The sequence below is a fragment of the Leucoraja erinacea genome, chromosome 30 (genome assembly GCF_028641065.1).
Source record: "Leucoraja erinacea ecotype New England chromosome 30, Leri_hhj_1, whole genome shotgun sequence".
Classification (NCBI taxonomy): Eukaryota; Metazoa; Chordata; class Chondrichthyes; order Rajiformes; family Rajidae; genus Leucoraja; species Leucoraja erinaceus.
Genome location: NC_073406.1, coordinates 24,803,422 through 25,028,544, shown reverse-complemented (window position 1 = coordinate 25,028,544; position 225,123 = coordinate 24,803,422). Strand labels below are relative to the sequence as shown.

General features: G+C 44.9%; 2 protein-coding genes across 2 annotated transcripts; one reads left to right on the top strand and one right to left on the bottom strand.

Annotated features, from left to right (window-relative positions):
* Nucleotides 1–37,101: 37,101 nt before the first annotated feature.
* On the top strand, nt 37,102–158,148 carry mmel1 (membrane metallo-endopeptidase-like 1). The gene is made up of 23 exons (XM_055659689.1): nt 37,102–38,603; nt 38,698–38,861; nt 70,374–70,433; nt 72,225–72,386; nt 74,502–74,582; nt 81,346–81,441; nt 86,950–87,068; nt 91,377–91,442; nt 95,161–95,295; nt 98,546–98,629; nt 100,021–100,157; nt 102,355–102,448; nt 121,757–121,885; nt 125,302–125,400; nt 128,342–128,425; nt 131,126–131,229; nt 134,260–134,318; nt 138,835–138,954; nt 139,320–139,453; nt 142,922–142,987; nt 145,894–145,989; nt 148,128–148,204; nt 156,288–158,148. Exons 1-23 carry the CDS (start codon nt 38,578–38,580, stop codon nt 156,385–156,387), a joined length of 2,292 nt encoding a protein of 763 aa, XP_055515664.1. The 5' UTR covers nt 37,102–38,577; the 3' UTR covers nt 156,388–158,148.
* Nucleotides 158,149–187,777: 29,629 nt separating this feature from the next.
* On the bottom strand, nt 187,778–207,763 carry prxl2b (peroxiredoxin like 2B). Its single transcript, XM_055659688.1, has 7 exons — nt 207,234–207,763; nt 203,984–204,188; nt 198,311–198,362; nt 196,558–196,621; nt 194,488–194,563; nt 190,503–190,627; nt 187,778–188,708 (listed from the first exon to the last, which is right to left on the bottom strand). Exons 1-7 carry the CDS (start codon nt 207,285–207,287, stop codon nt 188,685–188,687), a joined length of 600 nt encoding a protein of 199 aa, XP_055515663.1. The 5' UTR covers nt 207,288–207,763; the 3' UTR covers nt 187,778–188,684.
* Between the last annotated feature and the right edge of the window lie 17,360 nt (nt 207,764–225,123).

The following is a 225,123-nucleotide window of genomic DNA, read 5'->3' as shown; positions in this document are numbered from 1 at the left end:
ATGTGCAAAAAGATAGATCAGTCAGTAACGATGATCAATGAAAGGTGGAGCCCACAATGATCCATTGTTGGCTGTGGGGGAAAGAGATAACAAGCGATGGAAACAGTTAAACTCAGCAGGATGAAACTAGTACGATGATCAGTGTGAAGGAGAGAGAGAGAGAGAACTCCCTTCAAGGGTTACTTGAAGGGAGATAAATGAATATTCATTCTACTGGGATGTCAGCTGCCCAAGTGAAATATGAGGTGCTGTTCCTCCAGTTTGTGTTTGGCCTCATTTTGACAGTGGAGGTGGCCCAGGACAGAAAGGTCAGTGTGCGAAAGGGAAGAAGAGTTTTTAGCAACCGGGAGATCGTGTAGGCCAAGACCAGTCAGGGCCAGCCTGCATCACGCAACTTCAAGGTCAGCGGAGGAGTGGCAGTTGATGGAGCGAGTGTGGGGATTGGCTGCAGAATTTAAATTAGTTAATTGGTTGTTAATTGCTTAGCAAATAAAAGTAGGGCTTGGTCTAGGGGAGCGGCCTTGTTGATGCGAAGTGCCTTGGAGAGGTAAAGTGTAAGTCTTTGGCGAGGAGGCTGAGGCGAGGAGGTCAGTGAGAAGCAGCGAGAGCGAGTATGGCTGGAAGTAGGTGAGTGAGAGGGAAAGAAGATTTAAAAAGAGCGCCAAAGGCCCGGTTCAAGTGTTTACCATGAAGATCGGAGAGAAGAAGCAGCGACAGCGAGTATTGGCTGGAAGTACGTGAGTCCGAGAGAAAGAAGATTTAAAAGGAGCGCCAAAGGCCCAGGTTCGAGTAATTTACAAATTAGCCCTAAAGTAGTTGATTAGGTAACAGATAAAGAATTGCAGATGTAGCGGAGCGGCCTTGTTGAGGTGAAGTGCTTTGGTGAGTAAAGTGTGAGTCTTTGCCTCAAAGGTCTTCTGCGAGGAGGCTGAAGAAAGGAAGCTGCACATGATCCGAAATTTGTGATTTTTTTTGTCCACTGAAGAAATGGCAGGCAAGCTGGTACAGCGTGTTCCTGCAGGATGTGGGAAGTCAGGGACACCACTGGTGTTTCTGGAAACTACACCTGCGGAAATTGTGTCCAGGTGCAGTTCCTGAATGAACATGTTGGGAAACTGGAGCAGCAGTTGGATGACCTCAGGGCCATCTGGAAAAACAAGAGTCTTCATGACAGGATCAACAGTGAGATTCTCACACCAGCTTACAGGAAGAGCAAAGGTGGGTGACTGAGAAAGTGGACTAAATGTGGAGTGTAGGAGACTCCGGAGGCTGAACCTACTGAAAACATGTACACCCTCTTGGGAGCGGAAGACACAACAAGATTGAGTGGTAGCCAGGGCTGTGATTATAACCCTTGTGTTGAGCCTCAACGGGGAAGAGTGACGTCAGGCAGAGCCATAGTGGTGGGAGACTCCATCGTCAGAGGTGCGGCACGAGGTTCTGTGGCAGCAGGCGAGACTCCAGGATGGTGCATTGTCTCCCTGGTGCCAGGGTCCAGGAAGTCTCGGTGCAGCTGCACAGCATCCTCAAGAGTGAGGGCAAGCAGCTGGACGTCGTTGTGCATGTTGGCACAAATGATATCGGTCGAAAGAGGAAGGAAGTTCTACAACACTTTGGTTCTGTCTTCACTAAGAAAGACATAAATAATCTGCCGGAAATAGCAGAGGACTGGGGGTCAAATGAGATGGAGGAACTGAGTGAAATCCAGGTTAGCCGGGAAGTGGTGTTAGGTATATTGAATGGATTAAAGGCCGATAAATCCCCAGGGCCAGATAGGCTGCATCCCAGAGTACTTAAGGAAGTAGCCCCAGAAATAGTGGATGGATTAGTGATAATTTTTCAAAACTCTTTAGATTCTGGAGTAGTTCCAGAGGATTGGTGGGTAGCAAACGTAACCCCACTTTTTAAGAAGGGAGGGAGAGAGAAAACGGGGAATTACAGACCAGTTAGTCTAACATTGGTAGTGGGGTAACTGCTAGAGTCAGTTATTAAAGATGGGATAGCAGCACATTTGGAAAGTGGTGAAATCATTGCACAAAGTCAGCATTGATTTATGAAAGGTAAATCATGTCTGACGAATCTTATAGAATTTTTCGAGGATGTAACGAGTAGAGTGGATAAGGGAGAACCAGTGGATGTGTTATATCTGGACTTTCTGAAGGCTTTCGACAAGGTCCCACATAAGAGATTAGTATACAAACTTAAAGCACACGGTATTGGGGGTTCAGTATTGATATGGATAAAGAACTGGCTGGCAGACAGGAAACAAAGAGTAGGAGTAAACGGGTCCTTTTCACAATGGCAGGCAGTGACTAGTGGGGTACCGCAAGGCTCAGTGCTGGGACCCCAGCTATTTACTATATATATTAATGATTTGGACGAGGGAATTGAATGCAACATCTACAAGTTTGCAGATGACACAAAGCTGGGGGGAAGTGTTGGCTGTGAGGAGGATGCTAGGAGGCTGCAAGGTGACTTGGATAGGCTGGGTGAGTGGGCAAATGCATGGCAGATGCAGTATAATGTGGATAAATGTGAGGTTATCTACTTTGGTGGCAAAAACAGGAAAGTAGACTATTATCTGAATGATGGCCGATTAGGAAAAGGGGAGATGCAATGGGACCTGGGTGTCATGGTACACCAGTCATTGAAAGTAGGCATGCAGGTGCAGCAGGCAGTGAATAAAGCAAATGGTATGTTAGCATTCATAGCAAAAGGATTTGAGTATAGGAGCAGGGAGGTTCTACTGCAGTTGTACAGGGTCTTGGTGAGACCACACCTGGAGTATTGTGTACAGTTTGGTCTCCAAATCTGAGGAAATACATTCTTGCCATAGAGGGAGTACAGAGACGGTTCACCAGACTGATTCATGGGATGGCAGGACTTTCATATGAAGAAAGACTAGATAGACTCGGCATGTACTCGCTAGAATTTAGAAGATTGAGGGGGGATCTTATAGAAACTTGCAAAATTCTTAAGCGGTTGGACAGGCTCGATTCAGGAAGATTGTTCCCGATGTTGGGGAAGTCCAGGGCAAGGGGTCACAGTTTAAGGATAAAGTGGAAATCCTTTAGGACCGAGATGAGAAAAGCATTTTTCCCACAGAGAGTGGTGAATCTCTGGAACTCTCTGCCACAGAAGGTAGTTGAGGCCAGTTAATTGGCTATATTTAAGAGGGAGTTAGATGTGGCCCTTGTGGCTAAAGGGATCAGGGGGTATGGAGAGAAGGCAGGTACAGGATACTGAGTTGGGTGATCAGCCATGATCATATTGAATGGCGGTGCAGGTTCGAAGGGCCGAAAGGCCTACTCCACCTATTTTCTATGTTTATGGAATTGGATAGAAGACTGAAAAGCAGGACCTGCAGGGTAGTGATCTCAGGATCGCTTCCAGTACCTCGTGGTAGTGAAGGTAAGAATTGGGAGATAGGGAAAATGAATGTGTGGTTGAGGAGTTGGTGCAGGGGGCAGGGATTTAGATTTCTGGATAATTGAGATCTCTTCTGGGGCAGGGGTGACCTGCATAAAACAGACGGGTTGCACCTTAACTGGAGGGGGACCAAAGTCCTAGCGGGCAGGTTTGCTAATGCTACATGGGAGGGTTTAAACTAGATTGGCAGGGGGTGTGATCTTGTGCAGGACAGAGGCACGTGAGAGGCTAGAAGTTGGTATGGAGGGTGGTGTGAGAAAAATTAGTGGACAGAATAGGCAGGTGAAAGGCAGAGAGCGAGGAAGGAGGGTTGGTTTAAACTGCAAGTATTTTAATGCAAGGGGCCTGACGGATAAACATAGAAACATAGAAATTAGGTGCAGGAGTAGGCCATTCGGCCCTTCGAGCCTGCACCGCCATTCAATATGATCATGGCTGATCATCCAACTCAGTATCCCGTACCTGCCTTCTCTCCATACCCTCTGATCCCCTTAGCCACAAGGGCCACATCTAACTCCCTCTTAAATATAGCCAATGAACTGGCCTCAACTACCTTCTGTGTTCCAGAGATTCACCACTCTCTGTGTGAAAACAGTTCTTCTCCTGCCTGGTCCTCTAAGGCAGATGAGCTGAGGGCATGAATAGGTACGAGCGACTGGGACATTGTAGCCATGACTGAAACCTGGTTAAGGCAGGGGCAGGACTGGCAGTTCAATGTTTTGGGATACAGGAGCGTCAGGGGAGACAGGGGTGAGGGAAAAAATAGAGGGGGGCTTGCATTGTTGGTTAAGGTGGATGTCACGGGTGTGATCAGTGGTGACATTACGGACGGTTCATCTAGCAAGGCTATGTGGGTGGAGCTGAGGAACAAGAAAGGGATGATCACCTTGTTGGGGGTGCACTACAGACTCCCGAATAGTCAACGGAAATTAGAAGAACAAATGTGCTGGGAGATTGCAGACAGCTGCAGGTCAAATAAGGTTGTTGTAGCAGGGGATTTTAACTTTCCCAATCTCGACTGGGAAAATCATGGCATGAAGGATTTAAATGGGGTTCAATTCCTCAAAAGTATTCAGGAGAGTGTTCTTAAGCAGTATGTGGAGGCCCCCACACATGAGAGGGCAACACTGGATCTAGTATTGTGAAGGGCAAGTTAATGAAGTATGTGTGGAGGAGCCTTTTGGGAGCAGTGACCACAGCTGGATTAGGTTTAAGATAGTTATGGATTGGGACGAAGAGGATCCACGTGTTAAAATGCTCAACTGGGATAAGGCCAACTTTGAGGGTATGAGAGAAGCTCTCGCTCAAGTTGACTGGAGCAGGTTATTAGATGGGAAAGGAACATCGGCCAAGTGGGATGTTTTTAAAAGTGTACTGAAGAAAGCTCAGGATGTGTACGAACCCGTTAGAGTGAAGGGCAAAGCAGGCAAACGTAAGGAAGCTTGGCTGATGAGGGAAATTGAGACATTGGTCAAAAACAAGAAGGATGCATGGGACAGTTATAGGCAGCTGGAATCAAGTGCATCCCTGGAGAAGTTTCGGAACCTAAGGAGTAAACTAAAAAAGTAAATCAGAAGGGCAAAAAGCCAGGAGATAGCTCTGGCGGGTAGCAGTAAGGACAATCCCGAAAGATTTTATGAATACACTAGACCAACTGGAAACTGTTGGGTCCCAGTCATACAGGAGGTGGCCTGGTCCTCTAATGCAACCCATTCCCCAACGTAATATTGCACCACTAACCCATATCCCCCATGGGAGGCGTGGTCCCCCAACTCAACCCGTTGCCGAATGTAAGATTCCAGCACTCACCCAACACTTCCCCAATTGCAATACCAATTCACCCTACCCCTCCTGTCCTGCCAGGAGCTGGACCAAGTGTTGTACGATGGCAGCATTGTTGCAAATGTCAGGGGGAGGACTGATATCTCATTCATGCGAAAAGTTGGTGGAAGCTTAGTGTTCCTGGATTGCAACCTTGTATCGAAGTTTGTTGGAATCTGGCAGGAAGGATTTTAACAGTAAAAATCTTGTTAAAGTTGGCTTTTTGAAAACTTGAAATATCAATAACTTATGAAATATAACATCAAATGTGAAGAAACTTGATACGAATGACCACGGGAAAAGGTGAGTAAGATTCTTCATAAATTTCCACGCTACCGTGTACCTTTTTGGCGTAGCTCCTGAGATCACAGACAAACAAACAAGTCAAGACTTTTAATAGTATATAGATAGATAAGGGGGGAAAAGGGTAACTGAGGAATCAAAGTGGTCACCTCTGTGTGGCGCCACAGAAGATGGGTAAGGTCCCAAATGAGTATTTCTCCCCTATAGTTACCGAGGAGAACGACAGTAGGACGGAGGAAATTGGAGCAGTGACTTGAGAGCAGTCAAGGTTACTGTCGAAGAAGTACTGAAGGTACTGTCGTGTTTGAAGGTAGACAAATCTCCGGGTCCTGATCTGATAATGTATATCCGAGGACATTGTGGGAAGCTACAGAGGAAATTTCGAGAGCCTTGTTTGAAATTTATGAGTTACAGGAGAGGGGCCAGAAGACTAGAGTTGGCAAATGTACCTCTTTTCAAGAAGGACTGCAGGAAAAATGCTGGGAACTACAGGCCGGTGTGCTTAACATCTGTAGTTGGTAAGTTACTGGAGAGTATTCTGAGAGATAGGATATACAGGCATTTGGATGGGCAAGGGCCGATTAGGGATAGTCAGCATGGTTTGTACATGGGAGGTCGTACGTGGGAGCCCCAAAACACACAAGAACTTTTAAAACAGATTTCTGCAGCGCCGCAGGGGTACACAGAGATGCTTTATGTACTTCTGTACCTCCTCCAAATTACAAAAAGATGATTAAACTCACTGGTTTTTGTGTTTGGACGGGAGCTCCGCAAAATCACACCTCCTCGTGTAACCAGCTTTTTATTTTATTTTTAATCAAAACATTCAATTATTTAAAATAATATTTACAATAAAACAAAACAGAACCCACCACCATAACACAAGACAAAGAACTATACTAAATAAACCACTATACAACTATGTTGCAATCCTATTCAAGGATGCATTCAACCCCCCGCGGTGCCCAGCGGTCCTGGAAATCCCCCAAGGTGCCCGTGCACAGCCCGTACCCTCTCTAGTATGACCCGGGCACGGACGTAACCCCGGAAAAGAGGCAGGCAGCCGGCTCGGGCAGAGCTCTTCTGCCTGGCGCCATGACAAGCAGGACATCTTCGGCCCTACCCTCTCCCCTACGCACAGGATGTGATGGTGGCCAGAAGGCAAGGAACAGCCCCTTTAGATAATGGAACAGTGGCTGCAGCCTCACACACTCCATATACACGTGGTACACAGACTCTTCCAGCCTGCAACAGTGGCAGGCGGCTGGCGAGTCTGTGAACTGGGAGAGAACCAGGTTGCAGGGAACTCCTCGGTGCAGTACTCTCCATCCCAGGTCCCCGATGTAGAGGGGGAGAATCCCTGCATAGCGGGACCCCCACTGGTGGTAACCAGCATTTTTTAATTGAAAATAATTTATCTAATTCCTATCACGATACGAAACAAAACCGTGGTGCCACTTCCTCCACCATATAACAAAATCACCAAATTGTTCAGACACTAAATTTCCAAACAACTATGTTACAAATATACAAAATAACTACTGTACAACGATGTCCCTCTCTAACACCACCCGGGAACGGACATAGCCCGGTAAAGGGGCAAGCATATGGCTCGGGTAAAGCCCTCTTCCGCCTGGTGCTGTGACACATGGATGGCCAGCTTGGCCAGGCCTCAGAGCAACCCAACCAGGACTAAACTGAACTGAAGAACAAGGAGCATCATGAAGAAGGGTCCTGACCCAAATCATCACCTGTCCATATTCTCTAGAGTTGCTGCGTGACCCGCTGAGGTGTCACTAATAAAATTATTTCAAACAGTTGCAAGGCACCACAATTGCACAAATGTGAACTTTCTCAGACAAGGGTCATTCTGGAGGAGCGTATAGACACAGAGAGGGGTGAGCTGTGGAGGGTGTTGGAATCTAAAGGTTTTAAAATTGGGGCTTTGGTCAGCTTTACCTTGCGATTGTGAACACTGGTGAGGAACAAACATAACTGGAATTCTCTGCCACAGAAGGTAGTTGAGGCCAGTTCATTGGCTATATTTAAGAGGGAGTTAGATGTGGCCCTTGTGGCTAAAGGGATCAGGGGGTATGGAGAGAAGGCAGGGATGGGATACTGAGTTGGATGATCAGCCATGATCATATTGAATGGCGGTGCAGGCTCGAAGGGCCGAATGGCCTACTCCTGCACCTATTTTCTATGTTTCTATAACCTGCCGTGCATTGATGTGGAAGCAGGAACTTTGGATGAGCTTAAGATAATGGACATTGAAAGATGGAAGGCTTGCCTGGAATGTATTGGAAAAGCTATCTCTATGTGACAAAGACATGGCTATGGATTTCAACAGCAGCTGAACCATGGAAGGTGCAGAGATGGGAAAAATGGTAGAGATTTCAAATAGGCAATCATGTTAACACGATGGATCTGTGAACCAAAACTTATCCTGGGGTGGTAAGGCCAGTGTGAGTGTGAACACCATGATTCAGCATCCATGGATGAGGTCAAACTCGAGGGAACAGAGTGCATAGTTTATGATGATATGGGCTAAATATAAATGAGATATGCAGAGCAAGTTTTTTTTTACACATAAGAGTATATTAGATGCCTGGGGTGGTGGTTGAGCTGATACAATAGTGACTATTACAATAATCGTCTTTTAGATGGAGGGCTTTGAGGGATATGCGTTACATCCAAGCAGAGGAGATTAGTTAACTTGGCATCATGTTCGGTTTGGACATTGTGGGCCAAAGGCCTTAATGTTGTACTGAACTGTTCTGGGGGGACAGCTTGTGGAGAGAATGAAAGACGTGTTGAACCACGGAGACTGAAGTATGTTTTGCTGAGGAAACGCCCTCTTCATTTTAAAACAGCCAAGTCAGATCTGTGGCAGGATCCAATATTTCATTGTTTTCCATGTGGAGTGTTGGGCAGTAATTTGGAAAGCAAGATAACATTTAAAATATTTTTAATCGTGTACGAATATTTTTGTGCATTTTTAGATAACATTTTGTTATTTTATCTTTTTTTAAATTTACAGCTATGTGATCAAATCCTGCTTAGGCGGCGAGCTTCAGTGATGTTAATAGGCAAGGACTGTGAACAATGTAAAAGAAAATCTACAGTCCCAATATGAACATTATTTTGCCATGAGTGTTCAATTTTCCATCTTTTATTCAGAAACATCGTAGAACACATGCTTGTGACTGACCACCGGCGCATTCTGGTTCATTATCCATTCTCCGAGGTCCATTGGTATTAATTACTTTGTTTCTTTGTTATGATAATATGCATTCATATTGATAGTACGAAGTAGGGCTGAAGAAAGCTTACAACTTCCAAAATGTCAGTTTACTTGGGCAGATAAACTCTGGAACCTGTACAGGTTTTGTTTCCCTGGATAGACACAAGTAACTCAGCGGGCCAGACAGCATCTCTGGAGAGAAGGAATGGGTGACGTTTTGGGTCGAGACCCTTCTTCAGACTGCCCTGGGCAGGTAAATGAGCAAGAAATTAGCCAGTATTCCTGCTGATCTCTTTACAGCAAGAATAAATATATACTAATTTTGGGTAGGAACAGAATTGGGCTTGACCATGGTCAAGCACCGTCTGATTACGCCTCTGAAGAATGGCCATGTTGGCAAGGATTACTTGCACTCGTGAAATAAAATCACGGTCTGATTTGACACTTTAGGAGTTAAAATCGAGCTAACAATTAAATTACATTAAAAACTCTATAAAATACCCAACAGAGAGTTTTCGTTTTTGTTTATAAATGCATTTGGCACTTTAATAATAAGGTACTAAGTGTGTGCAGGCAAGTGTGACAGACACAAAGCCTTTGGAGTTCATTACCATATGTGTATATCATTTCAACCCATCAGCTGGAGCCCTCAGTCATTACACCCAGAGTTTACTTGGCATTCTGAGCCACCTGAACTGAGTAGCATCCGCTCTCCCCTCACAACAATAACTTGCTGAGGCAAGGTTGTTAGGGGATTTACATTTCAAGACTTGTGCCTAATTCATCACCATTACTGATCAACATCAAAGGGAACTGGACTGATGAATTGAATGCTCGGAGAGCATTGCACCAGAACACATCTCCTTCTCCATTTGCAGATTATTTCTACAGGCAACACAACGGCAGCCCATGTGAGTACAGAGAACAAAATGTGTTTTTTTTCTATTGTAGTTTCTTGTTTTTCCTTCCTCCCCATCCCATTTCTCTTTTTCCCAATCCGCTGCTGCAGAACTGTAGAACTATGTGCCCTGTTTTGCAGATTGCATTAAACAATGTGCAGGTTAGTTTTAATGTTATATATCAGAGGAAAATGTATAAAATAATCCTCCACATGAAGTTGAAAAATAATTTGGTGCAAACTGTGCAAAAAATTGCTATCATATTAGTGACTCCAGAGATATTTAATCTTAGAAAATTTAATCCATTAAAAAAATAGCACATTAGTTGGGTTCAACAGTGGAAGTACAGCATTTGATGGCTCTGACCATTGTACAGTACAGTTTTCCTGACAGATGCACTAATAAACTCATAGTATTTTATAGGAAGCTGAACTATATTTAGCATGAATGATGGTCCATTAAATTGTAACATTCCTATGTCTCACTGTTCTGTTAGTTCTCAGCGATATTAGAGGCTTTAAAATTAACTCTGAGCAGCAGATAAAAATGTTCCATCGATGCAGGGTCCAAACAACAACATAGACGGGACATTTCCTGAGGCAATGAATCATTTTTGGTGTTCTGCACTTAATCCACACGGCTGCAGTTACTGCAAGAACACTGATACCAAGATGAAAGTGTTTAATAAAAGAACACAGAAGGAGGTGATTCGGCCCATTAGGTCCATACTAACTCCCGGAGGAACAATCCCATTGTCCAGTTATCCCTCACCTTATATCCCAACAATTATTCTCTCTCACACATGCCATTCAACTACCCGTTTAATATTTTCACCATTAACCTACAATAAGAGGCAGTTTACAATAGTCAATTTGCCTGGCAACACACCTTTGGGATGTGGGAAAAGTCCAGAGGTGACGGAAACTTGTATTCTCCAAACCGAAAGCACCTCAGTCAAAATTAAACCAGGGTCCGTGCATCAGCGTCTGCAGCATAGATCTTCAGTGACCCAGAGCTTTGGTGATTGCTCATGCTGATTCCACGATCTTTTCCAGAGTTGTACCACTTTTCCTCTGAATCAAAGAGGTTGTGGTGTCCCATTGAAAGTACAAATTTCAAGCTATACTGATGCTACTCCATCCAAGGTCTAATCATTCAGGTGAGACGTTAAACTGAAGCACATCAATGCTTATTTCTCAACCAACATCAACATAAACAAGTTATCCGTTAATTATCATGTTGCTTTATTGCTGTTGTGGAATCATGCTGGTTGGTGGACATAACTGTGATTACACTTCAAAAATGTCCAATTAGGCAATGTTATTTTCAGATATCCCATGAAGGGCACTGAATAAATTGAATTATTTCTTTCAGCCATGCTCTTTATATCAAAGCAAAGTAGGTAACATGACATCCAGCCATGAATATCCACAATATATCACTGCCTGTGTGTTCACTCTCATCATGACAAGATTAATTGACTCAATATAATCTCAGTAGCCACACAATTCCATACGGAACAGTAGCGTTGCTCAGTCTTCAGGCAACATATGCCTAGATATTGTGTTAAATGCTTACAGATATATGTTTACTAATTTAAGAAACTCTTCTACCACAATGTTGAAGGTAGCCCAGAATCTTGCTGATATGCTTTATATGACAGTTTCTGCACTAAAAAACATTTTTCTCAACAAACTTTTACCCATTACCTTGGTGGAAAGATGTTTTTGCCAACAGACGAGAAACACATTTATAAAATAGTTAACACTGCAGCAACTCACATGCAGCATAGGCAAGTATCACAATACACTTCACGTGATTGAAATGCTGAGGAAAGGTTTTTGATTATTTACTCTATTTCTCTTTCCATTGTTGCAGCCTGACCTGCTGTTTCCAGCATTATCTGTTTTTTTCTTTAGACTTCACAGGAGTTGTCAGTGAACAAAAGTCTGTACTGACCTTTGTATTGCAACAGTAGAATACGCGGCCACAGAACTGAATTTTTGGAAGCAGTATGAACGGTGAGCATGAGATGGAAAGGTTCAAAGAGAGAGATTGCAGTGCTTCTGTGTTACTGAACAATGAGATTCTAATGAAGAGCTTGTGCACACAAAGAGCTCCAGTTATTCATTTAATGATAGGAAATGGCAAAAGTTCTATGTAGTTGTTGCCATTATATTCATTCTTCTGAATAGCTAGGAATCCTCCTCCTTATGCATTCCCTCTGGAATTGGGGAAGACCTGTTTGCATACTGGTTATGTGGGTTTGGAGATGGCTGATGAAAGTGATGTGGACCATCTGCAGCAGGAGGTGCTAGTTAGACGAAAGTATTTTGGGATGTGGTGCACTCCTTACAAGGAGTGCACCACAGAAAACATGGAGTTGAGTTTTGAATCTCCTTCCAAATTCTCCTCGACTTTGATAAATCATGGACCAGAGGTTCCAGGAGTCGCTGGGGATGTTGCATTTCTTCCAGGAGGCTTTGAGTACCTCTGGATCTTTTCCCCTGTCCATCTGGTAATTTCCCCTGTTCGAAATAGTATTTGATTTGGTGTCCAACATGGGCAATGCCAATTGCGCTGACTGAGAGTAGATGGGATATTGGCCTGGGTGAGTACACTGACCATGGTTTGCTTATCCTTGCAGTCAATATGTAGGAATTTGCAGAGACACGGTTGATGGCATCTCTCCTGTGCTTTGATGTTCCCGCTGTACACAGTCCCAGCATTAGTAGCATATGCAGCAGCACAGGTCACTATAGCCCAGTAAACCATATGTTCAATGATATAACAGTCATAATAACTTAAAATAATTAAATCTTGTGGCAATTTGATGTTCAGCATGGCCATGGTCCAGGTACTTTTGTGTAATGGTTTTCAGCATTGCCTGATGGATGTCTGGAAAATCCATCTTACACATGCCGTCTGAGGTACCACTTTTGGATGAGTTCTTAAACTGAGGTTTTGTCTTCTATTTCAGGTGAATTTTTTTTTTAAAGCCCAAGAGGCTGTTTTGATGATGAGCAGAAGACTTGTTCAACCCAGTTACCTGGTCATCATTATACCGATTTTTTAATATATATGGGATCGTCCTGTGTACAAATTGGGTTTGGATTTATTTTATTCAAATGACTACACTTCACAAGGAACTGCAGTTGCTGGTTTACAAAAAAAGACAAAGTTCTGGAGTAACCAGTTCAGGCAGCATCTCTGAAAAACAGATAGGTGACGTTTTGGGTTGGGACTCTTCTTCAGACTACACTTCATAAACTACCTGATTGATTATGAAGTGTTTTGTGATGTCAATAGACAATAGGTGCAGGAGTAGGCCATTCGGCCTTTCGAGCCAGCATTGCCATTCAATGTGATCATGGCTGATCATCCCCAATCAGTACCCCGTTCCTGCCTTCTCCCCATATCCCCTGACTCCGCTATCTTTAACCTATGTCCAGAGGTTATCAATGGTGTTATAGAAATGCAATTATTTATTTATCTGTTCAATGCCGGGCATTGAAATTGAATTATAGCAGCATTAAAATGCAAGCTGCAAGCTTTCTGGTCATTAATGAACTCATCACAGGAGAGGCTGTGCTCCTAATGATCTTTATTCGTAGCAATGATGGGTTATTAAGCATGAATGTAAGATTAAATTGGGTCTTTCTAAAAAGCAACATTACCACTCGACTCCATTGGAAGGCCCAAGCATAAAAAATCAACATTTTTGCATTTCCAGACCCAGAATGGATTCAGGATAAATGCTGCGACATTGTCTTTATTGAAAAACCAATACTAGCGTGATATTTCCCAGCTTAATTTCTTCTATATATTGTAACAAAACGTCATGTAATATTCTAAAATGATCAGACTTTGTGGATTAATCCATATTGAACAGGCACCAACCCACAGTTACTGAACTGTGAAAAGATTCAACTCCAGGCCAAGCTCAGACATTCATAAAGGAACAAGGACATGCAGATGGTAGTGTACAAAAAAAGACACAAAGTGTAGGATTAACTCGGCTGGTCAGGCAGCATCTCTGGAGAACATGAATAGATGATGTTTCAGATCAGTCTGAAGAAGGCTTCTGATCCAAAACATCACCTATCGTGTGTTACACAGAAAAGCTGGAGAAACTCAGCGGGTGCAGCAGCATCTATGGAGCGAAGGAAATAGGCAACGTTTCGGGCCGAAACCCTTCTTCAGACTGATCGGGGGTGGGGGTGGGTGGGGACAAGAAAGGGAAAAGGAGGAGTAGCCAGAAGGCTGGAGGGTGGGAGGAGACAGCAGGGGAGCTGAGGAAGGGGAGGAGACAGCAAGGACTAACAGAATTGGGAGAATTCGATGTTCATGCCCCGGGGGTGTAGACTCCCCAAACGGAATATGAGGTGCTGTTCCTCCAATTTCCGGTGCTGCTCGCTGTGGCCACCGACCTCCACGCTGATGCTGCCGCCGACCCTCACCTGCCCACCGATAACACCCAGCCTCGCCGCTGCCACAGCGAGCAGCACCGGAAATTGGAGGAACAGCACCTCATATTCCGTTTGGGGAGTCTACACCCCCGGGGCATGAACATCGAATTCTCCCAATTCTTAGACTCCCCAAACGGAATATGAGGTTTCTTGTCCCCACCCACCCCCATTTCCGATCAGTCTGAAGAAGGGTTTCGGCCCGAAACGTTGCCTATTTCCTTCGCTCCATAGATGCTGCTGCACCCGCTGAGTTTCTCCAGCTTTTCTGTGTAACCTTCGATTCTCCAGCATCTGCAGTTCCCTCTTAATCACCTATCGTGTTCTCTCGGGATGCTGTCTGACCCGCTGAATTACTCCAGCACTTTGTGTCCTTTTTTAAACTCCAGGATAAGCCCCAAAAAAGAATGTTCCGTATTTATCAAGCTCTAGGTGCTTCTCTGAATATTGAACAGTATTTTCTAATATTTGTTTGCAAATCTGAAGAAATAAAGGCTAAAGAAAACCTAATGGGCAACCTCCTTTTACAAATCTTCCCTCAGAGTCCAGGTAGGGATCGCACTAACTCCTGTGGTCCTCGACTATCTCTAGCTATTGTATTAGAATGCTTAGACCAGATAGTTGAATTATGTAATCCTAAACAGCTGAAAAATTATTCGGAGCATGTTTAATGAAAGTTCACTATTTCTGTACTTTGGAATTCAAGAATGGAATTATGTGCTTTTGCAGCATTTTGAAAAATGATGGTGCATTATTTACGATGACATAGGTACATAAGTCGGAAGGTAGCCGGTTCAAATCCCGCTTGGAGTGCATACTGTCGTTGTGTCCTTGGGCAAGACACTTCACCCACCTTTGCCTGTAATGGAATGTAATTACGGCGGCAGGCGCGGGCACACCGCGACGCCCTGTGTCTCCCTTTCAAGGGAGATGCTAAAAATGCATTTCGTTGTCTCTGTACTGTACACTGACAATGACAATAAATTGAATCATTTCATCATTTCATAAGTCATGGGAGCTGGATTAGGCCATTCAGCACATCTAATCTACTCTATCATTCAATCATGGCTGATCTATCTTTCCCTCACAAAACCTTTCTCCTGCCCTCTCCCAGTAACCTCCGACACCCTTACTAATCAAGAACATGTCAATCTCCAGTTTAAAAATACCCTAAGACTTGAGCTCCATAATTATCTGTGGCAATGAAAACCACAGATTCGCTGCCCTCTGGCTAAAGAGAGTCCTCTTCATGTCCTTTCTAAAGCTGTGCCCTTTTAGTCTGAGGCTGTGCCCTCTGTACCTAAACTCTCCCAACGGGGTTTGCAGTCTCTCCCTGCGGGGGAATGCGACCTTTTTGTCGTATTCCCCTTCTCTGCCTCCGTCTGCACTGAGGCCTAATGGAGCTGACGACCTCGAGGCTTCGGAGACAGAGCCCGTCAGGACTCGCCCTGAGCTCGCTCCCGTGAGGGTGGTCCGGCTCAGGGCTGGAAGAGGTTGGGACGCTCCCGTGAGGGCGGCCAGCCCGAGGGTGGAACGAGGCTCCCATCGGAGCGGCCGAGCTCAGGGAGGTGCGGCGCTCGCAGCCCGAGGGAGGTTCGGCGCCCATGTCGGGGCAGCCCGGCCCGAGGGAGAAGCGACGCCCAAGTCGGGACAGCCCGGCCAGATGTCGGGGCGGCCCGGCTTGGGAGAAGCGACGCCCATGTCGGGGCGGCCCGGTCCGGGGGAGGTTCGGCGCCCATGTCGAGGCGGCCCAGCCCGAGGCTGAAGACGGTGCGGTACTCACGTGAGGGTGGCTGGGACGGTGTTCTGGCAGTGGTGGCCTGAGTCCGGGGTTCGGCCGCGGGCCAGCGGCTGCGTCTGCAGGACTGGTGGGCGGCAGCTTCAACCACCCCGCGGTAAATCAGTCCCGCGGTGTTTGAGCCGCGGGACTGATTTATAACATCGCTCGGGGGGTATCGCCTTAGCGCAGAGGGAGAAGAGGAGGGAAGAGACTGCAGACCTAAGACTTTTGCCTCCATCACAGTGAAGAGATGCTGGGTGGACTAACTGTGGTGGATGTTAATATGTGTTTATTGGTGTTTTTATTGTATTATATGTATGACTGCTGCAATTTCGTTCAGACTTCGGTCTGAATGACAATAAAGGCTATCTATCTATCTATCTATCTATCTATCTATCTATCTAGTGGAAACATACTCTCCACATCCACTCTATCCAGGCATTTCATTATTCAGTAAAGGGCCTGTCCCACTTTCACGACCTAATTCACAACCTTTTTTATTCGTGGACATTTTTTATCGTGCTAGAAAAAAGCCCCGACCTACTTGATGCCACGAGTACCTACGACTAGCATCACGGCCTGCTACGACTTACCTACAACCTCCTATGACCTCGTGACGACCATGTTGCGAGTATGAGTCAAGGGCAAACGCGGCAGAGGTCATAGGTCTTCTAACCTTCTAAACTCCAGAGCTGTCAAACTAATCATCCCATAAACCTCCTCTGGACGGTCTCTAAAGCCGCACATCCTTTCTCGGATATTGGGACCAAAACTGCCCGCAAAACTTCAAATGCAGTCTGACCAGTGCCTTATACTGCCTCAGCATTACATTGTTCCTTTTATACCCCAGTCCTCTCAGAATGAATGCTAATATTGTATTTTCCATCCTGACTACCGATTCAACCTGCAAATTAACCTTTTGGGTTCATAGAAACATAGAAATTAGGTGCAGGAGTAGGCCATTCGGCCCTTCGAGCCTGCACCGCCATTCAATATGATCATGGCTGATCATCCAACTCAGTATCCCGTACCTGCCTTCTCTCCATACCCTCTGATCCCCTTAGCCACAAGGGCCACATCTAACTCCCTCTTAAATATAGCCAATGGACTGGCCTTGACTACCCTCTGTGGCAGAGAGTTCCAGAGATTCACCACTCTCTGTGTGAAAAAAGTTCTTCTCATCTCGGTTTTAAAGGATTTCCCCCTTATCCTTAAGCTGCGACCCCTTGTCCTGGACTTCCCCAACATCGGGAACAATCTTCCTGCATCTAGCCTGTCCAACCCCTTAAGAATTTTGTAAGTTTCTATAAGATCCCCTCTCAATCTCCCAAATTCTAGAGAGTATAAACCAAGTCTATCCAGTCTTTCGTCATAAGACAGTCCTGACATCCCAGGAATCAGTCTGGTGAACCTTCTCTGCACTCACTCTATGGCAATAATGTCCTTCCTCAGATTTGGAGACCAAAACTGTACGCAATACTCCAGGTCTCACCAAGACCCTGTACAACTGCAGTAAAACCTCCCTGCTCCTATACTCAAATCCTTTTGCTATGAAAGCTAACATACCATTCGCTTTCTTCACTGCCTGCTGCACCTGCATGCCTACTTTCAATGACTGGTGTACCATGACACCCAGGTCTCGCTGCACCTCCCCTTTTCCTAATCGGCCACCATTTAGATAATAGTCTGTTTTCCTGTTTTTGCCACCAAAATGGATAACCTCACATTTATCTACATTATACTGCATCTGCCAAACATTTGCCCACTCACCCAGCCTATCCAAGTCACCCTGCAGTCTCCTAGCATCCTCCTCACAGCTAACACTGCCCCCTAGCTTAGTGTCATCCGCAAACTTGGAGATATTGCCTTCAATTCCCTCATCCAGATCATTAATATATTGTAAATAGCTGGGGTCCCAGCACTGAGCTGGGGTACCCAGCACTGAGCCGTGCGGTTCCTGTTTGCCAGCCACTATCCACATCAATACTGACCCCCCCCAATGCCATGTGCCATTGTGAAATCTCTTAGGACCCCAGATACACCACATCCTCCCCCTACCACGCTACTTTACATCCTCGAAAAATTCTTTCGTCCTGATTTGCCTTTCGCCATTCTTACTCCAATATCACCACTTTCCAAATGTGCATCCCATACTGACTCTAGCCCCCAATGCCGACTAACTGGTCTGTGTCAAGTTTAAGTTTGTATACTAATCTCTTATGTGGGACCTTGTCGAAAGTCCAGATACACCACATCCACTGGTTCTCCCCTATCCACGCTACTAGTTACATCCTCGAAAAATTCTATAAGATTCGTCAGACATGATTTACCTTTCGTAAATCCATTCTTACTTTGTCCAATGATTTCACCACTTTCCAAATGTGCTGCTATCCCATCTTTAATTACTGACTCTAGCAGTTTCCCCACTACTGATGTTAGACTAACTGGTCTGTAATTCCCCGTTTTCTCTCTCCCTCCCTTCTTAAAAAGTGGGGTTACGTTTGCTACCCACCAATCCTCTGGAACTACTCCAGTATCTAAAGAGTTTTGAAAGATTATTACTAATGCATCCACTATTTCTGGAGCTACTTCCTTAAGTACTCTTGGATGCAGCCTATCTGGCCCTGGGGATTTATTGGCCTTTAATCCCCAATCAATTTACCCATGATGTGCCCTCCTAAAGTCCACAGCTCCTTCGTTTCCGACAGCTAACCTGGTGGGGTTACGTTTCACTCAACTTCCAGTATCCTTTTTTGACTTTTGCATGTCCACTTTTCTGGGCTATTCATGTCAGGAATGGGGCCTTTCCAATCAATTTACCCAACACCACTTCCCGACTAACCTGGATTTCACTCAATTTCTCTGCAAGGGGATTGGCGTGCTAGGTTTAACATTACAAAGAAACCAGAGCACAGTCATGAATAGCTGAACTTCATCGATGCATAAATGAAACTGGAGACATTAAACTGACAGTACATCACTTGATATCCACACCCGCATTTAACAGGCTGCAAAGGAGAAATGAAAAGTCAATTCAACTGTTCAAAGAGAGTTGTATTTATATTTTAATAAAATGGACACAAATGATAGAGTAACTCAGCAGGTCAGGCAGCGTCTCTGGAGAACATGGAGAGGTGATATTTCTGGTTGGGTCCCTTCTTCAGTCTATTTATATTGCTCCTATCATTTTAGAACATCATAGCATTTCAGCACTTTTCATATGTATCCACCATTGCAATGCAGCAGCTGTAGCCAATTTGTGAAAGCAAAGTCCCAAAACATGGATAAGTATTAGTGAAGGTAGACAAAAATGCTGGAGAAACTCAGCGGGTGAGGCAGTATCTATGGAGCGAAGGAAATAGGTAACGTTTCGGGTCGAAACCCTAGTGATGTTATTTTCACTTGGAAGATTTTTTGGATTCATGTGGATTTAAGGTGAATTTTTTTTAACCGTATAATTTTAAATTGCATCAACAAACAAGTAGCATTTGTCTAACATGCAAGAGGTTCTTGAGTGCAGTGATTGCAGAGTGGATTAATAAGCCTGCACGCTGTTACAGGAAGGCTTTTAAGTTGGGGAGGCAAACAAGCTGGTTGAATTATTGGTCCAAATAGAACCAAATATGATCATCATTATACAACCAAATCTTTGTAATGGCTAATGTTGGGAATTATATATTCTTCGCTTTGAGAGGAGTTGGGAAAAGGAGGTGGTATAGTCCTAATTTTAAAGAATGGTATGAAGAAGAAACCTTGCTCAGTACTTGTGTAGAATCGGTCTGACGAGCTAAGAAACAACAAAGTGCAGAAAACATCTGTGAGAGTTGTAAAAAATGCTCTCATACATTAACGATAATGCAGGGTATAGTATAAATAAATCATGAAAGCAAGTGTTATAACAATTATATAATAATTATGTGAGTTTTGATCTATGCATAGATTAGGCAAACCCAATTAGTAGTAACAGTGTAGAGGGCGAATTCATGCAGTTTCAATGATGTTTTGAGGTCAGAATGTTGAGAAATTGTGGAAAGAATTTAGATCAAAGGTTAATTGACAATCAGATAGGTTAGCAAACAGTGATCATTAAACGCTAATATTTTATAGAAAGGCTAAAAGTGATTTAGTTCAATCTGAAAATGGGGTCTTACATCTTAATAAAGACAAATGCAAGGCATGATGTGAGAGCTATGGTAGAATAGGAAACCTCATTCAAAGGCAATAACTAATTTTTAATTTACAAGTAATTTAAGGTTAAAACCATAATAGGAAATGATGCTTGGGCATAGCTATCAGAAGAGGTATAAATAGTTTTAGATCAAATGGAAATGTTTGTAACATTGTCAAAGAAAAGTAATAAATCTGGTAATTAGGAAAACATAAATTTAACAAAGGAAAGGGAATATAGTAATAAAGACAAGCTTTACCTTCATTGGTCAGATCATTGAGTTCCAGACTCAGACTTATGCAGATCTATATATTTTTTTTAGATCGCATTTGAAATATCCTGTGCAGTTCCGATCATCCCATTCCAGGTATGATGTGGTGACTGGAGAGGATACAGGAGGTTTACCAGAATGATGCTTGGATTATTCGGTATTAGCTGGAAGGAGAGGTTGGATAGATTGTTTTCTTTGGAGCACAGGCGATTGAGGGTAGACCTGATAGAGGTGTATAAAGTTCGGAGAGGCATAAATAGGGTAGACGGTCAGAAACTTTAATTGTAAGGTTGAAATAAGTCAAACTAATAAGTAAGAACCAGGTGAAGTGATATATTCAGGCTTTTAGAAGGCATTTGATACAGCCATGCAAGATTAATAAACACAATTAGATTCATGATCTAGCTTGGATTAAGCATTACCTGGCAGACAGAAACAGGAAGGATTAAATGGATCATTTTGTATTGGGAGACTTGGCCTTTGAGGTGATGGGATCCCACTCAGTCTAAAGGAATGGTTATGGATGAGGGATTCAAGTCCAGGTTTGCCGATTATACAATGCTTGTGGCAATAGTGGCTGTGGAGTGGATGCAGAGATTTCCTTAGCTCCATAGATACTGCCTCACCCGCTGAGTTTCTCCAGCATTTTTGTCTACCTTCACTGGATGCAGAGATATCGAGGGGCTGAGTGGAAAAATGTAGTAGGCTATCCACCCTGGTAGAAAATAGAAAGGCTAAATATTTCTCAAATGGAAACATAGAAAATAATGCGCATTATGGCTCCTCCTTCCAGTTCAATATGATCATGACTAATACTTCAATCCTCTGTCCCTGCCTTCTGTCTGTATCTCATCACCCCTCTAATGTTTAAGAACTATAATTACCAATTTATTTATATGATTAGTAATTTAATCTTTCTCTGGGAAGTTGATCTTAATCCTAAATTGCATCTTGTGGCTGTGACCCCTGATTCTAGATCCTCTCCCACTGTGTTTCATTTGTTTAGACTTGCTATAATTTTCCAGGTTTCCATCTGGTGAAGGATTGATCATTGTTGGTGTAGTCCAGTGAAAGTTAATATGCGGATTCAGCCAGCAATTAGGAAGGCAAATCGTATATTGACCTTCATTGTAAGACATTTGGGAAAATAATAAAATGTGTTCCTCCAATTATATTGGGCTCTAGGGAGACTGCACTTGGAACATTGTGTACAGTTCTCAGTCCGTTGACTAAGGAAAGATGTGATGTAGGGAGTTAAATGTAGGTTTACCAACCTGATTCTTGAGATGGTGGGTATGTTGCATCAAGAGAAATTAAGCAGACGGAACCTATACTCTCAAAAAATGGCATTTGATTTCATTGAAACTCAAAATTCTCAAGGAGCTCGATAAGTCTTGAAACTGTGTTGGTTGCTCCTTGCAAGCATGCCCATAATATGCCTCAAAGTCTCAGTCTCATAATAAGGGATTGATCAGTCAGAGATGATAAGAAAGTAATGGATCTTTGGGATTCTCTGCACAATGAGCTGCGAAGACTCAATTACTAAGTATATTCAAGACAGAGATCAATAGAATTTTAAAAGCCCTGTCCCACAGTACGAGTTCATTCAAGAGTTCTCCCCGAGTTTGCCCTGATTCTAACTCGGAGATTTGCGGTAATGGCCGCTCATAAGTAGTCGGGGCTCCGTGGACATTTTTCAACTTGTTGAAAAACCTTCACGAGTCTTCCCGATCTTACCTGCCATTAGCGATACTTCCCGAGTACCTGCCGTTAGCGTTACAAGCCGCTAAGAGACGTCCCTGAGCTCCGACGTACCTGCTACGTTCATTCTACGTGCTTACCACGAGTTTGATTTTTTTTTAAACTCGGGAGAGCACTTGAATGAACTCAAACAGTGGGACAGGGCCATAAGTAGTTAGTGGATCAAGGCATATATGCTGACTGTAGGAAAATGGTAAAGTAATATATTATGATTGTTTTGTTGTGAAAGACATGAAGACTGCAGAGCTTGAGACAGTTAATGGAAACGTCTTGAGGACGGTCACTATTATGGCCAAAGGGATGAAACATGTCCTAGGTTGTATGAAGGTGAATAAATCTCCCAGGCCAGATCAGTTATATTCAAGGATACTGTGGGAAGCTGGAGAGGAAAATGCAAGCTCCCTGCCTGAAATATATGAATCGTCATTAGATATTGGAGAGGTGCCGGAAGACTGGAGAATGTCTAATGTAGGGCCTTTACGTAATAAGGGCTGCAAGGAAAAGCCTAGGAATTATAGACCAGTGAGCCTAACGTCTGTGGTAAGCAAGTTACTGGAGAATATTCTGAGATTTTTATGTATTTGGATAAACGGGCTCATTGGGGATAGTCATCATGGTTTAGTATGTTCAAGAAAGAACTGCAGATGCTGGAAGATCGAAGGTAGACAACATTGATGGAGAAACTCAGCAGAGAGCGGCAACATCTATGGAGCGAAGGAAATAGGTAACGTTTCGGGCCGAAACCCTTGGGTTGCCTATTTCCTTCGTTCCATAGATGCTGCCACACCCGCTGAGTTTCTCCAGCAATTTTGTCAACCTATGGCTTACTACGTGGCAGATCGTGTCTCGCGAACCTGGTTGAGATTTTTGAAGAAGTAACCAAAAATGTTGATTAGGGCAAAGCCATGAACTTTGTGTATATGGACCACCTTGGCACTTGATGAGGGTCCACATGGTCGGCTACTCTGGAAGGTTAAATAGTGTGGGATGCAGAAGGAGCTGGCTGAATGGATAGAAAATTGACCATGGTAGGAAATGATGGTGGAAGGTTATTTTTTAGACAGGATGCATGTTACCAGTGGTGTGCCTGAGGCATTTGTTGGGCCCACTGCTTTTGATGTGGTTTATATCAGTGAGAATGTATAAGGCATGATTAGTAAGTTTGCAGTTGACACTAAAATGGGTGGTATCGTAGGTATCAAAATGATTGTCAAAAATGAAAGCTGCACCTATATCGTATGGACAAGCGGGCTGAGGAATAGTTAATGGAGTTTAATGCAGATATGCACAAGTAGACAGACCCAGGAGCACATGTGCATAATTCCTTGAAAGTAGCATCACAGGTAGAGATAGTGGTCAAGAAGGCTTTTAGCACATTGGCCTTCTTCAGTCAGGGCATTGATTGTGGAGGTTGGGATGCTATGTTACAGTCATATAAGACGTAGGCTAGGCCACTTTTGAAGTTTTGTGTTCAGTTATGGTCACCCTGCTATAGGGACATTTTTGTTAAGGGGCTTTCCCACTGCGGCGACCTAATCCGCGAGTTCAGAAGAGTTTGCCCTCGACTCAAACTCGCAGCATGGTCGACACATGGTCCACGGAGGTCCTATGAGGTCACTGGAACTCTCCTTCATACTCGAGGGAAGTTCCCGCATACTCGCGGCCTCAGCTAGGTCGCAGAAATTTTTCCAGTATGTTGAAAATGTTTCAGCGAGTAAAATTTGGTCAGCATGGATCTTTTTAACTCGTAGTGCAGTGGAGTGGGGTCGTTATGTAGTTACAGGCAGTCGAGGGCAGCCATAGACAATCTCCTTCGCTGGCCAGGCATCACATTGGCTGAGTTTTCAGGACCCAGGAAAACCGACCGGTAGGAAATAGGCAACCCAAAGGTTTCGGCCCAAAACGTTGCCTATTTTCTTCGCTCCATAGATGCTGCTGCACCCGCTAAGTTTCTCCAGCATTTATGTGTACCTTTGATTTTCCAGCATCTGCAGTTCCTTCTTAAACAAGCTGCTAAAGGAGGTAGTTGAAGCAGGTACTATACCAACAATTAAAATACATTTGGACAGATACATGATTTATTGATTGGGTACGATCAGCCATGATCACAATGAATGGCGGGTGCTGACTCAAAGGGCCGAATGGCCTTCTCCTGCACCTATTTTTTATGTTTCTATGAATAGAAAAGATTTAGAGGGAGAGGGGCCAAATGCGGGCAAGTGGAACTAGTGTAGATCAGGCATCTTGGTTGGCACGGGCAAGTTGGGCTGAAGGGTCTGTTTCTATGCTGATTGCTGTTTCTGTATGACTCTATGAATGGCAGAGCAAGCAGGAAGGGATGAATTACCTACTGTTTCTATTGCCCATGTTGACAGAATCACCAGCTGCACATTTGGGGTGACTTGTTATTGCATTCCATAGGGTTTTGAACATAGGAATTATTGCACATTACGAATCACCAGATAGATCCAAGACAAATAGCACAAACTCTCAAGGGGATCATTGGGAAATCAAGGCACTAATCCTTTTTTTTTCTGGAATTGCTATTTGTTACCTCTGAAAATATTTTTTCCTCATTTTGACTTCCATTAAACTGTACTAAATAATGACACCTTAGACAATAGTCCCGGATACATGTGCATCAGCATGTTCCTTATTTTATTTGGACTAATTCAGAGATTGGTTTTCAATTAATATGTATTTGTTCTAATCATTTTCAATGTTGTATGGGAGTGTTTCAACTTGTCTCACCACCTTGTTTTACTTATCGATGGTACTAATAACCTTCTACTCCACAAAATAATATTTTTACAAAGTCTCCTAACTGGTTAATATAATTTTCCAGCTTTTGCTTTCAATGCAAATGTAGCTGCAAAAAGCAGTCAATTTCCAGTTCGCCACAGTCAATTTCCATTAATGACTTTTTAAATTACAGCATTAAGTCTTTCATGGAACAAGATCACAATTCCTTGAAAAGCAATTTAGCTTCAGCACATCCTGTATAATGAGCTCGGTGAGCAAACCTTGTAAGAGCTCTGGAGCAGTCTTGTGCATCAGGTGATCCTTTAAATCTCTAAGATAGAGTTTGGTATTGCATTAAAATACCTTTTAACTACAAATATGAACAAAATGTATATTTAAAGCATCTTTTTAGCCATCTTTCACCTTTCTTTTGTTAATGGTGCCATTTTTTCACTACCATTCTGTCAACAGCTGCTGAGAGACCTCTAGTCAGTCTCTATTCGTGTTCTAACATCGTGAGTCAAACAGATATTTAACAGCAAAGGGCATCACGATTGTGCCCAATTTTGATCGCATCTAGACATTTACTGACCTGCATTTTCTGGCACAACTGTACATTCTCTAATTTGTCTTGTAGATAAATTATATAGGTTTGTTAAATTAGGTCCATCCCAAATCAGAACCCCAAGTCTGAGCACCCACACCAGAACACAAATGTGAATTTGTATATAGGTCCAAAAGAACTTAATGGTATAACCATATAACCATATAACAATTACAGCACGGAAACAGGCCATCTCGGCCCTACAAGTCCATGCCGAACAAATTTTTTTTCCCCTTAGTCCCACCTGCCTGCACTCATACCATAACCCTCCATTCCCTTCTCATCCATATGCCTATCCAATTTATTTTTAAATGATACCAATGAACCTGCCTCCACCACTTCCACTGGGAGCTCATTCCACACCGCCACCACTCTCTGCGTAAAGAAGTTCCCCCTCATATTACCCCTAAACTTCTGTCCCTTAATTCTGAAGTCATGTCCTCTTGTTTGAATCTTCCCTATTCTCAAAGGGAAAAGCTTGTCCACATCAACTCTGTCTATCCCTCTCATCATTTTAAAGACCTCTATCAGGTCCCCCCTTAACCTTCTGCGGTCCAGAGAATAAAAACCTAACTTATTCAACCTATCTCTGTAACTTAGTTGTTGAAACCCAGGCAACATTCTAGTAAATCTCCTCTGTACTCTCTCTATTTTGTTGACATCCTTCCTATAATTGGGCGACCAAAATTGTACACCATACTCCAGATTTGGTCTCACTAATGCCTTGTACAATTTTAACATTACATCCCAGCTTCTATACTCAATATGTATACTTCTCTACATATTTCAGGTATGATGAAGACATACGGTTTGAACATCCCCATAATAAAACCAATCTGCATTAATCTTGCCTGCAGACTTAAGATGATCTAAATACAATATTACATTGAAACAATACACTGTCAAAGCTGTTTAAGAAATACCTATGCAGTGACAGACTTCATGACTTGCTCATGCTGGAAATCCAAAGGTACTTTCAACTTATTCAGAAAGCAAGTGAGATAAGGCAATAATTTTTTTAGAAAAGCTTAGGTGAGTTGACAAATGTGATATGTTGTGTTTCAGTTAATTGTTTGCAGTTAGGGAACAATAGGAACACCACAATTGGCCTCAATATGGTGCAGCTGAGTAGTGAGAAATTCAGGCTGAATTTCAAATGAATGAAAGGTACGCAAAAGAAAAATCGGCAAAGGCAGCAACGATGATTAATGAAAGGTGGAGCCCACAATGGTCCATTGTTGGCAGTGGAGAAGGTGATAATGAGTGATACGAGTGAAACTTAGCAGGTCGACAATGAAACTAGTAGAACAACTAGGGCGGGGGCAGGAAGGAGAGAGAGGGGATGCAAGGGTTACTTGAAGTTATCGTTGCTGGCTTTGTTTTTTCTTTTGCACACCTTTCATTCATTTGTTCTTTGTACCTTTTCATATCTCTCATTTCACTCTCCCAACTCTCAGACTGAAGAAACGTCACCTATGCTGCCTGTCCCACTCAGTTACTCCAGCTTTTTGTGTCTATCTTCAGTGTAAACCAGCATCTGCAGTTCCTTCCTACACACTGATTAGCTTGTGTCTTTATGTTGTCCGGTTCTTGAATACACCCATTGATTGCTCATTTGCTGAGGAGTTGTGAACAAAGCTGAACAGTGTATAGTTGTCAAAGAGGATTCCTATTTGTTGTGATGGAGGTAAGATAATTGAGGAAGCAGCTGAACATGGTTGTGAGGGAACGCCTGCAGACATGTCCTGGTGCCCAGATGATTCACCCTTGAGAACCACAACATCTTTCTTATCATTTAGGAAATCAGGAGTCAGAAATGTCCCTTGGCCTTTACGACTTTTCAGCCATTATTTTATAAACTAAAAGATCGTGCTAAATGTCGAATCCAGATGGACATGCAGGCATTTGTAAGATTCCTGAAGTATTCTGGAGCTGACAAGCATCTCGATATTCAACATCTACTTATGCAATTTGCAGCTGAGTATTTGTATCAGGGTTTTACTCAAGCCATTGGTTTTACTCCCAACCATGTGATTTCCAGGGTTAGCCACAAAATGCTGGAGTAAATCAGCGGGACAGGCAGCATCTCTGGAGAGAAGGAATGGGTGACGTTTTGGGTCGAGACCAGATACAGGTCCACTACCGATTTTCCGACATGAATGGTTGAATAAAGACCAATCTTTATCAAATATTTCTACAGTGAAAATAAACAGGTTTACAAAAATAAAGTTGTAAAGGAAGAAATTTGCATAATATGCACACTAGAGTTTTATAAAATAATCAGGATTAGACTGTAATTGGGTTTTATGACAAAAAATTGCTTGAGCATTTGACATATTCATGAGACATTCTCTTCCTGACTATTTAATCTTATGTTTAATCACTATTTTAAAAGTATAAAATTTCTATTAAGTATAGAGATAACCTAAATCTTAATACAAAACTAGGCTCCAAATTGCATAAGTAAATGTAGAATATGGAGATGTTTTTCAGATCCACGATATAATGTTGCCTCTAGAATCCTATAAAGTTAACATATCAACATGGATCAGACATTCATCATGATCCTTTTCTTTCCAATATATAGTCCAAAAAGTAAAACTGCCAAATGACATTTCTGACTCCTGATGTCCAAAATGATGGTCACAATCCAAGTAAAACAATCAAACTATTTTCATTAAACTTCAGGGTTAAGTCATAGTTTCTGGAATGCTCCCACGTGCCTTATTTACTGCTTGTTTACTATATAACTCCAACACAATGACCGAGACAATTTATATACGCTCATTTATTAAGCGCTCATGTCTTGCAAAAGTTCAAAAAAAGATTATAGTCAAATAACATTTCCAGGACTGTCCCAAAGTTGATTGCTGATGGATTGTTTCATTTTTTGAAGATATGTAAATAGGACAGGAAAAAAAGTGGGTGACTCCATGTAATCCAGTCATTCATCTGCCCAATGTATTTGGTCTGATCTCCTCTGGACTGAAGAGTCCAAACATGGATTGGTTGACCGATTTACAGAAAACCTCAGTTCAATGGAGAGGGTGATCCTGAACTTCCAGGTGTCTGCCACATTGATTCATCAATTTATTCCCAGCCTTGCACTTAACTGAACTCAACAGAAACTCAAGGTTGACTCTATCTACACTTCAAGGTGGCTTGGAACAGCAGCCAATATAATCAAAGACTATTCACTTTCCACCCCCCCGCCCCCACCTCTGTCATTCCTTCTTCTCCCTGCTCCCATCCGGCCGAAGGTACAGAAGCTTGAAAGCGCGAACCACCAGACTCAGGAACAGCTCTTTCCCCTCTGTTATCGGGCTTCCGAATTGTCCTTCCATAAACTAGGATACCATTCAATTCACCTCTACCCCATTGTGGACTTTGTCTATGAAACTGATGCACTGCAATTCTGAGAACTATATTCTGCACTCTGTATCTTGACCTTTGCTCTACATTTCGTACTTGAGTTTGATTTGATTGTATGTTTGTGTATGTGTGTGTATATATATATATATATATATATATATATATATGTATGTATGTATATCCGATGTGCTTGGATAATCTACAAACCAAACCTTTTCATTGTACCACGGTACCTGTGACAATAATAAACCTAAACCTAGGAATAAAGATTCATTTTCTGTCTAGGCATGTTACAGAGCAAATATTCAGATAAACAGCCCTTCTAAATTAAAACAGAAATGCAGTCAGACCAAGGGACTTGGGCCTGAAACATTAAGACCTTTTCCTCTTCCTATCAGTGTGGTCTAACCTGCTGAGCATCTTCAGCATTTTCTGTTTTAATTTAGATTTTGAGCATCTGCAGTATTTTGCTTTTCAACTTGCATAGGTTTAGCTCATCTCCATCTAAACCTTTCCCATCCATGTACCTTTGCAAATGTCTTTTAAATGTGGTTACAGTACCTGCTTCAGCTACCTACTCTGGCAGCTCATTACGATATTTCCCTCGAGTTGCTATCTTTCCCCTCTCACCTTAACAAACAGCTTCTGTAGTGATGGAAAATAATGTTGGGCTGAAATCCTGCATATGGGCTGAGAGTGGAGAGGGAACATGGGCAATTTGAAGAGAAGAGGGGAGGTGGGGAACTGACAGACTGAGGGTGTAGGATTACAGGCAGATGATGCCAGGTAGACCATGTGGTGAAGTAGAGTTAGGAGACTGGCAGCTGGATGATGGATGGAGGCAGGCAAAAAGGAAAGCTGGGGCAAGGGGAGGGAGACAGATGCAGTATGAGGATGATGGGCAGGTACTCTAATGGCTACCTGTGCTGGAATCTCAGTAAAAGAGGAGATAATGGGAAGTGTATGGGGGGGGGGGGGGGGGGGGGGGGGGTGTAGGGAAGATGAACCAGGACCAGAGGTGGGGATAAAATGAGGGGGTAATGTGGATGTATATGTGTAATGGGGACCTGGAGGGCGGGGAAGGCTATACTTTAAACGTTGTCCTTTTGAGATTTTAGAGATACAGCGTGGAAACAGGCCCTTTGGCCAACCCAGTCCATTCTGACCAGCGATCGCCCCGTACAGTAACACTATTCGACACACTAGGGACAATTTACAGTTTTTACTGAAGCCAATTAACCTGCAAACCTGTCTGTCTTTGGAATGTGGGAGGAAACTGGCTCACCCAGAGAAAACCCATGTAGTCACATGGACAATGTAAAAAACTCTGTACTGACAGAACCCATAGTTGGGATCGAACCCTGGTCTCTGGCGCTGTAATGCAGCTGCTCTACTGCTGCACCCGTAAATAGTTATAGGAAAAGAGCACCTGTGCTCTCTCTACAGTGGCCAACATGAATTCTTTGTTGCATACCATCTCCATCCTCTTTCCATTCCCACATAGTATTGGACCATCATTGCCTGTGGGAGATTGTGCTTCCTCAGCTGCCGCAGGAAGTACTTCACTGTTGTGCCTTTTTGACTGTGGAGTCGATGGTAGCCCCCCATTTAAGGTCCTTGGAGATGATGGTTCCAAGGAACTTAAAATACTCCACCAATGTGACTGTGGTGTTGTTGATGGTGAGTGGGGTGAGACGAGGGGGAGTACTCTTAAAGTCTACAATGAATTCCACTGTCTTGTAACATCGACAATTCCTTTTCATCTTACAGCAGCTGCTTGATCTGCAATCTCTGCTCTAGCAGATGGTTTGTTACTCTTATTTTCAGATTTACAGCAATGTCTGCTTTTTGCATCAATATTGTGTTTTTCTCTCTCTTTCCTCATCCATCTTCCTCTACTTAGAGCTCCCCAGACAAACCAACCTTCACCATTCTCTATGTGGAAGCAAGGAGCTGCAGATACCGGTTTACAAAAAAGACACAGTGTTGGAGTAACTCAGCGGGTCAAGCAACCTCTCTGGAGAACACGGATAACTGACTTTTCAACTTAGGATCCTTCTTCAGGCTGAAGAAGAGTCCTGACCCGAATGGGACCCTACTCCAGCACTTTGTATGAAGAATGGTCCTGACTCAAAATGTCACTTATCCATGTTCTCCAGGGATGCTACCTGACCCACTGAGCTATTCCAGCACTGTCTTTTTCACCATTCTTTCTCAGACATCATGAACAGTATTTGTGCCATCTGTATTCTGTCAGTCTGCATCCCAACACAGGCATCCCCCCCCTCTCAACTCCTGCCCCTTCTCTGCAACTTAAAACACACTTTTCCCAATTCTAATGAAGGTCCATTGACCTCAAATGTTAATTCCATTTCTCGCTCCACAGATATGCTTGGCCTGCTGGGTGTTCCCAGAGCTTATTGCTTTAAAAGTCAGCAAAGATGTCATTCTACACAAAGCAGTGCAATTCTTGCATCAAATTCATTGGCAGTAATCTTTACACTTAAAGAATGGTTGTGTGTATAACATTCTAAAATGCACGTTGGAACATAGAAGAGAGGGAAAGAATAAAATGGAAATGTATTTGGATAATTGTCAATGGGTTTGATTACTAAATAAAGTCAATAAAATAAGTTTGAGGTGGGATAAAATATTCAGCTTTTTTAAATGTATTCATGGATGTGAATGTCACTGACAATGACAGCATTAATTATCCGTCTGTAAGTTAAGAGAGACTGTTTAATGAGATGACCACATTGGTGGATATTGGTATTAGTTTATTTCTGTTGCATGTACCGAGATGAAAAACGTTGTTTGCATGGTGTTCAGTCATACCATATATCAGTACAATCAAGCCATACAAAAGTTCAACAATAGTGCAAAGTAAAAAATATCAGAGTGCAACATTTGGCATCACAGTTACAGAGACAGTGCTGATTAAAAAAGTGCAAGAGCTGCATCGAGGTAGGTTGAGAGATCAGGAGTGCATCTTTGGGTTATGAGAGGATCATTCAAGAGTCTGATAGCAGTTGAGAAAAAGCTGTTCCTGAATCTGGTGGTGCATGATTTAAAACTTTACCTGAGAGAGGAGTAGAGAGAATGACCAGGATGTGGTGGCTTATTATGTTAGTTTCCTATCTGTGATAGCGTTAAATGTATATGAGGCTTATTTTGAGGTACAGCACAGAGACAGGCCCTTCGGCTGACAAACCCACATTGTCCATCGATCACCCATTCACATTCATTCACTGTTATCCCATTTTCTCATAGGCCAATTAAACTACAAACCCACACGTCTTTAGTATGTGGGAAGGAACTGGAGCACCCAGAGGAAATCCATGTAATCATAGGGAGAATGTGTAAACCATGAAGTCAGGATGGGATCCAGGTTTGGGTGCTGGAGCCAGCGGCTGGACCTGCTGCTCCACTCTGCCAGTTGATTGGGGGGTGGGGGATGTGTGTGTGACTGGTTTATGATATAAATTGGGCTACATCCACAACTCTACAATTTCTTGTGGTCTTGGGCAGAGCTGGTGCCATACAACAGTTGTGATACATCTCGATTCCTTGTCTCCAGAGATGCTGCCATCTCTTGTTGACGTGCCTGAGTTACTCCAGCATTTTGTGTCTATCTTTGATTTAAACCAGCATCTGCAGTTCTTTCCTACACAGATGATATCCTTTCTACAGTGCTGGAAGGTGGTAAGAGTCGTTGGCGACATGCTGCACCTTCTTTGCCCTCTGAGAAAGTAGAGGGATTAGTTAGCTTTCTTGGCCATAGCTTTAATTATGTTGTTTTGAGATCAACGTCTTGGTGATATTTACGACAAGGAACTTGAAGCTCGTGACCATCTCCACTTTGGCACCATTGATGTTGCCTGGAGTATGTAAAACCACCTTGTTTTCTGAGTCACACTCGGTTCAGAACAGGGAGGAATGGCAGATTAGAGGCACAAGAAACAGTAGGAATGTTGAGCAATAAACAAACTAGTGGGGTGCAGGTACACAAAAAAGCTGGAGAAACTCAGCGGGTGCAGCAGCATCTATGGAGCGAAGGAAATGGGCAACATTTCGGGCCGAAACCCTTCTTCAGACTGATGGGGGGTGGGGGGAGGCAGGGAGAAGAAAGGAAAAAGGAGGAGGAGGAGCCCGAGGGCTGAGGGAGAACTAGGAAGGGGAGGAGACAGCAAGAGTTAACAGAATTGTCAGAATTAAATGTTCAGGCCACCAGGATGCAGACTCCCCAAGCGGAATATGAGGTGCTGTTCCTCCAATTTCCGGTGTTGCTCACTCTTGCCTTGGAGGAGACCCAGGACAGAGAGTTCGGATACGGAGTGGGAGGGGGAATTGAAGTGCTGAGCCACTGGGAGGTCAGGTTGGTTAGTGCGGACCGAGCAGAGGTGTTCGGCGAAACGATCACCAAGGCTACGCTTGGTCTCACCGATGTAGATCAGCTGACATCTAGAGCAGCTGATGCAATAGATGAGGTTGGAGGAGATGCAGGTTAATCTCTGTCGCACCTGGAATGACTGCTTGGGTCCTTGAATGCAGTCGAGGGGGGAGGTAAAGCGACACGTGTTACATCTCTTGCGGTTGCAAGGGAAATTGCCCGGGGGTGGGGTGGAGCGGGCGGGAAGGGAAGAATTGACAAGGGAGTTGCGGAGGGAGTGGTCTTTGCAGAGGGCAGACAGGGGGAGATGGGAAGATGTGGCGAGTGGTGGGGTCATGTTGGAGGTGGCAAACTGACGGAGGATTACTTGTTGTACATGCCGGCTGGTGGGGTGAAAGGTGAGGACCAGGGGGACTCTGGCCTTGATGCGAGTGCGGGGATGGGGAGAGAGTGCAGTGTTACGGGATATGGGGGAGACCCTGGTGCGAGCCTCATATATAGTAGGGGAGGGGAACCCACGTTCCCGGAAGAATGAGGACATTTGTGATGCCCTGGTGTGGAACACCTCATCCTGGGAACAGATGCGGCGTAGACGGAGGAATTTGAAGTAGGGGATGGACTCCTTACAGGAAGCAGGGTGGGAGAAAGAGTAGTCAACATAGCCGTGGGAGTCAGTAGGTTTATAGTGGATGTCGGTCAGAAGTCTATCACCTGCGATGGAGATAGTGAGGTCAAGGAATGGTAGGAAAGTGTCAGAAATGGTCCAGGTGTATTTGAGTGCCGGATGGAAGTTAGTGGTGAAGCGGATGAAGTCAGTCAGTTGTGTGTGGGTGCAGGAGGTAGCACCAAAGCAATTGTCGATGTGTGCAAATTCAGAGCTATTAACTGGAGTTGAATTTCTAGGCAATAATATTTGACTGGGATTGGAGGGGTTGCAGGTTTTTGGAGATGCTGTCATTCCAGTGAAATGTTAAATGGAAGATCAGGAAGTTTCTCTATTAAAGATGTCACAGCTTGATTTGAAGAGGAACCAGGAGTTTTCCTGTTAAGTAAACACTTTGTAGTCCATGCCAAGAAAAATATAATTAATTTACTGGTATGAGATCTAATTTTTTCACATATGTCACAAGTGGTTCATTGGTTGTAAAGCATGTTGGGACAACCAAGGACATCATAAAGTCTGGCAGAAGTTTCAATTATTTCCTTCCAACCGCAAATGAATGTGCCAAGAATTACTCATTTCTATATTAGACAGGCTTTGTGTTCAGATATTATAAAGGGCAAGCACAGTTATGGGCGGCACTGTGACGCAGCTGGTAGAACTGCTGCCTCACGAATTTCAGCATCTGAAATTCAAGTTAGATCCTGACTTCAGGTGCTGTCTGTGTGGAGCTGGCATGTTCTTCACGTTGGCGTGGCTTTCCTCCGGCTGCTCCGGTTTCCTCCACGCGGGTTTGCAGGTTAATTGCCCTCTGTAAATTAGCCGCAATGTTGAGAAAGTGAACGAGAAAGTGGGATAACATAGAATTAGGGGGATAAACAATATAGAGCTGCAGATGCTGTTTAATTCCGGACACAAAATGCTGGGGTGACTCAGTAGGTTGGACTGAAGAAGGGTCTTGATCTGTTTAAGAAAAATCGAAGGTAAACTCAAATGCTGGAGAAACTCAGTGGGTGAGGCAGCATCTATGGAGCAAAGGAATAGGTGACGTTTCGGATCGAGACCTTTCTTCTGATGTGGGGGTGGGGGGGGGGGGAGGGGGTGCTGAAGTTGAAGAAAGGAAGAGGCGGAGACAGTGGGCTGTGGGAGAGCTGGGAAGGGGAGGAGAAGGAGGGAGAAAGCAAGGACTACCTGAAATTGGAGAAGTCAATGTTCATACTGCTGGGGTGTAAACTACCCAAGAGAAATATGAGGTGCTGCTCCCATGGAGGAGGCCCAGGACAGAAAGGTTGGATTTGGAATGGGAGGGGGATTTGAAGTGATGAGCCATCGGGAGATCAGGTTGGTTAATGCAAACTGTGCGGAGATGTTGGGTGAAGCGATTGCCAAGCTTACGCTTGGTCTCACTGGTGTGGGCAGTTGACACCTAGAGCAGCGGATGCAATAGATGAGGTTGGAGGAGGTGCAGGTGAACCTCTGCCGCACCTGAAAAGACTGCTTGGGTCCTTGAATGGAGTCAAGGGGGGAGGTAAAGCGACAAGTGTTGCATTGCCTGCAGTTGCAGGGGAAAATACCAGGGGAGGTGGTAGTTTGGGTGGGAAGGGACGAATTGACCAGGGAGTTACGGAGGGAGCGGCCTCTGCGGAAGGCTGAAAGGGGAGGCGATGGGAAGATGTGGCCAGGGGTGGGATCCCGTTGGAGGTGGCGAATATGTTGGAGGATTATCTGTTGAATGTGATGGCTGGTAGGGTGGAACGGCTGGTGAGGACAAGGGGGACTCTGCCCTTGTTACGAGTGGGGGGATGGGTAGTTAGAGTAGAGTTATATGGTATAGAATAGACCCTGGTGAGAGCCTCATCTATAGTAAAAGTGGGGAACCCCCGTTCCCTGAAGAATGAGGACATCTCACCCTGGGTTCAGATGCGGCGTAGACGGAGGAATTGGAAGTAGGGGATAGAGACCTTACAGGAAGCAGGGTGGGAACAAGTGTAGTCCAGATAGCCATGGTAGTCAGTGGGTTCGTAGTAGATGTCGGTCAGTAGTCTATAACCTGCGATGGAGATAATGAGGTCTAGAAACGGTAGGGAGATGTCGGAAATGGTCCTGGTGAATTTGAGTGCTGGATGGAAGTTTGTGGTGAAATGGATGAGTTCTGCATGGGTGCAGGAGGTAGCACCAATGCAGTCATCGATGTAGCAGAGGTAGAGTTCGGGGAGTGACCTCAAACGTCGCCTGTTCCTGATCTCCAGCGATGCTGGCTGGCCTGCTGAGTTTCCCCTGGTCCTTTTATGCCCCTGTCCCACTTAGGAAACCTGAACCGAAACCTCTGGAGACTTTGCGCCCCACCCAAGGTTTCCATGCGGTTCCCGGAGGTTTTTGTCAGTCTCCCTACCTGCTTCCACAACCTGCAACCACCTGCAACCACCTGCAACCTACTGGAACCGCATGGAAACCTTGGGTGGGGCACAAAGTCTCCAGAGGTTTCCGTTCAGGTTTCATGATATATCTCTAAACTAAATTAAACTAAGTCTTCGATTATTTTTGCCTTCTATTTTATATTGAGGGATATCTGTTTTCAAGACTTGGTTCCATTCTCCCCGTTCAATTTGGCAGCGCTCTGCTCCCCTGTCTGCAAGCCTGGATGTTCAAATCTCACTCCAGAGAATCTGGGTCGCAAATGCCAGCGGCGTGAGGAAAGAGCGATGTACGACCCCAACCCGTTCCCCATACCTCTGTTTGCTCTCTCTGCTGGCCACGAAACCGCCCCGTGTAATTCCTCAAGAACAGATTAATTTTCGCTGGAGAAACTCATCGGGTGCGGCAGCATCTATGGAGCGAAGGAAATAGGCAACGTTGGCCATTTCCTTCGCTCCATAGATGCTGCCGCACCCGCTGAGTTTCTCCAGCATTTTTGTCTACCTTCGATTTTCCAGCATCTGCAGTTCCTTCTTAAACATATTCGCCGCAGTTTAGCCAATGGGTTAATCTTCACGCAGTCGATCAACAGTCGAATTATTTGATCATTTTTTAGACCTATTTGTAGAAATTGTCAATAGACACAAAATGCTGGAGTAACTCAGCGGGACAGGCAGCAGCATCTCTGGAAAGAAGGAATGGGTGACGTTTCGGATCGAGACTCTTCTTCAGTCTTTCTTCAGAAATTGGCAGTTGTGTTGTCCATACTCGAAAAAAATGTTCGCAGAATTGGATAATTCACTAATCTATGATGGAGGACGAGACAGCACGGTTTAAGGTCTCGAAATAATGGATCTCTGACGGTGCAACATTCCGTCAGCATTCGCAGACTATCCCCTTAGACTATCTCCACTCTGGGATTTAAGAGACCACACTCCCAAAAGTGAAAATTGACTTATTTTTTCTCTATCTTTACCGAAGTGCTATTGAATCGGACTTTTACCTCGATATTCTTAAATTCATAAATTATCGGAGCAGAATTAGGGCTATTCGGCCCATCAAGTTTACTCCGCCATTCACTCGTGGCTGACCTATCTCTCCCTCTCAACCCCATTCTCCCCGTCACCCCTGACACAATACTAATCAAAAGCTGGATTGGGGAACAACTTAATTCAGAAATCGAGTCTTTAAAGTCTCCTTCAAGCAACAAACAATGTCGCCTGGGACCGAGTGAGATGCGTAAATGATAAATAGTTGCCGGTTCCAAGTAGGTCAAGTGTGCTGTGATATCATGCTGTGATATTCCCGCAGCAACATTTACAACTGTTCCCATAACATCTCAGTGTCGGGTCCAGCTTTAACGGGTTCCAGTGAAATCCCTGTAGCTGCTGTTTAATCTAAAGGGGGGTTTAACCTATTTACTTGTATTCCTTCAGTGACTCGATGCGCGCAAGCTGCCCACTATTAACACAGTGGACACGGGATGGACATCTGACCACCATTCAGCGCTCTACAGTCAATGTTATGTTCCTTTCCTCAAAATGCCGCATTTCGACCGGCTGTCCATTCCTTCCAAATCAAACTTGGTGAAGCTGCATTGCGGGCAGACGGCATCGCCGGAGCGCAGTCAGTCAGTTTGAGGGGAGCAGTGAATGAATGCATGAAGCGCAACTTATAAGCTCCGGGCCCGGGCTGGGATACTGCCAGTTCCCATTCCTTGCCTCGGGGCTGTGCGGAAACTGGTGGCCGGCAGTTGCAACGAGAAGGCGTGAATCCACAAAGGAATGATTGCGTTCCGTGTTCCTGACATCCCGCCTCTCCTTAGTTTCAGGAGCAAAGTCAGGATTGAATGCGGGCAACTTCCCCTCTCTGGGCTGACGGATACTAGCTAGCCGAAGTATTCCTCTAGCCTCTCAGTGTGAAGAAGGGTCTCGACCCGAAACGTCACCCATCCCTCCTCCCCAGAGATGCTGCCTGACCCGCATAGTTACTCCACCACTTTGTGTCTATTCCTCCAGATCGCTGTGCTCTAAGTCGCTCTTGGATTGACACTGCCCTGCAAAGGGTCTTCTCCAAACTTGGGTGGCGCGCCCCATTCATCCTGCTCCCTTGCCCGGCTTCTGCTCCGAGAGAATCTACCATTCAATGGTATCTGCAGTCCTCCTGCACGACCAGGTTCCGTGGATCAATAAGAAAGACTACGTCTCTCGTTAACAAGTTGTGGGGGGTTTTCCATGGGATACCCATAACGATGGAAGATCAGACCAAAGTCCAAATGTAATGTAGACCATGTTTTGTTCGATGCGATTGCAGTCTCCTGTTGCGCTCGATGCTTGCTGTATAACGGTACCCGCTCTCTGTTCCCATCCAGAATCACCATAATGGGCAAGTCGGAAAGCCAGATGGACATCGTGGAGAAATCGACAAAATTGATAAAGAAAAGTTGGAGCTTGGTTGAAATCGCGCTCAGTGTGTTACTCCTCCTCACGACGAGCGCAGTGGTGGCCTTGGTTGTCCTGTATACAACACAACAAGGTAGGGGCACACCTCGTTATAAACTGCCCATCGTACTCTGAAGAAACTGACCTTGCATGCTTCAGGTGACAATGAGGATCTTTAAAGTTACTTCAGAATGTTTCTCATGTTATGGTTAGAAATGGAAAGACTGGCCTTTACTGTGGGGAGATGGTGGGGAGTTGGTGGGGTGTTGTTGGGGAGGGATGGGCAGGAGGTGGCTGAGCTACTGTGATTTTCATCGTGTTGTTTGCTAGTTCAGAAGGTAGTTGAGATTGGAATGTGCTGGCATGTGACAGATTCTTGGTTTCTTTCGTTAATCAGGTTTAATGAACTGGGCCAGGTAATGTTGGGGATACAAACTGCAAATGTTGGAATTTTGAGCAAAATGCAAAGTGCTGGAGTAGGTCAGTAGATCGGGCAGCATCTGTGGAGGGAGTGGGCATATAATGCTTTGAGTCTGAAGAAGGGTCCTGACTCGAAATGTTGTCTGTCCATTCCCTCAGATGCTGCCTGACCCTGTGAGTTTGCCCAGCACTGCTCTGCTCCAGAAGTGGTTGGCACTGGTGTTAGGTTCACCGTCCATTAGTGATCTCTGCTATGAATTGTGCACTGCTATGATTTGCACAGTATGAGTATGAGCTTGGGTGCCCCTTTACAATCTACCCCCTAACTCTGGTTTTAGCAAAAACCTAGTTTGGGGCTGCACTCCAGAGACACAAGTACAAATCCTAGCTGACATCTAGGTCCATTACTGAAGGTTCATTGCACTGAGGAAAGTGTTCATGGAGGATTGAAGATCCACCTGCTCCTTTAGGAAAGTGTAAAAAATCCACAGGCACTTTCCATGAAGAGCTGTAGAAATATCCAGTGTTTAGCTGAATATTTATCCCGCAATTATCATTAATTATTTTTAAAAGAAAAGGATGGTCACTATATTTTATAATTTTGATGGAAAATGTGTGCATAATGTATGGTTTTTCATGAATTGTAGCAGTAACTGTGTCCAGGAGTACCTTATCCATACGTATTAATTTTGAAAAATGAATGAATATGTGCGCAGTTCAGAGGGATATCTGAGGGTTTCGGGCAATTGTGGAACCTTCAGCCCATTTTGAGTCAAGGTGCTTCAAGGGTTGGAAAAGAAAACAAACACTAACACAAGTTTTAACACTTATTCCTAAAGTGATTTTGATGATCAATATGTCTCATTCCAATGTGTCATAGAGTTTAATCTGTTTTTGGGGTAAGGGGGAACTGTACAAAAGGGACGGATTGCATCTTAACAGGTGTGGGACCAGCATTCTGGCAGGCAGGTTTGCCACTGCTACACGGGTGGTTTTAAACTGAATAAGGGGGGTGGGGTGTCGAATGGGATAGTGGAGGATGGAGTTAAAGGGAAAGAGTTTCTTAAATATGTGAGCGTAGAGACAGAGGGGTGTAAAATGAGGGTAGAAGCAATAGGTAGCAAGGTGAAAAGTAAAAGTGGCAGGCCGGCAAATCCAGGGCAAAAATCAAAAAGGGCCACTTTTCAGCATAATAGTATAAGGGGTAAGAGTGTTGTAAAAACAAGCCTGAAGGCTTTGTGTCTCAATGCAAGGAACATTCGTAATAAGGTGGATGAGTTGAATGTGCAGATAGCTATTAATGACTATGATATAGTTGGGATCACGGAGACATGGCTCCAGGGTGACCAAGGCTGGGAGCTGAACATCCAGGGATATTCAATATTCAGGAGGGATAGACAGAAAGGGAAAGGAGGTGGGGTAGCGTTGCTGGTTAGAGAGCAGATTAACGCAATAGAAAGGAAGGACATTAGCTTGGAGGATGTGGAATCGATATGGGTAGAGCTGCGAAACACTAAGGGGCAGAAAACGCTAGTGGGAGTTGTGTACAGGCCACCTAACAGTAGTAGTGGAGTTGGGGATGGCATCAAGCAGGAAATTAGAAATGCGTGCAACAAAGGTAAAACAGTTATAATGGGTGACTTCAATCTACATATAGATTGGGTGAATCAAATTGGCAAGGGTGCTGAGGAAGAGGATTTCTTGGAATGTATGCAGGATAGTTTTCTAAACCAACATGTAGAGGAACCAACGAGAGAGCAGGCTATTCTAGATTGGGTATTGAGTAATGAGGAAGGGTTAGTTAGCAGTCTTGTTGTGCGTGGCCCCTTGGGCAAGAGTGACCATAATATGGTTGAGTTCTTCATTAGGATGGAGAGTGACATCGTTAATTCAGAAACAAGGGTCCTGAACTTAAAGAAAGGTAACTTTGAGGGCATGAGACGTGAATTGGCTAAGATAGACTGGCGATTGATTCTTAATGGGTTGACGGTGGAAATGCAATGGAAGGCATTTAAAGACTGCATGGATGAAGTACAACAATTGTTCATCCCAGTTTGGCAAAAAATTAAATCAGGGAAGGTAGTGCATCCATGGATAACAAGGGAAATCAGGGATAATATCAAAACAAATGATGAAGCGTACAAATTAGCCAGAAAAAGCAGCCTACCAGAGGACTGGGAGAAATTCAGAGACCAGCAGAAGAGGACAAAGGGCTTAATTAGGAAAGGGAAAATAGATTATGAAAGAAAACTGGCAGGGAACATAAAAACTGACTGCAAAAGCTTTTATAGATATGTGAAGAGAAAAAGATTAGTTAAAACAAATGTAGGTCCCTTGCAGTCAGAAACGGGTGAATTGATCATGGGGAACAAGCACATGGCAGACCAATTGAATAACTGCTTTGGTTCTGTCTTCACTAAGGAAGACATAAAAAATCTGCCGGAAATAGCAGGGGACTGGGGGTCAAATGAGATGGAGGAACTGAGTAAAATCCAGGTTAGCCGGGAAATGGTAAATTGGTAAAAGTGTTAGGTAAATTGAATGAATTAAAGGCCGATAAATCACCAGGGCCAGATAGGCTGCATCCCAGAGTACTTAAGGAAGTAGCCCCAGAAATAGTGGATGCATTAGTGATAATTTTTCAAAACTCTTTAGATTCTGGAGTAGTTCCTGAGGATTGGAGGGTAGCTAATGTAACACCACTTTTTAAAAAGGGAGGGAGAGAGAAAACGGGGAATTGCAGACCATTTAGTCTAACGTTGGTAGTGGGGGAACTGCTAGAATCAGTTATTAAAGATGGGATAGCAGCACATTTGGAAAGTGGTGAAATCATTGGACAAAGTCAGCAAGGATTTATGAAGAGTAAATCATGTCTGACAAATCTTATAGAATTTTTCGAGGATGTCACTAGTAGAGTGCATAAGGGAGAACCAGTGGATGTGTTATATCTGGACTTTCAGAAGGCTTTCGACAAGGTCCCACATAAGAGATTAGTATACCAATTTAAAGCACACGGTATTGGGGGTTCAGTATTGATGTGGATAGAGAACTGGTTGGCAGACAGGAAGCAAAGAGTAGGAGTAAACGGGTCCTTTTCACAATGGCAGGCAGTGACTAGTGGGGTACTGCAAGGCTCAGTTCTGGGACCCCAGCTATTTACGATATATATTAATGACTTGGACGAGGGAATTGAATGCAACATCTCCAAGTTTGCGGATGACACAAAGCTGGGGGCGCAGTGTTAGCTGTGAGGAGGATGCTAGGAGGCTGCAAGGTGACTTGGATAGGCTGGGTGAGTGGGCAAATGCATGGCAGATGCAGTATAATGTGGATAAATGTTAGGTTATCCACTTTGGTGGCAAAAACAGGAAAGTAGATTATTATCTGAATGGTGGCCGATTAGGAAAGGGGGAGATGCAACGAGACCTGGGTGTCATGGTACACCAGTCATTAAAAGTAGGCATGCAGGTGCAGCAGGCAGTGAAGAAGGCGAATGGTATGTTAGCATTCATAGCAAAAGGATTTGAGTATAGGAGCAGGGAGGTTCTACTGCAGTTGTACAGGGTTTTGGTGAGACCACACCTGGAGTATCGCGTACAGTTTTGGTCTCCTAATCTGAGGAAAGACATTCTTGCCATAGAGGGAGTACAGAGAAGGTTCACCAGACTGATTCCTTGGATGTCAGGACTTTCATATGAAGAAAGACTGGATAGACTCGGTTTGTACTCGCTAGAATTTAGAAGATTGAGGGGGGATCTTATAGAAACTTACAAAATTCTTAAGGGGTTGGACAGGCTAGATACAGGAAGATTGTTCCCGATGTTGGGGAAGTCCAGAACAAGGGGTCACAGTTTAAGGATAAGGGGGAAATCTTTTAGGACCGAGATGAGGAAAACCTTTTTCACACAGAGAGTGATGAATCTCTGGAATTCTCTGCCGCAGAAGGTAGTTGAGGCCAGTTCATTGGCTATATTTAAGAGGGAGTTAGACGTGGCCCTTGTGGCTAAAGGGATCAGGGGGTATGGAGAGAAGGCAGGTACAGGATACTGAGTTGGATGATCATCCATGATCATATTGAATGGCGGTGCAGGCTCGAAGGGCCGAATGGTCTACTCCTGCACCTATTTTCTATGTTTCTATGTTTCTAAGTTCAAAGTCTCTTCATTAGAACTGGGAAATAAATCAAGTTCAAGCTAAATTGCATTGTAGTTGGGGGTGTAATGGATAGAGAGAAAATAATACTTCTGACAGCTTGAGTCCAGGATTGCCATGGGGATAAGTTGTAGTGAATATTCGGTTGATGGGCTCATGGAGAAAGACATAAATTGACCAAACGTTCTGAAGCAAGAGCATTTCAAGTCTGACCAAACGTTCTGAAGCAAGAGCACAGCTGACCAGACGATGGTCGTGTAGCAAAGAAAACTGGGCCAATATCATGGAAGGTAGACAAAAATGCAGGAGAAACTCAGCGGGCAAGGCAGCATCTATGGAGCGAAGGAATGGGTGATGTTTCGGGTCGAGACCCTTCTTCAGATGGGACAGTTTACAACAGACATGGGCGCTGGTGATACAAACGGAGAAAGCAAGTTACCTGACATTGTATAAGTTGATATTGAGTCCTTCATGGGCCTGTCCCACTTGCCGATTTTTTAGGCTACTGCCGGCGACTGTCATAGTCGTAGCAGGTCGCCGAAAAACCAGCGACAACCTAGGTCATCCTGGCGACAACCTACGACAGCACCTACATCAGGAGAAGTCAAGCTGCGCTCATTGGCGTCAAAGCCACTGTCGACGAAAAATATTCAACATATTGAACATTTAGCGGCGACCGGAAAGACGCTGCGACTTTTTTGCGCGACTGAGTTGACGACTCCCAGCGACAACCGGCGAACATGTGGCGACAAAACTAGTCGCCTGTAGTTGCCAAATAAATCGCCTAAGTGGGACAGGCCCATTAGACTGCACCGTGTCCCGACAAATTGAAGAGCAGTTCCTCAAGTCTCGTTATAACTACATCTCATTTTGTGGACTCAATATCAAATTCGATAGCTTGAGGTAACTAATCTCAGTCTGTATCACAACTAACCAGTTCTTCTGTAAAGTATCCATTTAAAAAATTGGCTCTGCATATTGTTATTAGCACAGCACGACACACTGGGCATTTCACAACTTTCATTTATATTTGCATTTTTACTTTCTAATGTTTGTTCACATTCTTTTCACTGAATGCAATAACCCATCAACTGGACGACCTGTGCAATTTCACAGTGATTGCGAATCAGAAATATCCCCTTTATTCTCTCTCTCCCTTCCTTCCTTCCTCACCTTCTAACTTGAACTGAATTGATTTTCTCTTGTTCCCAATTCTGATGAAGTTTCCTCAACTCCCAACATTAAGTTTTCCTTCAATCACACGATGCTGTTATGCTGAGTGTTCCAGTATTTTCTGTTTTGTTTCAGATTTTCAGCATCTGTAGATTTTGAATATTTCTTGGTTATCAAAAAAAAAAGAACTCTAGTCAGTTGTGTGCCAGGTGTAAATGATAGAGATGTGACCTGCGCTTCAGTATATTTGTGGCCTGGTACAAAGGTGCCCTCTTTGTAATCTAACTGGTATATTGAAACCTTCCATTGTCATTGAATGAGATCCATCAGGTGCTCGAGTTTCCTCCCACATCCCAAAGACTTGCGGGTTTGGCGGTGAATTTTGTAAAGTTTGCCCCTGGTGTGCATGGTAAATGGGATAACTTAGAACCAGTGTGAATGGGCGATCGATGGTCAGCATCGACTTGGTGGCCAATGCTGTATCTCTAACCTAAGACTGCCAGCTCCCCCACACTACAGCCTGTAATATAACAAGGAGACTATTTTTTGCCGTGTGACTGGTCTTCTATTTACAGACGATGATTTCTCAGTGACCTGCAAAATATCCTATTTACGTCTTTTCACCCCGGCTTTGTTGCATTTATTTTTACATTGAGTGAGTATATATAATATTGCCACACTTGACAATTGATATTCACCGGAGTGTGAATGAATTGTATGTGTTAGTTGTACTGTTGTTCTGTTGATGCAGTGTCGGGCCAAACTGTCAGTGTCAGGAAGGCAGGAGCGCACGTGCAAGTTGTCATTGGTGGGTTGACGGTGGAAAGAGTTAACCCCTTCAAGTTTCTGGGCATAAACAACTCTGACAGCCCATCCTGGGCCCGACACATAGATGTAATCATGACAAAGGCAAGCTAGCGCATTAATGTCCTTCCAAATGTAAAGAAATTCAGCATGTCACTCAATACTCTAATAAACTTCTAAGAATCTTGACTGGTTGCATCGAGGCCTGGAATGCCAATTCAAATACACAGGTAGGCAAAAGGATGCAGAGAGCGTTGGACTGGCCTGTCACAGGCACTGCCCTCCCCACCAGCATGGACATGAGGCAGCATCTGTCATCAAGGATTCTCACCACATTGCTCTCTTCTCACTGGTACTATCAGCTGGTGGAACAGAAACCTGAGATCCAACAGGATCAGGTTTGGGGACAGTTACTTTCCTCCATACATCATGCTCTTGAACCAACCTATAGAACCCAATTCTAGCTCAGCCACAGAACACTATAGACCATCTCTCCCACTACCGTCAACTTGTTTTTGCGCTGGACTGATCTTCATTGTACCTGTGCACTTAGTTGACAATTTAACTCTTGATATTGAAGGTGTCAGTGCAATTAGGGTTCGCAATCGCAATAACCATATAACCATATAACAATTACAGCACGGAAACAGGCCAACTCGGCCCTTCTAGTCCGTGCCGAACACTTACTCTCACCTAGGCCCATCTACCTGCACTCAGACCACAACCTTCCAATGCTAACTATGTTTATTTTGCTTAAAAAGTTCAATATTGTGCCAGTGGTGGTCTTTGAAAACTAAAAGAACATCCCTCGCTAGAAACAGGAGTGCCGACTCACGCACCTCCCTTAACCGTCTGCCCAAAGTGGTAGTGGACATCTCTGTGTTAAATCACATGCCTATATTGGTAATCATGCTAATAACATCAGCACCTCAATGACCACAGAAAAAGATGTGTTATTCAGAGTTCCAATCTGTTCCAACTCCAATGGTCCAATATTAATACTAATATAATGGGCGCCTGAGTTATTATTTTAGCCCTGAATTTCTAGGCTGCTTCATTACTGACTTTGCTTGATATAAATTTATAAATAATTCAAATTTTGATTCATTTCATATTTCAACATAGTCATAGTCAACAAAATAGAGAGGGTACAGAGGAGATTTACTAGAATGTTGCCTGGGTTTCAGCAACTAAGTTACAGAGAAAGGTTGAACAAGTTAGGGCTTTATTCTTTGGAGCGCAGAAGGTTAAGGGGGGACTTGATAGAGGTTTTTAAAATGATGAGAGGGATAGACAGAGTTGACGTGGAAAACCTTTTCCCACTGAGAGTAGGGAAGATTCAAACAAGGGGACATGACATGAGAATTAAGGGACTGAAGTTTAGGGGTAACATGAGGGGGAACTTCTTTACTCAGAGAGTGGTAGCTGTGTGGAATGAGCTTCCAGTGAAGGTGGTGGAGGCAGGTTCGTTTTTTTATCATTTAAAAATAAATTGGATAGTTATATGGATGGGAAGGGAATGGAGGGTTATGGTCTGAGCGCAGGTATATGGGACTAGGGGAGATTATGTGTTCGGCACGGACTAGAAGGGTCGAGATGGCCTGTTTCCGTGCTGTAATTGTTATATGGTTATATGGTTATATGGTTATTTCTAAATACTCTGTCACTGGAGGTTAATGAATCTCTATTTGAGGTCATTTGAGGTCCAATTTCCTTCCTAAAAGTGTATCCCTTTCACTGGTATAACTCCAAAGCATTGATTAGAAGGAGCATGAGAACTTCTGGGTGGCAAACATAGAAACATAGAAAATAGGTGCAGGAGGAGGCCATTTGACCCTTCGAGTCAGCACCGCCATTCATTGTGATCATGGCTGATCATCCCCAATCAATAACCCGTGCCTGCCTTCTCCCCATATCCCTTGATTCTACTAGCCCCTAGAGCTCTATCTAACTCTCTTTTAAATCCATCCAGTGACTTGGCCTCGACTGCCCTCTGTGGCAGGGAATTCCACAAATTCACAACTCTCTGGGTGAAAAAGTTTTTTCTCACCTCAATGTTAAATCGCCTCCCCTTTATTCTAAGTCTGTGGCCCCTGGTCCTGGACTCGCCCAACATTGGGAACATTTTCCTGCATCTAGCTTTTCCAGTCCTTTTATAATTGTATATGTTTCTATAAGATCCCCCTCATCCTTCTAAACTCCAGTGAATACAAGCCTAGTCTTTTCAATCCTTCCTCATACGACAGTCCCGCCATCCCAGGGATCAATCTCGTGAACAAAGTAACCAGTCAACATTCTTTGTCTGGACACAAGGATCAGCAGCAGTTGTGACTCAGAGCGGCTGATCAAACCTATATCCCACACACCGTGTGGGAGTGCATTATTCCCAAATAATATTAATCAGAAATGAATTTCACAGCCAGTTGGCGTACTGGTCATCACTGATTTTTCCTCTCTGTATTTTTAAACAGTTAACAACTATAGTGTGTTTTTAGTGATTCATTTAGATTTTCTCCAATCTTTGGCTCAGTGCTGGGGGGTTCAAAAGTTAAGTTATCCACACTGCTGACATGTATGTCTGGAAGAAGTTTCAATAATTTGATGTAAGTCGCAAATACACTTGTTTATTAATGGGTTGACATCTGCATTAAAACGGCAATCTGTTGGTTGGATGAAATGAACAGCAGGGCTGAAATGATGAAGCACTTTATAGTGTCGTTACCACATCTTGTACGCCGAACAGTCCGAAACAACTGCCAGTTCTTAACATCTTTTTACTCATTCCTCAATTTATCACAGCAAGTGTGACTTTATATCCCAGTTATTTCTATTGTGCAGACAAGGCAGAGTTTCACCTGCAGATTCTGCTCTTTCTTTCAGTTGACATTCATAGTCCAAAATAGCATGAACCTAGTCACCATGCATCTTGTGAAAGTGAGTGGAGGAAAGAGAGCTGTCAATAATAATCTAACGTTGCTGTGTGATTGCAAACCTCAAGGAGAGATAGTGATAGAGGGAGAGGGAGAGAGAGGGGGAGAGATAGAGAGAGAGGGAGAAAGGGGAGAGGGGGGGAGAGAGAGAGAGAGAGAGTGTGGGAGAGAGAGCGAGAGAGAGAGAGAGAGAGAGAGAGAGAGAGAGAGAGAGAGAGAGAGAGAGAGAGAGAGAGAGAGAGAGAGAGAGAGAGAGAGAGAGAGGGAGGGGGGGAGAGAGAGGGAGAGGAGAGTAGAGAGAGAGAGGGAGAGAGAGAGAGAGAGAGAGAGAGAGAGAGAGAAAGAGAGAGAGAGAGATAAAGGGAGATAAAGGGAGAGATGGGGGGATACGGGAGAGAGAGAGAGAGAGTGAGGGGGAGAGAGAGGGAGATGGAGGGGGAGTGAGAGAAAGAAAGGGGAGCGAGAGATAGAGAGAGTGAGATGAAAGAGAGGGAGAGGGGGAGATGGAGGGAGAGAGAGAGAGATAGAGAGAGAGGGAGAGACGGAGATGGAGAGAGAGATGGAGAAAGAGAGAGAGAGAGAGGGGGTGAGAGAGAGAGAGAGAGAGAGGGACAGAGAGAGAGGGGTGAGAGAGGGGGGAGAGAGGGAGAGAGGGGGAGAGAGAGAGAGGGGGGGGAGAGAGAGAGAGGGAGCGGGGAGAGAGAGAGAGAGAGATAGAGAGAGAGAGAGAGAGAGAGGTTGTGTCTTTCTCAGCTCCAGTGGCTGAGAAGTTTTAAGCAGCCTTTCAAGGATTCTGTCGATGGGAAAGGAACAGAGGCTGAGGGGCTTCATAGTTTAACTTATGTTGGACTGTTGAAAATTTCCTTTGCTTTAAAAATTCCTCCACAAGTGTGAAAATCCCTAAGACTTCTCTACATTGTCGAGGGAGCGGCTGTCATTGGCGGACTGCCAAGAGTGCCTGGAGAGCGAGGGTGTGAAGTTTTTCGGTGCCTTTGTCGTGTATTGGCACTGTTTCTCTGCCCTAAAGTCATTTTGCACAGTGCGGCTGCCTGGCTTAAAGTGAAGAAGGTGCTTTTGCGTCCGGCAAGACAGGGTGAGCTGTTTTCGGGTGTGGATGAACTTGGGATCTTTCCTGCTTCAGCTGGAGGACTTTGCTTTTTGAGGATTGCTTTGGACTGTGACTGTCCCTGGGAATTAATTTGCTGAGCTGCTGGGGTGCCGGGAGCTGGTTTGTGCCTCTGTCCGGATGGCGATGGCGGGGGCTCGGCCAAAAGAGAGGAGCTACGCAGCAGTGACAGCAGCAGCGGAAACGAGGCCATCTGAACATGAGCCTCATGTTGACTTGGACTGGAACAGTTTTGGTATCTCGGTTCAAACTGGGCCCCAGATGTCCAGGGGAGTAATTACGAAGGCTATGAATGCCCTTCTTGGGAGGGGGGTTATTGTCTCTTCCGACCTCGAGAGGGGATAGGTTGAGATGATATTGAAGACCCGGGCGGATGTGGCCACAGTGTTGGAGAGGGGGATTTCAGTGGGGGTGGGGTCCATATACCGGTGGACCCATGGGTGTCCAGGGTGAGACCGGTTCTCCTGTGGAGTTGCCCTACATGTATTCCGGATGCGACACTCATTCCGTACCTGTCTCAGATTGGGGAGGTGCGGTCTAAGTGCTTTAGGCTCATGAACCCTGGGGGGGACCCGGAGGAAAAAGGGATTGGCAGGGGAGAGTAAAAAAGCAAGTGGAGAGCCTCTGGGTGTTGCCAGTGGAGGGGGTGCTTTAGGTGCTGTGGAGGTCGGAGCTATTTCAGGCTGTGATCCTCTTTCAGATTCTGGGGGTGCCAATTTACCACAGACCCTGGGGGTGCCTCTTGTTTTTTCTTCCCCAGGCCCAGATGTAGAGGGTGAGGGCAGAGCGCAGGAGCCCAGCCAGTCAGTGGGCTGCGTGATGTGGTTAGGGGCTTCGGGACCCTTCCCCGGCATTGATCCTGGGGGTGGTGTCATGCCCGAGGAGGGCGAGAGGAGGTGGGGTTTGTGTGGAGGGGTTGGCGAAATTCCAGAGAGTTCTGGTCTTTCGACGTCTGACATTGACCTTGGTGATGCTGAGCTTGTTGTGTCAGGTGCGAGTAACTTGGCCGAAAGCCCAGGATCCAAGGACGAGTCTCATGCAATTGTTATCTGTGAGGTGCGAGAGTTTCTAAAAACAAGCCGTACCAACAGAACAAAGGCGGATGCTGCTAAGAGACGGTGGGCTGATCTGCCGGATTTGGTTAAAACTCTTGAGGCTATCCTTGCCACCAAATATAGTGATCTTCCTGACTCCGTAAAGTGCCAGTTTGGGGACTTTTTGGAGTTCCTAAGAGAGAGAGCTACGGAACCCACGAGGAGAAGTGTGAGGGTCTCAATCTAGCGTGCCAGCACATTCACAATAGCCACATTAAACTTAAACGGGAGTAGAGCGAGTTTTCATAGATTCCAGCTTTTATTAGTCCTTAGGGAGGGGAAATTTGCAGTGTGCTTTCTGCAGGAGACGCATACCGTTGGTTAGTGATGAACCCACCTGGAGACTGGAGTGGGAAGGAGGGGTCTACATGAGTCATCTTAGCACGATTTTTAGTGGGGTGGCCTTTCTGTTGGCTCAGAATTTCCTGCCAAATGTTATAAAAGTGCAAGAAGTTGTGCCAGGACGTTTGCTCCATCTGGCCGTGAGCCTGGATGGCATGCCGTTGCATTTCATTAACGTGTATGCCCCCAGCTCCGGCACGATGCAGGCCGGCCTACTTCAGGAGGTGATTGCTCTGTTGAGCACTATTGAAAGGGGAGAGTGTGTCTTCCTTGGGGGGGACTTTAACTGCACACTTGAGGTGCGAGACCATTCTGGTACTCAGTGTGCTCCTGCTGCAGCGAAGAAGCTGAGAGGGTTGATTGATTCTTTAGAGTTGGTTGATGCGTGGCGGGACCTCAACTCAGACTCCACTGCTTTTTTACGGAGGTCTGAGGGCGGTGGTTCCCGCATTGATCGAATATATATCTCCCGAGCGTTTGTTTCCCGTGTCTCAGCGGCCTCAATGCAGCTGGTGCCGTGCTCGGACCACTGTCTGGTGCGTGTGGATTTTAATCCAGCGCGCGCTCAGGCCGGGTCTGCGTACTGGCACTTTAATAACCGGCTGCTGGAGGATCGGTGTTTCTGGGAGTCATTCAGTCGGTTTTGGGTGAGGTGGAGAGAGAGGCAGACGAGCTTAGGCAGTGGTGAGATGTGGGGAAAGCTCACATCCGTCTTTAATAATAATAATATTTTATTTATGGGCGCCTTTCAAGAGTCTCAAGGACACCTTACAAAAATTTAGCAGGTAGAGGAAAAACATGTAAGGGGAATGAAATAAATAGTAGAGACATGACTAGCACACAAAGTAAAGACAGAATTCAATAAAACACAATATGAGGTAATTAATGCACAGATGAAAAGGGAGGGGGACGTGGGGCTAAGGATAGGCAGAGGTGAAGAGATGGGTCTTTAGGCGGGACTGGAAGATGGTGAGGGACACGGAATTGCGGATCATTTGGGGGAAGGAGTTCCAGAGCCTGGGAGCTGCCCTGGAGAAGGCTCTGTCCCCAAAACTGCGGAGGTTGGACTTGTGGATGGAGAGGAGACCGGCTGATGTGGATCTGAGGGACCGTGAGGGTTGGTAGGGGGAGAGGAGGTCAGTGAGATGTGGGGGGGCCAGATGGTAGAGGGCTTTGTAGGTGAGGATCAGGATTTTGTAGTTGATCCGGTGGGAGATGGGAAGCCAGTGAAGTTGTTTGAGGACTGGAGTGATGTGATTTTTTTTGTAAGGAATACACGTGGGGGTCGACCGGGCGGCGGGACTCAGCGGTCGAGAGGCTTGAGAGGGAGCTGATGGACGCAGAATCTCACCTGGGTCGGGTTGGAGATGACGCTTGCGAATGGGGTGTGTTTCAGGAGAAGAAGGAAGCCTTGAGGAACCTGCAACTTGAGCGGTCCCGAGGCGCTTACGTGAGGGCGCGGGTCCAGATGCTGCATGATCTGGATCGAGCTTTGCCTTTCTTTTTCTCTCTGGAGAAGGGGCGGGGAGCCCGTAAGCAGCTCGTGCAGCTGCTCGCAGATGATGGCTCCTCTGTCACTGATCCAGAGAGGATTAGTGCCCTGGTTAGGTCCTTTTATGGGTCCCTGTTCTCCGCAGGTGGATTTAGCGGGGAAGCTCAGCAGGACCTGTGGGAGGGTCTACCGCCTGTAGATAGGGAGGTGGTCGATCTTCTTGACGGCCCTTTATCTTTGGAGGAGTTGACTCGTGCACTGCATCAGCTCAGGAGGGGTAAGTCCCCCGGGCTGGATGGGCTGACGGTAGAGTTTGTAAGAGCCTTCTGGGGTATCCTGGGGGATGATTACATGTTGGTTCTGGGGGAGAGAGCCTGGTGACCAGGGAGATGCCTCTCTCGTGGCGTAGAGCAGTTGTTGTCCTGCTGCCCAAGAAGGGGGAACTCCGCCTGCTGAAAAACTGGCGCCCGGTCTCTCTCCTATGCACAGAATATAAAGTTTTTGCACGGGCGATGGCAAATCGCCTGGGCTCTGTGGTGTCTCAATTGATCCACCATGACCAGTCCTACACAGTCCCTGGTCGGTCCATTCAGGATAACATCCACCTGGTTAGGGACCTGATGCATCTAGCACAGGGAACTGGTCAGTCAGCTGCTTTTCTGTCTCTTGATTAGGAGAAGGCTTTTGATAGGGTAGAGCATGAATACCTCTTCGGGACGTTGCAAGCGTTTGGATTTGGACCGCATTTTGTGGCCCGGGTCCGCCTCTTGTATGCTGCAGCGGAGTGCCTTGTGAAGGTTAATGGTGCGTTGTTGGCTCCCTTTCATTTTGGGAGGGGGGGTCCGTCAGGGGTGCCCCATGTCTGGTCAGTTGTACTCGGTCTGTGTGGAGCCGTTCCTGTGTCTTCGGTGGAGGAGGTTGACAGGCCTGGCCCTACCGGGCCCAGGGGTGGAGTTGGTTCTTTCGGCCTATGCCGATGATGTTCTCCTTATGTTCACTGATCCTGGTGACCTGCGGAGGATGCGTGAGTGCCAGAAGATCTTCTCGGCTGCACATTCTGCCAGGATTAATTGGAGCAAGTGTTCTGGACTTTTAGTGGGTCAGTGGCAGGTGGACTCCCTGCCAGAGGAGATGGCAATGTTTGCGTGGAGCACCACGCACCTCCTGTATCTGGGGGTGTACCTGAGTCCCACTGAGGATGCTTGGCCGGCAAACTGGCAGGAGTTGGAGATGAAAGTGGTTGCCCGGCTGGGGCGCTGGTCCGGTCTGCTTGGAGTTCTTTCTTTACAGGGGAGGGTGTTGGTCATAAACCAGCTGGTGGCCTCCATGTTATGGTACCGGCTGACTACTCTTGTTCCGCCCTCTATCTTTGCAACTGATTTACAGAAGAAGCTGGTGGACTTCTTTTGGGGAAATAGGAAGCACTGGGATTCCGCAGCGGTCCTGAGTCTCCCGTTAGAGGAGGGCGGCCAGTCCTTGGTATGCGTGCGTACCCAGGTGGCGGCTCTCCGCCTCAGGAATCTGAGGAGGTATATGTATATAGAGAACCCCCCCAGATGGCACGCTTTGGCCACGTATATTTTCCTATGGGTCGTTGTCTAAGGGGGGTCTCGCGGCTCCCTGTGGCGGGCATCAGTCGACCCGCCCTAAGGGGCTTGCCTAGTTTCTACCAGGATGAGCTAAGAGTGAGGAATTTGGCTGTTTTCAGCCAGCGTGTTGCTCCACGAAGGGAGGGGGATGTTGCAGCTGCAAGAGTGGCCGGTCCTCACCCAGTCATGGCGGGTGTCGAGGAGAGGCGCACGCCCAGAGCGGTTCTGACTGAGTTTTTACCCGCTCCATCAGATCTGCTCATTGGGCCTCGGTTCCGGGATATATCTCGGGCACCGGCTCCACATAACCTGAGCCGCCTTTCTGAGATGATTAGCATGCCGTTTCGTGACGCGAAGGGACGTGCACTGTACAGAATGTTCCTGCACATTCTGCACCTCCTTGCCTTCGTCTCCCGACCCTACACACCATGGTGGACGGTGTTACCACCTGAAGGCGGGGAAGGTCCCCAATGGCGGTCCCTCTACAAGGGAGTTGTCCCCCTTTACATGGGGGACCTGGGGTGGAGAGTGTTGCACAGAGCGGTGGCATGTAACAAACTTTTGAGTCGGTTCACGGGCTCGTCCGCTGCTTGTATTTTCTGTGGAGAAGGAAGAGACCGTGTTCCACGCTTATATGGAGTGTGAGAGGCGACTGCCCCTGTACCAATATCTGAAGGGTTTTGTTCCTAAAGTTCTGGTTACATTTTAGTCCTACGATTCTTGTGTTTGGACACAAGGCAGGGTGTGGGGAGAACAGAGTGGGGGGGTGGGACTTGCGTGTCGGTTTGCTCCTGGGCCTGGCCAAGATGGCCATACGCGGGTCCAGGCAGCAGGCGGTTGATGGTCAGGCTAGAGTCGGCTGCCTGCCCCTCTTTCGGGCCTATGTCCGTGCACGTGTGTCCCTGGAGAAGGAACACGCGGTGTCCACGGGGACTTTGGAGGTCTTCCGTGGGCGCTGGTCACCGCGTGGGGTTGAGAGTATTGTGAACAATGATTGTAATGTTGTTTTATAATGACATTTGATATAATGTAATTTCTTTTTTTGTTTAAGACTTGATCTGTTGTATCATTTGTTGTGTCGAATAAAGTCTTGGGGAAAAAGAAACAAAAAACATTGGATTTGAATGTTGGATTTGAATGGATAACATCGCAATTAGGGCACATAAACAAAAACAAACTTTGTAAAATGTTGCCTTTGAGCAATAGCCCTCCAGCAACTTTCATTGTATTTTAAGAATTCAAATGCCTTGCAGTTAACTTTGCTTTCTACCTATTCCATTATTCTCCCTGCAGTTAAGAACAGGAAACAAGGACAGTTAATTAGTGTTTGTTTATCCCATAGCTTTGCAGTATAATCTATTTTTAAATAGTAATTCCTGGTATCTATGTACTCAAGAGCCAACTGTGGCCACAATTGAGTCAGAAGGTAGGCATTTGTTCCATTACGTGTCTCATAAAGAGGACCCTAAGTGCCTGGTTGGCATTTGCAGTCACTAGTGTGGACCTTTTATATTATATACGTGCAAAGGCTTCATCAAACTTCAATGTATGTGCAAAGGCTTCATCAAAGGCTTCATTCCTTCCATGTGTTGTATGTTGGTACACTGTAATAACAATTTAGCAGGCATTTTACTGAAGTGCATGGAATTTCTTCATGGCACATTTTTGCATGTGAATGTTTTGCTACTGTGTCAGATGGATCTGGACAATACCAGATTTGACAATGTCAGCTTGGCAGCGAAAAATGAATGTTCCTGCATTTGGAATCAGATGTGAGAGCTTCATAGAGGTGAGCAGCACCTCATGTTCCGCTTGGGCAGTCTACATTTAATCCTCCAATTTCCGGTAGCCCTTGCCGTCTCCTCCCCTTCTCAGCTCTCCCTCAGCCCTCGGGCTCCTCCTCTTCCTTTCTCCTTTCTTCTCCCCGCCCCCACCCTACATCAGTCTGAAGAAGGGTTTCGGCCCGAACCGTTGCCTATTTTCTTCGCTCCATAGATGCTGCTGCACCCGCTGAGTTTCTCAAGCACTTTTGTCGATATATCTTTGTTGGGTAATGGGATCTGGGGCAATGGGTCAAAGGCTAGTAAATAGTGATGCAATACAAGTTCCTCCATGATCTCATTGAATGGTCAAACAGATATGAGGACCAAATGGCCTTCACTTCTTAGGTCAGCTTGGATTTTGGCCAGAAGGTAGATGCCAGAGGTACCATGAGTGAGAGCGGGTGATTGAGGCAGCATCTATGGAGCGAAGGAATAGGACAGATTTCAGGTCCAGACCCTTCTTCAGATTTTCCCAGCATCTGCAGTTCTTTCTTAAACATGAGTGAAAGTGGTGTTGGCACTCTGAAAACACGGGCCTGTCCAATCTATCATAGATGAAGAGTGGTCATTTGGTCAAGGCATTGTAAGTTCATAAGTTCATTAGTTATAGCAACAGATTGAGGTATGAATGAGTTAAACGTTGCAGGTGCCGCATGAGCAGAATTGGAGCAAGAATGGGATTGAGAGGGAAAGATAGATCAGCCATGATTGAATGGCAGAGTAGACTTGATGGGCCGAATTCAGGTCATCAAGTCTACTCCGCCATTCAATCATGGCTGATCTATCTTTCCCTCTCCATCCCATTCTCCTGCCTTCTCCCCACACCTGTAATAATCAAGCATTGGGGGAGGTAGTTCACAACTCTGTCGATGGATCCCAATATAACCCATGAAAGATGGAGAGAAACTATGACAAAAATAACATCTGGATTCATCACAAATCCATCATCATGTTACCTATAATTAACAACGCCAACATTTTTTTTAATAAATGTTCATAGTGTGATAAATATTGCAAATGTGTTGATTGTTGCTATCTGTGGTGGTAAACACAGCATACAGGGACTCTGGAGAAGGACTTGGACAGGTTGGGAGAGTGGACAGACAAGTGGCAGGTGGAATAATATAGTGGAGCAAAGTGTGGAGTTAAAGCCCCTGTCCCACTTAGGAAACCTGAACGGAAACCTCTGGTGACCTTGTGCCCCCCTCCCCTCAAGGTCTCCGTGAGGTTCCCGGAGGTTTCTGTGCGGTTCCTGGAGGTTTTGGTCACACTCCCTAATGGCTGAAAGTGGTTTCCGCGTAGTCAAGGCTTCTTCTATGTTCCTGCGATTATTTCAACAAATTCAAAACCGACCTCGACTAAAAATAGGTTGCCGTTTGGTTGAAGCCAGAGGAGTAGGGTCGCTATTTACTTACTGGCAGTCAACGGCCATCTCCTTCGCTGACCGGACATTTTGATTGGCTCATTGGAGTTTACAGCAAAAATCCTATAGGATATTTGGTTTTCAGGACATAGAAGATCCGCCGGAAGGTAAAATACCCGCTAACTTTATTAAACTACTTAAAACTGTCTCCACTCCTTCTCCCCCCCTTCTAACCCCCCCCCCCCCCCCCCCCTCTCCCTTTCTCACTCCCCTCTCTCTCCCTTCTCTCTCCCCTTCTCTCTCACCTTCTCTTACCCCTTCTCTCTCTCCTCTCTCCCCTTCTCTGTCCTTCTCTCCCCCTCCCTTCCCCCTCTCTCCCCCCCTCCCGCGCTCTCTCAAAAGGACTTACCATGCTCTGTGGCAGCCGTTTACCTTCCTCTTCATCTCGCAGACAGCGCTCCGCTGCTGTCCCTGGCCCCCACCTTTGCGGTGTGTGTGTGTGTGTGTGCGTGCGTGTGTGTGTGCGTGTGTGTGTGTGTGCGTGTGTGCGTGTGCGTGTGTGTGTGTGTGCGTGTGTACGTGTGTGAGTGTGTGTGTGTGTGTATGTGTGTGTGTGTATGTGTGTGTACGTGTGTGTGTGTGTGTGTGTGTGTGTGTGTGTGTGTGTGTGTGTGTGTGTGTGTGTGTGCGTGTGTGTGTGCGTGTGTGTGTGTGTGTGTGTGTGTGTGTGTGTGTGTGTGTGTGTGCATGTGTGTGTGTGTGTGTGTGTGTGCGTGTGTGTGTGTGTGTGTGTGTGTGTGTGTGTGTGCGCGTGTGTGTGTGTGTGTGTGTGTTTGTGGTCAGTAGCAAATATCCTGTAGGATCTTTGGTCAGTAGATGCAGCTCACGCTTCAGTCAAGGCTTTCCAGGCGAGTGACCAAAACCTCTGGTGACTCATGGAAACCTTGGGTGGGGCGCAAGGTCACCAGAAGTATCTGTTCAGATTTCCTAAGTGGGACAGGGCCATCATTCATTTTCATACATTCATCATCGTTGAAAACATTAGCGATGCAGTGGCGCTGGTTTCCAACGGGAACGGTGACGGAGGCACCACACATCTCTGTCCTCCAGTTCCTGCGGACTTCTGCCACTGGAAGTGTAGGATTTTGGTGTGTGTGCTTTATCATCATGCCTTACAATGCTACGTACGACAGTGATCACAACTTCTACTGAAGTGTGGAGGGCCGTTCGGTCACTAGAAGCTCATCCGCCCTTTGACAGGTCTTGTTTTTGGACCTGCTGGAGGTCCACAGCCCCCTCCTCACTATGCATTTTGGTAGTAGGAATAAAGGTTTGGGTTATTTCCTAAATGGAGAGAGAATCCAAAAATCAGAGGTGCAACGGGACTTGGGATTCCCACAAAGTGCTGGTGCAGGATTCCCACAAAGTCAATCTGCAAGTCGAATCGGTAGTAAAGAAGGCAAACACTATGCTGGCATTTATTACAAGAGGGCCAGAACACTAAAACAGGGATATAATGCTGAGGCTTTTTAAGGCACTAGTTAGGCCTCGTTTGGAATATTGTGAACAATTTTGGGCACCATATCCGAAAAAGGATGTGCGGGTCCAGAGGAGGTTTACAAGAATGATACTGGGAATGAGTGAGTTAACTTATGATGAGCATTTGACGCACTGGGCCTATACTTACTGGAGATTAGAAGAATGAGGGGCGACCTAATTGAAATGTGCCGAATAATGAAAGGCTTGTATGGAGTGGATGTGGAGAGGATGTTTCCACTAGTGGCAGAGTCTTGGGCTAGAGGTCATAGCCTCAGAATTAAAGGATGTTCCTTTAGGAAGTAAATGAGAAGGAATTTCTTTAGTCGGAGGGTGGTGAATCTGTGGAATTATTTGCCACAGAAGGCTGTGGAGGCCAAGTCAATGGATATTTTTAAAGCAGAGATAGATAGATTATTGATTAGTACGGGTGTCAGGGGTTATGGGGAGAAGGCAGGAGGATGGGGATAGAGGGAGAGATAAATCTGCCATGATTGAATGGTGGAATGGACTTGATGGGCCAAATGGCCTAATTCTGCTCCTGTCACTTATGGCCTCATGACCTTATGACAGCATCTATTTCAGCAGTATGAATATATTTTCCTTCCTCCCCTGTAGACACTTGTGATGTTGAGATCTGTAGCATTTGTATCAAGTGCAATGAGGAAGTACACATGAAGTGATTGGCATTACAACCCACCACACACACCCTTGACCTTATCTGGTGGTCTTCTCCAACATTGTAAAGCACTTTTGTTTAAAATTTCAGATCCCTGACATCTATTGCTAACATGACGTGGGATATAGTTGGGAAAAGACAGATGAGCTGGCTTGCTCCACGAAGGGAGGGGGATGTTGCAGCAGATGAGACCAGGTTTGAGTGAGAGTGGATCGTGATCTGGGAAGTGAGCGGTAAGGGTAATAGGATGAAGAATGCAGTGGGAACTGGGGCAGAATCAACTGGGTTGAGAGAGAGCCACCGGTCCATTAAAAATCAGTCGGCCCTATTTCTTTTATTTTAATAGTGGACTGTAGAAGGTATTTTTAATTAAAAAAACAAAAAACGCTAGAAATATTCAGCAGGTTGGCCAGTGTCCGTGACATAAGTAACAGTTAATATTTTGGGTTGATGCCTATTATCATGTCATTGATGTGGAAACAAGGTGCTGGTTTATACCAAGAATAGACACAAAGTGCTGGAGTAACTCAGCAGGGCAGACAACATCTCTGGAGAAAAAGAATGGGAGCCATTTCAGATCTGAAGAAGGGTCCCGCCCCAAAACGTCACCCATCCTTTTTCTCCAGAGATGCTGCCCGACCCGTTGAGTTATGCCAGCAACCCGGTATCTATCGTCATTATCAGATCATTTTGTATTGTTAGGATTATTTTATTGTAGATTAGAACTGACTAGAACTTTCCTCTGTGTTTTGCAAATGAAATGTACATTTGCACGTGTGAGATTGTGACAGTATTATGGCAACGTAGTTACCAAATCTTTAATCTTACAGCTATAGCCTTTGGAATATTTGATTGTACCAAGTTTAAGTTCAAGTTCAAGTGAGTTTATTGTCATGTGTCCCTGATAGGCCAATGGAATCCTTGTTTTGCTTCAGCACACATAGTAGGCATTTACTACAAAACAGATCAGTGTGTCCATATACCATTGTATAAATATATAAATACATTAATAAATAGACTGATAAAGTGTAAATAACAGATAATGGGTTATTAATGATCAGAGTTTTGTCCAAGCCAGTTTTAATAGCCTGGTGGCTATTAATAGCCTAATACCCGGGTTTTATGTGAGGTTGCAATTTGTGGTGCTATGACTGTTTAGCGATGGGGCAGGGTAAGTGTAAGACAGGGTGCGAGTGTGTATTTGGTTTAATTTGTGTTAAACACACTTAATAAATATAAGGAAAGTACACAAAATTGCTGGAGAAACTCAGCGGGTGCAGCAGCATCTAGGATCGAAGGAAATAGGCGACGTTTCGGGCCGAAACCCTTCTTCAGACCCTTGTGTACCTTCGATCTTCCAGCATCTGCAGTTCCTTCTTGAACATAATAAATATAAGGTGTTTGTTGGTTTTCAGCTCCTTCACGTAGTCAGTTCAGCGCATGAAGGCACACACAGAGAGTGCATCCACCACCTGAATATTAAGTAAATGTGATTAATTATTTAGCGGTTGACCAGAGTATGGATGCAATTTATGCACAATCACTCTCAGCGATGGCCTGTCTCTCCATCATCTTGCCACAGCTTGTGAGAGGCCAGGGAGGGTTGATTTTCGAGGAAGAGTGTACAGGTGTCACTGTGCCATGGTGTGTGCTTGAAAGCAAGCAGGTTGGTCAGGATGTGCACAAGTACAGGGGCAACCTCTGGACTGGTTGATGGAGATGCTGAGGAAATATAAAAGTAAGTGGGTAAATGAGCCAAGAATGTCTCGTAGTGATCCCACTGGCTTTCTTTAATATTTCAATACAAAATGGGGATAATTGCAAAGGGATTTGCATTCATAGTTACCGCATAGAATCAGGGACTAAACATGCTTAGGGCCACAACACAGGTTGTTGAAAATTATTTAGTTCCAATATCCATTATACCTGCAAACTGGGATAAGCAGGGGAAGCAGTGTATTCACATTGTCAGATCATCACATTTATTCAAAGGGATTCTCTAAGTTAATATTTGTCAACTTATCTACCTTATGAAAATATGGTAAATATTTATAACTTTGAAAAATGAAGAGAGAAACAGAGTTGACATTTCAGACCAATGATCTTTCACCAGAGTTTGGAAAAGTGAGAAAACAAGTGTGTTTGAAGTTGCGGATAGAGTGAGGGGCGGAGAGAATGGAGGGAGTTTCTGTAATTCGGGGGGGGTGGGGGTAAGAGGGTGCATTATGTTCCAGGAAACAGGTCAGGTGATGTTTTCTCACTTTTCCGGTTCTGATGAAGGGCCACTAGCCTAAAACATTGATTCTGGCTCTCACCCACTCTCTCCTTACCCACCCCATATTGTTGAGAACATGCCAAAATTGTAGCTAAAGTGGAGTGGTTTGGTTTGTGGAGAGACTGGGACAACACAGCAGCCAGAATGTCTGTTTTTCGACCCGTTGACCTTGCTGTGTCCAATGAACTAAATCGGTGCAGTAAAAGGGCAGTCAGTGTGTGAATCGTGTGTGTATAGAAATTTCAAAAAGACAGTGAGAAGGTTTATCCACTTGTCATTTTTAACTGCATGAAATTATCATGACTTTATTCCTCACCCCTCCTGTATTCATCTTTTCTCTTCCACTATTGGCCTATACGATGCTTTTACACAAAGCACTGACTGCTCCATCAGTAATGCAGTGTTTCCGCAATAGGTTCCCTCAAGAGGTGTCCAAAACCAGAGGACACCGACTTCAGGAAAAGGGTAGAAGATTTAGAGGGAATGTAAGAAACAATTGTAATTCCACCAGATTGTGGTTGGTCTCTAGATTACTCTGCCTGAGGTAGAGACTCTCACCATATTTATAATCCATCTAGACACACACTTGAATCACCAGAGCATTCATGACAATAGGTCAGGAATCACTAAATGGGCTTGGTTGTCCAGAGACCCAGTTTCTGTGCCATATGACTGCATTATATCACACTTTCATATCCTGGATAACCACAGTAGTTGGCTGGATTGATAAATAACTCTCTGGAGTGTATATAATCAATATTTACTTCGAAATGTCTCCAGAAGTTCAAAAGAAGGAAAATGAATGCACTATTCTCTCATCTTCTGACTTCACAGACTTCCTCTTTAAAGTGTCCTTGTGGAGCGCATTCTGCTTAGTCCGAAGAATGATGCAGCTGCCCGGCCCCGCACAGCAAGACAATTGGGATGAATGTCCAGTTTATTATTGAACATGGGTTAAATATTCTCACTCATATGCCACCATTTGAGCTCAGCTCCCCACCAGGATGAAAGCTCTTAAAACAGAAGCAAATGCAAGGAATTGGAGATGCTAGAACCTTCAGTCAAGCACAAAGTGCTGGCGTTGTGCCCCGTCCCACTTAGGAAACCTGAACGGAAACCTATGGAGACTTTGCGCCCCACCCAAGGTTTCCGTGCGGTTCCCGGGGGGTTTTGTCAGTCTCCCTAATGGTCGAGAGTGGTTTCCGCTTCTTCTATGTTCCAGTGATTATTTCAAAAAATTCAAAACCGGCCGTGGCTAAAAATAGGTTGCCGTTTTAAAAACCGGTAATTTTTTAGTCGAAGCCAGTTGCTTCCACTACCTGCACCTGCAACCTCCCTCCGGCAACCACCTGCAACCTCCGGCAACCACCTGCAACCTCCGGCAACCACCTTCAACTAGCATCGCAACTGGCTTAGACTAAAAAACTACTGATTTTTAAAACGGCAACCTATTTTCAGTCGTGGCCGGTTTTGAATTTTTTGAACATAGAAGAAGCGGAAACCACTTTCGACCATTAGGGAGACTGACAAAAACCTCCGGGAACGTCATGGAAACCTTGGGTGGGGCGCAAAGTCTCCAAAAGTTTCTGTTCAGCTTTCCTAAGTGGGACAGGGGCATATCTCAGCGGGTCAGGCAGGATCAGTAGAGGGCACGGATAGGCGACGTTTTGGGTCAGGACCATTTTTCAGACTGATTGCAGTTGGTGGGAGAAAGCTGGAAGAGAGGAGGTGAAGGGACAAAGTCTGACAAGTGATAGGTGGATATAGGTGAGGGAGAGTTGATTGGCGGATGGGTGGACAAAGGCTTGAGATAAGAAGAAAACAAAAGGTTGCGAGATAATGAGAGGTGTGAAAAGTGCAGAGGAAGGGATATAAGTGGAAGGGAGGGGAAGAGTGACAGGATAGTTGGAGGAAATTGGTGCACTTGAGACACATGGAAGAGGGGCGGTGGGGACCATTCAATGTTCATACCGTTGAGTTGTACCTACCCAAGCGGAATATGCGGTCAAGTTCCCTTGTTCATGTGTGGCCTCACACTGGTAATGGAGTAGGCCCAGATCAGAAAGGTCAATGTGGGAATGGGAAGAGGAGTTGGCAACCGGGAGATCCAGCAGGTCTAGTCAGACTGAGCGCCAGTGAGCGCCGAAAGGTGCCGAGTCTGTGCTTGGTCTCGCTGACATAAAGGAGGCCACATCGAGAACATTGAACGCAATATCTGAGGTTAGGGGACGTGAACCTGAACAGGCTGTCTGGGTCCCTGGACAAAGTCGAGGGAGAAGGTATAGGGACAGGTGTTGCATCTCCTGTGGTTGCAGGAGAAAGTACCTGAAGAAGGGCATGAGTGAACCAATGAGTTGCAGAGGGGGCGGTCTCTGTGGACAGGGGTGGGGATGGGAAGATGTGAATGATGGTGGAATGACATTGGCGGTGACGGAAACGTTGGAGAATGATATGTTGGATATGGACGCTGGAGGAATGACCCAAGGAACTCTGACCACCAAGGCCTGGTGGGTCTCCTGGGTACCTACCATTTCGTCTCCCTTTTCCTTTCCCATTCTGACCTTTCTGTCCTGGGCTTCTTTCACTGCTACAGTGAGGCCAGACGCAAACTGGCAGAATGGCATCTCATGTTCGACATAGGTAGCTTATGACTTAACGGCAAGAACATGGAATTCTCCACTAACCCACCTACAGCACCCCCACCTGTTTTACTCCCCGCGCTTTTCACTGTGCCCCACGTGGATACGCTCCAATTTCTCCCAACATCCATCCCATATGGTCTTCCACCTATATCCCTTCCTCCGGATTCCCATTTTTTATCTCTTCTCTCCTTATACGGATAGATAGATTCTTGATTAGCACAGGCGCAGAGGTTATGGGGAGATATCAGGAGAATGGGGTTAGGAGGGAGAGATAGATCAGCCATGGTGGAGTGGACTTGATGGGCCAAATGGCTTAATTCTGCTCCTATCACTTATGATCTTATCTCACATCCTCAGTCTTCCCATCGCTGATCTATGTCTACCCATTTGCCAATCAAAAGCCCTTTCACCAGTATCCACCTATCACTTGCCTGACTTAGTTCCCCCCCCCCCCCCACCCCACCTCTCTTCCAGTTTTCTGCCAACTATAATCAGTCTGAAGAAGAGTCCCATCCCAAAATGTGGCGTATCCATGTTTTCCAGACATGCTGCCTGACCCGCTGAGTTACTCTAAAATAAAAGTAGTGGGGCAGTAGTGGGGTGGCACGATGGCGCAGCGGTAGAGTTGCTGCCTTACAGCGATTACAGTGGCAGATATCCGGTTTTGATCCCGTCTACTGGTGCTGGCTGGACGGAGTTTGTATGTTTTCTCCGAGATCTTTGTTTTCCTCACACACTCCAAAGACGTACAGGTTTGTAGGTTCACAAAAATGCTGCAGAAACTCAGCGGGTGCAGCAGTATCTATGGAGCAAAGGAAATAGGCAACGTTTCGGGCCGAAACCCGTTGAGTTTCTCCAGCATTTTTGTGAACCTTAGATTTTCCAGCATCTGCAGTTCCTTCTTAAACAATAGGTTTGTAGGTTAATTGGCTTGGTATAAATGTAAATTGTCCCCAGTGTGTGTAGGACAGTGTTAGTGTGCAGGGGTCGCTGGTCGGTGGGCTGAAGGGGCCTGTTTCCACGTTGTTTCTCTAAACTAAATTAAACTAAACTAAACTAGTATGGTTCTGGTGACTGGTTCTATCATTGATATATTGGAGGTCAATGCAACGAAGTACAGAGAAAACTGTTTCATGCTTCATTAACTTTGGTGTCATCATGAGTAATGACACATTAGATATTTTTCTCTCCCATATATCCGCTGGTGTAGCATATCATGCATTAGTGAAAACAATGAATCATATCATCAATCATGTCTAATACTATTGTTTTTGTGACAATTTTATTATCCTCGAATAAACTTTTCTAATAGAATAGTTTGGTCTTCGTCCTTTAGATGACATGCAATACATTTTTAATGTTTATAGATAATGCTTTCACAAATGGTTCTCGTGGTCTTCTTGGCAGCATGTAATCCTCATCAAACTCATGTTAAAGAGTGAACAGGTCCCTTATCTGACTTGCCTAATGTCAATGGTGGACAAAAATGCTGGAGAAACTCAGCGAGTGAGGCAGCATCTATGGAGCGAAGGAAATAGGTGACCCTTCTTCAGCCTAATGGTTGAATGGTTCAATGTTGCTTTTATTGTTACATGGGCAAAATGATAACTCGGTGAAATTCTTTTTCATCCAAACAGTCCAGTAGAGTATTGCATTAGCCCCGATCCTCGATCAGCAAGTGCGCAGAAAGAGACTGCTGGGCCCATGCTTCAAAGTCCACCCTCTAGTCCTTGTGGCTGTTTCAGGCAAGTCCCAGGCTGTTGTGGGGCCTACAGTGGTTGCCTTCCATGGACGCCACGTCCCTCTCCTCGCCCGTCCACTTTTGTTCCCGGGGGGGTGGGAGCCTCCCGCAGCCGACCTCGAGGGCGTGATACTCCACTTCCCTCCTCTCTCCTACCGGCCTCGCTCCTCGTCCGTCATGCCGATCGTCACCAGCTCCATTCTCTGGTCTTCGGGTGATGCGCAGGGGTCGGCACGGCAGCTTCCCCCTCCCAGGCCAGTGGTCTGCCTGCTCCAACGAGCTGAGCACTTGCTCAGTGGCTTCCTCCCGCATGACGTGATCTGCCCGGTCACGGAGGACCAGCTCGGCGCGCTCCCCCTGAAGCCACAATCCGCCAGGTCTTGAGATCAGTTGCATTTGGCATGTCAACAAGTAAGTGTCGGAATAATTGACACCAGACATGAGTGAATATCTTCAGCATGCCTATCACGAGTTGGAGAAATGTTGCCTCAATTTTCTTCTCAATTTCTGGAAATATTTTGAGATAAGTGTTAATATAAATTCTATGGGCAGCATTTGACCTTGGGGAACACCCACACACAGGAGATGATTTATAAATTCAGGGCCAGAACATCTGCCACTGCGACTTGGATATTTTAACATGGAATTAAGTAACGTGGAATTAAACTGGAATCAGTTCGACCCTGAAACACTCGGCAGAAATAGCATCTGGTTCACAAACATCCTGAAGGAAAGGAAGGCTGCGGACATTGGTCAGTGGGCCCGGATCCACAGCAACATGGTTAAGATTTAGCTGCCCTCTACAGTAGCTGAGAAACCCACTTGGTTATACCAAATTGCCTTAAAAATAATACAGCTGGTCTACCTGAACTCAGTTGAGGCACTGCCCTCAGACAGGACAGGAGAATGTACCACATCTCACAATCAGCTGGGGGTGTGATTGAATTAGGAAACCTGAGTTACACATCAGACAAACTTGTACTTCTCATTATCCAGAATCCTTCCTAGTGATCACACGATAAATTTTATTCCTCCACCCAACAGAGCCACCAGAAGTGATCCTTGCACAACACCTGACTTGGAAAGAAACAAAGTTCTGGAGTAACTCAGTGAAGGGCCTGTCCCACGAGCATGCGACTCCATGCGGCAAGCGCGACCTAACGTGGTCGCTTGATCCATATGACATCGCGCAGGGCTCTGAAAAACTGACCGTATTCAAAAATTCCACGTGGCAATGGCCTGCCAGCCCGCAGCCGCCTCGACGCCGTATGCAGCGTCTTGACGCTGTACGTCACACGTGAACATCCCGCGGACTTCGCTCGAACTTCACATCACTCACTGAACCTCCCCGCAGCCTCCGCTTCCAGTTTGGTCGCGCTAGCGGCATGCAGGTCGCATGCTCGTGGGACAGGCTCTTGGCCCATATCCCTCTAAACCTCAGGCAGCATCTCTGGAGAAAATGAATAGGTCGGGTCAGACTGAAGAAGGACTGCAATCGGAAATGTCATCTACTCTTTTTCTCCAGAAGTGCTGCATGACCTGTTGAGTTACTCCAGCATTTAGTGTCTAACCCAACTTTGAAATGGGGCAATTCATTCTTCATCACTGAGTTTAGAATCTTAGAACTTCCTACCTAATGTAACCGTGAGAGTATCTTCAGCTTAATGATTGGAGCGGGCAAGGCTTGTAAAATATTGGCACTCCCAGTGATGCCCACCTCTCATGAGATCATTGTTTCAAAAATCAGAGAACCTTTGATATTAGACGGACAAGGTAGGGCCAGAAATAATTCAAAAACCGTTTCTAATGAGTATCTTCAGCTAGTTAAAATGATTTAAATAAAAGAATGGGCAATGGAATTTTGTACAAGATATCAGTAGGGGTCTAGGCCAGTGATGCCCACGTGGGGCGTACGCCCATGAGGGGCAATTGTTTTTATAAAATCAGCGCGACTGAGGAGGTCTGGGTCCAAATTTTCGATTTTTTTTTTTTTGGATTTTCCATCAGGTAAACATATGTAGTTTATGTTTCAGATGTTATTTTGAGTAAATAATTTTTTGGGGGTAAAAAAGGTCTTTATTGTGTAGTTATTACATAATCACTGCGCCATTGCTCTTCATGCAAGTCGCACGAAGCGCGCGAGGTCATGGGAGAACCTTATTTATTGAATTGGATTTAGAAATGCGATTCAAAGAGCTTTTGCTAAGTTACCCTTATAATATCTATTTCCTCTGTTTTCTCTCAAGGGAAAGCAAGGGGGGGGCATCAGGATTTTAGAGGTGATTAGGTGGGGCATGGCCCCAAAAAGGTTGGGAACCACTGGTCTAGGCTTATAGTTGAGCAGTATATCTAAGGGTAAAAAATGTGGGAACAATTTTTGGATACAGTTTCTGCTAAAAACAAAACCCAAATTAAATTGTTAAGAAGGAACTGCAGATGCTGGAAAGTCGAAGGTAGACAAAAATGCTGGAGAAACTCAGCGGGTGAGGCAGCATCTATGGAGCGAAGGAAATAGGCAACGTTTCGGCCTGAAACGTTGCCTATTTCCTTCGCTCCATAGATGCTGCCTCATGCGCTGAGTTTCTCCAGCATTTTTGTCTACCCAAATTAAATGGGTTGTCCAATTTTCCCGACTCACTTGCAAGAGAAAGAAGTGTTATGTTAGTTTTCTACTGGCCACTTTGGTTTTAATGACCTGGAAACCGGGACAGGTTTGGGAATTGGAGAAGGCTGCAGATAATTAAATAAAACCTAACCGTTGAAAATGTTGGAATAAGAATTCATACAATGCTTAGGATGAGGGAGCACCGTCCTGTATGGTATAAATGCCCAGCCTGCAGCTGTCTGTTTTTTCATCTCTTTTTTTAATTTTTAGTAAATAAAGTGTTTTTGTTCTGGAGTTCTAGTCTTTTTTATGTGGGGGGTGGGAAGGGGGAAACTACCTTTCAGGATCCCTACCTGTTCGGGGAGGCAGCTTTTCTCCGAGCGGCACCGTCGACCCGTCCTCACAGCCTACCAGCGGGCCTGGAGCGGCGTTTCCTGAGGGGACCGCCCAGAACCTCGGCTTCGGCAGTGGCACAGCGCTGGAGCGCTATTGCGGAGCACATTGGGCGATGCCTTGTCCGGGTCGCCGCGCTGGAGCTCCGGTGAGCTGAAGACCAGCGATGAAACATCGCGGAGCTGCGGGTCTGTGGAGCGGCCAGCTGCGGGCGGCGGCGCTGATCTTTAACATCGGGGGCATGGGATCTTGCGACGAAATCGCCAGTGGTGGAGCTCCATCCGATGCGGCCTTGATCGCTTTGGAAGCCGCGGTCTCGAGTAAGGAGGCGGCCGTTCCAGGTGTCCCATGCCGCTGAGAAGATTCTCCCGACGTCGGAGCACGATCACCCGGTGAGAACGGCCTGGAACACCGGGCCTCCATAGCGGTGACTGCAGAGGCCTCACTAGGCCTGACCATGGGTGGACATGGGGATGGGACTCGAGTTAGTGCCTTCCCTCATAGGGGGATGTTTGTTATGTTAAAGTTCTTTATTATTGTCATGTTTGTATTTTTTTTTATGTGCTGCATTGGCAACAAGCATTTCACTACACCTAGGTGTATGTGACCAATAAAGAAACCTTTGAACCTTTGAACCTTTGAACATATATACTGATGTTCAGAAGAGGTAACTAGAGATCGTTCAGAGGAATAGTGTTCAGATTAGTGTTGATAAAATAAAAGAGAACTTAAGCGTCACTTCCTCCAATTTTCTCGATGCTTTTCACAGCTAATAAAGTACTTTGTAAAAATAATTATTTTGTGCGAAATAATTTCACGAGAGTAATGCTGACAAATAAAGTGAAATTAATGACCGATATGGAGGATTAGTTTAGTTTAGTTTAGAAATACACCATGGAACCTGGTCCTCTGGCCCAGCGAGTCTTCACCAACCAGCGTACTCTCCGCACACTAGCACTAACCTACACACATTAGAGACAATTTAGAATTTTCCCAAGCCAATGAGTCTACAAACTTGTACATCTTTGGAGTGTGGGAGGTAACCGGAGCACCCTGAGAAAACCCACACAGTCACAGGGAGAACGTACAAATGTCACACCTGTAGTCAGGATTGAAGCTGGGTCTCTGGCACTGTTAGACAGCAACTCTACCGCTGCACCACCGTGCCACCATGGTTTTGAGAAATTGAGAAACAGTGTAACTACTGTTGCATAATTGAATTGACAATAAAGTTTACTTTGAACTTTGAGAAGATAAAACCTTCTCGCTGTCCTTCCAATATCTGTTGTGCCATAGAGGGCAGAGGAGAGTGCAGTGGAGGTGGTGCATGGAATGTGGTCCTATATTGTATCATTCTCTGTGCATATTGTTTTTCAACAGAATGGATGCTACACATTTCTGACTGTTATTCCTCTCTCTGTCCTCAGACAAGCAGTTCCCCAGCAGCGTGGACAAAGTGTGCATGACCGCGGGCTGTGTGGCAGCTGGTGAGTGTTTTGTAATAACGTCATCCCTATTACTTACCGAATAGTGAAAGGCCTGGATACAGAGGATGTTTTCACTAGTGGGAGAGTCCAGGACCAGAGGTCACAGCCTCAAAATTAAAGGACATTTCTTTAGGAAGGTGATGAGGAGGAATTTATTTCATCAGAGGGTGGTGTATCTGTGGAATTCATTGCCACAGAAGGCCGTCGATGGATATTTTTAAGGCAGAGATAGATTCTTGATTAGTATGGGTGACAGGGGTTATGGAGAGAAGGCAGGAGAATGGGATTAAGAAGGAGAGAGATACATCAGCCATGAATGAATAGCGGAGTAGGCTTGATGGGCTGAATAGCCTTAATCTGCTCCTGTCATTTATGAACTTGTGAATTCAAATTCCATTCAGTGCGAATTGCAATGGAAATGAATCATTGATAATAATGGATTAATTTCCTTGCGATTAATAATTATAATGGAAAGGTAAACCACAAATGATGATCTGAGACCACATTTCCATTAAGCTTAATCATTGTGGAAAATATTCAGGGAAATGATAACGGTACACCATCCGTGGTATGTTAGCATTCATAGCAAAAGGATTTGAGTATAAGAGCAGGGAGGTTCTACTGCAGTTGTACAGGGTCTTGGTGAGACCACACCTGGAGTATTGCATACAGTTTTCTGAGGAAAGACATTCTTGCCATAGATGGAGTACAGAGAAGGTTCACCAGACTGATTCCTGGGATGTCAGGACTTTCATATGAAGAAAGACTGGATAGACTTGACTTGTACTCACTAGAATTTAGAAGATTGAGGGGGGATCTTATAGAAACTTACAAAATTCTTAAGGGGTTGGATAGGCTAGATGCAGGAAGATTGTTCCCGATGTTGGGGAAGTCCAGAACAAGGGGTCACAGTTTAAGGATAAGGGGGAAGTATTTTAGGACCGAGATGAGAAAATCATTTTTTACACAGAGAGTGGTGAATCTGTGGAATTCTCTGCCACAGAAGGTAGTTGAGGTCAGTTAATTGGCTATATTTAAGAGGGAGTTAGATGTGGCCCTTGTGGCTAAAGGGATCAGGGGGTATGGAGAGAAGGCAGGTATGGAAACTGAGTTGGATGATCAGCCATGATCATATTGAATGGCTCGAAGGGCCGAATGGCCTACTCCTGCACCTATTTTCTATGTTTCTATGTTTCTATTCATGGTGCACACTAGGATTCACTTTTTATTCTAAAGTAATGTTCTAAGCTTATCTTCCAAATACAAATGTTGAAATTTTCTTTTGCTGATAATCTGGTTAAGACCCATCACCCAAACCAACCTCCCTTCCAATGACTTCATCTACACTTCACGCTGCCTCGACAAGGCCACCAGCATAATCAAGTAACAGTCTCACCGCGGACACTCCCTCCTCTCCCCTTTATTATCGGACAAGAAATACATAAGTTTGAAAACCACACCTTCAAATTCAGGGACAGTTTCTTCCGAGCTGTCATTAGGCAGGTCCTGGCCTTTGAGCTTTCTCATTGCAAACATTTGAACTATCTTTAATCGTACTTTATCTTGCACTAAACCTTATACCCTTTATCCTTTATCTATGCACTGCAGTTTGATTGTAATCGTGTGTAGTCTTTTCTTTGACTGGATAGCACGCAAACAAAAGCTTTTCACTGTACCTCGCTGTACCACGTGACAATAATGAACTAAACTAATTCAAAAGAGATGTCAAACCGAGGGCACAAGAGTCCTAGTATTATGGAGAGTGTGTAATAGTATATTTTTGTTTTTAAGCTGCAAGGCTGATCCAGAATATGGATCCATCTGTTTCACCATGTGAAGATTTTTACAAATATGCCTGTGGAGGGTGGCTGAACAGGCACATCATACCCGAAACCAGCTCCAGATACAGTATATTTGATATTCTGAGAGATGAGCTGGAAATCATCCTCAAAGGTAAAGATCAGAATGGTTGTATTTAAGTCAAGAATGTTTAAATGTCATATGTACCAACAATGAAACAATGAAATTCTAACTTGCAGCAGCACAACTGGCCTGTGAACGTAATACACACAGATAATATATAATAAACAATATACGATGTACAGTGGCGGCGCCTAACGGCAGCGGCTCGACTACAGTCGTCTGTCTTTTTTTATTTTTGTCTTGTTAAATGTATGTCTTGAGTTAGTTTTTATTTATTTTTTTAGCTGTGTATATGTGGGGGGTGGTGGGGGGGCTGTGGGGGAAACCGTTTTAAATCTCTTCCCTGTGCGGAGACCCGACTATTCCCTGTCGGGTCTCGGATGTCGTTGGGCCTAACATCGTGGAGCCGGCGGCGACCTCCGGCCGGGACTAACCTGAGGGCTCCAGTTGCAGAGCCTGCGGAACTGACATCGCAGGAGCTGGCCAACTTCGGAGCGGGAAGAGCTGTGGTGGCGTGCGGCTGTGACCCGACTTTTGGAGTTCGGAGGCACCGGCCGCAGACCCGGTGGACGGGAACATCGGGAGCTCGCAGGTCCCTGGTGGGAGACCGCTTTTCCGAGCTCCGCAACGGCGACTTCTCCCGCTGGAATCGCGGGTTTAAGGACATGGAGCCGGGGCCTAACATCGCCCGGCGTGGCTTAAACGGCCTCAGGACTTACCATCGCCCGCCGGGGGCTTTAACATCGGAGCCCCAGTTCGCCTCAACTCTGAAGTTGGACTGCTGGACCACGGGAGAAGGAACAAAGGGAAGAGATAAAGACTTTGCCTTCCATCACAGTGAGGAGATGTTGGAGACTCACTGTGATAGATGTTTATGTAAAACTGTGTTAAGTGTGGGTCTTATTGTTTTGTAATGTAAAAAACCGTAGAAATTATATTTTGTTTAAACCTAGGTTTGAATGACAATAAATTGCATTCTATTCTATACAAAAATGTATAGAATAATTAATAACCCTAATATTAGTGCAAAACAACCACGAAGTCCTCAGTACAACCAAAGATTGTCCGTAGTTCGTAGTTGAGATTAGAGTTGTGTAGTGTTCAAGAGCCTGATGATTGCTGTGAAGAAGCTAGTCTCCAACCTTGTGGTCTAATTAAAAATCCATATTCAAATCAGGCTTGAAAACAGATGTGAGAAAACAAACAGCTGGAAGAACTCGACATGTCAGGCAACATCTGTGAAGGGAAATAGACGGTTGACATTAAAGGTTGATACCCTTCATCTGCCCATGACCTTCCACAGATGCTGCCTGACCTGTTGAGTTCATCCAGTAGTTTGTGTTTTTGCGCCAGACTTCAGCATCTGCAGTCTCTTGTGTCAAGGACACAGGTGTTGACTCTGCTGCTGCATGCTCCCACTTAGTAACTTGAAATATTGGGCAATGCTTGGCAAGGGGAGTAATGGACAGGAGTACAGTGTTAACTGTGCAGCTTTATCAACTGACCCTACCCAATGGGAAAGTGACGGGATTAGATTCTCAGCCCATTTTAATCTTGCCTTCCCCATCTCTGTTTTCAGGTTGGTGTGCGATCAGGCTGCTCCAAACCTGTCAGTTTATTCCAGTGGATAATAGAATAATTACGCTCCAATTTTTTCCATTTTATATCGATGCATAATTTACACAAAGATGTTCCTTGTAGAATTAAACTGTGTTTCCTTGTATGTAAATGTATCCAGTAAATAGTTTCCATGCGTTTCACAATACACAATACAATTTTCTTCAGATCTTCTCATTCTGATGAGCACAAGGAGATATCCAGTGCCAAAATCATGCGTAAGCCTGCAACAGCATGTAATTCTGCATGAAAATCATTGCAAATTAACACAAATGTTTCAATTGCACAGAAAGGGCTTACTGCGCGAATCTTAACTTGTGAGCTTTCACTTATTCTACCATATTAACTGCAGCAGAATGCAATTCATTCCCAATTACTACAGTTAAAAGCAATTTTAATTTTGATTTGTGAGATGCAGGCCTGGAATCGGAATCCGTGTCATAAGGTCATTTTCTTGCAGCTGAATAGATTGTTTATTTGAATAGTTGTATTAAACTTGGCTCCAATTTTACTTCTTTCACATTCAAGGTGTCTTGGAGAGACCGGATGATGGAGATCGTGATGCTTTTAAGAAAGCCAAACAACTGTATAAATCCTGTATCAATGACAGTAAGTTCAAATACTTATCATCATGTTTTCCCATGGTGAGTATAGACACAAATTGCTGGAGTAATGCAGCGGGTCAGGCAATATCTCTGGAGACATGGAATAGTTTAGTTTAGTGATACAGCACAGACACAGGACCTTTGGGCCACCGAGTCCGCACCGACCAGCGATCCCTGCACATTAACATTATCCTACACACTGGGGACAATTTACATTTATACCTACAAACCTGTAGTCTAGATAGGGGACCTGGTATCAGGTCAAAACCCTTCTTCAGACCAAAACCTTCTTCAGACCAAATGTCCGATGTGACACTTACATATGGAGTCACTCAATTTCTTTTGGATATTAGCCTCAGGTAAGGATTCTCACCTCTGACTAAGAAGATTTCAAGGTTTCAAGGTCAGTTTATTGTACCAATTATGACATGGAAGCTGGTGAGCTCAGGGGAGGGAGTTTAGCCAGGCCTTTGACAACACATTGTTGGTTGGTTCAGAATGTGAGAACACATGGAATCCAAGCTGAGCTAGCAAGTTGGGATACAACATTAGCTTGGTGGTTAGAGGCAGAGGGTGCTTCTGGAGGGTTGGTGGCCTGTGATCACTGGGATCGCTGCCTCATCGTTTGGCATGTATATGAATGATTTGGATACGAGTCAAGTTCGCATGGTTAGTTGATGTGCAGGCGACCCCAATATTGGAAGTATAGTGGACGGTGATAAAAGATGGATATGGTTACAACAAGGTTACATCAAGTGGGAAAATGGGCAAGGATGGATTTAATTTGGACAAATGGGAAGTGATGCATTTTATTAAGTTAAACCACATGAGGACATGCACGGTGAATGGCAGGGCCCACAGGAATATTGCTGAATAGGGAAACCTTTGGATACAAGTACAAGTCCCTAAAAATTGGAGCACAGGTAGAATGGGTGGCGAGAATACACATGAATTGTCACTAGCCTAACGATCTTTTGCTATGATAGGTTGCTGTCCCGATCATCAAATAATAGAATAGAATTCCTTTTATTATCATTCAAATATCTTGGTTTGAACGAAATTGCATTCTCTACAGTCTTAACAATTACAAAAAGACCCAAGACCCACACTTAACAAACTTTATACAAATACCATTCTACTCTTTGAGCCAAACCTTCACATTTTTGGGTAAACATAGTAGTTTAGTGTTATTGTAACTGAACAAACCTACTTCTAAAGATAGACACAAAGTGCTGGAGTAACTCAGCGGGTCTGGCTGCATCGCCGGAGAAAAAGTGTGGGTGACATTTCGAGTCGGGACCCCTCTTCAGACCAAAAGTATAAGGGACGGAACTGGAGGTCAGAAAAGGCTAGAACAAAGCAGGGCCGGCAACAGATGACCAAGGAAGGGTGGAGCCCATAATGGCCCATTGCTAGCTGGGGTAGAGGTGATAACGATGGGATACAGGGATGTGAACAGTGGAACTAGTAGGATGACGAGGATGGGGGAGGCAGGAGAGAGCAAGTTCAGGGGTTACTTCAAATTAGAGCAATCAACTTTCATACCATTGAGTTATAAGCTGCCCAAGGAAATATGAGGTGTTCCTTCAACATGCATGTGGCTGCACTCTCCATCACACAGTGTATTGCCTTTTAAATCACTGCCTTTATTCAAAACTCATTCCACAGTCTCATCTCCGAAACCCTATACCAGCTCCATATCCCCTCCATCAACCTTATACTTCTCAAATTCTACATCCCTCTCTTGCCCTCTGGAATCTTTGGTCAATGTTCCTGTAGACCCATGTGTTTCCCACCAAGACCTTCCAGCATCTTTACTCCCAATACTAGAGGCCACAGTTTTAAGGTGAGAGGTAGAAACTTTATAGGAAACTAGACCAAGTGCAGACTCCAAATTATTTGAAGAAAAAATAATTTGAAAACTATTTAAATCATTCCGACATGTTTTTGAATGCCTCTGTTGTTCAGGAGCACAAAGGTAAGCTGCCAATAGGCTATGGTAATGTTCCTGGAGGTGGCCTCAGGTCCCTGGCTGAGGCCCAGTCTCTGTGTGATATGTGGGCAGCCACGCCAGCCAAACCATGAGGGCAGTTGGACCAATATATGCAAATCATACCTCTTTCCCACCAAGAGCTTCCAGCAACTTAACTCACAAATACTAGAGGTCACCTAGCCATCATTAGTCATGAAGATAGACACAAAATGCTGCAGTGGCTCAGCGGGTCAGGCAGCATCCCTGGGGAAAATGAATAGGTGATGTTTCAGGTCGAGACCTTTCCTCAGACACTACTCATGATGCAGTTGCTTGTATATTGAGGTGACCAAATACGGAGTACGTCAGCACTCTCTTGAACCACGTCCACTCCTTTGGCTAACAGGCCTGCCATTTTTTAATGAAAAATATACACAAAATGCTGGAGTAACTCAGCATTTCAGGCAGCATCTCTGGAGAAATAGAATAGGTGAAGTTTCGGGTCGAGACCCTTCTTCAGACCGAGAGTCCTGGGAGAGGGAAACGAGAGATATGGAAAAGATACATAGAGAATGAAAGACATGCAAAAGGACAAATCAAATCCAGCAACGAAAATCAAGGAAAGGTGGAACCCACAATGGTCCATTGTTAGCTGTGGAGAAGGTGATAACGAGCGATGCAAACAGTGAAACTCAGCAGAACGACAGTGAAACTAGTGTGATGACTAGAGTGGGGGAGGAACGGAGAGAGAGAGAATGCAAGGATTACATGAAGTTAGAGAAATCAATACTCATACTGCTGGGTTGTAAGCTGCCCAAGTAAAATATATAGTGCTGTTCCTCCAAGTTCCATTGTCTTACTAACCTTTGTGAGGAGCAACACTGTTACAGTGAAGTTCACCTTAAGATCATAAAACAGCATCTTTGGCAAAGCTTGCTGCAGTTTTGCAATTCAACATCGAGGCCAACAATTTGAAATAATCAGCATTTCTAGTTTTGAATTTGTGGTGTTTACACAAAAGAAGTGAGTCCGTCATTTCAATCTACACTTCCTCTAACCTGATATTTTGCTTCTTGTCCAATTACTGCTCTGTCTCACTTTTGTAATGTACGGTTTAAAAAGCTTTTCAGCTCAAATTGAGTTGTCTACTAACTGGCTACTTGTCAAGCCAGCAGACTCGCTCAGAAAAACAGTTGAACCCCTGTCTCACTGTGCGAGCTGACCCACGAGGTACTCTGATTTTAAAACAAATTTAACTCATGGTAATCACATACAATTAACGTAGCGGAAATGTCGGAACTCGTGGACGCAACTTAGCGACTCGTGGCGCTAATGGCAGGCAACCGTGAAACTTGTTAACTCTTGAAAAAATTCAAACGTTTAAAGTTTTCCACGAGTAAAATGTACTGCTAAAGTTAAAAATTGAAACATTTAAACTCTTTGTCAGAACGTAATTGCCCGTGAGTTTACCTTAGTGTCTCGTGAGTCTACCATGGGCACTCTTTAACTCAGCGGGCAGGCAGCATCTCTGGAGAGAAGGAATGGGTGACGGGATGACGTTTCTATTGAACCTCGCAATGAAAAGACAATGGATTTCATATATTGGAGTTGCCCTTGTACTTCAGCGTACTTGCTCAAAAGTTTCCGGCCGAACTGAACTCTAAATATGGTTTGTATATCAAACATGCATGTTACAAGCACTAACCAACCATTGACAGGTGAAAGATACATGCAGCTCCTGGAAAGCGAGCGTTAATTAGTTCCGTGTTAGAGTGAAGTTCTTACCGATAGTAATAATTTTATTCGGAATAGTTTAAATCTACCGAGTAGCATTTTTGTTTACACCCACCGCCTCCATACTAATACACGTGTATCCACATGTTGTTTTCTCCATATACCGTCGGTTGTATCGTTATTTAGGTGTTTTGTCCACCCTGAGTCTGAACGGCGCTGTAATACAGAGCAAGTCTTTATTTCTATTTCCCTTTGTGAGAATGTTTTTTTCCCTAATCATCTTCAGTAAATAGACATGCGGGCGGCTCTGATAATGTTCACGTTGCCTAATCGCTTTCCAAATATTGGAACGTGAAATTATATTTTATCTACCGTGCAAAGCTTCATTTCAGATCTTCACAATGCCAACCGCATTCAAGCCTTGCGCTGCTTGGACGCGGGCGGTTCACTGCAGAAAATGACTATTTGTTTCCCAGATAAGGACGAGATGCAGAATAAGTTCGGATACACAGTTGGATATTGCTTAAAGTTGTATATGTGTGTTGGTGGAGCGAGATCTGGGTGCCCCGAAACTGCACTGGTTTGTTCCGCGACAAGCTGATTGTACCACCTTCGCCGTTTGTAACACCTTTTCCCACGGACACCTTTCAGAACAAGCTCAGAAACGGCTTCTCTTTTGTCCGTTTTCAGGTGAGCCAACAGTGTGGAGAGGTAGGGTTACGCGACTTTTGTCTGTAATGGATATTTGTCACCGAATCAGCCGAATTCCTGGAGACCAAACACCACTTATATAGCTCATAGAAACATAGAAAATAGGTGCAGGAGTAGGCCATTCAGCCCTTCGATGCACCGCGATTCAATATGATCATGGCTGATCATCCAAACTCAGTATCCCGTACCTGCCCTCTCTCCATACCCCCTGATCCCTTTAGCCACAAGGGCCACATCTAACTCCCTCTTAAATATAGCCAATAAACAAACCTCAACTACCTTCTGTCGCAGAGAATTCCACATATTCACCACTCTCTGTGTGAAAAATGTTGTTCTCATCTCGGTCCTAAAAGACTTCCCTCTTATCCTTAAACTGTGACCCCTTGTTCTGGACTTCCCCAACATCGGGAATAATCTTCCTGCATCTAGCCTGTCCAACCCCTTAAGAATTTTGTAAGTTTCTATAAGATCTTCTAAGATCTCAATCTTCTAAATTCTAGCGAGTACAAGCCCGTTCTACCTGCTTAGCTTAACAATGAACCCTCCCACCCCCATCCCCACCAACCCTCGGAGAGAACAGCGACGGTTCTTTGTTCTTGTTCCGAATTGTGTAAGAGTTGAAGAAAAGTGCCTTTTTCCACGCGAGACTCAAGCGGTGACCTGATCTCTCTGGGAAAAGGAGAAGTTCAAAATGCAATAGATGTGGCCGCGCTGAATTCTACCTTTAATAAGTCTCATAATCAGGCAACCATGAACTAGAGACAGGCAAAATGCTGGAGTGACAATGGGTCAGGCAGCATCTCTGAGGAATAGGTAATATTTCGGGTCAAGACCATGCTTCAGACAGGTCTCGACACAAAACGTCACCTTTACTCCAGAGATGCTGCCTGACCTGCTGAGTTTCTCCAGCTGTTTGTACACTTGTTCAGACTTTCGGTTATTGATCTGCAAAGTTTCTGTGGCCTTGAGCCGCATGGTGCCAGGACCACCAGACTTTAGGATACAGTTGCTGTAATGAGTTTAGTTTAGTTTGGAGATATAGTGCAGAAATAGCCCCGTGCCTGCCTTCTCCTTCTTTTCAATCTTTCCTCATATGACAGTCCCGCCATCCCAGGGATCAATCTCGTGAACCTACGCTGCACTGCCTCAATCACAAGGATGTCCTTCCTCAAATTAGGAGACTAAAACTGTACACAATACTCCAGATGTGGTCTTACCAGAGCCCTATACAACTGCAGAAGAATCTCTCTACTCCTATACTAAAATCCTCGTTATGAAGGCCAACATTCCATTAGCTTTCTGGAATATTAGCCTTCATAACAAGAGGATTTCAGTACAGATTATTTGTAGTTTTATTATTATTTAAATTAGTTTTTTTCTATTCATGTTATATTATTTGAGTGTTCTTCCATTAGTGATGTGAATCCTTGAAAAATGCTCCTATCCTGTTCCTACATTGTACCGTCTTTGGCTTTAATCTCTCCTCCCTTTCACCGTATCACAGAGCTTGCCTTTTATTCTATCATCCACTCCAGCCAGCCATCAACGCTCCTCTCTGTATCTTCAATCTTGTTCATTTCTACCTTTGCAGTTTGGTTGATCTGAAATGTAGTCTGATACGATACAATACGATACAATAGAACTTTATTTATCTCAGGAGGGAAATATTTCTGCCAACAGTCATAAAACACAACATACACAAAACACAAAATACATAAAGTATGAAATTAAAGTCTCAAGTGGAAAGGGTTGGGGGATGTGCAAAGATTGGGGAGATGGGGTGGGGGGGGGGGGGGGGAGTCAGTCTCAGTCCACCCCATGACAGAAAGGGGAGGAGTTGTAAAGTTTGATAGACACAGGGACGAAGGATTTACTGTGGCATTCTGTACTGCATCTTGGTGGAAGCAGCCTGATGCTGAAGGTCCTCCTCAGGTTGACCAGTGCGTCATGGAGAGGGTGAGCTATATTGTCCAGGATGCTCCTTTCACAGATAATGCTCAACTTTAGACTTTAGAGATACAGCGCAGAAACAGGCCCTTTGTCCACTGAGTCGGCGCTGACCAGCGATCACCCCGTACACGAGCACTATCCTACACATCAGGGACAGTTTATAATTTTTACCGAAGCCAATGAATGTACAAACCTGTGCCTCTTTGGAGTGTGGGAGGAAGCCAGACCACCTGAAGAAAACCCATGTGGTCACTGGGAGAAGGTCCATGCGTCCGTACAAAACTCCGTACAGACAGCACCCGAGGTTAGGATCCAACCAGGTGTCTGGCACTGTGAGGCAGCAACTCTACCGCTGTGCTGCCCAACTGTTGTGAAGTAATTTCCTCATTTTATGTTGCAGCTTTAATTGCCGAGCGAGACTCTGAACCTCTGTTAACTCTGTTGGACTCCGTTGGAGGATGGCCAGTTGCTGAACCTGACTGGGACGTTGTGGAGGGTATGAAGATCACTCCTGATTCAGAGGAGACTCAGAATTGCAATGCCGAGTGATTGTGTACCATTGTGTAATTGCAGTACGGTAATTTACAATAGTAATTCTGATAGTCAGCAATTTCAGCAATGCCCTATAGTACTAGATGCATAGCTTTTACATAGAAACATAGAAACATAGAAATTAGGTGCAGGAGTAGGCCATTCGGCCCTTTGAGCCTGCACCGCCATTCAATATGATCATGGCTGATCATCCAACTCAGTATCCTGTACTGCCTTCTCTCCATACCCTCTGATCCCCTTAGCCACAAGGGCCACATCTAACTCCCTCTTAAATATAGCCAATGAACTGGCCTCGACTACCCTCTGTGGCAGAGAGTTCCAGAGATTCACCACTCTCTGTGTGAAAAAAGTTCTTCTCATCTCAGTTTTAAAGGATTTCCCCCTTATCCTTAAGCTGTGACCCCTTGTCCTGGACTTCCCCAACAACGGGAGCAATCTTCCTGCATGTAGCCTGTCCAACCCCTTAAGAATTTTGTAAGTTTCTATAAGATACCCTCTCAATCTCCTAAATTCTAGAGAGTATAAACCAAGTCTATCCAGTCTTTCTTCATAAGACAGTCCTGACATCCCAGGAATCAGTCTGGTGAACCTTCTCTGCATTCCCTCTATGGCAATAATGTCCTTCCTCAGATTTGGAGACCAAAACTGTACGCAATCCTCCAGGTGTGGTCTCACCAAGACCCTGTACAACTGCAGTAGAACCTCCCTGCTCCTATACTCAAATCCTTTTGCTATGAAAGCTAACATACCATTCGCTTTCTTCACTGCCTGCTGCACCTGCATTCCTACTTTCAATGACTGGTGTACCATGACACCCAGGTCTCGCTGCATCACCCCTTTTCCTAGTCGGCCACCATTTAGATAATAGTCTGCTTTCCTGTTTTTGCCACCAAAATGGATAACCTCACATTTATCCACATTATACTGCATCTGCCAAACATTTGCCAACACACCCAGCCTATCCAAGTCACCTTGCAGTCTCCTAGCATCCTCCTCACAGCTAACACTGCCCCCCAGCTTAGTGTCATCCGCAAACTTGGAGATATTGCCTTCAATTCCCTCATCCAGATCATTAATATATATTGTAAATAGCTGGGGTCCCAGCACTGAGCCTTGCGGTACCCCACTAGTCACTGCCTGCCATTGTGAAAAGGACCCGTTTACTCCCACTCTTTGCTTCCTGTTTGCCAGCCAGTTCTCTATCCACATCAATACTGAACCCCCAATGCCGTGTGCTTTAAGTTTGCATACTAATCTCTTATGAGAGGGGAAATATTTAAATCAGATGTGCGGGGCACATATTTTGCACCGAGGTGGCTGCCTGGAACACACCACTGAGGATTATAGTGAAGGCAGTTGTAATAGAGCAATTTAAGAGCCATTTGGACAGGTGCGTGAATATGCAGGGTATGAGTGGATATACATTATTTACAGGCAGATAAGAGTTGGTTTCGGCATTAGGTTCAGCACAGAGACTGTGGGCTGAAGGGCCTGTTCCTGGGCTGTACCGTTCTATGTGGTACAACCCTCGAATATCTTGGAAGAGAAAAGTGACAATTGTAGCATAAAAACCTTAAACTTGCAGCGCAATTCATGGTGATTCATTATTCCAGACATCCTGGTGAAAACATTGGGAACAAGCTCAGGCAGAATCTGCGGAAAAGGGAAACTTTTCAGGTTGAAGACCTTTCACCGGTTGTGTGTTTCCAGAAATTTATGTAGTTATTTATGCCTTCCAGGATCTTGCAATTCCCTTCTAAGCTTAGCAAGGACAGGCCAATCACCTTCAATTTCTCTTCCGATCATAACAACTTCATCCAAGTACCTTGGTGAATCTCGGCTGCACTGATGCCTAGATTAGTTGATCCTTTACAAACATAGAAAATAGGTGCAGGAGTAGGCCATTCAGCCCTTCGAGCCAGCACCACCATTCAATGTGATCATGGCTGATCATCCACAATCAGTACCCCGTTCCTGCCTTCTCCCCATATCCCTTGGTTCCGCTAGCCCTATGAGCTCCATCTAACTCTCTTTTGAGTGCATCCAGCAAATCGGCGTCCACTGCCTTTTGAGTCAGAGAATTCTGCAAATTCACAAATCTCTGGGTGAAAAGGTTTGTCCTCATCTCAGTTCTAAATGGCCTACCCCTTCTTCTTAAACTGTGCCCCCTGGTTCTGGACTTCCTCTACAACAGCAGAAGGACCTCTTTGCTCCTTTACTCAAATCCTCTTGTTTTGAGAGCCAACATGCCATTAGCTTTCTTCACTGCCTGCTGTATCGGCATGCTTACTTTCAGTGACTGATGTACAAGGACACCCAGGTCTCATTGCACTTCCCCTTTTCCTAATCTGATACCATTCAGATAATAATCTGCCTTCTTATTCTTGCCACCAAAATGGATATCCTCACATTTATCCACATAATACTGCATCTGACAGGCATCTGCCCACTCGCCCAACCTGTCCAAGTCACCCTGCATTCACATAACATCCTCTTCACAGTTCACACTGCCACCCAGCTTTGTGTCATCTGCAAATTTGCTAATGTTACTTTTAATTCCTTCATCTAAATCATTGAGATATTTATTATAAATAGCAGCACCGAGCTAGTCATTGCCTGCCATTCCGAAAGGGACCTGTTAATTCCTACTCTATGTTTCCTGACTGCCAACCAATTCTCTATCCATTTCAATACCCTACTCCCAATACCATGTGATCTAATGTTGCCCACTATTCTCCTGTGGGGGACCTTATCAAAGGCTTTCTGAAAGTCCAGATACACTACAACCACTGGCTCTCCCTTATCCATTTTACTTGTTACATCTTGGATATGGAGACCCGAACTACACTCAGTATACCAAATGCAGTCTTAGAAAACAATCTCAACATGACATTTTAATTTTTGTTCACCAACTCCTGTGAGTGACTTGGGCTTTAGCAGAATGAGAAGAGATCTCAATGGCTTGACTGATTGGATATTGTAAGAATGTTTTCTTGGTCGTGGAGACTAATACTATATGTAGAATAGGATAGAATCGTACAGCGTGGAAACAAGCCCTTCCACCCAACTTACCCATGCCGACCAACATGTCCCATCTACACTAGTCCCATCTGCCTGTGTTTGGCCAATATCCTTCTAAACCTGTGCTATCCATGTATCTATCCAAATGGTTTTTAAACATTATGATAGTACCTGCCTCAACTACTTCACCCAGCAGCTCATTCCATTAACCTACCACCCTCTGTGTAAAATAAAGTCACCACTCAGGTTCCTATTAAATCTTTCCCACCTCACCTTAAACCAATGTCCTCTAGTTCTCGATTCCTCCTCTCTGGGCAAGAGACACTGTGCAAGAGTCTAGTCGATCGATCTATTCCTCTCATGAACTTGTAAACCTCTATAAGATCACCCCTCATCTCTTGTGCTCCAAGGAATAGTCCTGGCCTGTCCTGGCCTGCTCAACCTTACCTGCTAAGCTCTGGAGTCCACTCCCTAAACATGAGGCATTTTCCCTCAGCTCCTTAAAAGGTTCACAAAGTTAATCTATTTGACCAAGTTTCCAGAGATCTGTTGCAATATCTTTTTACCCATCTAACAGTTGGATTTGGTTTGGTCATACTCTTGAAATGTTCCTTCAGCAATGATGAATGTGAAGGATCATCGATGCCACATGGATTGAACAGAGGAAGACATAAGGGACAATGAGGCTATTGCACTAGCATGGGCCCCAGTCTGGGGGAGATAGAAGAACAAATACATGAACAAATCAATAGATCCCTAGGGGGTTCAAATGGAAAATGGGGTTGAAAGGGAAAGCTACATCAGCTGTGGCAGAGGAGACTTAATGAATCAAATAGCCTAATTCTGCTCCTATGAGCTATGAATTAGTAATAATAGAACCTCAACTTTTAGGATTGAAGGAAACAAAATTCTTAAAATGCAACCAGGAGGTCATTTTTTGCCAGTATTTAGCAAGCCCAACGAGGAAATAGACTGTTCTCATCATTAAGACTGAGGCGAGGTGGCAATGGTACCGAATGAGAGAGTAGAGAAAGCTCAGGGGAGGTGCAACAAGTGATGAGGGGCCTATTCGAAGGACTATATTTTTTCATGACATGCAGTTGAGGTCTTGCCTGGAAGGGTGGATGAGACAGAAATGCTAATTGTGTTTAAAAATGCTTGAATGAATATCTGAGGTGCCATTACCTATTAGGACTGAAGACTGGAAAATGGAATTGGCCAGATTAGTGTTTTCAAATAACATGAGCACAACGGGCATTGGCTGCCGTCTACACTGTGCCATGAACATTTGTGATTCTATGTTTATTGTCTAACTGCCTGTGAAATCTTTGCTATAAAAAAGACCATTGTTTAAGAAGGTATGAACTTTATATGGTCATTATGCCTAGTTATATTCAAAGACCCCTCCCCCCCCCACCGTTGATCCTGTACTGTGTTAAAAGTCATCTGTGCTCAAATACTTTCTCTTCTTTGAAGGTACACAAAATTGCTGGAGAAACTCAGCGGGTGCAGCAGCATCTATGGAGCGAAGGAAATAGGCGACGTTTCGGGCCGAAACACTTCTTCAGACTGATGGGGGGTGGGGGGGGAGAAGGAAGGAAAAGGGGAGGAGGAGGAGCCCAAGGGCGGGCGGATAGGAGGGTGGGAGGAGACAGCTAGAGGGTTAAGGAAGGGGAGGAGACAGCAAGGGCTAGCAAAATTGGGAGAATTCAATGTTAATGCCATCCGGACGCAAGGTCCCCAGGCGGAATATGAGGTGCTGTTCCTCCAATTTCCACTGTTGCTCACTCTGGCAATGGAGGAGACCCAGGACAGAGGTCGGATTGGGAATGGGAGGGGGAGTTGAAGTGCTGAGCCACCTGGAGGTCAGGTTGGTTATTGCGGACTGAACGGAGGTGTTCGGCGGTTGGGCGATCTACGGTTGGGCGATCGTTTCGCCGAACACCTCCGCTCAGTCCGCAATAACCAACCTGACCTCCCGGTGGCTCAGCACTTCAACTCCCCCTCCCATTCCCAATCCGACCTCTCTGTCCTGGGTCTCCTCCATTGCCAGAGTGAGCAACAGCGGAAATTGGAGGAACAGCACCTCATATTCCGCCTGGGGACCTTGCGTCCGGATGGCATTAACATTGAATTCTCCCAATTTTGCTAGCCCTTGCTGTCTCCTCCCCTTCCTTAACCCTCTAGCTGTCTCCTCCCACCCTCCTATCCGCCCGCCCTCGGGCTCCTCCTCCTCCCCTTTTCCTTCCTTCTCCCCCCCCCACCCCCCATCAGTCTGAAGAAGGGTTTCGGCCCGAAACGTCGCCTATTTCCTTCGCTCCATAGATGCTGCTGCACCCGCTGAGTTTCTCCAGCAATTTTGTGTACCTTCGATCTTCCAGCATCTGCAGTTCCTTCTTGAACACTTTCTCTTCTTTACCTGTTTGTTCAGAGCCTGGTTGGAGTTTGGAAATCATCCTGCCACAGCTGAATGTCAACTACAATAAGAGGGTGGTAGTGGAAATGTTCGTTTGGATGGATGATAGGGACTCGAGTAGACACATCATTTATGTAAGTCATTCATTCATTTTCACCTTAATTCATTGGTTTGAATGTTTGGATATTATTTAACAGATTGTGCAAGGAGGCAGTTTCTCTTGGCATTCTGCAATGGCACGTGAGGAATTCTCACACCCACCTTGCTGCCTAAGTAGGAAGTTTTAGAGTGTGTAGTATAGTTTTTAAGAAGCTTTATTGCAATGGGATACAATTTTGCATTATTCTACTTTTATCTAACGTGACAGTACTTATTATAAAAGCAATGTTTAAAGCCAAAAATAAGCAACTTCCACATCATAACCTGGAATTTGCCCCGCCTGTTTCTTGGCATTGATATCATTCTAACACTGTGAATATGTCACGATAGGTTCAGTTGTGGAGCTTCATAGAACAATGTTCTTGGGATTTAAAAGACATTTGGACAGATACATAAATAGCAAAGGCATAGAGGAAGCAGATACTGAGTGCTGGAGTAGCTGTGGGTCAGGCAGCATCTCAGGGGATAAGTCTGGAGAAGCGTCCCGACCCGAAACTTCACGTATCATGTTCTCCAGAGATTCTGCCTCACCTGCTGTGTTACTCCAGCACTCTGGGTCTTCTTTTGCAAACCAGCATCTGCAACTCCTCATTTCTGCAAGGCTTAGAGGAATATGGGCACGCAGGTGGAACTGGCATAGATGGGGCATCTTGGTTGGCATGGACAAATTAGGCCGAAGGGTCTGGCTCTGTGCTGTGCCACTCTCTACATAATGCCAGGTTCAGCTTGGGGCTCCCTACTGATATGCTCTAAGTAACACGGCAAGTGCACATTGTGTAGCCATCTCTTGGCTACACAGTAAAATATAGTAAAATAATTCTAGTTATTCAAAGTCAGCCTTCCCAGCCCTTGGACATCACTGTAACAGTCTCATTATCAATAGAGTCAGTAGTGGAGAAGCTTGCTGATGATTGAACAGTCAACAATTCCACTTGCAAATTTTTAACAAATGACCCAGTGCGTGCTGGCCATGACCAGACCTTGGCAGTGGTCAAGCATGGGCTGATTAGTGGCAAGTGTCATTCACACCACTAGTGCCAGGCAATAACTACCTTCAATGTAGAGTCATCTTTTAACTACACTCCTAGACTTTCACTAACATTGCCCAACACCGAGTTCTTTCCTATCAACTTTGTGAAGATCCAAAATTTTATCCGGTCCAGCCACATAAATATTGTGGCTATTAGAGAAGGTCCGGGCACAATGTGGAGATGACCTACTCATGACACCCCAGAGCCTTTCCATTGCTTACAAATCCCAGGTCAAGAGTATGAAGGAATACTGTCCATTTATCTGGATGGCTACAGCTGCAATGACATTCGAGAAGCTTGGCTCCGTCCGAGACACAGCGGCCCATTTGATAGCCATCTCATCAGCCCCCACTCTAAACATTCATTATTCCCATCACCTGCTGGTAGTGGCTACAGAGGTGACCATTTAATAAATGGATTGGCATTGTTTACCTAGGCAAGATTGACACCATATCCCAAATCCTCAACTACGACCTTCCCGAGGGCAAGAGCAGTAAATCCAAAGGAAGACAAGCTCAAGTAGCATGCCTTCATGGGTATGAAATAGATTGCCTGCTCGTCATAGTCCTCAAGGGTAATTAGAGAGGGAAAACTAACATCGGCACTCATTAGTCAGTCCCATGTTGTAGAGTGGATAAATAATCAATAAAAACAATACTGTTCAAGGTTGAGGGAAGCAGTACTGTTCAATGAATGAATGCTGCAATCATGGCTGGAGTTGGAGGGTAGTCCAAAGGGCTGAGAGGTACCTGGGCAAGTTGGCAGAACAGTGCCCACAGGACTCATGGCCTTTCTGCCTCGCCCATCCCCCCTCCACTACTCCAACCCCATCGAGGCACAACCAGGTGGTCCAGGTTGGAAGCTACCAGGAGGATCTATGAGGAAACGTGTCCTAAAGTTTCTTCAGAGCCTTGTTGGAGGTTGTAAACTATCCCGCCACACGCAATATCCGTTACAGTAAGAGAGCAAAGCCGAGGAATGCCTTACTTCCAGGAAGAAGTGACGAAGGGAAATCCCACTGTTTATTCCGACTGCTGTAAAAACAAATGGTCTTCTCTCCTTTTGTGGGGGATATTCCACCACAAGTGTGTAATAAAATACCAAAGACCAGCAGGGGCAGCTTGCGATGATCCTGGGGCTTTGAGGCTGAGAGCAACTGATCTCCGCGAGTAAAGCTGTTAAACACACACATGAAAGTTGTATTTGACGTCAAAATAGGTCATAAAGCTGAGCGAGAACAAAGAATGCAGTATGTATTGACCTTTTAGATAGCAGTTTCTGGGAAAACTTTGTCAGTAAAAGTTGATTGGTCTATGAGTAAATAAGAACTTTGTTATATTTCAAACTGTAAGGTTGAACATCTCACTGCTAAAACGTTTTATAAGTTGCAACTCTATTAACACCATATGGAGGTGTTTTAAACATGAAACAATGTGTTGAGGTTGGGAAAAGAGAAGAGTTTCCCGATGGACACCGATAAACCCAGAAGTGGATCCAAAGGCTTGGATAGAGTGGGTGTAGAGAGGATGGTTCCATTAGTAGCAGAGTGTAGGACTACAGGTCATAGCCTCAGAATTAAGGACGTACTTTTAGGAAGGAGATGAGGAGGAATTTCTTTGGTCAGAAGGTAGTGAATCTGTGGAATTCTGCGCCTCAGAAAGTTGGTGGATTTATGGGAGAAGTGTGGGGAGGGGGGAGAAGTGGGGGGGGAGAAGTGGGGGGGAGAAAGGGGGGGGAGAGAAGAGGGGGGGGAAGAAGAGAAAGGGGGGGGAGAAGGGGGGGGGGGAGAAAGGGGGGGGGGAGAAAGGGGGGGAGAGAAAGGGGGGGGGGAGAAAGAGGGGGGGGAGAGGAAGGGGGGGGGGAGAGAAGGGGGGGGGAGGAGAGGGGGGGGAGAGAGAAGGGGGGGAGAGGGGGGGGAGAGAAGGGGGGGGGGAGAGAGAAGGGGGGGGAGAGAGAAGGGGGGGGGGGGAGGGGGAGAGGGGGGGGGGGGGAAGGGGGGGGGGGGGAGAGGGGGGGGAGGGGGGGGGGGGAGAGGGAGGGGGGGGGGGGGGGAGGGAGAGGGGGAGGGGGGGGGGGAGGGGGGGGGGGGAGGGAGGGGGGGGGGGGGGGAGGAGGGGAGAGGGGGAGGGGGAGAGAGAGGGGGGGGGAGAGGGGGGGAGAGGAGAGAGGGGGAGAGAGAGGAGAGAGGGGGGGGGGGGGGGGGGGGGGGGGAGAAGGGGGGGGAGGAAGGGGGGGGGAGAGAAGGGGAGGGGGGGAGAGGGGGGGGAGAAGGGGAAGGGGGGGAGATGTCCAGGAGGAAGTCCACAAGCTGGTTGGTGAGAGGATGGTTCAGTTGCCAACTAACAGCTGGGAAGAAACTGTTGCTGAATCTGGAGGTGTGCATTCTCACTCTTCTTTACCTTTTGCCTGATGGGAGAGGTGAGCAGAGGGAGTGACCAGGGTAAGACTGGTCCTTGATCATGCTGGCAGTCTTGCTGTATAGACTGAGTCAGTGGAAGGGAGGCTGGTTTGCGTGATGGTCTGGGCTACGTTCACTGCAATTTCTTGCGGTCTTAGATGGAGCTGTTCCCAAACCAGGTTGTGATGAATCTGAATAAGATGCTTACTTTGATCTATAGAAGTCGGTAAGGTTGTTGGAGCCAAGCCAAAGTTAGAAACATAGAAAATAGGTGCACGGATAGGCCATTCGGCCCTTCGAGCTAGCACCGCCATTCAATATGATCATGGCTGATCATCCAGAATCAGTAACCCTTTCCTGCTTCTTCCCCATATCCCTTGATTCCGTTAGCAATCATGCCGTGCCTTCTAAAGATGTGGGTGTGCTTTCTTTTGGTTTTCATATGGTCTGCAAACCTGTAGATTGAGTTGGGTTGGTATTTGGCTGCACAGTCATGAGTGTATAAAAAGTATAGTAGGGGCGGAGAAAGCATCTGTGAGGGGCGCCATTGTTGAGAATGAACATAGCGGATGATTTGTCAGAAAGTCGAGGACCCAGTTGCAGAGGGGACAGTTGACTCCAAGTTCCAGGAGTTCCAGGAGCTTGTCATCACTGAGCATGGAACTGGGAATACAAATGCCCAAACGTTACACAGATGACTGAAGAATCTCTTGTCATTTTGGAACAACTTGCGTTGTATATTCTCCTTGAGTTGTGGTGAAGCACCAATAATAGATATAAATTAGTTTGTTGAATCAACATTCATTTGATGTTCTTCCAGCTTTTGATTAATGCACTGCCTGTTGCTCTTACAGATTGATCAACCCAGCCTGGGGATGCCCTCCAGGGATTATTACTTCAGGGATGGTAACTACAAGAGGGTGAGCACTGAGACCATCAACGCAGAAAATATCATAGATTCTCAGAGTACTTTATGTCGGCACGTTGGTCCAGCGGTAGAGTTGTTGCCTTACAGTCAGAGACCCGGGTTCGATCCTGACTGCGGGTACTGTCTGTACAGAGTTTGTACGTTCTCCTCATGACCTGCTTGAGTTTTCTCCAGGTCATAGTCAGAGTGATACAGTGCTGAAAAAGGCCCAACTTGCCCAAAACATGTCCCAGCTACACTGGTCCCACCTGCCTGCGTTTGGTCCACATCCCTCCAAACTTGTCCTATCCATGTACCTGTCTAACTGCTTCTTAAACAATGGGCTAGTCCCAGCCACAACTATACCTCTGGCAGCTTGTTCCATACACCCACCACCCTTTGTGTAAAAAATTACCCTTCAGATTCTTATTAAATCTTTTCCCCTTCACCTTGAACCTATGTTCTCTGGTCCTCAATTCCCCTACTCTGGGCAAGAGATTCTGTGCATCTACCCGATCTATTCCTCTCATGATTTTATACACCTCTATAAGATCATCCCTCATCCTCCTGTGCTCCAAGGATTAGAGACCCAGCCTACTCAACCTCTCCCTATAGCTCACACCCTCGAGTTCTGGCAACATCCTCATAAATATCCCGGCACATTTGCTCTTCTAATTCCCGTTGACTATTCGGGGGTCTGTAGTGCACCCCCAACAAGGTGATCATCCCTTTCTTGTTCCTCAGCTCCACCCATATAGCCTCGCTAGATGAACCGTCCGTAATGTCACCTCTGAACAATGCCGTGACATCCTCTTTAACCATCAATGCAACCCCCCCCCCTCCTCTTTTTCCCTCGCCCCTTGTCTCCCCTGACGCTCCTGTACCCTGGAACATTGAGCTGCCAGTCCTGCCCCTCCCATAACCAGGTTTCAGTCATGGCTACAACGTCCCAGTCGCTCGTACCTATCCATGCCCTCAGCTTATCTGCCTTAACCGTCAGGCCCCTTGCATTAAAATACGTGCAGTTTAAACCAACCCTCCTTCCTCGCTCTTCAACTTTCACCTGCCTATTCTGTCCACTAACATTTCCCACACCACCCTCCATACCAACTTCTAGTCTCTCATGTGCCCCTGGCCTGCACGAGATCCCACCTCCCTGCCAATCTAGTTTAAACCCTCCCGTGTAACATTAGCAAACCTGCCGCCAGGATGTTGGTCCCCCCAGTTAAGGTGCAACCCGTCCCTTTTGTATAGGTCACCTGTGTCCCAGAAGAGATCTCAATGATCCAGATATCAAAATCCCTGCCCCCTGCACCAACTCCTCAGCCACAAATTAATTTCCCCTATTTTCCGGTTGTTACCTTTACTTGCACGAGGTACTGGAAGAAAACCAGAGAAGGTTTCCTCCCACACTCCAAAGACGTACAGGTCTATAGGTTAATTGGCTTCGGTAAAGATTGTAAATTGCTCCTAATGTGTGTAGGATATTGTTGGTGTGAGGGGATCGTTATTTAGTGCGAATAGTCTCGGTGGGCCGAAGCGCCTGATTCCACGCTATATCTCTGAACTAAATTAAGTTAATCTAAACTTTCTCATTTCAATTATTCATGAGTTAGCCAGTGTCTGTGTTTTGTTCTAAGGCAGACTTACAATCCCTGTTAAACAAGTTTAATGGTGAGCTGTTCTGCAATACGATATTCACATATAATAGTTTGCTGATATTATCTCCACAATAAAATAAATGAAGTCATTTAACAGCAACATGTAACCCTGTGAATTGTTGGCAAGGTGAGAAAGGAGTCTGGATTACTTGAAAACAAGAATTATTTACTCACCAGACAGAACATATTTAATGAATCCCAATGAACTGCCGCAAACAGAATGTGCAACAGTTATATACGATGAACAAAATATAGTGGATGGAAAATATTGATATTATTTGTAATAGGCACAGAATCAATTATGATCATTTATAGCAATGTAATTCCCAGGAGTGGTTCAAGAACAGATTGCACAAACGTTTAGTTTAGTTTACAGATACAGCATGGAAACAGGTCCTTCGGCCCGTCGAGTCCACGCCGATACACTAGCACTATCCGACACACATTTTTTAAACGATCTTTATCGAAACTAATTAACCTACAAACCTGTACATCTTTGGAGTGTGGGAGGAAACCGAAAGAAGGTACAAACTCCGTACAGGCAGCCAGCATCCGTAGTCAGGTTCATAGTCTCTGGTGCTGTAATGCCCCTGTCCCACTTAGTAAACCTGAACAGAAACCTCTGGAGACTTTGCGCCCCACCCAAGGTTTCCGTGCGGTTCCTGGAGGTTCCCGGAGGTTTTTGTCAGTCTCCCTACCTGCTTCCACTACCTGCAACCTCCGGCAACCACCTGCAACCTCCGGGAACCACACGGAAACCTTGGGTGGGGAGCAAAGTCTCCAGAGGTTTCTGTTCAGGTTTCCTAAGTGGGACAGGGGCATAAGGCAGCAACTCTACCGCTACGCATGCCATTCCGTCCTCTTTTTATATTGGCTGAAAAAAGTGGCAAAAACCCTGGACTGAATTAGTGTACAATAACGTGGATTGTGTGTGGAGTGTCCAATGTCTTTATGTGTTGTTCATTTTGGGTATACCTACTGTTGTTGCACAGCAGTGAAGCGGAATGTTCACTTTATAGTCTGTGGGACCTTCACCAAGCTAACAAAGGCCATTCAATTAAGCAAGGAGCTAAATCCCAGTGTGCAGGACAGCAGGGAAATTGATATCTAACTAAACTAGTTATTTAGAACATGGTAGCTGAGCTTCTAGAAGGTTGTGGAGTTTAGGTGGAAGGGAAAACTCTTAGTTGGCATTTCATCTACTTTGTTTAGTTGAATAGTTTACAGTTTGATATTTAATACATTCACATAAATATTAACATTTAATGCTGATGAAGTAGAAACCAACTGCTGGGACCACATGCTGGGATTCAGGAAGACATGTAATTGATGGTGCTGTCATTAGTTGTATGTTGCTATTGGACATGTGCCCAATTTCCCAATATCGAATGCTACGGTATGAATCAGGAACACAGAAGTCGTGGGTTCAAGTCCCTCCATGGCAAATTGTAAAACTGAATTCAAAACATCTGTTAATTTTGGACTGGCACCAAAAATTGTGCATAAAAATGTCATTAAACCAGAATGGTCCAGTAACGTGCCAACTCTATCTTGTCAGACTAAGTTGTGCCTCAAGTTCCACACTTTAAATATCCTCGGGCACTGCTATTGAGTAATAAGTACCAGTTTACCCCACATCCCAAGTAAATGGATTGTTGGTGCAGACTGTAAGGAGTTTGCTGGGCAATGCTTTACACTTGTAGCCCAACATTCTGTAAGGCACCACCCGGCGTGGCTTCAATGGCCGCGGGACAATCGCCATCGCCAGCCGGGGGCTTTGACTTTGACTCTGACATCGGGGGGGGGGGGGGGGGGAGGCAGTGGAGAGATAAGTTTTTTTTGGCCTTCCATCACAGCTATGTGATGGATGTTTATGTAAAATGTAATTATGTTGTGTCTGGGGTCTATTTGTGTGTAATGTATGGCTGCAGAAACGGCATTTCGTTTGGACCTCTAGGGGTCCAAATGACAATTAAATTGACTCTTGACTCTCTTGACTCTTGGCATTGTGTGGTTGTATCCACTGTACAGATTAATCTAACAATTGAAAGATGATCCATTTTATTGAAGGTACGTGAAGCCTATTTGCAGTTTATGATTGGAGTTGCAAAGATGATCAGAGAAGACAGAAACATGACAAAAAATGACTCCTTTGTCGAAGACGAAATGATGAAAGTGCTGGAGCTTGAAATTGAAATGGCAAATGTAAGTATTTGGCTGAATCTTCTGTATTCTTTACCCGGAATTAGTCTGAACTAAAACACAACTCATAACTGTGTTTAAGAAATGAACTACGTTGCTCCATGTTTCCCTGAACACAGTCCAGTCCTTCACTGCCCTCTGCCAAAGGTGGCTAATTAGTTTACCCTGCTGCATTTTCACCCCACATTAAAAGGGAGCTGTTAACAACTGCTTGCTCTATTGAGCATCAACAACCGTCTCATCACCCGTAAATCCATCTGGAACTGTACCCTCCTTGTCTCGGAGACGAAGCCAAAAATGTAATTTTGAGCAGTAAATAAACATTTCAGAAAACAGAATACAGGTGCACAACCTTTTATCCGAAGATCCAAATAACGAAAACCTCCGAATAGCGACATTTTTTCAGTCCTTGAAAAAAGGTCCTTGAAAACGTTCACCGAGGGCGGCCCGCAGAGGTGACAGAGGAACCTCCGGTCGGTCCTCGAAGAAAGGGGAACTAAATCCCCATCCATAAAAGAGAAGGTGAGGGTATATTGCGCGGGAGGTTTAATAATTGACAATATGCTGCTGTCTGCCCGCTGAGTTAAAAAAGTTCCCACGGTAGACTCACGATACACAGTGTATCGTGAGTCTTGCGTGGGAACTTTTTTAACTCAGCGGGCAGGGAGCTGCAGATTGTCGCTCCCTTCAGTTTCACCCCACCTACACCCCTCTGCTTCCCGGCCATGTGTGTGACCCCTTCCCTCCCCTCTCCAGCTCCCCGCCCATTGCACCGGCGTGGGGGCTTTGCACTGTCTTCACGTCGGCAATGCCAGTCACCGGAGACGTCAGGACCAACGGGACACCGACCCCCAGGCCCACTGCAAGCACGGAGATCCCAGAGACCCACAGCCAGCAGCAGCCCAGCCCCGTTCCAACTCCAGAGGAAAACTGCAAACTAGCGGGAGACATCGGGACCACCAGAAGCCGCTCCCCGGTGGGCCGCTACGGCGACAAGTGGCAGTTCGCCCACAGCCCGAGCTGCGCCCCCTCATCGGGACACCGACCCCCAGGCCCACTGCAAGCACGGAGATCCCAGATCAGCAACTCCAGCCCAGCCCCGCTCCAACTCCAGAGGGGCAGAAACTGATGGTGCGCAAGGTGCGTCTTGTTCTTGAGGTCGCGCAGCTCGGGCTGTGGGCGAACTGCCACTTGTCGCCGTAGCGGCCCATCGGGGAGCGGATTCCTCTGGAGTTGGGGGTGGGGGGGAGGGGGAGGGGGGTATTGTGCTGTTTGATCGCCCCCTGCTATCCCAGGGACAGGGAGACAGGACGTTCACTGAGGGCGGCCCGCAGAGGTGACAGCGGAACCTCCGGTCGGTCCTCGACGAAAGGGGAACTAAATCCCCATTCATAAAAGAGAAGGTGAGGGTATATTGACGTGGGAGAGTAGGAATCCCAAGACAAAGTTGAGTGAGCGTTCACCGAGGGTGGCCTGCAGAGGTGACAGCGGAACCTCGGGTCGGTCCTGGAAGAAAGGGGAACTAAAAAGAGAAGTGGAGGGTATATTGCGCGGGAGGGTATATCGCCTACCTGGAAGAAACCAGACATTTTTTCCAGGATGTCGTCTGCACACCAAAGCTCACGTTTGGCGCCTCTGCTGCACACCGATATAAGAGTGTGAAAATGTCGCCTTAGGCCGCCTAAGGGCATGTAGCCCCGCTAGGGTGACATGAGTGCGGGAGGTGATTCAATGCTGCGGTCACATTTACAAATTCAGGAATTCATTCAACACACTGCATTTCATACAGACATTTATTCTGCAAGAAAAAAACTACACTGAAGACTCAAACTCGCGACCGAGGAACTGCCGGGATCAAGGCGCAAACTCGCGACCTTGCGGATATGAGCCGGGCATTCTACCACTGAGCCAGCCATTAAAATCTACGCTAAAAAAATTCCATTCCGAAGACCGACAAATTCCAAATTACGAAAAGTGTCTGGTCCCAAGGCTGTCGGATAAAAGGTTGTGCACCTGTATATCAAAAAAAGGTAAATTGCATTAAAAACATGGAATGACTGTCTCAAGACAGTGAGATGCAATTTGATTAGACATCAAATGCTGGAGTCAGTTTCCCACACATTAATATACTGTATAATGGAACTGCATCATTGTTTCCCTATTGTTTATGAACCTAAGTAAATATTTGTTATAATGGACCTTGGAGGGAGGTGGTGAATTGTCTACTATAATAGGGTAAGGGGTTATCAGTAATACATCGCACCACCACCACCCCCTGTACCCCCGTTACCATCTACCCATTATCCCTTCATCTGCTTCTATATTTTGCTTTTAATCTGATTGCATTATTTGCAACCTTCTGTCCTCTCTACTTCTCACCTCCAGCCTGGGTTACACTCTCTACTTGTTCTATTCCCCACCTGACTCACCTGCCAGTCGATCGCTCCTTACCTGGGCCACCTATTACCTGCCAGGTCTTTCCCCACCTACTTCCCCTCACCCCTGTTGGCCAGCTGTCTCCATCACTCTCAAGAAAGGTCCAAACCAGAAACATTGTCTGACCATTTCCCTCCTGGCCTGTTAAGTTTCTCAAGTAGTCTGTTTTTCACTCAGGATTTCAGCTTTGGCAGTGTCTTGTCTCGCAAGAAATTTGATGGGTGGTTTCACTGCCATGCCCCAAAGTTGGTCATTTCTCTCAGTCTGTCCATGGATTTATTTTGTACATTTGGTTTGAATGACTTTGGATGCGAAATGGGCCAAATTATTATTAACCCTTTTAATCAGAAATGGGAGACATAAGGTAACAACCAGACCCTCCATTTAGACATAGAGTCATGCAGCATGGAAACAAGGCCCTTCGGCCCAACTTGCCCATGCCAACCAAGATGCCCCATCTACACCAGTCTCACCTACCTTGGTTTAGCCCATATCCATGTAAACCTATCCTATTTGGCCCATATCTCCAACCTCTCCTATCCATGTACCTGTCTAAATGTATTTTTTAAATGTTGTTGAGAAAGTTTGGTGATGATGTGAAGTGCTGAAGTGATGGGCTGGAGAGGAGTCATTGGTGTTTGCCACAGATCCCCAATATAGGAGGGTTGAAACCTGTGGCGAAAACAGCAATCGGTGGCCTTGCCATGCATTCAATTCAAGCAAGCAGAAACTGTAATTGTGAGAGTGAAGTACATTGTATGTACAGATACAATTCAGGTGTCTTCCAGCAAACTGTTCATATTCCCTGTGACAATAGGCAACCGCAGAGGGGAGGCATGACGTTACACAGATGTACAACAAAATGACGCTTGCTCAGCTTCAAACAAAGTTTGACCTCCAAGTATGTCATTCTTCTTGCTGCTATTGTCAGTCATTGCTTTTTGTAAATAAACAAGTTCTGGTGCTAACACCACATTTGACCTAATGCTGAGCAGATGTCTCCTTTAATTGTTGGCAGTGTTTGGATTGCTTCCTTGTCTCTGTAAACATTTTGTGCATCTATATTATCCATCTGTAGATAGCTCTCTGTGTTGATATAATGCACTATAACTCTTCAATAGTTTAGTTTAGAGATACTGGCCCTTCAGCCTCCCGACTCCACGCCGATCCCCGCAAATTAACACTACCCTACACACACTCGGGACAATTTTACATTTATACCAAGCCAATTCACCTACAAACCTGTACGACTTTGGATAAAACCCACACAGGTCACAGGGAGAACTCCATACAGGCAGCACCTGTAGTCAGGATCGAACCCGGGTCTCTGCCGCTGTAAGCGCTGTAAGATAGCAACTCTACCGCCACACCACAGTGACGCTGGTAAGTTCAGGCAGTTTCAGGGTCTAGGTAGATTTCCCAGAACTGTCTATAATTCAACAACTCCTTAATGTCAGAAAGTCTGTTGGCTAATCTCAAACGTTGCATTAATAGTTTAATTAGCTGCAGATTACAACTGTTCATTTTTTAAATATTAATTAGAATTAGTGAATTAGTACACGTCTATACTATGGATTCAAAACACGCAGGACCACTGGAGTTACCAGAACACAGAATGGCAGACCAGGAATTTCAACCTGCATGATAGCGCAGCGGTAGAGTTACTGCCTTACAGTGCCAGAGGCCCGGGTTCGATCCTGACTACAGGATGCTGTCTGCTTGTACGTTCTCCCTGTGACTCCGTGGGGTTTTTCCAGGTACTCTGGTTTCCTCCCACATTCCAAAGACATACAGGTTTATAGGTTATTTAGCTTTGGTAAAATTATAAAAGAGTCTCTCGTGTGTAGGAGTGTGGGATAGTGCTAGTGGAGGGGATCGTTGGTCGGCATGGACTCGGTGAGCCGAAGGGTCTGTTTATGTGCTGTATCTTTAAACTAAAGTAAGCTAACATAATACTTTGAGTTACCAAAGATGCCATAAAAATCCAGGCATTTATTTTATTTTCTAAGAATTGTGAGTAAGCTCATTTTATTTGTGTTTCATAGCGCTGCTGCCTCTTGGCTTATGCCAATTTTGCCCGTAGCATTTGAACCAGTTTGGGCATTTTAATAGCCAGTTTCCTCTATGGTGTTCTTAACAAGTTAAATCAAGGACAACGTCTTTTTTAGAAACGGTGTGTCTGAGAGCATGTCTGGATGCTGGTGGAATAGTGGGGGTAGTTATATCCCCACTGGGGATAGCTTCCACTGATAATAATGATAAGGGCTGATTATCCTCTTTGATGTGCCTCAGGGATTTAACTGGATGCAGTTCATTCAGGGGATCATGTCAAGTGTCCACGTTGAAGTTCACCCAGAAGAAGAAATTGTGGTCTATGGCACTGAATATCTTCAGAAACTTAAGTACATCCTCCCCAAATATTCCAAGAGGTAAAATCATTGGGGTTTTAAAATGTGCTTGTGCTGCATGTTTGCTTTTATATTTTAGGTGAGAGATTCCCAATGCCCTGGTTCTCTAAAATGGCCTCGAACATTCATAATGGTGCATTCTCCAGCTAAGAAAGAAAACCATTTGAACCAGGAGCATTTTATTTACAGACCAAATTAAATAGGTTGATAAGAGACTACTGTTTTCATACTAGCAAGTCAATCTCACCTTCTCTTTAAAGTCATCTGGTTTCCATTTGGATTTCGAGGCACCATCAACAAAGGGGCTGCTGCAAATTTGCCAGAATTCTCCCATTGTCAGCTCGTCCAGAATTTACAGGGTTAGCTGAAGGGAACGTCATTGACACTAGGGAGGCCAGGACAGGAGAGCACTTTGCGTACCTGAGGTAGGTGCTTATTGGATGCATCAACACCCAAACTATTATACAAGTGGAGAGTTGGCCAAACTCCCTGCCCAGCAGGCACATTATTTGGCAAATATATAGGAAGGGACTGCAGATTACATCGAAGATGGACATAAAATGCTGGAGAAGGAATGGGTGACTGAAGAAGTGTCTCGACCCGAAGCGTCACCCATTCCTTCTATCCAGAGATGCTGCCTTTCGCGCGGAGTTACTCCGACATTTTGTGGCTAAATTCAGGAGATGCTCCCTCAAAGTTTGTGAAGTTGACGGCAAAAAAAGGAGATCTCTTTCTCTTCTCACATCTGCTTATTATTTGGAAATTGAATATCTTATTGGTTTGACATGAATCAATAAATAATTGATATTAAACACACTACAAATGCATTACTTTTATATTTTACATTAATATTGAGGAGACTAATTGGTTGCCGGATTTGATCAAATATTTCATCCTTCCATGTAATATTCTCAAAGGGTAAGAGAAATAAAAAGGACTCCAAGGAATGATAAGGAGGAATACTCCAGAAAATGGGCAATCAAAACCAATCTTGGAAGTAATGGATCAAATGTTATCTACACAGGCATATCTGTATAGATACGATATTGGTCAATACCTATAGTTTGTGCTGCATACCAGAGTTGTATAGAACACAGAAACGTGGCTTTGGGCAATGTCCAAGCCGAACAAGTTGGCTAATCAAGCTAGTCCCACTTGCCCATGCTTGGTCCATATCTCTCTGAAGAAGAGTCCCAAACTGAAATGGCACCTATCCATGTTCTCCAAGTGCTGTCTGACAAATTTATTTCCTCCAGCACTTTGGGCCTTTTTTCCCCTCCAAACCTTTCCCATCCATGTACCTGTCCAAGTGTAGTTTAAATGTTGTAACAGTAGCTGCCTCAACTACCTCCTCTGGCAGCTGGTTCCATGTCCTCTATTGTTTGACTCCCCTATCCTGGGGAAAAGACTGAGGCTATTCACCTTATTTATGCTCCACGTGGTTTCATAATTTTCTGTAAGGTCACCAGCAGACTCCTACACTCCATGATAATAAGATCTAGCCTATCTTGCCTCCCCTCAAACATTACAGATTCAGTAACTTCCTCATAAAGCTATTCTACATCCTCTCCAGTTTAATAAAATCCTCCCTGTAGCAGGGTGACCAGAACTGTACACAGTACTCTAAATGTAGCCTTTACGAATGTCTTGTATAGGTGTACCTAACCTCCCAACTCCTGTACTCAATACGCTGTCTAATGAAGCCAAGGGTGCCAAACACTGCCTGCACCCCCCTTGCTTCATTCATGGCACTGTACACCTGTACCCCTAGCTCTCTCTAGTTCTACCTCACTCCCCAGGGTCCTACCGTTTACCCTTCAAGTCCTGCCCAGAGTTGTCTTGCCAAAATGCAACACCTCACATTAATCTGAATTAAACCTGCCCTGCCCAGTAGGCTTGAAGATTGGATAGTTCCATCAGTTCAATAGAGGAAGTTGGGAAGAACTCGGCCAGTCAAGAGAAATATCTTGAAATGTTATCTGGTTTCTCTTTCCACAGATGCTGCAGACTGGCTGAGATCTTCCAGCATTTCTGTTTAGGGTATGATTAGCTTTTGCGTTTCAAGGCCAAACCTCCATAGCAATTCCTCATGAAGATGTCTGGAAAAAGGACAAACGGGAAGAAGTTTAAACAGCCATTATTTTCAATGCTGTTTTAAGTCTTTTCTATGCTTGATGTCTATGAGTGAAACTCACAAATTTTACTCTGATGTTTACAGCACTCTTCAGAACTATCTGGTCTGGCGGCTGGTTATAGATCGTGTTAGCAACTTGAGCAGGCGATTTAAGGATGCCCGGGCAAACTACCGCAAGGTACTAAATTGTTCCAGATTTTCATTTGTGTTTTATTTGGTTTACTGGTTATTCGTTTATCAATATGGCACTGAAGGTCATATTTCTTATTCTTCACACCTCGTCTTTTTTTACAGCTGTTATAACTGATAATCACGTACATCTTGTACATAAGTTCTTGAGTCCACAGACTGCCAATGAAATGTGATCATGACAGAAGCAACTGTGCCAGAATCTGACTCAATAATATTCATCATTGTCAACTCCGCCACAGTTTGCAGGATTAGCAGAGGGGAAGATCATTCTCGCTGGGCCTGCTGGGCCAAGCCCACTGGCCTGATCCCTGCAAGGACTCCGACACTGTGTGCATTCTTCTGGTGTGTTTGGGAATCAGGCTGAACCTTGGCAATAGATACAGTGTTTCATATCCCAGGAGATATTGTATCATCTCTATAGCTTTCAGGCTGTCAAGTTTGGCTTTATGTTTTGATTAAAGATGAGAGGACAAGGAGAAAGAGATAGAAAAGAGATGTACTTGTACAAAGAGACAGGTTTATTTCATTTTTCCTTAAGACGTAAAAGAAAGCTATTCTGCCCGCTGTGTCTATGCTAGCTCTGTGCTATTCCACCAATCTAATTCCCTATTTATTCCCCTATAGCCTGTTCTCCCTCTCATGGCTTTGAACTTTGATTTTGGTGGCAAAAAACAGGAAAGCAGACTATTATCTAAATGGTGGCCGATTGGGAAAGGGGGAGATGCAGCGAGACCTGGGTGTCATGGTACACCAGTCATTGAAGGTAGGCATGCAGGTGCAGCAGGCAGTAAAGAAAGCGAATGGTATGTTAGCTTTCATTGCAAAAGGATTTGAGTATAGGAGCAGAGAGGTTCTACTGCAGTTGTACAGGGTCTTGGTGAGACCACACCTGGAGTATTGCGTACAGTTTTGGTCTCCAAATCTGAGGAAGGACATTATTGCCAAAGAGGGAGTGCAGAGACGGTTCACCAGACTGATTCCTGGGATGTCAGGACTGTCTTATGAAGAAAGACTGGATAGACTTGGTTTATACTCTCTAGAATTTAGGAGATTGAGAGGGGATCTTATAGAAACTTACAAAATTCTTAAGGGGTTGGACAGGCTAGATGCAGGAAGATTGTTCCCGATGTTAGGGAAGTCCAGGACAAGGGGTCACAGCTTAAGGATAAAGGGGAAATCCTTTAAAACCGAGATGAGAAGAACTTTTTTCACGCAGAGAGTGGTGAATCTCTGGAACTCTCTGCCACAGAGGGTAGTTGAGGCCAGTTCATTGGCTATATTTAAGAGGGAGTTAGATGTGGCCCTTGTGGCTAAGGGGATCAGGGGGTATGGAGAGAAGGCAGTTACGGGATACTGAGTTGGATGATCAGCCATGATCATATTGAATGGCGGTGCAGGCTCGAAGGGCCGAATGGCCTACTCCTGCACCTAATTTCTATGTTTCTATGTTTCTATGAACTCTTCTGATCACCCTTCTACACAAGGGGTAATATACAACTGCCAATTAATCTAGCAATCAGCACGTCTTTGAAATTTAAAATAAAGATATCCAGAGCGGTTACAGAATGAGAAGCAGAGGTTTTATGGCACTGATAATAGTTTAATGTTTAGTTTAGTGTAGAGATACAGCATGGAAAAAGGCATGGCAAGCGCTGAAAGACCGCAACTATATCGCCGTGTGGGTCAATGGGTTTATTTAAAATTTCATATTGAAATATATATACATGACACAGGAGGCAATTTAAGGGCCTGGGTCACAAGCATGCGACTGCATGCGGCGAGTGCGATCTAACGTGGTCGCTTGAGCCGTACGGCCTCGCGGGGTCGGTCCCACTTTGATCGCCGGAGCCGTATGGAGTTGTGCGGGGCTGGTCCCGACATCGCGCGGGGCTCCGAAAAACTGACACTGTCCAAAAATTCCGCGCGGCAACGGCCTGTCGGCCCGCAGCCGCATTGAGGCCGTACGCAGCGCCTCGACGGGCGTACGCTGCGTCTTGATGCCGTACACAGCGTCTTGACCGCATACGCCTAGCGAGTGGCGTTGCACGTTGCCATCACCGTGCGACGTCCACATTCAGTCGGCTTGCCTCCCTGCCCAGCTGATTGGTGAGTATGATGTCAGGACCAGCCCCGCACAACTCCAGACGCCTCCGCGGTTGGAAGTGGGACCGGCCCCACGAGGCCGTACGCCTCAAGCCACCACGTTTGGTCGCACTTTAGTCCTTCATTACTAAAACTATGCTGAATTTTTCGCATGACACCAGTTTTAACTTATCGTCTTTTATTGTCCTACTATTCAAATATTTATCCAATATTCCTTTAAAAATTAATCATGAATTATTAATTCATAAATGGATAATTTATGCAGATTATAATGAGGGGACTTGAGAGGTCAAGCACTTGGTTCACCTATTTTTGTATCGTTGGCGAATTTGGGAACTGCTCAGTGTTCCTTCCACCAGGAGTTACTGTGTTGAAAGAAACTGCGAGAGGTTTCGAATGCAGACAAGAATGAGGGCAATCTAAAGGGTAGAGGTCAGCGGGGTTGTAAACAACATATAGAATGGAGCAAAGCAAAGGGACATTGCAGGAAGAAAGGGGGAGATTTTTCACAGGATAACTGACAGCAAAGCTCAGCAACATTTGCTCACAGTTTAAACAAAGATGTACTCACTGCAGCCCTTACAAAGTGGCCATCTGTTATTTTTCAACAATTATAATAATTAGAGCATTTCCACAGAGCACAAAATGTGGTGCTGGTTTTAATCCTCGAATGTTCAACATTTACCATGTGGTTCCATTTAATGTTAACCACCTCTCCACCACATACTTAATTATTTCTTCAAAATAAGAAGACTTGTGTAATTATGAATGATTTGCTTTTACATTCTGGCTTTTCTCTATCATCACTAGGTTTCTATGCCTGCTCAGTGGCTTCCCAGTATCCTGGAATCAGTTTGTTTAAACATGTGTGGCCTCTCTCCTGTACTGCAGCTGTACCTTTGTGAAGTTTGTGCTGATTGGATGTCTATGTGGGGGTTTGAGTGCAGAGATGGAGAATGTGGATCTTTAAATTAATCATTACACCTCCCGGTTTAGACTAAAGGGCCTGTCCCACCAGCGTGCGATTGCATGCGTCTAGCGTGACCAAACGTGGTGGCTTGAGGCGTACGGCCTCGCGGGGCCGGTCCCAATTCGAACCGCGGAGGCGTATGGAGTTGTGCGGGGCTGGTCCCAACATCATACTCACCAATCAGCTGGGCAGGAGGCGGGCCGACTGAAGTTGGACGTCGCACGGAGTCGGGTGGTGAGGTCATTACGCAACGGTTCGCTGGGCGGTGACGTCATCGCGCAACGCCATGCGCTAGGCGTACATAGAAACATAGAACATAGAAATTAGGTGCAGGAGTAGGCCATTCGGCCCTTCGAGCCTGCACCGCCATTCAATATGATCATCCAAACTCAGTATCCCGCACCTGCCTTCTCTCCATACCCCCTGATCCCCTTAGCCACAAGGGCCACATCTAACTCCCTCTTAAATATAGCCAATGAACTGGCCTCAAATACCCTCTGTGGCAGAGAATTCCAGAGATTCACCACTCTCTGTGTGAAAAAAGTTCTTCTCATCTCGGTTTTAAAGGATTTCCCCCTTATCCTTAAGCTGTGACCCCTTGTTCTGGACTTCCCCAACATCGGGAACAATCTTCCTGCATCTAGCCTGTCCAACCCCTTAAGAATTTTGTAAGTTTCCATAAGATCCCCTCTCAGTCTCCTAAACGCACGACATCAAGACGCTGCATACGCCCGTCGAGGTGCTGCATACGGCCTCAATGCGGCTGCGGGCCGACAAGCCATTGTCGTGCGGGATTTTCGGACAGTGCAAGATTTTTGGAGCCCCGTGCGATGTCGGGACCACACAACTCCATACAACTCCGCACAACTCCATACGCCTCCGCCGATCGAAGTGGGACCAGCCCTGCGAGGCCGTACGCCTCAAGTGACCATGTTTGGTGACGTATGCTATCGCATGCTGGTGGGACAGGCCCTTCACTCTTTCACTTTCCCAGTGTCGAGTGGCAAGAACACAAATGTATGCAGCATATACCTGGCCTAGGCACATCACAAGATCTGTCTTGACCAGACCACAATGACTACATTGCCACACTTCCATATGATCACTGACAATGCAGGAAGCATTTCTGCATCTGCAGAGAGAGAGATCAAGTGAAGACTTCCCTTTAATGCCACCTGACCCGTGGAGTGTTTGCAGTATTTTAGAATGTAGAACAGTACAGCACAGGTACAGGAGCAATGTTACAACATTTTGAGATTTTAAAAAATCAAGTCTGCAATTTATCTCGTCAGATAAAGCATAAAAAGAAGTTTAATTTGACACCTAATTCACTTTCATATCTTTAGTATTAAAAAAGTTATGGCCATTTTCATACTCGGAAATTAGCATCTTGTTCCCTATTGCTTTTCCATTGACTTAAAACAAAAGCTGTGATCAAGGATGGTCAAAAGCCCATAACTTTCTTAAAAATTAAGAGAACTGAATGAAATGTTCAGTTATTATAGATTGAAGCATTCTGAAACAAATATAAAACATCTTACTTGTATGACCTGAAATTAAAGCATATAATTAGTTAATTGCCTAATTGTAGCTAATTACAAAATTGACCGTTGTGACGGAAATAGTAATAAACACCCAGACTGTCTTGAAAATTCAAAAATGTGATATTCTCAAGATCAGAACTTTAATATTATTGTATTATATGCTGCAAGTCCGTAACAGATAGGTAAATAAATTACAATTTCTAACAATAGACCAAGTCTTCATGGAGAAGATCAGTTGCTAGCTGGTACATTGGCATGTCATAATCAGTAACATCATCATATTCCTCAGATTGTAACCAATAAGCAACTCTGTACACCTTGTTTTTCCTCAACTTTCCTATTTTGGCATTGTAAACTACAAGTTTTTGCTCTTCAAACCACGCATGACATACCTTTCTGCCCATTACTTTCCCATTAAAAATGCCCTGTAGATCATCACATTTGGAGTCAAATTCAGATAATCTCTGCATATGCTGTCTAAATCAGTCTCTTTTACTGGGCAATTGGATTGACAATTTTGCATTTCTTCTTCGGAGCCATCTGTTTAAAATGTAAAGGAATAAAAACACTGAACAGCATTAACAGAAACAAGTTATTATTTGCAGTTTTAGAAAAAAGGTAGAAATGATAAAGTTAAACACTAAAACAAATAGTAAATACCCAACAAAAAATTCATATTCATCAGTTTCTTCAAATCAATTAAATTCATCTAATCAATTACTAGATCTAAACATCTACCCATTTCTTAAGAAAAGGATATATTTTTTAAATAGCCTAAGCATCCAATTAACAAACTCATCCCATTCACACAAGTATTCAAAATATAACATGATTTTTAAATCTCACTTTCATGAATTTATATGCCAGATGGAAGGAATTTAATGTTTAATTCCCATAAATTAATCTAGAAACATCCACTCTCAATATAATCAAAATTATTATTTTGTTGCACAATATCCCTGTTGTGGATATTTAGTATAAAAATATTGACTATGGATAGACAATAACACAAAATATAGACGATTTAGATCCTCTTACGATATGATCGTCCAAAAAAATGAGGATTTAAATCATCTTGCGAGTGGGTGTTTCTGGAATGCGACCGATTGGAACGTTGCCGTTGCCGTGAATTTTAACCCCATATCGGCAGGAAAGACACTGCCAAATCGTATAGGGCCCAAATAAAATTTTCGCAACGTAAAATTTGATTAAAGCCACCCCAAGAAGCAAGATTATATGTAAAATACATGATTTACCCTGTTTTGTCCTGATATTACGATCCGTCACGTTGAAGGCGTTGAGGGCGTTCGAAGTCGCCTTTTACTTTAATCCAACTATTAAATTGTCCAGCGATTTATTTATTTTTATTTTTTTATTTTTAAACGGGGATGGAAGTCCGATCAATTTTCCTTCATCGACTAGCAGCCCGAGGAAATCCCTCTACGACAAGCGATACAAACCTGCATTTTAATTCCACCCCCCCCAAAGGTGCCAAAGTCGCGCACACAGCCCGTGGCAGATCTGCAGAGCCGCTGAAGGTAGGTTTTGTAACATCGCTAGGTACAGCCCCCCTGTTTGTGCTGAACATGATGCCAAGACCAACTCTTATCTGCCGGTATATAATCCATATCCCCCTATTCCCTATCTGCTTCCATCACCACCCTGCTAGTGCGTTCCAGGCACCCACCACCCTCTGAGTAAATAAATATTTCCCCACACATCTCCATTAAACTTTGCCCCACGCACCTTGAAGCCACGCCTTCTAGTATTTAATGTTTCCATCCTGTAAAAAAGATTCACACTGTCTACCCTCTCTCTGCCTCTATTCATTTATAATATTTCTATCAGGTCTCCCACAACTTCTGGCGTTCCAGAGAAAACAATCCAAAACTGTCCAATCTCTCATTGTAGCTAATATCCTCTAATCCAGGCATCATTCAGGTAAACCTCCTGTATTCCCTTTCCAAAGCCTTCCCGTAATGGAGTGACTAGAACTCAAGAGTCAGGAGTTAATGTGTTCAACTGTCATATATACCAAAAATGGAACAATTCTATGCTTTCTTGCAGCAACATAACAGCAGGCAATACTCCAAATGTTCTCCATTTACTTCAGGTTGCCGGCATCTGTAGATTTTTATGATTATATTTTATTCTGTAAGATCACCTTCTCAATGCCTGCTTTCCAGAGCACAATATCTATCTTTCCTTATAACATGAAACGTGAACTATTAGCCATCTAACTCACCTGTGCTGAAACTAGACAGTGACTCAAGAAGCAAGTGTTTCATTGTCAGAAGCATCGAGAATGGAACAAGGGAATCCGTACTTGCTACAGCTTTGCAGGTACATCCAAGCAACAACATAATAAATATATGATAATTAATGATGCAATCTTATCAGTATTACTAGCTAATCAGACCATGATACAGTAGTGCAAATCAAAGCACACAGTGTATGATGCAGAGTCCATAGAAACTCCTTGTTGAGCTCACACTATGGTTAGGGTTGTGCAGTGTGGTTCAACCTGATGTTTAGTTTTGTTCAGTTTATTATTGTCACATGTACTGAGGTACAGTGAAAAGCTTTTGGCTGCATTTCCATCCAGTCAAAGAAAAGACTGGTGATACAATCAAGTGGTGGTAGACAAAAGTGCTGGAGAAACTCAGCGGGTGCAGCAGCATCTATGGAGCGAAGGAAATAGGTAACATTTGAAGAAGTCTGAAGAAGGGTTTCGGCACGAAACGTTGCCTATTTCCTTCGCTCCATAGATGCCTGCTGCACCCGCTGAGTTTCTCCAGCACTTTTGTCTACCTTCGATTTGCCAGCATCTGCAGTTCCTTCTGTCATCAAGTGGTGTACAGACAAAGGATAAAGGGTTCAACATTTAGTGCAAGATATACCATAGGATGGGTAGATGTTGTTTCTGAAGCAGGAGGGCACGGTTCTTGGGCTCCTGTACCACTTTCCTGATGATAGACACAAAATGCTGGAGTAACTCAACAGGACAGGCAGCATCTCTGGATAGAGGGAAGGGGTGGCGTTTCGGGTAGAGACCCTTCTGGTAGCAGTGAGTGGAGTGTGTGGCCAAGTGCTTTGATGATATTAGCAGTCTTTTTGAGGCAGTGTTTCCTGTCAACCCTTTTGATGGTGGGGAGATCAACGTTCAACCCAGAGGAATATACAGATTCTTCACCTCCATCACTGCTTTGGTTATATAATTCAGCATTATTGTGATGTAACTTCACCCATGGCTTTTGCAATTTTCCATTTGTAAAGTGCATTTTCTATTCCCTCTTTATATATATATATATATATATATATATATATATATATATATATATATATATATATATATATACATATATATATATATATTAGTCTAAGTGGGACCCGTTGGGTCCCATGTTCACACGGGAGGGCTGGTCCCCCGACTCAATATTCCAACTCTCCACAAATTCCAATATTGGTGGCCAGTGGGGGGGGCTTTCTGGAGTGCTGGTATGGGTTCTTGGAGTGGCAGCTCAGTCCCTCAAGCCTGATCTGCTGGCAGCTCACTCACAGCTGGTGGGCTGGCAGTTGACTCATGACTATTCCTTGAAATTCCTTTTCAAGCAGGGTGCGAGGCCATCAAATTCAAGTGCAGTTTCCAACCATTTCAAGCTGGGTGCAAGGCCATCAAATTCAAGTGCAGTTTCATACCACTTCAAGCAGGATCCAAGGCCACCAAATTCAAGTGCAGTTTCATACCACTTTGAGCAGGGTGCAAGGCCACCAAATTCAGTGCAGTTTCATACCACTTCAAGCAGGATGTAAGGCCGCCAAATTCAAGTGCAGTTTCATTCCATTTAACCATATAACCATATAACAATTACAGCACGGAAACAGGCCATCTCGGCCCTACAAGTCCATGCCGAACAAATTTTTTTTCCCCTTAGTCCCACCTGCCTGCACTCGTACCATAACCCTCCATTCCCTTCTCATCCATATGCCTATCCAATTTATTTTTAAATGATACCAATGAACCTGCTTCCACCACTTCCACTGGGAGCTCATTCCACACCGCCACCACTCTCTGCGTAAAGAAGTTCCCCCTCATATTATCCCTAAACTTCTGTCCCTTAATTCTGAAGTCATGTCCTCTTGTTTGAATCTTCCCTATTCTCAAAGGGAAAAGCTTGTCCACATCAACTCTGTCTATCCCTCTCATCATTTTAAAGACCTCTATCAGGTCCCCCCTTAACCTTCTGCGCTCCAGAGAATAAAGACCTAACTTATTCAACCTATCTCTGTAACTTAGTTGTTGAAACCCAGGCAACATTCTAGTAAATCTCCTCTGTACTCTCTCTATTTTGTTAACATCCTTCCTATAATTGGGCGACCAAAATTGTACACCATACTCCAGATTTGGTCTCACCAATGCCTTGTACAATTTTAACATTACATCCCAGCTTCTATACTCAATGCTCTGATTTATAAAGGCTAGCATACCAAAAGCTTTCTTTACCACCCTATCTATATGAGATTCCACCTTCAAGGAACTATGCACGGTTATACCCAGATCCCTCTGTTCAACTATATTCTTCAATTCCCTACCATTTACCATGTACGTCCTATTTTGATTTGTCCTGCCAAGGTGTAGCACCTCACATTTATCAGCATTAAACTCCATCTGCCATCTTTCAGCCCATTTTTCCAAATGGCCTAAATCACTCTGTAGACTTTGGAAATCCTCTTCATTATCCACAACACCCCCTATCTTGGTATCATCTGCATACTTACTAATCCAATTTACCACACCTTCATCCAGATCATTGATGTACATGACAAACAACAAAGGACCCAACACAGATCCCTGAGGCACCCCACTAGTCACCTGCCTCCAACCCGATAAACAGCCATCCACCATTACCCTCTGGCTTCTCCCATTCAGCCACTGTTGAATCCATCTTGCTATTCCTGCATTTATACCCAACAGTTGAACCTTCTTAACCAACCTTCCATGAGGAACCTTGTCAAAGGCCTTACTAAAGTCCATATAGACAACATCCACTGCTTTACCCTCGTCAATTTCCCTAGTAACCTCTTCAAAAAATTCAAGAAGATTAGTCAAACATGACCTTCCAGGCACAAATCCATGTTGACTGTTCCTAATCAGACCCTGTTTATCTAGATGCTTATATATATTGTCTCTAAGTATCTTTTCCATTAATTTGCCCACCACTGAAGTCAAACTAACAGGTCTATAATTGCTAGGTTTACTCTTAGAACCCTTTTTAAACAATGGAACAACATGCGCAGTACGCCAATCCTCGGGGACTATTCCCGTTTCTAATGACATTTGAAATATTTCTGTCATAGCCCCGGCTATTTCTACACTAACTTCCCTCAATGTCCTAGGGAATATCCTGTCAGGACCTGGAGACTTATCCACTTTTATATTTTTCAAAAGTGTCAGTACTTTTTTTACTTTGAACCTCATAGTATCCATAGCTACTCTACTAGTTTCCCTTACCTCACATAATTCAATATCCTTCTCCTTGGTGAATACAAGCAGGGTGCAAGGCCACCAAATTTAAATGCAGCTTCATACCATTTCATGCAGGGTGAAACCACCGTAAAACCACACAAAACACCAAACTCACAGTTCAGTAGACATTCAGTGTGTTCAGTTGATTCACTGCTCAGACAGTCGTAACCTCTCCCTCCCCCATCATGCAGAGACTGAGCCACACCCACACTTCCGGGTTTGATAACCCCCCCCCCCCCCCCCCCCCCAACGGAAAAGGTGTGGCTTTCATGGCGTGATTGACAGGAGAGTGATACTCAAAAAATTTTAAACACTAATAACACTTTTATTTTTCATTGATGGGAAGAATTCTCTGCATCTGCTCAGCGGAGGGGGACTGAATAAGATGGCCAAAAATCACAGCCGTAAGTGGTAGCGTTTTATCTAAAATCAATACACAGTGCAAAGAGGAAGTAAATGCATTTGCAGTAGTGCCTTTCAAGCCAAAGCACCCAAGCCACCATTTGCAGTATGCAGTGCCTTTCAACTTCAAGCCAAAGCTCCCAAACCACCATTTGCAGTAAGTAATGACTTTCAACCAAAGCACCCAAGCCACCATTTGCAGTAAGTAGTGCTTTTCAATTTCAAGCCAAAGCTCCCAAGCCACCATGTGCAATAAGTAGTGTCTTTCAACTTCAAACCAAAGCTCCGAAGCCACCATTTGCAGTATGTAGTGCCTTTCAACTTCAAGCCAAAGCTCCCAAGCCACCATTTGCAGTAAGTAGTGCCTTTCAACTTCAAGCCAAAGCTCCCAAGCCACCATTTGCAGTAAGTATTGCCTTTCAACTTGAAGCCAAAGCACCCAAGCCACCATTTGCAGTAAGTAGTGCCTTTTAACTTCAAACCAAAGCACCCAAGCCACAATTTGCAGTAAGTAGTGCCTTTCAACTTCAAGCCAAAGCTCCCAAGCCACCATTTGCAGTAAGTAGTGCCTTTCAACTTCAAGCCAAAGCTCCCAAGCCACCATTTGCAGTAAGTAGTGCCTTTGAACCTCATGCCACCATTTGCAGTAAGTAGTGCCTTTGAACTTCAAGCCAAAGCACCCAAGCCACGATTTGCAGTAAGTAGTGCCTTTCAACTTCGAGCCAAAGCACCCGACACGATTTGCAGCAAGTAGTGCCTTTCAACTTCCAACCAAAGCTCCCAAGCCACCATTTGCAGTAAGTAGTACCTTTCAACTTCAAGTCAAAGCACCCATATAACCATATAACCATATAACAATTACAGCATGGAAACAGGCCATCTCGGCCCTACAAGTCCGTGCCGAACAACTTTTTTCCCTTAGTCCCACCTGCCTGCACTCATACCATAACCCTCCATTCCTTCTCATCCATATGCCTATCCAATTTATTTTTAAATGATACCAACGAACCTGCCACCACCACTTCCACTGAAAGCTCATTCCACACCGCTACCACTCTCTGAGTAAAGAAGTTCCCCCTCATGTTACCCCTAAACTTCTGTCCCTTAATTCTGAAGTCATGTCCTCTTGTTTGAATCTTCCCTATTCTCAAAGGGAAAAGCTTGTCCACATCAACTCTGTCTATCCCTCTCATCATTTTAAAGACCTCTATCAAGTCCCCCCTTAACCTTCTGCGCTCCAGAGAATAAAGACCTAACTTATTCAACCTATCTCTGTAACTTAGTTGTTGAAATCCAGGCAACATTCTAGTAAATCTCCTCTGTACTCTCTCTATTTTGTTGACATCCTTCCTATAATTGGGCGACCAAAATTGTACACCATACTCCAGATTTGGTCTCACCAATGCCTTGTACATTTTAACATTACATCCCAGCTTCTATACTCAATGCTCTGATTTATAAAGGCTAGCATACCAAAAGCTTTCTTTACCACCCTATCTATATGAGATTCCACCTTCAAGGAACTATGCACGGTTATTCCCAGATCTGTTCAACTGTATTCTTCAATTCCCTACCATTTACCATGTACGTCCTATTTTGATTTGTCCTGCCAAGGTGTAGCACCTCACATTTATCAGCATTAAACTCCATCTGCCATCTTTCAGCCCATTTTTCCAAATGGCCTAAATCACTCTGTAGACTTTGGAAATCCTCTTCATTATCCACAACACCCCCTATCTTGGTATCATCTGCATACTTACTAATCCAATTTACCACCCCTTCATCCAGATCATTGATGTACATGACAAACAACAAAGGACCCAACACAGATCCCTGAGGCACCCCACTAGTCACCTGCCTCCAACCCGACAAACAGCCATGCACCATTACCCTCTAGCTTCTTCCTTTCAGCCACTGTTGAATCCATCTTGCTATTCCTGCATTTGTACCCAACAGTTTCACCCAAGCCACCATTTGCAGTAAGTAGTGCATTTCAACTTCAAGCCAAAGCTCCCAAGCCAATTTGCAGTAAATAGTGCCTTTCAACTTCAAGCCAAAGCACAGCCACCATCTGCAGTAAGTAGTGCCTATCAACTTCAAGCCAAAGCACCCAAGCCACCATTTGCAGTAAGTAGTGCCTTTCAACTTCATGCCACCATTTGCAGTAAGTAGTGCCTTTCAACTTTAAGCCAAAGCACCCAAGCCACCATCTGCAGTAAGTAGTGCCTTTCAACTTCATGCCACCATTTGCAGTAAGTAGTGCCTTTCAACTTTAAGCCAAAGCACCCTAGCCACCATTTGCGGTAAGTAGTGTTGTTCAACTTCAAGCTAAAGCACCCGCCACCATTTGCAGTAAGTAATGCCTTTCAACTTTAAGCCAAAGCACCCAAGCCACCATTTGCAGTAATTAGTGCCTTTCAACTTCAAGCCAAAGCACCCACGCCACCATTTGCAGTAAGTAGTGCCTTTCAACTTCAAGCCAAAGCACCCAAGCCACCATTTGCAGTAAGTAGTGCCTTTCAACTTCAAGCCAAAGCACCAAAGCCACCATCTGCAGTAAGTAGTGCCTATCAACTTCAAGCCAAAGCACCCAAGCCACCATTTGCAGTAAGTAGTGCCTTTCAACTTCATGCCACCATTTGCAGTAAGTAGTGCCTTTCAACTTTAAGCCAAAGCACCCAAGCCACCATCTGCAGTAAGTAGTGCCTTTCAACTTCAAGCCAAAGCACCAAAGCCACCATCTTCAGTAAGTAGTGCCTTTCAACTTTAAGCCAAAGCACCCAAGCCACTATCTGCAGTAAGTAGTGCCTTTCAACTTTAAGCCAAAGCACCCTAGCCACCATTTGCGGTAAGTAGTGTTGTTCAACTTCAAGCTAAAGCACCCGCCACCATTTGCAGTAAGTAATGCCTTTCAACTTCAAGCCAAAGCACCTAAGCCACCATTTGCAGTAAGTAGTGCCTTTCACCTTCAAGCCAAAGCACCCAAAAAAACATTTGCAGGCAGTGCCTTTTTACTGCAAACAAACCATATTTTCATTTTCAAACCACATTAAGGGGACTCACAGTTGTGTAGACATTTGTTCAGTGTTATTCAGAGCTCAGAGAGACATGATCCTTGGCTTCATCCATCTTGCAGAGACTGAGTGAGGCACACCACTTCCTGGTTTTATAGTCCCTGCCCCTCCCTCCAGCAGGGGCAAAAGAGAGAATAGTGATTTTTTTAAAAACATTAATATCTCTCTGATTTTCATCGATTGGAAAACTCCTCCATACCCGTAAGGCGGAGGGGGGCTCTGAGCGAGGTAGCCAAAAATGACGGCCGTAGGTGGCGGCGTTCTGTCGGAAATCGCAGCACAATGGGCCAAAAGCGGTCAAGATCAGACTTTAAGTAATATAGATATGCTCGCTTCCATTAATTCTCATCTTCACCCATCACTTTGCCTACACGTTCAACCCCACTTTAATGCATTTCTTCCTTTAATCCCATTGTTTCTCCCCCCTCCCACCCTTGCCACCAAAAACTCACCATTTTGTTTCCGTTCAAGTCGTTTATCTTAATTACAAGCTATAATACCAAGCACATCCCACGCAGTATTGTCGCCCATAACTCCACTAAACAAGGATTCATTATTTTCTGCCTTTGACAGATCCATTCTTATCCATTCTCTGTCTGCTATAAATAAGTTCTGTGATGTTTAACTGGAAGGCATTCGGGATGAATTGTATTAAATGCCTGTTTAACGCTACAAGATCTGATGATTTTCAAAGCCAAACTATGCTGTCAGCCATGGTGAAAGACTTATTTGTGATACTGTTGTATAATGCATTTAACTGATTTAACTGCTGGGACTACTCAACTCACCCATTTTCATACCGGTATCCTGAGCCCAAGCAACCTACTCTCTCTGGAAAGCCGGAGGCTACAGGAAGATCTGATGGCAGAAGCAGATACAATGATGAGAGGTATAGATAGGGTAGACAGTCAGAACCTTTTTCCAAGGATGGAAAAATTAAATATTAGAGGGCATAGCTTTAACCTGTTCAGTGCCACTGCCGAGTACACTTGGGTCATGGGCAATATTGTAAAAGAAAACTTGACAGTGAACAGGTTAAGGTGTGTGTGTGACAAAGCTTAAAAGAGATGTGCAGAGCAAGTTTTTTTTACATGGCGAGTGACTGGAACATGCTGCCAGGGGAGGTGGTGGAGGCTGAACAATAAAGGCATTTTAGAGATTTTTCAATGGGCATATGGATATGTAGGGAATGGAGCGATATGGATTATGTGCAGGCAGATGGTCTTGGCATCAGCATGGACATTGTGGGCCAAAGAGCCTGTTCTTGTGCTGTACTGGTCCATGTTCACTTCTGGTTCTCACTACTTTACAGGCGAATGACCAGTTTGGTCTCCATTTCTACTTTATCACCAAAATTAACAAAGCCTAGTTGCAGAATTCCATTGTGAGTTGCTGAGTATTTGCTATCGGAGGGACTGGAACAATCTGCACAGTTTTAGTTTAGTTTAGAAAGGTGGCCCTTCGGCCCACCGAGTCCGCACTAACCAGCGACCCCCCGTGCATTAACACTATCCTATACACACTTGAGACAATTTTTTACATGTATACCAAGTCAATTAACCTTCATCTTTGGAGTGTGGGATGGAACCCAAGATCTCGGAGAAAACCCACGCAGCTCAAGGGGAGAACGTACAAACGTACAATTATTGGAGGATAGTAACGAGGGGGATCAGTGAAGGCAGTGCCTTTAATGCGATTGTCATGGATTTTAACAAGGCCTTTGTTAAGATCATAGATAGCAGGTCGCTGAAAATGAACAAGGGGATCCAAGGAAGTGACAAACCGATGCAAGGCCACATTATTAGTAGGAAGCAATGTGTAATGGGTGTATCCATATGGTCGTGAGAGGTCTCCTATGGTTGTGAAGGTCTCCAAAGAGTCGTAGCGTCTTTCTGGTCGCCGCTGAATTATCAACATGTCGAAAATTTTGGCGACATATCACGGGTGCCGGCAGTCACCTGTAAAGGTCGCGTAAGTGGGACAGGCCCTTAACACAATAAAAAATGCGATAGATCAGACACTATTTTGTATAGTTTTGTGATACAGCGTAGAAATAGGCCTTTCAGCCCATCGAATCCATGTTGACCATCTAGTTCTATGTTATCTATATTATGTGAGGCAAGGGAAACAAGTAGAGTAGCTATGGAAACTATGAGATTCAAAGAAGAGGAAGTACTGACACTTTTGAGAAATATAAAAGTGAATAAGTCTCCAGGTCCGGACAGGATATTCCCTAGGACATTGAGGGACGTTAGTGTAGAAATAGCAGGGGCTATGGCAGAAATATTTCAAGTGTCATTAGAAACGGGAATAGTGCCGGGGGATTGGCGTATTGCGCATGTTGTTCCATTGTTTAAAAAAGGGTCTAAGAGTAAACCTAGCAATTATAGACCTGTTAGTTTGACATCAGTGGTGGGCAAATTAATGGAAAGAATACTTAGAGATAATATATATAAGCATCTGGATAAACAGGGTCTGATTAGGAACAGTCAACATGGACTTGTGCCTGGAAGGTCATGTTTGACTAATCTTCTTGAATTTTTTGAAGATGTTACTCGGGAAATTGATGAGGGTAAAGCAGTGGATGTTGTGTAAATGGACTTCAGTAAGGCCTTTGACAAGGTTCCTCATGGAAGGTTGGTTAAGAAGGTTCAATGGTTGGGTATTAATGGTGGAGTAGCAAGATGGATTCAACAGTGGCTGAATGGGAGATGCCAGAGAGTAATGGTGGATGGTTGTTTATCAGGTTGGAGGCCAGTGACAAGTGAGGTGCCACAGGGATCTGTGTTGGGTCCACTGTTGTTTGTCATGTACATCAATGATCTGGATGATGGTGTGGTAAATTGGATTAGTAAGTATGCAGATGTTACTAAGATAGGTGGGGTTGTGGGTAATGAAGTAGAGTTTCAAAGTCTACAGAGAGATTTATGCCAGTTGGCAGAGTGGGCTGAAAGATGGCAGATGGAGTTTAATGCTGATAAATGTGAGGTGCTACATCTTGGCAGGCCAAATCAAAATAGGACGTACATGGTAAATGGTAGGGAATTCAAGAATGTAGATGAACAGAGGGATCTGGGAAGATCTGTGCACTGTTCCCTGAAAGTGGAATGTCATGTAGATAGGATGGTAAAGAAAGCTTTTGGTGTGCTGGCCTTTATAAATCAGAGCATTGAGTATAGAAGTTGGGATGTAATGTTAAAATTGTACAAGGCATTGGTGAGGCCAATTCTGGAGTATGGTGTACAATTTTGGTCGCCTAATTATAGGAAGGATGTCAACAGAATAGAGAGAGTACAGAGGAGATTTACTAGAATGTTGCCTGGGTTTCAGCAACTAAGTTACAGAGAAAGGTTGAACAAGTTAGGGCTTTATTCTTTGGAGCACAGAAGGTTAAGGGAGGACTTGATAGAGGTTTTTTAAATGATGAGAGGGATAGACAGAGTTGACGTGGAAAAGCTTTTCCCACTGAGAGTAGGGAAGATTCAAACAAGGGGACATGACATGAGAATTAAGGAACTGAAGTTTAGGGGTAACATGAGGGGGAACTTCTTTACTCAGAGAGTGGTGACTGTCTGGAATGAGCTTCCAGTGAAGGTGGTGGAGGCAGGTTCGTTTTTATCATTTAAAAATAAATTGGATAGTTATATGGACGGGAAGGGAATGGAAGGTTATGGTCTGAGCGCAGGTATATGGGACTAGGGGAGAATATGTGTTCAGCACGGACTAGAAGGGTCGAGATGGCCTGTTTCCGTGCTGTAATTGTTATATGGTTATATGGTTATATCTCACTTTCTCACCCACTTCCTACGCACTGGAGGTTATTTACAGAGGCCAATTAACCTACAGACCAACGCGTCTTTATGACGTGGGAGGAAACTGGAGTATCCAGAGGAAACCCATATGTCACAGGGAGAACATGCAAACTCCACACAGGGTCGAACTTGGGCCTCCTGCGCTGTATGATTGTATGATGGAAGACGTGCTAGATTTTGGCCTCAATCCTTTGTCAAATCAGACTAGTAGAAGCTGCTGCTGGAATCAGTTACATGATCATGCCCTGTTGAGTCAGTAGGTATTAAGTTATAACTAAGGGATTTTACAAGTGTATATCCTGTGTATATCCTGTAGCCTCTGCAGACGTTTGCGCATTATGTCTTCAATTAAGATATGAATGAGGAGATGAAAGGCCATTGTTAAGCCTGGAGCAAAGAACTTTGGCCCATTATCATCTTCCTATTTGCATGGTCTCAGACACCAGAGTATGTTGTCAAACAGCTTGTGTAAGCTGATGAGTTTATACCTCAAAGCAAGATGGAAAATCCAGTGAGTTGAACATGCAGTTTATTGTGACTCTGTAAACACAAAGCCGCCTGTGGCAGGCGGTGCCTGGGAGCTATGTTTCCATAAGTGGTTGCTCAGTTTGATCTGCTGCACTTTCAGCAGCATAAGCAGCAGTCCCCTCCAGCATCTGACACTCTTGCATCTTATCTTTTCCTTTCTGTATCTTCTTTTCTCGGTCTAATTTGATTCCCTTACACCATTTTCTCTCTCCTTCATTCCTGTTTCCTTCTCTAGCCCATTGTGTACCAAGGTCTCAGTCGACTCGCTGCCCTCTTTAGCAAACAGCATGGTATATAATGTGCTGGTCAATGTTGCTTTGACCTAAAGGATGAAGGAAAAAGATTCCAAGGCATCAGAAGCGATGATGAGTGTTAGCTCTAGCACATTCAAGCTCTATACATTGAGAAAATGCTGGAAATACTCAGAAGGTCAGAAGCAACCACTGACTCAAAACATTGGTGTTTAAAAAGGAACTGCAGATACTGGAAAATCGAGGTAGACAAAAATGCTGGAGAAACTCAGCGGGTGCAGCAGCATCTATGCAACGAAGGAAATAGACAACGTTTCGGGCCAAAACCCTTCTTCAGTCTCAAAACATTGGTATTGTTTCTCTTTTGACCTGTTGAGTATTTCCAGCATAGTCTGTTTTTGAATTAGTTTTTCAGCATCTAGTTTTTTTTTAATTTTCATATTCGAGTTTATTGCTTTTATAAAGGTTTTTATGTCCACATTTTCTATTTTGAATTACAATTCAATGTTTCCTTTCCAAATTTGATTTTCAGTTATCATGTGGCTTGATCACATGGTGACTCCGTGGAGTAAGATACAGAAGCAATCTGTGACTTTGTCATAGCTGCATCCTATCTTGTTTACCTATCCTGTGACGCTAAATGCTGCTGTGTCATTGATTGTACCTCCTAGGAATAGCAACAGGAATGCCTCACATATGCAAATGATAAATGTACTGTACTTCAGAAGGATTTGATTTGAATTGGATTGAAAGATACAGCATGGAAACAGACATCTCCATTTACATTCACGTTTACTGTTCGCTAGAACCAAGTTAGATAATATTGCCTCTCTAATCATAAGGTCATAAGGAATAATAGAATTAGGCCATTCGGCCCATCAAGTATCCTCTGCCATTCAATCATGGCTGATCTATCTCTCCCTCCTGAACCCATTCTCCTGTCTTCTCCCCGTAACCTCTGACACCTGTACTAATGTTTTATGTTCATAGATTTATGTTACAGCTGATACCATTGAATTGTTTCAAGACATCACGCAAAATACGGTGATCAACAGTTACATTCTTCTTAATTCACTACCGCAGGCGTTGTATGGTACCAGCGTGGAAGAGGCACGGTGGCGAGAATGTGCCAGCTACATCAATGGCAACATGGAAAATGCTGTGGGAGCCCTTTATGTCAGGGAGGCATTTGCTGGCGAGAGTAAGAGAATGGTATGTATTTGTACTGGTTTATGACTGCCATGTGTACAGAGATACAGTGACAAGCTTGGTATGAAGGCTATCCAGGCAGATCATGACACTCAAGAGTACAACTGGTAGAGCAAAGGAGGAAATTAACAGAGTGCAGAATCTAGTGTTACAGCTGCAGATAATCTTCTGCCCAACGAGAGAGGTGTGAGTGAGTGTTGGCTGCTTTCCCGAGGCAGCAGGGTCTAGAAGGAGTCAATGGTGAGGAGGCCATTGTTTGATGCACTGGGCTGCATGCACATCTCCCTGCAGTTTCTTGTGGTCTTGTGGTTGTTCCCAAACCAAGCCGTGATGCAACCCAGCGTCTATGGTGCATCTGTAGATGTTGGTAAGAGTCATTGGGGACATGAAGAATATCCTCAGTCATCCTAGAAAGAAAAGGTGTCCGTGTACTTTCTTGGTTGTATAATCGTTGTGAATGGACCAGGTCAAATTGTTAGTGATATTTACACCTAGGGACTTGCAGGTGGTGCAGCATCAACAATTTGTGTACAGAGTAGTGGAGATGAAGTTCTTCACTGCAAGCAAATAGAAATACATCCCATTTGTATATTACTTATAATTGTGTTGGTTAAGGGGCCTTATGTTGGTTAGAACATTGGGAAAACTCCCTGCATCTCTTCAGATACTGTTGAGTTAGAGCCACGGAAACAGAACCTACAGCCCACTCTGTCCATACTGGCCTTTTACACATCTATACATATCCCATATTCTTGCAGTCAGCCCATTGCCATCTATTCCATGGTCACAAATAGTTCTAACACATCAAATGCTCATAAAGCATTTTAGTCAAGTTTAGAGATACAGTGGAGAAACTGGCCCTTCGGCCCACCGAGTCTGTCCCGACCAGAGATCCCTGCACACTAACACTATCCTACACACACTAGGGACAATTTACAATTATAGCAAGCCAATTAGCCTGAACACTTTTAGAGTGTGGGAGGAAACCAGAGCTCCTGTAGAAAACCCACGCAGGTCACGGGGAGAACGTATAGACTCCGTATATCCCATAGCTAGGATTGAACCTAGATCTCTGGCACTGTGAGGCAATAACTCTACTGCTGGGCCACCGTGCCACCTTCTCATCTTCAATGTTATACGAGTACTTGCTGCCACCACCACAACCTCAGGCAGCGCAGTCAAGATCTCAGACACTACGCCACCCAGCCATACATCTTCATTCCCTGACCATTCATCCACATTGCTCAAAAATAAACAGGGCAGTCATGTAAGATAAAAACAAAAAGTGCTGGAACCATTCAGCTGGTCAAGCATCATCACTGGAAAGAGAAACAGGGTTAAGGGCCTGTCCTACTTAGGCAATTTTTTCAGGGACTGTCACAATTGTAGCAGGTCGCCAAAAGGGCAGCGACTGCCCCCCCCTCCCCACCTATGACAATGTCCACGACAACCTACCACCACACAGGCGACAACCTACGTCCACCTACGACAAACTATGACAAGCAATGACCTTGTCGGCGACAACTGAAGACAATTTGAACATTTCAAAATCCAACGGCGACAAGAGAACAATTACGACACTTGAGGAGGCAACTCGCGACAATACAGGCCTCACCCCGTGTCACCCCGCGACCATGTTGCCGAAAAAATCACCTAAGTGGGACAGGCCCTTTAATGCTTCAGATTTGACTCCTTTAGATCGTACCTTTAGAAAGGCGATGTGGAGGAATTTCTTTAGTTGGAGGGTGGTGAATCTGTGCAATTCATTGCCACAGATGGCTTTTGAGGCCAGGTGAATGGATATTATTAAGGCAGAGATTGACAGACTCTTGATTAGTCCGGGTGTCAGGAGTTATTGGGGAGAAGGCAGGAGAATGGGGTTTAGAGAGAACATTAGATCAGCCATGATTGAATGGCAGGATAGACTTGATGGGCCGAATGGCCTAATTATCTCCTAGTACTTATGAACTCTGCTGTCAGCCCTCCATGATACCATTTCTCTAAAGGATGGCATTTCCAGCAGTGCTGCCCTCTCACAGTGCTGCAATGAACCTCCTGTTCACATGTAACTCGCAGAGTAAATAAGCAGCGTAAATACAGCAATGAAAAACATAACAACATGTACAGCCTGCAGACTAGTGCGAGATTGTAGTGCAAACCTCAAGCAGTACAGAAAAGAGTGCAATAACGGAATAACTGAACGAGGTGGAGTTAAGAGTGGCAGTACGCAGCACCACCTCTAGGAAGGAGGGTGATTGATTCTAGAGTCCATAGCAGTGAGGAAGAAGCTGCCTTAAGCTTTGGCTTCCAGGCTTCCAAGCACCTCTACTCCCTGAAAATAGAAGAGAGAAAAGGGAATGGCCAGGGGAGCAGTTATCCTTGGCGGGCGGTACCTATTTGACCCCATCGTGAGGATGGAGTGAATGGGAGGAAGTGATGAGCTGTGATGGACTAGGCTGTGGTCACCACTCTCTGCAGGGTCAGGTGGTCAAGAGCAGAGCAGTTGCCACACCAGGCTGAGACACATCGTGTCAGAATATTTTCAATAGAGAATCTGTAGTTATTTGAGAGAAACCACCCACACTGAATAGTCTCAGTAAGTAAATACGCTGATGCACTTTCTTGATCACTGTGCAGGGACCAGGTTAGGTTGTTGATGATATGAGAATCCTAAGAAGTTGATGACAGATAACTTGAGGGTTGTGTTCACCCCTTCACTTCACTTTCTTCACTTCACCTGCTCTTTCATCCTGCTTCTGTTGGGTGGTGCCGTTAGTGCCTGGGTAATGCCTCCAGTGCCTTTAAGGTCAGTCGGAGGGGTCCCCGGGACACAGAGATGGCCGGGCAAGGAAAGGAATGTTGTATCGTGGGCCAATCCGAAGGCGACGGAGGAAGGGCCTTCAATAGCCTGGAGTTTACTGGGATCAAGGGAACTGCTCCAGCAGACTGAGCATGTGATGGACCGGACTTTGGAAATGGTGCCAATACATGGTGGTGCCCGAATGTGTAAATATGCAAAAAAGAATTTCACTCTGCAGTTGTAAATGTGAAAAATAAAGCACCTTTGAACCATAATGCCAAGGGCTATGTTGGTGACCTGACACCATCTCTTTGCTGTACTTTGCGTCATTGTTGTTTTTCTGGCCAAAACCTTTGGTATCACCATTCTGACCCACAGGTGCCAATCAGTTCCAGATTACAGTTAAACAGCTATTTGATATAAGATATGATAAATGTCAGCGGTTATGGGGAGAAGTCAGGGCAATGGAGTTAGTAAAGAGAGATAGATCAGCCATGATTGAATGGTGAAGTAGACTTGACTAATTCTGATCCTATCACTTATGACCTTATAATTATTGTCTCATAGATTGTGTTGTCTATTATTGGCATCTTTTATTGAATACATTTCCCATCTTCAGGTGAAGGATTTAATTGATAAAATCCGAGAAGTGTTCATTGAAACTTTGGACGAATTAGAATGGATGGATCCAGCTTCGAAGCAGAAAGCACAAGAAAAGGTCAGTGTCTGCTCACTGTGTTTAGTTTACAGCTGTAACTCCTGACAAAAGCTGAAGGTTATTGGGCATGTGGTATAAATTCAGAAGAATGTTCCATTCAGTGAGATAGTGGATAGATTTGTGCTGGTTCCAGGACGATGCTTGCTCAAGGCTTTATTTTTTTTCTTTACATTTATTGATAGGGGGGAAAAAAAGCAGATTCCTGAGGCCATGTAATGGATTGTTTAATAACTGCACACGTGCTATTGTGGAGAAGGATGGTCCCTGAATAACCCTGCATTAGATAATCACAACTAGGGCAACCGATGCAAAAAGTGACAATGGAAAAATTGAGAAAAATCAACCAGGATGATCTATTTTTCTCTGATTTTCATTATTCTACTCTTAGAGGCATCCAACCACGAGGATCTTCAACTTTTCAGCCAATTAAGCCCTCGGAGAGTGAGATACATTAAGACCATAAGACATAGGGGCAGAATTAAGCCATTCGGCCCATCTAGCCGACTCCGCCATTCAATCATGGCTGAACTATCTTTCCCTCAATCCCATCTCTTGCTTTCTCCCCATAAACTTTTATGCCCTCACTAATTAAAAACATCAATATCTGCTTTAAAAATACCCAATATATTGGCCTCCACAGCCGCCGTAATGAATCCCACAGATTCACCTCCCTCTGGCTAAATAAATTCCTCCTCATCTCCATTCTAAACGTACATCCATTTATTCTGAGGTTGTGCCCTCTGGGTCTGGACTCTCCCATTGCTGTAAACATCCTTTCCATGTCCACTCTATCTCAGCCTTTCATTATGAGATTTCCCCCTCATCCTTCGAAACTCCAGCGGTCATGTGCCGAGAGCCATCAAATACTTCCATTTGTTAAACCAATCATCCCCGGGATCATTCTCGTAAACCTCCTCTGGACCCGATCTGATGCCAGCACATCCTACCTCAGATATGGGGCCCAAAACTGTTCAAAATATTCCTAATATGACTTTACCATTGCCTCACAAAATCTCAGCATTACATCCTTGCTCTTATATTTGAGTCCTCTGGAAAGGAAATACATTTGCCTTCCTTGCTAGTTACTCCAGAAGCTCCTCCTATTGCTGCTCCACCGTCATTCCTGTTAGGGTCCCTTTTCAATTACCTTTAGTCAGCTCTTACCCAATGTTGTTACCTTAAAGGGCCTGTCCCACGAGCATGCGACTGCATGCGGCGAGCGCGACCAAACCGGAAGCGGGGGCCGCGCGAGGTCGAGTGATCCCGTACGAGTTGACGTGAAGTTCGAGCGAAGTCCGCGGGAAGTTCGCGCTATGCGTACGCCGTCAAGACGCTGTGCACGCATGTCGAGGCGGTGCGTACGGCCTCAATGCGGCTGCGGGCCGGCAGGCCATTGCCGCGCGGAATTTTTGGACAGTGTCAGTTTTTCGGAGCCCCGCGCGGTGTCGGGATCAGCTCCACACAACTCCATACGGCTCTGGCAATCAAAGTGGGACCGGCCCCGCGAGGCCATACGGCTCAAGCGACCACGTTAGGTCACGCTTGCTGCATGCAGTTGCATGCCCGTGGGACAGGCCCTTTACTCAGCCTTAATACTGATACATCTGATTTCAGCTGCTCTCTCTCAAATCCATCATATGATCACTGCCTCCTTAAGCTCCCTAATCAAGTCTGGTTCATTGCACAAAACCAAATCCAGAATTGCCTTTTCCCTGGTGGCTCAACCACAAGCTGCTTTAAGTCAGCATCTCATAGGCAATCTACAAGTTCCTTCTCTTGGGATCAAGTGCCAACCTGATTTTCCCAGTCTATTAGTATATTGAAGTACCCCCGTGACTACAGCAACATTGTGCTATTCTTGAGTGAAGTGACTCACAGGCTAGATGCTGCCTCACCCGACGATTGCCCTGTAATTGTAGTGCTTCCCTTGAGGTGCATTGTGGGGGCTGGGTCTGAAGAGAGAGCTTGTGCACCACATCAGGACCAGCAGGTCAGGACAAGGCTAAGATTAAGCAAACACCCAGAGGTGGAGTGTTGAATGTTGGTGAGGACCAGACCTGGGCAGCGTGTCCAGCAACCTGTACCAGGCCCTGGGGAAGTTGGCAACAAACTATCAGATCAGGGGCTGGAGAAGGTGAAGTGATGATTAGGTACTTGGGGAAAGGGGGCTAACATTTTGTAGGCATCTGATAACTTGTGGGTGGGAGAGTGGGTGGTGTAGATTAGCCGAATGGGAGAAGGTATATCAGAAGGATGTGCAGGTTACCTGCGGACCCAGCCTGACATGAAGCTGACATCATGATTGGTGGGAATGGTGAAGAGTAGACATTCCCAGGACAATGAGGACTAATTTGCCCAACAACATTCTGAAGGCGGGTTAGCCCAGGAGATGAGATCACAAATGCCAGTCTTTCATTTCACTGTAAGGAGAGTACATTTATCAAAGTGCTGGAGTAACTCAGCAGGTCAGGTAGCATCTCTGGAGAACATGGATAGGTGACGTTTCACAGAGTGCTGGAGTAACTTAGTGGGTCTGGCAACATCTCTGGAGAACATGGATAGATGACGCTTTGGGTTGGGACTGCTCCCCAGAGATGCTGTCTGACCCCGTTGAGTTACTCCAACATTTTGTATCTATCTTTCTTTGGTATAAACCAGCATCTGCCGTTCATTTTTAATACATTGAGTACATTTATCAACTGCGTAGTCACTGAAATGACTAACACCACACAAACAGATTGCTGGCACAACCCACATTCTACAGAACCATTCACCAGATGCCCCACCCAGGGGGCTGCTGAAGCTGATTTGCATCATCCCAGTCTCTGCACAGAACCTTTGGAAAAATCAATGGCGGGTATGAGAATGCAGGTGGGTAAAACAGTGACCAAAGCTCTTGCTAATTATTTTAAACATCTCTTTCTATTTATATGTCTCAAAGGCGATGGCAATAAAAGAGCAAATTGGATATCCAGACTATATACTGCAAGAGGACAATCCCAGTTTGGATCAGGAGTATGCTCACGTGAGTGATGATGGACCGACAGAGGATGTGACCTTGTGCGCTTTGCCCGGAACTATTCTTTAAGAAATCCAGGCAGATAAAATGGATGCGGAATTACTGTGGCCTGTTTAGTTTAGAGATACAGCGTGGAAACAGGCCCATATAACCATATAACAATTACAGCACGGAAACAGGCCATCTCGGCCCTACAAGTCCGTGCCGAACAATTATTTTCCCTTAGTCCCACCTGCCTGCACTCATACCATAACCCTCCATTCCCTTCTCATCCATATGCCTATCCAATTTATTTTTAAATGATACCAACGAACCTGCCTCCACCACTTCCACTGGAAGCTCATTCCACACCGCTACCACTCTCTGAGTAAAGAAATTCCACCTCATGTTACCCCTAAACTTCTGTCCCTTAATTCTGAAGTCATGTCCTCTTGTTTGAATCTTCCCTATTCTCAAAGGGAAAAGCTTGTCCACATCAGCTCTGTCTATCCCTCTCATCATTTTAAAGACCTCTATCAAGTCCCCCCTTAACCTTCTGCGCTCCACAGAATAAAGACCTAACTTATTCAACCTTTTTCTGTAACTTAGTTGTTGAAACCCAGGCAACATTCTAGTAAATCTCCTCTGTACTCTCTCTATTTTGTTGACATCCTTCCTATAATTGGGCGACCAAAATTGTACACCATTCTGCACTGACCAGCGACCCCTGCACAATAACACTACCCTACCCAACACACACTGGGGACATTTGTACCAAGCCAATTAACCTATAAGCCTGCGCGTCTTTGGAGTGTGGGAGGAAACCGAAGATCTCGGAGAAAACCCACGCAGGCCACGTGGAGAACGTACAAACTCTGTACAGACAAGCACCCCTAGTCAGGATCGTACCTGGGTCTCTGATGCTGCATGACAGTAACTCTACCTCAACGCCACCATGCCGCTGTAACAGACAATTGGTGAGGCAGCTAACAATATCTAAGATGATTCGCTGGAGCCCCCTTCACTGTCAGAGTCTATGTTCATTTGATTTCTAAGCCACACACTGTGATAACTACAATTTGGCCTGCCCCATCTCGTACATGCAACATGGAAAAGCAAGGAATGCAGATGCCCAGACACAGAAATAAGATAGTACCTGCCTCAACTATCTCCTCTGGCAGCTCGGCTCATACACCCACCACCCTTTGAGTGTAAAGGTTGCCCCTCTGGCTCCTTTGAAATGTTGTCCCTCTCACCTTGATTCTTCCACCTTGGGTAAAAGACTCTCTACATTCACCTTATCTAGTCCCCTCATGATTTTATACACTGCTCTAAGATCACCCCTCAGGCCTCCTGTACTTGAAGGAGTAAAATTAACCTACCCAACTCCTGGCTGCACACTCAATATCCTGACTGATGCAAGCTAATGTACCAACACACATTTTTATCATCTAACCTGTCAGGCAATTTTCAGGGATTGACACCACATTTGTTTTCATATATTTGCCCAGTTTCATTAATGTATTTGGGAGATTCATGTGTGTTTTGAAGCAGGGCAAGAGCATCAAAAGAGGGTGAAACGCAATGTCTAAGCCAGAGGAATTTGTAGAAAAAAAGGACACAAAGTGCCGGAGTAATTCAACGGTTCAGGCCACATCTCTGGAGAACATGGATAGGTGACATCTTGCATCAGAAACCTTCTTTACACTGATTGAGACACTTAATGTCTTTTTTTTGTACATGTCACCTGTCCATGTTCTCCAGAGATGCTGCCTGACTCGCTGAGTTGCTCCATTACTGGCATCTGCAGTTCCTTGTTTGGGCATTTGTAGACACAAGCCATATGTACGGGCCTCACCAGCAGCTCCATCAGGATCTGGGAATTGCTTGTTCAGTAACATTGCTTCACCGCCTTCAGATCTGGCCATTTTCTAGCAATTTGGTGAACAATCATTTTATTCTCCAACCCCTTTATAAAATAATCCTTTATTTAAAACAATTTCACTCCCTTATCTTTGTATTTCAATGTTATGGCAAATGAGTTTGTATCCTTCCATGTCAGTGGCATTTAGTGGTCTGATCCAACTGCATATAATAGACTTAGTCCATTGTTAGAAAAAACGATTTGAAATGGCAGAATTAAGTGATTATAACTAGAGAAGTAACGATGAGATATTTGTTTCATTCAGCTCATGAAAATTGTTACAACCATTATCAGAACAAATAGATTATCACTTTATTAAAATTAATCTAATAAATCCATTATCTTTTATAGGATGGGTTCCAAGGTTGTGGGGAATGTTTTACACTTTTTTAATCCCTGCCTTACCATGTTTCTGACCGGAGTGATCATTGTTTGTGTGTAGAAGTGATGGTCCATGGAGCATTATCAAGGTTACATTTCACTAACGCAGGCTTAAAGATCTCCACTATTCTCATGGTCTTTCAACAGATTCATGTTCATACTGAACAAAAATAGCAGCAAAAGTAGCAACACCATAGCAATAATACATGGTAGACAAAATTGCTGGAGAAACTCAGCGGGTGCAGCAGCATCTATGGAGCGAAGGAAATAGGCAAAGTTTCGGGCCGAAACCCTTGGGGTTTCATTACTGGCAGATGCCAGTAATGAAACCCACTGAGTTTCTTCAGCACTCTTGTCTACCTTCGATTTTCCAGCATCTGCAGTTCCTTCTTTAGCAATAATACATTTTCTACTTTATCCAGTTAAACTTCAGTGAAGGCAAATACTTTGAGAATATTCTTGAAAATCTGAAGGCTGGAGCACAAAAGGGTTTGAGGAGATTACGGGAACGTGTGGATCAAGATGTGTAAGTATGGAGCATGTAGTAGTCCTTACCCTCAGATCCCTCCACTTCTTTAACCCTTGCTTTCTCTGTAGCCTCCAACAGTCCTAAATATCCGTGATCTCCACACTCCTCCAAATATGGCCCTTTGTGCATTGCTCATTTTCCTTTGCTTTCCCCATGTTGCCAGAGCACAAATCACCAAGACCCAAGCTGTGAGATTCTCTCCCATGAGTTCAGTCACACTCTTCCTCTCTCTTCTCTCCTGGGATCCACATAGAGTCATGCAGCATAGAAACAGACCATTTGGCCGCCAGGTCCATGCCGACATATAAGTACCCATTAAATCTCATCCCACTTCTATCAATCCCATGTCTGAAGAAAGGTCTCGACTCGAAACGTCACCTATTCCTTTTCTCCAGAGATGCTGCCTATCCCGCTGAGATACTCCAGCTTTTTGTCTCCATCTTCGGTGTATACCAGCATCTGCAGTTCCTTCCTTCCCATTTCTATTCCTTGGTGATTTAAGTGCTCATTCATATACTTTTCAAGTATCTGCTTCCACCATTTTATCGGGTAGCTCATTCCATCTCGTTGACCATGCGTTAAATCATCTGTCAAAATGTGGAAGCTATCAATGCAAATCCAGCGTATTTCTCTGGGTACCCAGCCCCAGATTCCAGCACTCATGTTGGTCTTGGTCAGCATGGACCTTCCCCTTAGCCCGTGCCAGCTACGGCTGAAGTTGCTCTTTAGCATGCACTCCTCAAACAGGAGGGCAAGATTTGCAGACTTCCTACAACATCTGCCCACTGAGCCTGAACCAGTTTAAACATTGCAAGCATCACAGTCACCATCGGAAACATTAACTGCTCGGGCAAAGGTGTGAGAGTATGTTTTTTTTAAAACACCAAATGCTGTATTAACTCAGCGGGTCAGGCAACATCTCTGGAGAACATGGATAGGTAACATTTCAGGTCAGGACCCTTGTTCACACTTTTATTATTTAAGCTGTGTTCAATTATTTTAATTTTGTTTGTAATGAGTGACTGTGCTTTTAGTATTAAAATGTAATCGTTAACAATATATACATTTGTTTCCACTTGAGGCAATGTTTGTGAGTGTCACCCAGTGTGGACTATCCTAATTGCACTGACATCTCTGGCAGCTTGTGAGCATGGAAGTGAAGCATCAAGACCACTCATTCTGTGAGTGCAGTGCAGACTGTACTGAGACCGGCCCCATCCTGCACTCCATAGCACCAGAGTGCTGGGAATTTAGCTCCCAGGATAGATGACCTTCACCTTTGAGGCAGTGAAAGATTTCTGCCAGTATCTTTTTGAGGCCCTGTGTCAAATGTTGTCCAATACCATTCCTGTGAAGCACTTTGGGATATGGAAAGCATGTAAACAGCATTATTTTTAAATGATTTAGTGTAGTTTAGTTTGTACTAAGCAGTGTTTAGTTTAGTTTAGAGATACAGCATGGAAACAGGCCCTTCGGCCAAAGAGCCTGCACCGACCAGCGATCCCCGCACATTAACAGTATCCTACACACACTGGGCACAATTCACATTTCTACCAAGCCCATTAACCTACATTTCTGTACATCTTTGGTGTGTGAGGGGGAAACCAAAGATCTCGGAGAAAACCCACGCAGTCACGAGGAGACTGTACAAACTCCGTACAGACAGCACCCATAGTCAGGATCAAACACGGGTCTCCGGCGCTACAAGCGCTGTAAGGCAGCAACTCTACCACTGCGCCAGCGTGCAGACCATATATTATTAGTGCTTTAGCAATGTCCAACAAAAAGGAATATCCATGGCGGATGATCCTGGAACTATTTCAATGACTGCATATCAAACTAACCCAGGCAGACCATTTGATCGCTAGCCTATCACCATTATTAAGAAATATAGTAACTTTTGAACGACTATTTCCCTCATATGGATATGCAGGGAATGGAGGGATATGGGTCATATGAAGACAGATCAGACATTTATCTTAACATCATATTCAGCACATACACTTTGGGCTGAATGGTCTGTTCCTGTGCTATACTTTTCTGTGTTCTATGTTCAAGATACAGCAGGAAACAGGCTCGTCAGCCCACCAAACCCATGCTGATTATCGATCTCCCATTCACATTAGTTCTATGTTATCCCACTTTCACATCCACTCCCGACAGATAAGAGGCAATTTACAGAGTTCAGTTAACCTAAAAACCTGCATGTCCTGGTACCTGGCACCTCAATGTGTGCTGCTGCGATGCCCTCAAGTTAACAGGCATGCTGAATAACAGACTCCTGTCAAAAAAAGTCTGGTGTGCTAGGTAAAATTGTAATGGTAGAAAGATTAGCTCCGATAGGATGATTCAGGATATGTATGCATAGCTGGAAATTGTAGCATGGATGTATTCAATTGTCCACAAGATACTGTCCAGTGTAACACTGATGCATGTAGCCAGGAAAATGTCCGTTTTTTTCCGAAATTAATTGATCTCAGTTCAAATTGCATTTAATGATCATGATTTCATTCTTGAATTTCAGAAATTCAAAAAAGCTTTCCTGAGCTACAGCAAGTGGTTGGGCAGGCGAGGGCTTTATTCCTTGGAGCGCAGGAGGCTGAGGAGTTATCTTACAGAGATGTATAAAATCACGAGGGGAATAGATTGGGTGAATGCACACTCTTTTATCCAGAGTAGGGGAGTCAGGAACCAGATGACATAGGTTTAAGGTGAGAGGGTAAAGATTTTATAGGAACTTGAGGGGGGCAATGTTTTCTCACAGAGGATGATGGTAGAAATGAAACTGTTTTGATGTCAGAGGACTACATTTTCAGGAAAATGGGCTAGAAATAAGTTGTACCCATCATTGAATGTTGTTCCATTTGCATGGCTCACTGTTGAAGGCGTGTGGGGCTTTGAAATTTGAAGCCATGCTCACTATTAATCTTTATAAGGCAACCTTCCAACATATAGTACACATGAATAACTCATAAAACCAGGCCCAGACTTCTGATCCAAACAATATCTTCATCTCCACTATTTCAGATGGGTCATTGGTGCTGCTGTTGTAAACGCTTTTTATTCGACGAACCGCAATCAGATTGGTAAGTCATAATTAGATTGTTGTGAAATTCATACTAGTTACAATGTGATAAAGAATTTTTAAGGTTTTTTTTGTTTGTTTAGGTTATTTTAAGCAGTGAAATACAAAGCCAAGTGGACATTTTTTAAATCTTAGAGATACAGCGCGGAAACAGGTCCTTTGGCCCACTGGATCCGCTCCGACCAGCGATCCCCGTACACTAGCACTATCTTACACACTAGGGACAATTTACAATCTTCACCAAAGTCAATTAATGTACAAACCCATCCGTCTACGGAGGGAAATCGGAGCACCCGGAGAAAACCCACACGGTCATGTGGAGAACGTACAAACTCCGTACAGGCAACATCCGTAGTCAGGATCGAACCTGCGTCTCTGGCGCTGTAAGGCAGCAACTCTACCATTGTGCCACCGTGCTGGGTGGGGTTCAATTTCACTACTCGTCAATTGCTTTACATGCCTCATCTCAACCAGATATTTATGAAGGGGAACTAGCACTGATCCAGGTGTAAAGAAGAGCCATCAGTGCTCCTGCAATATTCAGCATCTTCTGATGGAACATTGGATTAGGTATCTAGCTGTTCTATCTTACGTGTATGAATGTACATATTTTTTGTGGACTACAATATTGCTGGTTTCAGTGCCTATAAACAATTGAGTTCCCCTAAAAAATCAAGTAAAACATGTTTGAAATGATGTTAAGGAGGTCCATGCATGACAATAATCTGTTCAATATTATCTGCAAACAGCAGACAGTGTGCTATGGTTCCATCATTGGTCCGTTTGGATCATCCTTATAGCAACCAGCCACAAAACCATATTAATGTCTGAGGAAGGGAAGTCTTGTGCAGTGAGGAGGGAGGAGGTGGGTGACAGGAGATGCAGCATTAGAAGAGCAGGGGACTCAAGTTGCTTTAAGGGCCTGTCCCACTTGCCGATTTTTTCGGTGACTGCCGGCGTCATATCAGTGTTGCCAAAAGATTTTGAACATTTCAAAATCCAGCGGCGACAAAAATAATGTTGCGACACTTGAAAAAACACATCGCGTTAATACGCCATCATGCCACGTAACCGCCATGTCGCGCCACGTCACCGCCATGTCACGCCGCATCATGTCACGCCGCATCATGCCACGTCACCGCCATGTCACGCCACGTCACCGCCATGTCACGCCGCATCACGCCGCATCACTGCCACGTCACGCCAGGTCACCGCCACGTCACGCCACGTCACGTCGCATCACTCCGCGCCACGCCACGCCACGCCGCATCCCTCCACGTCACCGCCATGTCACGCCGCATCACTCCACCTCACCGCCATGTCACGCCGCATCACGCCACCTCACGCCATGTCACGCCGCATCACGCCATGTCACGCCCATGTCACGCCACATCACGCCGCATCACTCCACGTCACGCCACTTCACCGCCGCGTCCCGCCACGTCACGCCCCTTCACCCCCATGTCACGCCACCTCACCGCCATGTCACGCCGCATCACTCCACGTCACGCCACTTCACCGCCACGTCACGCCACGTCACGCCGCATCACGCCACGTCACGCCACGTCACGCCGCATCACGCCACGCCACGTCACGCCGCATCACGCCACGTCACGCCGCATCACTCCACAAATTTTTCGGTGGCCTGATACATCAGCCAATGATGCTGGCAGTCGCCAAAAAAAAATCACCAAGTGGGACAGGCCCTTTGGTTGTCTCCTCCAAGAGCAGAAATCCCTGCATAATGGTCCAAGAAATGTCACAATCTCACAGGGTAGAAAATTAGCTTCATGGAAGAAAACAAAGAGGGTGATGGTGGAAGGTTGCTTCTCGGACTGAAGGCCTGTGACTAGTGGTGTGCCTCAGGGTTCGGTGCTGGGCCCATTACTGTTTGTCATCTATTTCGATGATTCGACGAAACATACATGCTAAGATTAGCAATGTGATGATACAAAAGTGGGTGGTTCTGTAGATAGTGATGGTTGTGAAAAATTGCAGCAGGATCTTGATCAATTGGCCAGGTGGGCTGAGGAATGGTTGATGGAATTTAATGCAGAAAAATGTGAGGTGTTGCATTTTGGGAAGCCTAATATAGGCATGACCTACACAGTGAATGGTAGGATTCTGGGTAGTGTTGTAGAGCAGAGGGATCTAGAAGTGCAGGTGCATAGCTCCCTGAAGGTGGAGTCACATGTTGATCGGGTGGTCAAAAAGGCTTTTGGCACACTGGCCTTCATCAGCCAGAATATTGAGTATGTTGCAGTTGTATAGATGTTGGTGAGGCCACATTTCCAGTATTGTGTTCAGTTCTGAGCACCGTGTTATAGGAAAGATGTTGTCAAGCTGGAAAGGGTGCAGAGAAGATTTACGAGGATGTTGCCAGGACTAGACGGATGAGCTATAGGCAGAGGCTGGAACTCTATTCCTTGGAGTGTAGGAGGATGATCTTATAGAGGTGTATAAGATCATGAGAGGAATAGATCGGGTAAATGCACAGAGTCTCTTGCCCAGAGTAGGTGAATCAAGGACCAGAGGACATAGGTTTAAGGTGAAGGTGAAAAGATTTAACAGGAATTTGAGGAGCAACCTTTTCACACAAAGGATGGTGGGTGTATGGAATAAGCTGCCAGAGGAGATAGTTGAGGCAGGGCTATCCCAACATTTAAGAAACAGTTAGACAGGTACATGGATGGAACAGAGTTTGGAGGGATATGGACCAATTGCTGGCAGGTGGGACTAGTGTAGCTGGGACATGTTGGCTGGTGTGGGCAAGTTGGGCCGAAGGGCCTGTTCCACGCTGTATCTTTCTATGTCTCTACATCACAGTGAGCTGCAGAGCACTAAAGATGCCGCCTCGTGCATACCTCACGTCCTCATTGTGTATTAATCCATCCACACATCACACTCTCTCCAAAACTATCCCCACCCTCACACTACCATTGACCATGAATCCCATTTCACCTTCATAGGTTTAGGTTTATTATTGTCACGTGTCCCGACGTATGGTGAACAGCATTGTTCTGCATGTTATCCAATCGGATCAGATATGACATACATGAATACAGTCATCAAAGTCAAATAGAATGGATAGAGTACAAGAGAAGATACAGAGTGCAGAATATAGTTCACAGTATTGTCCTGCACCAGTTCCATAGACAAAGCCCAATGTCTGCAATGGGGTGGAGATGAATTCGATAGTATCCTAGGTTGTGATAAAAAAACATTTAGACGTCTGATAACTTAGTCGAGTGGTGCGCACTTTCAAGTCTCTGTACTTTCTGCTGGACAGGATTCAGGAGAAGAAGGAATGATCCGGATGGGACTTCTTCGATTCGGTTAGCTGCTTTTCCGAGGCAGCGTGTGTAGTTGGAGTCAATGGTGGGAAGCCTGGTCTGTGTGATGAACTGGGCTACATCTACAACGTGTGGCCTTGGGCAGAGCAATTCCCAAACCAAGCTGTGATGCAACCCACCATTATGCATTCTATGATGCATTAGTAGAAGTTTGTCAGAGTCATTGGAGACATGCTGAATTTCCTCAGTCTCCTCAAGAAGAGTTGGTATGCCTACTCATATCAGTGTGGTTGGTTCATGACAGATCATCGAAGCTCCCAACCATTGCACTTCGAACTATTGATGTTGATTGGGGCTAGCTCCTTCATCTTGCTGGCATTGAGAGAGAGATTGTTCACCTGGCTCCATAATAGAGGTCAAGGCTTCAAGAGTAGTATCAGGAGAAGGTCACTCAGATCATTGTGTCTGCAGAGATTCTCACAAAGAGCTTGCAATTAATACCCTTACCTCATCTCACAGTCTTGCAGGATTATCCCTTCAAGAGCTTTTATCCCTTTTCAATCTGTTCCCCAAACCCCTTCATTAATAACAATGTCCTAATACCAATTTCCTACACAACAATCCCTCAACCCCTCTCTGATTCTTTCCAATCCCATTAACTCTGTGTTCTCTGTTTACCAACATCCCTGTCACTTGGAATAGTTTGTCCTAATTTATTCCAAAAAATAACTCCAGAATGAGGCACAATCAATTGAGCTTTTTGATTGATTGAAAGAAACAGCAGGGAAACAGACCCTTTGGGCCACTGGGCCCATGCTGACCATCGATTGCCCATTCTACATGATCTCATTTCTCATCCACTCCCTATACACCAGGTCTAATATACAGGAAACAATTAATCTACAAGCCGCTCGTCTTTGGGATGTGTAAGGAAACCGGGGCACCCAGAGGAAACCCACATGCTCACAGGGCGAATCAGTAAACTCCACACAGACATCACCTGAGGTCAGAATTGAACCTGGGTCTCTGGTGCTGTGAGGCAGCAGCTCCACCAGCTGTGCCAGTGCCACTGTGCCAATTGACTTTTATGCCGTCTTTCTTATTTCATTTCCAATTTTGTTCATTCTGTCAATGTTTATTGCATAACGTGCAGACTATGAAACAGCTTTTCATATGTGGCCAGTTTTGACATTGATACTGGAGCAAGTTGTTTGTTCCTCACAGTGTTTCCAGCTGGAATTCTACAGCCTCCGTTCTTCAGCACGCACCAGATTCAAGCTCTGAACTTTGGGGGAATCGGGATGGTGATTGGCCATGAGATCATACATGGATTTGATGACAATGGTAGGCATCAGAAGAACGATTATCTTATTGCATCTTCCAAACTATTTGCCACACTCTCGATTTTCCATCCAACATTTTGTGCAACCACGCCTCGAAGCAAGTCATTGCGCGGTTAAATAACTTATTTTTATTTGCATTTATTTTTACTATTGGCAGATTACATACTATTCCCATTGCTTTTACATTTTCGATGGTTTTCTTCCCTTTGCCCAGGGCAATGCTGTAATATGCGGGCAAAATTAGTTTTATAGACAAAAGAATATCTCCAAATGTAGTATTAATTACTGTGAATGATTGCTGTTCTATTTTAATTAGGATTTTGTTTCAACAAAAAACACCTTTTTGTTATCTTTGGTAACCTCTAGGAAGAAACTATGACAAGGACGGCAACATGTATGATTGGTGGAGTAATTATTCAGCCAGCAATTTCAAAGTGCAGTCAGGTTGCATGGTGCATCAGTATGGGAACTACACCTGGGATTTAGCTGGGGGACAGAATGTGAGTATTACTTTTGTCTTTTTACTTTGTTAGTTGGAAGCAAAAGGCATTATATGTGGAGGAATTTCCACCAAGCTAATAGCTGTCAATAGCTGTGAGATGTTACCTACCGTATAACTCACATGGGGGGAATTCACTCACTGTAGGGTGAGTGATGTTCTGAGGATGGAAAAAAACACAGTGTAAACAAGATTTAGTTCTCTTTGTTAATAAGTTATTTATTCACACTTATTTTTAATTTACTTTTGGTCATTTTGAGGGAAAATTCTGAAGAAGGGTCACGACCCGAAACGTCACCCATTCCTTCTCTCCACCGATGCAGCCTGTCCAGCTGAGTTACTCCAGCATTTTGTACCTACCTTCGATTTAAACCAGCATCTGCAGTTCCTTCCTACACATTAAACCATAAGGTCCTTCTCCATTCACAACCGTTATGTCGGTGATGGTGTTTTGCCTGAAGTTTCGTAATTCCCCCACCTTCTGATGTCGGGGTTCACCCCAACCTAATCCCTCTATCCTTCAGGAGAACTTCACAACGTACGGACAGCACCTTGTGCGGGGTTCAATGCCCAGCCTGTTCTTGTAGTGATGGAAGTATTGACACTGCTGAGACACCAGTGCCTTGAAGAAATAAAAGTGCACCAGGGATTAGTATATGTGTCCAACTAAAACATTTCTAACACAACCAGTTAAAATTTGAGGACAGACTTGTGGGAGAGGCAGAGACTAAGAGACAGTGAGAAATGAGCAATAAGGTACAGGTATATTAAAAAATGAACAGTTCAGCATTGGTAAAAAATGAAGACCTATTTCTCTTAGCTGAAAAATGAGTGATGGGCAACATAGATTTAATTTTAAATTATGAATAAAATGCTGGTGTAACTCAGTGGGATAGGGAGCATCTCGAGATAAAATGGATAGTGACGTTTCAGGTCGGGATCTGTAAGAAGTCTGAAGAAAAGTTCAGATCTGAAACGTCACCTATACATTTTCTCCAGAGATGCCACCTGCTGAGTTACTCCATCATTTTGTATCCGGCTTTGGTATAAACTAGCATCCTTTTCATCACGTTATAGATTCAAGTTCATTGCTAGAAATTTAAGAGGGGAAGTTCAGGAGAACATTCTTTCTCTCAAGGAGAGGCGGGGTTCTGTAGCTTGTCACCTGAAAAGTACCTGAATGACCATTTGAAGGACCACCGCCAGCAGGCCTGTGAGCAAAGGGCTGGGGAATGATGTTGCGCACGTCCATGTGGCTAAGTCTGTGCATTGACTGCTTTCAATGGTTCTGTAACACAACCAGGTGACAATGCCCAGCCTTTTCCATGGCCTGACAAGCCCAACAAGCAGGCTAGAAATGCCTTTGCCTCGAGCGTCAGCCAGTTCATGGTCTGTTCCATTTAAGCTCCCTAATGAATGGATTATCTTTATTCAAGCTTGTCACTTGAATGAAGACAATCCATTAATTTTAAATCCGTTTGTACGTCCATTAGGAACGAAGCCCGAGGGATGTCATGCTCAGGCAGCCGATTCTTGTTCACAAACACTGACATCAGTCACTTTCCATATAACCAAATAACCATATAACAAATACAGCACGGAGAACAAGCCATCTCGGCCCTTCAAGTCCGTGCCGAACACTTATTTGCCCCGAGTCACATCTACCTGCACTCTGACCATAACTCTCCATTCCTTTCCCGCCCATAGAAACATAGAAACATAGAAATTAGGTGCAGGAGATCAGCCTGCATCGCCATTCAGAATGATCATGGCTGATCATCCAAATCAGTATCCCGTACCTGCCTTCTCTCCATACCCCCTGATCCCCTTAGCCACAAGGGCCACATCTAACTCCCTCTTAAATATAGCCAATGAACTGGCCTCAACTACCTTCTGTGGCACAGAGTTCCAGAGATTCACCACTCTCTGTGTGAAAAAAGTTCTTCTCATCTCGGTTTTAAAGGATTTCCTCTTTATCCTTAAGCTGTGACCCCTTGTCCTGGACTTCCCTAAAATCGGGAACAATCTTCCTGCATCTAGCCTGTCCAACCCCTTAAGAATTTTGTAAGTTTCTATAAGATCCCCTCTCAATCTTCTAAATTCTAGAGAGTATAAACCAAGTCTATCCAGTCTTTCTTCATAAGACAGTCCTGACATCCAAGGAATCAGTCTGGTGAACCGTCTCTGCACTCCCTCTATGGCAAAAATGTCCTTCCTCCGATTTGGAGACCAAAACTGTACGCAATATTCCAGGTGTGGTCTCACCAAGACCCTGTACAACTGCAGTAGAACCTCTCTGCTCCTATACTCAAATCCTTTTGCAATGAAAGCTAACATACCATTCGCTTTCTTTATTGCCTGCTGCACCCGCATGCCTACCTTCAATGACTGGTGTACCATGACACCCAGGTCTCGCTGCATCTCCCCCTTTCCCAATCGGCCACCATTTAGATAATAGTCTGCTTTCCTGTTTTTGCCACCAAAATGGATAACCTCACATTTATCCACATTATACTGCATCTGCCAAACATTTGCCCACTCACCCAGCCTATCCAAGTCACCCTGCAGTCTCCTAGCATCCTCCTCACAGCTAACACTGCCCCCCAGCTTAGTGTCATCCGCAAACTTGGAGATATTGCCTTCAATTCCCTCATCCAGATCATTAATATATATTGTAAATAGCTGGGGTCCCAGTACTGAGCCTTGGGGTACCCCACTAGTCACTGCCTGCCATTGTGAAAAGGGCCCGTTTACTCCTACTCTTTGTTTCCTGTTTGCCAGCCAGTTCTCTATCCACATCAATACTGTGCTATCCAATTTATTGTGCTATCCAATTTATTTTTAAATGATAAAATCGAACCTGCCTCCACCACTTCCACTGGAAGCTCATTCCACACAGCTACCACTCTCTGAGTAAAGAAGTTCCCCCTCATTTTACCCCTAAACTTCTGTCCCTTAATTCTCAAGTCATGTCCTCTTGTTTGAATCTTCCCTACTCTTAATGAGAAAAGCTTATCCACGTCAACTCTGTCTATCCCTCTCATCATTTTAAAGACCTCTATCAAGTCCCCCCTTAACCTTCTGTGCTCCAAAGAATAAAGACCTAACTTTCTCTGTAACTTAGTTGCTGAAACCCAGGCAACATTCTAGTAATACTCCTCTGTACTCTCTCTATTTTGTTGACATCCTTCTTATAATTAGGCGACCAAAATTGTACACCATACTCCAGAATTGGCCTCACCAATGCCTTGCACAATTTTAACATTACATCCCAACTTCTATACAGTCTCATAAAGTCGCACTTCTTTTGGTCGCACTTTTTTTTGTCAGCATGCTGATCAAGGCTGTGTACGGTGCTGTGTATCTCTGAGACAATAGAACTGACAGAAATTACATTTATTTTGCTAGCTGCTTCCCCACGTCCGCAGTGTAATGTTTCACTTCATCCTGACAATTCTTTTTCGCGCAGGTAAGTGGGATCAGCACTCTGGGTGAAAATATCGCAGACAATGGAGGCGTCAGGCAAGCATACAAGGTAAGGCACTCAGCAGCCTGCTGCACAGTCCCACGTTGTTGCCATTCTACACATAAACGTATTGAAAGGAGAGCTCCCCAATGGTGGAAACTATGGGTTGAAATATTCCAGGACAACGTTCTCCAACATCCCGTGAATGTAATCACGCATGGAATGCCAGTTTACAGGACGTCATTCTATAAATTTAAATCCATTTATCGATTTGTTTCAAAAAAGTATTATTGGGTTTGCTGCGTTGGTCAGTTTTCACATTTATTATTTTTTCATGATAGGAGTTTCACTGGCAATCCCTAACTATTCTTGAGTAAAAGTTGCAAGCTGGTGGTGCTTTGATGGCAGCCTCGCCGACAGTCTGTCTGTTCTTTTGGGCTTTATTTTATTTTTAGTGTGTTTAAAAAGTTTGTGTTAATGTTCTCTCGTTTGTTTTACATGGGGGGTGGGCGGGAGGTCGGGTGAAACTTTTTGTCAATCTCTTATCTTGCCGGAGATGCGATTGTTTTCCGGATCGTATCACCGGTCGCTCTGCAGCCTAACATCGTGGAGCTGGAGGCATTGCTCGGGACTGACTGGACTTACCATCGGAGCCGTTTCCTTGCCTGGGATCGACGCTCCAACCGTGGCCTGCGGACTTTAATGTCAAGGAGCTCACAGTCTCGGTAAGAGGCCAATGTCGGGAAGCTCCAAAAGCCGCACAACGTTCCACTAACTCCGACCCAGGGTTGATCACCCGGCACGGGGGAGCTGAGATTCCCCCCCCCGATGCAAGAGCTTGATTGCCCCGACAAGGAGGCCTGCTGCCCGTTACGGGAGTAAGATCGTCCCGTCAACGGAAGGTTAGAGGCACCCGACTGTTGGAGGACAAAGAAGGGATGAGATTGTACTTTTTTTCGCCTTCCATCACAGTGAGGAATGTGGAGGAGTCACTGTGGTGGATGTTTATCTTAAAATGTATTTTGTGTGTTTTTGTTTGTTTTTATTGGTATGACTGTATGGCAAATCAAATTCCTCATATGTTGCAAAACATACTTGGCTAATAAAGTGTGATTATGATGATGATTATGGAGGGGAAATTGCTACTTCTTCCCTTTATCCTACTTGGTGGTAAATCTCCTGTTAGAAGAACGAGGTAAATAACCTATTCATATTTATGAATCATATTTATGGAATCACTCTCTGCAAAAGTTTCCTTTCCAACTAACCCCCGGCCATTCCTTCTTCCCCCTGTTCCCATCGAACAGAAAGTACAGAAGCTTGAAAGTGCGCACCACCAGGCTCAGGAACAAATTCTTCCCCTCTATAATCAGGCTTTTGAATGATCCTTCTATAAGCTAAGGTACTGTCCGATTCACCTCTACCCCATTGTGGACATTGGACTTTATCTACAGAATTGTTGTCCTGCAATGCTGACAACTATATCCTGCACTCTGTCTCTTCCCCGTTGCTCTACCTATTGTCCTTGAATTTGATTTGATTGTGTAGTATTATCTGATTTAATTAATTAGCATGCAAAACAACGATTTTCATTGTACCTCGATCCACGTGACTTTAATAAAGTTAAACCTAAACCTATTCTAATGTTAGGCATATTGATATTGTCGTCCTTCATCATTGCTCGGTCTAATATCTACAACCACCTACCCAACAATGATAATTTCATCAGAAGTATTTGGAAAAACATCTCACCTTCACCTTCTTTCTACAGGTGTATAGTAGCGAACATGATGACCAATTGCATCACTGTCTGCTGTGGCAACTCAAATTCCCAGAAATATAGGAAGTTACAAAAGCTGATGAGCACTGTCACGGTTACCAAGCTCCCATCATCAAAGAGATATGTAGGAGGTGCTACCTCAGAATGACAGCCAGCATCATCAAGGTCCCTGGCCACACTCTCATTTCACTCCTGCCATTGGTAAAAAGGTATTGGAGTCTGAAAACTGTAATGTAATCCCCACAACCATCATGCTATTCAACACAATGAATTCCAATTAAACTACGAACTGCCTTGAATGCACGAGGGCCTTTAGGCTTTGTTTTGTTTTTCTTTGCACTCTATTAGATTTTTTATTTATTGAACTTTTTAAAATATGTGTTTATATATTATCTATTGACTGCTGCATTTACAAACCTGTTGTGCTGCTGCAAGTAAGAATTTTATTGTTTCATTCTAATACATATGACAATGACACACTCTTGACACTTGGCTCAAAGGCAATAACACATCAGCCTTTAATGCCGTCCCAGCCAGCAACATCTACGTCTTAAACAATGAATAAAAAACAGGTCAATTGCTCAGAGAGTCATTGAGTGATACAGTGTGGAAACAGGCCCTTCGGCCCAACTTGTCCCAGCTACACTAGTCCCACCTGCCTGCGCTTGGTCCATATTCCTCTAAAATTGTCCTATCCATGTACCTGTCTAACTGTTACTTAAAAGATGGGATAGTCCCAGCCACAACTACCACCTCTGGCAGCTTGTTCCATACACCCACCACCCCTTTTGTGGAAAAAGTTATTTCTCAGATTCCTATTAAATCTTTTCCCTGTCACCTTGAACCTATGTCCTCGTTGGGAAAGGGTGATGAAAGGATATTGGGATGAAATCAGATTTATAGATAAAAAGATCATCGTGTCTCATCATGTGTCAGCACTATTTGCCAATACTCCAGTGTGGCTATGTGACATCTTGCTTTGCTGGAGGGGTTGTATAAACACAAGTTGCTGTGTTGTTAAATCTATGCTCGTTGTATGATCTTGTGATTGCAGTTTATCTGATCTTGCATGGGCAGGTTGCCAGAATGTTGTATTTAGAAAAATATATATTTTTAACGTTGTGAAGGTCACAGTCATTATTCTCTTTGCCCATAAACTTGTGGTGTGGGTTTGACTTCACTGTGTGTTTTCCAGGCCTATTTGAAATGGGTGAAGAGAGAAGGAGAAGAAGTAGAATTACCTGGCATGAATCTGACGCACAAACAACTTTTTTTCCTTAACTTTGCACAGGTAAAATGAAGAGAACAATTCATTTTGTGATCGTTTAAAAAGGACAAGAGGGAAAGAGGTTGCAACTTAATAAATGAATGCGCACTTGAATTGGGTAGATCTGAATATATAGATAAGTGGGGAATAATGATGTGGCTCTTGGACATTATACTGTCTGTAATTTTGTATTTATACACACCAATGTCCAGCTTTTTTATGAAGTAATTAACGATGGTCAGACAGATATAGATTGCCTCATAAGATAGACACAAAATGTTGGAGTAATTCAGCGGGACAGCCAGCATCTCTGGAGAGAAGGAATAGATAATGTTTTGGGTTTTGACCCGAAACGTCACCACATACTTTCTCTCCAGAGATGTTGTCTGTCGTGCTGAGTTACCCCAACATGTTGTGTCTTTCTTCGGTGTAAACCATCATCTGTAGTTCTTTCCTACACAGGACAGTTTCCTGAACAGCTGAATTTCCTATTAGTGCTCCTTGTCTTATGTAAGCCCTGTCAAGCAATCACAGCGTCCAAGAGGAAAATATCCTCCCTACACATTTAGATTGCCTCATCCCTCTCAGCCGAGTCTGAGATCCACAGTTGTGCAGCGGTAGAAATGCTGCCTTAAGGGCCTGTCCCACGAGCATGCGACTCCATGCAGCAAGCACGACCTAACGTGGTCGCTTGAGCCGTACTGACCGTGTTAAAAAATTCCCCGCGGCAACGGCCTGCCGACCCGCAGCCGCCTCGACCTTGACCTCTGCGCGGCCCCCGCTTCCGGTTTGGTCGCGCTTGCCGCATGCAGGTCGCATGCTCGTGGGACCTTTGCAGCGCCGGAGACCCGGAAATTCAGTTGTTCGATCCCGACTATGGGTGCTTTCTGTACAGAGTTTGTACGTTTTCCCCGTGACCGTGTGGGTTTTCCCTGAGATCTTCGGTTTCCTCCCACACTCCAAAGACGTGCAGGTATGTAGGTTAATTGGCTTGGTGTATGTCTAAATTGTCCCTAGTGTGTGCAGGATAGTGTTAATGTGCAGGGATCACTGGTCAGTGTGGACTTGGTGGGCCGAAGGCCCTGTTTCTGCGCTGTATCTCTAATTTAAACTAAAACAAATGCACATTTCCACATCCATGGAAGGATTGATGCAAAGATTGAGCTGATTTTTTCATTTCTCAGTTTATGCTGTTGTCACTCACCCTCACTCAGATGCAATTAGTCAGCAGCTAGATGCTCACCTTATCCAGAGATACTGGGATAAATGTTGAGGCTCTCCACTTGTAGCACGACAACATCAGCCTTGATCAAAACTATTTTCAACTCTCTTCTGTAAATATTCAAGACTCTCAGATGGCTTAGCATTTTTAGCACAATTCCCAGCAGATTATACATTTACAACATGTCTCCACTCACTCGCCTAATCCATTTCATTATCATGAGATTATAAGAGATAGAAGCAGAATTAGGCCATGCGGCCCATCTTCTACCGATTGATCAATCTCTCCCTCCTAACCCCATTCTCCTGTCTTCTCCCCAGACACCCATACTAATCATGAAACATAGAGTACAAATTATACCGTAACATGCTTGAAAACTGTTGCCTTGTTGTTTATAACTGGTTAACATTAACATATGTGTAGGAAGGAACTGCAGATGCTGGTTTACACCAAAGATAGACACAAAATGCTGGAGTAACTCAGCAGGTCCGGCAACATCTCTGGTTAAAAGGAATAGGTAACGTTACGGGCCGAGACCCTTCTTCACACTGAGAGTAGGAGAGAGGGAAACTAGACGTATGAAAAGGCACAGAACAAATCAGAGCCGGCACCGATGACCAAAGAGCCCACAATAGTCCATTGTCAGCTGCGGAGAAGGTGATAACGAGTGGATACGTACAATGAAACTAGCAGGATGCCCAGGGTGGAGGAGGGAGGAATAGAGAGGGAATGCAAGGGTTAAGGAAGGAATGCAAAGAAATCAATATTCATAGTTTTTAAGAAGGAACTGTAGATGCTGGAAAATCGAAGGGAGATAAAAATGCTGGAGAAACTCAGCGGGTGCGGCAGCATCTATGGAGCTCCAGCGTTTTTATCTACCTTCAATATTCATAGTGCTGGGTTGCAAACTATCTGTCTAACACTAACCTATGTTCTCCAGGTATGGTGTGGTTCATACAGGCCTGAGTATGCGAGCCAGGCCATCAAAATTGATGTTCACACCCCTCTGCAATTCAGGTACGTAACTGCTGCTCACACAGACAGAGGCATCTTTGGATTCATGTTGGAGGGAGACTGGACCTTGTGGAATTTAACTAATTTCTTATCTGTTTTATGTTTTTACTTCAGCCGCAGAGATACCACAGGTTGCTATCTGTGTGTGCATCACCTTATTGGGGCACTGGACATATTTTAGTGCATTTATTATCTGACTGAGGGAAGGAGAGTATGATTTTTTTCTTGCACCTTAAAACAGCAACAATGACCCTGTAAAATGGCCTTGCTCCTTGTTCTTGCCGGGTGCTGGGCCTGTTACAGCTCAAACTGTTGAATGAATTGTCAGCAATGAGTCATAAATCACCAGGAACACTGGGCATGTTTTTCTATATGCACAGTAATCATTACAAGGCATTGACAAAGACCACAGCCCTGCATTCAACTGACATTAAGCAGATACAGATGAAACGTAAATCTTAACTGCTTCCTGTCAGGAGTTTTATTCCCCTGATGTGAAGCTGTTCGTGGAGATGATGGTTAGCAATAAAGATGAAATGAATGAGAAGCAATTAGATGCCAGTAGAAATTAAGACAGCATGTTGTGATCTTTAAAATTATCGTGGGTTTGATGATGCAACTGTTTACGAAGAGATTTATCTCTTTGGCGGAAGTCCAAAACTAGGACCATTAATACTATCACAAATAAATGCAACGCAGAGCTCCAAAGGAGGAACCTCCAGAAGCTACAGACGCTAACATTATCAGGAGTATTTGGAGTATTGTGAGCAAGTTTGGGCCCCTTATCTGAGGAAGGACGTGTTGGCTTTGGAGAGGGTCCAGAAGAGGTTTATGAGAATGATCCCGGAGATGAGGCATTAACGGCTGATGAATATTTGGCGTCTCTGGGCTTGTACTTGCTGGAATTTAGAAGGATGGGGGGTGGGGTCTCATTGAAACATCGAATAATATAAAACCTGGATAGAGTGAATGTGGAGAGGATGTGGAGAAGATCCTGGTTCATCTAACCGGCCAATTGTTTCTTTAGCCATAGGGTGGTGAATCTGTGGAATTCATGGCCACAGATGACTGTGGAGGATAGGTCTTTGGGTATTTTTAAGGTGGAGATTGATAGGTTCTTGGTTAGTAAAGGTGTCAAAGGTTACGGGAAGAAGGCAGGAGAATGGGGTTGAGAGGGAAAGATAGATCAGCCATGATTGAATGGCATACTAAACTCGATGGGGCAAATAGACCAATTCTGGTCCTGTGACATGAACTTACAAACTTATGATCTTATTATAACTGAAGTCTTGATGGGGATGGGAATAATAAAGTCACATAAAATGGAGTGGGAGGTGATTTGTGATGAGCGTAAAATTCACCGTGGACCTCTCGGTCAAATGGCAATTCTCCACATGATGTAAAATGTATCAAGATGCAATAGGTGATGCTAAGGATAAGTTGTAAGTTTGTTAGTTGTCCCCAAACCGTCCAAAGGAGATAAAGAGAAAGAGGCTTGCCTAAATCAAACCCAAATGATCATGCAGTGTTGGACATACCCAGCAACAGTCACCATGCATTGCTGGTCCAGCTGCAAGGATTTGCCCTGTTGCAGGCACAGTGAATGTGTGCTGTAGTCGTTGGCTGTGGTGCTCCATTGCATTGTTCTGACATGCATTGTGATTTACTGCTTGCTGATTATCTGCTGGTATGGCCATATGTGATGGAACAGAACATAATACAGAGGACTAGAATTACTGTGAACATTGGCTAAGCTCCCACAAACGTTGACAGAAATGTGCAAAGATAGATCCCATCAGACTTGTGGAAATCACAAATGTCTCCTTTGTGTCAAACATTAGAGAGCGACACAGTTGCACAGCAGGTAGGGCAGCTGCCTCGCAGCACCAGACACCCAGATTTGATCCTGACCTCGAGTACTGTCTGTGTAGAGTTTACACCTTCTCCCTGTGACCGTGTTGGTCTCCTTCAGGTGCTCCAGTTTCCCCCACATTTCAAAGCGTGCAGGTTTATAGGTGAATTGGCCGCTGTAAGTTTCCCCTGGTTCGTAAGGAGTAGATGTGAAAGTGGAATAACAGAGGTGAAGCATGGTTGGTGGACTGGAGGGGCTGTTTTCATGCTGTATCTTGGAACTAAAATGAAGAAAAAAGCAGAAGAAAACATGAAAACTGGAGATTCGAAATGCAGGAAATACTCAGCCGGTCAGTCCACATCTATACAGAGAGAAAGAGAATTGAGATTTGAGATAGTGAGAGGCACGTTGCATTAACTGTGTTCCTATCTTCACAGACACTGCCTGACCAGATCAGTGTGGTCAGTACGTTCAGCTTTTGCCTCCTCTGCAAGGCTCCTGCAGCCCTGCTTTAGTGGCAGTGTCAGGGTGGACCTTGTTGGTTCACGTTCCACAGGAGGCTTGTGCACATATCCCTACGACACTGTTTACAGTGCATGGGAATTACAGCACCATTGTGGGAGCTGCCATTATGATGAGGAATTAAAACTGAGGCTCTGTCCCCTCTCCCAGCTGGAAGCAAAGGATCCCCTTCCACCATTTCACAGAGGAGTTCTCTCTACTGTCATAGAGTTATAGGGTCGTACAACATGGAAGCAGGCACTTCGGCCCAACCCGTCCATGCCAACCAAGAGGCTCCAGCTCAGCTCATTCCAGTTACATGTACGCGTCCTACATCCCTTTAAACCTTGAAGGAACTGCAGATGCTGGAAAATCGAAGGTACACAAAAATGCTGGAGAAACTCAGCTGGTGCAGCAGCATCTATGGAGCGAAGGAGATAGGCAACGTTTCAGGCCAATTTTTTGTGGATGTTACAAGTAAAATGGATGAAGAGGAGGGAGACAGTGGATGTAATGTATCTAGACTTTCAGAAAGCATTTGATAAGGTCCCGCATGGGAGACTGGTGACTAAAATTAGAGCACATGGTATTGGGGGTAGGGTGTTGACATGGATAGAAAATTGGTTGGCAGACAGGAAGCAAAGAGTAGGAGTGAAAGGGTCTTTTACAGAATGGCAGGCAGTGGCGAGTGGAGTGCCGCAAGGCTCGGTGTTGGGGCCGCAACTGTTTACCATATATATTAATGATTTGGAAGATGGAATTAGGAGCAACGCAAGGCAGTTTGCGGATGATACAAAGCTGGGTGGCAGTGTGAAGTGTGAAGAGGATGTTAGGAGGTTGCAGGGTGACCTGGACAGGTTGAGTGAGTGGGCAGATGCGAGGCAGATGCAGTGTAATATAGATACATGTGAGGTTATCCACTTTGGTGGAAAAAACAAGGGGGCAGATTATTATCTCAATGGGGTTAGGTTAGGTAAGGGGGAGGTACAGCAAGACCTTGCACACGGGTCATTGAAAGTTGGCGTGCAGGTACAGCAGGCAGTGAAGAAAGCTAATGGAATGTTGGCCTTCATAACAAGAGGATTTCAGTATAGGAGTAGAGAGGTTCTTCTGCAGTTGTATAGGGCTCTGGTAAGACCACATCTGGAGTATTTGGTACAGTTTTGATCTCCTAATTTGAGGAAAGACATCCTTGTGATTGAGGCAGTGCAGCGTAGGTTCACGAGATTGATCCCTGGGATGGCGGAACTGTCATATGAGGAAAGATTGTAAAGACTAGGCTTATATTCACTGGAGTTTAGAAGGATAAGGGGGGATATTATAGAAACATATAAACTTATAAAAGGACTGGACAGGCTAGATGCAGGAAACATGTTCCCAATGTTGGGCGAGTCCAGAACCAGGGGCCACAGTCTTAGAATAAAGGTGAGGCCATTTAAGACTGAGGTGAGAAGAAACATTTTCACCCAGAGAGTTGTGAATTTGTGGAATTCCTTGCCACAGAGGGCAGTGGAGGCCAAGTCACTGGATGGATTTAAGAGAGAGTTAGATAGAACTCTAGGGGCTAATGGAATCAAGGGATATGGGGAGAAGGCAGGCACCGGTTATTAATTGGGGATGATCAGCCATGATCACAATGAATGGCGGTGCTGGCTCGAAGGGCCGAATGGCCACCTCCTGCACCTATTTTCTATGTTTCTATGTTTCTAATCGAGCCATTTACAGTATAAACGGTAAACCATGTAAACTGGCTATTCTGCTTGTGATTTTATACATGACCAACATTTATTCCCTACCCAACATCACTGAAATGGTGTACAATAATGGTTAATACCTGGGAGGAGGACATCTGCTGAGACTGTGCGCAAGTGAGCCCCTTACTGGGCTATCTTACAGTGGCAGATGCTATGCAGCCACAGTAGGCCGTCAACAAGCACCATCTTCCACATGTTTCCCGGCTCTTAGGGAGGGATCATGATGTAAAGCCGGCAAAGTCCGAACAAGGATAGTCCGCGGGTCACCAATGAAGCAGATATTAGTTCAGGACTGCTCTCTGGTCGTGCAAGGATGGTTCAGTTGGCTGATAACAGCTGGGAGAAACTGTCCCTGAATCTGGAGGTGTGCGTTTTCACACTTGGTGCGATTATGCTGCTGGCCTTGCCGAGGCAGCGTGAGGTATAAATGGAGTCAATGGAAGGGTGGTTGGTTTGTGTGATGATCTGGGCTGCATCCACAACTCGCTGCAATTCCTTGCGGTCTTGGATGGAGTTGTTCCCAAACCAAGCTGTGATGCATCCTGATAAAATGCTTTCTATGGTGCATCTGTAGAAGTTGGTGAGAGTTATTGGGGACATGCCGAAGCTCCTAAGCTTTCTCAGGAAGTTGAGGTGTTGGTGTGCTTTCTTGGTCGTTACTTCAATATGTGTGGTCCGGGAAAAGTTGTCGGTGATGTTGACTCCAAGGAATTTGACATTTTCAACTACCTCTTCCTCGAGACAATCATTGCAAACTGGGGCATCTGTACTGCCTCGCTTCCTAAAGTTGATCATTATGTCCTTTGTCTTCCTGTCATTGAGAGAAAGGTTGTCCTCTCGACACAGGACACAAGGTTCTCAATCTCCTTCCTATATTTTGTCTCATCATTATTTGATATCCGGCCAACAATGGTGGTGTCGTCTGTGAATTTGAAAATAGAATTAGAATTGTACATGTCTGCACAGTCATGTCTGCACAGTACAAAGAGTAAAGAAGGGGCTGAGAACGCAGCCTTGTGGAGCACCCGTGTTGAGGATTATCGTAGCTTTGTGTCTTTCTTTCTCTCTTTTTTTTATTAGAAGCAAACATATTATGGTAAAGTATTGTTACATATTATAATAAGAAAGACTTTTCATATACATCAATCATACCTTATTAAAATGTTCAATTGTCGATTAATTCTGCTTCTAGTGTTTTTTTTATTATATAGATAGAAAGAGTGAGAGAGAAAAAGAGCGAATTACACATATCAAAAAAAGAGAAAAGGTGGAATGAATTACTTATAATACATCATTGGAGATAGGTTCGTAGATTATAAAGTATAACTTTTCATCTCATCCTGAGTTCAAGCTGCAGTTGTGTTTTCGTGCTGGGCCAATCTATCCCTTCAAATCTATATTACTAAAAGTCTGATCTTGACCGCTTTTGGCCCACTGTGCTGCGATTTCCAAGAGAACGCCGCCACCTACGGCCGTCATTTTTGCCCACCTCGCTCAGAGCCCCCCATCCGCCTTCCGGGACCAGAGGATTTTTCCCATCGATTAAAAATCTGAGAGATATTAATGGGTTTTTTTTAATTGCCATTCTCTCTGCTGCCCCTGCTGGCAGCAGGGGGGAGGGACTGTAAAACCCAGAAGTGTAATCCCTCACTCAGTCTCTGCCAGACCCAGGAAGCGAGAGGGTCATGGCTCTCTGAACTGCGAATAACACTGAACGCACGTCTACTCCACGGTGAGTCCCATCGATGCGGCTGTAAAGTGGCTGTTGCCCAATTGCTTGCCTCGCCTTTTTTAAAAGTTTGTGTTCACAAAATGAATTTTGGTTGTCAGGTGGCTGCTGACCAATTGTTTGCCTCGCCTTTTAAAAAGGTTTGTATTCACAAAATGAATTTTGGTTGTTGGGTGGATGCAGCCAAATTGTTTGCCTTGGCTTGACTTTTAAAATCGTTGCAACAGTTGGCTGCCAGCCCAAGAATCCATTTGGCCCACAATGTTTATATTAGCCCTCTGGAACACCCATACTAGCGCAACAGAAACCCCTCCCCCACTGGCGAGCAATATTGGATTTGGTGGAGAAGTGGAAGATTGCGTTGGTGACCAGCCCTCCCGTGTGATGCTGGGACCCAACGGGTCACACTTAGTCTAGTAATTAATAAATGGAGCCCATATTTTAACAAAAAGTTCTTCTTTGTCCATTAAGACAAATCTAATTCATTCTAGGTGTAGGGTCTCCGACTTTTCCACAATCCACATTTTAATTGTGGGGGTTATAGGGCCTTTCAAAAATTTTAATATTAATTTTTTCCCAGTTATTATACTGTAATCGAGGAAGTTTATTTGGCTTGTTGTGAGTGTTAAACGTTGTTCTGATATTCCAAGTATTATTCATTTTGAGTCTGGATCCAATTTAGTATTAACAACTTCAGAAATTATTCCAAAAATGTCAGTCCAGAAGTTTTTAATTTTTGTACAATTTGCAAAAGTATGTGTTAAATTGGCCTCTAGATGCAGACATTTATCACAAATAGGAGAAATATGTGGGAAGATTCTATTTAGTTTTATTTTGGAGTAATGTAATCTGTGGAAGACTTTAAATTGTATTTAAAGCATGTCCGGCATTTAACGAGCACTGATGTATGTGTTGTAGACTTTCGTCCCAAATATCTTTAGTTATAGGTTGACCTAATTCATTTTCCCATGTGTATATATATAATTCCATCGGTGGTACCTCGTTGTTTAAGAAGATGTTATAAATATAAACTATTTGTTTTTCAGTGTTAGGATGCTTATTTAAACATTCATCAAGAATTTCTGATTCCCTAGTCCTATAAACTTGTGTATTAGATTTAACATAATCTCTAATTTGTAGATATCTGAAGAAATTATTTGAGTGCAGTCCATAAATCTGTTGTGACTTTTGAAATGAAAGAAAGATGCCTTTAAGGCCTAAAAAGATGTCCAATCTTTTTAATTCCGTAATTTTTCCGTTGTGTGAAACCTTTATCCAATATGGATGGTTTGAATAAAGGACTGTTTACAATGGGAAGACATAGTGGTATATTATCCAATTTTAAAGCTTTTTCTAATTGTTTCCAAATTCGTATTCCACTATGTATTATAAGGTTTTCCCTATAGCTTCTTTTGTGCAGTTTTTAAGGGAGCAAATACAATCGAACCAATTTCAAAAGGTAAACAGTCTTCCTTTTCCATCCTTCACCAATCTGGTTGTTGATCCATTTCTTCCAGCCAGAAATTCATGTTTTTAATATGGACTGCCCAAAAATAAAACAAGAAATTTGGCAAGGCCAAACCTCCATTTATCTTTGACTTACATAAATGTTTTTTACTTATTCTATGATTCTTATAATCGCAAATAATGCTTGTAACAATGGAATCGACATTTTTGAAAAAAAAAATTGGGATATATATCGGGATTAATTGAAATAGGTACAGTAGTTGCGGTAAGAAGGTCATTTTTATATCATTAATGCTACCAAGCATTGAAATGGGAAGTGTTTTCCAATACTGAATATTCTTGTGTAGTTTATTCAGTAAGGGTGGAAATTTTAGTTTAAATAACGAGGTATATGTCTTAGTTACGTAAATTCCGAAATATTTAAGTTTATCTTTAACTATTTTAAAAGGGGATTGTTGTAATGTATGTAAATTGAGTTTTGTTATTGGCATGATTTTGCTTTTATTCCAATTAATTCTATATCCTGAGAACTGACCAAATTGAGTTATTAGATTTAATAGATTTGGAATACTAGTTTCTAACTTTGTAATATATATTAATACATCATCTGCATATAAAGAGATTTTATTCCTTGTGTCTTTAGTGTTATACCCGTGTATTTCTGGATGGGCTCTAAAGCTAAAGCAATTGCAAGATCAAATAATAGTAGGGAGAGTTTTTTTGTGTCTTTTTTTTTAACCATATAAATACAGTTTGGTTCTTTTTGTTCCCTCCTCTCTGCAGAGTCATTGGTTCCCTCCAAAACTTTGAAGCTTTTGCCGAGGCCTTTCAGTGCTCAAGTGGTGAAGTGATGCACCCAACCAAGAAGTGCCGTGTGTGGTAACCAAAGAGCAACAGCACAGTTAGTGCAGGCCTTCAAAAACCTGTCGCTGAGCTCTATAGGTGGCTGAAGCCAATAGATGTGCCTAATAATCCTTCTCCAATTAGTCACTGCCAAGGTTCTTACTCTTGTTCGCTGTTGTTTTGGGTGTGTACAGACCAAGGAATGGCTGTGGGCTGGTTAAACACATCCTGCAAACAATCACTGTTTTATACCTTAACACGACTGTTACCTGTTACTTACATTCAGTAATAACATCAAGGTGCTTTAATCAGCATAGAATCCTGTACTTAAAGTGTAAACCGTTTTGTAGTTCAGGAGTCTGTGCAAATTGCCAGCTCGTCAAATGGTTCAAGGAGAGGTGGACAGTTTTTGTAGTGGAAGGCACATTATGATTAACGAGGGCAATTGTTACACTCTGGTAGAGTCTGTCTCATAAGCAGTGCTTAATAATTTTAACAATTCCTGCATGCCAAGGCTAAAACGTGTTACAATGACGTGTCCTAGTTGCTTGAAACCTGTTTCAGCTTCTATTTCCCAGCTCAGGTGAACTGTGTGAAACAATGTGACATTTTGTGATGATATTTCTTAAAAAAATAGTTCCCCAGTGCTGCTCAACAGTATAAACGTCTTCAAAAAGTGGTATTTGAAAACCTTTTATTGATAGCATTTAATGTGCTTTAGTCCAAGTATGTAATCTTTCACAAGCTGCGCCTTATTTTTTATATGTTTAATCATGTATCAATGATTTATACTATATTGTTTGTATCCAAAAAAACAATCATTTGAGAAATCATCTTTTAATGGTCTATTTAATCTTGGTGAGTTGTGTTTGATTTTAATATATTGCTGTTCCGTCATTATTTCCCAATAAATTCTTTATGACTGTTACGGATGTTTGTTTATTTTATGTGAGAAGAGAACTGGGTCAAAGTGGGGTCCTGATGACTCCCCCTCCTCACTCACTGGACCTCCCTCTGCCATCCCTCCAGAGTCTCAGTAGGATTTAAACTCAGTGGGAATGATTTGGCAGCAGCATAATTTTTTAACTCGGTTACAAACTCATTTATTTTGAGATGGTTCCTTAACTGGCCCCTCAGCTGTCTGCGTATGCTATTGTAACAAGGGATGAGCTGTAAATGCAAGTCTGGCCATCAATACGTCACAGATTACTTACACCAGAGTGGCACCAGGTGCCAGAATGAGTCAACCACTGGCTCAATCTCAATGACATCGTAAATCCAAATAAGGCAGAGATAGGAGACGTGTGTTGTTCATTTCGCACTGGACTCGAGACACAAACAACATCAGAAGAGGCAGAGTAACAAGTGAGGAGCCAAATGAAGACTGGAACTGAAGCCAAGTCGAATTGTGTTTATTCTCATCTGCACTAGTAGGTGCCATGAAAACTTGTCCACAGAAAATCATACATAATTGATGTACTCCAGGGAGGCAGTCATGTTGGAATTGCTGTCCAGCTCCACCGCCGATTTTCCACAGCCTTGCCGGATTATCCACAGAAGTCACGTAATAATGATACTATACACCCCTGACCCACTAATTATACCCCTCCCATGATCCAAAGCACCGTGGACTGCTAAAAACATAAATAAAACCACTGTAAATTAAACGTGCTTACACTTGACACCACAACAGTCACTTGGTCCGTGCTGAGAGGCCATAGCTAGGGATCATCGTGAGCAAAATAAACTAGGAATTGCACAAAACTGAGGGGTCACCACCAACTACAGATGCAAACAAATAACTCTTTCAGGATGCAGGGACACGCCACACGCCACATGCAGTGCCATCTGTGGCCGCCCACTGAATTTCAAGTGCATTATCGATATTTTGTCCGGATTAAAGGAGGCGTCGGTTAGGGTAGTTTCCTGAACAGCTGAGGTGGTGGGGAGAGAGGGTTGTCTGGGATAGATCCGGCCACAGCTGGGGAATAGAGGGGTTGGATGGGGCAGGTGGAGAAGGTTCACTCAATCTAGCTGAAGTGATGATAGACACAAAAAGCTGGAGTAACACAGTGGGACAGGCAGCATCACTGGAGAGAAGCAATGAGTCCAGAGAAGCAATGAGTCCAGAGATGCTGCCTGTCCCGCTGAGTTACTCCAGCATTTTATGTCTATCTTTGGTGTAAATCAGCATCTGCAGTTCCTTCCGACAGACTCAGTGAAAAGCTTGTTGGACAATGCATAGACAACATCTAAACCAAATTTGGTTGTGTAAACTAAGCTGTAAAAAACAATTGATGGTGAAAATTACAGGTCAATTGAAGGGAGTGACATTTAGTTTTTGGCTGCGGTGATCACATGCTGTAGAATAGACTGCCTTACACCTGCAATACTTTGCTATGAAATTTTATAAATACTTTCACGTTACGCTGGTCATATAGATTTCACAACACTGATTATTCTAAATTGGTAGAGCACCAATATCCTCACAAAGGGATCTGCTGGTGCTGTTGGCTAGGATTTAATCTTCTGACACATAGATTAGCTGACAGGTAGCTGAAAGTGGAATCAAAAGTGGGAAAACAAATAGTGAAAGGCCTGGATAGAGTGGATGTGGAGAGGATGTTTCCATTAGTGGAAGAGTCTCGGACCATGGCTTCAGAATATAAGAACGTATCTTTAGAAAGGAGACGAGGGGGAATTTCTTTAGCCAGAGCCTGGTGAATCTGTGGAATTCATTCCCACAGACGACTGTGGATGCCAAGTCTTTGGATCTTTGTAAGGCGGAGATTGACAGGTTCTTGACTAGTACGGGTGTCAGGACTATAGGGAGAAGGCAGGAGAATGGAGTTGGGAGGGTTGATAGATCAGCCATGTTTGAATGGCATAGACTTGATGGGCCGAATAGCCTAATTCTTCTCCTATCACTTAAAAAAGATGGATGAATTAACGGAATACAAATAGAAAAAAATGGCTTTGATCTGACAGTCATTACAGAGACATGATTGGTGACCAACTATGGGAAAACAACTATTCAGAAGAGAGACGCAATTTGCTGGAGTAACTCAGGCAGCATCTCTGAAGAAAAGGAATACGTCACGTTTCGGGTCGAAAACCTCCTTTGGGCTGAGAGTCGTTTGTGTCTATGCAAACCAGCATCTGCAGTTCCCTCCTAAACAATTATTCAGGCTGTTTAACATTTTAGAAAGATAGGCAGAAAGGGGGAAAAAAATGGATGGCTCCGTTTTTAAAGGATGACATTGCTGAAGTGACAGGAATGATGTAGACACATGAAACTGCAAGTGTGGGAATCATGCATTGAACACAAAGTGCTGGACTAACTAAACGGGTCAAGAAGCATCTCCCGACCCAAAGTATTGTCTATCCATGTCCTGCAGAAATGCTGTTTGACCCAATCCAGTACTGTGTGTTCTGACAGGGAGTGATATTAACTCAAGAAGCTTAACCAGTTTGAGTGGGAATTAGAAATAGTAAGGGTGGTACATAGGGTCCCTCATATAAATCAAGAAAATGAACTGCAATATTCGTAGGTGATTTCAATCATCATATTGATGTTAAATAAATCAAATTGGCAAAGACAAGGGTGTATTTGGGATTGCTTTTTAGATTCATACCACAGAGTTTCCACACAATAAAGATTACTTTTGGTAAATTTGGATCTTATTTACGCAAGAATGATGAAAACCTATTGAAAGGCAAACAGACCTTTGAGAAAATTGCTTCAAGATAAAAAATACCAGCTACCAGAATCATTGCTCTTAAGATTGCCGGACCACAAAAGATCAATGTCCTTCTAGTGTCATAGAGTCATATAGCATAGAAACTGGCCCTGTGGCTCGACTTGCTCATGCCAACCAAAATGTGCCATCTACACCTGTCCCGCCTGCCCGCATTTGGCCTATATCCATATAAACCTTTCCTGTCCATGTACTTGTCCAAATCCCTTTTAAATGTTGTTAGAGTACCTACTTCAACTACCTCCTCTAGCAGCTCAATATGTGTGAAAATGTTGTCCCTCAGGTTCCCATTAAGTCAAACCCCTCTCACCTTTTACCTATGTCATAGAAACATAGAAACATAGAAAATAGGTGCAGGAGGAGGCCATTTGGCCCTTCGAGGCTGCACCGCCATTCATTGTGATCATGGCTGATTATCCTCAATTAGTAACCCATGCCAGCCTTCTCTCCACATCCCTTGATTTCACTAGCCCCTAGATCTCTTTCTAACTCTCTTTTAAATTCATCAAGTGAATTGGCCCCCACAGCCTTCTGTGGCAGAAATTCCACAAATTCACAACTCTCTGGGTGAAAACATTTTTTTTTCATCTCAATGGCCTCCCCTTTAGTCTTGGCCCCTGGTTCTGGACTCCCCCAACATTGGGAACATTTTTCCTGCATCTAGCTTGTCCATTCCTTTTATAATTTTATACGTTTCTATAAGATCCCCTCTCATCCTAAATTCCAGTGAATACAAGCCCAGTCTTTCCAATCTTTCCTCATGACAGTCCTGCCATCCCGGGCGATTAACATTGTGAACCTACGCTGCACTGCCTCAATAGCAAGGATGTCCTTCCTCAAATTAGGAGACCAAAACTGCACACAATACTCCAGATTGGACAACTGCAGAAGGACCTCTTTACCCCTATATTCAAATCCTCTCATTATGAAGGCCAACATGCCATTAGCTTTTTTTCACTGCCTGCTGTACCTGCATGTTTACTGTCAGTGACTGGTGAACAAGGACACCCTCTGGTTCTTGATTCCCCTACTCTGGGTAAAATACTCTGTGCATTTAGGGTGATCTAAACTGAACACTATACTCTAAATGTGGCCCCACCAACGTCTTGTACTGTAATGTAACATCCCAACTTTTATACTCATTGCACTGAGTTATGAATGCCTATGTACCAACATGCTCTTGACTCCACCTTCAAGGAGCTATGTACCTGCACTCCCAGTTCCATCTGCTCTACAACACTTCCTAGAGCCCTGCCATTCACTGTGAAGGTCCTGCTATAGTTTGACCTCCCTAAAAAGGAACACCTTATACTTACAGTATCTGCGTGAAACCATGAACAATCCCTCTGCCCACAAGCCCATCTGACCAAGATCCATCTTCACTGTCTACAATACCAACAAGTTAAGTAGTCAGTATTGTCCCATATCATTTTGCTTTTTATTAATATTGCAATATGTTGTAATAAATAGTAGAATCGTTTTTTGCCACAGTGCTTTCCATTGGATATCATTTTGGGGTTTTTCAACAATTTCACTGTGTTGGTGCTGAAGGAGAGATGGGGGGGGAGTGAGGCTGGTATTCACCCCTGGTTTGCAGTTTCCCAAATGAATACATTAGAATTTTTTTTTAAAAGACAACAAACAGTACTGATCTTTGTGCTGATGGTCTGGAATTAGACAATAGACAATAGACAATAGGTGCAGGAGTAGGCCATTCAGCCCTTCGAGCCAGCACCGCTATTCAATATGATGATGGCTGATCATCCACAATCAGTACCCCAATTCTTGCCTTCTCGGCATATCCCCTGACTCTGCTATCTTTAAGTGCTCTATCCAACTCTCTCTTGAAAGCATCCAGAGAACCGGCCTCCACCGCCCTCTGAAGCAGAGAATTCCACAGATTCACAACCCCCTGTGTGAAAATGTTTTTCCTCATCTCCGTTCCAAATGGATTGCCCCTTATTCTTAAACTGTGGCCCCTAGTTCTGGACTACCCCATCATCCGGAACATATTTCCTGCCTCTGGCGTGTCCAAACCCGCTATCCCATTTATATTAACGATGGTGGAAAGGGTCATGAACTTCAAATCCTGATCGTGCATATTTCCGAAGATCTTTCCTGGTCCCAGCACACTATTGCAATCATAAAGAAGGCACATCAGCGCCTCTACTTCCTGAGAAGATTACCGAGAGTCGGTATGTCAAGGAGAACTCTCTCGAACGTCTACAGGTGCACAGTAGAGAGCATGCTGACTGGTTGCATCCTGGCTTCATTCGGTAACTTGAACGTCCAGGAGCGGAAAGGATTGCAGAAAGTTGTGACCACTGCCCAGTCCATCACTGGCTTTGACCTCCCCACCATCGAAGGGATCTATCGCAGTTGCTACATCAAAAAGGCTGCCAAAATCATCAAAGACCCACACCATCCTGGCCACACACTCATCTCTCCGTTGCCCTCGGGATGAAGGTACAGGAGCCTGAAATCTGGAACATCCAGGTTTAGGAACAGCTACTTCCCCACAGCCATCAGGCTATTAAACTCGCTATCAAACAAACCCTGAACAATAACAGCCTATTGCACATTATCTGTTTAAATGGTACACCAATCATTGAAAGTAGGCAGGTAGTGCAGCAGGCAGTGAAGAAAGCGAATGGTATGGATGGGGGTGACAGCCTACCCAGGGGTGGTGACAGCGGACGGGCCTCCAGCACAGAGACCGGCCTGGTTGCTCCAAAAGCTAGGGAAAAAAAGAGGGCCATAGTAATTGGGGACTCTATTGTTAGGGGGTCGGATAGGCGATTCTGTGGATGCAGTCGGGAGACCAGGATGGTGGTCTGCCTCCCTGGTGCCAAGGTCTCAGACGTGTCTCAACGCATCCAAGATATCCTTAAATCAGAGGGAGAGGAGCCTGAGGTCGTGGTACATATAGGTACCAATGACATAGGTAAAAAAAAGGGAAGAGGTCCTGAAGGGAGGATTTAGGGAGTTGGGAGGAGAGTTAAGAAAAAGGACCAAAAAGGTAACAATCTCAGGATTACTGCCTGTGCCACGCGACAGTGAGAGTAGGAATGGAGCGAGGTGGAGGATAAATGCGTGGCTGAAAGACTGGTGCAGAGGGCAGGGATTCAAGTTCCTGGATCATTGGGACTTCTTTTGGGGAAGGTGGGACCTGTACAGAAAGGATGGATTGCACTTGAACCCGAGGGGGACCAATATCCTAGCGGGGAAATTTGCAAAGGCTGCTGGGGAGACTTTAAACTAGAATGGTTGGGGTGAGGGACTCAAATAGCGAAAGCTAGTAGACAGAAAGGGAGGCAGGAAGCAGAAAAGGGAAACACTCGGACACAAGAGGAGAAAGAAAAAAAAAGGAAATAAACAGAGAATAAGAGACGGGCGGTTTCTTAAATGTGCATATTTTAATGCTAGGAGCATTGTATGAAAAGTGGATGAGCTTAGAGTCTGGATAGATGCCTGGAAGTATGATGTTGTGGCGATCAGTGAAACATGGTTGCAGGAGGGCTGTGATTGGAAACTAAATATTCCAGGATTTCGTTGCTTCAGGTGTGATAGAATTGGAGGGGCAAGAGGTGGAGGTGTTGCATTGCTAGTCAGGGAAGATATTACAGCAGTGCTTTGGCAGGATAGATTGGAGGGCTCATCTAGGGAGGCTATTTGGGTGGAATTGAGAAGTGGGAAAGGTGTAGCAACACTTATAGGGGTGTATTATAGACCGCCAAACGGGGAACGAGAATTGGAAGAGCAAATATGTAAGGAGATAGCAGATATTAGTAGTAAGCACAAGGTAGTGATTGTGGGAGATTTCAACTTTCCACACATAGACTGGGAAACACATTCTGTAAATGGGCTGGATGGGTTGGAGTTTGTAAAATGTGTGCAGGATAGTTTTTTGCAGCAATACATAGAGGTACCTACTAGAGGAGGGGCAGTGATGGACCTCATGTTAGGAAATGAGACGGGACAGGTGGCGGAGGGGAGCACTTCGGGTCCAGTGATCACAATACCATTAGTTTCAATATAATTATGGAGAGGGTCAGAACTGGACCTAGGGTTGAGATTTTTGATTGGAGAAAGGCTAACTTTGATGAGATGCGAGATGATTTAAAAGGAGTGAACTGGGACATTTTGTTTTATGGGAAAGATGTAGAAGAGAAATGCAGGACATTTAAAGGGGAAATTTTAAGAGTACAGAATCTTTATGTTCCTGTTCGGTTGAAAGGAAACAGTAAAAATTGGAAAGAGCCATGGTTTTCAAGGGAAATTGGACATCTTGTTCGGAAAAAGAGGGAGATCTACAATAATTATAGGCAGCATGAAGTAAATGAGGTGCTTGAGGAGTATAAGGAATGTAAAAAGAATCTTAAGAAAGAAATTAGAAAAGCTAAAAGAAGATATGAGGTTGCTTTGGCAAGTAAGGTGAAAGTAAATCCAAAGGGTTTCTACAGTTATATTAATAGCAAAAGGATAACGAGGGATAAAATTGGTCCATTGGAGAGACAGAGTGGACAGTTATCTGCAGAGCCAAAAGAGATGGGGGAGATATTGAACAATTTTTTTTTCTTCGGTATTCACCAAGGAGATGGATATTGAATTATGTGAGGTAAGGGAAACTAGTAGAGTAGCTATGGATACTATGAGGTTCAAAGTAAAAGAAGTACTGACACTTTTGAAAAATATAAAAGTGGATAAGTCTCCAGGTCCTGACAGGATATTCCCTAGGACATTGAGGGAAGTTAGTGTAGAAATAGCTGGGGCTATGACAGAAATATTTCAAATGTCATTAGAAATGGGAATAGTCCCCGAGGATTGGCGTACTGCGCATGTTGTTCCATTGTTTAAAAAGGGTTCTAAGAGTAAACCTAACAATTATAGACCTGTTAGTTTGACTTCAGTGGTGGGCAAATTAATGGAAAAGGTACTTCGAGATAATATATATAAGCATCTAGATAAACAGGGTCTGATTAGGAACAGTCAACATGGATTTGTGCCTGGAAGGTCATGTTTGACTAATCTTCTTGAATTTTTTGAAGAGGTTACTAGGGAAATTGACGAGGGTAAAGCAGTGGATGCTGTCTATATGGACTTTAGTAAGGCCTTTGACAAGGTTCCTCATGGAAGGTTTGTTAAGAAGGTTCAACTGCTGGGTATAAATGCAGGAATAGCAAGATGGATTCAACAATGGCTGAATGGGAGAAGCCAGAGGGTAATGGTGGATGGCTGTTTATCGGGTTGGAGGCAGGTGACTAGTGGGGTGCCTCAGGGATCTGTATTGGGTCCTTTGTTGTTTGTCATGTACATCAATGATCTGGATGAAGGTGTGGTAAATTGGATTAGTAAGTATGCAGATGATACCAAGATAGGGGGTGTTGTGGATAATAAAGAGGATTTCCAAAGTCTACAGAGTGATTTAGGTCATTTGGATAAAATGGGCTGAAAGATGGCAGGTGGAGTTTAATGCTGATAAATGTGAGGTGCTACACCTTGGCAGGACAAATCAAAATAGGACGTACATGGTAAATGGTAGGGAATTGAAGAATACAGTTGAACAGAGGGATCTGGTATAACCGTGCATAGTTCCTTGAAGGTGGAATCTCATATAGATAGGGTGGTAAAGAAAGCTTTTGGTATGCTAGCCTTTATAAATCAGAGCATTGAGTATAGAAGCTGGGATGTAATGTTAAAATTGTACAAGGCATTGGTGAGACCAAATCTGGAGTATGGTGTACAATTTTGGTCGCCCAATTATAGGAAGGATGTCAACAAAATAGAGAGAGTACAGAGGAGATTTACTAGAATGTTGCCTGGGTTTCAACAACTAAGTTACAGAGATAGGTTGAATAAGTTAGGTCTTTATTCTCTGGAGCGCAGAAGGTTAAGGGGAGACTTGATAGAGGTCTTTAAAATGATGAGAGGGATAGACACAGTTGTTGTGGACAAGCTTTTCCCTTTGAGAATAGGGAAGATTCAAACAAGAGGACATGACTTCAGAATTAAGGGACAGAAGTTTAGGGGTAATATGAGGGGGAACTTCTTTACTCGGAGAGTGGTAGCGGTGTGGAATGAGCTTCCAGTGGAAGTGGTGGAGGCAGGTTCATTGGTATCATTTAAAAATAAATTGGATAGGCATATGGATGAGAAGGGAATGGAGGGTTATGGTATGAGTGCAGGCAGGTGGGACTAAGGGGAAAAAAAATTGTTCGGCACGGACTTGTAGGGCCGAGATGGCCTGTTTCCGTGCTGTTATTGTTATATGGTTATATGGTATGTTAGCATTCATAGCAAAAGGATTTGAGTATAGGAGCAGGGTGGTTCTACTGCAGTTGTACAGGGTCTTGTTGAGACCACACCTGGAGTATTGCGTACAGTTTTGGTCTCCAAATCTGAGGAAGGACATTATTGCCATAGAGGGAGTGCAGAGAAGGTTCACCAGACTGATTCCTGGGATTTCAGGACTTTCATATGAAGAAAGACTGGATAGACTCGGATTGTACTCGCTAGAATTTAGAAGATTGAGGGGGGATCTTATAGAAACTTACAAAATTCTTAAGGGGTTGGACAGGCTAGATGCAGGAAGATTGTTCCCGATGTTGGGGAAGTCCAGGACAAGGGGTCACAGTCTAAGGATAAAGGGGAAATCCTTTAGGACCGAGATGAGAAAAACATTTTTCACCTAGAGAGTGGTGAATCTCTGGAACTCTCTGCCACAGAAGGGAGTTGAGGCCTGTTCATTGGCTATATTTAAGAGGGAGTTAGATGTGGCCCTTGTGGCTAAAGGGATCAGAGGGTATGGAGAGAAGGCAGGTACAGGATACTGAGTTGGATGATCAGCCATGATCATATTGTATGGCAGGGCAGGCTCGAAGGGCCGAATGGCCTATTCCTGCACCTATTTTCTATGTTTCTATGTTTCTATTTATTGTGTATATTTATGGTCTATGGTATATATATGGTCTATGGTATATAGACACTGAACTTTTATCTCCTGTTCTGTATTGTGTTTACATATTCTGTTGTGTTGCAGCAAGCAAGAATTTCATTGTCCTATCTGGGACACATGGCAATAAAACTCCCCTGACTTGTCTTGACTTGAACCCTTAATAATTTTATATGTTTCAATAAGATCCCTTCTCATCCTTCTAAATTCCAGAGTATACAAGCCCAGCCGCTCTATTCTATCAACATATGACAGTCCTGTCATCCCTTGGACTGAGTGAGATGAGAAATGATGATACAAGTGATTGGAGGTGGCGGGTGGGCAGTGGCAAATCTGTAGCAACTGATGGAGAAAGTTTGCTGCGTATTATTGATTTGCTGCACCTTCTGCCCATGTCCCTGGCTAATTATTCTATTTAACACTCAGATGTGCAATTAATGCCGTCAGCTTGTTAATGCAGTGGGTCAGAGGTGCCCTGGTGTTCCAGGCGAGTGCCCACTGCCGCTAATTACATGTCTGCAACCCCACTGCACGTCTGACTGTTGCAGACGGCCACGCCTGCAGCCTGCTTGCTGTAGACCCTTCTAATTAAAGTGTAGGAAGGAACTGCAGATGCTGGTTTAAACTGAAGATAGACTCAAAAAGCTGGAGTAACTCAGCAGGCCAGGCAGCACCTCTGGAGAAAAGGAATGGGTGATGTTTCGGGTCGAGACCCTTCTTCAGACTGAAAGTCAGTGGAAAGTGACCATCCAGTGCTGCTGTCTGACCCGCTGACGTTCTCGAGCCTTTTCTGTCTATCTTCTTATTAAAGTGTCTGAGCCAGACTGCCTGTACCCGGGTCACCATGCTAGTCACCGTCCACACTACAGTAGTGGTCAGCTCCAGCCTTTCCTGTTCAAATTCCCATTGCTCTTTTAAACAAAATAGCTGTAGTCTAAGTAGAGTCCCTCATGTTTTTACAGATACTGAACAGCAAAACGATTATTACGGTCAGAAGCCACTTACATTGCTCCGTCTCCAGGACTTCTGCAGGTAAAGATAAGAAATCAGAACAAGTATAGGTCATCCAGCCATTTATCAAACAAGTCAATTCCGTGGTAAAAGCTAGCTTCTTTCAGCTTTGGACGATAGCTAAAACAGTAAGATGAGAACTTACCAGTTTAAAGTTTGATCTGTATTTTATGAGGAGTTACGATGAGGGATTACGTGAAGAGCCCGCTCAGCACGCATGCGCGGCATACTTCAAAGCAGCGGTGTGGAATCACAGATAGACACAGTTATTGAAATAAACATAGTAAAGAAAAGGAGACATCAGTTATCAGTTTGACCCATATTATTGAGGGTGGGAGCGGAGGGCACGTAATCCCTCATCGTAACTCCTCATAAAATACAGATCAAACTTCAAACTGGTAAGTTCTCGTTTAATCTTGCTATTTTACTTCGGAGTCACGTGAGTGACTACGTGAAGATTTTAAAGCTCTGTGATTTCAAACCGTGTAACAGTTATTACTTCACTCACTGCTGAAGTCCTTGAGGGAGGAAGTGTGTTATTGTAATCAACCAATGAATCTGTTTGTAGAAAAACACAACTGTATTTGTTAACAATAACAACAAAGAAATTAAATTGCTCCCCTGGGCTTAAATTAAATATTTGCAGTCTGTAAAATGTTTTCTGCAAATAAAGCAGGTTTTGCCAACGGCTTATTATAAACAGTTCTGAACGTTCTTTCCCCCGACCATCCTGCTGTAGGGCAGTAGGTGGGTCATGGCACATAACCGTGGTTCTGGCAGGTAAGCCCGAAATTCCACGGCTGGATTAGGTGTTCCTGGTCTGCTCTGTTTGATCAGTCCCTGGATAATGAAAGAGATCTGGTCTGGAGCTGTGATTATGTTGTCCAGTCGCGATAGGTGTAGTGACTGGACCCTCTGTGCAGATACAAGTGCCATCAACATGAGTGTTTTGAGCGTAGATTGTTCCAGGTTGAGGGATCTGGCTGGTGGCCATCGCCTGAGATATGTCAGGACCACACTGATATCCCATATATGGGTGTACCTTGGTCTAGGGGGGTTAGAGTTGTAAATACCCTTCATTAGTTTGACCACCAGTGGGTGGGACCCCATGACCTGTTGTCCTGGAGCTTGTTTTAAATAGACTGACAGGGCACTTCTAGCTGTGTTGATGGCACTGTAGCTGAGTCCTTCATCGTGGTGAAGGTTCGCCAGGGATTCCAGTATGTTGGTAACTGTAGCGGTTGTGTAGGTGGTCCCTGTATCCAAGCAGTACTTCTCCCACTTTTTGATGCTGGACAAGTACTGTTTCCTTATGGATGTTCGGAGGGATTTACTAGAATGTTGGCTGGGTTTCAGCAACTAAGTTACAGAGAAAGGTTGAACAAGTTAGGGCTTTATTCTTTGGAGCGCAGAAGGTTAAGGGGGGACTTGATAGAGGTTTTTAAAATGATGAGAGGGATAGACAGAGTTGATGTGGAAAAGCTTTTCCCACTGAGAGTAGGGAAGATTCAAACAAGGGGACATGACATGAGAATTAAGGGACTGAAGTTTAGGGGTAACATGAGGGAGAACTTCTTTACTCAGAGAGTGGTAGCTGTGTGGAATGAGCTTCCAGTGAAGGTGGTGGAGGCAGGTTCGTTTTTATCAATAAAAAAATAAATTGGATAGTGTATATGGATGGGAAGGTGGTGGAGGTATGGTCTGAGCGCAGGTATATGGGACTAGGGGAGATTATGTGTTCGGCACGGACTAGAAGGGTCGAGATGGCCTGTTTCCGTGCTGTAATTGTTATGGTTATATGGTTATATGGATGTCGTGGAGTAATGGGAACCATGGCTGTGTAGGCCAGTCGGGTACTACCAAAATACCTGAAGCACAGTCCATTTGTATTTTGCGTAGTACCCGGCTGATAAGGCAGAAGGGAGGAAATGCATCGAAGAAGAAATTTCCCCAATCTACCGCTGCTGCCTCAGGGTCTGGTTCCCAAGCGACATACATAGGTACCTGGTGATTTAGCCTTGATGCAAATAGGTCGATATCTGGCGTGCCATATTGCTTAATAATTTTTGCAAACACTTTGGGGTTTAACATCCATTCGGTGTTGTCATTAAATTTGCGTGACCTGGTGTCTGCCGCTGTATTTAGCATACCTGGCAGGTAAGTTGCTAATAGCCAAATATGTCTTTAGACACACCATTGCCAAATTGTGTTGACCAATTTGTTGCATGATATCGATGTTATGCCGCCCATATGGTTAATGTAGGCCACCACCGTAGTATTGTCTATTTGTAACCGAACATGCAAGTGATGCATATTGGATGCATATGCTTTTAAACCATAAAAGGCACCCAACATCTCTAGATAGTTAATGCCCAGTGTAAGTAGTAATGATGACTCTAGGTTAGTCCATCTACCACCTGTGCTGGATACGGAGTTAGTCGCTCCCCAGCCTTGAGCACTGGCATCTGTTTGGATAACTAAAGTAGGGTTAATGATGATGATAGGGCTGAAACTATGCCAAACATTTTCTGCCCACCACTGTAGTTCTGATATTGCTTCAGTGGGTAATTTCATGATATGATCATAATGACCTGCATGTCGTTTTAGTGCCTGTACCTTTGCTCTTTGTAAGTTTTGATAGTGCAAAGGTCCAAATTGTGTAGCCGGAAATGCTGCTACCATTTTCCCAATTACTCTTGATACTTGTCGAATAGTTGGTCGCTCGTTGACCATTAAATTGTTGCATGATTGTGCCAATTCAGTTGTTTTGTCTTTTAGCAAAGTTACAGATATATGGGCTGAGTTAATTGTGAAGCCCAAGTAGTCCATGGTTGTGGATGGCTTCAACTTAGATTTATCTGGATGTAAGACAAATCCCAAGGTTTCGAACAACTGTTTGGTTGCTGACACAGCTGATATAGCCAATTCCATGGTCTTGCCTACTATTAAGATATCATCAGGATATGCCGTGACAATATGTTTTTGTCTTCTTAGTATTGCCAGGGCTGGTTTTAGTATCTTGGTGAATAATCTTGGGGCTGATGTTAAGCCATTGGGTAATGCTTTAAACTGCCATTGCTGCCACATCCAGGTAAATTTCAGGTAGCTGCAATGATCCTTGTGAATGGGTACTGAATAGTAAGCATCTTTGAGGTCAATGCTTGCCATGAAGTATCCTTTGGAAATCAGTTGTTTGGCAGTAACAAATGTTTCCATTTTGAAATGTACATACTTAACAAACATATTTAGTGAAGTTAAGTCAATGATGATGTGACACCCACCATCTTTTTTAGTTTTAGTGAATATATTTGACACAAATTCCAAGGGTTCATGTTTTGTTTTTTCAATGATACCCTTTGTGATTAGTCTCACCAGTTCAGCTTGTCCCTCTCGTTTCTCTTTAACTGAGAGGGAAAAGACCCTCTGGGGTGAATGTTGAACTGGTGGCAATTTTTCTAGTATAAATTGTATTTTGTATCCACTAATGCTATTGAGTATATACTTGTCACTCGTGATAGACTCCCATGCATCCTTAAACAGGTGTAATCTCCCCCCTGTTAGTATTGCACCCCTACTTTCTATATGCTGGTAGGAACCAGACCCACCTACCTCCATGGTTATGGATATTTCTTATGTCTCTTCCCAGACCAGCGAGTCTTGCGTGTTCTCTAACGTGGCGGTGATGTTTGGGGGTGGCGCATTTTCCATGGGGTCCGCTCTGGGCCTTGGTCTAAAAAAGGCTTCCGGTGGTGATATGCGGACCCCGAGCTTTCACCAGTCTCATAGGGTAGACGTCAACTGGTGGACGCGATGGGGTGCTGCCGCTTAGGTATTGTTGTTTTGGGTTTGCTTGTTCCGGGGCCTGCCCTCATGAGACCGAAGGTTTTAGATGCCTCTTCTATATCCTTGACTTTTTTAGTGAGGTCTTTGCCAAAGAGCAGTGTGTCTGGCTCAGTGGTTGGGATTTTGCACAACCCGGCGAATTTTGGATTGAGGGCAGGTCTTATAATTTCTTTGCGGAGGTTATTTATCTCGAACTGCGTGTTGCACAACAGTGCAAGAGTGTCCTGTTGGTTTGTGGTCATTTCTGTATTGTCCACAGAACGAGCAAATGATGTGATGGCTGACGTCAGGAGCCTGAGGATCCGCTGCAGTTTCAGCTCCTGATTTCGAATATTTGTCCCAACGTGCCCCCAGATTTGGCTGTTGACAGCCGGCACTTTGAGTGATTCACAATTTTCAGGAGCTGTGTATAATTCTAAGAGCTCATTAACCACCTGCTCCTGTAGGGGCCTGTTGGAAAGGTGGTTAATGCTGGCCGCTAGTTTAGGCTCTAATGGCCTTCCTGCACGTGGGGCTGCCATGTAGCGGTCCACCACACCCAGCAGCTCTTCCTGTTCCTGCACCCCTGGCATACTCCCGACTTCTTCAGCCAGCCAGCCCAGCTCTTCCTGGTCAGCCCAGCCCTGGTCGCCAAAGCTGCATTCGGATGAGGGGGAAGCGATGGCCAGTGCACAAGGCACTGTGGAGGGAGTGCCTGAACTCCCCCTGCGAGACTGCTCCTCACGCAGTGAGTCGCGCTGGAGCACCTGCTCCAGGAGCCGCTCATGCGGCTGTCTCTCCCCTGAACAGGTGGTGAGACGTCCCCGTCCAACGAATCGGAAACCACCGGCCGGATGGTCTTCCTGGTGGCTTTGCATCCATCCGCTGCTCAGGCGCTAGCGAGACTGGGCTCGGCCCTGTGTCGGGGATGGCGGAGCGCTGGGTAAGCGGTCCTACCGCCTCCTGCCCCCCACTGATGGAACGGTCCTCCGTTGGAGTCGAGCGGGGAACAGATTTCTTCAAGATCCTTTTCTTGTTCATATTCTGCTGTGGAAACAAAGCAGAAGGCTCTCCTTGCCAACAGAAAACCGACCTCAGAGTAACTTACCTGACGGTCCATCTTTTAAACTGTAGCGGGAGCGCCTGACTCCCGCTGTGGCCGCTGTTGCACTGCTGGACGCAAAATGCCACGCATGCGTGCTGAGTGGGCTCTTCACGTAGTCACTCACGTGACTCCGAAGTAAAATAAAACAATTCCTCCACTTTGATGACCTCGAAAAGATCATCCACACATTTATCTCCTCCCGCCTAGATTACTGCAACTCTCTTTACACTGGCATCAGCCAATCTTCCCTGTCCCACCTGAAACTGGTCCAAAATGCCGCAGCGGGACCCCTGACGGGCACCCAAAAAAGGGGCAACATCACCCCGATCCAGGCCTCTCTCCACTGGCTCCCTGTGCGGTTCTGTATACATTTCAAGACCCTCCTCTATGTCTACAAAGCCCTCAATGGGCTTGCCCTCTCCTACATTAAAAGTCTTCTCACCCACCAATCCACCTCCAGGTCGCTCAGATCGGCCGACTTGGGGCTGCTGAATATCCGGAATAGGCATAAGCTCAGGGGCGACCGCATCTTTGCAGTTGCAGCTCCTAGACTGTGGAACTGCATCCCCCTTCCCATCAGAACTGCCCTCTCCATCGACTCCTTTAAGTCAAGACTAAAATCTTATCTATACTCCCAAGCCTTTCCTGACATCCATTGAGCGAGGGTTATATGTATATATGTATGTATTTGTTTGTTTATACTATTCTTATAACAAATGTAAAGCATTTTGGCCAACGAGAGTTGTTTTTTAAATGTGCCATGTAAATAAATGTGGCTTGACTTGTGATTACTCACCTGGCTGCCCATTCGGATCGTGGCTGATATTCGACCTTGTTGCCGGTTTTCTGTAATAACCCTTGTTCCCCAGTATCAATCCATTTTTTTTACCCAAAAATAAATTAAATCAACTACAGGTGCACAACCTTTTATCCGAAAGCCTTGGGACCAGACACCTTTCGTAATTCAGAATTTGTCAGTCTTCGGAATGGAAATTTTTTTGCGTATATTTTAATGGCTGGCTCAGTGGTAGAGTGCTCGGCTCATATCCGCAAGGTCGCGAGTTTGCGCCTTGATCCCGGCAGAAGAAGTTGGAGCGGGGCTGGGCTGGGCTGCTGCTGGCTGTGGGTCTCTGGGATCTCTGTGCTTGCGGTGGGCCTGGTGGTCGACGTCCAATTGGTCCTGACGTCTCCGGTGACTGCACTGACCTGCAGCCATCGCCGTCGTGAAGACAGTACAAAGCCCCCACGCCGGTGCAATGAGCGGGGAGCTGGAGAGGGGAGGGAAGGGGTCACACACATGGCCGGGAAGTAGAGGGGTGTAGGTGGGGTGAAACTGAAGGGAGCGACAATTTGCTGCTGCCTGCACTGTGAGTTTAAAAGTTCCCACGCAAGACTCACGATACACTGTGTATCGTGTCTGCCGTGGGAACTTTTAAACTCAGCGGGCAGGTAACAGCATATTGTCAATTATTAACCCTCCCGCGCAATATACTCTCACCTTCTCTTTTATGAATGGGGATTTAGTTCCCCTTTCTTCGAGGACCGACCAGAGGTTCCGCTGTCACCTCTGCGGGCTGCCCTCGGTGAACGTCCTGTCTCCCTGTCCCTGGGATAGTAGGGGGCGATCAAACAGCACAATACCCCCCTCCCCCTCCCCCTCCAACTCCAGAGGAATCCGCTCCCCGATGGGCTGCTACGGCGACAAGTGGCAGTTCGCCCACAGCCCGAACTGCGCCACCCCAAGAACAAGAAGTACCTTCCACACTATCAGCTTCTGCCCATACACTGCGTGTTCCTCTGGAGTTGGAGCGGGGCTGGGCTGGAGTTGCTGCTCTGGGATCTCCGTGCTTGCAGTGGGCCTGGGGGTCGGTGTCCCGATGAGAGGGCGCAGCTCGGGCTGTGGGCGAACTGCCACTTGTCGCCGTAGCGGCCCATCGGGAAGCGGCTTCTGGTGGTCCTGACGTCTCCGGCCAGTTTGCAGTTTTCCTCTGGAGTTGGAACGGGGCTGGGTTGCTGCTGGCTGTGGGTCTCTGGGTTCTCCGTGCTTGCAGTGGGCCTGGGGGTCGGTGTCCCGTTGGTCCTGACGTTTCCGGTGACTGCACTGCGCTGCTAGAATCGCCGACGTGAAGACAGTACAAAGCCCCCGCGCCGGTGCAATGAGCGGGGAGCTGGAGAGGGGAGGGAAGGGGTCACACACATGGCCGGGAAGCAGAGGGGTGTAGGTGGGGTGAAACTGAAGGGAGCGACAATCTGCTGCTCCCTGCCCGCTGAGTTTAAAAGTTCCCACGCAAGGCTCACGATACACTGTGTATCGTGTCTACCGTGGGAACTTTTTAACCCAGCGGGAAGGCAGCGGCATATTGTCAATTATTAACCCTCCCGCGCAATATACCCTCACCTCTTTTATGAATGGGGATTTAGTTCCCTTTTCTTCGAGGACCGACCGGAGGTTCCGCTGTCACCTCTGCGGGCCGCCCTCCGTGAACGTTTTCAAGGACCTTTCTTCAAGGACCGAAAAAATGGCCGCTATTCGGAGCTTTTCGTTATTTGGATCGTCGGATAAAAGGTTGTGCACCTGTATTTACAAACAATTCACACAAAAACATAAAACCCACCAGCATAATACAAAATAAAGCAAATATTCTTAAATATGAAATTCCTATTTTCCCATCCTTATCGAGGATACATTCCACCCCCGGAAATCCCCCAGGGTGCCCGTGGACAGCCCGTATTCCCTCTCTAACACCACCCGGGCACAGATGTAACATTGAAAAAGTGGCAGGCAGCCGGCTCTGGGCCGAGCCCTCTTCCGCCTGGTGCCATGACTCGTGGTAGAGCATGTGACCCCTGGTTCTAGAGCATATGACCCCTGGTTCTAGACTCCTCACCCAGGGGAAACAGCTTCCCTGCTTCTGACCAGTCCAGCACATTAAAATAAAAGTTTCAATGGGATCACCTCTCATTCTTCTTGTGAATACAAGGCATTGACAATATTCTTCACCTTTAACACTGTAAGATGCAGTTACACCCTTAAAACAATGATACAAAGTGCTGGAGTAACTCAGCGGATCAGGCAGCATCTGTGGAGAACATGGATAGGTGACGTTTTGGGTCGGGACCCTTATTCAGACTGATTGTGGCGTGTAGTGGGGGGGAAGCAGGGAGTGAGGAGAGCAGAACAAACATGGCAGGTGATAGGTAGACATTGGCGAGGGAGGTGGGATTGATAGACAGATGGTTAGAACAAAGTGTGTAGGGAGGAACTGCAGAAGGGTCTTTGGTTTGAACAAATGCCGGAAATTAAAACTGAAGATTTGAGCCAAGAGGATTAAAGAGTTGCAAATTGTGAAGGAGTTGGAGGGGAAACATAGAAGTGAACCAGCTGGGGTACAGGAGAGGTGGGGGGAAGGAGAAGAAGGATGGGAGGAAAGGGAAGGGAGGGTGGGATTGTACGGGTTACCTATAATTGGTGAATTCAATGTTCATACTGTTGGGTTGAATATGAGATGTTGTTCCTCCAGTTTGCGTGTGGCTTCCCTCTGGGAATGGTGGAGGCCCTTAGCCAGTTTCTAAATGAAAAAAAATCAATATCAAATCACAAGAGGAGATATTAGAGGAGGTGATTTCATTGACTAACTTTAAGGAGCAACTTAAAGGAGTAAAAATTGAGAGATTTGGGGAATAGTTTGACCTTGAGGGAAATGCTCGAGAATACTTCAACACAAGGGATAGTGAGAGCAAATTGCTTGAAGGAACCAATTATTGTGGATATGTGATAACATCAGTAAGATGGTCTTCTTTCCATAGTCTGTAATGTGGGACCGACATTTGAAAATGGAAAAGGAGTACTAGGAATATGCAGCTTCCGGGCAGTGCTGTGGTGTAACAGGTAGAGTTGCTGCCTCACAGCACCAGAGATACAGCTTGTAGATTGGTTATTTCTTGCTAACCAATTGTTGTGCTTGTTAGTCGAAGCTCCGCCTACTATGCAGTTTATATTATCAGAAGTCTGCTTAAGTGATTCAGTCTGAGTAGCTGCTAATTACTGTAACACCATGCAAATGAATGCTGTGAGTGAACTTTAATAAACATGTGTTGTACCTTCACATGGTGTCAGAAGTAATTTCTTACCCACCCCGTTTAAGTTTATCGGGTTTTATTTTTTGCCCATTTTTTTTATGTGCCTGTTATCTCCATCTTGGCAAACTCGTCTCGCCATCCTAGTGATCTGATCTTTGACTCTGATATTGCTGAAAGAGTTTAATCTCTCCCCTGTACGGGAACCCGACTTTTTCCCTGTCATTGGATCTAACAACGTGGAGCCGGCGGCGGACACCAACCGAAGCCAACCTGAGGGCTCCAGTCACGGAGCCTGCGGACTCGCCATCGTGGAGCTGGCCGACTTCGGTGTGGGGAGAGCTGTGGTGGTGCGCGGTTGAGACACGACTTCGGAGCTTCGCAGGCTCCGGCCGCAAGCCCGGTGGACAGGAACATCGGCAGCTCGCAGGCCCCTAGTGGGAGACCACTTTTCGGAGCTCCTGCAATGGCAACTTCTCCCACAGGAATCGCGGGGTTTAAATGACTCGCGGGGCCTAACATCGCCTGGCGCAGCTTAAACAGCCGCGGGACTTACCATCGCCCGCCGAGGGCTTTAACATCGTGAGCCCCAGTTCACCTCGACGCTGCAGTTGGACTGCTGGACTGCGGGAGAAGAACTGAGGGAAGAGATAAGACTTTTGCCTTCCATCACCGTGAGGATGTATTTTTCTCCATCTATCTATCTATCTATCTATCTATCTATCTATCTATCTATCTATCTATCTATCTATCTATCTATCTATCTATCTATCTATCTATCTGTCTATCTGTCTATCTATCTATCTATCTATTCTATATTTTATTCTATATTCTATACTATTACTAGAATGCTCATCTTGTCCTCTTCCAGTTTGCGTTGGTTTTATATATTGCACAAAAACGGTACACTATATCGGCAAGTTTTGTTCTGATCGGTGGAATATTACAAAAGTTATGAAGGTTTAAAAATCGTGAGATCAGCAGATTGGTGTTCTCGCCTGTCAGTCACCATGAAGGTAACACCCCTTCCGGCAGCCGCTGTCAATCACTGGGGTGAGGAGAATAAAGTGCCGGAGGTGGGGCTGAGTCTGTGAGCCGCGTGTGTGAGTCCACAAGCCATGCTGAGTGATTGAGTGAGTCCATAAGCCGTGCTGATTGAACAAGTCCTGAGGCGGCGCAGAGTCGGGGACTGTCCCGGAGCCTGACCGACTGCGAGGCCGATTGTTGCAGCCGCGAAATCTTGGGGAAGTGAAGAGTGAGTGTGGCCGGGCAATGGCGGGCCAGGCACTGTCGGGGCACACCATTCCAGCCCACACACCCCCTCCCTCCTACAACCCCCCACCCACTTCCCCTCACACTCCCCCCCCCCCCCCCCCTATGCAGCAGCAGCCCCCCGACAGACCCCGTCTAGAGGACGTTCATCCCCCCCCAACCCAGGTGGCTACCATCCCCCACTCCCAGCTGCAGGACGCTCGCACTCCTCCCCTGGCTGCAGGGTGCCCCCTCCGACACACCCCACCTCAAGCCGTGCCCCTCCCACGGCTGCAGGACGCTCACCCCCCCTCAACAGCCCCCCCTTCAAGTACAAAGAATGGAGCACAATGAGTGATCCTAATATCATGATTGAAGAGAAGCATCATGATCAGACTCTGTTGTTTATTCAAGACAAGCTTGAGAATTACAACAAAACAATGGAATGCTTTCATTTGCCACGACCAAGAAATGGAAGGATGCACCTTGATGATGACAATCCAGAATTGCTGCAGGAATTGCAATGCAATAGAACTGAACAACAGCAATTTGTTGAGGAGAATGAGCCTGTGCTGAATGCTGAGCAGAGAGCAGTGCATGACCAGGGGTGCAACTGCTTGAAAAGGAAGCTTCCTTCAATGTTTTTCATTGATTCACCAGGAGGAACGGGAAAATCATTTATCACCAATTTGATCCTCTGCAAAGTTAGAGGTCAAGGTGATGTGGCTATTGTTGTAGCATCCTCTGGGATAACAGCTAAATTAATGCCTGGTGGAAGAACTGCACATTGTCAATTCAAGATACCCATCCAATTGACCGAGGATACATTTTGCAACATTGCGAAGAACTCTAACACGGCACATTTGATGAGGCAAGTGAAACTCATTGTTTGGGATGAATGCCCAATGATTAGGAGGGAGTGCTTTGTAGCAGTGGACAGAACTGGGAGTTAGATGTGGCCCTTGTGGCAAAAGGGATCAGGGGGTATGGAGAGAAGGCAGGTACAGGATACTGAGTTGGATGATCAGCCATGATCATATTGAATGGTGGTGCAGGCTCGAAGGGCCGAATGGCCTACTCCTGCACCTATTTTCTACGTTTCTATGTTTCTAACTCTTCAAGATGTGTTCACCAACACTAAGCCTTTTGGCGGCATTCTTACCATTTGTTGTGGTGATTTTTGACAACTCCTTCCTGTGGTGAAAAGGGGAAATAATGCTGATGTTGAAAATTCCTGCATCTAGAAATCCTAGTTGTGGACACTTTTCACCAAGTTTCAATTACAGACGAATATGCGATTGAAAGAGAGAGAAGGCGACTATTCTCATTTTTTGTTGAAAGTTGGAGCAGACGACATTTTAAAGAATGAAGTTGATGAAGTTCAAATGCCACAAAACACTGGAGGATTTCATCTATCCCACATTTGACAATCCTGCAGAATTATTCTCCAACAATTGTACCTTGGTTCTGCACAACAATACGATGAGAAGCATCAATTCCACATGCATCAGATGCTTCCCTGGAATCATTGAGGTGTATGTTTCTTTCAATGCTGTCACTGATGGAACTAATGCTACTCACTTCCCAACAGAATTCCTTGATTCACTCGAGATCACTGGATTAGCACCACACAAATTGGAGTTGAAAAAAGGGTCTCCAAACATGTTAGTGAGAAACTTGGAAACCCCAAATCTATGCAATGGAACGAGGATGATTGTGGAAGAGCTACATAATCATCTGATCATTGGAAGAATCAACATGGGAGCCTTCAAAGATGACATTGTTCTCATTCCTAGGATAATGCTCAATTTGACAGAAGGCGAAGACATTTTGCTTTAGCGGACCCAATTCCCCATTCAGTCAAGTTTTGTTATGACGATCAATAAAGCGCAAGGACAAACAATGGAGAAGGTGTTGATATGCCTCGAGAAACTGGTATTTCAGCATGGACAACTATATGTGGTTCTTAGCCGAGAAAAGATGAAGAAAAATTTCAAAGTTTTCCTGAAGGATGGAACGTCGACCAAGCGATTGTCATTAAAAGTGTGCTTGGTTGTATGATGACTTCAGATGGAAATTCTCAGATTTTCTTCATTAAAATTTGATCACGCAATGTCTCTATATTGTGTCTTTTTTTATCAACAGCAAAGAGGCATCAAGAGGCAGTGAGCAGCAGAACGCAACAAGAGACACAACAAGAAAGAACTGAACTTAACAAATCTCATCTTTAACATTTAAATTGTTGTTATATTTTATGAGTAATTCACATTTTAAGCTTTAATAAATCCCTTTTCCACTTTCCATGCCCGTCAGCTGTGCCTGCACAGTAATGCCTGCGTGTTCTACGTCACGATGGGAACCCAATGGGCGGGAATGGCTGCGCTGCCGGAGAGCCGCTAAGAGTGGATGGGGGGGGGGGGGGAGGTTTCCCCTCCCACCCGTGACCTGGCTGTCTCATTGGTCTTTTCTTCAAAATTAGACAGTTTCCAACCCGTTACTCTACCCTCCCGTGTAAAACTGATCACCGCCATGAAACCTTCTACCTGCCCCCTAACACTGCCCCCCTCTGCCCTTCTAAAGGACGTCATTACAACAGCCGGTCCAAGCATCCTCGCCATCTTCAACAGCTCTCTGGCCACTGGCACTGTAACTACCTGCTTCAAGCATGCGGTGGTGCTATATTTAAGAGGGAGTTAGATGTGGCCCTTGTGGCTAAGGCGATCAGGGGGTATGGAGAGAAGGCAGGTACGGGATACTGAGTTGGATGATCAGCCATGATCATATTGAATGGCGGTGCAGGCTCGAAAGGCCGAATGGCCTAATCCTGCACCTAATTTCTATGTTTCTATGTTTCCTGAAAAAACCTAACCTCGACCCCACCTTGCCAAGCAATTACAGACCCATTTCTAAACTGCCTTTCCTTTCAAATGCCCTTGAAAAGGTAATTTTAAGTCAACTTATGCCTTACCTTCACCAAAATACTATCTTGGAAACTTTCCAATCAGGTTTCAGGGCCCTGACTCAGAGTCTGCCTTGTTGAAGGTACATAATGACCTACTGGTCACCGTTGACTCTGGCGACTGTGCAATCCTGCTCCTTCTCGACCTCAGCGCAGCATTTAATGCTGTCGACGCACCATCCTAATTGACCGTCTCCGGTACGGGGTTGGTATTGATGGCACTGCCCTGAGCTAGTTCATCTCCAACCTCAAAGGTAGGAGTTTCTCGACTAACATAGGCAATATTCTCCTCCCCAGCTAGCCTCTACTGTGGGGTTCCACAAGGTTCCATCCTTAGCCCCATTCTCTTCTCCCTGTATATGCTCCCTTTAGGCCAAGTCATTGAAAGGCACAGCATTTCCTTCCATTGCTACGCAGACGATACACAACTCTGTCCCCCCTTGAAGCCCAAAAAACAATCAAATCTGCTTAACCTTACCCGCTACCTCGAGGATGTAAAGTGTTGGATGGCCCAGAACTTCCTCCAACTAAACAAGAGTAAGTCTAAGGTCATCCTTCTCGGCCCCTCGGACTCAATCAAAATGATAGCAGGCAGCCTTGGGAGCCTTACCCCACGACTCAAACCTCACGTCAAAAACCATGGCGTGATATTTGACTCAGCACTGAAGTTTGACAAACAAGGCAATGCCATGGTAAAAGGTCCTCCTCACTGCGATGGAAGGCAAAGTCTTTTCTCTCCCCTGCACCATTTCTCTCCCGATGTCGAAGCCCCGGGCGTGCGATGGTAAGCCCCACGGCCATTTAAGGCCGCGCCGGGCGATGTACGGCCTCGCTCCAGGCCCAAAAGTCACAAAGTTGGAGCCCCGGCGGGAGCTGTAATGTCCCACGGCCACTAAAGCCGCGCCCGGCGATGTACGTCCCCGCTGCAGGAGCTCCAGAAAGCGGTCTCCACCCGGACCCGTGAGCACCCGATGTCCCGTCCACCGGTTTGCAGCTGGAGCCTCCGAGCTCCGGGGTCAGGCCACAGCAACGAGCCACCACCAATCCCCACGCTCCGAAGCCAGCCAGCCCCATGATGGTGAGTCCACAGCTCCGCGACTGGAGCCCCCAGATCGTTCCGGTTGGAGGCCGCTCCACGGTGCTAGGCCCCAGCGACAATGGAGAACCGACAGGAAAAAGGTCGGGTCTCCTGTGCAGGACCCCTTGTCCTGACTTCCCCAACATCGGGACAATCTTGGTCTTCCGTGCAGGACCCCCTATTTCCTTCGTCCTGGACTTCCCCTGAGTTTCTCCAACATCGGGAACAATCTTCCTGCATCTAGCCTGTCCAACCCCTTAAGAATTTTGTAAGTTTCTATAAGATCCCCTCTCAATCTTCTAAATTCTAGAGAGTATAAACCAAGTCTATCCAGTCTTTCTTCATAAGACAGTCCTGACATCCCAGGAATCAGTCTGGTGAACCGTCTCTGTACTCCCTCTATGGCAATAATGTCCTTCCTCAGATTTGGAGACCAAAACTGTACGCAATACTCCAGGTGTGGTCTCACCAAGACCCTGTACAACTGCAGTAGAACCTCCCTGCTCCTATACTCAAATCCTTTTGCAATGAAAGCTAACATACCATTCGCTTTCTTTACTGCCTGCTGCACCTGCATGCCTACCTTCAATGACTGGTGTACCATGACACCCAGGTCTCGCTGCATCTCCCCCTTTCCCAATCGGCCACCATTTAGATAATAGTCTGCTTTCCCCGTTTTTGCCACCAAAATGGATAACCTCACATTTATCCACATGATACTGCATTTGCCAAACATCTGCCCACTCACCCAGCCTATCCAAGTCACCTTGCAGTCTCCTAGCATCCTCCTCACAGCTAACACTGCCCCCCAGCTTAGTGTCATCCGCAAACTTGGTGATATTGCCTTCAATTCCCTCATCCAGATCATTAATATATATTGTAAATAGCTGGGGTCCCAGCACTGAGCCTTGCGGTACCCCCCACTAGTCACTGCCTGCCATTGTGAAAAGGACCCGTTTACTCCTACTCTTTGCTTCCTGTTTGCCAGCCAGTTCTCTATCCACATCAATACTGAACCCCCAATGCCTTGTGCTTTAAGTTTGTATACTAATCTCTTATGTGGGACCTTGTCGAAAGCCTTCCGGAAGTCCAGATACACCACATCCACTGGTTCTCCCCTATCCACGCTACTAGTTACATCTTCGAAAAATTATATAAGATTCGTCAGACATGATTTACCTTTCGTAAATCCATGCTGACTTTGTCCAATGATTTCACCACTTTCCAAATGTGCTGCTATCCCATCTTTAATAACTGACTCTAGCAGTTTCCCCACTGCCGATGTTAGACTAACTGGTCTGTAATTCCCCATTTTCTCTCTCCCTCCCTTCTTAAAGAGTGGGGTTACGTTTGCTACCCGCCAATCTTCAGGAACTACTCCAGAATCTAAAGAGTTTTGAAAGATTATTACTAATATGCATCCACTATTTCTGGAGCTACTTCCTTAAGTACTCTGGGATGCAGCCTATCTGGCCCTGGGGATTTATCGGCCTTTAATCCATTCAATTTACCCAACACCACTTCCCGGCTAACCTGGATTTCACTCAATTCCTCCAACTCCTTTGACCCGCGGTCCCCTGCTATTTCCGACAAATTATTTATGTCTTCCTTAGTGAAGACGGAACCAAAGTATTTATTCAATTGGTCCGCCATATCCTTGTTCCCCTTGATCAACTCACCTGTTTCTGACTGCAAGGGACCTACATTTGTTTTAACTAATCTCTTTCTTTGCGATATGCGATAGCGCTGTGATTTTTCATCAGCTCACTCGCCGTTCTCCTGTGCTGTGAGTGCAACAAGTTCCGTTCCGATCGGCAGTATATTGGAAAAGTTAGCGAGGTTTAAAAATCGTAAAAACCATGAGTGTGCAGATCGATCTCCTCTTCTGCCAGTCAGCGCTATGCGGATTGGCCTCTTCTCCTGTCATTCCCCGGGATGGTCTACCCCTTCCTGCACCATTGCGTCTTTACTGGAGCTGAGGGACTCTACGATGGTCCCTGCCGCAACTCCCCCAGCTCATTCCATATACCCACCACTCTTTGTGTTACAAAGTTACCCCTCAGATTCTTACTAACTCTTTCCCCTCTCACCTTAAACCAATGTCCTCTGGTTCTCGATTCCCCTACTCTGGGCAAGAGACCCAGTCGATTCCTCTCATGATTTTGTACACTGCTATAAGATGACCCCTCATCCTCCTGCCTGCTCAAGCTCTCCCTATAGCTCAAGTCCTCGAGTCCTGGCAAAATCCTAGTAAATCTCCAATGCACCCTTCCAAGCTTGGCATCATCTTTCCTATAACATGGTGCCCCAAACTGAACATAATACTCTGAATGCGGCCTCACCAACGTCTCAGACAACTGCAACATTCTGAGTAAGTTGTTACAACATCATGCATAAGGGTGGTCAACTATCCAACTGTTTTGTTGGGAAGGACCAGCATGGATTTGGAAGGCTAGATCGTGGCTGATTACTTGACTTTTCAAAAATGTTCTGACCAAGTTCCACATCAAAGGTTCATAAAATCTACAGCTGTTCCGGCTAAACTTTGAGAATAAATAAAAAATTGGCCATAATGGAAGAAAAGAATGTGCTTTGTTCAAAACGTTATGTCATTAGATGGAATGGGTGTGTCAGGGTTTGGTGTCAGAGTTAAGTAACAAATCTGGATTCATCGTCTTGTTTGTGCTGATAAAGTTTTATCCTCTACTAGACTAAGTGGGACCCGTTGGGTCCCTGTCACACAAGAGGCTTGGTCCCCCAACACAATATTCCACCACTCACCCATAGCCCCCAACTGCACAGGCACAGCTCATTTCCCTTCATCTCTAGCACTCTCTCCCCCTCCTCTTCACTTCCCCCTTCTTTCCCCTCTCTTCCTCCCCTCCCCCAATCCCTTCCTCACCTCTCTCTCCCTTCCCCTACCATCAGGCACTCCCTCCCTCCATAACTTCTCCCCTCCCATCCCATCCCCCTCCTACCCCACTCCTCTCCCTATCCCCCCACTATCCCTCCTCACCTCCCCTCTGCCCTACTCTTCCTCTATTCATCATTCCTTACACCCCCCACTCCCCCCCTCCTCTACTCCCCTTTCCACTCCCTCTATTCTCCCTCCTCCCCCACTCACCTCCTCCCTCTTCCTTTCCCTCTCCTCCTACCCTCCCTAATCCTTCTCTCACCTCTCCTTTCCCCTACCCTCAATCCCTTCCCTCCATAACTCCTCTCCCTTCCCTACTTCCCCCTTCTCCCTCCATCCCCTCTTCTACCCCACTCTCACTCCCCAGGATCTGGAGATTGCCGCTCCTCTCCATTGTTGCATGCCCCGGAGGAGCATCAGCCGTCGGCACCCTCAGAGCCAGGCCTCGGCTCGGCCCAGAAGCACCAGCAGCTATGGCCGTGCCGGCGGGTGGGCAGGGGGGGGGGGCGGTGTGGGGGTGGGGGGAGAGCTCGGAGAAAAGATGGTGAAGAGCCATGACGGAGAGGTGGGTATCACGGGCGTAGGCAAGAGCCAGCGAGGGGGCCAGAGGGGAAGGGGCTGTGGGGCGTTGTGATGGCGGTGCATTTGGGACTCTCGACGTTGGACGCTCTCCTCTGCTGGGATCAGATTCACCGCTATCCATTTGGCAACATCTCCCGGGCTGAGCGCTGTCGCTTCTGGTTCCTCCGAAAATTGTGTCCGATTGGACACCTCCGCCGCCTCCCACAGCTCCATTAAAGACGCGATGGCACATGAAGGGGCGGACCGTCCCGCGGAGTGACAGGAGAGACTAATCCGCGCGGCGCTGACTGACAGGAGAGATCGATCTGCGCACACGCCATTTTTACAATTTTTAAACCGCGCTAATTTTTACATTATACCACCAATCGGAACAAAACTTGGTGCACTCGCAGCACAGGAGAACGGCGAGTGAGCTGGCGAACAATCGTCTCGCTATCGCGTACCGTTTTTGTGCAAATAGAAAAAACGTGCAAACCGGAAGAGCACAACATCAGAACTTTAGCTATGTAAAGATAGATAGATAGATAGATGGATGGATATGTTAGACAAATACATGGATAGGATACATTTAGAGATATGGGCAGGTGGGACTAGTGTAGATGGGATATGTTGGCCAGTGTGGGGCTGAAGAGCCTGTTTCCATGAATTAAGACTCTATGATATAGATGATCTGCCTATATCCTAAAGGCAATAAATCATATAGCTGCCTTTGTATATATCTGTGGAGTATCCCGCTTTGAATGAGTGCACTGTTGGGGTGGTTCATTATTTACAGATACCTCCCAAATGCCCACTGCTTCCTTCATAATTGTTATTCCACATTCCCCTTGATTATCCATCCATTTATCTGGAAATCTTGTTTCCTCTATGTTCTTTCTCCACCATCAATCTAATCTTATTAAACCAGAAATGACAGGGAACTGAAATTTAAGGTCGAGATAGAAGGTACTGCAGATGCTGGAATCTTGCCTAGAACACAAAGTGCTGGAGTAACTCAACGGGTCAGGCAGTATCTCTAGAGAACATGGATAGACGACGTTAACTAAAGGTCATCTGCCTCATTAGTTCTCCACTCCACTCCGTCTCTGAGTAGCTCCAAAGTTAAATTCAAAGACTATCTTCTGACAACCATCTGGGCATTACACAGGGATTAACAACTTTAGGTCCCCCACAGATAGCTGTGTGTCTGTTTCAATTTGTATCTGTCATTATTCTGACTACAGGTTTTTAAAGTAAATGTTAACTTAGCAACTTTGGTCTCCATCATATCCTCGGTTGGCCCATCGAGTCGGCACTGACTGACCATTCATTTACTGTACATGAATCCTATTTTATTCTCCCTCCAGAATCTACTCTTTGCTCACACACCAGGAACAACCTGCAACCTCTGCATTGTTAGGATGTGGGAGGTGACCAGAGCACACAGGGGAACACCACGCCAATGCGAGCTCCACACAACAGTTGGTCAGGACTGAACTTCCTTCACTGCGGCTGTGAAGCAGCAGCTCCAACAACTGCGCCACTGATATTTGGGTCGGCACAGTGGCGCGGGGGTAGTTTATACGTTCTCCCTGTGACCGTGTGGGTTTTCTTCGGGAGCGCCTCCAGTTTCCTCCCACATCCCAAAGACATACAGGTTTGCAGGTTAATTGGCTTTGGTCCAAATTGTAAATTGTCCCTAGTGTGTGTAGGATAGTGCTAGTTTGCGTGGTTATTGCAGTCGGTGCAGACTCAGTGGACCGACGGGCCTGTTCCCAAAGTATCTCTAAAGTCAAGTGTAAATTTCACTCCTTCGAAGTATCTTGCATTGGTTGAGGTGTTATATAAAAGCCACTTGCATTACTACATGGTAGACAGAGCTGTGACACACATAAATATTCACCGCCCCCAGCAAAGGAATTGTCAGATTAAAAGACACTGGTCATGTCATACTGTTGCAGTTTATTCCTAACGATCTAGCCATCACTCACCAGGCTGCAAGTAAGAATTTTATTGTTCTGTTTAGGTACATATGACAATTAAACATGCTTGATTCATGACTCTAAAAGTCTATAACTAATTGATTAGTATCTAAATTCATAATCATTCTGTAAACTGAAAAATGTACTTCTGTGCAAGTTGTCCTCCGTGAATAGCCAGTTGTCCTCCGTGGAATCCGTGTTGTTAGACACGGATTGGTGATGGTGCTCTGATGTGCAGTAGTACTGCCTGGCATTGGGCTGGTCAATATTTGCAGTGGCTAATAACTGGAGATGATTCTTTCACATTACTGTTTCATCCATGGGTCCTGGCATTTACATTGAACAATGTTCTATGAAATTGTTGAAAGCGTACACATCCTATATGTGCAGCTTGTTAATCGATGTTGTGGTTCCAAGCAGCAGTGCAGCAGACTTTGGAAACAAAGAATTGCAAATGCTGGTTTATACCAACAATGCTGGAGTAACCCAGCGGGTCAGACAGCATCTCTGCAGACAAAGGATGGATTGACATTTTGGGTCGGGACCCTTCCTCACTCTGAAGAAAAGTCCCGACTGGAAGAAGAAGGGTCCCAAGCTGAAACTTCACCCGTCCTCCAGCATTGTCTATAGTGTGGCATGAGTGAACTGATGCAGTTGTTGAAGGCAGAGCAGCAACTTTCCATAAGTGATACAGTTGTGATATAAACCCGAAATAATGTAATCACAGGCCAGAACAATGGATTTAAGGATCGTGCTTTTCCAGATTAAAAATCAGACGTGCTCCTCTAAATCCCCATTCATGCAGTATCGCCCACTTGTGGCCACTGTGGGACATTGGACAACAGCGGCCTGTTGTGGGTCAGCATTTTATCTGGTACAAGCATCGGTACACTGAAAGAAGCAAACAGAACGAATACTCAGCATTAAAATCCAACAGAGAATAAAATCAAAAGGAACAATATAAAATACAGTCAGAATGAATACATTGTAATTGTAGCATTGCAATCAGAAATTAATCTTTAGTTTGAGTGGGAGAAGGAAGTTCTGGTGGGACAATGAAACAGGTTCACTGGGGGAACAGCCCTGCTGTAATGCATGTGAACAAGTTTACTGGAATAGGCGCTTTGGTGCTTTTTGAAAGAAGTGGCTCCATCTCTCCCCAAATCTACCTCAAATGTTCAAGTCCATCCAAGAGCAGCATCTTCCATCCCAACACTTCGAGACACTTTGGTCTATCTCTTACACTACCATGGACTTGTTTTCTTTCTCCAATTATGCTTTTGCAAAGTCTTCTTTCTTTTAGAAATTCTATGTGTAATTTACATATAATTTGTTTTTTCCTGAAAAACCATCAGGGGCAGTGATGGAGGCCAATACAATAGTGGCATTTACACATTGATGTGTAGAGAATAGAAGGATATGGATCATGTACAGGCAGCTAAAAGTTGGTCTTGGCATCATGTTTGGTGCAGACATTGTGGGCTGAAGGGCCTGGCCCTGTGCTGTACAGTTCAGTATTGTGTGTGTGTGTGTGTGTGTGTGTGTGTGGGTGTGTGTGTGTGTGTGTGTGTGTGTGTGTGTGTGTCTGAGTCTAGTTGCGTGTGATGCAACTGCAAGAATGATGTTTTGTGTATCTGTACCTAATTGTAGCAATGTTACAAAATTTTGAGATTTAAAAAAATCAAGTCTGCAATTTTTCCCATCAGATAAAGCATAACAATAAGTTTAATTTGACACCTAATTCACTTTCATATCTCAAGTAATAAAAAGGTTATGAGTTTCTAGTTGCTTTGTGATTGATTTTCTATGGACTGCAAAAAAGCTATGAATGGACAGAAAAGCCCATAACCTTCTTAAAATTAAGAGAACTGAATAAATTTTCAGTTATCATAGTACCTAAACAAATATTCTTACTTATGTATTAAAGCATATAATTACAATTAACTCGATGTGACTAAAACAAAATATGACAAATGGAACGTGTGGAAGCCAGGCATGGAATGGCACTCATCATTAGCCTGAGAGTGTTCAAGCTGTAAATTAAAGTCGCTTTCTAGTGGGTTCCACGCTGGTTTAGAACCACTCGCTGGATTTGTGCCCAACCCAGAAAAATACATCCAAAATGATACAGAAAACTTTATGTACAGCAAGAAGCCCCTTTTAACAAATGTCAAAAACCCTGGGGCTGCGAGAGGTCGCGGGTTTTAGAGAGTTCTTAAAACACTATCATGCAAAAAACTAATAACCTTTTGCGACGGGGTCTCGGCGATTTTTCTTATCAACCTTTTTCCAACACCTAAAAAATAAACCCGCCCCCTTAGGTCACACACACAGAGATACGATTCAGCGTTTTGTAACATACCTACTAATTGTACTTATGTATATGACAATTAACTCGTTGGTCTCTATGGCCCCATCATTAGCCTGCGTATGTCCTCTTGCCCAACAATTACATCTGATACTTACACAAGTGTATTCTCAATCATGCAATATAACCAGTGGTTGTTTCAAAAATAATTAGGCAGGTTTCAGCGTACACATGTTGGTCTCTATGCCTGCGTATTGGATTTGTACTGCATATTGTGGTGCAGATGTGCATATGTGTGCAGAAGTACATGTACCTGGGATCTAAAGATTTATTATCTGGGAATAGAAAAGTCTATAAAGATCTGGCTTGAAACTTACCTGGGGCAGTGTCACCTCTTCAGCTTCAGCTGTGGCTGTAATGCCCAGAACCTGGCAGATGGTATCTAATGGAACATGGTCACCTGGAGAATCCTGCACAAAGTGAAACAGCACCTTCTCCCCACCTGAAACATGTAGACAGCTTTAACTCAGTGATGGTTCTAGTTAGAATGCCACACGTTCTTGCCATTAAACCATAAGGATTAATGTTCCTGGGTGGAGGAGTGCAAGCAAGGCAGACTAGCAACTAGCAACCCTTATTGAATGGTTCCAGTAACATTAACAATTTGTTCCACGCCTCAACATTAACAAAACAAAACATCGCAAGGCACTTCACAAAACTGTTACTGCACAAAATTTGACACCAAGTCCTACAGAAATACAAAATATGGTTTCACTAGTGTAAGGGTCTAGGACCAGAAGCCATATCCTCAGAATAAAAAGACATACCTTTTGAAAGGTGATGAGGAGGAATCTCTTTAGTCAGAGTGAGATGAATCTGTGGAATTCATTGCCACAGTGGAGGCCAAGTCAATGGATCGTTTTAAGGTGAAGAATGACAGATTCTTGATTGGTGCGGGTGTCAGGGGTTTTATGGGGAGAAGGCAGGAGAATGTGGTTGAGAGGGAATGATAGATCAGCCGTGATCGAATGGCGGTGTAGACTTGATGGGCCAAATGGCCTAACTCTGCTCCAAGAACTAATTAACTTATGTACATGAAAGCAGAAGAACAATGGCCTGGCAATATTATAAGATTTTGGGGAGAAAAGAGAAATAGAAAGGTACTGAAAAATGCTACATAGTCTGAAGAAAAAACACCTCATAGAATGAGGGTAAAGGCTGTAATTAATGCTGTTCAAATGAGTCGATCTCAGTAACAGCCATTATTGGCACTTCTGCCAGTTCCCCTGAACCTCTCCTGCAGCTTACTTTAGAGATACAGCACGGAAACAGGCCCTTCGGCTCACCGCGTCCACACCGACCAGCGATTCCTGCACGCTAATAGCATCTTACAAACACGAGCGACAATTTACAATTTTACCAAGCCAATTAACCCACAAACCTGTAGATCTTTAGTGTGTGGGAGGAAACCAGAGCTCCCGGACAAAACCCACGCAAGTCATGGGGAGAATGTACAAACTCTGTACAGACAGCACCCATAGGCAGGATCGAACCAGGGTCTCCGGCATGGTAAGGTCGCAACTCTCCCACTCTGCTACCGTGATTCTATTGATGTTCCTGGCCCATTATATCCACTATAGTTGGGGCTTTAGTGTGTGTAGGTGGGTAAGTCTGCCATCTTGTGGCCAGAAAGTATCATTGCTGCAACATGACTAACATCAGATTAATTTTGAAATTAATTTAACCATATAATACTATAACAATTATAGCGGGAAACAGGCCATCTCGACCCTTCTAAAATAATCCCCCTATCTCAATCTCTCAGACTGACCCTGAATCCACCCCTGATTGCCTCCACCACCTTCACTGTAACAACCACTCTCTGAGTAAAGAAGTTCCCCTCATGTTACCCCTAAACAAATTCTCTTGAAAAGCTTTCAACTCTGTCATCCCTCTCATCATATATTGCGCTCCAAAGAATAAAGCCCTAACTTGTTCAACCTTTCTCTGTAACTTAGTTGCTGAAACCCAGGCAACATTCTAGTAAATCCCCTCTGTACTCTCTCTATTTTGTTGACATCCTTCCTATAATTAGGCGACCAAAACTGTACACCATACTCCAGAATTGGCCTCACCAAACTGAGTGCACGAGAAAGTGCTGGAGGAAGTCTGTAGGTCATGGTTTAAAAGCTTTTCAATATATTTAAACACCATGTCAACTATACAGTACAGGAGATCAGCATGGAGGCAACTGGAACTGGACAGTGACATTTTGGGTCAAGACCCTTCTTCAGTTATTAAGCATAAGATTAAAAACAGTACTAACTCGCATGTATTCAGCAAATTTCACCATCAGTTTAATACGGATGAAAGCAAGATGTTGCATGCCAAACCAGGTTGAATGATAGGACCATGGGCAGTGTTGTAGAGCAGGAGGGTCTAGGAATGCAGATAATTGCTGGAAGTGGCGTCACAGGTAGATAGGATGTACAGGAGGCTTTCGGAACATTTGCCTTCATCAGTCAAGATGTTGAGTGTAGAAACATAGACATAGAAACATAGAAAATAAGTGCAGGAGGAGGCCATTTGGCCCTTTAAGCCAGCACCGCCATTCATTGTGATCATGGCTGATCGTCCCCTATCAATAACCCGTGCCTGCCTTCTCCCCATATCCCTTGACTCCACTAGACCCTAGAGCTCTATCTAACTCTCCCTTAAATCCATCCAGTGATTTGGCCTCCACTGGCCTCTGTGGCAGGGAATTCCATAAATTCACAACTCTCTGGGTGAAAGAGTTTTTTCTCACCTCAGTCTTAAATGACCTCCCCTTTATTCTAAGACTGTGGCCCCTGGTTCTGGACTCGCCCAACATTGGGGACATTTTTCCTGCATCTAGCTTGTCCAGTCCTTTTATAATTTTATATGTTTTTATAAGATTCCCCCTCATCCTTCTAAGCTCCGGTGAATACAAGCCTAGCCTGTTCAATCTTTCCTCATATGACAGTCCCGCCATCCCAGGGATCAATCTCGTGAACCTACGCTGCACTGCCTCAAGCACATATAGAAGTTAGGATGTTATGTTACAGTTGTATACGATGTTGGTGAGGCAGGATTTGGTCAAGAAGGAACTGCAGATGCTGGAAAAGTGCAGGCAAGGTAGACAAAAGTGCTGGTGAAACTCAGTGGGTGAGACAGCATCTATGGAGCGAAGGAAATAGGCAACGTTTTGGGCGGGTTCTGGCCTGAAACATTGCCCATTTCCTTAGTTCCATAGATGCTGCCTCACCCGCTGAGTTTCCCCAGTACTTTTGTCTACCTTTGGTCTATTTATGTTCAGTTTTGCTCACATTCCTATTTGAAGGATATTGCTCAGCAGCAAAGAGTGCTGGGAAGATTGATGACAATGTTGGCAGGACTCGAGTTCCTGAGCTATAACGAGAGGTTTGGCAGGTTAGGACTTTATTCGTTAGAGCGCAGGAGGCTGAAGGGTGATCTCACAGAGATGCGTAAAATCACGAGAGAATTAGATAGGGTTGATGCACAGTCTTTTACTCGGAGTAGGGGAATTAAGAACCAGAGAAGTTAGGTTTAAGACGAGATGGGAAATATTTCATAGAAACCTAAGGCGCAACTTTTTCACATTGATGATTGGTGGCTATGTGGAACAAGCTGCCAGGTGAGGTAGTTGAGGCAGGTACTTTCACAGGATTTAAAAGAGATTTGGACAGGAACATGGAAAAGAAAGGTTTAGAGGGAAGTCAGCTAAACTTACAAAATTCTTAAGGGGTTGGACAGGCTAGATGCAGGAAGATTGTTCCCGATGTTGGGGAAGTCCAGAACAAGGGGTCACAGTTTAAGGATAAAGGGGAAATATTTTAGGACTGAGATGGGAAAAACATTTTTTACACAGAGAGTGGTGAATCTCTGGAATTCTCTGCCACAGAATGTAGTTGAGGCCACAGTTCATTGGCTATATTTAAGAGGGAGTTAGATGTGGCCCTTGTGGCTAAAGGGACCAGGGGGTATGGAGAGAAGGCAGTTACAGGATACCGAGTTGAATGATCAGCCATGATCATATTGAATGGCGGTGCAGGCTCGAAGGGCCGAATGGCCTACTCCTGCACCTATTTTCTATGTTTCTATGTAAACATGGATAAATGGGACTTGCATTGATGGGCCATCTTGGTTGACATAGACCCGCTAGGTGAAAAGGCCAGTTTCTGTGCTGTTTGACTCTCTGATTCGGCGTCGCCGGAATTCGCATCCCTCTGAATGGAAACATTAAATCACTCAGACCTAGAGGAGTTGCTCACCTCATTCACATAATAAGCTTCTCCAGAATATTCCAAGGTGCACATTTACCTTTGCTGACAATTAGCAAACCTCCACTCTGCATCACGTCCCCGGTGAAATTCCCAGAGATTCCATCTTTATTTGCCTGAGAGGGAAAAGACGTTTGTAACGCACGCGTTTCTGCAGATTGCAACTTCTTCAGAGAAGGCCGCAGAGCGCTGAGACCCTGGTCAGATACATCCAGTGATATAGAAATTATAACAGGATACTTCCAATGATTAAAGGTGTCTCTATATCACCTGGTGAAGGAGATAAAGAAAGTGGAAGATGAGCTTAAAAATGAATCAGGGCTATTTGAACTGAAACGGGTTTGCTTGCTTATCACACGGAGGATTGTGAAAATTTGTAATCCTATCCGTCAATGAGTGTAAATACTGAAAGCCGAGTTAAGTTTTTATTATATTCGTGGGTCAAGAGACAAGGAAGGGAGCCTCATCTGACCAGTGAAACATTCTTGAGAGGCCTCCTCCTTTTCTAAGTTCCATGCAGTAAAGTCACAAATATCTTGCAGTAAGTTGATAAATATAGGGCAGACTTACTAAATTGAATTAAAAATATAATTCCAAACTCTTGCAATAATTTTCAGACATTGCTCCCTCTGCTGGCAACAAAGCTTAAAACACAGCAATGATTCTGTGTTTACAGGGGGTCTGGTTTTAGACATTAAAACATCCTAAACGCTGGGTCAGCCTCTACAACAATTGTCAGTAGTGTCTTATAGGAGGGCAGCTGCAGAGATAACATTGAAGCAGATTTGTAGTCATCTTGTGATCTAAATGTTCACTCCAAATAACAAATGCCAAACATAGACACAAAAAGCTGGAGTAACTCAGCGGGTCAGGCAGCCTATCTGGGGAATAGGTGACGTTTACCCCGAGGTTAGTAGGGAGAGAGGGTGTTGTAGAGAGAAACATCTTCAAAGTCAGCATACCTTGAGGAGATTTCACAGTAGACGCTAGTTACGCAACACTCTCTCTAACTGCTCATAACAGTGGTGCTGAGCCCCCTCCTCTACTCCCTCTTCACCCATGACTGCACACCTGTACATGGTACTAACACCATCATCAAGTATGCAGATGATACAACGGTGATTGGCCTCATCAGCAACAACGATGAGCTGGCCTACAGGGAGGAGGTCCAGCACTTAGCAGCATGGTGCGCTGACAACAACCTGGCCCTTAACTCCAAGAAGACCAAGGAGCTCATTGTAGACTTTAGGAAGTCCAGAGACGGCACGCATACCCCCATCCACATTAACGGGACGGAGGTGGAACGTGTTTCTAGCTTCAGGTTCCTGGGAGTCAACATCTCCGATGACCTCTCTTGGACCCACAATACCTCTACTCTGATCAAGAAGGCTCATCAGCGTCTCTTCTTCCTGAGGAGACTGAAGAAGGTCCATCTGTCTCCTCAGATCCTGGTGAACTTCTACCGCTGCACCATCGAGAACATCCTTACCAACTGCATCACAGTATGGTATGGCAACTGCTCTGTCTCCGACCGGAAGGCATTGCAGAGGGTGGTGAAAATTGCCCAACGCATCATCGGTTCCACGCTCCCCTCCATTGAGTCTGTCCAAAGCAAGCGAGGAACAGCTTCTTTCCGGCGGCTGTCACTCTACTCAACAACGTACCAAGGTGACTGCCAATCTCCATTCCCCCCCCCCCCGGACACTTATTATTATTATTATTTTATTTTTTTAATTCAAATCGTTTGCTATGTCGCTCTTCAAGGGAGATGCTAAATGCATTTCGTTGTCTCTGTACTGTACACTGACAATGACAATTAAATTGAATCTGAATCTGAATCATACATCTAGCTTTCCTCTCTCCGACTCTCAGCCTGATGAAGGGTCGGAACCCAAAATGTCACCTATTCCTTTCTTCCAGAGATGTTGCCTGACCTGCTGAATTGCTCCAGCATATTGTGCCTTTCTTCGAGGTAAAACTGCATCTGCAGTTCCTTCTTAAACAAAGTTCAAACCCTCCATTCACAAACCAGACCACAGTCAAGGAAGTGTTGATTCAGAGCAGAAGCCACAGATAGTGCACTACAGCTCACCTGTGTAACACTGCTTACCTGCGTAACAATCTGCCGCACCTTCTGACCCAGAGCTGCTGGCAGTAGGTTGAGTGCGTTGTACCTGGGAGGAAGCATCAATAGCGTTGTTCGCTGGGATGTTTTTCCTTCTCTTTCCCCTTCCCTCTCAGCAGAAGCACAAGAGGTTACACAAGTTCTTCTCACTCGCAGCTCCTAAACCCCAAAGACCAACTGCATTCATCCCTGCCCAACTGTGACCCCGAGGAGTTGACCTTGGTCTAATCTGCTGTGCCATTATCATGGAACATGATAGGACAGTACAGCACAAGAAGAGGCGGGCAGCAGGGTGGTGCAGCGGTAAGAGTAGCTGCCTTACAGCGCCAGGCACCCGGGTTCGATCCTGACTACGGGTGCTGTCTGCATGGAGTTTGGATGTTCTCCCCGTGACCTGTCTGTGTTTTCTCCGGGATCTCCAGTTTCTTCCCACACTCCAAAGACGTACAGGATTGTACATTAATTGGCTTGGTATCAGTGTAAATTATCCCGAATGTGTGTAGAATAGTGTCAGTGTGTGATGATCACTTGTCGACAGGGACTCGATGGGCCGAAGGGCCTGTTTCTGAGCTGTATCTCTAAACTAAACTAAAAGGCCCTACTGTTCACAATGTCTGTGCCGAACATGAAGTGAAGACCATCGCTTATCTACCTGCACATAATCCATATCCCTCCATTCCTCCCACCACCATATGCCTATACAAAGTGTTGTTAAATGCTCCACACATGTCTCCATCAACTACAACCCCAGGCACTCACCACCCTCTGTGTAAAAAACCTTTTCCGCACATCTCCTTTAATCTTTGCCCTCATCCTCCATTTACCATCAATCCTCTTGTTGCCCCATCAACATTCCTAATCCTAATCAATTTATCCCAGATTTTTGATAGAAATGTCAAACCGGGCAACTATTTCCAAAGCCTCCATTCACCACTGGACTCTAACCAATCTCTAGGAGGTGCTGAAAATCTGTCCCATTAGAAAAAGAGAAGAGAATTCTCTGAATTAAATATTATTCCTCTGCGATTTTAGTGATAGAGTGCTCATCCGTGGTAGCATCTGGAGGGAATCGAGAGCCCAGCCTGCCGTGCCAATACCCTGACACCCAACCAAAGCACTTCTGAAGGAAGATAGACACATATTGCTGGAGTAACTCAGCCGCTCAGGCAGCATCTACGGAGAAAATGGATAGATGACGTTTTGGGTCAGGGCCTTTCTTTATTCTGAACCCAAATTGTAGTGTATATAATGGTAACTGAACTGAGTACGAGAATGATATGATTTGTCATGTGATATATTCAATATCTTATCAGTCTCGTGACTATGTGTGAGTATGCGCAGTGTACATTTGTAAGATAAAAACCCACACAGGCAACAGCGTCACTGAAAACCTGTGCTTGTTTCTATCTACATGCTGAAGCTGTAATATCTTACACAAATCGTCACCTATCCTTGTTCTCCAGAGATGCTGCCTGACCTGCTGAGTTACTCCAGCACTTTGTGTCTATCTTTGGCATAAACCAGCATCTGAAGAAGGGTTTCGGCCCGAAACGTTGCCCATCTCCTTCGCTCCATAGGTGCTGCTGCACCTGCTGAGTTTCTCCAGTATTTTTGTGAACATTAAACCAGCATCTGCAGTTCCTTTTCATTACCTCTGAAGGAAGAGTTGGTTTCCCTTTACAAAATCTGTAGTGACTATGTTGACCAGATCCCCACAGTGTCTCGGATTCCTACCTACCTTTTAAACCCCAAGTCCTTATAGCACTGTTTCTTCTCATCAATATACAGATCTGTAAAGACAGAACAAAAGGACTTTAGACACATATCCACATTGGAAGGAATCAGAACGTCCGTCTACAAATCAGATATGATTACTGTTGTGGTATAAGCTACCCATGCAGAATATGAGGTGCTCTTCCTCCAGTTTGCATGTGGTCTCACTGGCAATAGAGTCAGTATGGGAATGGGAAGGGGAGTTAAACTGGTTAGCAACTGGGATATCTAGTCATCCTTGATGGTCTGGTAAACCTCCTCTGTAGATTATCTAAAGCCTCCACATCCATCCTGTATTGGGCCAACCAGAACTCCATAAGCAACGTAAACAAAGCCCTATAAGGCTATATATCATGACTTCTTGACTCTCATACTCAATGTGCCGTCCAATGAAGACAAGCATACCATATGCCTTCTTTATCACTCTATCTAGTCTTGATACTATTTCATGTTTGAAATGATTTTGAGAAGTTCTGATGTGTTAACTACTCTGGATGCAGTTTTCTCTAGCTGTAGACTTTAGAACATGGAGGCAATTTTTTTGGAATTCTTGTCCTCAGAGGGCTGTCAGTCATCTAGTATATACACGGCCAAATTAAAAATGAAACTAATTTTGAAATAGGAATATCAGTGACATAGGGATTGAGTGGGAAGGTGAGATACATACAGGATCAGCCGTAATCCTGGCTGTGGCTGGACTACACCCTTCCCTATGTACGTGCCACTTCTAAATCAAATGATTGTGAGTTTGACACCTATTCTGAAGACATGAGTACAAAGGCCACAGCTGGTCTCCCACCATCAACGCTCCCGCTCATTAATCGGTGCACTCTTTGTCGCTAGAAGATGGATGCTTGTATGAAACACAAGAAGGGTAGCATAAGGGTGGCACAGTGGCGCAGCTGGTAGAGCTGCTGACTCACTGAGCCAGAGACCCGGATTCAATCCTGACATTGAGTGCTCTGTCTGTGTGGAGGTTGCACGTTCACCCTGTGACCGCTTGGGCTTTCTCAGGATGTTCTGATTTCCACCCAAAGATGTGCGGGTTTGTGGGTCAATTGTCCTCTGTAAATTGCCCCCAGTGTGTAAATTGCCCCCAGTGGACGAGAAAATGGGATAATTTAGAACGAGTGGGAACAAGCAATCGATGGTCAGCTGTATCTCTAAACTAAACTAAATATAGAGGCAAGCATAGGCTGTTATATCCCTCAGACGTGCTGCAGGTTTCAATGAGTTTATGGCTGAGCTTTTGCCTCATCTCCATCGTGGGTATGTTATAGAGAGGTGATTGTAAACGCTGAATCCCTGGGTTATATTGCAACGGTTCAAACATGCCAATGAGACAGTGAGAGTTTCAACGTAGTTCTTCTATCTTCATGCACATGAATATGTTGGAAGCAGACTTCTGCCCATGAGGAAATTCATTACTTTCTTCAAGCCTGCTGGGTGCATGTATTTCGACAGACCACATAGGGATCAACCAAAAAGCCGCCTGCAATGATAAGCCCTTGATATCACCAGGATGTCTGTGAGCTTAAACGACAACAACCAGTGTCTGGATGTATTCACAAAAGTGCATAAATTATAGACATTACTATAGGGACATTGTTCAGGGGAATCAACAATCCTGTTTAGTTCAGATACATCGCAAAAACAGGCCCTTCGGTCCACTGAGTCCGCCCCGACCAGCGATGCCCCCTCATTTACACCACCCTACACACACTGGGGACAATTTTACATTTGCCCAAGCCATGAACCTACAAATCTGTACGTCTTTGTAGTGCGGGGGGAAACCAAGGATCTCGGAGAAAAACCACCCAGGTCACGGGGAGAACGTACAAATTCCGTACAGGCAAGAATCCATAGTCAGGATTGAACCCAGATCTCTGGCGCAATAAGGCAGTTGCTCTACTGCTGCGCCACCGTGCAGCACATTCTGTTCTGTTAATCGGACATCTTAAATCCCGCTTTTTCTGTGACCTCCACAAAGAGCATTGGGGTGACCCAAAATGGTGTGCAGCATTCCCTGGGCTGACTCCTTTGAGACGATTGTGGATAATCAGTCGAATACAATTCGAAGGGCCGAATGGCCGAATGGCCTACTCCTGCACCTTTTGTCTCTTGTCTATTGAGTCATTGAACCGTGACATCATCTACTCTCCCAACTCTATGTCCAAGATCCATGGCACTCATTTTCAGATCTCAGGATTTCTAAGATCTCATTCTAATCAGAATAATTCTATTATTCTGACCAATAATTTTCCTCCAATTAATAAAAAACTCACATCATCATAAATTGTAGAGAAGTCATTGTAATACAGCACAATAAGAGAATTGCAAAGCTTCCCATTATTTAGCTCATAGTCATAAATCATACTGCTCAAAAGCAGGCCATTCTGCCCAACCTCTCCATACTAACCAAATGCCACATCTTTGCCTATCCCATCTGCCCGCATTTGGCTCAAATCCCTCTAAAGCTTTCCTATATGTAGCAGCGCAGCAGCGCAGTGATAGAGTTGCTGCTTTACAGTGGCAGAGACCCGTGTTCGATCCAGACCACGGGTGCTGTCTGTATTGAGTTTGTACGTTCTCCCTGCGGTTGTTTGCATTTTCACCGGGTGCTCATGTTTCCTCCCACACTCCAAGGTAGTAGGTAAATTGTAAATTGTCCCTAGTGTGTGTGGGATAGTGTTAGTGTGTGGGGATCACTGGTCGGCGCGGACTTGGTTGGACAAATGGCCTGTTTCCACATTGTATCTCTAAACTAAAGAAAATCAAAATGTCCCATCTGTGCTAGTCCCACCTGCTTGCATTTCACCCATATCCCTATGAACCTTTCCTATCAATGTACCTGTCCAAATATCTTCTGAACGTCATGCACAAAAGTCCGTGAGAATTGCCACTTTCATTTCACTGCACATCTCGTATGTGTATGTGACAAATAAACTTGACTTGACTTGACTTGAAACATGTTGTGATTTTGAGTGGTGCTGATGGCCTTGGTACTTGGTGGTGACCTTGGGGATGACCGCTTTTCAGAGATGGAAAATATGCCACATGCATCAAACCAAGAAATATCAATGTTCGCCTCAATGCAGGTTTACAGTCATTGCCTAAAGGGGTTTGATGGTAATTGTAAATGGAGTATGTGTCATAGAGTCATAGAGTTTATACAGCGTGGAAGCAGGCCCTTTGACCCACACCGACCAACATGTCCAATCTACATTAGTCCCACCTGCCTGCATTTGGCCCATACCTCTCAAAATCTGTCCTGTCCATGTACCTAACGAAATGTTTCTTAAACATTGCAATAGTATCTGCCTCAGCTACCTCCTCTGGCAGCTCGTTCCGTACACCTACCACCCTTTGCATGAAATAGTTACACCTCAGGTGTCCTTTGGTTCTCAATTCTCCTGCTCTGGGCAAGAGACTCTACCAGATCTATTCCTCTCATGATTTTACACACCTCTATATGATCACCCCTCATCCTCCTGCGCTCCAAGGAATAGAGTCCTTGCCTGCTCAACCTCTCCCTATAGCTCAGGCCCTCGAGTTCTGGCAACATCCTTGTAAATTTGTAATATTTTGTTTTGGTACGTGCATGCCCTGAACCCTTGCCAGCAAACATCTAAAACCATTCCACTTTCCTGGCGTTCCCTTTCCTCTGTGACACAGTTCTACTGTGATTGGTATCTGGTCCGGTGATTGTGACTGCATGGACTGGGAATAGTGGGTAGGGAGGAGATAGTTGACTGGGAGTCAAGTGTCTGGAAGAGGTATCAGTATCTTGAGGCCAGAGTGTGGTTGATCTTCTGAGTTGCAGGACTGAATGTTCATGAATGGGAGTTCAGGTTGATGTGGTAAAATGTTTCCTTGCCCCGGATGCAAAGATAACTAGAAGGATTTACATATAGATGGGTCCTCTTCCCAGTGTGGCATTAACAAAACATGACTAATCAAAAACTGTGGACAGATGGTAAATCAATTTCACTACAACATGAGATTCAATTTCATTCGACAATATTGCAAATGAAAGACTGGACAAGATTAGATATTGTGCAAGGTGAAATGTGGATGAAACTGATTCAAAAGTGATTAATTGTATCCCAAGCACAATTTTGTCACTTACCGAGTCAGAATGAATCTTGGATGCCCAATATCCAGGTAATTATCAAGACATTCTCACAGAACAGGGCTTCACTGAGCAAAGACTTCTATTATTAATTTCTAAATGCTTCTATTAGTAATTTCACTTCAAATATCCAGTTTCACTGTTTAGCACTTTATGAATTATTTGTCATATTTAACTACAAATCCCCATCTGGATCAACAGATTTCATCCTCTAATCTCCCAAAGTAGAATGACCCTTCTATTTAAGGGACAGAAGTTTAGTGGTAACATGAGGGGGAACTTCTTTATTCAGAGAGTGGTAGCGGTGTGGAATGAGCTTCCAGTGGAAGTGGTGGAGGCAGGTTCGATTTTATCATTTAAAAATAAATTGGATAGGTATATGGACGGGAAAGAAATGGAGGGTTATGGTCTGAGTGCAGGTAGATGGGACTAGGGGAAAATAAGTGTTCGGCACGGACTTGAAGGGCCGAGATGGCCTGTTTTCCGTGCTGTAATTGTTATATGGTTATATGACTGTACAAGTCCACCACCGATTTTCCGGCACTCTTTGTTTCGGACTCACGCCGGTTATCCATTTTGCTGGACCAACAGAGGATGTATCATAATAATGATACAACAAAGCAGCAACTGGATGAACAGATTGGGTAGACACACAGAGTCTCTTGCCCAGAGTAGAGGGATCAAGAACCAGAGGACATAGGTTTAAGGGAGGGAGGAAAGATTTAATAGGAACCCGAGGGGTAATTATTTCACACAAAGGGTGGTGTGTGTATGGAACAAGCTGCCGGTAGAGTTAGTTGAGGCAACATTTAACATACATTCAGACAGGTACATGGATAGGACAGGTAGAGAGATATGGGCCAAATGCAGGCATGTGGGACTAGTGGAGCTGGGACATGTTGGTCGGTGTGGATAAGTTGGGCCGAAGGATCTGTTTCCACACTATGACTCTACGATCTAACTGGCACAAAGCTTTGACCTATTAATTATATCCCTCCCATGCCTCCAAGCAACTTAAATGAATAAAAATTAAATGTAAATTACATGTGCTTATGCTGAACACCAAGATTGTGATTTGGAGCTTACTTTCAAGCCATAGCTCGGGTTAAATGTGAGCAAAATATTCTAAGCATTGTTCATAACCAGGGGTCACCGCCAACAACTGCAGATGTAAATGAATAACTACACGCAGCGCCATCAGTGGCTGCCCAGTGAATTACAAGTGCACACTCGTAATTTAGCATGGGTTAAAAGACCATCAGTTGCGGGGAATTAGTGGTGTACCTGCGATTGTTTTTTCCAATTATGTTTTTGTCGCAGTATTCATTTATTTTTCCTTTTTTCTTTCATTTAGAATTTTACGTGCAATTTATATACAAATTGTCTTTGTGTGTTTGCCCGAGTCTATGTGTCGGTGACTCTGCTGCAAGCGGGATCTTTCATTGTACCTGTACCTCACTGTTCTCTACATTAAATAGTGTTTTATGGTTCATGGCACTAACTCACCTCCTTTGAAATACTGCCCATCCATGAACTCCTTTACTCCCAGCTCCTCAGGTCCCACCCCCACCAAGTGTACGTCATTCTGGTCGAAGGCCTCCTTCAGTTTGCTGATCTCCTTGGCAGTCCAGCGACACACCTGACATCCAAATCTTCTCAGGAAGAAGATCACAGAGACTCGCTCCTTCCACACGGACCTCAGCTCCACAACCTACACAGAGGTACAAGTACAAAGAGATTCTTACCCCATGACACACACGTGTATTTCCTTTGGGTGGTCAATACTTTGTAGAGATTCAAGGTGATAGCCCACGGATTATACAGGTTCACAAAGAGAGGACCAACAGCATCATCTCCAGAGCCGTGGGTATGAGCCTACAATTGGCAGCCTCCACAAACAATTGCATGAATTTCATATCACTGAAGGGTATTTAGTCTTTAGAGATTCAGCGTTGAAACAGACCCTTCAACCCACTGAGTCCGCGGGGACCAGCGATCACCCCGTTCACTAACACTCTCCTATACACCAAGGATAACTGACAATTTACAACTTGCAGAAGCCAATTAACCTACAAACCTGCATTCCTTTGGAGTGTGTGGGAGGAGACCGGAACACCCGGAGAAAACCTACACGGTCACAGGGAGAACGTACTAACTCCGCACAGACAGTGACTAAAGTCGGGATCCAGCCTGGTTCTCTGATGCTGTAACGCAGCCAGTGCTTCTACACCTCAAAAAAAATTATCCTGAAATAGAATTCTGAATTACCTGGAATTTGATGGTATTTCCTGGCCAGGTAAGCCTTCCCCAACTGCGCACGCGCGGACACCGGGCCCATTGCGCATGCGCGGACAATCGGCATCCCTACCGCGTCACCGCCGTCATTTTCAATTGTGACGCGGCTGACGGGCCTCCCCGAACTGCGCAGGCGTGGTCAGAAATATACAGGTACATACTTTTTTTCCGCATATCAGCCCAGGGGCCTGATTGGACCCTGTGGCGTCTCCCCACGTGTGTGCAGCGGGCCCGGATTCTGTGTGTACACAGTTGGGGAAGGCTTACTGGGCCATGAAATTTCACAAAATGATTTTGTTTTCTTAAATTTACCCGAAGGCAACCAGAATTTCCCAAATTTCAGGTAATTTCCTTGAAAATGGAAACACTGAACACAGCAACTCTACCGTTGTGCCACCAAAGTTATCATTAAGATGAAATCAATATTTTTAGATCGGGTAGATGCACAGTGTCTCTTAGCCCAGTGTAGGGGAATCAAGAACGAGAGGACACAGGTTTAAGGAGAGGGGAGAAAGATTTATAGGAACTCGAGGGGTAACTTTTTCCACACAGAGCGTGGTGGGAGCATGGAACAAGCTGCCGGAAGAGGTAGTTGAGGCAGGTAGTTTCACAATATTTAACAAACATTTGGACAGATACCTCCGTAGCACAGGTTTAGAGAGATATAGGCCAAACGCAGGCAGGTGGGACTAGTGTAGATGGGACTTGTTGGTTGGTGTGAGCAACACCGACCAACAAGTCAGATAGCCAGCCATTCCTGTCTGTGTTAGAACTGGTCAGTTCTGATCATAACCTCATTAACGCTAATGTTAACTCTGTTTTCTCACTTCACGGGCGCTGCCTGACCTGCCGGGTATTTCCAGCATTCTCTTTTACTTCACATTTCCAGCGAGTTCTTTGTGGATTACATTTCTCCCATTTTTCTCTTTTCATCTCTCTCTATTTATACCTCCTGCAGACAGATCAGCAAATCTTCACCACGCTCTCTCAACCACCACCACCATTTTGCCAATCATGGTCTCTCCCCGTACATCCCCACCCACCCCATCACAGACAGTCGCTTGTTTTCTTCAGCTCTTCATTTTCTCCAAAACCTTAAACCGGGTTCCTATTAAATCTTTCCCTCTCACATTAAACCTACGATTCCACCAACCCTGGGTAAAACATTTTTAATACTCATTTTAAACCTGGGTAAAACACTTTTTATTTAAGAAGGAACTGCAGATGCTGGAAAATCGAAAGTAGACAAAAATGCTGGAGAAACTCAGTAGGTGAAACCCTTTGGTTTCGGCCTGAAACGTTGCATATTTCCTTCCCTCCATAGATGCTGCGTCACCTGCTGAGTTTCGCCAGAATTTTTGTCTACCTAAAATACTTTTTATACTGTAAATTTATACTCATTCACCTCTGGGCTGAACCAGCTGATATTCAGTAGGATAACCATTGTAATGCCAATAATCCTCCAGGAACCCATCCAAATTACCCCCAAATTATCCATAATCCTGGCCCTGACAGATGAACAAACACAACCTGGTTTACACAATCAGATTAGTTTCTTGACTAAGGTGATATTTGACGACCTCCCTCCTCCCCTCCATGATTGAAACATCAGCGTTAGAGAGCCCTTCAGTTTCTGCCCCTAGATAAAGAACACCATTCATCTCAAGAGGTTTACAGTTTAATTTACTCCTCAGAAACTAATGTAGTTCATCTGAAATGATCCCAGTACTTCTACTTTACTATAAATTTCTTCCGCTTAACCTATCACTTCAAAAACACAAAACCAATTACCTCCAATTAGAAACCAAAGATTTGGAGTAGTAGCAGCTCACATTCCGCTTTGGCATCTTACAACCCAATGGCACGATCATTGAATACTCCAATGTTATGTAACTGAACCCCCAACTGACCCTCTTTTTCTCTCCCATCTCTTCCCTGGGCCACATCTGGATGTGCACCCATTTCTAATACCATCCCACCCCTCTTTCCCCTCCCCTCATCACCTTCCACCCAAATCCTTTCCTCTGGCCTCACAAATTCAAGTCTCTTCTCTCCTTATCTCACACCCATTTCATATCTGGACTTCGTCCACCCATCTGCCATTCACCCTCCCTCACCTGTATCCACCCTTTCCCCGTCTGAAGAAGGGTCTCGACCCGAAACGTCACCTATTCCTTCTCTCTAGAGATGTTGCCTTTCCGTCTGAGACGTTACTCCAGCTTTTAGTGTCTATCTTTGGTTTAAACCAGCATCTGCAGTTCTTTCCTACACATTCTGTCCGCTCCACTTATCACTTGTCCCACCCTCACCTATATCCCATCTTACTCTCACTACCAGCAGTCTGAAGGGGCTCGGCTAGAAACGTCGCCTATCCCTGTTCTCCAGAAATGCTGCCTGACCCGCCCGATAACTCCGGCAGGAGTTTTGATTCAAGATTCCTGCATCTGCGGCTCCCAATTACCTCTCCCGTCCGGATACATTTGACAAGGTTGATGCCCACTGCAGTGAGATCCATGTTGGGAGGTGAATGTAATAGTTACAGGTCGCACGGGTCACAGCGTTGCAATTTCTCACTGGCTGCAGATTTCAACACGGATCAATCACACCTCATTCTGTTGCTGCTCGATATTACTCGATCTTCGCAGCCAGGTTGTCGATTTTCCTTGTGCGGCCTGGGCAACTGTCCGACCGCAGTCCAGCCTCCCCTGTGTTAACCGAGTTTACAGCCCTTAGCGTAACAATTTCAATGCAATGTCTGTCAGCGGCGCTGTTGTATAAGGAGTGAGATTGTTACATAATCCCGGAAGTGTACAACAAAATACTTTACATAAGACGATAATTGCGAAAGGTTACCCATGAAATCAGTAAACACAGGTCAAAGTGTAACACGAACGATAGTATTTAAAGGGGGGAAGAATGAACCGCGGTTGCTGGAGGCGGGCAGAGGCCGAGGTCGGAGTCGGGTTTCGGCCCGGGCGAGAGCGGCTGGGCGAGGGGAGCTCCCGTGTGGAAGGGAGAGAGGGACTAGGAGTTGGCGGTTGGCATAAACTGGTTTGTGACTGGATCAAATGGCAACTCAGGTAGGATTAGAGGATGACGAAGACCAAGATGATGGGGCTTTTGGTGACTGGACGTCAGTATCTAGTCAGAGATCAGGGAGGAATCAAGGAGAAGGAGGAGTCAGGCAAAACGAGCTCAGCCAAAGCAGCAAAAGGAGTTTTGAAGGGAACAGTTCAGAGGAGGATAGGAGAACGGTTCGGAAAAAGGTTGAAAGGAAGGAGGTTAAAATAATACTGAAATTCAGAAAGGAAGATGAGCATGTCAATTTAAGTCCGATAGCTTTATCCAGGGAGCTAAAGAAGAAGGTAGGAGAGGTGGAAACAGCTAAGATTTTGAGAGACGGGAACTTGTTAATAATATGTAAAACGGAGGAGCAGAAAAATAAGGCTCTGAAGATTGAAAGTGTTTGCAAGAAGATGGTGAGTGAAAGAAAGACTCTGGGTGAGAGTAGGGTGACAAGGGGAGTAATAACAGGTATTCCTGTAGATGAAGACCTGGAGAAACTCAAACGGAGTATTTTTGGTGGCCAGGTGAGTGTAGCTAAGAGATTGTTAAGGACAGTGGAGGGTAAGAGGGTAGAGAGCTTGTCTGTGCTTCTGGAGTTTCAGCAGTCTGAACTACCAGAAAAAGTGAGAATCGGATGCATGAGCTTTCCAGTGAGGCCTTATATCCCTCCACCGCTCCGATGTTATAAATGCCAGAGGTATGGACATATAGCAGCGGTGTGTAAGGGGAAGCAGAGGTGTCCCAAGTGTGGAGGAGAGCATAGATTTGAAGAGTGCAGAGAAAATATGCAGGATAAATGCTGCAATTGCGGAGGACCGCACAGGGTAACGTATGGGGGATGTGAAGTCAGGAAGAGGGCTGTGGAGATTCAGCAAGTGAAAACAGTAAGTAACATAAGCTACTCAGAGGCAGTGAAGAAGGTGCAAGGACAAAGGGGAAGAGTGGATATTAATGGGAGAGAGAATCATCCGTTTTTGAGATCAGAGGAAAGTCAAGCAGTCAAAACTCACACAGAACTGACAGCTGATAAGCTTATTGTTTTCATTGCATATGTAATCAACTGTACTGATCAGGTTAAACACAAAACAGAAAAAATAAAAATCATTGTTAAGGGAGCAGAGAAGTTTTTGGGTTTAAAAGAAGTATCATGGGAGAGTATCAATAAAAAGCTTGAAGCAGATGGAAGGCAGGAAGGTTCTGGTGATAGGTCAAATTGATTATATTACAATGGAACGCAAGGAGCATAATAGCAAATGGACAAGAGTTTAAAGGATTCATTAAAGAGTTAAAGAAGAAACCAGAAGTCATATGTATTCAAGAAACCTGGCTTAAGCCTTCATTAGACTTTGTCATCAAAGGTTATGATAGTATCCGTAGAGATAGGGGAGAGGGGGGGTGTGTAATATTTATAAAGCAAGGAATACAGTATAGATTGTTGGTGAAAGGAACAGAATTAGAATATTTAGTGGTTGAAATTTGGACAAGAGAAGGTAAGGTTAAAATTGTTAATTTTTATAATCCGTGTAAAAGGCTTTCAATGGAGTTGATGGATGAACTTGCTGGGTATTTAGGGGGGAAAGTTATATGTTGTGGAGATTTTAATGCTCATAGCACGTTGTGGGATGATTCTAATGATGAAAATGGGATGGTGATTGAGGATTTAATGGAGAATAAAAACCTTGTGTGTCTTAATGATGGAAGTGGGACACGAATCAACATCAGAACAGGGTCAGAATCAGCCATAGACCTCACACTAGTGTCAGACTCATTGGCGGGTGTTTGTTCATGGGAAGTAATTCGAAGAACAACGGTAGGAAGTGACCACTACCCGATAGAAATAGTAGTAGGAGTGAGTTTAGAGGAGTATAATACAGAGAGAATACAGAAGTGGTCTTTTAGTGGTGCTGATTGGGAGAAGTTTAAGATTATTAGTGATCAAGAAATGGAGAAAATTGATATTTATGAAGATGTGGATAATTTAAATATTTCTGTTTGTGAAGCCATTTTAGAGGCAGCAACGAAGTCCATTAAAAAGAAAGGAGGTAAGCACAACAAGAAGAGTGTACCATGGTGGACTAAGGAGTGTGACAAAGCAATTAAGTGTCGAAATAAAGCTTTTAAAATTTTGAAAAGAAATCACAATTTTCAGAATCTTATTGAATACAAAAGGTTGCAAGCAAGTGTAAGAAGAGTAATAAAAAATGCAAAGAGGGAATTTTGGAGGACATTTTGTAACTCAGTGGGAAGGGAGACAAAAGTAGGTCAAGTTTGGGGAATGATAAGGAGAATGAAAGGAATTAAAAGAGAATACAAATATCCAATCCTAACTGACGGTGAAATTACAGCAGTGAAAGATGAAGAGAAAGCAGAGATGTTGGCAAAATCTTTTGCTAAAATTCACAGTTCAGACAATGTTAGTGAAGAAGGAAGAAAAGGAAAAGAAAATACTATAGCAGAGAATATACAGTTAATACGATATGAGGAAGACACTAACGATGTTTTTAACAAACCATTCACAAAGACAGAATTCAACCGAGCTCTTAGAAAAACCAAGATGTCAGCACCAGGTAAAGATCAGATTTGTTACACCATGTTAAACCATCTCAGTGAAACATCCAAGGATTTTTTGTTAGAATTTTATAATAAAGTGTGGGAGGGTGGGAAATTACCGCAAAGCTGGAAGGAGGCAGTAGTAATCCCAATAGGAAAACCAGGTAAAGATCTGACAAACCCAGGGAATTATAGGCCTATTGCGTTAACATCCAACATATGTAAAGTAATGGAAAAAATGGTAAATGAAAGGTTAACATATTATGTAGAAAATAAAGGATATTTATCCAATTACCAGAGTGGTTTTAGGAAGGGGAGAAACACCATGGATCCAGCTATATGTTTAGAACATGAAATTAGGAGAGCACAAATTAACAGAGAAAGTGTAGTAGCTGTATTTTTTGATATTGAGAAAGCATATGATATGATGTGGGGAGAAGGGTTATTAGTGAAACTAGGTAAATTGGGGATTAAAGGTCGTATATTTAAATGGATTAAGGATTTTTTATTTGGGAGGTCAATACAAGTACGAGTTGGAAATCAATACTCAGGAACATTAGATATTGAAAATGGAACACCTCAAGGGAGCATAATAAGTCCTTTACTATTTTTAGTAATGATAAATGATGTATATGAAGAAATTGTAAATGAAATGGGAGTTTCACTGTTTGCGGATGATGGGGCAATCTGGAAAAGGGGGAGAAATGTGAAGTTTATTGTGCAGAAACTACAGAGGGCTATAATAAAGGTACAAGAGTGGTCATATAAATGGGGATTCAAATTTTCTGTGGAAAAGACAAAGATAATGTTTTTTACTAGGAAGAAAATTGGTAGTGAGGTAAAACTAAAATTATATAACCAGGAATTGGAGAGAGTAAAATACTATAAATTTTTAGGTTTATGGTTTGATGAGAGGATTACATGGATGGTTCATATTCAGAAAGTAGTGGACAAATGTAAGAAGATACTTAATGTAATGAGATGTTTAGTTGGATGTGATGGGGGGCAGATAGAACAGCTTTGAAGGCTATATACACTGGGTTAATTAGATCTGTGTTAGATTATGGTTGTGTGGTGTATGGGTCCGCATCAAGTACTTCTCTTAAGAAAATAGACAACATTCAATACCAGGCATTGAGAATATGTACAGGTGCAATAAAAACAACTCCAACAGCAGCATTACAGGTTGAAATGGGGGAGATGCCTCTAGAGATGAGAAGGATACAGCTTTCATTGAATTACTGGATTAACCTACAGGGCCACAGTCAAGAACACCCAGCACAAGTTACTGTCAAACCATGCTGGGAAAAGGAGAGAAGGGAAACAAAAAGTTTTGGATGGACAGTGACCCAGAGAGCATTACAAATCAGCATAGCCCAATTAAATGTGGTTCCAACGGTTCCATTACCTTCAATTCCACCTTGGATACTTCCAGATGCAACAGTAGACTTTACAATATTAGAACAGAAAAACAAGGATAAACAGCATATGTATAATTCAGTCATCATACAGGAATACATTGACAGATACTACAGTTTTGTCCAAATTTATACAGATGCATCAAAAGATTCAGTAGATAAAGTAGGAGTAGCATTTATTGTACCAGAATTTCACATCAAAGTAGGGAAGAGGATCAATAATGAGGTCTCAGTATACACAGGTGAAATGATTGCAATATTGTTAGCAGTACAGTGGGTCGAGGATACTAGGCCTTTAAGGACAGTTATTTGTTCAGATTCAAGTTTAGCAATAAAGAGTTTACAGCACAGTCATTCAGACAGTAGACCAGACATTTTGATAGAAATACAACAAACACTATTCAGAATTCAAATGATGGGGCTTACAGTCATATTTTTATGGGTACCAGCACACATTGGCATTAGAGGAAACGAAATGGCAGATAAGGTAGCAAAAGAGGTAACAAAAAGAAGTAAGATTGATTTAAGTATTAACATAGGTAAAACTGAAATCAAAGACATTATTAAGCAAAGACTGAAGGAAAGATGGCAAAAGCAATGGGAGGAAGAGCGGAAAGGACGGTGGTTCTACAGAGTCCAGAGGAAAGTGGGAGAGATGAGATGTGCAGGAAAGAACAGAGAAGAGGAGACAGTGATTTCAAGAATTAGATTTGGACACACTGGTCTGAACAGTACACTTTTTGTAATGGGCAAGCATAATACAGGCAGATGTGAATACTGTGGGCAAGAGGAAACGATAGAGCATGTCATTGTACATTGTGAGAGGTATGAGGAGGAGAGAGAACGGATGAGTGAGCAGTTCAGAAAAGAAGGAGTACAATTTGATTTGGTAGATATTTTGCAAGGGAGTTCAAATAAGTGCTATCAAATCCTGATGCTTTTTCTTAGGGTAACCAATTTGTTCGGAAGGATATAGGTTATTAGAATATGTAATGGTGTTGTTTGATCCACACTCCATGCCAGTTGGTGGCGGTAATGCACCAAAAAAGTTGTTTGCCAACCACCAAAAAACACTATATAGAAGAAGAAGAACCGCGGATGCTGGTTTACACCGAAGATAGACACAATAGGCACACACGCGCTCCTCAGCGGGTCAGGCAGCATCTCTGGAGAAAAGGAACAGGTCGAAACCAAAGATCTTATAGCGGAGTGAGATGGGTTACTCTCACGCAAACGTGTAGTACATTCATGGGCGGATTCATGGGTGATTATAGGAGCCATTTTAGCAACCGGCCCCCGCCATCTTGTTCCGCCATCTTGCTTCCGGTCAAAGATCGGACCTTTGATTCCGCAGCGGGGAGAGGGAGAGGGAGAGGGAGTGCGCGGCCCGGGGAGAAGGGAGTGCGCGGCCCGGGGAGAAGGGGTGCGCGGCCCGGGGGGAGAGGGAGTGCGCGGCCCGGGGAGAAGGAGTGTACGGCCCGGGGAGAGGGAGTGTACGGTCCGGGGAGAAGGAGTGCGCGGCCCGGGGAGAGGGAGTGCGCGGCCCGGGGAGAGGGAGTGCGCGGCCCGGGGCAGCGGGAAAGCGCGGCCCGGGGAGGGGAGAGGGGGTGCGTGGCCCGGGGAGAAGGGAGTGCGCGGCCCGGGGAGAAGGGAGTGCGCGGCCCGGGGAGAGGGAGTGCGCGGCCCGGGGAGAAGGGAGTGCGCGGCCCTGGGAGAGGGAGTGCGCGGCCCTGGGAGAGGGAGTGCGCGGCCCGGGGATAGGGCCTAGTGTGTGTGAAGTTGCGGAGAGGTTTACAATGTTTCTTATTTAATGTCTCTTGTCTAGTCTGAAATAAAGTTCATCATTGGATCAGAAGAAATATAATTGTGTGTGTTATATGATTATATACATTTATATCACATTCATGTATGTGTGTTTATAAACATTTTATTCTTTAACAAGAATTAACAGAATTATGAATCTAACCCTATATCACACACACAAACTGTTCATTGATTACACTGCGAGTCGGGTCGGGTCAGGTAGTCTCCGGTTACTAAAATGCGCGGGGAAAATGCCCAGGATCCCCTCCGTAGCGTACTACTCCAGTAACTAGTAGCGTGGATAGGGGAGAACCAGTGGATGTGGTGTATCTGGACTTCCAGAAGGCTTTCGACAAGGTCCCACATAAGAGATTAGTATACAAACTTAAAGCACAAGGCATTGGGGGTTCAGTATTGATGTGGATAGAGAACTGGCTGGCAAACAGGAAGCAAAGAGTAGGAGTAAACGGGTCCTTTTCACAATGGCAGGCAGTGACTAGTGGGGTACCCCAAGGCTCAGTACTGGGACCCCAGCTATTTACAATATATATTAATGATCTGGATGAGGGAATTGAAGGCAATATCTCCAAGTTTGCGGATGACACTAAGCTGGGGGGCAGTGTTAGCTGTGAGGAGGATGCTAGGAGACTGCAGGGTGACTTGGATAGGCTGGGTGAGTGGGCAATGTTTGGCAGATGCAGTATAATGTGGATAAATGTGAGGTTATCCATTTTGGTGGCAAAAACAGGAAAGCAGACTATTATCTAAATGGTGGCCGATTGGGAAAGGGGGAGATGCAGCGAGACCTGGGTGTCATGGTACACCAGTCATTGAAGGTAGGCATGCAGGTGCAGCAGGCAGTAAAGAAAGCGAATGGTATGTTAGCTTTCATTGCAAAAGGATTTGAGTATAGGAGCAGAGAGGTTCTACTGCAGTTGTACAGGGTCTTGGTGAGACCACACCTGGAGTATTGCGTACAGTTTTGGTCTCCAAATCTGAGGAAGGACAGGATTATTGCCATAGAGGGAGTGCAGAGACGGTTCACCAGACTGATTCCTGGGATGTCAGGACTGTCTTATGAAGAAAGACTGGATAGACTTGGTTTATACTCTCTAGAATTTAGAAGATTGAGAGGGGATCTTATAGAAACTTACAAAATTCTTAAGGGGTTGGACAGGCTAGATGCAGGAAGATTGTTCCCGATGTTGGGGGAGTCCAGGACAAGGGGTCACAGCTTAAGGATAAGGGGGAAATCCTTTAAAACCGAGATGAGAAGAACTTTTTTTCACGCAGAGAGTGGTGAATCTCTGGAACTCTCTGCCACAGAGGGTAGTTGAGGCCAGTTCATTGGCTATATTTAAGAGGGAGTTAGATGTGGCCCTTGTGGCTAAGGGGATCAGGGGGTATGGAGAGAAGGCAGGTACGGGATACTGAGTTGGATGATCAGCCATGATCATATTGAATGGCGGTGCAGGCTCGAAGGGCCGAAATGGCCTACTCCTGCACCTAATTTCTATGTTTCTAAGGAATTTTACTCGGCGAGGACAGAGGTTGAGACTGAGTTTGTGGGTACATGTTGTCAGAGTGAGTGGGCTAAATATTTAGCCAATGATTACAAGCACAGAATCACTGATTGCCACTGCATGGCCAGGTCCCCATGTACGTAAGTAAGTAAGTTTATTGGCCAAGTATTCACATACAAGGAATTTGCCTTGGTGCTCCGCCCACAAGTAACAACATGACATTAAGTGACAGCTACGAATGGCTAAGAAAACACTTAACATGAATACTAATAATACATTAATGATAAAACACCATTGATCAAGCATGTGAATCAACAAAATACCAGATCAAAGAGAGGCTACAGATTTTTGGCTGTTGAGTAGAGGAACTCGTGGATAAAAACTGTTTTTATGTCTGTCTGTGGCAGCGTTGACAGTCCGGAGTCACCTTCCAGAGGGGAGTGATTCAAAGAGTTTGTGGCCAGGGTGAGAGGGGTCAGAGATGATCTTGCCTGCTCGCTTCCTGGCCCTTGCAGTGTACAGTTCATCAGAGGGATGGTTGCAGCCAATAACCTTCTCGGCTGATCGGACGATTCGCTGCAGCCTCCGGGTGTCGTGCTTGGTGGCTGAGCCAAACCAGACCATGATGGAGAAGTAGAGAACAGACTCTAAGATGGCCGTGTAGAATTAGACCATCATTGCCTGTGGCAGATTGTACGTAGACACAGGTGAACTTCACCGGTTTCTCACCAGGTGCAATGATGAGGGTGAAAATCATTTACGACAGAAATGTCTCATTGAAAACACTTGGAGGTTCTATTCACCCAACCAGATTTGTGCATTGGTCAAAGAATGGATCCCATTGCATGGACTCAGTTAGACTCAGGGCGGCACAATGTCACAGCGGTAGTGTTGCTGCCTTACAGCGTCCGAGACCTGGGTTTGATCCTGACTATGGGTGCTGTCTCTGTAGAGTTTGTATGTTCTCCCCGTGACCGTGTGGGTTTTTTCCGGGTGCTCTGGATTCCTGCCACACTACAAAGATGTACAGGTTTGTAGGTTAATTGACTCCAGTAACAAAAAATAGTAAATTATCCCTCGTTCCCACAGAGGATGGTGGGTGAATGGAACAAGCTGCCAGAGGAGATAGTTGAAGCAGGGACTATCACATCGTTTAAGAAACAGTTGGACAGGTACATGGATAGGACACGTTTGGAGGGTTATGGACCCAGCGCAGGTCAGTGGGACTTGGGTAGCAGGGATATTGTTGGCCAGTGTGGGTGAGTTGGGCTGAAGGGCCTGCTTCCACACTGTATCTCTCTATGACTCGATGTAAATTGCCTCTGGTGCACAGGATAGTGCTGGTGTACGGGAGTTGCTGATCGGTGCGGACCCCGTGGGCTGAAGGGCCTTGAATCTCTAAACTAAACTAAACTAAACTAAACTTGGAACTGATATTTACAGTCAGATTTATTCTAGCAGTCAGACATTATCTAAACACAAAAATCACACCATCATCACAAGGAAAGTGTTGTTCATGGCATGACCTGTGTGAGAATCATTCTGCCCTCATCCATTGCCTTGAATGCTGAATTTTCAGTTCCAGGACATTTGTGGCATCCTGTAGGACAGGTACACGTCCCAGACATTCATCATCAGCAGCATCTTCCTACATCAACTTTGATGATAAGTTTAATCCCAAAGTTGTTCGACCCAAATAGAGCAAGAGAAAGCTTCCCTCAACTTCTTCTTCTTCTGTCGTGTGTCTTTTAGACCTGCAGCTCCGCTGAGGCGAGCCAGGCCAACATGTCATCGTCCAGGTCAATCAGACCTCGTTCACCATTCAGTGGCCGGAGGAGACAAAGACAGCCCTCCTCCACGAGTAACTTACAAGTCCACAAAGCGAAACCAATGTCTTTACCGCGTCTGCAGACTGCTGAACGCCATGCCTCCCCAGGCCAGGCAGCACCATTAAATGCCGCCCACTGTCGAGATTTAGCACCACTGTAGCTCAATGTTGAAGGCCTTACCACCGCCAAGCTCAACGTCATCGCTCGTCTTGAAATTAGAATTCTGTTTTGTAACAAACCCCCTGCTCAAATATTGCAACTCCATCTCCTCAGTCTGCATCTAGCCAATTGCCAATCATCCACCTTTGAAACATAGCTCTACCCCCCCCTGTAGACAGTAAGTGTGGTGCATTGAAGATAGAATTATATACTGTGGTAATCATAACACAAAAGCAATTGATTCAGCTAGTCAGTCCCCAGTGAGTTTCATCAGTTTTTTGGGTAGACAAAATTGCTGGAGAAACTCAGCGAATACGGCAGCATCCATGGAGGGAAGGAAATAGGCAACGTTTCGGGCCTATTTCCTTCGCTCCATAGATGCTGTCGTACCCGCTGAGTTTCTCCAGCAATCTTGTCTACCTTCGATTTTCCAGCATCTGCAGTTCTTTCTTGAACATTTCATCAGTTTCTTTTTGTGTTGTTACCCTTTTTTTTTACCAAAAGCTATTTCATCAATTATTTACAATAATATTTACAGTACGAAATAATTCAAAATAAAATCCACCACCAAAATATCAAGGTAAACACATATACTAAATAAAGTACTACACAACTATATTACAATGCTTATTGAGGATGCATTTAACTCCCCCACCAAGTCCAGCGGTCCAGGAAATTCCTCAGGGTGCCCGTGGACAGCGCGTAGTCCCTCAAAGTACCAACCGAGCATGGACGTAACCCCGGAAAAGGAGCAGGTAGCCGGCTCGGGCAGAGCCCTCTTCCGCCTGGCGCAGTGACTCACGGATGGCCAGCTTGGCCAGGCCCAGGAGCAACCCAACCAGGACATCTTCGGCCCTACCCTCTCCCCTCAAGTCAAGTCAAGTCAAGTCACATTTATTTATGTAGCACATTTAAAAAACAACTCTTGTTGGCCAAAGTGCTTTACATTTGTTATAAGAATAGTATAAACAAACAAACTACATACATATATACATGTGGCCCTCGCTCAGTGGACGTCAGGAAAGGCTTGGGAGTATAGATAAGTTTTTAGTCTTGACTTAAAGAAGTCGATGGAGGGGGCATTTCTGATAGGAAGGGGGATGCTGTTCCACAGTCTAGGAGCTGCAACTGCAAAGGCGCGGTCGCCCCTGAGCTTATGCCTAGACCGCGGGATATTCAGCAGCCCCAAGTTGGCCGATCTGAGGGACCTGGAGGTGGTGTGGCGGGTGAGAAGACGTTTAATGTAGGAGGGGGCAAGCCCATTGAGGGCTTTGTAGACATAGAGGAGGGTCTTGAAATGTAGACGGAACCACACAGGGAGCCAGTGGAGTGAGGCCAGGATCGGGGTGATGTGGTCCCTTTTTCGGGTGCCCATCAGGAGTCTCGCTGCTGCGTTTTGGACCAGTTGCAGGCGGGACAGGGAAGATTGGCTGATGCCAGTGTAAAGAGAGTTGCAGTAATCTAGACGGGAGGAGATAAATGTGTGGATGATCTTTTCGAGGTCATCAAAGTGGAGGAATTTACGCACAGGGTGTCCGACGATGAGGATGGTGGGTGGGAAATACAGCCGGAAGGCAAGGAGCAGCCCCTTTAGATATTCAAACAGTGGCTGCAGCCTCACTCACTCCATGTACACGTGGTACACAGACTCTTCCAGCCCGCAACAGTGGCAGGTGGCTGGCGAGTCTGTGAACCGCGAGAGAAACAGGCTGCAGGGAACACCTCGGTGCAGTACCCTCCACCCAAGGTCCCCAATGTAGAGGGGGAGAATCCTTGTGTAGAGGGACCCCACTGAGGAGCCCTCTCGTAACCAGAAGGCAACACCGACCGCCACTTGGTGTCTGGACGTTGGACCAGGGCGAGGAAGTGCAGGGTTTGGAGGAGGAGCCTGTACAGGACACGCCTCCCTGTGTCTCGGAGGGAAGTGAAGGGTATCGAGGAAATGCGGCTCAAGTTGTGTGGGACCGGCTCCCGGGATGGATTACGGCCCCTGGGACCAACAAATACTTCCAGCTGAGTGGGGGTTTGCTCAACTGCAAGTACTCCACACGTTTGAGCCCCCCAACACCTGGTGGGGCGGGACAAGGACCGGCTGCTCTCATGCGGGGCCATCGCCCTTTGTCGGCGGAGCGGGGGCCCGGTCGATGGCAACCAGGTCCAGACTCTCAACAAGTCCCTGTAGAAGCCGGGCATCCCCATCAGGATCGCACGGCTGACGCCCACCATCGGGATCCGCATACCTCCTTGAACGCAGTGGCACCGTTGGAAAAAGTGCATCACCAGCACGTGCCACCTGGGAGGATGCCCTGAGAACAGGTATCTCTGCAGGATTCTGAGGCGGAGAGCAGCGAACCTGGTGTGAATGCACACCAGCGACTGACCGCCCTCCTCGATTGGGAGACTCAAGACCGCTGCAGAGACCCAGTACTTTCCGTTGCCCCAGAAGAAGTCCACCAACTTTCTCTGGATGTTCCCAGCAAAGGTGGCCAATGGGACCAAGGTGGTGTCACCCTTGAACTATGTTTTGGGAAAGGCTTTGATTTGTTGAAATTATCTGTACGGAATTGAGGGAGCCAACCCATTCACTCACTGACCTTCTGGTTTTTAAATCACAAGATCCATGAGCGGCACGGTGGCGCAGCGGTGTAATTGGTACCTTACAGCACCAGAGACCCGTGTTGGATCCTGACTACGGGTGGTGTCTGTATGGGGTTTATACGTTCTCCACGTGACCTGCGTGCGTTTTCTCCGGATACTCTGATTCTCTCCCACACTTCAAAGACGTACAGGTTTGTCGGCTAATTTGCTCAGTAAAATTGTAAATGATCCCTAGTGTGGATATTGTTAGTGTGCGGTGGTCTGAGAGCCTGGTATCCACGCTGCATCTCTAGTCTAAAACTAAACTAAGATGGACAATCTAGTAGGGTGGAGGGTATTGAGTCTGCAAAGGGATATTGGTCATAAGTTTGTCAGAGGCATGATATGCGAAAATGTGAGGATAACTGCCTTGCTATTGGCAATATTGACACAGTGGTGCAGCTAGTAGAACTGCTGTCTGTTTGATCATGACCTCAGGTGCTGTCTGTTTGCACATTCTCCTTGTGACCGCGTGGTTTTCCCTCCGGGTGCTCCGGTTTCTTCCCACATTCCAAAGACATGCGGGTTTGTAGGTTAATTTGCCTGTAATTTAGTTTAGTTTCGAGATACAGCGTGGAAACAGGCCCTTCGACTCACCGACTCCTCACCGACCAGCGATCCCCGCTCATTAACACTATTCTACACACACTAGGGATAATTTACACATACACCAAGCCAATTTACTTACATACCTGTATGGGACTATCGTATGAGGAAAGATTGAAAAGACTAGGCTTGTATTCACTGGAGTTTAGAAGGATGAGGGGGGTCTTATAGAAACATATAAAATTATAAAAGGACTGGACAAGCTACATGCAGGAAAAATATTCCCAATGTTAGGCGAGTCCAGAACCAGGGGCCAGAGTCTTAGAATAAAGGGGGGGTCATTTAAGACTGAGGTGAGAAAAAAACTTTTTCACCCAGAGAGTTGAGAATTTATGGAATTCCCTGCCACAGAGGGCAGTGGAAGCCAAGTCACTGGATGGATTTAAGAGAGAGTTAGATAAAGCTCTAGAGGCTAGTGGAGTCCAGGGAAATGGGGAGAAGGCAGGCATGGGTCATTGATAGGGGACGATCAGCCATGATCACAATGGCCTCCTCCTGCACCTATTTTCTATGTTTCTATCTTTCTATGTCTTTGCAGTGTGCGAGGAAACTGAAGATCTCAGCGAAAACCCACGCGGTCATGGGGAAAACGTACAAATTCCGTACAGACAGCACCTGTAGTCGGGATCGAACCCGGGTTCTGGTGCTGCATTTGCTGTAAGGCAGCAACTCTACCACCTCTAGTGTGTAGGGAATGATTGCTAAAGTGGTATAACATAGCACTTGTGTAAATGGGTGATCGATAGCTGGTGTGGACTCAGTGGGCCGAAGGATCTGATTTCATGCAGTCTCGCTAATACAAAACTATGTGGATGTTTGTAAGAAAGAAAAGTTCGGAAGTTTGTGGGGAATGGGTTGAGAAATGGGACTGAGTGGCTCGATCTTCAATAGAGCTTGCATGAGCCTGATGGGCCAAACAGTCTCTTTAAATTTGTAATGATCTTATCATCTTTATCACATTGTTTGGTACAAATTACTGTATGCAATTAGACCTATTCCTTCTTTTACTTTTCAATAAACTTCATCAGCTTCAAAGTGCTGAAGAAGGCTCTGTTTCATCGTAAGCCTGTCTTTGCTTTAGCAGCGTTTGAATCTGATCACTTTTCTTGACAACGTTACCTTGGTGTGAGGTGGTTTCAGCTTCTGCAGCTCGACTAAGGAGGGGGAGTTGGTTAACGTTTGATGAGCATAAAACAGATGCAATACGTAAAATGAGCACAGGGAAAGTCTATGCTCAATGTGCATATGTTTGTGAGGTCATAAGGTAATAAGGGATAATAGAATTAGGACATTCAGCCCATCACGTCTACCATTCAATCATGGCTGATCCATCTCCCCTTCCTAACCCCATTCTGCCTTCTCCCCATAACCTGTACTAATCAAAAATCTATCTATGCCTTAAAAATATCCACTGATTTGGCCTCCACAGCCTTCTGTGGCAAAGAATTCCACAGATTCACTACCCTCTGACTAAAGAAAATTCTCCTCATCTCCTTTCTAAAAGAACGTCCTTTAATTCTGATGCTATGACCTCCAGTCCTAGACTCTCCCATTAGTGGAAACATCCTCACCATTAGCTCTGAAGAAAGGTTCCTTTTAGATGCCCCAATCATGTTCCTTCAATATATTAATTATCCCCAAACTACCCAGTCTCAGACACCTTACATTAATTCAAGTTTCAAGGGTGATAACATTTCAAGTGAAACTTAGATGGCACTAGAGTGTTGTAAATAACTTGGTGGAAAATAACACAGAGCCTTTGATAATTTTCTGGGGGTCTTGTACTCTTATTTCAATATGTCCTGAATGGCTAAAGTATATGAATCATAATCTTGACTTGAAACATCCCATCCATGTTCTCCAGAAACGCTGCCTGACTTACTGAGTTACTCCTGCACTCTGTGTCTGTCTTTGAGTCCGTTTATACTGAACAAGTTGTATTTCTGATTATTGGATTTTGTTTCTCTATTTGCAGGACTGTGATTTGTGACGAAATAAAACTACAAGGGATAACATTATTGTTTTGACAATTTGCAAACATTCTGTTGATGCTAGCAGGAGATTCGTTGAATAGCAAGGTCATGATGTGGTATTTCATTACGAACGACACAACCTGCCCTGGATGTTACCATGTAAGCAGCCTGAACTTATCCTTCGAAGGTAGACAAAATTGCTGGAGAAACTCAGTGGGTGAGGCAGCATTTATGGAGCGAAGGAATAGGTGTCGTTTCGTGTCGAGACCCTTCTTAAGACTGAAGAATGGTCTCGACCCTGCTGAGTTTCTGCAGCAATTTTGTCCACCTTCAATTTTTCCAGCATCTACAGTTCTTTCTTGAACTTATCCTTTGAATGATTAATAACCATTGCGAGGTCTCACTGGAGTCAGAATCTCTCGAGTTCAAATAATGAGTTCAACTTTGTTTTTTGTTTTCTTTGCGTGTACGTATGTGTGCGTGCGCGTGTGCGTGTGTGTGTGTGTGTGTGGGTGAATACTAAGGGAAGGAGGGATCCCTCTAGTGATTCACGGTCCTAACACAATTCCTTTGGAAGGGATGTTCCAGGTACTGCATCAATGCAATGTCTGAAGAAGGGTCTCGACGAGAAACGTTGCCTATTTCCTTCACTCCAAAAATGCTGCCTCACCCGCTGAGTTTGATTTTCCAGCATCTGCAGTTCCTTCTTAAACACTGCATCAATGCCCTTTGGAGACTGATTATCCCAGTGATGCAAAGGGTTAACTGCTGAGGATGGTGGGCCATAGTTTAACCAGCACAACTCATATGATAGCATGGGGAAGGAAGAATGAAAGATTGCCGGCTCTTTAAAAACACTTGCGGAAAAGTAAATGTATTCGCTCAGAAAGTTCAGGAGCACAAGAAGCAGCACGGCAAAATGAAAACAAGCAACAAGTGAATCATCCAAATGCTTTTGTGAATATTATTACCTGAAATACTGTAGACCATTCCAGATATTGTGAGTGTTGCCCGTGTATGCAGATGCAACGTTTTACACATGGGTGCTCTTCTATCAACAGACTAGATTTGATTGAGTCATGGAGTCATCGAGTCTACAGCACTCACGCAGGCTCTTCGGTCCATCCTGTGCATGCTGACCCTTGTACACTGTCATTTACCAGCACCTGTCCGTAACTTTCTATGCCACGGTGATTCAAGTCTCACCGAGCCACTTATTAAGTGTTGCGAGAGTTTCTGCATCCATCATCCCGTCAGGCAGAACACTCTGACCATCAATGATGGATTCTCTCTTATTTTTCCTTTCGATCTGTTTTTCCATTCCTTAAATCTATGTCCACTAGATTTGAGGTATTTTATCAACGTGGTTTGGTCGAGTAATAGAAGGTCGTTGTGGAGGGCAGCTCTCCAAGCTGATCAGCTAAGGACCATGGAGGAGCCAAGTGCAGAAAGAAAATGTACACAGTGCCTGACAGTTATGCTGCATGTAAACAGTCCATTCGGCCCACCTTGTCCATGCTGATCAATATACCCCATTTAAACTAGTCCCATTTGTCAGCATTCGGTGCATATTCCTCTAAACCTCTCCATGTACCTTTCCAAGTGAGTGTTAAATGTTGTTACAGTACTTGCCTCAACTGTCCTCTGGCAGCTCATTTCATACACCCACCACTCATGGAGGGAAAAGTTGCCTCCCAGGTTCCTATTAAATCTTTCCCCCCTCACCTTAAACCTGTGCTCTGTTTCTTGATTCTTCTATGCTGGGTAAAAGACTCTTTGCTGATCACCCCATGATGCCCCATCTACACTAGTCCCATATCTCTCTAAACCTTTCCTAACCATTTGCCTGTCCAAATCTATATTACTAAAAGTCTGTTCTTGACCGGTTTTGGCTTTCTGTGCTGCGATTTCCGAGAGTACCCCGCCACCTACGGCCGTCATTTTTGGCCACGTCACTCAGAGTCCCCCTCCGCCGCATGTGTGCCGAAAATATTTCCCGTCGATTAAAATTGACAGAGATATTAATGTTTTTACAAAATTCACCATTCTCTCTGCTGCCCCTGCTGGAGGGAGGGGGAGGGACTATAAAACCAGGAAGTGGTGTGCCTCAATCAGTCTCTGCAAGTGGTGTGCCTCAATCAGTCTCTGAATTTGACACTGACAAATGTCTACAAATATGGTTAGAATATGGTAAAAAAGCACTGTCTGCAAATGGTTGTTTGGGGTTGGGTTTGGGTTGAAGTAAAAAGGCACTCTCTCCCCCCTCCCTCCCCCCCTCTCCCTCTCCTCCCCCCCCCCCCCCCCCTCCCCCCCTCCCCCTCCCCCCCCTCCTCCTCCCCCGCTCCTCCCCCCCCCCCTCCCTCCCCCCCCTCCTCTCCTCCCTTCTCCGCCTCTCCCCTCCCCCCCCCTCTCTCTCCCCCCTCCCCCTCTCTCTCTCTCCCCCCCCCTCTCCCCCTACAGAGACATCGAAATGCATTCATCTCTATCCTCTCCTCTCCTCTCCCCTCCTCTCTCTCCCCTCTCCCCCCCCCCCTCCATCCCCCCTTTCACCCCACCTCCCACCCCCCCATCCCCCTCTCCTCTCCTTCCTCCCTCCCCCTCTCCTCCCTCTCTCCTCCTCCCCTCTCTCCCCCCCTCCCCTCCTCCCCCTCCCCCTCCCTCTCCCCCCCCTCATCCCCTCCCCCCTCCCCTACCCCCCCTAACCCCCCCCTCCTCTCCCCCCTCCCCCCCCCCCCCCCCACCCCTCCCCTCCCCTCCTCCCCCCGCCCCTCTACCTCCCTCTCTCCT

Coding starts and splice junctions, on each gene's coding strand:
- mmel1 (XM_055659689.1), top strand. CDS start 38,578: ATGGAAGATCAGACCAAAGTCCAAAT. Junction 125,401..128,341: donor AGCAGAAAGCACAAGAAAAG/GTCAGTGTCTGC, acceptor TATGTCTCAAAG/GCGATGGCAATAAAAGAGCA. Junction 138,955..139,319: donor ACATGGATTTGATGACAATG/GTAGGCATCAGA, acceptor GGTAACCTCTAG/GAAGAAACTATGACAAGGAC.
- prxl2b (XM_055659688.1), bottom strand. CDS start 207,287: ATGGATCTCACTGCAGTGGGCATCAACCTTGTCAAATGTATCCGGACG. Junction 194,564..196,557: donor TGCGGCAGATTGTTACGCAG/GTAAGCAGTGTT, acceptor TTTCCCTCTCAG/GCAAATAAAGATGGAATCTC. Junction 190,628..194,487: donor TTTGCTAATTGTCAGCAAAG/GTAAATGTGCAC, acceptor TACATGTTTCAG/GTGGGGAGAAGGTGCTGTTT.